Source organism: Corvus moneduloides, chromosome 2 (genome assembly GCF_009650955.1).
Source record: "Corvus moneduloides isolate bCorMon1 chromosome 2, bCorMon1.pri, whole genome shotgun sequence".
NCBI lineage: Eukaryota > Metazoa > Chordata > Aves > Passeriformes > Corvidae > Corvus > Corvus moneduloides.
The window spans coordinates 28148335-28428480 of NC_045477.1; the positions used below are offsets into that span (position 1 = coordinate 28148335).

The 280146-nt window shown below is 40.8% G+C and overlaps 4 protein-coding genes across 11 annotated transcripts; 3 read left to right on the forward strand and 1 right to left on the reverse strand.

Moving 5' to 3' along the window:
- The first annotated feature begins 8886 nt into the window (after positions 1-8886).
- On the forward strand, positions 8887-24513 carry HAO2 (hydroxyacid oxidase 2). 6 transcript variants are annotated; one of them, XM_032098681.1, is made up of 8 exons: positions 8887-9129; positions 10777-10929; positions 11686-11837; positions 12604-12887; positions 13247-13462; positions 15190-15348; positions 17000-17069; positions 17574-17768. In XM_032098681.1, exons 2-8 carry the CDS (start codon positions 10799-10801, stop codon positions 17756-17758), a joined length of 1197 nt encoding a protein of 398 aa, XP_031954572.1. In that variant the 5' UTR covers positions 8887-9129; positions 10777-10798; the 3' UTR covers positions 17759-17768. The 6 variants fall into 6 exon arrangements, with proteins under 6 accessions (XP_031954572.1, XP_031954576.1, XP_031954573.1 ...); XM_032098685.1 differs by having other exon boundaries at positions 10821-10929; XM_032098682.1 differs by lacking the exon at positions 17574-17768 and adding an exon at positions 17780-17853 and having other exon boundaries at positions 8894-9129.
- Positions 24039-34411, forward strand: LOC116439319 (3 beta-hydroxysteroid dehydrogenase/Delta 5-->4-isomerase-like). Its single transcript, XM_032098680.1, has 4 exons — positions 24039-24062; positions 24433-24658; positions 29435-29599; positions 33416-34411. Exons 1-4 carry the CDS (start codon positions 24054-24056, stop codon positions 34228-34230), a joined length of 1215 nt encoding a protein of 404 aa, XP_031954571.1. The 5' UTR covers positions 24039-24053; the 3' UTR covers positions 34231-34411.
- Positions 34412-45401: 10990 nt separating this feature from the next.
- Positions 45402-181406, reverse strand: MAN1A2 (mannosidase alpha class 1A member 2). Of its 2 annotated transcripts, XM_032098688.1 has the most exons (14): positions 180960-181406; positions 150733-150988; positions 136460-136556; positions 119797-119915; positions 117355-117435; positions 93538-93632; positions 91983-92106; positions 91474-91567; positions 73292-73407; positions 67220-67439; positions 60105-60277; positions 52603-52718; positions 51385-51512; positions 50040-50128 (listed from the first exon to the last, which is right to left on the reverse strand). In XM_032098688.1, exons 1-13 carry the CDS (start codon positions 181265-181267, stop codon positions 51470-51472), a joined length of 1842 nt encoding a protein of 613 aa, XP_031954579.1. In that variant the 5' UTR covers positions 181268-181406; the 3' UTR covers positions 50040-50128; positions 51385-51469. The 2 variants fall into 2 exon arrangements, with proteins under 2 accessions (XP_031954578.1, XP_031954579.1); XM_032098687.1 differs by lacking the exon at positions 51385-51512 and having other exon boundaries at positions 45402-50128; positions 180960-181404.
- Positions 181407-207553: 26147 nt separating this feature from the next.
- Positions 207554-223148, forward strand: CD86 (CD86 molecule). 2 transcript variants are annotated; one of them, XM_032098690.1, is made up of 6 exons: positions 207554-207672; positions 212421-212470; positions 213763-214107; positions 218137-218448; positions 220497-220637; positions 221430-223148. In XM_032098690.1, exons 2-6 carry the CDS (start codon positions 212425-212427, stop codon positions 221447-221449), a joined length of 864 nt encoding a protein of 287 aa, XP_031954581.1. In that variant the 5' UTR covers positions 207554-207672; positions 212421-212424; the 3' UTR covers positions 221450-223148. The 2 variants fall into 2 exon arrangements, with proteins under 2 accessions (XP_031954581.1, XP_031954580.1); XM_032098689.1 differs by lacking the exon at positions 207554-207672 and adding an exon at positions 212067-212303.
- Positions 223149-280146: the final 56998 nt, after the last annotated feature.

Genomic DNA, 280146 nt, shown 5'->3' on the forward strand with positions numbered 1-280146 from the left:
TGGACAGTCCTTGACACATTTCCCACAGGATTCTACTGGAGGAACTGTTACAGGTCTTTTCCAACCCAAACGGTTCTAGGATTCTATGTAGGAAAGAGGTATATGAAAACTCTTCTCCTGTTTTGATCAAGGATACTTGTAGCTCCAGCACAGATCCTTGTGCAGCTCCTCTGGAGACATCTGCTCTGAAGAATATTTATCACTACTCTCTATTTCCTTCATTTCAATTATTTTTTTCATTAATTTCCTTCTTATACATTGGCTATTTCGTGTACTTAGCAGGCTTTGGTGAGGGACAGATCACGCCAGATTCTGCCTACAGGGCTGTCTTCGACAATCTGCTGATGATCCTTTCAGAGATATCCAAGGAAGGCTCTGAGAAAAGACTTCTCTTTACACAAAGATTTTGACTCACTTGAATTATATTCTATTTCTTCACATATGAAAAATGAATTCTCTGCTGAATGCTAATGATTTGTCAACAGAAGAATTTGCCCTCTGATGCAAGCACACCCTGGTCTTCTGGAGCTGTGCTGTTCACATTTCTACATTTAAAAAGTATTATGAAGCATAAGAACTGTGTTTGCCTGTGTGTCCCCCAGGATGTGTTTTAAAGATTGGCTTTGTATGTGTCACCTTTCAGTCTCCAGGACCTCAGGAGGTTCCAAGTGGAAGGTTGCATGTGTGATTAGTAATTCAGGGTTTCCATCCTTGATTTCTGCTAGGTATCATCTGACTCCAGCAAAATCTCACTTTGTGTATGTGAAACAAAATCTCATCCACAATTACTTTGACTTCAGACATACCTTTTGCATTTCCCCCCATGTGAAAACTTTTTCCCTGTTCTTCCCAGTGAAAAGCCCTGCAGAATGGTTTAATTGTCTCTGGTTTTTGCCTAATCAGTAGCTGGCCATGCAGAGCCCCTAGCAAGATTTTTCTCCAGACATTTTTGATGAAGTACTAGTTTTGATTTCTTTAGCTAGTTCTCCTCAAACTCTTTTAGGATTTTTGCTTTTAATCTGCCTGACAACACTATTCTTTTCATTTTATTGGTTTGGATACAATAGACATCTTTTTGGAAATTGCCTTTTTACTGCTAATAAACTTGCTTACTTGGATGTTTATATGTGCTGGCCTCCTTTAATCCATTCTCCAGCCTTTCTCAATAGGTCATACGCAGCGGTGTTATGCTTCCAGTCTGGTGTTCTTCAGAAGTTTCCATGCTGTTTGCTAGGATTTCTCTTTGCTGACCTTTCTAGATTCTTTTTAACGAGCTCCCTCATTCCTGCATGGCTTTTCTTGAAGTGGAGGACAATGGCAGTGGCGTGTTTGGCCTTCAGTGCTCCTCTAGAGCTGGTGAAGCTGAGCTCTCTGTGGTCACTGTCACAGAGTGGAGCTTCCATTGGAAGGGCTAGAGCCACAAATCTGAGGACTGCCTTTGCTCCTGTGGGCTCTGACCAGATGCTCCATGGAATAGTTGCTGACAGAGCCCAAAAATGTCATCTCTGTTTCATCTGCTGGTATGACATTTGTCAATCTACAGGAGGGCAGTTGATGTCTCGCATTGCTACTGTTTTTCCTGCCTCTCTGATTTCTTCCAGTGTATTAAATCCAAGGCATTTTGCTGTCCTGGGTCAGTAACGTTATCTGTCATAACAATAATCTTCCTATTTAGGCCTGGAATTTCAACCAGTACGGACTTCCTGTTACTTGAGATGGTGAACTTGTAGACTTGATTTGATTATGTGCCTTCAATGAGGCAAAGCAATGCTCTTCCTCCTGCACAGTGTATCTCTGTATTTTATAGCCTGTGTTTAGTGTCCCTTTGATGGTCTTCTTTACTCCAGGTTTCCAATATGTATGGTAAATCAGTGTCTGAATTTTGGATCAAACATTCTTCTTCTCTGTCTCCTTTTTTAGATTTCAAAGGTTGTGTAGAAGTGAGTGTACCACTACATTGGTTCTTTCTTTGGCATCTTATATAAAATTCATTATGTTTGTTTTCCTTTCCCTGCTGTATTACTTGCATCTCTTGAATTCTGATTTCCTCGAGGATTCAGAACTTTCCCGTTTTTTTATCTCCTAAGGGTGCTCATGTTGGGCCTGGCCTTTTCCACCCTGTCAGCTTGCCCCAGCTACCTGGGTTTTCCAGCCTGTTGGGGAATATTTTAATTTCAAAATTACTGTCTAGGGCCTTCATTTTGCTAAGAATGTCTGAGGATGTTTTCAATTTGCCACAAGACCAAGCAATATCATGAAAGAGACTTAGATATGCTGGATATTTTCAAATCAGCTGGACTTGATGAAATTCCTGCTAGGATACTGGGAGGGTTGTCTGAAGCAATGCCAGCACTATTAGCTGCTATCTTTGAGGAACTGTGAGGTACAGAGATGAATGTGTTGCCTCTTACATTTTTTTTTCAATAGTGAGGGGGCAGGGGAAGCTATAGTTGAGCTTCCAGAAGTCAACTACAAGGTGAGTGGCAAACAGAGTGGATTTATTAAGAAAAGTCATACCAAACCAATCTAATATGTTCCTGTGATGGGACTTGTGTCTAGGGAAGAACAGCAGCAGAAACATTATTTTAACTTTAGTGAGGCTTTGAACATTGTCTCATATGAGCTTCTAAGATGCAAGATAAGGAAATATCTGTGTACAATTTTCAACAGTTGAGAGCAATACTGACCTAACAATATATTCAGAGAGTAGTCCTTGATAGTCAGACTTAACTTGGTGATTGAGATCTCTATTGCTATCTTTTTAACTAATCAAATGGATTACCTAACACAGAATATATTTGAAGGATTTGAAATTACTTTAAATTATCTTAACAACCTGGAGAAATAATCTGTAAAAGCTAGGATGTAGTTTTGTGAGGAAAACTCTGCCTTTAGCTTTTAATCACCTGCTGTTCATGAGCTGGAGAGCATCATTGCATTGAGGAATCTGGAGGCTGCAGTGTGTACCAAGCTGAAAGCTTCATGCAGAGCTGCTGCAAAAAGAGAAACCCCTCAGTGGAAAGTTGCCACAGATCAGTGGGCAAACAGGGTCACGCTGCCTCAACTCAGCCAGAAGAATGCCTCTGTAGTGGGGCAGCCATGGGCTGGTGGGGATTGGGGCAGCCTCTGATCCCATACTGTGGCCTCTTGAGAGCAAATTCTCTGCTTTCAAGAGAGAACTGAAGCTCTACTGGGAGTCTAGACATTAGCAATAGTAGACAAGCCAACTTCCAATGCACCAGGAGAGGTTTGCTTTCCTGAAGGCATCAATTCTGGTATTCCAGAGCCCTAGGCTCAGCTTAAGCACTAATTCAGTCTCAAGGGTAAAAGCAGCCTCTCATTTGTACTTTTGAGTCCACAGTCTCATTAACACTGAGATTCATGAAAATCTCCTTTATTTTCTGCACTTCCACCACCACGAAATCTCAAGGCTGAGGTGGATCTTTCACGATAGAAATTGTTCTTGACACTGTCACTCAAAGGCTTCCTTTATACCATACAATTTTCTCTGTCTCTGTTTCTCTGAAGTGACTTCCTGGATATATTATGGTGTCTCTGCCATGTATGTAGGGTGGAGTCTTTTTATGTCATCTGACACCTCTCAGCATTTTTAGCAAAAAATGAGAGTTCTTTGCTAGGTGGTGGATCTCTGAGATTTGAGACATCTATTACCCCTAGTCTGACTCTTATTTCAGTTGAAGAAGAGATGAGACTACTTCTTTGTTTGGAAGAGATGAACAAAAGTGTCTGTCTCCTTTCTTATCTCAGGATGGAATGGCACATCTGAAGAAATAAGTAAGGAACATACTGCTGAGTAATGAACACAAAAATAATGTCTATCATCACAGCTGAATAAACAGGAGTATTGGCATAATCTGTCTCCTTTGTTCCATATGAAGGCCAGGAGAGGACTCAGCTGGAAGATCATGGCCAGTTCCTGGTGCTTTAATTAAGGAAGGATGTTGAACAGCTGGAGAGTCAGAGGACAGAACTTGGGATGACCAGAAGTCTAGAAAACATGGCTCGTGATGAAAAGCCAAAGGAATTTGCATAAGTTGATTTAGAAAAGAGACAATAGAGGGGGTGGCCCGTCAGTGAACTTTAAATATTTTTTAAATAGATATAAAGAGAAAGGGAATGAATCTTTTTTGTGCCCATTATGGATGGAAAAAACTGAAATTACAGGAAGGGAGATCCAGATGAAACAGCTGTAAATTTTCCTTGTATAGTAAATCAATGAAACTGGTTTTCTTTGGAAGAAGTGGCATGCCCGTGGAGTGGAGTGGAGTGGAGTGGAGTGGAGTGGAGTGGAGTGGAGTGGAGGCAGGCATGGGTGTAGCTAATTCTGAATTCAGGAACAGGAGTGGACTAGATGGCTTCTCCTCTCCACCCTACTTTTCTATTCTTCTGTGAATGTTATCCAGTGGCTGACAAAAACTTAGACCTCAGTGGTTCCCAAATGGTGCTGCTGATAGCAGGATCACTCTCACTGCAAGTAGAAGCTACCAGGACGTTTTCCAGCTGATAAAATGGGACACCAAGCGCAGAGTGCTCTTTGACTCAGATCAGGGCAGGTCCCAGGTACCTCGTGTTTCTGGTTTTAGTGTCCTCTGAGGATTTGAGTGAGCTACTTCCTTCACTGCCAGCACCACAGTACTTTAGAAACAAAGCCAAGAAGGAAGGCCACACAGCTACACAAACCTAGCTGGCCCAGCAGGCCAGGTAAGGCTAGGGACAAAACAACCCATAACTAAACCTACATAAGGGTGTATCATGATTAATGTCATATCCAGCTGCCTCTGACTCCCTGGCTTTAAGAGGGACAGCTGTCCATGGGAATCAAGGGAAAAACTGCAACCTGAGTCGTGTCCGGACTCCTCTGCTGCTCCACCCTGTGCGAGCTCAGTGTCTTTGGAGACAGCATTGGCAGCAGCTGGTGAGAACCAAACAGCTTTTGTGGACCTTCCTCCCAACTCTGTTCTTGCTCACCTCACACTTTACCCATATTTTTCATAAATACTGTAAGTTGTACTTATTTGTGGAGTTCTTTGCCTGACAGTAGTCTTAGATATGTACCTGAGGGGTGCTGTATGTTTTCATACTGGGAATATACAGTCATTGTCCTCCCTTCTTCGGCATTTCCCAGCAGTAGTTCAGTGACTCTGCATCTGCTCTCTGAAGTCCATTTTTTAATATTTTGTTATGGTCTGCTCAGCCCATGACCCTGCTTGCACACACCCTCCCTGCTACCTGCAGGTCATCACTCCTCACATGACCTAACTGGGTGTCCTACACCAAACACTGATGTGATCTTTCCTCCCAGCCTATCAGACTTATTCAAGCATTGCTGGTGTCAGAGTTTACAGCTCCAGGCTTTTTATGAAGAGGGGTAACTGGGGAAAAAGACTGCATTATCTCTCTTCAGTGCCACAAAGCACTCCAGATCTTCCTCAGCTGAAGAGATAAAATGGAACAGACTTCCAGTAGGACACAGAAGAATGATCCCGAATTCTTCTGGGTTTTTTTGGGGGGAAGGAAAGGAGAAATGAAAAAAAAAAGTTGTAAGGATGAGATGAAAGAAGGGATATCACAAAAAATTCAGATGAATGCTGAGCATAAATCAAGTTCTCTTCTGGGTTTTGGAGGCAGAGGTGGTTGCAGAAAGAATGGCTAGATGCTTGGTAGTCTCCTAAAACACTAGAACAGTGTGTCATAGGTTGTTCCCTTCTGCCTCTTTCCCAAATTTATCCCTGTCTCTTGATCCTTCTATCCTCCTGAAACCCTGCCATCCCAGGATATCCCTGCCCTTTTGGCTCCCACCTGCTCTGTCTCTGACCTTGTTTCCTCTGCACATCCCTCCCTGCCTGTCCCTGGTTGCTGTCCTGCAGATCCTCTTTTGAGCCATTATTTTTCTTTTCCTTCTCCACTTCAGTGCTGTTTTAGGCTGCATCCAACTCTGGGTGGTACGGAGTGAGGGAGAGTAGGGCACAGCCAACTGTCTGCCCTTGGCTCGTATTTGGGGCTGAGATCCTATGGCAGAGGCATGCTCTGCACTGGGCAAGTCTTCAGCAAAGATAACATCTGGATTTCAGACAAGCTCTGCAGACCATGTGCAGGTGGAAAGCAATGATTTACAGCTAGGTCAGATCTGACAGGATTTTCATATGGCCACCAAGTACAGGCTGATGTCTCCAGGGATCAACCCCTGCTTATTTCAAGCCCCTGCATGAAGCACTGAACTGCAGTGAAACCACTGTAAGACATTTTCAGCATGGGCCAACCATATTTTTCACTAACCTCATTTTTGGAAGTTGCTGACCAACTTTCAGTGAAATGTTCCCAAAATAAAATTCATCCGTACACAGAGAACAAGGATGGAAAAATTCAGCCTAGAATGACTAAAATATGAAAAAATTAAAAGCAACTGAACAACAGATCTTGTAATCAAAACTGTTAGGCAACGTTAAATAAAAGATTTGTTGCCATCTCCACCTGTAACAGAGGGATGGCTATGTAAGTATTAAATTTGGGAAAAACTTTCTTGCATGACTGACACGCAAGGAGAAAGCATTTTCCTTCCGAACAGGAGGCATATGCCCAAGCAAGACATCTGATAAGGAGAAACAGTGGTGACTGTATGCAAACTGTTATGTGATCTGAATTATTTACATTGCTTGGAGTTCACCAGATTCTTCACCAAAGTGTTTTAGAGTCCCAGACTGAGCTGAGCAGTAGTGGATGCATCAGGGAGAGAGATGTCAGCTTGACCCACGGTGATTTGCCATCTGTGAAAAGCAAACAAATACCACCAACTGGAGGAAGGAGCATTGTGACTGTAATAGGGACTGGAGCACAGATTTACAGAGGATCTTTGTATTTGGACTCACGAGCCTTTGACTATGTTAGTATTGAAAAGTAAACAGCTGCAAAAGCCCGGCTACACAGATCTGTCCAAAAATCAAGCTTTGGCTGTTGACTGCTTGACACTCTACCTGCAAGGCTGGACCAGATGTGTAATTATTTCCTATGTTATTTTCTTCAGTTTTCAAAAGAAGACAGCTAGGTGTCCAGCAAAGTTTTTAGAGAGTCTTTTTAAGGTTTTTACTGTACTCCAATAAAAAGGCTCCAGGATTTTAAAACTTGTCCACTTTTTTCAAGTATATCCAGGGGTTGTAATAAAAGATATTATCTGTGTGGCAAATTTTGATTTCCTCAGATTACAGCTTCACAGCTAAATCAGAAGTATTACTGGTATCAGAGATTACTTTGGGGACCAGAAGTCACTGCTATTTTGAATTGAGTCCATTGCTGAAAGAAGAAAATATATCTAGATGCAAAGTACAGCCTCTTAAAAGCCACAGCATAAACACATAGATTTTCCCCCTCTCCTGATCCAAAATACAGTAGTCACAGACTGTTTTTAATTCACGTAAAATTATGATAATCATGAAAGCATAAACTTTATGGTTTGCTGAATTGGCTGCAATGTGCATCCCTAAAAAGCTCTGTTCCCTAAAGTAGGGAAGTACTGAGATCAGCATAATGAGAAATATGACAGAGGACCCTGCAGACAACTTGTAGGCTGAAACAAAGATCAGGCCAGATGTAGCTACATTTATTGCTGTGCTGCGCTCCAGAAAATGCTAAAAATAAGGCACAGGGAGTGAAGGTTTCCAAACATATTAGCAGCACTCTTGTGGTGTGATCGTAGCAATTTTTTAAGGCCATGGTGCCTTGAAGGCCGGCAAGTCGTGGGTTCTTTTTGTTGCTTTTACCAACGTGGATTGATATATATGACCCAAACCTGACATCTAGTGGAGGAAGAATGAGGGCAGGATTTTTCATGCCTTCCCAGGGATGCACTGGGCTGTGTGCACACTGAGAGAGCAGTTTGCTCTTCTCTTCAGAAGTGACCTGAAGGCTCATCTGCTGGGTGGGGAAGCAAACCAAGGAGCTCGTGGTCACTCCAGCTAAGTGTGCACACCTTGTCTAGTTCATGTCACCTGTATCCACAGCTATGCATGCCAGAAGCCAGTTCGACAGTGCTGTCAGCAGATAATGAGCTCTGAAGGCTGAATTTTAAAAAGTTTCAAAAGACAGTAGCAGACATGAGCATGTCTGGTTGAATTTGGGCAGGGTCTTGTGTAACAGAAGGAATAGGTGTCCACTACAGCTGCACAGATGGCATCAGTGACCTATAATTTCTGCTGTCAGATATGTCAGGTCAGCACTCTTGGGCCAGACCAGCCAGTTCAACACTAGGTCTTGAGGCTGCAGCTCTGTTTAGCTTCCAGCTTTTTCCCAGTGCTGTAGATCCCTCACTGCCCTGTCTGGGCTGCTTGAGCTCTGAGGCCAACAATACTTCAGGAATGTTTTAACAACTTTCTGCCTCGTCCTCTGCACCTGCTATTGTAATATCTCAATTCTCAGTTAGCAAAAACTAAAGCTTCAGGCTCTCATACTTGCATGGAAATGTTGAAAGCATGAACCCTAAAGGCTAAAAGAAGCCAAAAGCCAAATAAAACTGTCCAGTGTTTATTTTTCATATCTTGTAAATTTAAATCAATATCATAAAACTGTTGGTACCTCAGTCCTGACAAGAGCACTTATAGGCCATTAAAAATGGCAGAAGACAAAGGGTATTTTAGTTGTTTATGCACTGTAGGAAGCAAAAAACATTTCCCATGGGCTAGTAAAGAGTCCAGGCTTTGTAGCTGGGAGTTGTAACAGCTCATACTGTCTGTGAATCATCATTTTGGTAGGATGGAGCAACAAGTTACCAACAGTTCAGAGATTCATTAAAACCCCCAAATTGCTTGCCTAAATGAATGCACAGTCATCAGCCACTGACAAAGAGCTCAGCTACAGGCTCTGTCCCAAGCAATCACAATGCTGACAAGGTGATGCATGTTTTTAGAAGGGATTTTTAATCTCCTGATAGCAAAACAAAGTTAGTGTTATACAAACAGTACAAAGTTTACCACAGGATTGAGCTTTAATCTCTGGTGGTTGCTTATTGACTGCAGAAGAAACAGAAGCTACTCAGTGAAAAGACCTCCTCGACATCCTGTTTGCAGGAAAACTTGAAGGAGAGGCTCTCACCCCCTGCAGCTTTCCCTGAAACCCACAGTAAGTCTGAACTGAGGTCTGAATTGGAAGACAGGACTGGGCCTGGGTTGTTTAAGATTCATGTTTATTCTGCCATGAGAGGACTTGGTTTACCTTAATGGGTTAATGATGGTTCTGACCTTTCTAAAAGTCAGAAGAGAAGAAGTTGTGACAGATGTTTTAAAGAATGTCACAATCTATATATGAAGACTTGCACTATCAGCAATGTTTGATGTCTTGAAGTCAGAGAGAGCAGGCTTGGAATACTTACACCCCCTGCTACCTAATGCCTGTCAGAGGAGACAGAAAAATACTGAAGAAATCAGTTGCATTTCTTCTTCCTCTTCCAACGAGTTCCTCATCTTGGGCTCTTTACTAGCAGAGAACTGTGAGTCCTAATTTTCAGATGCAGACACGGGTACTTCAGTCAGTGAGACACAGGGTACCTGCAGTTTGACAGGTTGTTTCTGTGTACATAACCTGTGTGTTTATCTGTGCCAGAAGTGTACAGCATGGGACACACGGGACTGATTTTGGTGAAGCTTGCAACCCTGGCTAATCTGCAGTGGGAGGTTAATCCTGAAAACTAGGATACTTACTTCTTCCTGTACATTTTTTAGAAAAGTCAGACTGAGCCACAGCTGTTTTAAAACTTCATGTTTCCACATACCTTGCTAAATTCCTATTTTAATCAGTGCCATGGAAGTAATTGCAACAAACAATTTAGAAAATTGACTTTGTCTGTGTTTTGTACATATTTCTGCACATACGGGGTTGGTTTGCTAAAACATTAATTTGCATAGCTTTTATTTCTTGCTACTTCAAAAGTATGTAAGTGCAGGCACTTTCTCGGCAGCATTTATGTTGGTTTGATTAGACATCTGGGTCACACAACTTCACTTCCATTCCCTGAAAAGCTGAGGGTAGTTCTCAGAAACATGTTTCATGTTGTGGAATTTGTTTTTTGCCAGTGTTTTCTCATGGTTTGTCCAAATTCTGTATGTTCCTTTTATAGTATATATCAATGCTCCAGCATGTAATGCAAATGCCCCAAAGATATTTGTTAGAGAAGAGAAAGGAAGATCTGTAGAAAATGCTTTGTTTTTTCCACAGCACTGGCCTTGACAGTGATTGGCACTCAAAGTCTGGACATAGTTTTACAGTGTGTTCATGCTGGAGCAGGTTAGATGTAGATTCTGTTTCCAGATTTCATGATCTTGAATTCCATCACTGTGCTCCGTAACTAATTGTTCAGTCATGGAGCTGTCCTTAGGGGTAATTTAACAAATGATGTTCTGGGACAACCTTTGAGCAGAATTAGTGGAACAAATAATGCAGCTTGTTTTAAGATGGAACTTATGACAGAATTACACAACTGAAATAGCAGAGGACCTAAAATGTCCTCTTCAGGCTGCTGTTTAGAACAGAATGAAGAGAGGCACAGCGATGCAAGCTTTCTCCTGCCTCTCATGGCTGCATCTGCAAGTTTTCTTTGTAGTAGGGTAGAGGATTCATAGACTGATGTGCAAGATAGACCGAGATAACCTCTCAGCAGCTCTTCTAAGATAGATGGCTCTAGGTTTTGTATTCAGTGACATAAGAGCCCCTGAAAGAGGGAATGACAGTTTAGGGATCTAATTTCTGCTCCATGTTATTCATTTCTTCAAGGTCCCCTGCACCTCTCTCAGCAATGGCTATGGTGTGTCTTTCAGACTTCGAAGCTTATGCTAAGAAGTATTTACCCAAGATTGCTTGGGATTATTTTGCAGCTGGAGCAGACGACTGTACCACACGAGATGAAAACATCCTGGCATATAAAAGGTAATGTGAGGAGGAAATGAAGGGGGTTGTACGGGGACCTTTTAAACTGGTTTTGTGCAAGTGTTTGGACTTCACAAGCAAAGACACCTAACACCTTGTCCTTTCCAGGTGGGTCCTTTCCAGGGGGTCCCCAAGCTAAATGCAAAACCTGAGTGACATATATTGTATGCTCTGATGCCAGACTGAGTATGACACGGGTTGTATGAGGCTTTAGGGATGCTGAGGGTACAGGCAAGTGCTAGGGTAGGGTAGGGTACAGTGTGCTATGGTATGTGTGGCGTGACAGGAAGGGGCACGAGTAGCTATAATAAAATAAAACACAGCACTGAGCTCCTTGTGAACAGCAGGAAGCCTATGTGCAAGTAGGGTGGGATTTGGGGAACATGCTGCAGAGCCGGAGGGCAGACACACTGTACAGTGAGGCCTGGTGAAGTGGAAGGCTCAGCCCGGCCGCAAGTAGAAGGAACCTGGGGATGGACAGTGGGAGAACAAGACATAGTGAGCCGAGGCAGGAGATGCAGAAATTAAGTACTGTGGCCAGTAAAGCAGGATTAATGAAAAGTAGAAGTGACTGAACTGCTGGCTGAATTGACCTCTAAAAGCAAACAGAAAGGACAAAGAGTCTTTGTTGTGTGCTGTTCTCTTCATTGGCTCACATACCTGCTTTGCAATTGGTGAATGAAGACCTGCCTTCCATGAAACTTCAGAAAACTCACTGAACATCTACTATCCTGAAGGGGTTTTTTTGCCTTACAGGATTCGTTTCCAGCCATGTATGCTGCGGGACGTATCCGTGACGGACATTAGGACTAAAATCCTGGGAACAGAAATCAGCTTTCCTGTAGGAATCGCCCCTACAGGCTTCCACCAGCTAGCATGGCCTGATGGAGAGAAAAGCACAGCCAGAGGTACTCTTCTGCTCTGGTGCCATGTAGCAAAAAGGGAGTTGCAGAAAAGCCTCAAGAAGCTGTTAGGATGACTTGAAGTGTGACTGAGAAAAATTTTCAGGCTTGAAGGGGCAAACTCTGTTCCCACTTTCTGACACCCTGCATGGGAAGCGGTATAGATGTGCTTCTTCTCCAGCTACCACCATACAAATTCAGCCCCATGGAGTCTGCTGCAAACTTAAAACAAGGGCAGTGGACACATTTTTGGCTCACACCAAAAACCACATAAGGTTTTCAGTCCTGGGGGCTCTATATGTGTTGTGAAAGTGGTAAATGGGACTCAGACTGTTAATTCCTTGTTACTGGTTAAGAAATGTCTCCCTTGGAGAAAAAGATACCCCTTTTCACAAATTCTGTGGTGGGTTTGGGGAGCTGACCCCTAGAAATATTTTTTCATCTGTGTACACTGAGTAGATTTAGCAGTGCATTCCTGTGAGGACTCAGTCATAAAGATAAAATTCATGCTTTTTAAAAAAATGTAGTTGCAAAATGAAAGCACAGCTTGGTTAATTACCTCTCCCTTTTCTGCTTTCTTAACCATGGACCAAAAAGGGTGCATGGTAAACACAGTCTGTTAATTCCGGGGGCACAGCTGTCCTGTGCTTTGTAGGATCACATGAAACAGGAGTTCGGGTGGTCTCTGCAAACAGTGCATGGTTTTGTACCTGATGTCTGGCAAGAATGTTCAAATCCCTTTGTTTCTGATTCCTTCCCAACCCCTCTCAAGCGGCCAGAGCAATGAACACCTGCTACATTGCCAGCACCTACTCCACCTGCACGCTGGAGGAGATCTCCGCAGCCGCGCCCGGTGGCCTCCGCTGGTTCCAGCTCTACATCCACCGCAACAGGGCAGCGTCCCAGCAGCTGGTCCAGCGGGCGGAGGCCTCGGGCTTCCAGGGCCTCGTCCTCACCGCGGATCTGCCCTACACAGGCAAGAGACGCGACGATGTCCGCAATGGTTTCTGTCTTCCTCCCCACATGAAAGTGAAGAACTTGGAACGAGCCTTTGAGGTTTGTAAAATGAGCCTGTCCTTTCATCCACTGCGCTGGCACGTACCACATGAGACAAAAACCACTGGGTAACTGCTGCCTTGGCATTTGCTGTACCGGGGCGTATCTTCTCCCCTGCTGGTTCTGCAGCATCCTGGCTTGACCTCCTGCCAGACTGGATTCTGTCTTCAAAATCCCCATCCAGCTGCCTTAGAGACACTGATCTCCACCCCCATTGTAATTATTCTCCTCCAGAGACGTGACATTTCTGGAGCTGATGAACATGTCTGTTGGCAAGTTTGATTAGTCTGTTCTAGGGCAAGGAAAGACACCAAGGGACCTGTGTATTGTTTCAGCCTGTTGTTTCCTTTTGGGTGTAGGGAGATGACTGGTCTGAGTACGGACTGCCACCCAACAGCTTGGACCCTTCGGTCACCTGGAATGATATCTACTGGCTGCGGAGCCTGACCCGCCTGCCCATCATCATCAAAGGCATCTTGACAAGAGAAGATGCAGAGCTGGCAGTGAGACATGGAGTTCAGGGAATTATTGTGTCCAATCATGGAGGAAGGCAACTGGATGAAGGACCTGCCACTGTAAGTGAGAGAGCACATGTCCCACCTTTTCCCTGTTTACGGTCTGCACGTTTGCATTAACCTGGGTATCTCTGTGCCCGGGTTTGTGTGTACACTTCTGGTGGACTTGAGTTTGTCCAGTGGCCGTGGATGTGTGCAGATGTACTTTAGCTTTAAACTGGTGAGGTCCATGCCCTGACAAGGACTACCTATTGAAGTATTTCCTCAGCTTCTTGGGAGGGTTCTGTAAGTATCACAGGACCCATGTAAGTGCAGATAAACTACTGGCCTAAGTCAGGAAGAGTTTCTGCCTGTGTCTCCATTAGCTGGTGCAGTGCACACAAACTCCTTGCGCACTGCAGCAAAAAGAAAACAAAGCTCTGGAACCAAAAATGTACAAATGAGAGCATAATGTATTCTCATTGTTCACATCTGTCAAAACATGCAAAACAATGCAGCTAGATTTAGTGAGAGGTCTGCTTGCGTATTTACAGGCTCAAGTCTAAGTGGAAATTTATTGACTTGCATGAGCCAGAAAAAGGATAACTTATCTGGAGAAAAATTCCCCTGCTTTTTAATTTGTACAAAGAAATCATGCGTTGTTTGGACGTGTGTGTATTTCACTGGCGTAATTTGGCTTCTGACAGTTTTTCCAATTGCTCTTATTTTACAGTTCTGCATTGCACGGTATCTTATGAACTTTCTTTTCTCGGTTTTCTTTTGTAAAATAAAAATAGCTACCAGGGAATTCTCTTCTATTCTACGTCTAGGCTGACAATAATGAATAAAAAAAATTAATAAAACAAATGCTAAAGGCATAATAACAGAAATGGCATCCACATTTAGCTGCTCTTCTACCTTAAAAGTCGCTTTACATACACAGACAAGGAATAGACACCTAGTTGGGCTCTGCTATTCTTCTGGTGCCAAGCCTGGCTCTTGCTGAGCTAGTCCTAGAAAATTTCAGCCTGAAGGTTTTCATCTTGACATTCAGAAAAAAAAAAAAGAAGATTAAAAGAAGGCAAAAGGGTATAAAACACTGCAGAAAAGAGCCCTTTGGCTTTGCTCTGAAGGAGAGTTAATTATGTTTAGTGCAATGTCCTGCCCCTGGTTGTACTGCCTTTGGGGTCAGCATCTCTGTGTGGTGCTGCCCTGCAATAACATCCTAGGCTCTAATCCATGCTGGACTCTACAGAAAAGACCTTGGGGAATCAGGAGACCTAACCTGGAAGAAATGATTGACTGTACTACACAGCAAATGAAACTCTTCACAGATGCTTTATGGGGAGGCACTCAACAAGTGGTCACCAGGATTAAGTTGAAATGTAAGGTTAGGTAGTTTGAGCAGTAGAAGTTTGACATCAGTCTTTTTTGCAAACAGCTGTATCATTCATCATTGTCTCAAATGAAAGTAAAATATTGATTACAGTTATCCCATTGAAATTTATGTTCTAAATCTTTCATAAATCTAGTGAAAAAGTTACTTTTTCACTTATCAAAAGTGATAGCAAAGAATATCAGCATAAGCAGAGCACTGGAAAATGGCATTAAGTATCGGGGAAACAGAACAGCAAGCTGCACATTGTTCTGCAGCTCCTGGTGCTCACTATTTGTGATGCATCATCACGTTTCATTTGGAGACGGTATCCTACTAAAGCATTGCATCCCTGCCTGTCTCTTTGGAATATATCCTCCTTCTCTTGGAATCAAAAGCTGCCCTCAAGGTGAGACTGGCTGCTTCTTTGCAGATTGATGCTCTGGTTGAGGTTGTGGAGGCAGTACGAGGCAGAGTCGAAGTTTATGTGGATGGTGGAATACGAAAAGGAAGCGACGTATTAAAAGCACTGGCACTGGGAGCAAAATGTGTCTTTATTGGAAGACCAGCTTTATGGGGCCTGGCTTACAAGGTGAGTAAGGAGCTCTGAGTTCATATGCCTGCTTCTCACACTCTCCAGCACTCCTGCAACTGAAGTCACAGGGTTTTCACCAGTGCAGAATATATTTTTTAATTTTGTTTTGCTGAGTTTTAAGTGAATCATCCCAAATTGAATGAAACCCTGACATTTCCTGTGATTTAAAAATATCACTGAATTTCACAATTTCCTGGGGTTTTGAACAAGGAGATTTTGAAGGTGATAACATTGTTTTGTGGACCTGATTTCTTGGTGTTGCAGTTTGGCACTAAAATACTGTAGGACTCAGAAAATTGGAGCTGGGCTTATTTGCCAGAAAGATGAGTCTGACAATTTTATTTGCTTTCAGCAAATACTTGGGAACAGTAAATGGTTTTGATACACCAGTTTCATAGCAGTGCTATGAATTCTTCAGAAATACACATAGAACTCCATCCCACTGATGGCTGAAATATTTTGGACGAGGCTGAGCAAAACTGTGTCCTGGAGATGCCTGAGTTTTCCACTGCTATTTCAGTTCCAGCTTTGCTGCTTAGCTCCTGGCATATTTCTATGATCCAGAGTCATGAATTAGGTGTCTGATCCAGAAGGTAAACACAATATAATTAAAATTAAAATATTATTGTACTGGTTGGGTTTTTTGCTATTTTTTTTTTTCTTTTTACACTCTGGATGGAACCTTTCAGAATTTTCTCTAAAAGAAAAGATACTTATTTTTATGGTCTAGAAACATTTTCTTTCTTTTAAATGGCACTCTTGTCCAGTGGTGTGATTGCTGTGGATTCCAGTAGCTAGGCTTTGTGGAAGGAATTGCCTGTATCTTCTGAAAAAACCTGTAAGAGTTGGCAGTACTGTTTGTTTTGCCAGTAAACATCAAAAAAGGGCCTAAGATGAAAAAGATGTTCCTGTGAGTTGCCTGCACTTTTTCCACAATGCAAACAGAAGGGAGAAGCGATTTGGGGGATTCAGTTGTGCTTTGGTATTGTATTCCATGGAATCTTCCTAAAGATGTATCTCAGTGGCATTACCATAGCATACAACAGAGGAAGGGCACAAACACGTGCTAACATTGTCTGCACCCAAAGCATTCATTATTGCAAGACATAAAAAGAAAATTTAAGAGAAAAAACATTTTTAATTCCTCCAATATTTTATAGGGAGATCAAAGTCTTATATACATTTTGTTGGCTTTTGAGCTTCTTGGTGTCATACAGAGAAAAACATATAGTCTATTGTTTTTAAAGATTCAGTCCAGTATTTGAATAAACTACAGTTTCTGAAGTATATAAAACTCTCATTACTTCATAAAAAACTGTCAGCATTGTAAGGCTTGACATTTTAAATAGCAAGCCCACTGGTGGGGGAAAACAGAAAGCTTAAAAAAAGAGCCAGCTACAAAATGTCAGAAGTGAAAAACAGCTTTGTTTTCTTTCCCTGTTCAGATGTATCCCAAAAGGAAAAGCATCTAAATTAATCTGTGATGAACTGAGCACATCCATCATATCATTTTAATCATTCATCTGCATGAGAGACTGGAATTGGCATGGACTTAAGGGACTATCCCAGCTCTCAGGGTGCAGGCATCCTGCAGCACTGCTCCGTGCCAGTGCTCCTTTTACCCTGACTGCTTTCTCTGTTGGGGCAGGGTGAAGAAGGTCTTCAAGATGTCTTGAGAATTCTGCAGGATGAGTTTCGCTTGTCTATGGCCTTGGCTGGTAAGTATTTTTTTGTAATGGGTGTTACAGAGGTTTCTGCATGCAAGCCCTATAAAATCAGGAGTGCGATGGGTGGATCACAAAAACGGAATCCGCAGGAGCTGTGCGGGTTCTTGTTGCTATACTTGAGGAGATTCTCTGCTTCCTGTGAAACCACTTGGCATTCCAGGTGCCACAGCCATCAAGTTTGCGTGGAGGGAGTGGGTTAGAGCAGCTTTGTGACCCAAGTAAAGAGATGCAAAACTCCTAAGTATAGCCAAGCAAAACTTGGAATTTCTGTTCTCCTGGGAATGGCAGCATATGTTTTTCAGGACTTACTTAGCGTTTATCAAGGTAAAATGCAGCTGATTTCTTTTCTGCATGAAAAAGTCATTAAAAATGGATGCAGAGTTTTTCTCTGTGTGTTGGAGAATACAGTCTGTTGGTAATTACACATGCTTTGAAAGCCTTTGAGTCTCCTCCAAGCTTTTACTCTCACTCTGCATTTCTCACTCCTGCTCCCAGCTGTACCTGCCCTGTTTGACCCCTCACCAAACAGCAAATTTGCAGAGCCCGGTGCAAACTCCAGTTTTACTCATGAACAAGTGGGTGGTGGGCACTGGAACAGGCTCCCCAGGGAAGTGGTCACAGCACCAAGCCTGGCATGGTTCAAGAAGCATTTGGACAAGGCTCTCAGGCACACGGTGTGACTCTTGGTGTGTCCTGTGCAGGACCAGGAATTGGACTTGATGATCCTTGTGGGTTCCTTCTAATGCAGGATATTCTGTGACAGTAAGTATGACATGCAGATCCAGTGTAGAAGTATTCAGACATCAGCATGCTCTAGCAGCCATGAACTCAAGTGGATAGCAATGTTGACTGGGAGATTGGAGCCGAAATCCGAAATCTGGTTTTATGGGCTACTTTTTCAAGCAGTAAAGATTCCTGGTTTTTTCTCCAGCAGACTTTTACAGTTCTTTACATGCAAAGGGGCACAGGATTCAGCAAGAGTAGCAGGTTGAGATCCTTTTGCTGGAGCTGTGAAATTCATTGAATCATTTAATCTTTTGGGTTGGAAAAGACCTTTAAGATCATCAAGTCCAACTGTTAACCCAGCACTGCCAATTCCACCATGAAACCATGTCCCTAAGTGCCACATCTGCCTGCCTTTTAAATGCATCCAGACCTGGTGACTCCACCACTTCACTGGCAGCCTAGTCCAGTGCTTGATAACAATTTCCAATCTAAACCTCTCCTGAACACAGGATTTGAGGTGCAGCCTCACCAGGGCCCAGCACAGGGGGCCCAGCCCAGGTCCTGCTGGCCACACCATTGCTGATAGAGGCCAGGATGCCTGTATCACACCTGGGCACACGGCTGGCTCATGTTCAGCCAGCTGTCAACAGCACCCCTATCCCACCCCTATTTGACCAAATGAAATGGGAATGCCTATCTCCACCTCTGGCCACTTGGCACACAGCAAACCCTGTATCTTTCCTGTCTACATTTTTCTGCTGACTTGACTGGACCAGATTTCACCCTGCTCAGTTTATTATAAAAATAATTTTTTTCGTGTTTCTAACTCTTCTTGTGGGGGGAGTCCAGTGCCAAACCTCAAGGCTGAAGATGCCATTGAGGAGTAGAGATATCAAAGTACCAACCTATTCCAACCTGGCTCATACCAGACTGTGATTCAGAGCAGGGGGGCTTCCGAGCTTCATCCATACACCTTTTTCTCTCACCAATGTTTCATTTATTGCAGGCTGTGCCAGTGTCTCAGAGATTGGCCAACACCTGGTTCAGTTCTCAAAGCTGTGATCAGCCTCCTGCCGTGCCCACCAAATAGAGGCAGCTCAAGCTGAGGCCCCAGCCAGACTGAAGATGAAAAAGGAGGTGCAATAAGTACCTTATAAGGCCTTCCAGAAGCTTCTGAAGAGATTAGGAAAGGCTCTGTGTTCGCACAGGCTGCACTCTGCCTTTATTGAGACCAATGAATTCCTTAAGAGTTTGGGTAATTATAACTTGCTTAAATACATTACCTATGTTGGGTCTTCCTCCAAAGTTCTGCTACACTGGACAGCCAGACATGGAAAACTACATGCCCTGCTTTTTCCACTTGTCGTGCCAACGCTCACTGTAACTCAATCCACACATCTCTCCTGCTCTGGGACAGTAAATGTTCCGGCTGCTATCTTTATGGAAAGACCATAGTTTGGTGTTTCCTGGATCTATTCATAACAGATATAGAAACAAGATGCATAAGCTACCAGGGACCCCAGCTACCCTTTGAAGGTGGGGACAGTTCTTGCCCACTGCTTCTAAATGCAGAGCAATGAAAGAGTGGAGCAGAGTACAACTTCTGGGGCAAAGAGCCAGCTCTCAGTGGGCAGAGCCCCTGCCTCACCCTGCTTTGGAGCTGGAAGATACCCTGGTACCCATTTCCCTGGAATGTGCCGGGGGACCCATGCTACCAAAAAGTGACCTTTTGCATAAACCCTACTTCAAATTGGCCCAAAGGAGGCAAAAGGAAGAAGCTAACCCTGTTAGCTCATTCTGTTTAGACTTTAATTTCTCTCAGTGTCTGCAGTGATCTTCCAGAGGCCTTCACACAGAGGCCTTCCTCTCTGTTCCAGTAACAATAAACCTTGTCAGCAGACTGACAGCCTGGCAGATAAGACTTGGGAATTACAGCACATCACACACGTTGATGGATTCCAAGGATGTACAAGAAGAGAATGAGACAACTGGGAGTGCTCAGTCCCGAGAAGGCTAAAGGCAGGGGAAGGGGGGATCACATCGCTGTCTTTTACCACTCATTTGGATCCAGATCAGCTTCTTGGATGTGTACAGTAAAAGGGTGAAAGGCAATGGGGACAAGATGCAATGAGGAAAATTCCAAGTAGAAATCAGTGGGGGAAAAAAATCACCATGAGGGCAGTCAGATAACTGCAACACAGGGTTTGTGAAACTTCCATCATTAGTGATATTCAGAGCTTGACTGGTCAAGGTCCAGAGCAACCTCTCTGACACTGCTGTGAGAAGAGGTTGGCACAGAGATCTCCAGAGGCTCCCTTTAATCTGAATTGTTGGGGGATATCACAGAATCATAAAATAAGAGCTGCACATGAGATGTGTACTCTGCCATACCACTGTGCTGCCATGATCAACTACATGGAGCTGCAGAGGCAGCACATGTATCTCTGTGAAAGGCTGCAAGAAAGCATTTTCTGAGAGAAAAGCAAAGATATTTGGTGAGTGAACTTAAACTAAGACATTACAGGGTTCAATCAGGCTGAGTCTATTTAACAAGCCCAGTTTTTCCAAGACACTGAGAGTTTTCTATGATCTGTATTAGGCCTGTGCCAATGCTTACCAAAGTTTTATGCCCCCTTGTCTGCACCCTGTTCTGCTTTTTGTACTTGACTGTTGTGAATACCTCTGATACACATTCAAGCAAGGTTAAACCTTACAAAAAACTGTCCCTGAAGATTGTAAACATGTGGGTTAAGGAGCAATCAAACTCTGCTGCTTCCTTGCATCCCTGGAGGACAGGACAGAGAATCAGTCTACTTACAAGGGTAGTTTATCTACAAAATGGATCCAAATATAAACATTTTTCTTTGGCATATGATGCAAATTTCTCCAGCCTTTAAATATATGATTCACCCATCAAGTTCAGCTGAGGAAATAGTAAAGGGAAAAGGAGATAAAGTTTTGTTTCTACTTAATTGCCTGACTTATGTGCTCTCTAATATAGCAAAGACTACTACCAGAAGGTTTTTTTGATCTTGGAGATAATGTCTGAAATGTTTACAATCACCTTTCTATTTCTACCAAATAATTTTGGTAGTACTGAAATAGGAGATATTTTCTTTGTCAGATTTGAAGACACAGAAACACTGAAGCCCCTTAAGGTGGTTTTCTTCATACCTTGATTAAAGTGTCTTACAACTGTTCCCTACTATAAGAAGTTCAGAATCTGGTGCAGGACAGTCGTCCAAAGGTTAATTATTTAAATCTTGTTCCCTCTTGTCAATGTATAATTAGAAGAGAGGAAAATGTTTCCAGGAGGGAACAGTGCCCCCCACCCTGAAGGGCAGAAGTTTTCCTTGAGTAAATCTACAGCTTAAAATACAGCCTCTCTCCCAGAGCTGCCACCATGTAAGCATTTTGAGCTTACAGGCATGCAGTGGTAAGAAACACATTAATTTTCCACATCAGAAGAAACATGAATTTTTTTTTTTTTTGTGTGTGTGTGTGTGTCTTTTTGGTCACAATTACTCTATATTTTGAAATCAAAAGGTCCAGTTAAGTAATGAGCATGCTTTTTCTTTTCCCTGCTTCAGTTCTCATCACTCTGGGCAACAGGGCAGACTTTAGAAACCCCTTTCCTGAATTAAAATTCTTTCTGGACAAAAAGATGTCTTCTCCCATTCTCAATCCTGGATAGCCTGATTGATTGCAAAATTGTTTTACCTGATTCCATAATAAACAGCATTGCAAAAGTACATGTTATCCTATCTAAAACTTCCATTCCTTGCAATGTTATTGCATATAATCATTCCAGTACCATGATACAGTTTTTTCCTGATGCTGCTGGGAATTTTCCCTTCACTGTTTCTCTTTCTGTTTTCTCCACTACACTCCCTCCCAGTCCCTTTTTCTCCTTGTGACAAGGCTAAGAAAACACATTCTCTAACACCTGCCAGTCATTGCCCCAAAGTTTCTGTCACAGTAAGCACCAGTAAAGTCAGAGGAGCAACACTGTTCCTGGGCCAGCAAATCAGGGACACAGCTGGGATAGGACATGGCATTGCACATACACTAAGCTATCCACTTAATCCATGTTTAGCATTTCTCCAACACACCCCAAAATGTACAAGCTCTGATTTTCTAAAATTATGCTCTTAGTCATGCAGTCCATTCTACAGCAAAATATCAGATTGTGGCAGCTTTGTTTTATAATGAAGTCAAAGAGAAGGAAGACAAGACCATAGTTAAAAAATGTCTATGCCTCAACACCGAATGCAGCGTTGGTAAACTTTTTAGATACTGCTCAGTTATGTTTTAGTCTGCAAGTCCCCTGCCTGTGCAATAACTCTGAAGTTCATCAAGTTGTTCCTGGTGGTCTGGGGTCTGGTGGACTTTGGCCTTGTTGCTCACTGGCACCAGTCTGGGGTGTACAGCCCATTCCAGCATCTGCCTCCATGTCCTTTGGGGAGCACCAGAGCCAGTCTTGTCTGCACAGGAGGAGCTGTCATGCCACCCAGCAACCCCACCAGCAATGTCAACAAGAAACAAGGGGTGAAAATGTTGTCTGTAGGTGAGACTGCAGGAAGCACCAGTAGGTCTGAGCTGGAATTGAGCAAATTGCTGCTGTCTGACCACTGACATTCACAAACAGCAGTTCAGATGAAGGCTGCTATGTAGTGATGTATCAAATTCCCTCAAACTAAACCAAGCATTTGTCCGAGTAGTACCTAAGAGGACAAAAGAATAGCAGCAGTAAATCTCCCTACAGTCCCCTAAGCAGCACTCATATTCTCATAGAAGCACTACCCCTGCTAAACTTGGTTATTCTAACAGGCAAGCTTGGTGTAAGAGAGCATTTTCTATCCTAAGAGGCTGTGTGGTGTTGTCTGGTTTTATAATGCCTCTTTAAAGCATTTTATTTCCTTTCTAAAAGCAAAAGGAAGCCCTGTTTCAGAAAATGCTGCTTGCAGCATCAGGCTTTAGCCAGTTATTTTTCCTTTGAAAGTGCACAAAATTAATTTGCAGCAGCTTCTGATAAGAGCATACAATGTCAAGGTCTTGACTGTGAAAAGCCAAGGAAAGAAGCACTGATAACAATTTTTTTAAAGCTTTGTTGGGGTAAGGAACAGATTTTCAAGGATGCTGAGACTGAAACAGTTGCCAAAACTTCATCATCTGTGTCAGCTAGAAACCTTTCTCCCCCAAAAGAAATGGTTTTGCTTTCTTCCTGTCACATGCAAGCCCAGTTTTGCTCTAAAAAAGTGTGGCATGCTTCTTCTACAGCTTTTCTCCAGGGCTGTCTTTAATGAGTGAACAAAACCCATGATAGAATAAAAAAAGGAGCTTAGCAGTTAGTGGCACGAATGGAAACAAAGCATTTTTAGAGATCCATTCCAGCTATGCCCCAAATCAGGGATCCCTTTTCCAGTGATTTCAGCCTAGTTAATGGTGTTGCTAGATTTCTTCTTTGCAGCTCAAGGCCTTTTCACTTAAGGCAGCTCCCTATTTATCTTCCTTCTTCAGCAGGGATGTCAGCCTATCCCTGTGTGTGAGAGAGAGAAAATACAGCTGCAGTCAGCATGTGCTGACAGACCCAGGAAGGCAGAGCTGGCACTAGGAGCTTCAGGCTAATGCCTAAGCCCTGCTCTGGTCTCACACTAGAAAACAGTTTTGAAATGGAGTGAAATGCCAGGGAGAAACACCTGGGTATTTTCCCTGCAGAGACACAAACAGCCTGACTTTTACTAGGTACTCTTGCACAAGACATTTCCAGAGGTGAACCTTTCCCTCCTGCAGCTTGAATTTAACTCTGATGGTACATTAAACAATTTCATCACTTCAAATGCCTCTAGTATACTGAACAAATACAAAATCCCGGGGGTTAGTTTTTGATCTCACACAGAGAGAGTGAGAAACCCATGTTGTAATGGGGAAGCCCAGTACACCCAGTATGGAAGCCCAGAAAATATACAGCACTAGAGTCTACTCCTCAAACCACTCTAAATAGTTTGTCCTGCTATTTGTATTTAATTTTAATGCTCCCTACCTTCAATATTGGCACAATTTTGCACAAGGAAATGCAGCTAGAGAGAATTATCAAGATGAGGGTTTATTCTCTGAGGATTTAGGGATGCAGGACCACATCTAGGCTCAGACCTCACTGCATCCAGAGCCTTCCACTTCGGTGGGAGTGGTGTGGAAGCATCACATTCTTTTGCAGCAAAGGAGCCATTCAAGAGGGAGGAGAGCAAAATGACTGAGGTGGTGCTCTGCAGTATATAAATACAGGCAAATCTCCCGCACAGTCTTCTGAGTGCTAGAGAGGTGGAACTGAGACTCAAGGCAGACTTTTGTGGGAAACCTTTGTGGGGTTTGTTTGGCATTGAAGTTGTTTTTGAGCATTTTCAGATTTGTTAATTTAATTGGTTTGTAATGATTTGTAAAAATTTTTTCTTTGCATGGGAAAAAATGTAGACTACTTCTGAATAGGAATAACTAGCAAAAGTAAAATATGCTTAAAAAATTGTTTGATGTAGGGATTAAAGTTTGTTTTTCAGTAGTGTCTCCTTCTGGTAACACCCTTTGATTTGTAAAGTCTCCAGAAGTTGATGTCATATGTTCATTCTCTCAGGCAGGAGGAGAGCCAGCAGGAGAACCAAGCTCAAGACACAGTGAGTTCACCACCGAGGAGCAACCCAGAGCAATGTCCCTGGCTGGGGTAAGCTGCCTGGTGACAGGAGCAGGAGGATTTCTTGGCCAGAGGATTGTGTGCTTGCTGCTGGAAGAAAAGGAGGCGCTGACTGAGATCCGACTGCTGGACAAAGCCTTTAGCGATGAGGCACTCGGCAGATTCGACAGTAAGTGCCATTCCATGAGGACTGTGTGTGCAGCTATGTGTGTTGCTGTCCCGCATGGGGAGCCTGGAAGCCTTTACCTCTCATCCAAACCAGCTTTGCAGATAGAGGTTTTATCTCAAGGAAGCCTTGCTTTATCCCTCTCTCTCCCCCCAGCACAAAAATAGGGTGCAAAATACGAAAACAAGAGTGTTCTTGTCAGGCCCTGAGGCTTCTTTATGCTGTTCATGCAGTAAACAGGCTGTCTTAAATCTGACTTACATTACAACAAAACCCACAGAGCAAAATTAGTGCAAAAATCTCACACTTCTTCTTGGGGGAAAGGGAAATGCAAGCATTGCTATACTGTGCTGGGCTCTGGTATGCCAGACTAAAAGGCAGTGACAAAGTTGTGCGTACAAATTCTAATGGTTTTCTTCAACATGTGATTAATTAGATTAATAATGATCTTCTGGCTGAGAGCTGTGGTGAGGTATTTTTAAAACTGCTTTTGTTGGTAACATTATTGCAGTTTCCTGTTTAAGCAAATGCTAAACACAGAAGAGACAGGACCCATTTGCAAAGTGCACAGCACGACTCTGCCTTCTTGAATGGACTGGAGACAGCACAAGTGAGTGATGTGCCCAGTGTCAGAGACAGTCTGTGGCAGGGAAAGCATCTCAGAGTGTTTAATTTTAAATGTCCTGTTTATTGAGATACTGAGCACATCTATAAAAAGGCACATAGGGGGGCTAAATTCAGTCAGGTTCATAAGTCCTTACATTATATTTACTTGACAATAACTTCCTCCATCATATCTTCGTTGCAAGGCTTCTTCTCTACAGGCAACTATATGGGAACCCTTTAGGAATATCTCTGTATGATTTGCTAAAGTGCCTTGATCACTCTATAGAGAATTTGAGTGTCATCAAGGAATAGCAACAGTGCTCCAGAAACGTGGTACAAATTGCACAAGCCTTTATCATGGTTTTTTACAACTCAAACTTCTTCCTCATTAAATCTGACTCAGCATTTCACTGAGGATTTCTAGATGCCCTTGAGCCTTGCAGCAGCCCTTCCTGCTCTGGGTTCCAGAGAGTTTCCACAGAAACAAACCCAAAACCTGCAGCTACAGTAGAGGCTGAAGCAGCAGGACTGTGTGTGTGGTTTAGCACTGATGCAGCAGTGCAGAGGCATCTACACTGTTCTAAACCAGATGAGTTTTTTGGGGATAATGGAGCATCCTGGGGAGTGAAAACAATTGCTTGTGTGGGCACAAACTTGGCTGAACTGCAGCAAAGGTTTTGATGGTTTTGGGGTTTTTGTTAATAGGCAAGTTCTATGCCCTTTTTCCTTATCCTCCCTTCTTCCTCCACTGAGCACTGCCCACACACCCCCTCTCCTATTCTTTTAACATTCCTTCTGCCTATCTGAGGAGTGCAGGAGGTAGGGAAAAATCAGTTACCAAAGCCTTTTTTACCCTATTTACCCAAACAGGTAGTAGGGACCATAGATTGACATTCCAGATGTGTTTAAACAGATTTGAACTCCTGCACTTTGACTGGCAGCTCCTCTGTCTGTATCAGCCCTTGTGGTTACATCTCTTCTAGTGTCCTGCCAGTCCCTGTGCTCGGGACTACCTGGAATGTTTCCCTACCATTCCCTTTCAAGCCCTTCTCTATCACAGTGACTCCTATTCCAGGTGCGGGGCTGCCACAAAACCTGTTGGTGGGGCTGGAGTCTTCTGACCTGCATTATTTTTACTACAGGGACTTTTACTGGCTAGCAGACGTTGTCTGGATTTCTGGAATAGCCAGGAGCAGAGCTGAGTGGGTTTTTTCCTCACTAATCTCTTCAGCACCTTGCACTTGCAATATCTGCTCAGAGTCGGGGCTGTGGGTAGTATGACAGAAAAGTATGTGCAAGTCACAGGTCTTCATGCCAGAAGGTGCTCAGGGGCACTCCTCTATTGTCCAAAGAACTTTCCTGCTGAGAGCTTGACCATCACACTCAGTCTGAGTAGGAGAGTGGCAATTGTGGTCTCCCACAGCCCCAGGGAGTCGGGGATGATCCAGTCCATGTCGAGTGCTGTGAGTTGGAGCTTATCCAGTCACACTGTGTGGTTGAGAACGAACGTCACGTTGAACATGGTATTTGGTGCCTTGGGTTTCTTACCTCCCATCTCCACTTCTGATTTATCTTCCTGCCTTTCCTGTGCTTCCACTTAAATGATTCTTTTTTGTGTTGTTTACTGTTGCATTGGCACTTCCGGAGAAATCAAAATTCCTATGTTGTTCTTAAGTTTAGGGCAAATGTTCTGACTGTATTGCTGAGTCAAAAACTGCTCACAACAGGACACTGAATTTCATTGAGAAACTATTGCATTTTCAAGCAAAAACTACCCCATAGCAAGCAGGGAATTTACTTACCACACAGAGGACACAGAAACCACTGGTGAAGAAGAACAAGCTTTCCCAGTGAGTAGGTACTTTGTCATAATCACTTTGTGCAAAAATGGAGAGCTGACTTGAATTTATTCTGTTCCTCCCCCTCTGACCTACCCACACGTGTTCTTTTGATGCTTGGGCAATGGTTTGTGTAGACGGAAATCAAGTTTCTCTCTGCTGTCCACCTCACACTGAAACCACTCTCTGTGAGTCGCTGCTTATTTCCTCTCTTTGCTTCCAAGCTCACCTGTAGTTTTCTCTTCACCCAGAGCAAAACAAGATCAATCTGCTGATTCCTGGCATGCAGCTGATGCTGCTCAAGTCAGCAAGGCCCATATTGTACTTACCATGTAACTTCTGCTGGCTAAAATGGAAGAGAGGAGCAGATATCCTGACTCATATCACACACACAGAAAGCAAGCCCAAACAAGGCACAAAGCACCTAGACAGCAGATTTCTTGTGATCAGCTTTAAAAGGGACAGGCTTCTTCTGTACGTTTCCCAAAAGCTTTGATATGTATGTGGAAAAACTTCCATTTTCCTAACTCCTGCCTGGGCACTGTGATCACTTTGAAGGGGTCACATGTCAGAATTTATGTTGTGAAAACTTTTTCTGTTTGTTCTTGGCATTATTGCAATCCCACAAAGCCTTATTCATGGAGAACATCAACTTAAGGGCAGTAAAAAGACTAATATTTATTAGAGCAAATCTGACTACCAGGTGCTTAATAAAAAGCCCAGCCCTAGTCTGACACTTTTGCATCCATGCAAGTAGAGGTCAGTGTGAACCTTCTGGAGATGGAGTCCTAGGAAATGAATGCAGTCTGTAAAATAAAGGAGCAGAAGAGAGCATGTGGCAATGACTGTGCTGGGGAGGGCAGGAACTCTAGATTTAGTAACAGTTTTGCAAATGTTTCACAAATCTTAAATCTCAGACCAACTGTGTGGTGCGAAAAAAAAAAAAGCCTCTTAAGCCTGTTGCATCAGAATAATTGTTAAATTGATACAGGGTTACATTCTAGCATGCTACAGAGAAAATGAGATAAAACCATTCTAAAAGATATTCCCACTCAGTTCCAGATCCCAACAGCTGTCTCTCTCAGTGTTTCCTATTAAGGACATGGGATGAAATACTGCCTGCTTTGGAGCTGGTGACAAAGCACTTGGGTACATTTCAGTCATGGCTGAAGCTAAAGCTGTACAAATTAATCAGGTTTTTCTCTAATCTAAAAGGGGCATTTGATTGTGCTGGAAGAAGGACAGAGGCTCTGCCTGTGGTGCAGAGTCCCTGCCCAGTAGCTGTGCCTGGGGAGCCACCTAGTGCAGCCACAGCAGAGGCTCTCAGAGGACTTGCTGCAATGACACCACCTCCTTACAAGCCGTGGGTCATGCTGAGATAGTCCTCTCCTCTCCCATGGTATGGCTGCAGCCAGGCCAGATGACTGAGCAATGCAGAGCAGCATTGCCTTGGACTGTAAATTCTTCCAAGTGATCATCTGGTGCTGGCTCATGTTTGTGTAGCTCTGGGCTGCAAAAACAATGCTTCTGCCCAGCACAGCTTAGGGAAGGATGGCTCTGAGACCTAGAGCTCCACTGGCATCACACACAGCAGCTGCTGTGGAGGGAGAGGGCTTAAAAAGCAGGATTTAATCAAGCCAGGGCTGAGGTAGCTCAGGAGAACAGACTTGAGAGTTCAAATATGAACCAGAAAGATGTGCAGGCTAAAAATGACCCCACAGCACAGACACGGAAATGGAGCTGGAGCTGGAGTTGGAAGAGGCACTGTAAGTCCTGGCCAAGGTACAAGAAAAAGATGTGTAAGAGCTGTATGTAATTTCTTAGAAGAGCTGCAATACAGGCAAGGTAAAGGGGCAGAAAGTAGGTATGAACACATCCCTGTGCTCACATGCTCTGGGTGGAGAGAGATCATTCATCACCTTGAAGACAGGAACATGCAGTGCCTGTTCAGTACACTTGGGTTAGCACATCTATAGCCAGCCAGTCGCCAGAACATGCACAGCTAAAACTACTCCTCTGTGAACTTTAAAACAGTCAGACCTAAAGGAAGCTTGCTAGCAGCAGCAAAGATTTCTCTTTAAAAAAATAAAACAGAAAGGAACATGTTGCTCCAGACCTATGGTAGGTAATGCAAAATAAATTTCTATTTAGCCCTGTAAGTAGCATTTGACAACAGAGTAATTGGGAAATGCCTTCTGTTTCACAGCCTTAAAATATCCCTGCTGTTCCTGGACAGTCAGCACCTGCCAGGCAGGGTCAGCCCTTCACCACTCCTTCCAATGCTCTTCTCAGGATGCCTGTAAGGTCTTGTGCTCTGTTTTCTGCTGCCCTGCAGAGTTCAAGGGTAAGACTGAGGTGAAAATCCTGGAAGGGGACATCCGAGATGTGACATTCCTGCACCGTGCCTGCCAGGGGGTGTCCCTCGTCATCCACACGGCTTCCCTCATTGACACCCTGGGCCTCATCGAGAAGAAGCTGCTCTGGGAAGTCAATGTAACAGGTGAGCAGGTGAAGCACCTCTCTCAAACCCACGTCTATGTCCTGATCACCATCTGCTCAGGAAAGGGAGCACCTGTCCTGTGTTCGTTATGAGCCAGGTTAAGGGGGTTGTTCTGCATCTCGTGCAGAGATACCTAAGGGTGCAAAGCCTGTGTCTGTGCCGCCCCAAGCAGTTCTGGGCCTCTCCACACCCAGCCTTCCACTCCAAGGCAATGCAGGACCATTCACTCTTGTCAACACTTACATACGCCCATCCTGAGATCTGCACAGGCTCTGCCTTCAGTAGTGACAGTCATAAACCCACACTCAGTGGAACTTTCTGAAAGGAATTCACATCTGAAATCCCAATGCCCACCTCAGAAATTGGTTCTTGTTCTCCCTCCCCACATAGCATCCCTGCCTGTGTACATTTTTCAATTTTTACAAATACTGCAGACTCTGGCTGCAATTACAAAAACGTTGCACTGATCCACAGCCTGTGGTTCTCTCCTTGCTATTCCTTTTCTTCTTCCTCTTCTCCTTTTCCTCCCATTTGCCAGAAGGCAGTTGATAGGAACAAGAGCTCTCCCACCCTGAGCTTATAATTTGAAATTCCCCAACAGACTCAAAGCTATGGGAGGGAAGGGTTTCAATGACTCAATGATGGGATGTTCCCTTCTACTAAGGAACCCCCATTCTTCATGAAAGATCAGATGAAGGGAGAAGGTTTAGACTTAGGAATGGCCTGCGTAGCATCAGTTGCCAGGAAATTTAAATGTATTTCCTTAAAGAACGACTTTACCCCCCCGTCTGTGATGCCAAAACCCTCAGTGCCATTCAGAGAACTGGTACAACCTAACCTGCATGCACACTGACCTCCCTGGCTGTGTTGCTTCAACAGCTTGGGGGAGATTTGGGGAAGATGTTCTTATTTACATGAACGGCTTTCCCAGTTCTTTGTTCCTCTCTGCCACAGACATGGGGCTTCCTCACAGGAAAATAAGGAGCATACCTGTAGAGGCATCACTTTCACAAATACTGGCTGCTCACCAGTGTTCAGAGGAACAGAGAATTCTTGGTAGTTGAGTTGTTTCTTACATGTACCTTAAAAACAGTGGGATCGCATTTTAGCTGTTTTAGCATGGCTCACTGCCTGTACCACTAGCTCCCAGACCCTTTCATTTCTGCTCAATCAAAGCCACAAATTGTCAGTGATCAAAAAATAGAGCCCAGTGGGCAGCCTCTTAGGCCCCTGTCAGGAGGGAGGAGCAGAAAGGCAAGTTCCTGGAAACTCATGCATTGGGTAATACGAAAATATACATGGTTGGTAGCTCAGAAAGAGGATTTGTAAAGCTCTGTCTTTATGATGATACTCGTGCTACAATCTGGTTTTTCACAGCAGAATGTGTTGCCTAAACACATTTTTCCATGGGGAAAAATAATTTAAAAAGCAATTACAAAAAAAAGAAAAATCAAACAAATATTAAAATGTCCCAGACCCAGAAAGCTCTTTAGCTCTGACTCCCCACTACTCACTCCCCTGCCAACAGTGTCTGCCTATGGGTGAAGAAAGCCCACTGGGCCAGAGAGGGTTAGCTGATAACATTTGCTAGAATTAAATACCATCCACAGTCGTGCTGCCAGAGCCAACTGACCACAAGGTCAGTCAGTGGATACTGCTGCCCTCTCTTCCCTGTTTCCTTCCATTTCCATTCTGATGCTCTTCTGGCTTTCTGACCAGCCAGGGCACTGCTATGTACTTCACAGTCTTGCAGGATGAAAGCTTTGTTTCTCCTAGGAAACAGAACTTGTACAATATAAATGTTTGAAGAATCAGAAGTGGATGTTCACAAACCACAAAGGACAGAAGAGAACAAGTTAAACATGCCCTGATGCAGGGCTTTCCTCCACTGCCACACAATATCTCAGAGCAAAAATATCTCTTTAGGAAGGAAGGGAAGCAAATTTTGAAAAGGGAGGGAATTGAGAAAATAATTTATTATAACCTAAACAAAATACCTTCTGTGAACCAGATCCTCAGCCAGAAGGGCAAGCAAACCACGGAGACCCGCTCACTGAATAAAGCATGTAATAAAGTAATAATTTACTTTATTACATGCTGTTTGGAAGACACTCAGATTCCTATTACTCTAGGAATCTTTAAAGTTTTTACATACAACTCTGATTTGCAAATAAACCACATTTTATTTGGGTGAAATTCATCTTGAACAGATACCAACTGTCAAGATAACTTTATGTTTGCTTTTTTTAAAACTTGCTATCTCATTTGATTTTATCAAGCCCTTCTGCACTTTATTACTTTCCCTCATTTTCTAAACAGTATTGACAGCAGGAATTAAGCTATTATTTTTAAAATAATATAAAAAAATTGTTTTTTCCAGATTACCCTGGCTTGTATGTCATCTAAACATAGTGACTTGCATGAACTCATTTTTCACATTCATTTATTCCTGTCTGTGTAACTTTTTTTCAGTGCACTTCCTTAATGTTTTTGAAAGGCTTATCCAGATTTGTTTTCCATTTGTTTCAATTTCTTTCTTTTTCTTGTTCAAGCTTAGAAAGAGGAATTTTGGTGTCCTAACAATATTCAGTTTAATAATGCTTCCCATTTTTCACTCATTCACGAGTCCATGTTCTTGGCTGTTCTGAACCTCTTTAATTCATTATATTCGTTTCAGTCACACTAGTCTGATCTGCATTGTGCTGCCTTCACTTGTTGCTGTGACAGACTGAGCAGAATTGGAAGATAATTTATGTGCCTCATTGCTGGTGTTTGAATTCATCCCCTAGATTTTAGGCTACACTCTTCTGATACTATATCAGTCATTTTAGTTTAATGTTCCTTTGCCAAAGATGTTTCCAAATGTCTTTGAGCTGTGTCTTCTCTTCCAAAGTCCACTGGCCTTTTTACACTCAATTTCTCCCATTACACCATGCACAGCAAATAAGGCAATTTCTGCCTCAAAGCTGGGTGGAAAAAGAAGACTCTAAATGCAACACATTAAAGTATTTATTTCCCCCTTCAGTGTGCTTTCCTTGTTTAACCTTCTTGACTATTTGAAAGACTTTGAACAGTTGACCTCTGCTGCCCCCAGTGAAAGCATTATGATAGGATTTTAAAAGTAAGAAATCCTGTACTACTGCAAAGAAAAGACAGAAGATGCCAGAAAAGGAGGCATACACACATAAACATCACTTTTCTCACTGCACTTTATGATCTTTGACTTCATGTTATTGTGCCTTGCTTTACCATGTTTCTCTTCAAGCCCTTCTCTTTAGTCAATTGAATATTGGATAGATTTGCACTGGCTGTGATGGATTTTGGGGCAAACCTTCAGGTCTTGTATTAATTCTGTCCCTTCTTAGCAAACAACCCAAGAGCATCCTCACGCCTGAAAAACACAGGCTTCAGCATAGAGCATGGATGATGCCTGAGGGGCAGCTTCTGAAGGTCCTCTGCCTTAAGCCAAGTCAATCCAACCAAGAGGCACGAGTTCCTGAATCTGTGGTCAGTACCCATGCTAAGTTAAGGAAGGGCAAAAATTTTATTCTTGGCATAAAAAAACCCCACAGCATGCAATTAGGACCAAATGTTCACCCTTGTTTAGCTCTGGAAGGTGCACTGATGCTACTTAAATACAGATTCAGAGCAGGTTCAGTGTCATTGAATATACTGTCCAGTTCAGGACAGGATTCTTCCAGCTGCAGGGAGGGGAGATCTGGCCAAGCTCAGGCCAGAGGTGCTGTTTCTGACTTGAAAAGCCCACTTCTTCCTGGCTGGGGAGCTCTAGACTGCCTTGCATGTTTCTTTTTGAAGGTACTCAGCTGCTGCTGGAGGCATGTGTCCGCTGTAACGTCCAGCACTTCATATACACCAGCACCATAGAAGTGACAGGTCCAAACTGCAAAGGTGACCCCATTTTCAACGGGGACGAAGATACACCTTATGAGAGCACATCAAAATTTCCTTATGCCCAAAGCAAAAGACTGGCAGAGGATTCTGTGCTGAAAGCAGATGGCCAGGTGCTGAAGGATGGTGGCACGCTGATGACTTGTGCCCTGAGATCCATGTACATTTTTGGGGAAGGGTGCCCATTTCTCCAGGGCCATCTGGATAAGTGCCTGTTGAACAAGAACGTCTACCTGCGCTTCTCCAGGAAGGAGGCTCTGGTGAACCCTGTGTACGTGGGGAACATCGCCTGGGCACACGTGCAGGCAGCCAAAGCCCTGCGAGCCCCGCAGAAAGCCAAGCACATCAGGGGCAAGTTTTACTACATCTCAGATGACACTCCTCACATGAGCTACGCTGATCTGAACTACGAGCTGACCAAGGACCTGGGGTTTGGCATTGAGCCCCAGCTGCCCATGCCTCTGACAGTGCTCTACTACTTCTCGCTGCTGCTGGAGATCGTGAGCTTCTTGCTGCGGCCCTTCGTCCGCTACATCCCCTCCACCAACCGCCACCTGGTCACGCTGCTGAACACCCCGTTCACCTTTTCTTACAGAAAAGCACAGCAGGATTTTGGCTACGTGCCCCGCTACACGTGGGAGGAGGCCAAGCAGGGCACTGGTGAGTGGATCGCCTCTGTCATCCCCCAGAGAAGGCTGTACTTGCAAAGCAGCACTGCCTAAGCCTGAAGAGAAGCTGAAACCCAGCTAAGCAAGTAGGGCCTTGAGCCAGGGGCGAGCTCGGTGAGCAGCAGCAGCAGATCTCTACAAAGCATTTAAATGAATACTTTGTGTAAGAGCCCACTGACACCCCCTGCCCCCAACCTCGGAATAAATAAAAGTGAAATGTTCATTTGTTTGTTGAGTACAGGCTGATGAGGGTAACTGTACTGCATAGTCCACACCCACTTCTACATCTTTGTAGCACAAAGACTTATTTTAGTAAGACTCCACAAAGTCTGTGGTGTGAACACTTCAGCTCTTCTTTCACTCCACACCACCTCTAAGGCTCTTGTAAAACACAACTCCTCCTAGAAGTATGATTGCACTTTACAAATGTGCACCACTCAGCTACACCCTATTCACTCAGTGCTTGCCAACCTCACTGGACAGGCAGCAGGCAGAAGCCACCTGATTGGAAAAGCCGTAACAAATCTTGCTCACTTTTTCAGGGGTGTTGTGCATTTCATGTGCTGTTCACCCAACAGTCAAACTTTGAGCACTGTAAGCAAAGAGAGATCAAAAGTACAATGTAAGTGCAATACAGTTTTAGTTAGGACAGTGTGTGCAGGGAGAGAAGGGACAGATTTGGCCAGGTGAATACTTCTTTATACTGATTTTGAGATAATTTTTGCAATAAATCTGGTGGGTGCCCAGCAGAACATCTTCAAGAAAATGAAAGGGAGAAAAATATTGCAGGACAGCCTTGGTCACGGAGGGGTTCCCACTGCAGAGTCAACGTATTTGTGAACACTGAGGAAAAATAAACAGTGCTGAAAAAAATCATGCTCTTACCACATTTCAGCTGGGAACAAAGGCTAACTTTAGCTGATAGGTACACATGTGCTGCCCCTGTGCTTCTCTGATGGCCACAGGAGCTTCTGCAGAATGTGTAATTTGACTTTTGGGCAAAAACGCAGACCTTGTCTGAACAAACAGATGGTTGTTTCTTAAACATACATCTCACTTGCTGGAAACAACTCTAAAAGATGGGAATTTCTCTGTTCTGTTTTGGACAGTGTGAACAGAAACATTTTACCTGACTCAGTACTAATGTAAATAAATCACATTTCCAGGGATGCTGACAGCTCGAAGTCTGTGCTGAGTTTAATTATTCAGTGCCCTAGACATTTGATAGTCCCAATGCAAATATTACTGTGTGCTTTAGTAATCTTTGGTTAACTATGTAAGATCTGAAGTGGTAGAATACCAGACTCCCGAACTTCCAGTCAAATTCTGGGGACACAGACCCTCCACAAGGGTATGGGCTTTGGTTTCCATCTGCTTGTGAGGAGATTAATCCCCCCTCCCTTCAGACGTGTGATGATTCACCTTTTCTGCCATGGTGACATTGCCAAACATCCTGAAGGAACACAGGGTGACTTCCCACAGAGGTTTGAGGAGAGAAGGAAGGGGCACAACCACTTTGGGTGCTGCTGCTTTAGGCCCTACCGGAGCATCAGCTGGTCCTGTCAGGCCTCACCTCGCCCTGCAGCTGTGACACTGCACTGAAATCTCTGTGATTTCTTCCTCTCCATTCCCTTCCATGGACACTGCTCCTCTTCTCTCCCCTGCACGCACACTCTTATTTTATTTATTCTGCTCTCCGCACAACCCTAGAACAGCAAAAATGTCTTTCACACAGTAACATCCACAGTTTTTCTAGGCTAATGATATTTCATCCTAATGCTCAGTGAGTACCAAGCAATGGGTGCAGCCATGGCTGCTCTGTCACTGAAGTAGGAGTAGGAAGGGCAATCCGGGCACAGGGAAATAGAGCAGGAAAAGAAGAGGGAGAACAACAGTAGCAAAGCTGCTATTTAATAGGGGGAGACACTTAACACATCAGAGGGCTGGGATATTAAAACACATACCAAAAAACTGGGACATCTTTCCCCAGGTTTAACTGAGGTCCTAAAATATCCACAGATGCTGCCAGGGAGAATAAAGGACAATTTTTCTTCCACAGTTCAGTGACTTCTCAAGTGCAAGCTCCCATTGCTGGAGATTTCTTTGCAATTTTTGCCTTCTCAGGAAGAGAGTGGGATCTTTTCATCTCTCCAAGAGCATTGCTCCCAACAACCAGATTTCTAAGTGCCAAATTCCTCCTTTGTTGAACTTCCTCCCTGTGTCTTGCTACCACATCCCTTCCTTCAATCCCATGACAAGCCATCCCTGCTGACAGGAAGCTTATTGCCCATTTCTGTCCCTCCCTGAGCCCCCTTGGGTTGGCATCTGTGCTGTCTTTTGCTTCAGGTGGCTGCCCAAAACAGTGGAGTGCCTGCAATAAAACATCCCAGAAGCCCAAGGGAGTAGATACCTGCACACATTTATCCTGCTGCTCAGCAGGCACCAGCGCTGTGTGTGCTGTTACCCAGTAACAAACACAAGCCAATAAAGATATTCCAAGGATACCAAGAGGGAGAACAGCAAGACTTACTGCAGAGGGTTGATTTGCTGCAAGTTCTACTTTGCAGTAGCTTGTTTCTACACCCTTACTCTTAGCAGGTTACCAAAATGGCTACCAAATGTACTTGATCAGGACAAGCCTTATTGTTTTTATATCAGGACCATTCTTCTGATCTAATTAGTTTGTCTGGCAATCGGTAAAGCAAACTATTGGTTATCAATGAAGCTCCACCATCAACAGGACAACAGTCAGTAAGAAGAACTTTACTTCTGTATGAACAATGGAAAAGAAAAAATCCCAAAGCATTAAGGCTGCTTTGCCTTAAGGGAAGGTGTTTATTTACCCTTCAGGCATGCAAAAAAGGAAGAAATAGCAAATATATATCAGTGATACTTACATGCTACAGGTAAATTAATGACTTCTGGTTCCAGCAGGTACAAAAACCTACGTTTATAGAGATGACCATATGCTGTTAAATATTTTGTCACTGAAGAAGAGCAGACTTTTGCTTGCTAAAATGGACCAGGAACTGTAAGAATGCACATTTTGAATAGATATAGGAATAATGAAGAAGCTCCAGAGGAACAGAAGCAAAAGTGGCTATCATGTCAGTATCAGAAATCCATGTCTGAAATTGGTTCCATTACCACAGGATACAGTCGGTGGAGGACAGTTGGGTAGTTAACGCCAATGAGCATGTTTTTGTGAAAAACCCATTTTATCATTTTATCAGACAAATATGACACTGGTATTCTGAGTAGATTGCAGACTTCAAATAACAATAAAAGTTTTTTTACATTATGAAGTGAATTAGTACAGACTAAATTATAAGAATCATAAAATTAATGTTAACTTTCTCAATTATGATGTTTAATTTTTTTTAAAAAAAAAAGCTTTGGCTCAATTAATAGGCATTTTAAAAAAAGCTTTGGCTCAATGGGAAATATTATGTACAGCCCCTGTTACGTTGGAAACCAAAAGTAACAATTGTTTCTTGACCTGAAAAACCTGCCACTTATACATGTAGATATAATAGATTTTAGTGGCTGTGAAGCTAATTTAGGAAGTGGGAGTACAGTCAGGTACATTCCCAAAGACCAGTTGCACCACTCCTTGTTGTGACCCCTGCAGTCCCATGTAATACTCTTCTCCCTCCTGAAAACTCTCCATCTGCATCTCCATCTCAGTTCAAAAACCACTGGATAACTGGAATTCATGTATGGCTGCGCAATGGATTTCTTACTCAGACCAATGCTTGCTATTTCTAGACATTCCTCATTCACATAACTAAACTTGTCACATTTCTTAAATAAGATGTGTCTCTCCAGTGCCGGCAGCAAGCACTGAATATTAAGTAGTTAAGGACTAATCTGCAAAAGGGAAAAGAACATTAATCAAAAACAAAGAATTATTAAATCTCCAGCGTGGTTCTATACCAGGTGCCACTCAAAATGCCTGATATGCATTGTGGAAGACTACTGAAAGAAAGAAAGATTAGGGGGTTTTGCTGACTAAAATGTGGAAAGACAGCCTAGAAAGTTAAAAGAAAACAAGATACCTGAGGGCAAAAATTGCTTTGAAGGTACTTATATACTCTATAATCATCTCATCCTTTTGTATTTTTTGTAAAAAAAAAAAAAAAATGCAGGAATGAAGCATCTTCAATTTCTCCATTTTCTTTTTCAAATAGTCTTGCACCTCAAATTCTTCAATGTGGTGATTTCATCAGAAGGTAGACATATATTTTTCTGATAACCCCACATGCAATTTTAGTCATCCATTTAGGTTTGATTTATCCAGACCAAAAGCACAGTGGATTGTTTACATGCTTTATTTGGGCTTTCTACATGCTTCGTTTGCAAGTGCTGATGATGTAAGGAATGCTGCACACTCACCACTAAGTCCAAGAGAGTTCACCTTCAGGGCACGCTGCTTTTGGTCCATCTTGCAATTAATGTCTCTTCTCTACATGGCTCTTGAAATAAACTCTGGCCCACAGGTATTGCTGCAGCAATGGTGTCTCTGGTCAGCCACGAGGAAGAATCGAGAGATGAAAACTGTTTGACCCCGATCGTGGCTCAGTAGATTTTGCCTCTACAAAGTGGTTGAGGCGGCCATTCTGCAGTGCTCAGCTTTTCCTGCTTCTAGGGACTAGCCCCCTTCAATGTACTGGTTACAGAGGAAGTAGTTACTTTTACAATGGTCTCATTTAAATTGAACTCTCTGTTCCTGGCATTGCTGTAAATGAGGGAAAGGAACTAGGAAAACTTCACAGCAGGAGCTTGACCACCTCTTGTAACAAGCACTGTGATCAACTGCAAACTGACCGGGTCCTCCCGCAGGATCCAGATCGCGGCTGCAATCTCCTGCCCGTCAGTGCCTCTATGCCTGGTCTTAGGCTCTGGGAGCAGCCGGGAGCTCTGGAAGCCCTGCTGGGCGTCAGGGTGCTGGTGGCAGAGGGCAAAGCTCCCTGCTATACTGGAAAGGCTCGTGGGAAGTGGCCACGGACACATCTGGGAGAGGTCCCGGGCTAAGGACCGGATCCGCACTCTGATCTCGCCATCCTTTCCCAGGGAAGGTGTTTTGGGCAAGGGATGTCCTGGAGCGGCCGCTGGGTGGGGTAAGCGCAGTGTAAACCCGGCACTTACCCTGTGCGTCCCCTTCCCGCAGCTCCTGGGCGAGGACACAGCGGGCAGAGCGGGATCGGGGCATAGGAGCAGGACTTGCTCCTCGATGGCATCCTTCGCCTGGAGAGGAAGGAGTGTATGACCAGCTGTTCGGCAGGATGGATGCTTTGCTTCACACAGTTTAGATCTGCCGGCTCGTTGGTCTGTGCCTCTTACTGCCACAAGATGGTGTCTTCAGCGATGGTTTCCCCTCACTTGCTCTGCAAAGCCCAGCTTAATATTCTGACTGCGGAGTTTCTGTCTTCACAAAGTGTGCACTTTTATCACAAAAAACACAGTGCAAGGTTGCTGGTGTGGGCTGCCTGCTGCTGAGTACGGGGGATCCAGACAAACAGAGACAAATGATCCACCCTGATACATCACAGAAGTAGGTATTCATCCCACCTCCTCTCCTGAACACTCTTGGGTGCTTTGCAACCCAAGACAACTCCTCTTACAAGTCAAAATTTCACAATGTTGTTTTAAGGGAATGACTTGATAAATGTATTTCAAGAAAAGGTCTCAGGTTCATCCTCTGAACACTGCTCCAGTGGGAGTGATGCCATGCTTAGCTGTGACAACACAAGAACTACAGCATAGCTGAGATAGTGTCTGGAAGAAGCTTCCAAAACCAGAGTGTCACTGTCTAGCTTTTTGTTCCTGTCTGAGAACAAATTGGTTAATACACTGGAAGTCTGCTGGGTCTCTCTGTACAAGCAGATAAGTAGCACAGGATTAAAAAAATCCCCTGAGTTTCTCCCTTCTTTCCTCCCTCCAGCACTCCTGCATCAAGTGGTGGAAGAACCGCTGGTGATAAGAGTCAAGTGTATGAATCCCATTCATTTTTCATTATTCATTATTCATAATTCATTATTCACTTTGGTGTGCAAAAATTATTCTGTCCCTGTAAAACCAGTTCAAGGATCCAAAAGTAATTGAGAAGTTCACATTTATATCACAGGAACATTTGACTTGGATGTCCTGTTTTTGAGTGTTGTACTTGGTTACTGTGAGCCATCACACTGAAAACAGGATGTTGCCAACTGTTTGAACCAGAGCATTCAACAGGATAAATTGCCTGGTATGGCTACAAAATGAAGATCCATGTCTGCTTCACATTTAAGTTGTAAAAAATTTTATTTTCCAAAAAGCAAGTTGCCCTTACTAAAGCATTTGTAGCAATGCTCAGGGTGAACTTAATGCAGCAGTGTCCACTCTTGATCATCTCATGATGCTGGAACTTCTGCCAGATCAGGAGACAAGCCAAGTTTTCTTTTTCTTTATTTTTAAGAGTGGTTCTCACCATTCTGAAAGAAAAGGCCAGGGCTTGGAAATACTAAACTATGAGTGACCCGAAGGCTCGAGATTTAAAAAAACCCCACAGCTGCAGACACAGAAAAAGACCCTGAAACTTATTATTTAGAAGCAATCTCATAATTCTTACAGCCTGCCTCATCAGTTTCTAAAAATCAGGCTTGTCAAGCAGCTAAAGTGCAGTCTTTTCTCAACAGGAGCCAGTTAAAATCTCACGGTGCCCACAGAGGTTACAGACCCTCCACATCAGGCGATATTTTTCCCTCCAGGAAGAAGGCTCCTCACAGTCACTGTTCACATCCCACATCACAAATTCATTTTCATCCTTTGTATTGATTTTCTGATCTGTTCAGGGCAGACTGCTGTGCCCCCTGTGCTTGGCTGACTCTGCTCAGCCTCACTGACTCCTCAAACAGGGAACTTCGCACATCCTGGAGAGTTACACGCACAGGGATGGGCAAAGGTTGTTCAGAATTTGGGAGACACTGTGAGTGTCTGACATTTGAACCTTAATGTTCAAATGCCACCGTTCTGGGAGTCGGTCTGATACTACTATTGAAAACAAAAAATGACTTTCCAATTCTGAGCTGACCAGCACCAGAGCACATCCTTGCCCTTTCCCAACAGCTCGAGCTGGCAAGAAGGTTCTACTGCAGGGGTAAAAAAAGGATGTGGGCAGAGCATCTTCCTGATGCAGCTAACAAGGATCTGGCACTGAAAATAACCTGTTCAGAGGGAACATCTCCAGGGCTACACTGTTCTGTGAAGGGGTGGAGGTGCTTTACCCACAGACTTCTATTAAGAAATAGCATGAGCAGGATCTGGAGGAAATTTGAGGCACTATATTGAAAGGTTTTCCTAAGGGACACACTTGAAAAAGAAGCATTTGTGTATTATTTAAGCTAATAAAAAATCAATGTAATGATGTCACCTGGATGTGGCAGTGAATTTTTCACTGTTGTCACTGAACTCATCAAAGCCTGCTTCACAGCGAAGCAATTAATTCCACAAGTTGATGGCTGGTGTGTATTGAAAGGTTTGGAGGATTCTTTTCCTGTGGAAAATTTCCACTTCAGTTGCAAAATACCTAATGAGAACCTGAAAACCTAACCTTGCTATGATACAAATAAAAGTACAGTATGGGAGCTTGGCATAAGGTTTAGCAGACTGCAGTACTGGTTTGACATAAATGGTCGCCCAAGTTACACTGGTTCTAAGATTTGAGCACACTAACTGCAAGAATCTATAGATTCTTTGAAATTACTTGCCTGGCTAAAATGCATGACCACGTATCAATGCAGAGCAAAGAGAACACTTGCAAAAATGCCAGAGAACTGCCAGGGATATCCCTTGATGTGAACATTAATTAGTGTAGAAATAGCCCACAGGCATAAAGCACCTCAAGCAATAATGGGATGTGTACCCAAACAAAGGACAAGACGAGCCATTTACAACTGGGGGCAAAAAGAATTTAAATGCATGCACCATTGAGTATCTTAGGAGATTCTCTTGAGGGTACTGATGATCTTCACTTATTTTGCTGTGTAAGAATCACTGCACAAAGGACTTTATTCGTAGACTGTACAGCTCTTCTGTTTTAATATCATATTCTTAGTTACTTGGGGTTTGTTCAATTAACAATCTTTAGATCAAAAGAGACTGGTGCCCTTATGTTGTTAACACTGTGCTCCAACACACTGCAATCTGTTTCTGATTTCTCCACAGCAAATCCAGTGGTGAAGGGTCATTGGATATCTGTGTTAGAAAACTTAATAAGGAAGTATTTTGGTGAATTTCTATTCATTACTCAAGCAGCATAACAAATGTGAATGAATTACTCCCATCCATGAAGTTATGAAAGCTTTTTACTTCCTGATTCAATGGCATTTTACACTTGTCCTGCCCTAGAAGCAGATAACTGAGGAAAGGAAAGAGCTTTTATAAATTCAGCCCTAGGCTTAGAGATCCCACAGGAGCTCTGGAATGCATGACAGGAAAGGACCTCCTACATCCTTGATTCAGGTACATGAAACCGCAGGCAAGCACAAAACATCATCCTTTTATTTAGCAGATATAAACATGTCTTCTACTTCTAGGACCTCATTGTCAGAAATTATTCAGGCATTGCAGGTATCATTTTGTGGGGGGCTTTTGTGTCAGGTTTCTCCTCCAGGAAAACCAGCTTTTTTCTCTCCCAGCATGACCAACCACTTGATGTGTTGTGGACAGCAGTTATCCCCTCTGTCAGCTTTTCAGTTTGCCAGGCTGAACTCTTCTCACATCTAGCCAACCCTCCATTCCCTGGTAAGCCTCAATTCTCCTGTCTCCACTGAGACAAGCGCTCTGACCAGAACCCCACCCCACATCTCAGATGTGTTCACCCATCTCCACATAGCACTGACATGCTTTTTGTTTCATCAGAAACACCCTCTCAGTGTGTGAATGCTTTGCCAGCACCATGAGGCTCCTTGGCAGAGCTTGCTCTGCTCCCTGACAGCCGCTATTGATTCGATAAGTGACTGGACTCATTCCAAAGAACAGCCCCCTCTCCATGGATGTCAAGGCCTATTAAATACCAAGATAACCACCTATGGCTCAGGAAGCTGCAGATCACTTCGGGGTACATTTGTGAAGTATCAAAATTCACTTTCCTGCTCTTCTGTTGGAATTTGCTCTTGATCAGAGTTGAGTCAAGATACGAGGTCAGACAGACCTTAGTTTTGACTCAGCACAACCATTCTTTTATTTTCATTCACTTTTTTCAGCCTGCATTGGTGATCTGTGTATTGTGGCTGACTGTATGTTCCATTTTTTCTGTTACTGATTTCAGACTAACATCCCAGATTATAGTGGAAAGTTTTGTTCCTCGTCCCAGGAGGAACAACTTTGCACTTTGACTTTTTAAATTTGTCTTCTGCTGTTCCAGGCCTCAGCAATATCTGATCCTTCATTCTCTGTACTGACAATTCTTTCTGGTTTTTTCTACAAACAAATTCTTCTTACCATTGCAGACAGACATCATACCTGTTGCCTGTGACTACTTGTACAATGGAAACCATCTAAGAAAGCAAACAGCGCCACTGTTGGTACACATGGACATAGTGGTTTTTCCCTCCTCCCCAAATTATTCCCTGAATTCTTACCTGCAAGTAAGTTTGGCTACATGAGTGACTGCTCTTTCTCAAACCTTTTTGCATGGCAGTTGGCTCAGCCTGAAATATTGTCAAAAAGACTCCTGCTCTTCACATTTAAAAAAAAAAGCACACCATCACCAGCCTTCACACATCCCACACGTGAAGCAGCACAGATAGAGTAATGCTTCCTTTCCAAAGCCCACAGAAAGCCTATGACTTTGCACTGAGAGAAGCCAGCTCCCAGAGCTACAAGACAAAGGCTAAAAATAACCCATTAAAGGATTAATTTCAGGATTTTTAAATACAGCTAATTAATATGCCTAGGAAAGGCACATGGTCTCCAGGAAGGAGCACACACAATCACAGAGTCTGCAAGGGAAGGGAGGGGGGGCGGGTGACATGCAGGCAGAGTGCCAACGGAGAGATAAAAGAGGATATTCCCTATATATATATCCCTTGGGCAGAAAACATGCGAAAGTAAGTCTGTCTCAGACGAGATGGAAGCAGAGGGGTGAAGCACTTCACTGTTGAAGAGGCAGAGACAATGCAGTGCAACCACAAAGGACAGGACATGCTTTGATAACACCAAGTGAATTCCAGTGAGGTGGCTTAGGGGCTGAGGACACCACAGGGAGATCAACGGATGCAAAAGCTGCATGCAAAAAGCTAGGGAGCAACAACCGGATGGAAAAGTGGATCTCAAGGTGGATAGCGTGGCAGTACAGCAGGGGTCATGAGTTGCACTCAGTTACGGCACTTTGGAAGCAATTTCCTCTTAGGATCATTACATCCTGAGGCTCAAGCACCCTGGGAAGGCTGGGCATTGGATATAAAGCACTGAAACAGGACATGGCACACCACGAAAACAAGGTGCCACGTGTGAACAACGTGGGTGTCGTCAGACAGAAAGAATTATCTACAGTTAACATGAATCACAAAGCAAATCTGGTTATTTACAAGCTGTATTGTGAAAAGTAATAGCTATAGCAGCAGTTCCAGGGAATTTCAAGGTGTAGGGGGAAAACAAGCTCAGCTGAAGCCATTTCCTCATGCCAATTTCCCTGTGAATAATGCTTAAACAACTGCAAACTTTCTCCATTTCACAGACAGCAGAGCAATGGATGGACAGGCTCTATTGCCCAATTGTTTCTACTTAAGTCTCAAGAAAAGCTAGGAGTTTAACCTCGTGGCTTAAGAAATTTATTTAGTACCACTGCTTGCCTGCCTGTCCCTTTACACTCATCTAAAAGGATCTTTAAACCTTTTAGCCACTTTCACACAATTTGAAAAATGGGGAGAAATTTCAAACTTTTGTGAGGTTTGGTGGCTTTCACAATGGCACACAGGAACAGTCTGAAACTGTTGTGGATGAAGCTGCATTGTGAGAACAATCTGAGCACTACAGGGACCTGTTAGAAGCACGTACGGGGAACAGGGGGTTAATTTTGCATTAGGGGGTCTTTATACATGTTTAAGTTGACAAAGTCCTTAGTAGAATTGCAGTGCAAATAAAAGTTGCAGCACCACCAAGCCTTTGGAATACGGACAGCTTCGCAGTCCAGTGTTACTGCAGGATGCTGCCATTGGAGGCAAAGGACAAAAACCATACCCTTTTCACTTAAAGACATTCTTTATTCAATCTTTTTTATATACAATATTATTTTTTAATCTGTAAAAAGTACATATGCAGGATTCCAGGTCAGAGGCAGAAGGTTTCCACATCAGAAGATAGACTTTCGCCCTTTTTTTATTTTGGAGGAAAAAATAATCTGTCAGTTTTAGACAAAGCAAGAATAAAGGCAGAATGCAAATCCAACTTCCACCAAGCGATTAGGATTAAAGGCAACAATTCACTGTAACAGGTCAGGCTGTCTCCTCCAACTTTGGTGGCTCCCAACTTTCCTGGGCAATTACAGAGCAGTTTGTTAGAAGGTGCTGACAGCTGAAGCAGCTCGTGCTTATCACCTCTGCTACAGTTGGACGCACACAACTTGCAAAAGAGCCTGGGTTTCCTCTTTGTATGGCAACTCCAACTCTTGAGTCAGAAGACTGTTTCTCAAAATTCAAGGAATTCAAGAGGGATGTCTTACTCAGGGTGAACGGATCTCCCAACTACAGTATGGATCAAGAGCTTGCTTTCATTTTTCTCTGGTATCAAGAAGCCTGTTTCTTATTTGTCCCCTTATAAACATGGACTAGGCTTAATAGTGTAAATATCAGGCTCAGTTTTCTAAAAGCCTGCTCCTAGAGCCCTTAAAACGTAGACTGCCTCACCATCTTCTGTGGGTGCCATCACACTGTTGATTCTTTCAGTGTTCATGCTGTCAACCTCTTCTCCATTCACACTGAGGAGAGTCACGTTTTGAAGGTTTGGAATGGCATTTTCCCATGGACAGAAGAGGGGATCATAAACGACAGCCCAATGGGCTTTGCTTAGGGGGTGCACCTCTAACCTTAAAGGATGGTATTACAGGGAATGTGTAATTACTGTCACTTATCAGAACGCAGGCAACATTCAAATCTTGTAAAATACTGGGTGGGAATATGTCAGTGCTTGGGAGCTAGAACACAGTGATCCACAAATTTGGAGCAGGCAGATGAAGGAACAGCAAAGGTGTGACTGGCACATGGAACTACTTGCTTTTCCTTCTGCTCCAGGGCACTTGCTATTTTCTATACTTTTCTTGAACATTCCCTTTTAAGGGCTATATTGTGCAGCAAAATTAACACTCAGAATATCATTCAAGGGTTTTGTTTTTATTTAGAGGACAAAGCTAAGAAGTTGACTTCTTGACTGCAGGACACACACAGCTCCGGGGTTGTTAATGGAAGCTGCAGAAATCTGGCCTCTTTGAAAAGTCAAGCTCTAATTTACTGTTGGCAGATCCTGACCAACAGGCAAGTTTGAGGCTTGGAATAAGAAAAGAACCATACATCCTTGTTTTGACTGCATGCAAACAGGAAACAGACAATTCTGGGATTTCCAGGCTCTTGCCCAAATCCAGTGTGCCAAAAATGTACATGATTTTGTTTTTTATTTTATTCTGTAAGGAGAGAGGGTATTGTAGAAATTGTAAAATGGGACAGCTACCTAAACAAAATGAGGATTGTTTTGTTAGAGAGTACAGTGCAAGACTCAGAAACAGCTAGGACTAAAAAGTCTTTTTTGTGCTTAAATTTACACTCTTATCTTCAAGAAAGTAAGACAGCAGCAACAGAATGAAAATGGCAATATTCACTGTACCTTATGTACCCAGAGGGAAAACAGTCTGAACTTTGGGTTGCACATACTGCCATTTTGTAGATCAGAACCTACTTTTCTGTGAAGGACTCAGAACGAGGGCACATCACTTCAGTCAGAAGTTTCAGCATCTGTGGTGCTTGGTAATCAAGCACATACCTCACCCAGAACCCATTACCTCCAAACTCTGCTTGATCTAGGAAATCTCAGGATGAAATTTATGAAAGACACAGCAATTAGTCCTTAAAATGCATTATTTTTGATAGACTCTGCACATCATTAGCTTCTGGAGGAAAAGGATAGTTGGTATTTTAAAGAGTGATGGAGTATGAACTGACTGTTGTTGGGGAAACCGGAAAACGAGACACGAGTCTCCTTTATTTGGTACCTGCTGCTATCTACACAAAGAAATAGAAGTACTGTACATCTGCTTTGAGAAAAACACCATCCCATAACATGAAATGGCTTAGTCCTCAATTCAGGCATTCTTATGGCAGTAAGTTAACCCACTGGGATTCATGGAGAAGTTAAATTTGAAGGGTTCCTCTTTAATTCACAAGAAGGGGATGGAGGAGGAGCAGCAATGATAAGAAGTTTGCTGCTTCTGGGACTCCAGAATTCTGTCCTTGACCTTCCTCTGAACAGACTGGCAGCCATTCTACACCTGCATTTATCAGGAGGTGTACAGGGATGGGTGTATGGGGTGGAAATGCTTCTATTATTTTTAACTCTTTTTTTTTTTTTTTAACAGAAGAGTTAGCTTTTCCTCTTTCTCCTTTACACCCAGAGAGATTTAGGAGAACAAGGCAATCAAGTGCAGTTTTAAACTAGTAAGAGTTCTCACAGGATCAGAAAAACAATTTGAAAACACAACATAACTGAACTTGGGAAAATGAAAAATTACTAGATCTTCAGTAAGTCACTGAATAACAATTAGAAAAATAAATTTATGTGGGGCCAGTAATAAGAAGCCATTTATTAAGCTACTTCTAATTTTAAATAAACAATTACTGAAATCAGTACTATTTACTATATCAATTCCTTTGTAAATTCTCAAATTATTCTTAAGATACTGCTGCAAATTACAGTAACAAAGTAACTGGGATTAAGATACAAACATTGAGACTGGAACTTTTTCCAAGCTCCATGTTTTACTTCTCTTAAACTAAAGTAACTGTCTGGAAAAAAGCATCTGATAGCATTTTTACTTAGATCATATGATGATTTCTATGTCTAAGTTAGTGTCACAGACAAATGAAGAATAATTTTGGGGGGAAACTCTACGGTCAGATGTATTATGATATGGAAAAAAGTTTTTTTGTATAAAACTTCATATAAAAACATTTTTGAGGGGAAAAATAGCACTCACTCCCTTTGCTGTAGTCCACTGAAGAGTTCTTCCACTTGCTTCAGTACAAAACCATCATCAAGATTTTTTAAGGACTCAGCCTGTGCACTAATTAGGAGGGAAACCAGCACCTAAAGGCTGTTTTTCAGCAAAGGGGCCAATCACCATGGCAAAAAGATTTAAGAGCTATATAGGAGAATAAAAAGAATAATTTGAGCTGTAAGGATTCTGAACAACAGTAAAAAGAGATTGAGGAAGACAAAACAGAAAAGACGAAAAATCTGGAAAGATTCAACTTTTTTTAGCAAATAAATGACTGAAAAAGACCCCATTTAAGCAATACTGTCCAGCCAGCCATGAAGTACTTGAAAAAAAAACCCATGCAGGTAGCAGCATCATAAATTAATGAAAGAAGAGACTCTTCAGTTTCTTTTCCCAGTCACATGTAAGAGATGTTACGCTGTTTCCAAAGAGCGTGTTGGATTTGTACTGGGGCACCCAGAAGAAAAGCAAGTTTTGTAAAGTAAATCAAAGGCAGTTTTAGGTTTCTGTCAGACACATATATATATATATATATATATATATATATACACACACACACACACATATAAGTGTAAAGAAGGTTCTGTGAATAGTCCAAAGAATGAAACTTTTAGGAAAAATCCAGCTTGTGTAGAAAAATACAAAGCAGCAAACTCTTGCTGCTTAGCTTAAGGGGAGCTTCTTTTAGTTCCATATCCAGTATCCTCCTATATAAATCATGAGACTGTTATGCTCACGTTGTCATCTCTGTTTATTTAGATAAAAGAACCAGGACTAAGAAGAGAATGGTTTTTTTCATGTGACATAATTTGGGAGGAAGAGAAACTTAGGCTCCTTCCTACTGCTATGATATACTCCAGACTCTGGCTGAGCTTGCCAAATGAACTAAGCCCACCCTGCTGACAGTGAACTACAAACCAAATGCTTACTAATTGATTTTTCTTTTTGGATAGAAACATTATTTTGAAAAGGGAAAATGAGGAGGCAATACTTTTTGCACTCTAACAGCTTAGAGGCTCTGAGAATGGCTGCCAGTCTGGATAAAGAGACACTCCTTAGAAAATTTGGACAGGTACAGAAAGAAATTCAAACCCTGATGCTGCTGGTGCAGTGGTGTTGCTTTTTGTTGTTGCTTTGTTCATGCCATCATAAAAAAAAAAAAAAAAAGAAAAAGAAAACCTAGGTATTTGGAACCCACCCAATCTGAAGAGGTGACTGTGTGTTGCTCCTTGCAACAGCAAGCAGCAAGTTCCTCTCCCTGGATAGGAAAGCTTCTTCTTCCTTGTGCTGCTGCACTGATATTATCTGTAGATTCCATGTCTTGCCAGGGTTCAAAGCGCGTGAAGTCTCTGTCCTGCAAAAATCACACTCACGTGTTTTGGTCATGTATAAAACAGAACTTTTAACTTATTTATATGTTGAAGAGCTTCGTTTCCCATGCCAATACTTGCTTGACTCGGGGGTCTAGGTTTACCAAGTGTCTGTCTGTCTCCTCTCCTGCTTAAAGTCTCAAGTGGTCCATGTAAACAAAACAGAGCTGAAAACAGTCTCTTTTCCTCTTCATAGAGCTGTTTTTATCGATATGCAGGATTTCCTGACAGTGTGGTGTTGGCTAAATGTAAAACAGGCAGAGGATGAGCTTCTGTGTTAAAAACCCAGTTGTCTAATGGTAGAAGATCATCATTGGAGAAAAGCAGATACAAATACCTGGATACCAAGACAGAGATGAAAAACACGGGTATTAAAGCAGAGCACAGGCAGGCAGGGGCAACAGAGCAGCTTCAGGCCCCACAGTTCAGCAGCTACAGCTATATACAAATTACTTGCTTTCAATCTTTGTACAGCACACACACAACCTTCCCTATTACGATGATCTAAAGTCATTGTTATTATGATCAAGCCCTTCAATGAAAAGTTGTTATAAAGACAGCATTTTAATCTTTCCAGGAAACTTGTTTTTCAAGTCTCCTGTCAAAGACTTGCAGTGTAAAATAAACATCAAGACACCAACCACAAGTATTTGGGGGACAGGAGAACAGAGAAGAAGTTGTCAAAAAACTTTTCTTAATGGAGTAAACCTCTAATCCGAACCAAAGATTTCATAACAGCACAAGAGAAGCTAGTAAACTGTGGCAGATATCTGATTTGTCATCACTGTTCTGGAAGCTGGGTCAGCTTCTGGTGAGAGAAGATGAGACAATAGATTGTGGAGAGGGGTTTTACAGATGTACTTTATAATACAATGCAGAGGACATCAAGGATGTAACAAAATAAGGGTTACTGGACATATGCAGGAAAAAAAGTATTTGATGTTCCTTTTTTCTTAATGCACATTTTTGAATGTGGTTGTGCTGTACTCTGTAGGACATACTGGTAGTAGGGATCTGTCAAAGTTTCCTAACCCAACTGCTAAAACTCAAGACATTTCCCTTGTTACAGAAAACCTGACTGTGTGAGTGCAAGCGCAACAGCGTGGGCGTACAGGATCTCTCAGCTCCTGCTTGCTTTCCTGCCATCCAGAAAAAGACAGCTCTTGCTGCAACCGACAAAGAAAGGGTGTCATTCCCGTTAGTGGACTCTGACACGTCCAGAATGTGCACACTTGTTCTGCTGTTCCTTCGTTCTCTCTCCATCAGACACTGGCAGTGTCTGCTGCTTGCAGCCATGTGTCACTGCCTGATCAATTCTCCTGCTGCCTTTACTTGCCAGCTTTATCCACAATCCAGTCAGTGGGGCTCTACTTCTTCTTTCCTTCCTCATCAATTAACTGTTTACAGATAAAAATTTTTCCAGAGATGATTCAGTTTTGTCACACCTATCTCGTCACTTTCTCCACCCTCTTCATTTGTCTTTGAAGCACCAGGCCCTTCCTTTCCTCAATACTTCTGCCTTGCTCTCTCCTGCTGGAGCTCTCTGAGCTCTTTCTCACCACAGCAGCAATATTTCATCTTACTCAAACTCACCTTCCTCATTTGATTCATGCTTTCCCTTTGAATAACTTAAGCAACCTATTTCTCCATCTTGCTCTTTTCCACTCAACAGGTACCTTCATGCCAGGTACTGCCCAAAACTGTCATAATCTGCGGTGTATCTTCAATGAATTGAAGTATCCAAGCAGCAAAAAAGCGTATTTGGGACAGTTACGAAATTTGAATTTGAGAGGAACAAAGATGCAGAAGTAATCATCAATAGCAGAAAAGATTACAGCAAGTATTCCATAAGACACATTTCATGCCCCTCTTCTGAGGAACATCTGCATTTTCCTCATGACATCACACCCAACCCTTCTGCCTTTATTTTCATTTGGGCTATCTTGCTTGACCTTATGTTCTTTGCTTTATCCCAACGTGAAACCAGTTTCCGGTTTGGCTATGCCAATTGCATCAATGTCGAAACATCTAATATCCAGCTCTTCAGTATACCTTTGTTTTGTCCCACAAGCAGGAAATGCCCCAACCCAAACGTCAGTAAAAATTTCTGAGTTCTCTCCTAGAACTGCCACCTTCTGCAATCCTTGCACTATAGTATATCCAGTTACTGAATGATGCATCAGTGAATTTTCAGATCTCCTTGTGATTATTTAAGATGCAGACAGGATTCTGGTGATACATCAAAAGTCAGCCTTGTCACCACAGAAATCCCTTAGGAGCAGATTTCATTCTCCCATTTGGCTTTTATAGGCAGATCAATCAAATAACATCGGGTCCTGGAGAGGTACTGTTTCTCTGACCTGACCTGTTTGAAACTGCTGCCTCTCTCTTTGGGACCATTGCTTTTAGTCCCCAGAAAATGAACTTGAAGAAGTAAGTGAAATAAAATTAAAGAAGACAACAGAGGAGGTAGCAGTGGCTGACTTTCTTTTTATAATGGTAACGCGAGGCAACAAAGTATTGTGATTGCGTAGAGGAATTTGGTAAGGACCAGCAGAAGGATAGAATAGCCACACTATCCCCTTACACATGATGAACTCAGAGCCCCTTCTTCCCAGTGAAACACGCTGTGATGCCTGAATTAGGCACAAGAACTGCCATTTTCAGGACCTGCTTTCTCCCTGTTCCATTTTGTGCTCCTAATACTCAAAATCACTCTTTGCTTCCATCAGCTACCTGTGGAGCCACTATATTCTTCTAGAATTTAGATGAGAGCTTTCACAGAAAGATGCAGGAATGAAAAGGACTTACTTCAAAGTTTCAGCAAGGAAAAAGCTCTGCTGTACATCGTCATATGTAGGAGATGAGGAATAGACATCCTTGACACCAGAAAAGCCACCACTAACTCGGCAATACTTCTCAATTGCCTGCAAAAAGGAAGGGAAAAGACACACAGAATTTAATTGTAGAACAAAATTTGGAAACTGTAAAGCATCAGGCTTGATCAACAAAGAAGGTGGTTCTTTTCACGCTGCATTATTCTGCCGTGAATCTCTTTGTTGGAGGATGCTATGGACATTAACAGTTTATGCTGAAAAGAATAAAAACCAGACTGGACACATACAGAAGTAGCATTCTTCCAGGGTTATTAATAACACCACATATGGCAAACTGCTACATGCTAAGAAAGTATTGTGGGGAAGAACCCTTTCCTTCCTGGGTTTTACTGTTGGCTGATATTGATGACATGACAAGGACTCCATAGACTTTTTCTCTGAGCTCGTACAGCTCCTCGTAAGTAACACCGAGTGGAACATCCATCACTCAAATCAATGCAATATGGGCTATGACGTGCACAGGAAGTAACAAACATCCCTGGATTTTGGAGCTGGAAGAGTCTGAAGAGTTACAGGAATTCTTTGACTAGTATCTAGTCACGGAGACTTACTGGAAGTAGAAACAAAATACTGTACTCATCTTTGTGGACTGTTGATTTCATCCTATAAACTCTTCTAGCTGCTGCTTTCTCCCCTCATCTCCCTCTCCTACATATGCTATTCTCTGTTTCCCCTTTATACAGTTGAAACTCACGTCAGCTTGTGTGCTGGACTGCAGCAGAGCTCTTTATCTTCAAAGGATGGAGTTTAAATCCATACATCTTCCAAGAAGGAAGGGGCCAATGGATTCCCCCTGCCCCCCAGCTCCAACACAGTACTGTGAAAAGCACAATGGAAGAGGAGGAGACTGGAAAGGAAGCATTAGCAGCTCGGAGCACCTCTCGCCTACACTTTCATTATTCCACTCGCACACACGACCTTACAGCACACAAGGATATCAGCCATTAAAACTGGCTCCGAAGAAACGACTCTGAAATGATTCACAGGTTATTTGTGCTTCCCTGCTGCTTTGACTGTGCTTCCTCAGCAGACACCAACTCTTTTAATAGATTCATGCAGGGACAGAAAAGAAGCAGGGATGAAGGAAAATGTTTGTCTCAGGATGTCTGTCATTACCAATGACTGAACGTAGCTACCTGTAGTTCAGTAATCTATGGTTCAGCCTGATAGCCTGTGTGAAGCTCCTCTCCACATGGTGCTTTAGGCCCAGATTTTTGTTAATTTTGATTTTTGCTAGTTATACTCAACAGAAGCTGAGGGGAGTCAAGGCAGGGGAGCAAATAAGTTTTGAATGATGCCCTTTTTATGCACAGAAAACAGATTCAATCAAAACTAACTCTTCAAGGACCTCACTATCGCCTTTGCATATTAGAAATACTGGGAGACAAAGAAGAATTTTCCACTGGACAAATGCACAAATAATGTCAGCAGATGCTGTCACTGAAATTGGGAGGAAAAGCAGAAAGTTGAGCAAGATACTCAGGAAAGTAAGTCACAGAGCAGTAGTACTACAGCTGACCTCCTCCTAGAATACACTCTTGCCCTGTGGAAATGTGAGACTGTTCATGAACTGAAGAATAATCCAGACTGTACAAAGTTCTTTCAAATTTCTGAAAAGCAAGGTTTTTAGAAAAGCAACTGGAGAGACTGACAAAAGGATTTTATTGGAATGGCTGTGGCTCTAGAGCCTGAGCTTATGCCAAGAAAGGTACAGTCTTTCTTGGCAAAATCTAATTCTTGCTGTAATTCCTTATCTCAAGCACTGCTTCCTCCAAGTTTGGATGGCAACACTCCATTTTTTGTTGGGACTTGAGTCTAAAAGAAGAAAGTGTCTGGATGAATTCTTTTCAGATTTGGTTGCTTGTGCAAGCTAGGGCTACACTGAGACTATTCACATGCTGAGATCTGGGTTGACCAGATTTTCCCTACCGTGAAGAGAAAGGTGTATGTGACACATCTAACCCAACAGCACCAAATGCATGACAATCTCTTTGCATGCTCTTGCACATCAAAAGTAATGCACCTACTACATAGCAGCCAAATAACATCAACAAAACAAAAAACTACAACACCACCCTCCTCACGCAAAATCAAACCAGACCAACCAACCAACAACAACAAAAAGGAAAGAAAAAAATTAATTGCTTAGCCAGCTTCTGAAGAAGTAACACATTTGCATGTTCCTCCCCTACAGCCACTAGGCAGGTGTTACATAAATAAACAAGAGCCAAAGCACTTTTGCTTTATAGGCAGAAAATAAAGTGCCTCCTCTTGCCACTATCCCCTTTTATAATACAGCAGAACATGACCTTGTGTCTGCTCTAAAGCATGGCAAGATGGAGGAGGAAGCCCCAGTGGTTACAACTTCTGCCAGAATTTCCAGCATGCAGAGCCTGACCATGCAGGTGTTTCTCTGGTGAATTAGTCAGCAACTCTGATGCTGTGTGCCACAGCTTGGACAGGAGAAACCTGCTAGTGACTGTGGCAAAATGAAAACAAGGAATAAATGGTACCACTGTTAGGACACCATCTCCTTCCTCCAGAAGAATTAAATCCCCAAGTCAGTGTAAGAGACAAAACTTGCTTATTTTAGAAACTGTAGTTAATGGACAGCACTGAGATCCTGCTCTGTGCTGCAAAGGTCTCATGCTTGGGTAACTAAGTGCAACACTGGTGAAGCCAGCAGGCCTGCAAGCTTGGAGAAAGAAAATGTATGATCTATATTAACTTTTTTTTCCTTACAATTACCAAGTAACCTTGTATCTTCAGAAATTTTTCCTTGGGAAGGCAGACTGATGCTCAGAATAGGCAAAGGATTTACCCTAGCTGATCAGAGTTCTACACAGTACAGGTAGTAATGAACTGTACAGGAAAAAAAGCCTCTGAAAGATTGCTATAGAGCTATTCATCCAAACAGAAAATTTTAAAATACAAACAAATAATTGACCTTGATTCAGAGCTGTACAGAACTTCAGGACACTGGCTGAAAAGCCTGGTGCCATAGACAAGCTGCTTAAATGCTACTTGAAAATTTCAGTGTTCTGTCTTCACACAGACCTCAGAGTATTTGGTGTAGTGGCATTGGATTTGCCACCTGGATACACTTTCAATCCAAAGTTGAAGACCAGTCTCCCCGATAAAAACAACGCTGAATTTATTGCACCCCAGAATACAGGGAAGCTCCAAGATGACTGGAAGGGTATTAAGGTAATGCTACCATTATGAGGCACTGGCAAACTGAATAATTTTAGGATGGCATACCTGATGTTAGTTCCAATCAATTACAGAAACACATGGAAAAATATAGAAGAATTAGAGGATAATTTACACCAATCAGCATCTATCTTGATTTAATTCCTTGAGAGCTACAAATTTGACAAATAAAGATAACTGCAGAGCTGTAATATAAGCTTAAAAGCTTCTAAGGCAATTGACAGGGTACTTTAACATGTTATGGGAAGACAAGGCAGCACTATACTATATCAATATAATTCAATTTAAAACTGACTGACAGTGCTCTAAGAAGGAACTGGCAATGCAAAATCATCACAAAATAGAGCTGCTTCTCACAGAGATCCACAAGGAGCAGTCTGAAGTTTTATCAATCACTGCAACACTGCTGCTGGCTAAAATGACATACGTAAATAACAGCAGACAGTGTAATCTGCTGGTAACTGGGTGCCAGACAAAATGAGTTTCATAAAACCAGGCACATACTTCTAAATCTAGTCATCAAGACTGTGTAACTGCAGATCCAGGCTAGCCTGGAAGGTAGAGACAACCTCTGGAACACAGAGACACTTCAAAGACTTCCATGGCCATGTAAGAATTCAGTCTGAGTTCCTGACATTGTGGCAGATGCACGCACAGGGACAGTAAACAGGGACACGGTAGCAGGGACACAGTTTTATTTTTGCACAGGCTGAATTTTTTTTTTTGCTGAACTCAAAACTGGAGTATGCAATTCTAGAATTCATTTTTATGGAAGGATGATGAACTAATGTAGGTTCAGGTATTTGGACAAAATGTTTTACAGTGAGAGACAATACAATTTGTTTAGTATCTTCAGTAGAGTCAGTAGCAAGCTTATGACAATCTATGAAAATCCTTTGGAAAGAAAACATGGGAGAAAAGACATTTTAAAATGGCATAGGAAGTCATAGGAAAATCCAGTGATTGAGAGCTGAAACTAGGCAAATTCAAACGGGAAATAAAACATGTTTTTTTTAACAGCAAGAGTAAATAAATAATGGAACAAACTACAAGAAGCAGTGGATTTTCTAGTTTCCTTTATTCAAGTACCAAATAGAACAGGAAAATATTCAACAGTGCGCTCCTGTCAAATACACGTGTCGCTACTCAAAAGTGACACAAAGTGAAATTTCAGTGCCTGTAACATACAGGGAGGTCAACGTGAACCTAAGTTCCTTGGAAATAAAATTTGATGTGCCTCTAGATTGGACCCCAGCTCCCTCAGTTTCTTTGAGGGTGTTTTTTGTGGCATATGTGACTTTTCTTGACTGTGCCAACAACATACCCATAAAAACTGTGCCAGTTTCTTCACCAGCTGTCATACTCACAGCTTCTAACCCATGAAACTGTGAAACCATATTTCTTTTACCTCCAGCCTATGTCTGGCTCTTTTCTGTCTACTGTAATTCACTAAGTAGAATCACAGAATGGTTTGGGTTGGAAAGGACCTCAAAGATCATCTAGTTCCAACCTCACTGCCATGGGCAGGGATGCCACTCACTAGATTAGGTTGCTCAGGGCTCCATCCAACCTGGCCTTGAACACTTACATCCACAGCTTCTCCAGGCAACCTTTTCCAGTGCTTCACCAGCCTCTCAGTAAAGAACTTCTTCCTAACATCCAATATAAATCTGTTCTTTTCAGTTTAAAACCATTGCCTCTTGACCTGTCACTATATGCCCATATAAAAACACCATCTCACTTCTTTTAATAAGCCCCCTTTAGGTACTAGAAGGCTGCAGTGAGCTCTCCCTGTGGGCTTCCCTTCCCCAGGCTGAACAATCTCAGCTCTCTCAGCCTGTCTTTGTAGGAGAAGTGCTCCCATCCTTGGATCACATTTGTGTCCCTGCCTGGAACTGCTCTAACAGGTCCATGTCCTTCTTGTGCTGAGGACCCAAGATCTGGATGCAGGTGAGGTCTCATGAGGGCAGAGAGCTACAGGTCTGTCCACTCCATCTTACTATCAATCCTCAATTTGCCTGAAGTTAGCCCGAGCTTCAGGTCTTGTCTACTATTTTCACTGTTAGTAGAAGCTCTGACGAACTGAGCAGCCTCTGTGGTGCAATCCTGCTTAGTGAGATACACAAGTCCACAGCAAACAGTTGAACCCTTCATTCACACAGCTCAGATTAGTAATTGGCTTAACATGCCTATTGTGAAGTGGTGGCTCTTACTACTTTCAAATAATTAGCCTAAAAAGGATTTTAGTCATTTTCTGTATTTACCCTGAGTATCCTGCATGCATATTTCTGTAATACTTCAGCCAGCCCTCCAGCACACCATCATCCAATTTGACTGGCCCAATACAATTGAGATGAACGTTGTCTCTTGTGCTAAGTATAGTATTAGGGAGAATTAGCCTTTTTTTCGTTAGGAAAGAGATAGAGACCCTGTCACAGGGATTTATGATCACTGAGGGAATGTAAGATTGAACTTCCTGTTTTTTCCTCCACAGATACTGGATTTGGAGAGATGTAACAAAACATGCCTTGGAAAAAGCATAGCTTTTGCATTAAAGTGCCTAAGTTTTGCCAAAAAATATAGGTAATAAATCCAAGTATGTTTCAGAGGTTGGAAGGCAAAAGGAAGACAAATTCAGACAGTGTCGTACAATAGCAGTAAGCCAACTGCTCTGCGTGTCACACCAGATTCTTCTCTATTTATAAGTGACAGAATAAACACAGCCAGAGCTGTGTGTGACAGGAAAGAAGGAAAAGTAGTGAGTAGGTGTGAGGAATAAACACAAGAACTTATTATCTACATGCAATGAACAGAAAACCCTGAGGAACAAAAAGCTTCAAGCTTCTGTGTCAGTATGATGGTGGGGTAAGAAAATTCCTAATTGTGGGAAGGAGGGGTTTGCAAAACCTTTTATGAAGAAGTCAAAAATATTTTATGGCTATGTTCAATAAAGAAATCCTTTATCAAGGAAACAAGCAGAAGAAGTCTGTAAGGACAGAGGCAATTAAGCACATGGGCTGCTTGATTTACAGCTTCGACGGAGGTTGACAGAAGGATAAAATAAAATCCTACCCCACACACAGAGAAAATTGGAGGCAGGGGAGGAGGAAGGGAGGGTTTGTTATGAAAGCATTAATGAGGACCAAGATAATGAAAGCAAATGAAAAAACTGAACAAAATGCAATTAAAAGATATGCTTTGCAGTGTGCTTAAGAGACCGATCCTGGCCTGAAAATCTTTATATTTGTAAATTCTTTAACCTATTACAAAGGACCTGACCTCAGTTTGAATCATCCAGCCATAGCTTCTGAAAGGAGCTGGTGTTAGATCAGCAAGCATTTGTAGTATCTACACAGGCAAGGAGTAGGTTATGAACTTTGTCATATTAGAAACATGCCTAGTTTGGGGAGGGGGATGATGAGACTCAATGTTCAATGTTTCGGAGACAGCGGCAATGCATTCTGGAATACAAATGCTACAAATGTGGAACCTGTCTCCAGAACAATGTAATTCTGGTTGGAACAAAACAGACTAAAAGGCAAAACTGCACTGAGTTGCAGCCTTAAAATACTTGGTCTCTTCTATGTGGTTGCAGCTGTGCTGAGAGATGGATAGGAATGAGCTCGGCTAAATATTCTGAACCTGTCTTAACTATCTTCCACCCAATAAATACAGGCATCTCAGAAGATCTCTTCCTACTTTTTCCTGGTCTCTTGCTTCTGGGCCAAAACTGAGTTTCAGCCACAGAATAAACTTATCCAGACTCCTGGTTTGTCTCTTCCTTTGCTCCTCCCTCATCTCCTTTGGCTGTAGTCAAAATATTTCATTACTGTCTTGTTATCTTTAATGCTTATTCTCATCTCTGAAACTGGTTTTGAGCTGTTTCCAAAGACTGCTGGAGTGATAGCAGGGAAGTGGAGGAACTCTCAGGGGCTGTGGACTACTGATAACAGTAGGAGTCATGACTAGCGGGTTCTATTTCCATGTCTAAAACTCACGAGCTGTGCTGAATGTACCTCTCAGCTGAGCACCTGACTCAGCAGATGTCAAACAGCAACAACTATGTGCACCCTCATATGTACCCCAGTTTTCAGGAACCTGTTGAAAATCAATTACAATTGAAGTGTTTCAGAACCATGAGACTGAAGTGGCTTCAAAGGGAAAACGCACGGAATTAAGTTACTGACGACAATTAATAGTTACCTGTGTTGCCTCCCAGCCCCACTGCCTGTACTTGGGATCGTGGGTGAATCTCCACATATACCAGTAGGTCTCAATCACCTCTGGCCTTAGGATGTAATACTTCTCATTTTGCCGTACTGCCACCGCCTCCACGCCACCATCAAATTTGAACGCTTCCGGGCCCAGCTTTAGTGCTGCAGAGGAAACAAACAACAAAAAAGCAAGAAAAAATCTATTCCAAACCAATCTTTGCGTGAAGGATGGGTAGGAGACTGCTATATGCCAAACTTGTTAAAAAAACAGAAACTAGCTTGTCGTTAAGCAGTCTCATAAATATTTCCTACTGTTGAGACCTACAATTTTTCTTATTTATCCAATAATTTATCCAATTCCTGTGAGAAAACTACCTATTTTGACAGGACTACAGTAATCCTCTTGAAAACTAATGAAACACTAAGAATATAAACACACTAACACATTCAATTTTAGCATAAAATTGAAGTGACCGACATCAGTTCTTTACAAGCAAAACACAAAAAGAAAAGAACGGTCAACACAGGTTTTGATGTCCTTTGATCCCACCCAGCACAGCAGGAAAAGATCTTGGAACTAAACCAAGTAGCATCATCCCAAATAATCTGTATCTTTATCCAAACTGTTGGTTTAAGGACATGCTGTCAGGCCACTGTAAGTGATATACTGTGATCTTCAAGTAAAGGGCTTACAACTGGCAATGAAGTCTTAACTACACCTGAAAATAAATCTCTGAACTAAGAGATTCACTATTTAAGCCCCTAAAGGAACCTGTAAAGGCCCTGTGCTGGCACCTGGAAGACTACTCATATAAGAACAACACACCTGTAGAAAAACTGTCTATAATATGAAGTTGCAATTACACATATTTTGTATTAGACAGCTGCACATTAGTCCTCAAATTTAACATTAATAATGTACTCTTATCTACAGCTGCACCTCACCATTTGTTTTGGCAGAGAATTTTTAAGGCACTGAACTCTGAAGCTGCACTCGAGCTTTAAAAATTATCAAAGCAATTAATCATGTAATTCCTATAGGCTAGAGGTTCAAATTAACCATGGCCTCATGGGTCTGGAAGGGGAACCTTAGAATACTATAAAGAAAAATACGAGCAACTCTCAGTGCATGCCCCAACAGAAAATCTCCAAAAATGTTCCTTAATCTTTTTGTTTTCAAGGGACTATGGCTCTGGATGCCAAAAGAAAAAGCATCACTCTGCTTCAGCCACATGAATGGTAAGGGAAACTCCATCAAGAAATGTTTATTTTACTTCTTTCAAAATAGGCCAGTTTTATCAGTTTCAGTTAAAAAATTAAACATCTCACTATAAAATGGAGGAGATCAGATACAGCATTCTACCTATCCAAAATTCTGAATATAAGAATGGTCATAGTGAACCAGATGGAATTTTGTCTGCTCCAGAATAACATCTCCAACAATGGCCAAAATCAAACATGGATGGGCACGTGGAAGCGCCCATCAAGTATATGAGATACCTTTTCCCATCTTTTCTACCAGCCTCTAATGTTTTTGAGCTCAAGACTTCTCCCAAACTAGACATACTTTTTTAGGTGGTCAGTAATTCTTAATAGATTGATTTCCCACGTACGTATCTGGTGCTTCCTTAAATCTGTGTAAGCCTTGAGCATCCAAAACAACCTCTGCTAAGGAGTTCCACATCTCTAACACCTATTTGATGCAGAACCACTCTCCAGTCCCTGTGCAATTCTGCAAATCTGCTGAATCCTACCTAGAATGTTCCTTTTCCACCCTGAATAATACTATCCAATTTAGTTGTGCCTTGAATGGAAACTGTTCCATGCCCTTAGTTAATCTTCTTGCCTTTCTCTGCAACTCTTCCAATTCTACTATATCCTTTGTAAAATGAGAGGACCAGCCTGAATACAGCAAAAAAAAGTGCGGACAAGATTAATACAGTGACATAACGACATTTTCTATTTTGCTCTTTCTCATTTTGTTTTTCCTGAGTGTTACTGAGTTGACATTTTCATAATCTTAAGAGCAATTTCCTGAACTGCAATGGTCAGTTAACACTCATCATCTAATATGAGTTTAGGAATAATTTTTTCATAGGTGCCTCACTTTGCATTTAACTACACTGAATTTAATTTAGTAATTTATTATGCAATTACTCATAAGGTCCTTGTGTAGCGCTTTTTTTTGCTATTATCAGCACACTGACCTTACTGTTCCTGCCCTTTCCTGATCATTTATATATGTGTATGTTTTATTTATATATAACACATATTAAAATATGAAATGGAAATATACATAATGTGTATAAATACAGTATACATTTTATACACCTATACACATATGTGTAAATATATATCAAATATTTCAGAGTACCACTGGTTAACCAGCATTTATCCATTGCAAGAGTGGACTATTTACCTCTATCCTGTTTTCTATATTATGCCTATTTTATTCCTCCGTACAGGTACTTGCTGCTTAGATAGTAACTGCTTAATGTCCCTAATTGGCCTTGGTAAAATACTTGTGAAAAAGCTGTTTAGAAATCAGGGAAACACAATAGCTATGTTAGTCTTATCCACCAAAGAAGCTGGATTTCAGGCAGTTCTGGTGACCACCACCTACAGAAATTGTGATGTCTTCTCTTGCTTTGTAGCCTGCTCATGCATTAAATCTTTAGTTATTTACTCACACCCACTGTTAATACTATTGGGCACTACAAGAAATTAAACTACCCAAGGATGGGTGACCTCTGCACATTGTGATGATTTCACCGAACCCTTATCTGAAACCAAGGATGTAAAATTAATCACAGCACTTCTACTAATAGTCGACTAAAGAAAAGAAGCTATTATGGGCACAGTACCTTTCAGGGGCCATTCTTCTAAGCCAAGAACCATCTAAGGCCATTTTACAATGCTATAGTGCTCACAATATAATCCAGATATTTTCATATTAATAGCGCTGGTAGGTTATAGTCTAGGCAGGGAGAGCAGATGAGAAACAATTTCATACAAGTGCAAAACTGCAAAGCTAAACTAGCACCATTTTAAAAGATTTTAACTGACACAAAGTTGACTTCAATGAGAGCTGTATTTAGCACTGCCAAAAAAAAGGACAAATCCTTATACTTTTTGATAAATATATTTCTAATTTTAGAAATATTTTTGAAAACATTGTTTAATGTTTTGTATGTTCCTTTAATTTAATAAATTTCCTGAAAGTAAGAAAGGATTCATAATTGTAATAATACTTGCTAGGCTCTAACTGATACAAAATAGGAGGAAGAGAACCTCCAAGGTACTTCTGTTTGAGACTCCAAACCATTGCTATTTCATACTTCTCACAAAAACATGTAATTATTCTCATTTCTTCAGCTTTGCCTGTTTAGCTGCTTACTGAGAGTCTTGGGACAGAGATAGCATCTACTCACAGCCTTGCATATGTCTCAACTGAATTCTTAGTCATCTGGCTTATTCTGCACTAGAATTGTCACACATAAAACCAGCTAAAGCTGTACCACGATTCTGAGGACAGCTCTTGTCAAGAAACTTAAAGAAGTGCAAAAAATTTCAACCTAAAATAAGCTCTCTGTAGTCAGTCAATACTTTACACACTATCAGCTAATGGCTAGGAAAATTCTTATGCACAAGGGATGGTATAATGTACTAAAAATACTGTGCGCTATACATCATCACACAATGCCGTTATACAGATAATTTTGCTTATTTATCTAGCCTCCACAATACCTATGAAAGCTGATTATTCAGACTGATTTACTAGTGATCTTTCTATTCTTTCAATTTCATTGGACTTCTTTCTTGTTGCCATTTACAAATTTCGCATTGCCAATTATTTTATGCCTGTGCCATGTTTCTCAGTGGTGCACTTTAAGCATGAAAACAAAGAACTATTCCCCAGAAACTGGAACACCTCAAGATGTGCAGTACTCACATAAGCTTAAACATCAAGAAACCTTGCACCATGAGCACATGAAGCTGTATTTTTGTATCCTTACTTGGGCCCACTGACAGCATTATGATATCTTGTGCTGCTACATGGGCATACAGATCAGAACATGCTTTTTATCTTTGTTTTTCTCAATATTCTCTCCAAACTGAGAGCACACTGGACTACAGAAAAATCCTGAAACCTCCTGTCATAGGACTGGAGATTGAGGATGGCTGCAGCATTAATCTATTGATAGTTTATGGTACAAAAAAATAGTAGAGTAAGTAGGAAGCAGAGGCATGTCTAGATTACACATCATAAGACTATTCTGGTTACAGTTAAGTTTTCTAATTGACCATCAATAACCCTTTTCGAATCCTTGGTGTTTCTAAGGGGTGTCACATGCATTCCCAATTTCCTGAAGAGGGGAAGAGCCTTGGGGGAGCTTTCATGCTGTCTAGTTCAATCCTGGAAACACAAATCCCTTGCTCAGAGGCAGACCAGAACCACGACTACACCCCCTGCCTTCACCTTCCAAAGACCACCAGCTTCCTCCAGCTGTTGAATTAGAAAGGCATCCTTTGAGGAGCGCTACAGACTGACCTTCAGCTTAAGCAGAATCTACAGGGGTTTTCACAGAGCCATGGCAAGGGCCCAAGCTTCTCACAACATACCTAGTCACTTCTCCAGCCTCTGACTCTGGAGTCTAAGGTCTTCTCTCAGATATTCCTGGAGAACACTGATAGGTGACTCAGATTATCAGCAAGACTATGTCCCTGCATAAACTTCTCAATTACATGGCAGTGATGCCAGTTGCCACTGGGACATAACCCACAAGAAAATACATCAGGAATAATTTCAAGGACTTTCCAGCTTCTCTGTACTAGTCAGCACTGAAATAACCAGCTTTCTGAAACATCAGGGTTTTTTTTAACAGGCTTTCAAACCTGCAATATGTCAACAGGTTGATGACAGTTGGCAATATAATGCCCTCATTTTCCGGAAATGCTTTTATTCTGTAAAATTCTGTTTCAATTTTGCTGAGACTCATGCTCAGCTATGGAAATTTAGGTTGCTTCACAAAGCGGTATTTTCATAATAAAGCATTACATCACCAGCTACATACTGTAGTTTATTATGAGCAACTGTGGGATGACACAGGAAAGGGCATCTCTGCTGGTTTATAAAGAAAGAGCTGCCTATCCCTGGCACTCAGTCTCAGCACCCTTCTCTGTCCTCTGGGGATGCCAAACAGGGCAAGTTCTCTCAAATCCGTAGGAGAAAGAGATCAGGCAATCCTCTTCCCCTGCTGAACCATAAACCTGTTAGCTGAACCAGGATGATTGTCTGCCCTCTTAAAGATGTTTTTTCTGCCATCAGCCAGTTCTGTCATTAAAGTGTACAACTATGTCTCAAATACTGCTGTTAAAACAGAATGAAGAAATTGACATTTGGCACATATAAGTTCTTAATTTTCTTGGAAAAATCAGTCCAGAAAACTAAAACCAAAACATCCAAACACAAACAATCCACATTCCTGGGACTGCATGACTGAACAAAAGAAAATGAGGGCACTGTAAATATATAGCTGTCTGTACAGCTTTCAGTCTTTCTTGCTCATGTGTTCTTATGCAGTCATTAAATATGTAATCAAAAAATTTATCTCCCCCATCTTTTGACTTATTTAGGGTACAGAATAAACATCTGAAGGAATAAAATTAGGTCTGCTCAAACAACTGTAAATTTAACATTGCTTATTTTTAAATGTCAAATTAAATATTTAAATGCATTTTTTCAGAATGCAACAATAGCTACTATGTCCTACCTTTCTTCTTAAGCATACTCATATTTTTTTCTTTTCCTTTTTTAAATGCTGTTGCTACCCAAACGAAATTATCGCTTGTGTGACTGAATTATTTAAAAAGACAGGCAACTATACAACGATACAATGTAATCCTGTGAAAAAATACATGAATTCTCATCTTAATACTGCTTTCGTTTTAGTTACCATTATTTCTACTGGGGAGGTATCTCAGAAGCTCACTTCTCTGATGGCTATGCAAAACCATTTCCAATTTCCAACCTACATTTATTCACAGCAAGCTTAAAAATCTTGCTCTTGTTACAACTGCGTTCTTTTATGTCTTAAAATAACTATTTCTCTTCAGTGTTTACCCCTTGAGATGGCAATAAATTTTTTCCTTTCTTCAGTATTATTTTTCTAGCCTGAGCAGACCAATCTCTCATATTTTCCCCACTGTAACATAAAAGCTCTGTCGCTCTATTCATTCTGTTGGTCCTTTTCTGCATTTGTTCTGCTAGAAATTCAGATTTATACCGAGTATTCTGGGTGACAAATTACACGTCTGCTAAGGCAGTCTTAATATTATCTAATCTCTGCTGAAAATTCTTCATCTGATACAGACCAGGACATTTTTCAACTCACATTCAGACAAAGAGCTCCTGACTTTTTCTAGTGAACTTCTTATTTCTGATAGTCCAGTTCTCAAGATCTTCCTGCTTACTGTTCTGAGACTCTTCCATTTTAATTATGTCTTACAACTTTATGGCCACCCTAAGCATAATCAGTACATTTCAACTTCAAGCATCAAGGTCACTACTAAAGATCTAAAATAATCCTGGTCCAAAAGACTGACCTTGAGAAACTTCCAGCCCAACAATGAAGTCTGATGCTGCCTCCTCACTAGTCAAGCCTTTGACCTCACAGTCCACACAGTAGTCTTCATCCTCTCTTATTTAATTGTACTTACCCACAATGCACTATTACTAAAACCAGGAAAAAGCCTATTTTCAAATTTTTCCCTCAACTGTAAGAAGAGTATATATGAAATGAAAAACTTCCCTATATATCTGTGTGACAAGAGCTCACACAAATTCTTTCCTCCCCATACCCATATAACCTATCTTAGCTGACTGATCCAAAAATAAGGACAAACATGCGTGAAGGAACCATAAAGTCTGGGTTTACATTTACTCACCATGATGTAGAGCAGAAGTAAATACAAGAATATTAAAAATTCATACTGGTATAAAACCAGTGTATGTTAGACAAGGTCCATAACAAATCCTAAAAATAATTACAACAGTTGCTGTATTCCAACTATTGAAATGGTTAGATTAACAATAGGTCTTACTTGTCCTGTCATATGACTCATGACATGTATGTGCAATTTCAGCTCCAAGCTGCAAATAATGTCCAGCTTTATCATCTCTGGAACCATCTGCTCCAAGGGCAAACATTCCCCCTGCAAAACAGGTCAAATGGCCCATCTTTCTTTCAAGATGCCCGTTCTTCCACTCCCCAATGAAGGTCAGTCCTCCATTGGACTTTCTGATGAGATGTTTTTCTATGGCCTACAAAGAGATTAAGAGACCTTTCAAATGCTGTTTCACATCCAAGTTTTACACATTAACATTCCTTTATAGAACAAAGTACTGTTTTCAAAACAAGAGTAGTTTTCTTTCAAATTCACTTCTGAGCCCTACAGGAACAAACAGCTATAAGAATATAATTTCAAAGCACACAAAATAATACCCTAACTGCTAATAATGCTAATGACATCTAACATAGGAAAATCACAACATAGAAAACACTGTACTTTTAGTAGAGAATTTACACTTATTTTATGGCTCAAATAGTATTTGTCTAAATGTTAACTCTGGGAAGTACCTATTTGTTGCTCTGTGCGCTCTGTGAGTACTCAGAAAACACATTCATATTGGAAACTTTTGGTCAGCAATATATGCAAATCTGTACTCTCAGTCAGTCTTTAACAGGAGGTGACAGGAATGCTCCAGCCCCTTTCTAGCTTCTCCATAGCAGCTTTCTGATTGCACATTCTCAAACAATGGGTGTTAGAGCAGCTGTTAACAAAAAACTTTATTATTTTATATGTGAGGCAACTGCTGCTTTCTTTTTGCACTTTTGTACCAATATATGTTGTTGCTTGTGACTTATAAATGGCATCCTTCTCTTAGAAGGAGAATAGCTGACCTAACTTTCCAGAGTTTGCAAACTAGATGGAACAACATTTGCTTAAGCCTCTTTCAGAGAGGATCACAATTCCCACCAACCTACTGCAGTATTTACTATGTCTAGCATTAGACAATGAGAAAGCAATGAAAGAGAAGTGCTGGTCTGCATTCCTATTGGGTTAATTCCTTCACTAATACCACTGACAGATCTGAGATTTGTGCTCATGGCAGGATCCAGCAAGAAGAACGCAGAAATTACTGACAGAGCAGAAACCAGTAGGGCTCTGACAGCAGCCAGGGTGGTTGTCTAACCATCGTGCAAACTGGCATTGATGACTGCCTTCTGCTGCTAAAGGAGCCTGGTGTGGTTAAATGTACAAGCCTCATTGGTTCTGAAAGTACTGGTACAGGAAATATTTGATCTGCTGAAAACTGCCACTGAGAAGGATTCTAAGATCTGGAGCATTAACTCTGTTGATTCCATTACTCTAGACTGTGACAAAACTGATGTTTCTCGACCATACGGTACATAAAAGTTGAGTCCTCTCTGAAAGAAAGCCACTTTAACCATGAAGAGCAAGAAGGCACAAAAGCATATGGATTCTTTATTTCTTAGAGGAAAGCATTTTTCCCCAAATGTTAAGTGGTTAATGGTTAAAATGTTAAGTGGTATGGTTTCTTTTTCAATTGTATCTTCCCATAACTTCGTAACTGCTGAGGAGTAAATGGTTGCAGAAGCATTTCCAGTGGGACAAAATTGCTGTGGTTAGCACCAGGATAGCCAACAAAGGCTAAATTTATACCCTTCTCCATGAGCTACTCCTCTACTCCAGACTTGCTTTCATGGTTTGACTGAAGAGCATGTTTTAGGTGCAACATGCTCCTCTTCTGAGCAGAAAACACATCTTCTGAATTTGAAAATAACTGCCTGGTAGAAGGGGTAGTTTTTGAAATCTGAAAATCAAGTTCTATCAGCTACTTAATTACTAGGTTCGCTTCTGAGAGTCACAAAGGAAGCATCTCAAGAAGAAAATAAATGCAACTCTCTCAAAATATTTTAATATTCAACAACCCGCTGCCTACCAACTGCAGAAAAATGAAAATTAATATTTACAGTAATTAACAAGGGACAGCTGGGCATTGTTCAGAGCACTGCCTAACAGATAAGAAAAGTTTGTGCAGGTTGGGATAGATGTGACATTTGCATCCTGGGCTGGATGGCTGGGGCCACAGAGCACTGCAATAGGTACTGCAAAGCAATGACAGCCAGCTGGACTACAAGGAGTACACACGTACCAGAGTGGACATGTATACCCCAATTCCCAAAGAGAAGATTTAATTCACATCAACTAAGAGATTAACTAATGGAAGATGTTTCCTCAGTCTGTGAAATGCCTGAGCCATAGGGGTGGCTGAGGTCACTTGGTTTGTTCAGCCTAGAGAAGAGACTGAGGGGACACCTCATTGCAGTCTTCAACATCCTCACGAGGGGCAGCAGAGGGAAAGGCACTGACCTCTTCACTCTTGTGACCAGTGACAGGATGTGAGGGAATGGCCTGAAGCTGTGGCAGTGGAGGTTTAGGTTGGATAGCAGGAAAAGGTTCTTCACCCAGAGGGTGGTTGGGCACTGAAACAGGTTCCCCAGGGAAACGGTCACAGCGCCAACCCTGACAGAGTTCAGGAAGTGTTTTGACAACACTCAGGCATATGGTGTGACCCTTGGGGTGTCCTGTGCAGGGCCAGGAGCTGGACTCGATGATTCCTGAGGGTCCCTTGCTATTCAGGACATTCTGTGATTCTATGCAAAAACTCAATGCTCTCTATCTGAAGTTCATGTGCTTTTCATGACTACAAAAAATAGCATTTTCTGAGCTGTCTTGCAGCAGTACTTGCTATGTTGTGACAGCCAAGCACACTGCTGAATCCTTCTTTTAGCTACCTAATGCTGTGCAGTAAGAAAGACTGAGGATCAAATTTATGAGCCTAACAGATTAGACTACTCAAGGCAGCAGATCAAAGGGAAGCTTACCTATGCTCCAGCTGACGTGAGAAAAACACTTGAAACCAGACTAGCTGGAAGGCCCACATGATGATGTTGAAAGCAAAGTTAAGAGGCCCATCCTCAGTTTTTATTACCACAAAAATTTCCCAACTAGTTTCACAATTTCAGCTTTTATCACAGCTGTGAATTTACATACTGGGACATGGCAATGAAGTGTCCTTTACAGTGGAAGACTGCGCCCATGTTATACACAGAAGGGTTTTGGATATGCAACTTGTTTGTATTCCTGTTAGGAAGTATGTGGTGACCTGGATAAGACTTCATATGCCATGGATCGGAAACCATGACATCTGAAGAACAGATGCTGCATTTTTCTTCCCCATGATAGCTCCAAGGAATGAGATATCACTGTCTGCTGCAAGACTTTGGAGTGAGGTTATGTTGTCCATCTTCCACTCATCCTGCTGTAATAAGATAAGGGAGTGAAGTGTGGCTGGACAGGGACATTCTTTTAGACTGGTGGGTGATGAGAACATTTCCAACACTGTGCTGTGAGTGGGAGGAATGCATGCTACACCTTTCCCCTTGCTTGCATAAATGATGCAAAGAACTTCTGCTCCACATTTTGAAAAACAAAGAATAAGAAGCGTTAGCTATGGACTGTGGAGGAAGGCCTATATTATAGGCAAGAACAAAAGAATGTTAAGGGCATGGCCTCTTAAAATTATTTAAAATAAAAGCTCACATTGCAGTTATGCAAAGCAAATCCTACTTAATGACTCTTTGCCCATGTCTTTCAATGTCAAGTAGGACCTGGGAGAGACACAAACCCTGAAACAGAGTATGTTCCACAGCACATGAATCAGTACAGTTCATGCAGACTCAAATGTACAGGGTGGATTTAGCTGAGAAAAAGCTGAAGGAACCCTCTGATGCAGGTAATTTCACACATGAAGCAGGGGCAGCTTGGCTTTTTCTCCCTCCTGTCCACACTGTGTTTGCAACTTGATCCCAAATTTGCTTTGCTCTGTCTCCATTCAGATTTGCCCATGCAAAATGTCTGCAAGATGGTTTACAGGGAAGAAGATGAATAGGAGAGTTTATTTCCTCTAATTTTGAAGTGCTCACAGTTCAAGAATCAGAGTAAAATATTTCAACAGTAACCACAATGGATGTTAGATATCAACTGCTAAACATTTTTAAACACACAGGACCCAATAAGCTGTATTTTAGTCTATTAAAAATACACAACTAATGTTTTGAACTAGTAATGTAGAATTTAACAAACCCTGGAAAACTAAGGAAGTTCAAAAGGACTGGGAAGCAGACAATGCTTTATCAGTAGTTTAAAAAGTTAATACAACAATCAAATAAAATGAATGATGTGGTTTCAAAAATAAATGTTTGATTGGTATGTGCATGCTGATACTAGGAGTATCATGGATTTGGGGAATTTCTTGGCATTTTACAAAATATTAGTCCTAAACAAATTCAAGGCAGCAAATATGAAGTGGATTAAAAGCTGGTTTGCTAGAACGGTTCAAAGTAAAAAAAAAAAAAAAAAAAAATTGTGAAAAAATCCTTATCCCATGAAGATTCTGCATAGATACTTTATTCAACACTGGCCGGTATTTCTAACAATGATCTCCAAGAAAAATGCTAGAAAAAAATTGCAGATAACACAAAAATTGATGGAACTATAGATAATGACAAAGAAAAAGTCAGTTCTGTAAAATCACTCAAAACAGGTGACAAAACGGGTTTTGCCTGAACAATGTGTTGTAATAGAGATAAGTGTAAGGTCAAACACTGAGGAATCAGGAATGTAAATCACAGTGGTAGGGAAGAAGTAAATCAAAAAGATTATAACCAGCTTCAGAATAAAGCAACTGGAAAGTGGATGATTGTGTGAGGCAAAGGTTAAGAGTGCAAATAGCGCTCCTGGCTGGATGAAGAGGAGAAAACTGAGAAGGAATCAGTTAGAAGAATCACATTAGAAGAACGCTTACATTGCTGTCTCCATACTGAAGATGCTGGAAAGTACATAGAAAAAAGATTAAGAAATAATTCAAAATCTGTTTTATATTGTGAGACCAAAAATAAAAAAACCAGCATTTTTCCTTCAGGAGAGAATGCCTACTGTACATTTGATAGTAACCAGCTACATGGTGCAGATAACCCACTAAAACAATGCAGAGAAGGAAAAAGTCAAAGCACCTGGAAGTCAAATGTAATCAGATTCAGATCAGGAATAAGAAATATTACAGCTTCAAAGCAATTTTGTACTACAACTTTCACTATATATCTTTAAAAATGTGACTTTTGAGAACTCCAGGAACAGGTGTTTTCCTTTAGAAGTCTGACTGCACTACAACTAGGCTTTAAAAACTTATGTTGAAAGCAACAGGGCATGCACAGATCATGGAATACATTAGGCACCAACCACACGTCTGCAATTGGATGAGACTACACAGTCCCTGCTGCTGTTGGCACCACAGCACGTGACTCAAACCAGCTCAGTTACTCTCTATGTGTCTAAACTGCAGCAGAGGAATGGTGGCATAGTGGGCACCACTAAGAGATGCTGCTAAGAGAGGATGGGGAAACTGGGAAAGTAGGAGCTGGGCAGCAAAAAGCTCAGAGCCACCACAGAAAGGCCCCCACCCCAAACCCCATGGAACCATCTTGCAGTACTGCCCTGCTTGGGGAAGCACGTCTTGATCTGTGACAGGGAGTAAGACCGTATCACAAAAGAACCACAGAGCAAGAAAGCGCTATGGACTGTATTTTACAAGATAAATATGGAATATAACATGTAAATGCCTTAGAAAATAATGCAAAGAATAAAACAATTTGGGACTTCAGGTCCTAGAATGATGAATTCTCAACACTGGAAAAAAGTGACTTGATTGTTCTGCACACATCTCAAGGTTGCTGGATCTAATAAATGAGAGCTTGGGCTTTTACATTACATCATTTGGGACAAGCTGATTATTTTTAGCACAATAATCTGCATCACATGTATTCCACAATAATACTTTTTGAACTACTCAGAGTGAAAGCTAGTATTATTCATCACTTGATTTCTTAAACTTACATAATCAAAACAAGTCCTGTGGTTGGTGGTGGTTTTCCTGCCTAGTTTTTTGGGGTTTTTTTTAAATTTAATTTTCTTAAAATCATTAAAGATGGTTCCACTGTATTGGAAAACTCAATGAATTATAATCACCTCAATTGCATCGTCGTACATTTTCCTTGCCTCCGTGTCCGTCTTGTCTGACATAAGCCAGGCTTTCAATAAATATTCATAAAAACTGTCTCCCAGCCCGCCCACGGATGTGTGATCTGTAGAAGGGAAAGAGGGAAGAAAACAAAAAAAGGTTGAAGTTGTTATGTAATAGCACCTTAAATTTATTCAAAACATAAACTTATGTTTTTAAGGCCTACTGTTGTAGAATTATAAACATTTTTAGCCTGTTTAGCAGGACAAAGCTGCACTGCACTCTTTCCCCTCCAAACTTACATCATAGGCGTAGAACCTTCTGTACGTGTTCCCTATTTGTCATTGTGCACAGGCTACCCTTCATATCAAAAATGTACTTTAACCTCTGTTCTTAGTTCATTCCAAAGAACCTAACAGTTTTGCTGCTAGGGTTTGGGGGGTTTAGTTTTCAGGTTTTTTTAAGGTATATGTGAAAAAAGTATGTAGAAAACCTCCTAAGACCTCTGTATCCAGGATGCAACCAGGTCATGTGGCTGGCTACAAACTGCCATGAACAACACAGAATCCGATCTTTCCAGGAGATATTTATTTCTAACAGGGTAGTTACTTGACAGACTAATGAATTCCTCAAACTGAATGTTCTTACTGAAATTATTTTAGTCAAAAGGGAAATAAACTGCCTTTGCCATGTACAACACAAGCCCTGCTCTGTTCCACTGTGCCTAAGCAGCTATGCAGAGCTGTGCCATGTGCCACAGGGTAAGGCTGATTCACTATTAGAATCCACCAGCACATAAACCGAACTGCCTAACGCACAGGTTTCTTTTTTGTCCCCTTTTTTTCCTTTTTCTTTTTTTTTTCTTGCAGAGGTTGCCTTTCAGAAATAGTGTCACTGCTATTCTGTGCTGACAGACCACTTGAGAACTATTTGTTTCTCTTTGGCTGAACTATCATACATCCCCATAAAAAGCCTACTGATGGTCTGACAGCCTTGGAGCTCCTATTCCAACCAGGGTAAGCACTCAGTACACTCTTCATTCAAAAAGCAGCACTCTGTGAGATTTACTAAATGATTCCAACCAGAATACACATAACCTTTTCCTTCCTAATGTTACAGCCCTCAAAACAGTGGCACCAGAAGAGTCTTAGATTCCTGAAGCTAGGCGAGGGAAATGTTTAACACCAACGTTGTCACAATGCCAGAAAGTCACTGCCCTAAGCATGGCTGGTTGAGTCATGCAAGTACCCTTTTACCAGGTAAAGAAAAGATTTGGTACTTCCTTTTACAAAATACCTCAAAAAAGCGGTATTATTCACAGTTCTTCTGGGATAAAGGTGTAAAAGAGAGGTTGAACTCTCCTTCTGTTCTTTTTTCCTTCAAACACCACCCTACCACAGCATGTCTGCTCATCTCTGAAGATGTGAGTAGGAGGTTAGAGCTGGTAGATGTTGCTAACCTAACTCTTCTAGCTGCCTCTTGGCTCCTCTGCTACTTAAAAATGGATTTCTAAACAAAGGAAGGGTCAAGTGGAGAGCCTGTAGCTTTCCCATTTAGTTTCGAGTTGTAAATGTGAAGCAAATTACTTCATGCCCTTCTCTTAGACGACAGCATCTCCTTGACTGCCTTTTCACGCGCAGTTACTCAGTGATTATGAGTTTTCTTAAGCTTTCTCACTCTGAGCTGTAAGAGGACATCCAGGTCGTGAGTCTCTTACACAAACACAAGGGCTAGAAATTACTCCTTCAGTGTACAACTACATTCTTAAGTAGACACAAGAAGCAAGGGTCTGTGGTTTTCAGAAAAAGAAAATTTAAAACCACAGACTATCCCAAGACTTCAAAGCTACAACTCATGCCAGCACTGCTCAGGGACTGACTTCACAAGAGGCAGTTTAAAACTACTTCTGTTAAGCTGCTGCCTCCTCCCAAGCTGAGCTCTGTCACTTGAGTCAGGGATGATCCTCAGCCACATCTCCTTGACAGGTGCACTCAGGTCCCAACAAGGACAGGCTGTTGAACCCTCAGCAGGGTTCGTCTTGTAGTAGGCTCTAGCTGGGTTTGGGACAGGAAAAAGCAGGAAAATGAGTGGAAAAGGTTTACTTCCTAAACAGAGAAATTCACATTCCAGGTGTGTTTCAAAAGTCAATTATCAGCAACATGTCCCATGTCACGTCTACTTCTTCAGCCAGTCATTTGAGAACTGTCCTTCTCTTCTGTCAGCAGCTCTTCTCCTCCACATTGCTTCTCATCTCAGACAACAGTATAGGGAACATAGTAACCAGAAGCATCAGGGGACACAGGACTCAGAGCCATCCCCTAGATAGCCTTTTTTTGCACCTTCTTTGTGCAGAGAACAGGGCTGCTCAAGCCTCTCAGATTCAGATCCTCCTACCACTCAGCAAGTAGAGAAGCACATGGTAAGAAACTAAGGCCTTTCAAAGGCCTGGAAACTCCCAGCAGCAGTGTTTTCCTTACTCCTTTTTTGCATACCTCACTCCAGCTCTGACCTGTCAAGACTTTTCAAGGCTCCTCTCTCACTCAGCAGTGGGCTACTCCACACTCCAGCTGATGCCTTTCACAGCTGGACCAGAGAGAAGACCTGTCAGAAAAGGCAAACTGATCCTGTTCCTTCTCTTCAGCAGCAGGAAAGGGACATACGAAATACTTCTGGTGGGAACACATGATAGTATTTCAAGGGAGCTGGCTGCATCAAGATACAGCTGTCTTTATGTCCCTGACCCCTCCTCATCCACAAAAATAGACAAAAGAGGATGGAAATGAAAAGTGATAGAAGTGAAAAGGAGGCCAATGCAGCAGCTGAACTGAGGTTTAAATGCAGTGAGTTTTCCAACTTCTGCAGGTGCATTAACTGTGCCCTGGCAAGGTCTTCTTCAGGTTTTCTGCTAGTGTCTGAAGGTGTTGCTAAAGCAGAATTTGCTGCATTTTATAAGAACTATAAGTAGAAATGACTTAAAACACAGTTTGTGACAGATTGTGGGTCTTTGACAACTTGCTCTCACCTAGAGTGGAAATGCTAAAGAAGTATTTCCAAGATTCCTTAGCAAATATATAACTGGTTGAAACTGTAGATTTGGGTCATCGCATATCATTCTCTCCTAAAAAGAAAGCTCCCTACCCAAACTTATCAGAAGGTCCACGGTGGTTATCACCTTCTCCTGCTATTTAAGCTATAGATCAGATGGATTCAAAGAGTTAACTCAGCTCAACTCAAAATGTTTTGCTCAGAAAAATGTTTCACACATAAAATATACTGATATTTTCAAACTGGCCCTAACCTTACCTGTCAATCCAGAGTACTAAAAAAGAACAACCTGTGATTTCAAGGACTGAGCTTACAATAGCATCTTGGCACTGAGTACTCTCCTCAGTAAACAACTGAGAAGATAAGCATTAAGTTTATAAGCACTTTGAACATTTAAAAATGGATTTGTTTTTCACATATTTGATCTACAAGAATCATTTAATTAGCTCTTTGTCACATAAAGATTTTTATTATTTTTACAGTGAAATCCTGAAGTAGAATTCATTCCAGATTAAGACAAATATAGCAAAAACAAGTATGACAGCACAACAAATGTGGCTGAAGCCACATATTCTGTTCAATGTATACATTTTTAGACCATTTGTTCCTTCAAATCAAGATAAATTCAGATATTTTCTTCAGTCCTCATTTTTTCAAATGTAGGCCCAGATGACTGGGCAAACATAAAAGGATTCCAGTCAAGGATTGCTTTGGAATTCTTTTAAAACTGAAAGACACAGTAGCTGCAGTTGGAAAGAATACCTTCAACTTTGCAAGCAAAAGCAATTACGAGAAACCCTGTACTTTTTCTCATTTGTCACACTTGAAAGCATACTGTGTGCAAACCTGTGCAGTCGGTCTGTTTGTAAGGATTCTTCTTGCCAAAAAGAGACAAATAAAACCTTCATAAAAAGACAATGATATTTCAAGTTTATAGCAATAGTTTTGCTCAGCTACCACAAAAGATTTGCATCCTGTTAAATATTGGCACTTTTCTTCTTAATAAACACCACTCAGCTGTAAACAAAAAACCCTCAATGAACAACAATCAATTTCAGAGCAATACTTTGATGAGTTTTTAATGTATTGATAAAAGATCTATACTTAGTAACATGTTGTGTCTCAGCTAATATGCCAAAAACCAGATCTCTTTCCCACAGACTGAGAGGGGGACCTTCTTTTAAAATCTCACACCATCATTATCTAATATTCCTAAAGATAGTTTCACTCCAAATGATATTATTGGTATCAGCAATCCCTGAGCTCTCTGCTGACACAGTCTCTCCTGACAAGAAGCAGAACAGCACTAAACCACAGCAGCAGGAGGTCAGACAAGGGTGCACGCAGTCTCACTGAAATGCCACTGGATCTCAGCTCCAGAGAGGAGGGAGGATCTGCAATGCTCTGGTGATTTGTTCCCTGTAAGCGAAATTCTTTCTTTACAAATCTGGGGAGACTTTTTTTTCCACAAACAGCTCTTCAAAGCATAGGCAACAAGGTTCCCCCTCCTCAACGACAGGTGATGCACTGAGATGGATCTGGCTGTTCTTTCTCTACAGGACTAATTTTTGGGTTCAGTTGCAGATAACATGGATATTATGCATCACACAGCTCATTCTCATTTCTCATATCCAGACCTACCTAATATCTGTAAATAACTTCCTCCACAGCAAGCCAGTTTCCACATGAATGGCAGTGGTTCCCAAGAATATGGTTACAGCCACAAACTGCAAGTTACCAACACGCGCCACTTTCTTTTGTTTACAGGGAAAGTTTGGTTCAGTGAGCAACAGCATGTTTCCCACAACAACTGAAAGCCCCCTAAAGATAACATTAATAATGAAGCCTGCTCTAATGAAGGTCTACCTGCTCTCTAGAGCAAACTGAAGTTGTGCAAATTATTTTTAAGCAGATGGCTTCAAGTAGTTAACAGCAGCTTAATGAGGCAAATTAAAAACAGTTCATGATTTGCTAAACCCTCTCTGCTTTGTGCCTTAATTGTTCAATTGTCATTTCTTGGCAAGGAGCAAGAATAAAGAAAGAAGCCAGGCATTGTTTTAAAGACAGCACGTCATGTCAGGGCTGATGCTGTAGTCCCAACACCTGAGGGTGAGGCTTCCTGCTAGCCAGGAGCACACTGGGAGCGAGCCACTGCCCCTCCCTGACCGCAGGGCACATCCGCCCGAGGCAGAAAGCTTCTGCATTGCTTACTGCACATGGAATAAAAAAGATGAAATACAATACTGAGCAGAAGTATGTTTAGTATGCATAGGCTGCCCTACGGGAAAGCAAGACGGTGAGATAACACTGGAGCAGTGCATAAGCACAAGCAGGTGGAGATGAGGATCGACTATGCCCACCGTATATTGAATTCACAAACTGCAACTACAACACTGATTCAGTGTTTTGAACTAGAGACAGAGAGAGAACAACTAAGCAAAAAAATAGTAATTTGGCTATTTGTAAATTCCAATCTTGGAACTGTAATAGTCACTTGTGACTTTAAAATAAAGTAGAACTCACTAAAACTTGTGCTATACTCAGTAGACTGGAAATGCCAAGATAAACAAATCACTGATTCATTTCAACCAAGAGTAGTAGTACAGAACTACTCGGCAACAAAAGAAGGAAGCAATAAAAAGGGAGGCTGATATTACTCAAGGATCACAAACTGACAAAAAATACATCAGAGAAGAAGTTCAAGAGTGGAAAAGTTAAGTGACCAGGAGGGGGTAGCAAAGTGATTAAGCTAATATTAACTTTCATTAAGAAACCCACACAGCCCATCACCATTAGTTGTTCTGGCCTGCACCAACTGGCCTTACACTGCAGGAGACCTCTTTCTCCGTGCAGGAAACTTTCAAAGAATTGTTTGTCTCTTTGTCTTCAGACTGGCTCTGATTAAATTTCAGTTCAATCTTTACTTCATGTAGTTGGTCTTACTTCTCCTCAGCTGCTCTAAATAGGTGCAAGCTCTCCTTCTAATCCTTTAATCCAGAAAGCTGAGGCCCTGGAAATTGCAGCTGTTGCAATTCACAGCAGAAATTCAACCTAAGGATGTCATAAACCATAGTGGTTGGCTTAAAAGTGCAAACACTTGTAAACTAACTGCAGCAGAGGCAGCCCTGATAAAAGGAGGTGGAGGTGCAGTTTTAGTCAAATATAAACTATTTATCACTAAGGAACACATTACCAGCATGAGAATTTTTCTGAAAACAAGGTCTCACATAACAGAACTGCATTTGAAGAAAGTAAGTAAAGCATTTATCAGTTGGGAGGAAGCTGAACAGACACTGCTTCCCATTCTACAGCCTCGTGCCACAACAGAAGCAAGCAACACGAAACACCTCGCTCTGCTCCTCCCAGCCTGGGGGTGCAGATCACGACTGCTCAGCACACACAGCTCTGGAGAACAGAGCAACTGAACTCCAAATACTCCAGATGGAGAAACTAGATGTGAATATTTTAACAAGGCTTGGAAAAATATGGATGGTTCTTGAGTTCCTTAACTGTACTCTTTGAAAAAACAAACTTTAATCTGAATAGAATCACATTCCATTTCTAGCTTCACTTAGAGATGGCTAAAGCATTTTTGTCAAAGTTGTTTAAAGAAATCCAAACAAAACAGCTTGAGGCAGACAGAATACTCCAGTTGGAAGAACTGAAGTCTGACAGCTACAAGAAACTGAAAACACAATCACTTAATGAAAAGCATTAAGCAATCTTAATTATAAGTGCTACCAGTTTCTCATAGAATAAGCAAAATGACTTCCTAGAACTGTAAGGACTATCAAACTAAAGATTAAAAATGGCTAAGCTTTCACAATTCAAGTGTGTCCAAAGACAACAAAAGTACTTTGAAACAGACCAGCAAGTATAACTACCTAACTAATACACATATTTAGGTAACTAATGTTCTCAGAATCAAAACACTTCTTCAGACTGAATGTAATTTATGATTCTATGATGTCAAAGGAGTATCCTAATTTGGTATCTACAACAGACTGCACTTTCACTCCCAGGAATTCACAGCTGGAACAAACATTTTCTTTTTTTTTTTTTTTTTTGTATTCAAACCTTCCTGAAACATCAAAACATTCCAGCTGCTATTTATAATTCTGGAAAGATTTAGGTCATCTCTCAGAAGACATGTTCAGGAATTAAACAACAATCAACTAAATACACCAAGTCCACATGCTAAAATTAGAAACACATTAAATCCTTACCTCAGTGTGTTTACTGAGAAGTGGTCTTTTATCACCTGAAGTTGTCTTTTCAAGATTATTACACTCGCCCACAGAGCCACCCAAATGAAGCACACCTGCCTCTCAGCCAAGTGTAGAGTCACTGTAAATCCCAACTGTGTGGGAAGCCTTAATGAAGCCACTGGGATTTGCAGTGGGTTGATGGGAAGTCACATGCATGTTTGTCTCTGATGACTTTTTTTTACTTGACAAGGTGGCTGCAAAAAGCAGCTAAAAGGGATAACATCACCTGCTGCAAATGTGCCCACAACCCAAGGAGTCCCTTTTTAATAAGAGACCATACATAGGGGGATTGACAAGCTCTTAAGACCATTACACCCTTTAGTTTATTCACCTTAATATTCCTTGAAGAGCTCAATTCTCCTCTTGAAGATTAAAAAGAACATGAGAGAGGGAAACCTTTATTAGATTAAATCTAGTCCAACGCTCATCTGTACCAAATCAGCTGGCAAACCTACTGTCAACAACTTCACCCTCTCCCTTCAAGTTGTATAAAGACATGGCAGTTTATATATTTACATATGTATGTATGTATATATATCCCACATGGAAGCTGACAGTCAAAAGTGATTCCAAGAAGCAAGGAAAGACACTCCTCATTTTTGATGCACTTTTGGATTACACCACATGCAATATGAACCCAGGCTACTCTTCCTGTTTCTTTCTCCTAAACTTCAGTCTATGTATCTCTTATTTTTCTTCTCATGACAGATGCCTGAAATGGCACACGCAGCCACCTGAAGTTTTGATCACTCTGTACGTGCTGGGAAATTGTGCTAATTGTAAGACTTGTTCAGCCCATGCTCTGTGACTGAGACAGAGCTACCACACTGTATGTGGACTGCATTCATCACCACCCCTCTCTTACTTCTGACCAGATAGGTCATATGGGACCATATCTGCAAGATCACACAGATCTCCACGTTGAGATGGTATTTTAGCTTGCTGCTACAAGGATAGTCCAGCTTCCAATGGAACTTCAGGATTAAAAGAAGCCATTGGTAAGATACATTCAATGTTCACTGAACAGAGCTATAAACCCTCTCTTCTCAATGTCACCTAACTGGAAATGTTTCTCATGTGACCACCAACAGGAACATCTCCACGTAGAACGCAGAATATGAAGTCTCACGTACTGAAGACAGAATGAAAAGAAACATGTCAGATGTGACAATAGATGAGTCATCCAAATTTGCCAGTCGTCTAGAGAGCATTGATAGAAACACTCAGGTGCACAGCCTCCAACAAGTGATAGAGAAGGAATAAAATAAAAACAAGGAAGTTTAATAAGGCTGTAACAAGTTTGTAACTGGACTTTGATAGGCTTCCCTTTTGTAAGAAATAGTAAGTCAAGAATGGTTCAAAAATGCAGCTTTAGGCATATAATTATCAAAGAAATAATGAGATTCCACAGGAAATCAAACTCTAAAAACTCACAGAGCATGTGTCAAAGGATAATTTTTTACTCCCCAATCATTTTAAGTGAATGTCTTCAAAGCCATCAATGTAAACTTTCAAAAATATCAGGCAGTACCCTAAACATGTCCGATTTCTTTAATACAGGTGAATTTACTGAATTCACAGTGAGAAAAATAAATGGAAAAGCTGCTGTGGGACAAATTACAAATTCTGGATATTGATGCACTCCCCACCAAGATCATGCTCTAAGAGTACAGCTTGGTGGTACATCAAAATGAAATATTCATCTCTTTGCCCAGCTACGTATGCAAGCATTCTCAAAACCCAGTTATACCATATCCATATCCTTTCTTTAGGAACTATTTATAGACACTCCTTTTCAAATGCATAATTCATATACATGTTTAACCTTCCAATAACACTAGAATCTTTAACACACTAAACAAAGCTTTTATTTGTTCACCTTTTTCAGCATCTTGCTCAGCAGACCAACAAAATGTCTTAAGTTTAGTCTTATAAAAGCATGTTCCCTGTAATGCACAGTTCTGTTGCATTTCGTAAAATAAAGTTTTAACAGATTATCTTGCTCTTGGCTTCTAATGAATAAACAAATTTGAATGCAGCTTTTTCTTGGAACACAGCTAATTACATTTGTACAAGGGTGCAAAGCAAAAGGGCAAGGGGAATTCCCCAGCAGAGATTACAAAGATTATTTTCTATTCAAAACACATGCCATGTTTCTAAAGACAGAACACCACAAACTAAATTGGAGAGTAAAATTAAGGACACCTGCCAAGATAGGAAAAAAAATGCAAAGAACCACCCCCCCCCCCCCCCCCACCTCCTCATCTGCAACAGCAAGCCTACTGCTGGAAGCCAAGAAATAATGTTGTAATTTTATTTGTTCATAATGTGATAACCTGAAAGCAGATTTCAAATTGACGAATCTACATAAATAAATGCTTACACCAATGGCCGAACTAACTATCACACACTAACTATCACATATCTCAAGTTCTATAAATGATGTTCCAAACACAAATTAAAAAAAGCAATTTACTTGCTAAATCGAATAACTGTGCAAAAATGCAGTCAGGTTGGGAACTACTCTACAAGTATTTTTACAATATGCAATTATTTTAATTCTGGACCATTTCTACTTAAGTGAGAGAAAATCTTTTCCTTGCACTGAAGGGGAAAAATAATCATCTGAGAGTTAAAGTATTAGAAATTCTTATTCACAAGTCCAAATAGCAAGTAGTTATCTGATGAGTTTTGGAAAATACTTTGGAATATACAGGGTTACTTGACTCAATTCCCTTTGCTGCTTCTTAGGTTCTGGATGTTTTGCCAGAACTTGACATTACGCTTCACAGTTTTATTTTTCCTGACTCATGGCATCGCTAGTTTCTTTAAAGAAGGTACAGGTATTAATAGACATAATTTAAGATACCCCTTGTGCTAAGCAAGGCATGTAATAAATAAATAAGGGTAGGAGAGAGAATGCAAAGTATCTTCATAGTTAAAGGAGATTATGAGCAGCTTCAGCTGGCAAAGACAGGTTTTCCAATACTAGCATCTTTTCACTATCTCTAACTACATTATTAACCTGTTAATTTATGATACAATTACATTTTTATCTGAAATATTTATCTGCAGTATTTCTTTAATCTTTTGAAAGACTACTTCATTCTTCAGTATGATTCACTTCACCTTGCAATCTGCAAGGGTTTTCATCTCCCAGAGGCAGGTGTAAAGACTGAAAAGGTTTCTGGATTAATTTTAAAAATGAAAGGCCCAATAACTGATAAATAAATCAGTATCTGGAGTTCTATCTCTGTAGCACCCTTGAAAGCTTGCATTCAAGAGACCCACTCTCCCTATGGATCAGCTAGAGCTCACACTGTCAGGACAATACCCTTCAGCTAACATGCTGATTATTCTCAGTGTTCACATTCTCACACAGGGGATACGCAGAATGTGACAGCACCTTCCTCATCCAAAAGTGTCTGCAGATGATAGGGGCTGGTAGAGCTGGATGGCAGAGCTCAGGGGCTGATGGTGGGTCACAGGGCCCTAGGTTTATGCGCCAGTAACTGAAAACACCCGTGTGTGCTTGTTTTTCCCAGTGAATTTAATCCTGAGTGCATGTGTAGCTCATTAGCAAACTCCCAGCTGGACAGCAGGAGACCTGCATCAGAAACAACCCAAGCTCTGTGCTGATCGCTGCATAAGAGGTCCAGGGTGCAAGCACAGGTGTTGGACAGACTGAGAGCCTTTGCTAATGTTTGAAGGGTCCATGAGCATGAGGAGACTTGTGAAGGGTGCAATCCCCTGCATCTGTTTGACAGTGAACATAAGGAGGAAGATCAAAACCTGGCTATCTGTGGGTATGTTGCAGGTGAGTTGTGGCAGTACTACACAGGGGTGCTACAAAGGCAGGGCTGTTGGTGGCTGTCTGTGTGGGCAGCTGCAGCAGTGTCCTCTTAATGCATGTGTGCACCTCTCTGCAACACGTCCTGAGCCTCGCCACAGCCAAACTGCAAACAGGAACTTCAGCAGTCACATCCATCAGACAGGGATGGAGAGACCTGGACTTGGCTGGGCTTCAAGAGCTGGGAAGGAGGAATCCCCAAGTCTTGGAGCCTACTGAATGCAGCAGTTTTCTTACCATCTTTAACTGCGTTACATATATTTACAACAAATTAATTTTCACTTTTCCTTTAAATTCTGAAAAGTAAATATAGACAGATGGTGCTATGTATTTGATACAATACCACATCACAAATGAAAATAGATAGGATGTATTGCTCATGGTTTGTCTATTACCTGCAAGAGTTTAAATTAAGCAGTTTGGTTAATTACTTAGCTCAGCCCAAGGGCATTAGCCTAAAACCAGCTGTACGGGCAGGCATAAAAAACCTGGAATAATTGCCCAGCATTTCCACTGATTTAATGACAGTAATTTAAAATCATTTTGGTTTTTTTTTTTTCCATGTTTGAAAATTGCACCATTTTAAAAGAAGTGTAAATCTAACACAAATAAATTAAATGCAGAGAAGCCTTCTACAAGTAGTATTTTAAAATCAAAAGTGCTTGGTTTAACTTAAGCAATTATTGTTGAAAATCAAAGACCACCTGAAGAAAATGCAATATGCACATCCAACAAGGTATTTGCTTAGGTTTATTTAAAGGCCAGTCTCCAATACAAGCAACTGGGAAACAGAGGATGTAAGTTCCTCCCATTCAGCCACCTGGGTTGTGCCTCTACCTACTCTGTGCAGGACGCTGCAAGAAAGTGAGAACATCACCAGAAGGTGCTAAGGTAGTGCATGTAACAGGCTAAATACCTGTGTGAATCTTCTTACTGTCTTTAAAGGAAAGCTGTCACTTTGACCTGGAAGACACCATTTAAATTTAGTGCATTTAATACTCATATTACACGTGATCAGTATCACATTGTCAGTGAGTCCTTGTAAAGATGGTGACAGAGTGTCCCCCACCAGGCTTTTAACTTCGGCTACTTGCAAGTCTGATGGAGGGGCTTGTTTTCTGTAAAGAGACATGAATAAAGCACCAGAGAATAGACTACAGCCTGAATGTTCACCACATCAGCATTTAGTGGTGACAAATTCAGTGTCTGCTGCTACATTCCTAATAGCGGTGCTCCACCCATGCACTGTAAATTCACATGCTAGCTTACCTCACAGCAACTTGTTACTGTGTAATAAACTAAGGTGTAGTAAACACATAAGATTAACACAGAATGACATTTCTGCTTGTTTTCTTGCATATGGAAGCCATATTTGGCCTAAACCCCAACTTTAGTTAAACTGACAACTCTCTTAGTAACCAATCCAGGTAACTCCATACGTAGCCCAGGTGCAGGAAATGAGATTTGAAGTCAAGAGTAATTAGAGTTCCCCTTCAGTAACATTATTATTTGCAAGAGATGTTGGAACCAGATGAAATTCAGTAGTTTATTCTCAGTGTTGGAAAGCAAAAAGGAAGAATGCCCAATTTACAGAAATGTGCAAACATGAGTGGCGTGCCCTGACTTTGCAATACTATACAGATTTGGCATTTCTTTTGTTATTGCTCTTCTAGTTGGTATGCTGATCTAACGTGTTTCCAAATGCAAATTAAATTTTCTCAACATATTTTAATTTTTTAAGAAATCACTTTCCTTCAGTTCAAATCAATTTCCATAATTCTGAAATCCCTGCTTTTAATCAACTTTCTGTTGTATCTGCTTAGGAGGCTTCTCTAGAAAGTACAGTTACTGCTTTTGAAAATAATCTAATTCGAAGTTCTGATGCTCACACCAAACCAACCACTCACCATGTGTAAACAAAAAGCTAACAAAGTCAACTGAAGGTTAATGTGAGAGGTTAGAAAATGCTTTCTGCCAGCTATTTTCCTTTCAGTCTTAGAGAAACTGAAACCCCAAAGCAGAATTGTCATAAAGAACTTGTTCCTACTGGACCATCACCTTAGCCCATAAGTAAAAATGGAATCTGTCAACATTCCTGTGGGCATTATAGCTCTGCCTTCTAGGAAATGCCCCAGTGAGCTGACAAATCCTGAGCTGAACCCATTCAAAAGCTGTCATGACCCCTATGCTGTAATAATACCTGCACATTATAAGCTTAAACCCAAATATTTACCCATCATTTTCCTCCTCCTGGGTATAATGAACCCCTTTGCTGCTACACAGCATTAAGTGTCCAGTTGTATTACAAAGCACTTGGATTGGAAAGGATGGGGATTTAGCAATGACCAGTAAGCCATTCACCCAGCAGTTTTTAGGACTGGGGTTTACAGCATTCAAGAGGAAAGAAATGATGGGATGAAGTAGTAGTCCCTGCTCAGTCCTGCCTGCTGTGGCTTCAGACCCTGGCTGCTGCTGCCTCCTGAGGCAGGCAAAAAAAGAAAGGAAGTAATCTGTCACCAGAATCCTTCTGCAAGGGCTATGTCAAGTGCATTAAATGCAAATGAAAATTTTTATTAATTAAATTGTAATTACTTCAAAGACATGGCTATAGATTAATGTCACACCGACATAATGATTTGACTCATCTCTACAACTTGTTAAGAACCTGGAAGCAATGGTCACATCCTTCTTGATGAAATCATTATTACTAATTGACTGGTAAGTTTCTTCACTGATTATAACTTTTCAGGGATGTGTAACAGAAACATTGACTGGTTTAAATGAAAAAGCCTGTCTTTCTAAGCTCCAGCAAAAGAACAAGTGAAGAAGATGGTCTGCATGTCTGAGGGCAGTGTCCCCAGCACATCATTCCCAGCAGTGAAACTGCAGAACGTGCTATTTATACTGAGATCAAAAGGCCTGCACTCTGATAAATCAAACCCCAGCAGAAATGACTCACTGGACCCTGCATCCTCACATCAGAAGGATGTCGACAAGGTTGCAGCATATCACATACACCACTCCCCTTCTCCTAACCCAAGAAGAGCATTTTGAGCATACATTTAAACAAGGCAAACCAGACAAGAAAAAGCAACATGGCCAAACATTCATGGAGGCTAAGACAGAAATATTCTGAGGCACAGAAAAACCCCATAACAATTGCTGACCCCCAAAAGGCTTGAAAGACCTTTACAAAAGCTAGCTCATCACCATTTAAGAACCCTGGATATGCAAAGAGGGCTAGGGGGTACATTAACCAAATGTAAACGTAAAAGTACATTGAACCAAATGTACCTTTGGTTAAACCCCACAAAATTAGGGTGTGCCTAGGCTCCTTGTGCAAACAGCTCTGAGAAGGTATCAATATAGCCTATCAAATATCAAGGTAGAAGGTATCAAGAATTTTCCACAAGGTTCTTTTTGCAAGTAGAGATCGATCCAGTTTACAGCCCTATGGGGCCACACCAAAGCCACAGAAACCGATGCTTTTCTTTTCTTCCATGATCTTGCAACAGGAATTTCCTTTAAATATTCAAGTTTACCTATCATCTTGTTAGAACAAAATTAAACAAAACAGCAACACTTCTAGAAGGGTACAATTCTTCTTCTATTCAAATAATGTACATTTTTTCTTTAAAAAAGAAAAAATTAAAAAGCAAAGACAAAATATACCTGCAGAGAAAACTTGACCTAAATGAATTCTTCTACTATATATTTTGTCTAATACTAAGAATCAACTGGTACTAATAGCATTAATTGCTCTGACTGCTAAGTTCACATCACCACTGATGTTTTTATTACTTTGAATAAAGGTACTCACCACTAGAATGGAAGGTACAGAAACAGAAAAAAACCCCACCACTAGAAAGATGCTATATTGCAGCTATATCACATAGTTCTTCAGCAGTGCATTTAGGTATGTATTTATGCCAGTTTATTTTATCTATTTCACACCCCTCATGATTTAGTGGGAATACTGTACAGATTAACAGAAAACCTAACTAGAATTGAACCAAAAAAAGTTTGAGGAGGGAAAAAATTGTTGAAAGCAAGAAAGAAAGAAAAAAAAGAAAGAAAAGCAACACCAGAAAGGACAGAGTGAAGAGTTACTTGTATCTAGGCTAATAAAGTGTTCTGAAATAATGCTCAGAAACTATCTGCAGAAAGTACTTTGTCCAAGATAAGATGCATCGAACTAAAGGTCACAGCGAAGATGAGAAGGGCAGCCTTCCCAGAAGCTGAAAAAAGAAAAGTTATGCTTTGATACTCTTCCCATTGTCTCAGTCTTTCCAGTACAAAAGTATATAACAAGCCAAATACAATGCTCTTTGAAATTACCTTCTGAGAAGAACATAAAAGCCTTGCCTGCCCTTAATACCAACCATGGGACTCAAGCCAGTAACAGTGTAGGGGACTTCGACACGAGTCCTCTAGTGAATTGGGATGTTGTGTGTGAAGGCATCATCCTCACTCGACTCACTTACACGTAGCAGAACACAATCTCTGCAAGGCAGAAAGAAATTCCTGCCTAAGCCTCAGCTATTCCATCTCATCTGTCCAGTGTTTCAGACCACGTGCTCCTTTACTGTAACTTCTTAAATTTTTGCAAATAGATTGACTGAAGAGTGATCTACCAGGGATACAACAGAGACATTTTCTCATCATTCCACCCAGGTTTGTGAAAGGAAATAGTGAATTACGGATTCCTGCTATCTAGTCCCCACAAAATCAGTATTAGATTTACAAATGCTTGTTTGTCCTAGTTGTAGCCAAAACAGGGTTCATTTTTTACAGTAGCTGGGAGGGGACATGGCCAGACCCTAATGTTATTCAATACCACCTCAGGTCATTGCCAGGGACAGGGAAAATGACTCTTCTCTCAGGAGAAGGGCATCCTTTCTGGTCATGGAGAAGAAAGTGGTTGGGAAGAACAGGTCTTCTATGTAAATAGTTTCTTTGTCTTATATGTTTTGTTATTAATATTGTTGCTGTTATTGTTCAGTTTCTTATCTCATTGCTGTTTCCAGCAAATTGTTCTTATCTCAACCAGTGATCATTGTTTTTTGTGCTTCCAACAGGAGGCAGGAGGAGGTGGAGGGAGCGGCTGTGTGGTTTTAGGGGAACTAAATTGGAGACTACCATCCTAAGCCACAACATTGTTGCACTGGGAAAATCCTAGAAATACTACCAGAACATCTGAATCTGCATTTGGAACGTTATTTGCTCAAAAAAACCCCCCAAATCCCAACCACCAAATTCCAGGAAATAAATTTATGACTCATAAGCAGCACAGAAAAATTAAAAGCTCTATAAATTTGTATTTCTTTTTATCCTCAGAACTTAAGTCTCAGTTTATAATCCTAAACTTGAGTCCCAAATGTATTATCTTGCAAAATTCATTTAATAGTATGTTTGAGCTCCACCAAACTTCTGCAAAGTTAAACTTTTCACTGTATGTTTATTTTTAGTGATGAGAAGTATTTTATTCCCAAGAGATACTAATTCTGTGCATTGTTATTAGAAGAAAGCTGGAGAGGGACTTTTTACAAGGGCTTGTGGTGACAGGACAAGGGGAGATGGATTCAAACTGAAAGAGACTAGGTTAAAATTAGGTATTAGAAAGAAATTCTTTACTGTGGGGTGAGTGAGGAACAGGTTGCCCAGAGAAGTTGTGTATGCCCCATCCCTGGAAGTGTTCAAGGCTGGATTAGAGTCTTTGAGCAGCCTGATCCAGTGGAAGGTATCCCTGCCCACAGCAGGAGGGTCAGAACTAGATGATCTTTACTGCCCCTTCCAACCCAAGCCATTCCATGATTCTATGAAACAGTCCCTAAAGAATGCTGGTGATATGTCAAATTAGACTACTTTTGATAAAACCAGCACAAGCAGATGGTTAGGAATACAAAAAAAAAAATCAATAGAAAAAATTGTTCCAAAGCAACAATATAAAATTGCCTTTTGAATAAATAACACCTGAGTATTTGTATTTGCGTATTTTCTTATTTCTGAATGCATTGTTAAATTTACCAGAAGAATTTGTCCCATCAATCCATTTGCCCATCTCAGATGGGTCATGATTCACTCAAAGATATAAGATGCTTTGGAGAGAATTTTGGCTTTAAAGATGGGATTAGACAAGTATTTCACAATGACTGCAATGACAGCTGTATTCATCTCCCTCACATATCAGATTCAAAGTCAGAAGCAGATTCTCAGTTTGCAAGCCAGAACATGTTCTCCTGGATATTTAGAGCCAGCCACTGAAATCCCCAAAACCTATCAATGATGTCAAACAGGACAGAAATAGATCATCTTGCTTGTTTTTCCTAAATAGACCTGCATTTATAAAAGAAATAGAAATCTTGAAGAAAAAAATTCTCTTTTATCACCATCACTATCAAAGCACAAAACCACTCGACTTTTTTTGAAAGAACCACTTCAAGAAAGGAATCATGTTTGTGTCTCGCTCTTGATGTTTTATCTCTCCTCTTACATTGTCAGCAACAAAACCTGCTTTTTCTTTTCATTCCAAGGCTTTTTTTTTCACATCAATAAGGAGGTTCATCATGCCATTTCACGTGCCAATAAGTAGATGAATTATGTTTGTAGATGTCAGTGCCTAACACAATTTAACCACCACAAACATGCATTAACTTACAGCAATGCACGTCACCCTACAATAATCCACTTACCAGATGGTTTGCAGAACAAAACCAGGAACAGGATTAAAATGAGGAAATACTTTCAGCCTTATTCTTTATTACTTAAGATTTTATTGACCGATACACGTAATGACAGGCATCAGAAGCTGTTTTCAGGAAGTACCCTAAAATGTGAGCTCTGTGACTTCAGACAGCGACAGGCAAAGATTTGTTTCAGGAGATCTCAAGTTCAAGCAATCCTTCTGTGTTCTATGTTTTCAAGCAATGCTGTTTGTGCCCTACAGAATAAGCTTTCTGATCTGCAACTCAGCAACAAAGTAAGAAGTAGACTTCTAATTAGGAATTAATAAAATAAGAATACTTACGCTGACCCCACCGGCCTGTTCTTGGATTCAAATAATTTGGATAAAGTCCATTAGGACGATCCATTTTTTGAAGTAACTTCCGAATGTGCATGACCTAAATTAAATCAAGAATCAGGTTCACCGCTAACAACGTTCATCTGCCCTGTGCACATAGTTAAATCTAAAATCTTTTTTATTTTCCTTTCATTTTTAGTAGCAAATTTTATTAATCTGAACCACAAGCTCTCTTGAGGGCTTTCTTCAGATTTGCATAGTTTTGGTTTTAAAGGACTGCTTATATAAACATGCTTAAAAATCATGATTTTTAAATGTATTCTGAAACAAATAAGAAAACCTGGGTTGTCATATATTTCTACTTGAAAAAGGTATCTATTTGGTAACAGAAATACAAGCAAGAAAAAATTTACCTGCTACCAAGAAGGGAAGTAGAATTCAATACAGAAAGTACTTCCCCTTTAATGCAATTTATGATGAAAAACATGATAAAAATACTCATTTTTGAGACTCACCTTGTTGTAATATACGGGGTCCCCTGTCAAATAGCTGAGGTGGACAAATTCCATGTGCAGAGTACCAAACTCAGCGAGGATGCTACTGCCAGCAGAAGCCCAGCCCCAGTTTCGACCAACACCACTGAATTCCAAAAATATGCATAAAAAAGGGGAGAAAACAACAGAAAATTCAGAATTACTGCGCACAGCACAACTACCACAGCCAATCAGACAAGTAGCAACAACACTTTAACCCACACTTAAGATTACAGGAGTTGTGATTTGATCGATCAATTGGTTCACTGGTTGGTCTTTTTGGAAAAAAGGCGCCATAACCACATCAGCAAGAAGTCCTACGATTAAAAAATATAATACCTTGATGTCACACAAATCTGATGACTTAACACTGGGCTCAGTCTCAGCTGTTCTTTATTCACCATATGTTCCTAAGACAAGAATCAAGATAACACAAGTTCTGAAGGTCGCAGCATTTGCTTCCTTGTCCTGTCAATCTTTACCCTGCCAATCTTTAAGGGATCTGTCTTCCCTTCACCTGTGGGGGATGTGCATCCCTATCTTGTGTCTACATAGGAATACAGGATGTTTACTGTTGGCACAACACATGAGTTCCTCAGGCTCACTTAAAGAATCAGCAGAAAGTGCCACATACCTCCTACCTTTTGCACTCTAAGAGATACCATCTTGCTAAGTCCTAACTCCTAAATTACCTCTGGTTTGTTCTAATTTGGGAGTTTTCATCACCTTTCAGGATTGGGTCTTCTAATTTCTGGAGTTAACCACATATTTCTGAAGATTAATTTTACTTCCTCTCATAAAATATTTCAGTTATGAGTAAGTGTACACACAATCTAGATATACATCCAAAATCAGCTACTGTTTAAGGACATAGTGAAAAATGTAAAGAATGCCTTGCATTAAAAAAAGCTCTCTCAAAATCTGAGGGAAATCCCAGCACTGAGCAAGCAATAAATTAGACAAGGCAGTTGTCTTCCATGAGGTAATGCAGACCATCGAAGTTCAGTCTGATCTGAGCATTCATCTAAAGGAACCTCTCCATCTGCACAGACAATAGTTGGCTTCAGCACATCAGACTTGATACCTAAGCTAAAATGTAAAATGAAACAGTATCTTCAGAGTCCCATCATCATCTCAAATGCTGGGAATCTTCTAAAGGTAATATACAGCTCACATAGTACAGAAAACCCAGTAAGTTCAACCATGCCCTGCAAACAATTGTGGTTTTCAATAGATTTTGTAATGACTAAAGAAACAATTATTAAGCTCTAAAGCAACACACAGAATAATACACTCAGCGTGGTCCAATGGCAGGTTGAATGCTTATTGCATAATCAGAAGTAAAAACAACATGATCAAAATTTATTGCAGTTAATGAGTTAGAATGTGCTGAACTCTATCAAAATTAACATGCCAGGAATGACAATTTGTCTGCATTTTCTACAGTTCCACTACTAAGAAAAAGTGATGTATGCTATTACTAATTTTAAGTTGGAGGGAGGGGGAGGAACACACTTCACAAAAGAAAACTCATTACCTTTTCAGATTCACCATTGCCCATGGTATACCCGTAGGTGTGTTGAAGGCTGGAAGAAGTTTTCCTGCCAGTTGCACTGCTTTGATCTTGAAAACCTAAGATAGTAGGATCAATTGCAAATAGTTACAAAGTCTGATCTACCTCCAAGAATTACAAAGACTGAAATTTCCTTGCTCCACCTACCCCTTTGTATTAAAAAAGCTTTACATAGTAAAAAACATATTAACTTATAATTTTTTGCCACTTGTTCACTTTATAACTTTTGGTTAGATTTGAACATGAAAAGAAAACTTGTCATTTTAATTTCTTTCCTTCTAAGCTCTCCAGCAATAGTTCTTAGATTCCTATTACAGAAGAATATCAGGTCTCCTCCCACCTCCCTCCACCAGTATTAGGAATTTCAAGTGCTTTCTAAAACAGTCTTTAAATCATACCTTATATTTCTCATTAAAAACCAAGACACAACTCTCCTACCCAAGTATTTTAACTTTTACAAACTTCCAGTCTCTTTTTAATGAGATTACTGCAGACAGAGTTCCCATTCTTTTATGAACACTGTCTAGGCAAAACCAGATGCGCAGTTTCCTCTAGTTTTTCCTTCATCGATAATGCATGAAAAATAATATGAATAACATGAAAAATAATTACAGGGTTAATCTTCCCTCTCTAGTCTGATCCCTCACAGAAATTACTGAGAGGACAAAATCTCTGTCATTTCTAGTGTTATTTCTACTTACTTTTAGAACATAAATCTGGAATAGCCTTATTGAGAGCCCAAAGTCTATTAGACAGACAAGCAATTGGGATAAAGTTCCTTCTAAGCCTACCTGCAGCATGTTTTCCAAAGAAGGTGTATTTGGTATATCTCCATGGCATGAATTGGCTTGTACCAGTTAGTTGCTAGCATACTTTTTAATTAATGCACTCTCAGTATTCACTACATTTCTGGAGAAGTATCTCCTTAATCTGGAGATAAGATTATTCACCAGTTTAACACCATACAAACTAGTTACAAAAAGAGCTACCCCGTCCCAAAATAACTTATGCAACATGGACTTAGTATAGAAACATCCTCTCTTTGGTGACCAGCAATAGGACACGAGGAAATCAAATGAAGATGCATACGGGCAATTTCAGACAGGGAAAATGTTCTTCACTAAGGGCCTGGTCACAGCACCAAGCCTGTCACAGCTCAAGGAACGTGTGGATGATGCTCTTAGTCATATGGTTCAGTTTTAGGTAGTCCTGAGAGAAGCAGGGGGTTGGATTCCACAATCCTTAAAGGTCCTTCTAACTTGAGATATTCTACAATTCTATCGTCAGCTACCTGACCAATACTCTGTAATCAAGAAGAATAAGAACTTTAGGAAGGACTACAGGAGTTGGATTTGTAAAGTCTATGGGAGGAAACTGATGAGATGCTCACTAGAGAAGCAAGCTGAAAAAAAAAGCAATCAAGAACATCCTTATTTTTCATATGAAGGTGGGAAAAAAATCAATATCTTAATGTTTGCGGAGATGACTAGTGAGACATGAAATAAACCAGAAGAAAATATTAAAGATGACATCTAATTGTATTTGATGCAGTGGAGTATGGAGAGATGGAGGTGAATCTGAAAGCAATGAGCCAGGATAAAGAACTTTTACAGAAGTTCTCCATATGAATTGTAAGATGGGATATGTCTAAACTGAAAAAGAATATACCTGAGGATATGATTTGATAGAATTGTGAAGTAACAGAGGCAATACGGCTTGAATGATTTTTAGCAAAGAAACCGACAAGAGATGGTCTTTGAGAAAACGTGCAGAAATTTAGCAGTAAAATTCATACAACACTCTGACCTTGAATAAAGGACCAAGTCAGAACAGGGAGGCATAGTATAAGGAAGAGGTATAATACAGGTGAAATCTATGGTAATTGGGAAAAAAGAAAACCTTAAGAGAACTGAAAGCTCAGTCTTGGCCCAGTTGCATAAGAACTACTTCATTTGCATCTATAAATAAGCATCAAAAATTCATGTTGAACTTCTAGAATTTTAAGTAGTAGATGGGTCAAGAGCAGAACTATCTACTGGGAGTCATCTGAAGGGACTCCCTCTACATTGCAGGCAAGCTTTAACACTTAATCAAGAACAGAATGATGACTTCCAGTGAAATCGTAAACAGTTTGGAAAGACATTTGTAACATGAATTTGTTTATCTTCAGCTTTCGTATGTTGCACCCTCTGCTATGCACTATCATATTGTTCATTAATAAAAGATATTGAAACATTAGGGTGAGAATATTCAATGGAAGAACATCCTTAGAAACATCCTTGCTAAAAGAATATTCTTAATGGCTAACTATTTACATTGCTATCCAACTTTTAATCAGTTTGAAATGTATGGTACGTGGGGAAGGAGTTTTTAGCTAGAGTGTATGAAGTAAAGGTTGAGCTGATCTAAATGTGCACAAATCCAGGCAAGACAGTTAAAGCAAGGCAATCACTGAGCCATTTCAGCATCAGAGCACCAGCAGGAGCTGCTAATTCAGACAACCATGTTCTTAGCAGTACCTGCCCAAACTGGCTGTGATAAAGGCACTTTCCTGTCACCTCCAGTGGGCTGAGGACTCTTGAGTACCACTGATCTAGCATCAGAAGGTACAACATTCCCTCTCTATATCCCTCTCATCCAAAACTGAATGTAAGGAAACAAAACATTGGTTGAAGGCATGCCTTTACTTTCTATTACTGCCATCTCAGTCCTATCTTGCTGCTACTTCTGCATAAAAAAACGACTGAGTGCTTGGCACAGTGTATACCTATGCAAGCTGGAGTGAGAACTGGGAAACAGCTGCATAGGATTTTATCAGAGCCAAGTGACCACAAGAGTACTCTTGGAGAGAGGGAGGGAAAAGAAAGAAACGTAGCAAGCAGTGGTGAGTGAGGTGCCTTTTACGGGAAACTGCAGAGGTGTCCAGAGAGCTCTGCTGAGCTCGTTAAAGTGCCTTGTTTAGCAAGTTCCAACCTGCCATAAGAACAACAGCAAAAGCCTCAGGCTCTAGCTTATGAATAATGTGCCGGTATCAGACAACATCGTTACTTATCATGTAATATTTTTACTTTAATTTTTTTTTAAAATGGGTTGAACTCATAGATTCTACTTCAGCCCTGGCAGTTCCCTGTTGACAGGCAATGCAGTTCAAAAAATACATAGGCAAGAAGAACAGAAAAGAACAAAAAATGAATGGCTGCCTTAAAAATAGAGCTCGTTAGGAAACCGTAGAAGAATTGGGGTTATTTAGTCCAGACAAAAGATGTTCAAAAGAGGAGAAGATAATGACTTTTCAGTATATAAAAGGCTAACACAAGTAAAAAGAAATAATATTTTTCCATGGACATGGAGAACAGAAAATAACACCAAAATGGACCAAGGGAAAGTAAATTAGTTATTAGGAAAAACTTGGTGATAAGAATAACTACTAATGCAGCATAACTGTGATTACTGCAAAGTCATCACTACAGCATTTAAAAATGCTCTGTACAATACATACAAAGACTTAGATGATTTGACTTTACCAAGGAACAGAAGAATAACTGAGAATTACTCAGCTGCCTTACCACTCTTCCAGCCATGTTGCTGCATTTTATTTGCATGGCAAGGTTTTGGTAGTGAAGGGCCACAAGGGTGGCTTCTGTGAGAAGCTGCCAGAAGCTTCCCCATGCCTGGCTGAGCCAATGCCAGCTGGCTGCAAGACAGACCCACCACTGGTCAAGGCTGAGCCCATGAGTGGTGGTGGTAGAGCCTCTGCGAAAATATGGTTAAGAAAGGGGTAAAAAAAAACCAACCACAGAACAGCAACTGCAGCCAGAGGAGTGAGAATGTCACAGAATCAACCCTGCCAACACCAAGGTCAGTGCACAAGGGAACGGAGGTGCTCCAGCCACCAGAGCTGAGATTCCCCTACAGCCCATGGTGCAGCCCATGGTGAGGCAGGATGTCCCCCTGCAGCCCATGGACGTCCATGGGGGAGCAGAGATCCACCTGCAGCCCGTGGAAGAGCGCCATAGCAGAGCAGGTGAATGCTCAAAGGAAGCTGTGACCCTGTAGGAAGCCCACACCGGAGCAGGGTCCTGGCAGGACCTGTGGCTCTGTGGAGAGAAGCCCATACTGGAGCAGGCTTGCTGGTGGGACTGGTGACCCCATGGGGGACACCGACTGGAGCAGTTTGTGAAGAACTGTGGCTTGTGGGAAGGACTCATGGGAGAAGTTGGTGAAGGGCAGTCTCCTGTGGGAAGGACCCCACCCTAGAGCAGGGGAGGAGTGTGAGGAGTCCTCCCTCTGAGGAAGGTGGGGCAGAGATAACATGGGATGAACTGACTGCAACCCCCATTCCCTGTCCCCCTGCGCTGCTGTGGGGGAGGACGTAGAGAAAATTGGGAGTGAAACTCACCCTGTGAAGAAGGGAGAGGTAGGGGAAAGGTGTTTTAAGATTCAATTTTTATTTCTCATTTTCAGTTAATACCCCTAGTCGGGTCTGGTTTGCCCATGACAATACTCAGCAAGTGATCTTTCCCTGTCCTTACCTGGACCCATGAGTCTTTCACTGCATTTTTTTTGTCTCTCCCCTGTCCAGCTGAGGAGGGGAGTGACAGAGCAGCTTTGGGGAGCACCTTGCATCCAGCCAGGGTCAACCCACCACAGTTCCCAAGTAATGAGATGCCTTGTGCACATTCCATACATGTAAGAGGAAAATGTTTTGCCTCTCAGGTATGGTATTTACTCTGTAGACACACAAAGGACCTTCCATGAATCATGGAGACCATCTATCCCCAAGTTTCTTTGCTAGCACAAAGCTCCAAGTACAGAACTGATCAGAATCTTCTCAAAGACACTGTAACAGCAGTAGCAAACATCCTGCTTTGAAGATGCAAAAGCACTGTTCTAGGTAAACGGGTATTAATCCCAAGGTAGCTGTTTTGTGCACTCTCAAAATACAGACAGACATTCTTCAGAAAAGTTTTAGAAGCCACTGTAGACTTGGAAAAGTATTTCCATTTTACATGGCAAAATCTAACACATTAAATCCATCAGTTTACATGGCCTTTACTAGGCTAATACTTCTTTCTGTAAATAATATAAAGCAGTGGAAGAATTTCTTCCCCCTTTCAAAAACAAATCAAGCTGTTTACAGCTAGAAGGGAAGAGACTGAAAATTGGCAGAAAAAGCAAAATCTAAACCCCAAATCGGGTAAGTGGATCCCTCATTAAGATGAAAACAGCAATCAGTATTTACAAACTAGTATGTACAGCAGACCAGCTGTGAGGGCCTGAATAATTTTCATCCATTAAATTGATGCTTAACATATCAAACCTGCCACCCACTCCACAATATGAAAGCTTGCTCCTGAGCCTATTAATCCAAGCAAGGCCTTTAAAACATTCAGCAGAAAAGGCCTGAAAGATTTCAATGATTCTTCAAAAGTCTTATTGATGTATCCAGTGACTGCCTAGATGCATAGCTGCAGCTCTCAGAAGACTATATTATGCTAATACTGCTGTTAGGTGTTCCCTTCCAGCACTATAAATGGCAAACAGCACCAAATGCCCTCTGTTCCTAACTCTGAGGGCAATGATAGATGTTTTCTACAAATAAGGAACCTCTTTCATGTACGTGCATAGACCAGCCTTTGAATCATTCTTATTAAAAAGTAATAAATGCCAGACTTCTCTCTAATCTGATGGTTATTAACTAGCGAGTCTCTATGACCATGCAACGTGGCTGGTTCTGTAGGCTTTGATAGCCCCAGATCATTGAAAAAACATCAGACAAAACAGATATACTGCACAAGTTCACAAAAATACAGTACTTGGGGTTCACCATCAGTACTACTATTGGTATCAAATCCTGAACACATTTCCTTTGAACACTAAGGATGAAGATGATGAGGGAGACCTATCTCATTACTAAATATAAATTGAAAAACCAGAGCACTTGACAGCAATTCCAGACTCACACCCTTGAGGAAACGATGTGGTACTCCTTGGCCCAATCAAGAATAGTTACCTTTCTACCTTCAGAGTTCAATCTGCAGCAGTCAGCTCCTCGCTGCCTTTTGGTAGCTTAAACACTCATTTAAAGTTCAACTTCTTAGAGAGGACTCTCTGCATAAGTGGAGATAAAGGCTCGTGGTGAAAATCAAGCTGCATTATCACCAAAAAAAACAAACTAAGAAAACCAGAAGTAGCTTAATAACCACTGCTGGTTTGATGCCTGTTTATATGTAAGTCTTACTGCATAGGAAAAAGATGCCTGCATGCCAGATCAATAGCTCTAAGCTCCTAGATGAATAGCTCTTAACTTCCAACACACCTTGCCCCTGTAAAGTTTGGGGGCTCCTGGGTTTTACAGTGTTCCTAGGGCATTTCCCCCTGCAAGTGGAGGCCATCCTGCTACGAAGAAATGGAAAAACAGCTCCCTCTTTACACACTTGCTTCTAGTAATTTTCATGGATGTAATTACAAAGTCATCTTGTGAGATGAGGGAGATGCAATAAGATTCTGGTAACATTTCTGCTGTCATAGTATGAAATGAGAGTGGGAGAACACCTGAGGTATATTTTACAGATGTTTGTTAGTGATGATTGAAGAGGTAAGCCACATCTAGAATTGGTCCTGGAGAATGTAAATCATGTTCATGTGAAATTTAGCAAGGCAGTTACAAACTATACTACCTATAGTGGTGAAATGATGTAGAAATACATAAATTCAACAGCACCTCATCAGCACTGTAGGTTTCTTGAGCTGTAGCAGATGTTCAAGGAAGGAAATTTTGCAGATACTGTAAAGACAGTGCCGTAGCTAGGGTACTATTGCTGTCCTTGGTAAGCTGCAATGATTACCAAAGTACTTGATGAACAACACTAAGCATTTCTAAAACACTGAAACTTTAAACAAGAGAAGGCTTATTCTGCAAAGGGAATGCTCTATGAATTTATATTTATGGCAGAAAAAAATCGGTATGGAAATGAAAAATCTAAACCCATCTCAGCAGTCTAAGATCAGAGTTAAAAAACCAAGAATCAACTTAAATCTGGATTATGGCGACAACTTAAAATGGCTATGATGACAATTTGCTCTACTTTCTTTACTTCCTCCCTTCAGATATTTGTACACAATGATGGGGTCCCTCCTGAGTCTTTTCCTCTCCAGGCAGAACAGTCCTGGCTCTTCCAGCATTCCCTCAAATGAGAGATAATCTAGTCCCTGAACTATCTTTGTCAGTCCTTTGTTGGACTCTCTCAAGTATGTTCATGTCTCTTGCACTATGTAGCCTAGAACTGGATACAGCAAAGGGTAAGAACTACCTCCGCTGACCTGCTGGCAAATTTCCTAATGCACGCCAGGGTACCATTCACTTTCTTTACTGCAAGGGAATATTGCTGCACGTGGCCAACTTGGTGTCCACCACTTTTCTGCAGAGCTGGGTGGCCCCCACATACAGTGGTGCATGGGCTTGTTTCTTCCCAGGTGCGGGATTTTGCCCTTGCCCTCGTTGAACTGCATGAGGTTCCTGTCAAGCCCATTTCTCCATCCTACTGAGGTTCCTCTCACTGGCAGCACAAACCTCTGGCATACCAGTTGCTCTTCCTGGTTTGGTGTCATCAGCAAATTTGCTGAGGGCGCCATCTGCCCCATCATCCAGATCATTTGTGAAAACATTGAACAGAATTGGACCTGGGGTACACCACTAGTTACTGTGCTCAAACTGTATTTTGCACCACTGATCATCACCCTCTGACCTTGTCTGTTCAGTTTTCAATCCACCTCACTATCTGCTCATCTAGCCCATACTTCACTAGCTTCTTTATGAGAATCTTGTGGAATACAGTCATTTTATCATAGGTCATCAGGGTTGGTTGAACATGAGTTCCCCAATCACTTTGTTGCTCATGGGCTGGGGAATAGTTTACCAAATTAGTTGCTCCATCATCTTTCCAGGGATAAAGGTAAGACTGGCCAGGCTCTAGTTCCCTAGATCCTCCTGCTGGCCCTTTTTGAAGGCAGGAGAGATTTAGGGGTGATGCCATCATGCTCATCTTGTGCATTAGCTTTGGTGCCCAATGATACTCACTTAAACCTTTGCCAGTAAAGCTACTACACCTCTGCAAGGCATTCAGCTGTTACACACAGGCAGTTTATACAGGCAGAGGGAAAGAAACTGCTGAATTTTAACACTCTCCAAAATTTTAAAACACTGCCAAATTCACCCTCATGGAAGTCCAGGACTGGTTACCTCTGCTGCTGCAAAGCATTCCTGTGCTATAAGAATTCTGGTTTCTCAAGAGCAACAGGATAAAGCAGATAGCACTTAAGCCATAAATATTACATAACTTGATGAGTTGCTCATTTCACAAGGCAATAAATGTGTCATGGAATGTTCCTTCTTTGTGGAAAAAAGAAACTCCCTTAGTTTTCAAAACATGTAGACTAGGTTTACATTTTCTTTAACCAGTAAAATCACAAACAAGACTTCTACAAATACTTTTATTTAAGAAACTAACACTGGATTCCTCCCTGAAAGATACACTTTTGCTGACAATTTTAAAGAACAGTAGGAAGGCAAAGAAGGCTGTCCAGTTTCAGATGACACATGAAATTAGGTCACGTAACAGTTGCCTCTGATCTAAACTTCATGGCTACACAAGCTTGGCTATCCTTAGTCTCTCTTTTTGGAGATCCAGAGATTCTGCTTGTAAAAGTTTTCTAATGCAGTGTATCAGAATTATCACAACTTCCAAGGTAAAAGCTGCAACTGTGTTCTGCATTCTACTTCTGAAAGCAAAAGCTCAGTAAAGCCCACAGGACTGAACAGGTCCATTCATACATCCAAGCTGTTTCTTTCCTAGAGCCTCTAGACTGCTTTGAGATGAAAAGACAGGTCATGATTTTTTGGATTAATGAATACAGGGACAAAAACTAGCAAAAGAGATGGGAAGAAACTACCCCATCATAACAATCTAGGAGAACTATCATAGTGGTAGTTCCTAAGTTGAGTTGTACTGAAAAGCATTAAAACGCCTATCTGATCATATTGTTCAGCTACAGTCTACAAATGAGCTGAAAAATAAACACACAAAAATACTTCAACTGCTTCAGCTAGCTGCAGATAAGACAGATATTGTCTGCTGGACTACAACTTCCCCTATTTGCATTTTACAAATTAGCAATTACATATTCAAATGCTGCTTCTTAGATAAAAGATAAATACTCTGGTGATTCTCTACCATCAGCAGGGAAAGATCTGCAAATGGAATTCTTAAGTGATACTATCTTTATCTTCTTCAAAAGTTTTCCAAAGCTGCTTTCCTGGACAAGAGACATGAGGAATCCAGTTACTGTTGACTGAGGCATCTTAGGATATAATGAAATATTCATTGGTTTCACACTACTGATATTTTTGAAAAACCGATATGAGAAAGTCTGTGCATATATTAGCTTATTAGAAATATTCAACATTTTTACTTTAGAAGATCTGAACATAAAAATTTGGCATACACTGGACAACCAGCTAATCATATTTGAACTACCTGCCACTGGCTAATAATACTTCAATTAAACGGCATAATTTCCATTCACTTCAATAGCTGTATCAGCTTCCTTGGCACAGGTTTCATGCATATCTGAGTAGAAATGTTACATGTTCTCAATTTTTAAAGGGCCTTCAAATCCAAGGCACTTTACACCAGTCAGTCAACATCACAGATGACTTAAAATTCAGAATAAATGTGATGAAAATCTGGCATATAAATGCCTCCTCGATCTGATAATTCCAGAAGATGTAGCACACTGCTTCACATCCCATTTAACTGAGCCAAAAACCATGGCAGTCTTGAGTTAATTTTCTCTTCTGCTATTATTATTAGAATAGTAGGCAATTTTTGTGCTTCATCTTTCCTGCTTTTCATATCTCTGGCTTCTTCACTTTAAGTTTACCCACACAAGCAATATTAACCTGCTAGCTTAGTTACCTTTGTAAAAAAAATGGTCCCAGGCCTAGAAGCGACAATCTTGAATTTGCACAACACACCAACCACAATCACTCATGCCTAAGCATAATCTCTTCTTGCTGAAGGAGCTACTACAGTAGCAGAGGGAACCAGATGTGGGAGCACAGACAATGTATGGCTTCTAGCTTAAATGTTCCCCAACTAGTAGCTGGCACAGAGAAAGGTTGATTTAAACTGTGGAAAAAGGAAAAGGAGAAAGGAGAAAAATGAATGGCCGTCAGAAAATTGAAGAAAAGAGCCATCAAGGGACAGCTTTTCCTGTAAAGTGAACCAGGAGAAGTGGTTAAGGACAGGGCTTGCAGTTCCCCACCTCCTACAAGGTGAAGTGTCAGGGAGAAGTTGGTAAAAGAAGGGAGCCTAAATAGGCAGTGAAGGGAAGAAACAAAGGTGTCGAGAGGAAGGACAGGGAATGAATGGAGATCTAAAGAAGGTAAGACATAAAACGGATGGACTGCCAACAGTACAGCTGTGAGGAACAGGATTATAAGAAACATGTGGGGGAATCTGACAGGGGAAAAACACTTTCTCATCTCCAAAACACATTCCTAGGAACTAGAATTGACTCCAATATATCAGTCTTTCAATATGCCTTTGTAGCCAAACACATCCAGGCAAAGCAAATGGTATCAATGAATCTTGGGGGTGTTGTTTTCCATTTTTGGGTGGTTTTTTTCTATTAATCAATGATCTTCGGTATTTTGGTACTACCAGCTGTCCTACTGAGTTGAGTAACAGACTCCATTATGTGCCTGAAGTTCACAACCCAACTCATGATCCAGCCTCTCTGTGGTTTTTAAGAAGAAAAATTTGTGTTAGAAACCTTAAGAAATGATTCTGAAGTCAAATAATTAAGCTGTTTGTACTAAGCTAACAAGTTTTATCAGAATAATTTTTGTGCAATAGAAGTTATCTACTTCCTGTGATTATTAATCTCTCTTGACATAGGTTTTCTTTTTGGTAACATCTTTTCCTAACACCTTCTCCATTCATGACAAGTATTTCCTTTATTTCCCATATATTTTTCTATGCCATGTTATCTTTTTTGTCTTTTCACTCTGTGCTTAGATTGTCTCAATTTCTACTTTCTTTCTCAGTTATTCCTCTGTCTCCCATTTCTCTTGAATGTGCTGCCAAGCTTTCCATTTTAAATTTCATCTTGATTTCCCCTTTAGTTTTTGCCAGAAATGACTCAGTCCCTTTTAGACTGTATTTGCCTTTACAAAGAAAAGTTAAACAGAGATTAAATTACATATTGTTTTACACTATGTGCAGTCATTATACACACAGCCTCCCCTCTCCTGCTGGTATAATGTGACAGATTACAATGCAAAAATTGCAGTCTAGGGGAAAAAAAAAAAGTAAAAATCACACAGCTTTTACATCTTCAGAAACATATCCCTGATACAATGTCAGATGCAAAGCACATTACATTCCACCTGATAGAAGTTAAGTAGTGTTTGGTTGGTTTCTTGTTTGTTTGTTTTTAATGAACTGGCTTATTTTCACCAATCAACAGATATGTAGCTTATCTACAGGTTTTTTTATATATGAATTTTATATATATATATATTATATATATATATACATATATATGGACCGAGTTCTGGCAGAAAATTAGTTGGCAAACAAAACCTATGAGCAATGAATTAGTAAGCACTGAATCTTCATAGTTGCATAAATTCTGCAAGGCACTTGAAAAACTAGACATTTGTTTTGACAAAATGGTGAGATAAATATCCAGACTCCTGCAGTGTAATTTATAGTTCTCAGGACCAGAAATGCAAGATAAAAATGTTGTTCTTTTATGCCATGCAAATGAAAACAAAAAATGTTCAAGAGCAACAATCTGATCATCTGCATAAAAAAAGGAGTAAGTGTCAAGATACCTTTATAATTACATCAATAAGCAGTACTTAAGTGAAATATTCGTTCCAGAGAGATATCTGGACTGTGTCATGTACCACATACTGAGTACTCATGTCCAAGAGGCACAACTACCAGTCCTCTAACTTTTCATGACTTTCTACTGCTTCTGCTGCTTTTACAAGTCCTTCTAAGAATGTGATTACCAAGAAGCTTGAAGCATACCAACAGCAGTCCTTATTAATGACTTCAACAGAAATAATTTCCTCCTCATATTTGAAGTTCTTATTTATAAATCCAAATGCTCATCGGTCTTTTGTCACAGGATTTCATACCTGAAGTTCAAGCTGAGCAGCTTGCCTTGTTTGAGTTTCACATACTCTTCCAAAGCCACAACGACTCAAAACACAGTCCCTTACTCTCTCCCCATGTTAGTCTGTTCAACATAGGTTGTTCATTTCTTTTGTAACTTCCAGTCTGCACCTACACCTTTAGCAACACTAAAGTGGATTTAATTTACAGAGGCCTAATTGAACATTCAATTAAATTTCTCTGGAGTTTTCTACTTATTTGCCATCTCAATAAGAGCAAACCTACAGTCAGATATAAATTCTTAAGAGAAGCCTTTTATTGTCAAGTCACTATTGTACTGATGATCTCTTATTTTCCATTATGTAAATTTCTGGGATGGGGAGAAGAAATGAAATCAGACTATCTGGTTCACAATTACCTAGGTCACCTTAAAAGACCTTTTCCTAAAATGGACAGAGTTCCATTATTTTGATTTAGGCACTTATCTTCAATCTTGTGTTTTGAATTAAAAAAAAATTAAAAAAATCACAGAACATGCTGAGTTGGAAGGCTAGAGAACTTCTTGGTCATTCCTTTAAAAATTTGTCTCCTGATTATCCGATTCATAACTGGTAACAGAATGTCACTGCAGGCAGCATCCTCTTGATTCCTAACAGGCAAGAAGAGTTCACCATCTTTCTCATGTGGTAGCTACACACATCATTACAGGGAACAATTTTCTGGTAATATTTTTCCTAGTCTGTAGTGGGTTTGCTTAGCTGTTATTGGAGCATTCATGGCATTTATTTTCCTCTCACTATATCTGTTCTCAGCTAACATGCAAATTCCTTTTCAAGACAGAAACATAACAGTTAGTACTGAATGAGAACAAGTTCCAAAAGGCAAAGCCAGCCAAAGATGCTCGATTTTAAAGCAGTATCATGTCCAGAGTTGTATTTTAGCTCTGTTCCAAAGTGAAAAAAAGTCCTGCTGGAAAACTGTGTTTTCAGTTGACAAAAGACAATGCCAGACTTCCTTTCTGGATCAGATAAAGCGTGAAAACCCTCAGTGCAAATGCTAACCTAGGAGGAAAGAACAGGAAAACTCCACGGTAGAAACTAATATATTACTTTGTCAAGAGTAATGCCAGTAAATGAATGTCTGGAAAAACAACAGGTAGGATACTGTGCTTGCTGTCACTGGTGCCCATTGGCATCAATATGACTCTTAAACTACTGAAGAGGGACAGAAAAACAGACTTGGTCAAGAGGAGATCCATGACATGTGAGGAATAGTTACCAATGATCTACTCCTCCTTAGTTTTTATAGCCCTCTACGGGAACATGATCAAATAATGAGTTTTAAGAGTAGCAATCACTGCATAGCTATTGTATTTTCTAGTGCTAAAACGGATTGTCCTTTATTTCCACCAGTTTAAAGTATATTATACTAACAGGAAAAACCTATTTCCAATCAGACTCAGAGTGGAAGAAACAAATTCGCAGCGAAGTCAGTTTTCTCTGCTTCAGGTGTCGTGCAGTACCAAGATGCAGCAATGAACTGGGCTAAGTGTCCTCTGCCAGTCAAGAAAATGTTTACTACAAGCCTGGAAACAGAAACTGCACAAGCAATGCAATCTGCACTGCAGTGAGCAGTGGCAACGCCCAATATGAGACAATGCTTTAAAAGTCAAAGAAAAATAGAGGTTTTTTTCAGGCTGTGTCCTGTTAAGAGACCAGTGAGCTGTCACAACTACTTATGAATAAGCAGCTCATCTCCTGGCAACAAGCTCAAATCTCATCTTCATTGAACAGGACATACGCAATGCTGTTAACTCTTCTGAGATTTTCACCCTTTGAAAACTTAATTTAGATAAACCTGAAAGCTTTAATTTTAGTAGTTTCCTAAGTACATCTAAGAATTCTGTGAAACCAGTACACACAGTATTGTCTTACTTAATGAAGACCTATCTTTTATATATTTAAGTTGGTTGTTGGGGATATCCATTGACAATATAACATAATTTGACTAATGAGTTTTCCTGAACAGAGGAGATGCTGCCTGTCAGATTCCTGGAAAGGATTAGTTTGATTATCTTTTAATAGAATATCAGGTACTTAACATCCCTCGTGCTCTACTTTAAATGAGATTTGAGGCTGGATTTATCCACAGGAATGATACTATTATTTTGCCCAGAAAGATATGTCATTTTGATGATGTTTAAAAGGATGAAAAAGACAGTCATGAAATGAACTGCATTATATCTAAGGCTGGCAAAGGTAAACACAGTAAACCATTAATCTTTTTTTTTTATATTGCAAATATCGTAAATAACTTTGTTCAACAAAAATAAAACAATAACCTACCCTTTTTATTGTATTAATAAATCAGCAGCAGACAAGAACACTTTGTCATAATGGTGTAAGTGTCCTCCTGCTGCTATCACACAAGAGACATTAGAATAATATTCACTTTGTTTTCCTTACTTGTCGCTGTTCCTCAAAAGCACAGCCGTGTACACTGTGCAACAACCGACCCTCTATCCATCTCCAGGCTTTTGTCATTCCATGCAGTACTGCCAGCAGGAATATTTTATTTGCCACTGCCAGTCACACCACAAGTTTTAATGATTTGTGAAGCTTCACTTCATGAAAAAAAGCAAGCAGTCAATGGGTCATTTGTGCCCTCTCTCCTCAGAAATGCTGTTCGTACCAGAGAATCCTTAGTTACTCTAAAGGCAAGATGGGGTCACTCCTGCACACCCTACAAATCTCTTGTGGACTGCTAACAAAGGAGCTCTTGGCAGAGCATGTAAGTATCACTCACTTACCCCAATTCTCATTCACTTTCTTTACAAACCAGAACACATGTAAGAACTGGAAACAGCCTCCAAATTCTGCTGCAAAAAGCTGCAGATGAACTTTTGTGGAGAGCAATTCTGAAGCCATGGGCTCAGTGTTTGGTTTTGTGACAGACTATCCGTGAGATGCTAGTCAGAAGAATTAAATCCAAGTTTTAAGAGATCACTGCTAGCTGTGGCATTCCTTTTTCTGGTTCTTCTTGCTTCAGAAAATGTGCTGAATTGTCAGAAATTTTAAGGACTCTAATCTGTGAGGGCCACAGGCACTCAGAGTGCTAATTGCTGAGAAAAGGTAAAGTCATACTCCTGATCACTGAAGCACTCCAAATCCAGTAACTATCTCCAGTATTTTTATCCTCAAGTCTATACACTTTGCAATTACTAATGCCTGAAATAAGCATGAGAACACACACTCTCACAATACTGTAAACCTTCATGAACCTGAATGGGACATATGTCCAATACAATTCCACAGAAAACATCAAGAACAGGAAGTTTATCCTGGGTGCTCATAAAGACAGGTGTTAGACACACACACACCTCCCCCGCCAACTCTCCTGCACAGCCGGTATGGGTGATGACTGGCTAGCTCTTCCCCTGTGATCTCCCCTCTGGCTGAGGTTGCATTTCATGAAATTGCAGGACAGAGCACTGCTTCCCAAGCACCCTGGAATGTAGTGACCATCTCAGACCTGGAACAGAGAATTGCTGATAGTATGGTACTACAGTCAGCATGCAGACCTCTTTGGAGGAAGCCCTAGCTCAAAACAACCAGCTTGGCAGATGCATTCTACAGCCTGTGATACAATTTAAAAAAAAAAAAAAAAAAATCACAGAGTAAGCACATCAAAACAAGCAATGACTTCTTGAGAATCAGAAAATAAAATAGGCTTACTCACTGAAACGACCATTAAAGAGTTTTGTCTGTATAGATGTGGGATCTATTTACATGGTTTTGTACTATTTATTGCTTCTTTAATGTTCAGAAAGACTGGGGAAATCCACAGATTTAAAGGATCCATCTTAATTTGGATAAAAATCTAGGTACCTGAAAGAAAGTCTGCAGTGAAACAAAAGAAATGCATGTAACATCATATTCCTCTGACTCTCTTAGTTAAATACATCTCCTCAGCCTCCTGATGATGACATGCATTTTGCAACCTGCCTTCTCCTATTTGGAGACACAGCTCCAGCAAGTGCCTGCACATGTTTGCTCCAGGTACTTTCTTTCAGTGTTAGAGGATTTTATTTCCTGCTCTCCATATAAACAGTATCTCACTTAACACATATCCTAACACATATTATGAGAGAACAGAAAATAAAGCATGCTGGGAACACACAGGGGAAATACCAAAATCCCTAACCCAGGCTGAAACTGCTATTTGAGGGAGTTTACCAACTCCCACAGGTGACACCAAGCCCCAGAAGGGGTCCATGGCCATGAGGGCTTGCCACCACAGCTAGCCATCAGTTAGCCATGCAGCGTCACTGACCTGGGCTGTAGCCATGGGGAAGGCACAGACTTGATATATAGAAGGTAGAAGACTCCCTCCCCTGTCAGGGAGATGCTGATAACTCTGTAACTATCAGTGGATGGTGTCCTTTTCTGCTTGGCTAGGACTTGCTGTGTAAGAAGTAACTATGCCAAGCTGCTCTGGAAAGACAAACTTCCTTAAAGCAAGAAGTGGTCCCATAACATGGAGAAAAAATAGTACTCAAGGACTATTAACCTTTTGGGAAGATGTCACAGTATCCAGAGACAGCAGACATGCCTGTGACTAGGATCACTGTGAAGAGATTATTATTCTTGTAAATTTGCTCAAAAAATTGGACTTTATCTATCTATTTTTCAAGAAGTTGGACAGACATTTGGCATGCAATCCTGTTCACTCTAGCAATGAGCATCATCAATGCTGGAGGCTCTTGGGCAGGAGCCATAGAGGAGCAGTGACAGCAATTCATCAAATACAACTGTAAAAAATAGGATTTTGAACACAGACCAATAATCTCTGGTACAAGATTGTTCTTTATCTTACTTAGGCTTTATTGTTCCAATGATCATTCTCTGTGTTTAATTACAGGATGATTCTGCATGCATGCAACACTCGGACTGCAGCTGTCTCTCCCTCCCTCCTTGAACAAACTCACATTTGGAGAGGAGAAAGTTCATTTACAGTGTGTTCACAGACTTGGAAGGGAAAATAGCGCTCATAGAAGGGCTCAGCACCTTCACTGCTGTCTTTTGGATGGGTTTCAGAAATGAGGAACAATGGATCCTTCAAGGTGCTCTAAGAATCTCCATCTGCTTTAATGAGCTCAAAGAAATTCACACACCCAATATGAAGGACTGAAGCTGGTTTCTTCTGGCATCGTCATCTGTGACATCTTCCTCGTCCTGATTGCTCCTTCACTAGCCAGGTCTGGGGACAGCATAGCAGAAATTACAGCTCTTGGACCACTTGATGCAGCACACCACAAAAAAATCCAGCTTCTGTTAAAGATTCCATTGTGATATCCTACATCAGGTTGCAACAGACTTTTTACTGTTTAGTCCTTGAGGACACTGATCTCCTGGTAGCCTGCTCTCAACTAATTCTACATTCAGACACAATCATCACAGATCCATTTTGTGTATTCTCCTGCAGCTTATCACTGCGGTCTGTTGGCAAGCTCTATTCTTTCAGCATTAACACAGAGAGATCAGCCAACTCATTTCTACTTCGTGCCATTCATTCTTACCTCCTGCCTGCTTGCTGCTTTTTTGCACCAGGAGTTGAAAGCACTGTGGACAGGCAGTGATTTCACAAAGCAGTGCTCCTATCTTCCCTCAGAAATCAGTATCAGATACCCTGATGCCCAGAAAGACCCAGATCCACAGATGTGACTGAAAGAAGTGGATGGACATATAAACAATCATATACCAAATAGATTAACTAGATAATTCGTGTTGAAAAAAATAATTTACCAATCCCAACATCCATAGTGAAGAGAAAAACCTCATGTTACCTAGAGAAAAACCAAGCACCAAACATGACTGATCTTGAATAAAATCTTGAACCGCAGAACTAGACAGACACCAAAGGAGACCAAAGAATTCCAGAGGCACATCCTGAGAAACCAGCTATACACCATAGGCTCATTTCCAGGTAACCTCCCTGGAAAATGACTTTAGAAGACTGTGTGAACAGATAGATCCAATCTAGTAAGAGCATAACTTGCAATAGCATCCTTTTTTTGTGAAATCCAAGTGGCTTTATCTTGTTCTAATCTCCTTGTATACATGATACTCTTTCATTAAGCCTTTCTATCCTGATGCTGTTACATACAATATCAAGATATTTTATTAGTATTGGATACTACGTTACAGAAAATAAAAAAGAACACAAAACATTCTTATACAGTAAGTCTAGGGAATTAACTTGGAATAAACAAAGAAGCCTATTGTTCTGGGGAAAATGCTAAACAATGCCTTGTTAGGCATCACTGAAAACTATAAAAAAACCACATGGATTCATAACTAAAGACAAAAATTATATTTGTGCCAGTATGAATCACAAAAGAAAGAAAATCCCTTAATGCAGCAGCCACATGAAAAAAAGTTGCTTTTTTGTTTTGTTTTGGGATTTTATTGATGTTTTTTGTTTGCTTGTTTTTTAAATCATGTAAGGCTGATTTTCATCCTAAATTGCCATACTCAATGTTTGCTCCAAACTAGGCATATGGAACATTTAATTCCTACTTATTTCTGTTGTATTATCAGCTGTATCATAATGTTGTCTCCCACCCCACAAGCATAATGCAGACTGTATGTAGTTCTTCTAGAAATTAAAGGATTGTTGCAGGGATTACTGAGAAACAGTCTGGCTCAATTTTAATAAGAAGTCATTATATATTTTACCAGCAGTATGTTATTCTGGACTATTAACTCTACTTGACAGATGCAAAAGAGGAAGCACAGTGGTGCCTCTGAACTCAGAAGGTGGAAAACTTGCAGCTCACACTCTTTAACTACAATCCTGTTTGATCAAAATGTAAAATATAAACACGTTATCCATTGTATCACAACCTGGAGTAGAAAATAGGAGTGCCGAGTTTTCACAGTATGTCTCCCAGTCACTCACAATTCTACTAAGCAACTCTCCTAAACCCTATACCTCAAAAATATTTAATTAGTGGCTCCTTACTGAATATAGGCACAACGAATTTTGCATTTCTTATTTAGCTATTTAGGTACTTAGAAATTTACCTATTAGCATACAATTTAATAAAGAATAATGATGAGTGAAGTAAACACTGCATTGGTTGCTTACTGAAAACTGGGAAGAAATCTCTGGCATACAGCAAAATACAAGAGAGTTTGCCTGGACAGGCTGAACTCTATTGTCAAGGTCTTTTCCAACCTAGATGATTCTATTATTTTTTGACACACAGCACTCCCAGGAGAGATTATGCATTTTTCCTCCATTTTTTATTGAGCCTCTTTTTCTTTCACAGAATCGGGCAGGTTGGAAGGGACCACAGGGGATTATCTGGTCCAACCTCCTCTTTCTTTTGTTTGGCAGTATAATTTCAAAAGAAATACATTATACCCCCCACATACACTGAGGTCCCTATTACTGTTTGCAGCTCTGGGGTCCCAATACAAGGAAGAATGTGGACCTGTTGGAACAGGTCCAGAGGAGGGTCACAAAAATGATCAGAAGGAAGCACATCTCCTGTGAAGGCAGGCTGAGAGAGTTGAGGTTGTTTAGCCTGGAGAAGAGAAGGCTCCAGAGGGACCTTATAGCACCTTCCAGCACCTAAAGGGGGCCTGGCTTATAAGAAAGATGAAGAGGACTTTTTACTATGGCCTCTAATGACAGCAGAAGGGACAACTGTTTTAAAACTGAACGAGGGTATGTTTAGAGTGGATATAAACACAGAACTGTTTAGGTTGGAAGAGACCCATAAAGAATCATCTAATTCCAACTCCTGCCATGTGCAGGGACACCTTCCACCAGACCAGACTGCTCAAAGCCCTCTTAGGGCCCTATTAGGAAGACATTTGTTACAATGAGGATAATGAGGTTGTACTGCCCAGGGAAGCTATGGACACACCATCCCTGGCAGTGTTCAAGGCCAGTTCAGAGAGGGCTCTGAGCAACCTGGTCTGTTGAAAGGTGGCCCTGCCTATGGCAGGGGAGTTGTACTAGGTGATCTTTAAAGGTCCTTTTCAACCCAAACCATTTTATGATGCTATATTCCACTGTTTTAGCATATATTCATTATATATTTCAATAACATACCCCGGAGAAAAGTCACTGGCCCAAAGAATCTCAAAATCAATGACAGATTGAGACCTCATTTCTCTGTGGGAGCTGAGGCAAAGAAGGCACACTTAGATCTGATAACATACACCTAGCCAGACACCAGATGGCCTGTCCACAATCAGCCAGGAAAACATATTGTGCAGAGGATTTAAACAAGGGCCCCCCAGACTGCAGACCTACGACCCCTGCCACCAGAGAGGTATCAGTGTTGTTTCAACTTCAGACGACTGAAACAATGCATGGGCAAATTTTCCACTCTGTCAAGGTTCACAGGCATATTTTGATTGTCTTCTATTCAGTAGGCATGCTGACATGGAAAAATGGAAAAAGATGGTGATCTTTCATACATCAAGAGAACTGCCTGTTAGACAGAGAAACAATTTTGTCTCCCTACATCAGCAGAAAGGTACAGTGAGGCAAGACAACCAAGACATTTGCACCAAAATGCATCCTTCTCAAGCTCTAGCTTTACATGCTCCTCACTCATGGAAGTCCAGCAGAAATACCCACATGTGAAAGGCTGAGCTGTTAAAAAATTTACACGTGTCATGTTTCACAAAGAAAGGCCTGTGACTCAACACTGGACAGGACAAGCCCTACAGCATTTTCAGCCAAGCTGTCAGCTGCTAAAAACAGCAACTTTATTTTTAGTTGTAAGGGAGTTATATTTCATTATTCACCCATTCACTGCAGTAAGAGGGAACCCTTACTGATAAAAGGACAGCAATACTCACAATCTTAACATGAAAGGCTTAAAATTCTACCATTATCAGCATTATTAAAACCATGATCTCTGCTGATGCTCCTCTAAGTAATGCCAGTAACATGACAGTCTAAATACAGCATGGAGACCACAGAGCCATGCCACTAGACATGCTAAATAAACTTTAAAAATGAACGTATTTTCAATAAAAGCATTAAAAAGGACTATTTAATCTAAATTAATAGTCTGCTGTACTTGAAAACTATGGTCAATATCTACCACTATGACTCAATCAGATAAAATGCTATCGAGCACAAATACCCTGTCCCTACAAAAGGCATTACAGATAAACCATGATGACCATAAAATTCTCCAGATGTGGCCATTTACAAATGATTAAAGCTCCACAGCTGATGTCGAGTCTTAGACACTTTGTTTTATGGTTGTCCCTACAGCACCTTTATCCACACTAAGTGATAGAAGTCAAAATGAAATAAAAACAGTTTTTGTAACTATCACCAAACAGCAGTAATGCCTGTTGCAGACCTAAGCAGAATTTGTGTTCATTAAAAGGAGAAACCAGAACTAATTCAAAGAAGCCTGTTCATTGTACTGGACCTCACTTTAAATACATCAAACAAGACATGCAAAAGTATGGCAATCAGTATGAAAACCTTCTAAACCAATCTAGCAACCGACTTGCAGAAGTAGAGGCTTGGAGGTAGGAAGATGGGGACTGGAATATCAACAAGTGAATATGATCAAGTAAATAGTAGCTTGGTGAACAAAGAAAGGATACCTACCAGGAGACAGAGACTGCCTTAAAGGTGTAAGCCCATGTGCATGTTCACAACCTGATCAGCCCAAATGGCTGGGAACAGGCTTGTCTGTCTTAGCAATGCTAAAAAGTGTCTCCTCACATGCCTGAATGCAGTGAATAAAGAAATCATGCATGTCACAATCCTGAGATAAGGAATATGTTCCCTTTCTGGGAACAGAAGAGAGAAGACCAGATTGGAAATCACATCTCAAGCAACCTGTTTCCAACTCCAAGGAGTTCCCAGACACAGGTGTCTCTCCTGGGCTCAGTTGCTGAAGAGCCTCAAATTCCCTTGTTTGTCATACGCACAATGACAAATTGCAGAGAAACCCCATCCAACTTGGCAAATGAAGCAGTCTCTCAGATACTCAAAGCAATCCTAGCTGCCACACTATTTTGAAAGAAATGCAGTCTGAGGACTTTTTTTTAGCAGTTCTTTAGGAAAATAAAGATGATACATATGGACATTTGACGGGAATAATCTTGTATCACAAATCATGAAGCATTTGAAGTCTGTTGGAGAGAATGATGCCATAAAAATCTTAAAAACAAAACACTCAGCCCAACCAAAATTTAGCAAAGAGAGGGTAGATGCTTTCTACGAAGGAAAGAAATTAAAGCTATTTAAGCAAAGGAGCTTGTTCTGACTCTACCAAGAGGTTAGAAGCAAATTTAAGAAGGAATACTATACTTTACAAATGCAGGCAAAGCATGTATTTTGGCAGTGTTTGGCTGCACTCATCTGCATACTGGGGCAAAAAAATTCTCTTTAAGGGACTTGTGCACAGGTGCAGTATCAATCTGTACAAACAATCCAGGTATGGATGTGTGATCCTTGCTTTTTCGATGAGGTTTTTCATACTCACAGCAGATGCCTCCAAGAAGCATATTCCAGTTTAAAGAAGATGAAGCAGGAGCACTGGATGAAAAATAAACTACCCAATTCTTTCAAAATGTACACAGGATTTTTGCTTTGCCACTGAGCTCTTCTTCTGAAGAGAAGACACTCATGAAAGAGAAAATTCACATATCCAGGATGATGCCAAAGACTTCAAGAGCCAACAAATTATAGGTTTTCTCTTGGTTACTTTTAGGGCTCCAGGCTTAAAATCCCTGAGAACTTGTTGATAGGTACGTGGTGCTTCCCTAAACAAAGGAGGATGATACCTATGAACATTGAAAGCCTTAAGCCAGGAAATATGTCTGGTAGTGAGCTACAGAAGGGTCATGACAAAAAAAGGACAAAACCAAAGAAATCAAAGACACGGGTAGTAGGTTAAAGACAGGTAAGACATGAGAAGAACTGGGGGTCAAACTCTAGCCTTGCTAAATTATGGGAAGTAAGAGGTCACGGCACTGTGACTGCTGGACTAAGGAAGTCCATGGCTGCAAGACTTAGGGTATACGCATCCTTTCAATCGAAGCACGTCTCCACATCTTTTTTAACAGACGTTTCAAAAGTTGTATAAAACTGGCCTGCTATTTCTTGGTTTGTCACTAACAAAATGGTAAGAAGACTGAGTAGCACTTTGATGAGGCACACCTACAGCTTTGCAGGACAAGCAACAAAGCTATTATTTCCACCTTCGTGGAGTTACAGAATATCAAAACAAGTTATTGTTGGCATGAGAAGGCTGACATTTCACTTGACATTTCAAGCTGATGCTTGAGTGGATATCTTCTGAAAATATCTTGATAAAAGAAGCATTTCAAAATGGTAACAAAGTGTCCTAAATGGCAGGAGACCGACTCAGAAGCAAACTTTAAAGATTCCATACTCTAAGAATTTGGTTATTTTGGACAACTGACTGCTGTGAAATTAGTTTGCAAGCTATTGAAAAATCAAGATTCTAGAAAAGCCTCCATATGCAATGTTTGCTAGAATACACTGAATTTCAGACACCTTCCAGTCTCCTTACCTCTTCTCCTGAAAGGTAGTATGCTGCTAGAAGACCGCCAATGAAGCGAATATTGACCTCAAAAACAGACACTTCGGAATTCTAAAACAGAAATAAAGCATAAATAAATAATTAAGCAACTCCTTAATCAGGGAAGAAAAAAAAAATTGACAAGGCAGAGGAAAGTACATATCCTAAGGCAATCCACATGCAAGGGTCTGTACCATTTCAGTCTCCAGATCCATACCGAAATTCTCACACACATCTTCATGACACCAAATGACAATTCTAGTTACAGCTTCAACCGATTTTATTAAAATCAAATTAGTTTTTCTCCTGCTCTCTAACCATTTTATCACCACAAAGTGCAATTAGAGTAATTTGGGGCTCATGGGAAAGAAGTCAAGGACCATACATTTCCATAATTCAGCATCTTTTCTCTTATGTTTCAGCATAACACCAAACCTTCTAGGTTTAAAAGATAAAGCAAAATAATAATTAGAGCATTCTCATAATGCACTTTCTTAACCTGAATTACTAAGCTCAAATTCAGAGCTCCATTTTAACATACTCTTTGTCTAGGAATAGCCTTTATGTTATGACAACTACTGCAAGGCCACTGAGAAACCCAAGAGAACAAACCATTTTATTGCCTTCCTCCACATTTTTACCCTTAGGCTAAATTCAACCATATCTTTTGACTCATTTAACCCACAAAAAATTAAGAGGAACCAGATAGTTCTAACATCTTTCTGACTCCCTCTGTGCCCCATTCACTTAATTTTCCACATACACTCCATCTGTCTCCCCCATAAACTTCTCTTCAACCTATTAGACATAGAAATGTAGTTTTATTAAGAGATTTTGAGGTAGGCAAGACTTTTCCTTTTATCCAGAAAAGTCACTACAACGTACACGGAACAAGCTGACTCACCAATCTGCACACAGCTGGAATGAGATTTACAGGTGTTTCGTGCTATTTCTATGGCACCTGCAGTGCTTGGATCTGAACTAAATGCATTTTGCACATATTACATATTCCAGAAAGCTAATATGAATAAAGATTTCTTCAAACAGCACTGATTAAAAAGTTGAAAGTTTGAAATACTCCCAAATGTTTCTAGTAAAAGACTTCTTCTTTTCACATAGAGGTGATACTAGAAAAATAACACCAATGCAGCATGATTCCACTTAATACCTATTAAACTCATGAATCACACATGCAGTGGGACAGTGTAAAGCAAAACCAATCATTTCCATTTCCCAGTAAAAGAATCTAAGAGGAACAAATTCATGTATTTATTTATAAACTCCAAACCACATAAGGAAATTACCCAAGTTTGGTGTATACACAAGGCAACTCATTAACCTTCAGAAATGGTTTTTGATACATAGGAAGATGTAATTGAACCCCAGAGGGCCATGTAAATTTCTTCCATCAAAATCCTAGATTAATATTGCAAATTTATACTGAAATTGCCTTAGATCAGACAAAAGTTATGGAAGCAATTTAGTTCACCCTCACAATGGTATCATTATGTCTACACTTTCTCTGATATATTTAAGATCTTCAGTTTTCGACTGAATAATTATCTGGCACTAACTGTAAAAGCAGAATAAGATTTCTTTGATGTTTGCCAGACAGTCAAGGTATAAATCAAAAGGAAAAAGCCCAAACAAATAATTTTTGAAAAGTAGGATAAAATAGAGAAACAACAGTAACCATTTGGTGAATTCTGAGTGTATAAATACATGTCATTATGTGCATTTACTGAGTGAAAAATTATTTTTGGAACCATAGGGCAAATCCAAGGACTGAAATACAAATTCCATCACAGAGTCTGTGACAGTCCCAAAATTAGTACTAAGAACACTAATCAATAAGACTAGAACAGAGCCATTTCTTCCATTTAATGCTTCCAAACTCTCAACAATGTCAGATGCTGTATGACCACCTGGGAAATTCTTGTGATAGGTTAAGAGCCTGTAGGAAAACTCAAGAACTCAAATGGCCTATTTTACATTAAAACTCTTAAGAAATGGAAGAAGAGATTGTATTCTTAAGTAATTTATACGCTGTAGTTTGGGGGAAAATTGTCTTTCATAGCTCAGTTAATTGCAGCTACTATCAGCCAGTAAAACCTCATCTTTAGGTCTTCATTTCTGAAGCCTGGCTTTTTCTCACAAAACACTTCCCCTTTCTTCCATTATCCAATTATAATTTGCACTTTGAAAATACAATATAGAGATGTACCTTTACTCGCAATTGTAAGTGTGAAAGGGTTGGGGGATATTTTTTTTTTCTACAATAACGTTAGATACACAGAGAATGTCACTTAAGTTCACATCTGACACTTTGATCCATACGTTTTTTTAAGTTTCACCTGAAAGACCTCTTCTGTCTCCCCCCAAGACGAACACTGTGAAAAGGACTAGAGAAATATTAGGGCAGGCTCTACTCACCACACTGAAATCAAGATTTTTGTCAATCCATTCTTGTCCTTCTCTGAATTCATCATGAAGGCCCATGATATAAAGAGTATCCAATGCATCTACTATGGTAGCACCCATCTGTGAGTTTCCTACATGCAAAAAGAAGGATTTCTGTTACAAGTGACTATTTTGTTACTTTTCTTAAACATCACAAACATGAGAAAATAACCCAAGCAGTAGCAAAGCAAAGTTACTACAAAGGTGTACAAAGCACAAAGAAGAACCAAAATGAGCACGTACATAAGAGGATTCCCACTTCTCTTTCAAATCATCAATCTTCTGGCACAGTTTGGCTTCTGGGGAAAAAAAGCATACTAAAGATGGAAAAAAGAGCCCTTCTCATCTGCTTTCCTAACTTGAACTTGAACTCATCTGCTTTCCTAACTTGAGCAACCGTACTTTGACACAAAAAAAAACTGCCACAAAATACCAAAGGACAGAAAGACATTCAGCTTCAAAAAGCTACTAGGAGTTCTAGGACAGAAGCGTTAGGAAATAAAAAGAAAAAAAAGCATATGCAAGACAAAGCAATCAGTACTTGCAGTAATGCCTTGCATTTCCCAACATTTACTTCTGAAATACTCAAAGTTTTGCAATTATGGATGCTACCTAATCATTGAAAAGCACGGACTGATGAGCAGGGAAGCGCTGGCCTGGCGTGACTGCCAAAGCCGCAGTCCCAAGATGTTCCCCTCAGCGTCTGCAGGGACCCACACTATGAGCCGCTAATGGATTTCTCAACTGTCACCACTTCAAGTGGAGCATTGAAAGCCAAATAAAAATCAATGGCGCTTTAAGCTAAAATGCCATTCACTCGAAACAGCAGCAATTTAGAGCTGATTGATGAGTGACTCATCGGTCTGGTGCAAGGGAGGACGAGGTGGTGAGCCATGGCCCATGACAGCTCTGGTCTCCCAAGGCCATCCCAACCCAAGCTGCTGCCTTCAGTAGGCAAAGATCTTTGTTTCTAGAGGAAAGCAAAAATTATCATGGGTTATCTGTTTTCATGGAGTGTATAAAACTTCCTGTGCACCAAGAAAGTAGGCAAATTTCACTGTTCGTACCTGTAATCTATAAACCAGTGCAATAACTACGATTAGCAATTTAATGACGGTAGTGTCCTAACAAGTCAATTTTTGGGTTCTCTAAATGTGCTTTCCACCTATAATGGGAATCTCTACAGCAGAGTGTTCCTGCTTGGTAGGTTCTACTCATCCATTCCTGACTTTCACATGGTTAGAAGCTATTTTTTTCCTCTCAAGCATAATAGTAACTGAATGAAGCCATCACCCCCACTGTATTTCTTTCACACACTTAAATGACTGACATGTAAGCTTATTTCCATTTTCAGGGGCTTCTTTCCCCAAATAATAAAAATTAAACACGACAGTATCCATGACAAAGTAACCACCAACTAATTTTTAAAGAATAGCATCAGTTTTAATTAATATCAATTAGATATGGAAAGCCTAAGGTTGGTGGTGTTAAGAAAATTCAAGTGCAGACTGGGACATGCTACCTTTTGCAAGATTAATTAAAAGACAAATCCTTTGACAAATTGTCCATCAGCCATACCTATAACTCTCAGGAAATGAATTCACTGTGGTACTTAAGTACTGAAAGGTTTAACGCCTTCAGCCAAATGACAAATTCCACCGATTGTGCCGAAGTGGAGGTTGCTGTGAGAAGAGCCACAGTGCTGCACTTAACTTAGCACCTTCTCAAAAGCATAATGTGACAGTTATCTAATTTACCACTTCAAAAATATGTAAATAAGACCATGACAAAAGGACTACCTTCAGTATCAGCTGACAAAGTATTTTTCAACATGAAGTTGGAATGTGTTATACTGCTTCCACGACACGCTCAAAGTAATTTCTGTTCCTTTATTTAAACCATATTGATAAAATTTTCAAATACATGAAGTGTTTGAATAAATAAGGACATGTAAGTCTTGGGAAATCCTGAAAGTTCCTCTTGCAATAGTTTCAAAAAATAAAAATTTTCCAACTTAAACACAGTGGGAATCCCATCAGTAAGCTCTTGTATTCTTCAATTTGCATGGGATGAGGAGAACACATTGCATGTAAATTGACTGGTGTGTCATTGTCCGCCACCCTACCTCTCTACACCTACTCCAAAAAACTTCAGACACCATAGTACAATCTTCCAAAGTTTTCTAGCTCTCAGAACTACTTTCCAGTGTCCACAACATGGGAGAGCGGTATGTTGGGGGCAAGAATATGTACTTGCCAGCCCTCAAGGAAGTATCTTCAAAAATACAAATTTAAACAACTTTTTTCATGGCCTTCTCTGCACAGAACCATGGAAGAAGGGCCATGGAAATGAAAAAGCACATAATAACTTTTGCTGTCTCATAAACCCAATAGATGCATTCAGAGAGAACAGAACAGAGCTCTCTCCAGAACTGAAGTGTTCATAGTTTCCCCAGTGCATCCCATGATTACTGAACAATATGACTTCACCAAACACAGACAAGAAATTTGCTTTTGTTATCACTTAAAAGTGAGCCCTCAACCCCATATAGAGATCTCACCTAAACCAGTGGTCCCCAAAAGGGATTGCCTACAACCCATTTCACACCAGATCCTTCTGCACTGTTTGCAGGCACAGAAACAAATGCAGCCTGAAGAAGGGGCAGTCAATAACTAACTCATGTAAGCACAACTTAACTATTGGGAGACAGCAAATGTTAGTTCAGACAGAAGATGTTAATTACAGAGCCTGAGAAGCTGAATTCACCCTAATCTTGTCAAGCTAGAGGGGACAAGGATCATCAGACTGCTGAATCATTCCTCAAAGGACTACGCATGCCCAGGGAGAAAGGTGAAAAGTTCATGAGAGGATGACTACTGGTTTTCATCAGAAAGACCCCCGAGGAAGAGGAGAGGCCTTCCTCAGTGCGACCACCAGGACACACAGCACATGCGTGGCCCATATGCTAATGACTTCCGAGAAATAATTTGTATAACCACACTTGTCCCGAGGAATGTGATGAATATTCATAATTTAACCCTTAATACTGTGTTGTAGAGAGCACCAGGCGTGTGTGTTTGGAGGAGCGATCCCCACACACCCGGCGCGCCGAATAAAGCAAATACCCACTTCTCTGACTCTGTCTCAGAGGTGTCTCCTGGCCCAGTTGCGGCATGATTCAAGCCCAACACTCTAATAGTTTGTTCAAGTCCTCCCTCTGGCTGCCTTTACAGTCCTTTCTTTCACCTTTTATGTTTCTTTCCTAGAACCATGAACGTCCAACAAAACATTACTGAGAAAAGCCCCCTCTACTCTCTTGTGCCTCTTCTCTAAGCAGTGATGGGCACCTGGTTCTGAGGCACAGATCAGTATGGTTATAGTTTCTAGACTCCATGGGAGAGCCCAACTATTTTTTACCACAATCTCCTAAGGATAGCATTTATATCTCAACCTATAATAAATTACTAGTTTTTCTTTTTTCATATAAGCAGGCTATTTTGACCAAATCTGAGTTACTTTTCTTCTTTTCTACACATGAGTACTTCTTCCTTGAGGACGACTCAGAGGAACAATCTTTGCATTTTTAAACCCTTTTGGCTGGACACATTTCCAAAAGGTCAAGAGATAACAAGTCAGTATTTTGCAACAGATTGTCTACCCAATCTTCTTCTGTTAGTGTCAATCAGGCAGCAGAAAGCAAGCTAATACCCTCCTCATGAGCATTGAGGTGGAAAAGTCCAAAATGCAGAATTCACACTCAGAAGTCTTGTGCTTACAAGAATACAGGGCAGAACTGAACATAATGCAACACTGAGGACAATATACCTGTAACACCTTGGCTGCCCCATACTGCACGACGGGTACAACGTAAAATAATTTGTGGGCTACACTATGTTTGGTCAGAGAGTAAAATTAATTAACTGCTCTCAGCTTCTTTCTTCAAGGACTATGTGGAAAGAATGTCATTCTTAATTTGGTCTTAAGTAAGAGCTTCCACTGAATTCTTCTGTATCTACACCTTGACCAAAACAAGCAGTAACATTGCAATAGCTGTCTTCATCTTAAAAAGTACTGCACTACCAGCAAGGCATTGACTGAAAACTAAAGAAGGAAGAAACAGCAAGTGTTCCAATCACTAGCCTGCATTAGTCATGTGTGCTGCTATAGGTAAAGCAGAAATGGATAGGCAGCGGTACTTCCCCCTACTGATGCTGATAGAAACCATTCGTCTGAAGTCACAAAGTGAAATAATTTTCCATTCATAATAGAGAATGTTCTTTTTTTTCCTTTCATAGCCATGCCAAGATCCATAAATTTTTCCTTGAAGGACAAGGGGATAACCTCCCTGGAATTAAACTGCAGAAGGTATCATTTGAAGAGCCATAAAGTAACCCTAAATAATGAGAAAACAGGTTAGAGTATACACTTCTTGCTACCACCTCAAGCAGTCCATTATTGCTCCAGACACAGAGGGAGCAGATGTCTCATTGTGGTGAAAAAAGGCTATAAACCAATTAAACTATAATAGAAAATAACACTTCTGCTGGCTGAAGGCACTCCTCCCAGGGTCTGTCTCTGTTCAATACAAAGGCTCAGCTAGTCATGTTGCATAGGATAATAACCAATTCCAAAAAGGCCCAGTTTTACAAATGTCAGATTAGGAAGTTTCTTCTCCATATAATTATAGTTCTAGTTGATTGAGCTCCAAATTTAATGAAGTTTGCCTAATGAATGCAATGCTCATTCTTCTAAATAAAACAGAACATCCATCATGAGCTAATGGAAAGAATTTAGCAGTGAAATAGCTGAACTATTAAGAAAATCGTGCACACTCTCATTAAGGAAGAGTATTATTCCAAAGGACTGCGAAATGGTAATTCAGATTTGTAGTTAGGTAGACTTCAGTTTCCTGAGATAAGCCAAATAATTCCTTCACTTGATACCACATAAATCTACAGTTTGAAATTTCCAGCAAATCATATGACTAAGTGTAAATATTAGGGCCTCTAAAAGAAAAATGGTCTTCTTATCTAGAATTCTTTCAGTATGCCAAAGCGCTAGATGAAGAACTGGCTTATCAGTACCATTTGAAAGTTTCACAAGAGACTATCAAAGTACAAGGGAGACAGAGCATTGTCAAGTGTTCACGACAAAAGGAATATGAAGAAAATAAATAGCCCATTTTCATTATACCATAAGAAAAAGTGTAGAGATTTAGAAAGTCTGGTACCAGCTCAGGGTTGCTTAGAGTATTTATTATGTGGAAGCAGAAGAGATTGTAAGCAGTGAGGTACTAGAGAAAATATGTGAATAAGCATAGATCAATTATGAACAGAAAAGACTGAAGATATGAGACACAGACAAGTTAAATAAGGAACAAGATGACAAGTTAAAACTCTGCACCAGCAAACTGAAGTCATGCACTAAGCTGAAAGGTAATCATCAAATAGGTGCTTCACAGAAATTCTGATTATTTAACATGTCATCCATACCTCCTCCTTACTTCAAAATGTATACACCACGCACAAATCTCATTACTTCTGAAAAACACTTCCATAGGGGCTTTCCTTGGCCCAAGTGGAGGGCTGAGCAGGGGTACTCGGTCTGCACGGGAGAGAGTTAATTTTCTTCACAGCAGCTTGTGTGGTGCTGTGGGGTTTGGATGTGTGAGTAAACAAGTGTTGGAAACACACCAGAATTTTGACTATTGCTGAGCAGTGCTTGCACAGCATCAAGGCTCTTTCCCATCCCCCTGCAGTGAATAAACCAGGGGTAGGCAAAAGCTTGGAGAGAGAATTTCCTTGTTACCCCTTCTCCCTCTGCCTGTGCTCCAACACTTCTGTGCCACAAGTGTGTGTCTTACAACATGCTTGGCATCTACCCAGAGACTTGCTAGAGGAGGAACAAACCTGAAGGAATCCAACCTAGTCAAATGGATCTCTCATTACCAAAATGTACACTCTGCTGCTACTAAGTCAAGGAAATCAGCCTAAATGGAAAACTACTGAGGCCACTCTGCTTCCAAGGAAGTCATATAAATAGGCCTAATAGGTGCACGTGACCTTTCCTACTCTTTTACCTCACACAGTGACTAAGAAAGAAGCATTTTATTATTCCTCAGAAAAGACAGCAGATAACAAGTCCAAAAGCAGGATACTCATCAGTCCATTTACAATCAAGGTAGGCTTTTAGTATTTCCTAAACCAGTGACAAAATCACACAGGAATCTAATAAAGACTCTTATTCTCCTTTACAAGGACAGCCTGCAGACATCAGCAGCTACATTTTGAAGAAAGCTAAGGGAATTGGCAAGATTAAGGAAGAACAAGCAGCTGGATACAGTAAAAGCATTTGGACAATTACTGAAGACAGCTGCCTCTACACCACACAAAGAGCAAGCACCTCTGTGTTAAAACCTCCAATTGAAATAAGTTATTTTATACACTGGAAAGCAGACTTATCTTCCTAAGCAATAGAAAAGCTGGATTCCATAGTTAGTTACATGCAAAGACTAGGGATCCAGATGCAAGAAAATAGCTTTCACTCTCAAAACAGCTTCCCATGGCCAATGGGATGATCACACTGATCAACAGAACCATAAGATACAAACAGACCTCCCACACCAGAAATAGAATTGGTCTCAGCCAGCCTCATATCCAGCTCTTGTTTTTTCCAGGGCCCTGGACAGACATTATTTAGTGGAAGCTGAACCTACTCCTGCATGGTCCAGAACGTGCTTGACAACTGGTGTAGCTACCTGGGGGTGGAGGGAAGATAAGCTTGCAAAAGGAATGTAAGAGGACCAAAGCCTCAAGGGATAATTTACCATAATTTCTAAGATAAATTTCCACTAAAGCAGGTGACCTCAGCTTCAGACTAGTCCAGAACTACTGACAGCAACCCAACCACTGGTGTGTACACAAGCATAGAGCAGATCCTCCCTATTCCACCACAGTGATTCCAGAAACAAAGGAGGAGATGTAAAGCCTCCCCAAGGACGAATATATACTCTCTCACACGTGTAACCTAAAAGTTTAGTTATTTTTCACATAGAGAGTTGTTTTAATCCCTAGCAACTGAGTGAAAATGCTTCCTTGATAAACCCAGCCTGACATTAAATACAGAGTTATTACAATCTTAAAGAAAATAAACACTCTTCTTATTGATATTCCTGTCTGCCCAGATTCATAATGGCTGAAAAACACATACTGGGCAAGACTGCACTATATATTAGAAATTATACCAATTTCTACTCCCAAAGATTCAAATAATTCAAGTTTTCAGACTGTAGCAACAGGATTTCTTGATGTGACAGACAATTACAGACATGGTAGGAAAATATGTAATGTGAAAATTAAAAGCAAACAATTATCAACTGTTTTCTGTATCTCTAATGAGGCTCTGGCAATAAAGCTGCCACTACTGAAGCATACCACTTGTGAAATATCTTAATAACTCACAAGGAACAAGATAACGTTTAAGAAAATTAATTAAAATTTTGAACAAGAGAGTTTGATTTCACTGAGAAAACGAGTGCTTCAAAATTAGTCAATGAAACTATACATTTCATACAAAACTGCAGCGTAGGATTTCAGCTCAGTCATAAAACACAATGAATAAGCCTGTAAGTATCCATGAAGAAACCAATTGCCTTTAACATTTTAGACTAATTAAAAAGGCAGAACAAAAAACTAAGCATGTTGATTGCTTAGTCCTATTAAATTGCTGATAATAGACAAGATGAAAAGGATGTCTTAATGTTTTGTACCAGACAATAGAGTACTTTAGCATATAAATAACATTAAATAATCAAGTGTAATGCTTTCCTTAATTTCATAACTGAGGAAGTAATGGGAGTAGAACACCGAATTGTATGCTAGACTTTAAACCTATTAAAAACTGGATCTGCTGGTGTTTGTTAATAATCAAACTGCTGTTTAAATACCTATGTTCTTAAGACCCAAATTTTAAAACTTTGTCTAAGACTCCATACTGCAATAAACCTTCCTTGACTGCTCTTCACTTATTGCTTTATTTTGTTCCCTAACTATATCTTATATGGCCCTTTAAATTAATTCAAAATTCATGCAAGCAAGAGTTGAATGCAGTCCCCCTAGTACAAAGCCTGAATATCCTCAGACTATTTCAATTTTTTACATTTCTATCCAATTTTCTCCATATATTTTTGTTATTTTAAGCACAAAAACCAAACTGAATTACTGTACAAGGAACAGGACTGTGTGCAGACCATAATAAAGATTAATGCTGGAACTATGATCTGAGTTAGTGGAAGGTTAAGACTTGGTGATAACTGAAAGGCCACAATATCAGGAGAGAAAGGTTAGGATGAATTTCAGAGTAGGAAAGGAATGAGGGAGAGGAGATAGCATTGAGTACAAAGGAGGCCATGGAAGTGTACCAGAAAGAAAGCGAGAATAACCTGTGAGAAATGAATGGTGATGGCAAATTTGCTGCACACACAAAGCAGTCAATCAAAACTAACCAAAAATACAGACCTGAAGCAAGTCCATTTTAAGAAAATAGGAAGCAGAAGACTGAAAGGGAAAGTACCTGTGAACAATGGCCTGGAAGTACAAAGAACCTAAACACTGGCAGCAATCAGTTAAACACAGCAGCAAGCAAAGCAAGATTAATACTTCAGAGTAAGTAAGAGAACAAGGTGTTATCTGGACTCAGTATAATTGTATGACCTGATGTATGAAGCAAGCTAAGTATGGATCTTCCAAGACAAGATACAATCTCTCACAGATAATTGTAAGCTAAATTACTTTGTCAGCTAGGCAGTAGGAAAGGCATATTAAAAAAAACCCACCTAAGAGCCATCACGGCACACAAGCTTTTCTATCTTTATATTTGGGCCACTTCTGCACATTTTGGTCCAACCCACATTCTAAATTTTCTTTGGGACAGTGTAAGAGGAGCAGATTTTCAGTGGGATAGCCAAAAACTTCACAAGAAAGGTGCAAAACCTGAGTGAACAGTCTCACTCAGTGCATTAGGAACAAGCACAGTGCTCCGCTCATGTGGTTGAACTGTTTCTGAATTCCAGCTGCCTGGTACATCTGCTGGCTTCTGATGACAGCAAAGCGTACCCACATCTGACTCCCTTGCTGTACACATGCCCATGGAGCAGTCCTCAGTAGATTTAGTTTTACAGCTCAGTATGCTAATTCTTACTCAGCTGTCATGCCTGTTCATATTTTAACACAGTCCAAAACAAGACTGCATAGCTTTAACTTATTTCCTTATTACACCCTCTGCTCTCAATTCCAAATGATAGGAAAAAGGTTTAAATTCGTGAATAGCATCCCCACAATCTAAATCAAAGCAAATCATCTGGTTTATAAGACAAGAACAGGAGGGAATGCTATTGGAAAGAATCAAAATTCTGAGTCTAAGCCTCAGCCCTGAACTCTAGTATGATTTAATTTTTTCATTACCATTTCATGCAGATGTTTACCTCACTATTCTAACAAGGCAGATTACAAAAACGAGGTGTGTTTATCTAATTCCACTTTGCATTTGTGCATCTTTTGTTCGTTTGTTTTGTGGGATTTTCTGGTTAAAGCAGAATTTTCAATCTTCTGAATAGCATTTGACATAATTGCTTCAGAAACACTTAAAAAAGCCACTCAGTACAACTGCCCTAAATGTGTTGTACATGAACTAATACAAACTGTGTGAGAAGAATTCAGTCGAATACTGTATTCTTAAAAAGAACAGAAGACAACAGCTGTTCTTGGTGAATTTTCCTGATACGCATAGGCACACTTGGGACAGTTTGATGAAATATCAATGACATTCAAAAAACATTCTTAGCTAAGCAGTTGGTTTTATCTACAGCACCAGTACTGTAAAGCACTTAAGAGGGAACACACAGCCAGATTGTATCCTGTCTGCACAAATTTGCAAGTTTCAGAGAACAGCTATATTCTGAATAAGCATGATACACACTGCAATGAAACAAAACAGTGTTAACAAATCACTATTTGCCCAAATGGCAGTATCCATCAGAAGACAGCTTTAAATGAGATAAACTGAGGAAAAGTCAGAAATTTTGTAGAGGGAAGTCTTACCTTAGCATCAACGTTAAGGTCTTTTGAAGAAGTGAACTTGCATATGGACAGAGAACATACACAGAAGGAATGTGAGACCACCCCTTAACAAAAGCTCTTAAGAAAACTGACCTGCCACAGGGCAAAAGAAAACTGTTCTCACGCAGATGAATAATGGTTTAAAAGACAGGAAATGGGGTAAGTGTAAACAACCATCAGTGTGAGGTAAAACTACCAGTGGGATCCTACTGAGATGGCTGCTCAGGCAAAAGCTTAAATATGAAATAACTGAAAATATTTATAACATTAGATTTATAATATGTATCACTGGATACAGTGGATGACAATTTCCAAAAGGATTGCTACTGCAGAAAAGCTACGCTGTCATGTGTTTGTAGACTCAACAAGGAGCCTAGAAGACAGAAAACACAATTATTAGGAAAGGAAAAGGAAACAAAACAGAAAATGGAACAAAGTTTTAGTCTTCCTCACAAAGACCAAATAAAACCCCAAAGCTAACACCTTGAAAATATACAAAGAAAGAAGGTAACAACATATCAGGTATGAAAAAATATAAGTACAAGAAATGAGTTAACAGGCCAAGACTCTCCACACAAAACAGGGGCACTACTGAGGGCATATGCAGTCCTACAAACTTATGAATGGCAAGGAAGAAATGAATGAAGGGTTGATTTTTTTTCCAGCACCAAAACTAGTCACCTAGGAGAGCAGACTTCAAAACTAAAAAGTTTTCTACACCATATCAAATCAAAAAACTATGGAAACACTCTGGGTTATGTTAATCTTAAGGTTGCCCAAACTACAAAGCAGTTTGGACAAAAATCAAGGAAAAATAAACCAGAAGTTATTAAATAAAATTTGCTGCCTCTGACCACAGAAGCACTAACACTACACAAACTTCTGTAAGGCTGTGGAGTACTCTGAGACAAGCTCACTAGAAGCTTTTCCTGCTCTTATATGTCTTCCCTAGGTACCTGCTGTGAGCAATTTCTGAAGACTGAGTAACAACTATCATGTTTGATCTGTCATCTGACCTGAAGGAATTTTTCTCGTGATATTAAAACACTGTTCTAGTTTCAAATAAAGCCAGCAACTCAGGAGTTACGCTCTTTCTCAAAATTTTATCTTTCCAAAATTTGTGTCACTGGTCAAAAAAAATACATATTCAATGTACATATAATATTCAACATTATCTCGCTGTAGTCACTCATTCATGAGTTTGCAGAGGACACAGATGCATAGACCTCTCCTAAGGCCATTTCCATTTATTTTAAAATTGAGTTGAACCTGAAATACAGAGATTAGGCTGAAATTTGCATTGTGAAATTACCTCCCTTTACTAGTTAGCATGAATGGATTTTCTTTCCTCTTTCATTTGCAACAGAAAAAGGCAATAATGAGTAGATTACTTGTGCATGTACAGTTAAAAGGTAAGAACTACTGCTCAGTAAGGAGTTTTTCTTTTCATCAGGATAACATATAGTCCAGAACATTTCTGTTTACATATATACCTCAATATCCCCTTTTTGTGCTCATTTATCCTCTACATGGATTCAGAGGCTGAACACATGCACAGAAAAAGGATGCTGTGCAGAAACTGTGTTTCCCATCTGTCTTTTCATTAGGATTTTACAGTGAGAAGACGCCAGAAGTTTTCTGTCGTATTTTCAAGAAGTCATTCCTCAGTCTTTAAAGTGTGTCATCTATTTTCTTTCCAGTAAAAGTGTTTGTCTCCATAGTGTTTATAAATTTTTGCAGATGTTGTAAAAAACAAGCAAATAAACCAGAAAATACAGAAGGCTTACAAAACAGACACTCTTGACACTCACTTAATGTGAGCTTCAAAAGTAAATTACAACTAATCAGGTGACAGCAGATGATAGATAGTATTGGGCAGCCTGAGCTGCTCTGACAACTGCTACAAGGACAGATAACAAACATGCCTTATAAACTAATGATTATTTCCACGGGTAAGTAATAATAAAAAAATCTGTTACAGTGTTTTCTTGTGGTGCTTACAAGAAATATTCCACCTCTCATTTTCAGGAACCACAAAGGGGACAAAGAAATCGCACTGCTCTCCCAAGTTATACTGTACTTGTCAAAGGTATTGGAAAAGCAGGCTCCTGTGCCTGACTCAGCTCCTGCTTGCAACAGCCTCCCATCCTTGCAGTCTGACAGATGCATTTTCTTTGGGAGTCTCACTGCTCCTGCTCCCCGGCACAGAGAGAAATGCATTTCCAGATCTCCATTGCTTAGCAACACGAGGAGCTGCTGCAGGAGCTTCCTACACTGCTGCGGCACTGGGCAGTTGGCAGCCAGCTCAGCAACTTCCTCCCATGTCACAAGGGTTCACCAGTGGCACTGGCAGCAAAAGGCTGGCTGTGCACATGCCAGGCAACAGGACACAGTGATGCGGTACAAACCAAGCAATCCACTTGTGTATTAGAGGATATTCAGCACACTAACTGCCCCACCTGAATCCTTGAGTTATTCCCTTGGACATATCTTGCTCACCAATGATACTTAACATGCCAGACAAAAATTCCTCATAAAAGAGGGTATTTGGTCTAGCTTTAAGGAAGAGATAAGGCACTGCATTGCAGCCTTGGGGCTCTACCATGTACACAAATGTAACCACACTGTGACTTCATTGACAATTCTCTCTTCCCCCCCTAGAAGACAAGATCCCAAGAGAGAACTGGCAGGCACCTCAGATTAAATCGACTGTTTGTGTGGCATGTGAGATGAGAGAACAGGAGAGGCATGAAAGCTCTATCAATGCATGAGACAGTTCTAGTGTGACAAAATACAAAATAATGACTTTATTAAATTTTTGTGTATGAGAGTGGGCATGTGTGTATGCAGGCATCTACAACTTTAAAACTTTTTATCATTATTAAAATCTTTCCAGACCCTTCAAAACATACCTAAACACAAAACTGTTTATGGATATATACATTATCAGATCATCTTCATGTAAAGCAGCTCATCTCTAGACAGAATACATCCAAATGCAAGGTTTAGAAATGCACTGCTAGTAATATGGGAAGTCTTCAATTTTGCAAGAGTTGTATCAGTACTTTGCCGTGCACTTACTACCTGACAATCCGCACATCTTCACTTTATTTTTAGATAGTTAAAATTAGCAAAACAAACCAAAAAACAACCCCAAAACAACAAAATAAAACACACCACAAATTTCAGAACTCTTATTTCAGAAAGTATCAGATTACATGACAGCCCATGATTTCTAGTTTTGCTGAGGACAATGTTCCAAATTGCCCAGGGATTGCCTCTTTTCTTTATATTTTTCCTTAAAGTAATCCAGGTTCTCAAATAAACATTGTTTTAGAAAAACAGAGATTGAAGACTGATGCAACCCAACTAGTACTAACTACTCAATTTAACTCACAAGAAAGTATCCTTACAGCTTATACTACAGTAATTAGTTCATATGATACTGGAGCAAAAGATATCACAAACACATAATAGTTTCAAACTCTGAAGCATATCTGGACTGAATAATTTTAATTGTGTTTTCAGGATATGTTCACCTACAGGTCATCAAACAAGTGCAGGGACAAACCATCTTCAAACAGCATCTTTCAGATGGTTACTCTCATCCTCAAAAGCAAATCCAGGCAGATTTCATTACAGGAAGAGAATCTGACAATACCGTCAACTACTCTGGTTTGTGCTAAACTCACAAACCCTTCTGAAGCAAGCTCAGTGTTTGTTGTGCTTGCTCATTATCTTACGTGCATCATTTTCCATCAGCCTTTTCTCTTCTCCCTTTGTGATGAGAACTTGATCCAGATCCCACACAAACTCCCTCTGCAACAACACCCTGCGGCTGCCATAAATTTTTTTCACCAATTTAAGCAGTCCAACAAAAAAGGTCAACTTTCTTTTTTTTTTTAGCTTAGCTGCTACAACCTTCAGCAGAGCTGCAAATAAAAATTTAAACTGGAAAGAAAATTTACACCTCTCTGCTGCACTTTCTCCTTGACTTTTATATTTCATCTTACAGGGTAGGAATAAATGCCAGCCTTTTCAAAAGCAGTTATCACCCCATTTCACCAACAGAGAAGCTATAAAGGTTTGTTTCGTATATCATCTAAATGTAAATATCTTTAAAAGCTCACCCATTCCCAGTGATACTTTCCCAAAGCAGTGCCATACTACTGATGCTGTGACCCAGCCGTTTAAGACATACTATTCAAGATACTGCCTGACTACACAGTTTGAAAGACAGTATTTTTAGCAGACTCTCCTTTACAATTTACAGTCAGACATCTCAAAAAGACTGGCAAGAGTTTCTTGCTGCAGGCCAATTAAAGCAACCCTAGCATGTTTTGTCATAAAAGTCAAACTAGTAATTGAGGGGACCCATAAACATTCTTGCTGGCATGCTTCAGTGAGGCACAGAGCATCTTGCTTTAAAGTTTATAACGTTTATCCTTCTTTATTTTTTTAATTACTTAAAACTAAGATTTATAAGAGCAGAGCAGGCCACCTTCTCTCCCCTTCTCTAACCCCAGACTGAACCCTGCTAGATCTTGGAATGTTAGAAACCCTGGTGTTCTCCTTGGCATAGATATAGCTATCCACTGCTTTAGACAAAAGTGAAGTCCAACAGGGAAGACTAATGACTTATTTGTCTTCTAAATTGAGTCATGTTTAACCTCACTTGGGAGTTATCAGCAAACCTGATTTCCCAAAGATTCATGCAAAGGGTTGCCGTTCAACCAGCGACACCATCTCCTTGCAGGATCTCAGCGACGTGCTAGGAATTGAAATGGGAGCACAGTAGATTGCAGTAATGGCTGAAAATAGTTTGGATCAAATCATCTTTGAGATGAATAATGAAAACAGAATTTGCTGACCATCTTTTTATTAAAACTAGCATGAGGTTTCAAAAAAAATTAAGCAAACCTTCTATAAAGGCAAATACTGCTGGGAATTGTGTCACTAGGGGTAATAGACATTGGTAAAGAGCTAGGAATAACAATACAGCCTAGACAGTCCTTGGTACAAAGACCAATTTCCACACACACCCCCCCATCAAGCATCCACCAAATGAACAATAGCTGATTCTATTTTAGACTTGATATATGCTGAAGATTGTGTTTCAGAAAAGTTTTTCATATGAAACAGCCTTGAATAGAGCAATCATGACATGATTTGGCTAAAAACTAAATGGCACAAAATAGCATCTGGATTTTAAAAGGACAAACATGTAGGGCATTGGCTGCTAGAGTAAGCTGGAACAAGAGGAGCAGAAACTTTAGTGTGGACAAAGCCTGCAATTTCTTTCAGAAAGCAATGCCAAATTTTAAAAAAATAAGCCTTCCAAAGAATAATAATTCCAAGGAAAAAAAGCAGAAATCCTCCAGACTCTTTAGCAGACATGTTAGAAGCAAGCAGAGGAGGAATGGAAAGAAAAGACTACAGTGAAATTATAATTCATAACTGCTTCAAAATATCATGTCAGTCGCACTAAAAACAAACATTATAAAAATTTTTTCCTGCCAGATGAAGAAAAAAACTTCATAGAGTCTGGGTTACAAACCAAGGCTAATCTAAAATTATACATGACAAATTAAGCAACAGAATTGCAAGTAATTTCAACAGGAAAGACTTCATGATCATACAGGTGAATATTAAAGATTTTTCACTGTCAAATCCAATTTCATCAGCTGGAAAAAATATAAAGGGAAGCCATCAATTAGTCATAACACAAAACTAAATCACAGTAAGCTTCAGAAGAGATTTTCCTAGTGAAAATTAAGGCAGTACCAGTGTACACGACAACAAAGTATCTAAGAAAACTACTACACAATGCTGTCCTGGTATCTAAGGAATGTCCTGTCACAAAAGAAGCCTTTTGCTCCAGTCTTCCCTTCAGCTCACACTCTCTCCTTGCACTGTGCTAAGTACCATTGGTGAGGCACTGGCACAGGTTGCCCAGCGAAGCTGTGGATGCCCCATCCCTGGCAGTGTTCAACACAAGGCTGGATGAGGCTCTGAGCAGCCTGGTCTAGCTGAAGGTGTCCCAGCCCATGGCAGGGAGGCTGGACTAGTTCATCTTTAAAAGGTTCCCTCCAACTCAAACTGTTCCATGATTCTCATAGAATTAAACACAAAGATCTAGACAAGATGAGCTGGGTTTAAAAAAAAAAATAAATAAAACACAATAAACACATGTATATTCATTGCATCTCAAAATATACCCAAAAAATAACCATCATTGCATTAGGACTTTTATTTTTACATATACACACAAAGCATAAGTGGACATAGACACAGCCTAGCCTTTGCAAAAGTAAGAATGTATTGCCCCCAAAAAGATAGATTAACAAAGGAATTCAATGAAATATCACTGAAATAATAAATTTCTGTCACTCACACGTCAAAAGATTTTTATTAAAAGAGAGTTTGCCAGAAAGTTTGGGTAGACTTTCAGAGAAGACCCATGGACAGAAATATTAAAAAAAAAAAAGAAAATCACAAACAAATCAGAAAATATAGCCTACCAAATATGTTGGTGGAATGTCCTTTCCGGGCAATTGGTTTGAGCTCATTATGTCCCCATCCATATTGCCTATAATTGTCCCAGGCATGCTTCATCATCTAAGAAACAGGAAAAAAAAATAGGATTTGATTACATCATAAAACTACCCTCAAAACTACTCTCTATGAATACAATATTTTATTCCTTATTTGAGACTTCATCTTTCACAGGCATTCCAGCATACTGACTAATTACTTTGTCACTGCTTCAGTCTTTTACAGAAATCAGATTTTATAGCATGAATAAATGTGGAAAAAATTTCAAGTCTATTTGACTTGAGCTATGGAGCCTAATGCTCTGCATTAGGTCGTTTTCCTGTTCTTTCTTTTCCCTTAAGAGATGCACAGACATTTAAGAATGTAAGCATAAGGAATACATTTAAGTGTAAGGAATTGCTGTAAAACACTGGCTAATGTCTTAAGATGCTAACTGAAAGAAAAACATATCTACCGATACTTGAAGCATAAAAAGGATTTATTTACACTGGTACATCCAAGTAGGACTAAACAATTTTGCAAAAGGCATAATAAATTTCTCATTAGCAACACCTACTTGACAAAGAAGTACTGTCATATAGCCTCTACCAAAAGAAATGCCAAAAGCTTTTTTAGAAAGCATAGTGAACAAAGCAGTGTAATGTCATTAATATTTACTACACAGAATATTTAGCTTTTTAATAGATATTTCCACCACCTAGTAAGAAAATTACGTCTCAAAACCCAAAACGTCTTGCTGACTAGTTGTGCACCTCAGCCACTGAGAAAGCTTTTATGGACTTGCTAAAACTCTTCAAACTCCTTCCTTGCTGGAAATTCAGCAGCCGCCAAATTGCAAAGTGAATGCAGTTTTAAAGAAATAAATATTATTAGTACCTAAACAGATGTGCAAGTAATAGGAAGAAATTGGATATCAAAAGACACTGACTGCACCAGACACAAGAACAGTAGGGAAAAACCTTTAGAACAGCCATGTGTCTGTATCCACAACATTATACATATTTTATTTTTATATCTCATTTTAAAAATGGTATTAAAATAGTGTTAAGATAAACAAAATCCCCAAGAAAATGTATAGGATTTTAAAACCATGATTTCCACAAATTTAGAAATGCTTTCTAAAAGGAGAAACTATGTGAATGTATCTAACAGAAAAATACTAACCCTTTAAGGAACTGAGGCAAGGCAATCAGTTTTCTCTATGATTTATATGACTGTAATTTTCTTATTTTAATCAGAGAGTCACCATACTCACAGAAAATGTGAGGGAACAAGCAGATGCCGGCTAAAAAATGAGGTGCAGCCAGCTGCCTTACCAGCACTACCTCACATCTCTCCTCTTACCACCTCTCAGGTCCCTCCTCCTACCAAATTCAAGATTTAGTGGAAGTCAGCATCCAAGAATCCCAAATCTTTCAAACTGCAGCTAAACTGCCTGCTGAGACATGGAAAACAAAGTCTCTGTTCTCCCTACAACCATCAAGAGATCCCTGTCCAAACTACAAAGCTGTAATTCCTTTAAATGTAAACTCCCTCCAAATTTCCCACAGCTCAGTTAACTCATGCCTAGACAATAAACCTGAACCCCACACTGGCCCAAGAAGCTGGGGAGCACTTCTGTGTTAAACTGGCATCAACCTAAGCACAGCTGTCCCTCTCAAGATGCCACAGTCCCACTCCTACTGCTTGTCATTCAAAGTCAGCTCACATGTTGCTTTTAGTATTTGCACTAATTTTGACACCTGATTAGGTCATAATACTCTAGAATGTTTTTTAGTGTCATGAACAAGCAGTGTAAGAAAAAGTGGATGCGAATATATTAAGGAGAGAAAAGCCACTTCCCTAGCATTCACAAACTCCTTAGTGTTTACATGGCACTTATCAAAATGGCCAATTCATAGCTATTGGAACATCAAGATGACTCGGGTAAAGGGATCCTCTCTGGACAGGTAACAAAACTGCAGCATGACAAACCTAATAAAAACCTGCTCACAGGCAGTAAGCACAGAAGTTCCTCTGAGAGCTCTCACTAACGTTATCCAGAACAAACCTATAAATTTCTATACAAAATTGTTCATTATGTTAATATCATAAAATCGAGAATCACAGTATCATTCAGATGGGAAGGAACCTCAGGATGCCTCTCCTGTTCAACCTCCTGGTCAAACCATGATCCCTTACGGGATCAGACTGGGCTACTTAAGGCTTTATGCAGTCAGGGTAGACTTCAGGACAGGGGACAGTCAAGGCTTCTGTGAAGGGTGCTGCTCTAACCTGCAGCTTGCCAGCCCTAAAAACTCTACTTCTTGGGAAGACAGACTTAAAGGTTTAGAAAGTACTAGAGGATGAAACTAAAGACTGACCAGTCCACTTTCTCTGTTTGAAAACAGATAGATGACTAAACAGCAACATGACCATGACATGGCAGATCCAACCAACTGGCTTGCACGCAAGGGAGACAGGGCTTCTGAGATCTTTGGATGCCCCAAATAAATATTCATGAAGGAGAATCAAGTAACCATTGCCATTTTAGCTTTGTAAAAATCTGATGGTATAGGCAAATACCAGAACAGATCAAAACTAGCTAAGTCCAGGAGAAGAACAACTAGTTTCCTCACAGCAAAATGTTACTTGTGGAATATTTAACTATCCTAACTTGCTGTGCTTCCAGGGGGAAGGTACATATTTTATTACAGAATATTTAGTTCTGAAGAAACCCCAAAAAGTATGCAAATTACAAAGGGCTAAAACAGAATACATACAACACGTTTCTATAGATATAATTTATCCTAAGATAAAATTTTATTAAGATAGAAACTGCAAAGGAGTACGTTTCACTAGATGCAAGAACTAACACAGAATTAACATAAGAATACACTACTGAGACCTGAAAGTCTCTTGAACACGAGAGACTAAGACATAGCTGACCGCATCAACTGAGACTGAGATACGAAATCGTATTTTGAGGAGACTGAGATACTTTGGTAACCACAAACATCTGTCCTGCCCCTCTGCCTCCCCCAAACACTAAGAATATGGTGTTTTAAGTCCTCGAGAATCCTTTGACTTTATTACACTAAGTAGCCAACTGATTTTTTCCAGATGAATGCTGACCATTACTTGGCACACAATTCACTGCTTTCCTCCACCACAAAGCAAGGAGATTTCACAATATCATGTTAGCAGAGAACTGCACATTACATGCAAGTGAGAAGCCCCACAGCTCTTGTATACGGTATTAAGTTTTGTAAGGATGATATACCAAGAGATCTTGTAACAACATGGAGATTGCTGTTACTGCCAGAACAGGTAGCATGTTATACTATAGACAAAACATCTACATTATCAGGAGCAGCTGTGCACACAAAAGCTTTGGAGAGACACGAGAAGACAGACGTCTCTGACAGCTACAAGTTTTACCTTAGGTTGGCATTTTGGCTCAGGAAGTACAAGCAACATGAACTCCTCATTGGAAAACAAACTGATTTCTATAGGTACACTAGGTTTGAGTACTGAAAGTTGGAAATGCTGAAGAATAGCTGCAGGAATAGATAGGCTTTTCTTAAAACAAAACTTTGTCTTTAAGAGGAGAGGAAAGTCTCAGACACTGACTGGGACATCAGCACTAGGGATAGTAGAAAGAATGTAAAACTATTTGCAAAAAAATGTACCCAACCCCTAAAGAACTCAGAGGGGCACCTCAAGCTGAGTAGAATGAAAATAACATGGATCAATAACGGTGAAAAACACAAGACACACATTTCCATAGCTGAAATTTCCATACCTGATAGCAGTTTGTCACAGGAAATGCTTGGAGCTCGATAGCATATCATATATAGAATCTTGCAATCTGTCTCCCAGAGAACGAGCAGTTTTGGCAATGGACTCTTTACTGACACCATTAATGACAGATTTTGCTTTTGAAAGCAAAATCATTCATAGGGTATCAGTCTGCTGCATACTAATTTTGAAAATTATTATGGAATGCAATGCAAATAACCAGCAAGATGCTGCAGCACACACAACTTGATAATTCTACAAAAAGACTGATTTGGACTCTGCTGCAAGACAGACAGAAAGGCAAAAAGCAGGGCATGCCAAATGAAACTGTTTTTGTAGGTACACCATTATCCAGTTGGTTTTACTGACTTTAGAACGTGCTCATGGGATCTAATCCTCTACAGTCTCTGGGAAATCAGATCTTTATAAAGACAGAGTGGCAATGATGTCTTTTGACAAACAATAAAAGGAGGTTACAGTGATTGAAAAGAGACTTGTAAGGAAGTTCTACCACTACAGCAGCATGTCAGAAACAGTAATTCAAACCAAGGACTGGTTAAAAAAACCCTTTCCAGTCTTAAAAAAAAAGACAGGCAACTAGCAAACGGAAAGTAGGAGACCTGAGAAAATAAAAGAACCAATTTACTGGCAAATTGCAGTATTTACTGGTTCCTGCCATTCCATCAGGAACTTGCATAACAGACAGCAAACAGGTTTTGCTTTCAAAGCAATGTATTCTGCTTAAGGGTACAATTTTGAGAGATTTATATAAACCACCTTCAAACTCTGTTTTAAAATTAACCAAGGACTTGATAGACAAAATTACTGCTCAATTGGCAGATTAAAAACTAACGACCATTTTCCTACTGTCTGCAAAGAATACTTTTTGGACGTTAATTTTAGAAATTATCTTTTCCTTGTATAATCAGATTTTTGATGAAACTTAGAAAACTCCTACTTTTTTTGTTTTTCTGGAAGCTCTGTCTCAAGAGAAATTATTTCAGGCATCAGTTCATGCCTCTGTCATGCATTTTTGAACACTGTCACCAAAAGAGTCTGTTTGGAATATGTTCCTAACACACACAGACTATTGGGTTTTCTTTTAGTGTCAAGTCTGGTAACAAATCCATTACTAAAACAAAACCAAATGGATGCAAATCAAATGGATGCAAAGTGGAAAACACTTTTTGTTGGCACTAAATACTTGAAGTCTTAGATGCCTGATGAAATTACATAGGAAAATCCTTCAGATTGGTGAGAACTGAAACAGTTGATGTAAAGAGGCTAAATTTGGAGAGCTTGCAGCAGAGTTTTGACTGCTCAAAAATGTTCAAGAAAGCGAAATATTTTTAATCCAAGATGAAGAACAGGTATTTTTGACCTTGTGCATCCTCATGGTTTCAAGAGAATATGGTGTTAACAGGACTGAACGGTGCTCTCTGGTGGTGTGTTGTTTAGAAAAGTAGAGCCCCTCAGATGATCTTTGCAAACAATCACAACTGCACATCAGCCAGCAGAAAGAAGTTCCTACAGTTCCTTTCTTCCAGTCCTGTCCTTTCAGGCATCAGTCTAAGCATCTTCATCAGCTTATCCCTGCATCTCTGCCAGTTTTACCCTATCCTTTTTGAAACTGAAAGGCAATAACTACATGAAGCTTGCAAGATGCAGAGGCACCTGAACTTCATAGGCTATCTGTTCTCTTCTCTGAAATACTGAATATCTGCTCACTGTCTGCTGTTGAGCACTACACAGTGACATTTCCAAGAACTATAAAAAAGACAATTTCTCATTCTCAAGTGTACTAAGTCACCTCACAGCTTTCCATACTTAGCATGAATTTGGAATCTCTCCATCTCCAGCCCCAATATGCATCATTTTACATTTAGCTGAGAAATAAAAATGGAGATAATCACTCAGCCACATAAGGTTTTTCTGCAATTCTTCATGTTGGCAGTAAAGGTGTCATACCACTACTCATTCATTTTCAAACTCTAAATAATTCATTTGTGTAATTTAGAGCATGGATCCCCAGCACATGTCCTCTGTGGCCTCCAGCACTGTTTATCTGTATTCTCAATTTCTTGCCTTCTAACCAGTTTCTCCAGACAAACATAGAAACTATCCTCCATGCCATGGCTGCTTAGTTCAACACCTACTAGCAGTGAACATTGCCAAATATTTTTTGAAAAATTATGTACCCAACCATCTCTTGTTCACATGTTTTTGACTCTTTGGGGGATTGTCTAGAGCTTTGTGCACCACGGTATCAATAAAAATAGAGCAGGACATCTTACGTATCTGTATGCTCAGTGATTCTATTCCCTGTTGTGGCTTCTGTTAATGTGCAGTTCATTCAGCAGGCACAGGATTCTGCAGTGCTTTGGTTTCCCCTTGAAGCCCTTTCAAAAACTGATGCCTTGATAGCCACTAGTCCTCTGGCAACAAAGCAGAAAATAAGAATAGACGCCAGCGATGCAAACCAGGAATCCAGATCTCAGAGCAAACTGACTGAGTGAACTGTAGGGAGTTTCAGGTAGTTCAGTATTGTACGCAGGTGGTCTCTGTCTTAATGGAATGCACCATGAGAGGTTACTCATTCAACTACCAGTAGCTCACATGGTGTATCAATGACATCATTAATATCAATACTTGAGAGCTAACACCATCAGGAAAAGTGCATGTTAAGAACACACTGGCATATATTCTACGGAGTTGCTCCAGCAAACACAGAGGGGACTACACGAGAAATTATATAAAGATGACTAACAAGAACATAACAGGATGCTCTGGCTTTCCAGTCAAAGTCTCCATAGCTGGAAACACACCTATTGTCACTTGTATAATAGATCAGGTATAATTTAAAATAGAGATCTCTTCAATCTAGCCATAATTCATGATTTTTTGCTACCAGCATTTCTGTTTTACAGGAATAAATGGCATATAAAATACAAAATTTAGAAAAAAAGAAAAAGCGGTAAGGTCAATTAAATTTTATGGAGCCTTTTGATTTACCCAGTTTTGTAGACAAGAAATTTACCTGGAGTTTTGCCCATTTTTGTTTGGCTGATAATATCAGGAAAGTGAAATACATCCTTATTTCTTTGATTTTAATTTGCATTTATGAGTTCTAAATACTGCAAATGTGCTAATTCATTGTTGAAAGACAGGTTCTTCTCACAATGGTCTAGAAAAAAGACATCTTTAATAATGAACACCTTCCTGAATTTTTAACAGGCTTCCAACACTGCATGAGCGCTGGAGAATTCTATAATTTCTACAACTTGACTAAATTGATTCATTTTTAAAATACCCTCAAACAAAAACTTGCATTCTTCATGAGTAGCACATTTTAAGTTACAAATCAAATCCGCATATCCAGGATGTGCAGCTGAAATATTGCACATGAAGCTTTATTTCCATTCTGCAATTCCAGCAAAATAAATGCACCAAGCTGCAAAGCTTCTCACAAACATAAATGATTGATTTACAATTGGAAAATGAGTTCTTTATACAACCATTCCAACAAGCTGGGACACAACTTTTTCAGGGCCACTCCTAACATGCCTGCACTGGCCAAAGGGCTAACTGCACAATATCCATTTCAATATATAAATGGAAAATTAGTTTACCAACAGGCTCAATCAAAAAGATTTTATCCATAATTTACAGATTTCACTAATTCAGTAAAATTAAGATAAGTTTTAGAAGAGCGTAGCAAAACTAACTGAAAGCCAATTTACCTGTTCTCAACTTGTCAAACTACATCAGAGAACCCAGAACACAGAGAATCCAAACAGTGTGCAAACAAAACCAGCTAATAACCTGCGTGTATACACGTGTAGAGATACAAAGAGATTTTTATATGCACACACTTACATATAAAATGTGTAGAGATTTTATACAAACATTCACACTGCAGGGAGTGTTATCTTAAATACTGAAAAAGCCGGGTCATAACACATCCTTCAGTTTCAGGATGTAACTGAAGGAATGTAAGTCAGGAGCAGTGAGCTACAAAACACAATGCAAAACCTTTGATAAACATGGATTACTAAAAACTGATCTCACAACCAACTAGAAGTCCAAGCAAGTTTGACCAAGAAAACAAAGACTGTAAAGTGCCAGCAATAATGGGATTGTTCTAAATAGGTTTCAGATATTGAAAAAAGGCCTCCCAGTCACAGAAGGCAGCCTATTTGGCTAGATCAGAAACACTGCAATTAGAAAAATAAATGAGATTAGCATTGAAAGTTGTATGAATAGTAACTATGAAAAGAGGAGTTAGGCATCATGGAAAGATCTCTGGACAATTAAGTAATTCTTTCTTCTACACAGCTCTTTTCTCAATAAGCACACAAAATAGAACTCAGGTAAAAGGACACTTACTTACTATTTTTAGCCCAATTTCTTAAAAGAATGAGGCTTATGCAACCTTGCTGTCTGTACACCCATCATTTGACACATACATTTGCAGTAGCCTTTTAATCCATTCTCTAATTTCACACTTGATTTTAAAGAGCTGGAGGAACCGGATACTCTACTTCTTGTGTTGAGGAAAAGAAAAAGTATCTGTGGCCAAATAAGGCAGACAGACAGAAATTAGTATCCTGACTGAGACAAAGGCAGTTATAATTCAGCCCTTTTTTCATTCAGGAGGCAGCATTTAGCACACCGGTAGCTCTAAAGAAGGCACGGAACACACTGAAATTCATGCAGTCAAGCAGGAAAGGTAAGAGGATATTCACAGCAACAAGCGCATGATGAGCAGAGGGTGGTATAAGGGGATGTAGGTTAAAAATCCATAGGAAACCATTAGTTTTGCTGCTTATCTCACAGTCTGTTACTTTTCAACAGTGTTAACAGCCTCTTGAGTATCATCCAGAGATGACGATGAAAATACATTTTCTTAATAATCACTTTTCTTCTTGGCACGTATCTGTAAGTATTTCTGGCATTGCCCCCACTAATATTCAATAAATTAACTTCCTACCTTCCCTTCAAAGAGGCAATATATTACAAGTCTAATTTTAAAAGAGGATAAATGGAAAGTTCTGCTGAAGGAAGTTCACTGGCAAAAGAACTCAAGTCAGAACAACCCCAGCTTCCCAGACAGACTTGTTCCTCACTTGTGTAAAGCATCCAAACTTAACAGTAATTCTTTCTGCAGGTGTCATACGTCACAAATGAACTTCAAGTTGAACTAGATGACCTTTAAAGGTCCCTTCCAACCCAAACTATTCTATGACTCCATGACCTTTAACTCTGGAACCTATACTTCCTGGATGTCCATTTCACAACAACTTTTGCTTAAATGTCTTCCTCCACCCTTTTGTTTTTTTTACCAGAAAGCTGTGACACACAGGAACAGAACCAGAATTTTGCTGTGTTGAGAACAGCTTGTCAGAAAGATATCACCTTGCTATCCCATCCCATTAAACGTAAGAGCTTTTAAACTGCACAAGCAAGTATGGTACAGCCAGCAGCTTCAGTCACTTCATAACTCTACCCTTACCTGTGTGGACACCACACCTCCTTTGAGCTCTATTTTTAAAGTGTGTATTTACAATTAGCACTGTGTAATTACACAACTGCATATCACAACAAATACAGAACAAGTAATAGAACAAAAGCTCCAGAGAACTCAGATTTCCCAGTCTATCTGAAACCCACAGCATTATTACTTCGCTGTTAAGTTTACCGTGTGCACTCGTAACATTCTAGAGAAGCTGTCTTCCAGCTGACAGGCTTAGTCAACAAACATCATCCTACCACAAAATGGTTGAGGTTGGAAGGGACCTCTGGAGGTTATCTGGTCCCACTCAAGCAGGGTAATTTGGAACAAGCTCTCCAGGTCCATTACCAGTCATTTTATGAGTATTTCCAAGGAGGTAGAATCCACAATCTCTGTGGGCAGTGAGCTCCAGTGCTTGGTCACCCTCACAGTAAACAATGTTTTATGATGTTCAGATGGAGCTTCTTGTGTCTCAGTTTGTGTCTGCTGCCTTTGTGCCTGCCACTGGGAAACACTGAAAAGAGCCTGGCTCTGTCTTCCTTGCATCCTCCCTTCAGGTATTTTGTAAGATTCCCTCTCTCGTCCAGCCCAGCTGCCTCATCCTTTGCTCAGATGAGAGATGCTCCAGTCCCTTAAGCATCTTTGTGGTCCCTCCCTGGACCCTCTCCAATGTGCTCGTGTCTCTTTCATACTGGTGAGCCCAAAACTGAACAAAAAGGACTCCAGGTGTGGCCTCACCAGTGCTGAGTAGAGAGGAAGGATCACTGGCATAGGATTAGAACCATTGTTGGGTGAAATACGCTATTTTAACAAGTATCCTAAATGAATGCTGGCAGTAAAATAATACTGTGACAGGCTGATATTAAAAGAAAACCTGAACCCTGAATAGAGTGAAAAGAATTACAAAATTTTCCTTATTTGACTGGGTAAAATTTACCTTCTCAGGGAAATAAAACTCACTATAGACCACAGACCACTATGTAACGATTACATTTAAACTGAAAGGAAGAAAAAATATTCTGAACACCATCTAAAGAATACAATAATGGAAATTAAGTGCCAAAAATTCCAAGTGCTCAAGCAATTTATATCTAATTTAACTTGGAAAGGAAGCCAACAACTTCCAAAAGACAGAATTTGTTCTTGATTTCTTTGCATTAACCACAATGAAAAGATACATCTTAAAGCCTTTCTATAAAATTATACAGGTTGCACTTAAGATCTTAAAAAAAAAAAACAAAAACTTTCTATTTTCAATATTTTTCTTTTATATAGTACAAAAAGCCAAAATATGAATACAAAGCTAAAGCGTAGCAGCAAGAAGAATTTTCAGATGTGTTTGCTCTTAAAATACCAGTTAATTAAACACCACAGCATCTTTCAAAAGCCTGAACAGCAAGCTAATATGCCAGAGAAGTGCTATAAAGCATGTATGGTAAGCAAGTGGAAAACCTTTACTTTTCAGAGTTGTCACCGTGCATCTAAAATAATCAGCCAACTCATAAATGCTCCTTATTGAAATAACTGAATTAATAGCTTCTTAGAATATAGACAGATTATACAATTTTGTAAATTAAACATGAGAACACAATGTAACACTAAATATAATTATCAGAAGCAAAAGACACACAAAACCAAAACCAGTAAGATGCAGATTCTGCTCCCAGTTGTATTCCACGACCTTAAGAAGCCTCCCTCTCTGTGCTCAGCAAACATTCCTATTATATAAAGCTTTCAAATTTTTTACAAAGCTCTCTTAAGAGCATTACACAATTTTTTTTTAGTTTTATATGCACTTTTTTCTAAAATCAAATTACGCTTTTTTAAAATATTAAAGTACTGCCAAACCACTTCTTATACAGAGATGTTAAAAAAACAGACTTCATCAAATTGCTATTTGGAAAGAAAAACTAGTAATATATTTTCTGTAAAAATAAAAGAAACTGGATCCTCATTTGAAAATTTTCCAGCCTTTCTCCCAAATGTAAAGACTTGTGTGTGTTACAAATAGTCCCCATCATTCCACCCAATCCTATCCAGTTTTTCACCATTTGATAGGAGGTGAAATAGGCTGTATAACATTGTTCATTTTGTGAAATTGAACAGTCTAAAGCTGTTCTCGGAGAGTCAAGTTCCTCAAATATGTATCAGGACAATTCACAGTAAACCAAAGCAGGTCAAATCACCTGGAATTCTGTGGCCAGATATGCAGCCTCCAAAGAGGCAGGAGCTTCCCTGGGCTATTTTTCGGGTCTCAGTCCAGGCAATCATAGTATCTTGCATGTCAAAAATTATATTTTACATATAGATAGATATAGATAGCTATATATAAATATATATATATATATATTAGTTGTGGACCTACATTAGCGATATTGTCTCCTGGAACTTGTTCTTTTTTTCTGCTGAGTCTCCATCTACAAAGACTATTTGTATTAGTCTATACCAGTTACATAAAACAGTGAGGGAGGACCTCAGTGATGAACATATTTCAGAATGCACTTCACATCTCTGAAATCGCTGCAGACTTCTCTGAAATATCTGATGCTGTCAAAAACAGGTTTCAGGCAAAATATTATTCATTTGACACTGTTAATATACATTTTATCTCAGCCACATTGTTCCAACAATTGTTCCTCAGCATTACCATTTGTCCATTTTCCCTCCCGGGCAGACCTCCCACCCCGGTGTTCTATGCCTTCACACATCCAGCTGTAGAAGTGACAATCTGCTGCTCTGCTTGAAACAAAAACTAAAAATTCTGGAGATCACCTGGTAGCTACAGTACTAAAGTGACTGAGTCAATGAAGGCAATTCACATAACAAAGAATTTTTAGTCATGCTCCTTTGATCCTGGGCCACTCAAGCACAGTGGTCACACAACTGAAAACTGCTCAAGACAAAGGCATTATTATCCTAGCTGAAGGACTTACCCACTTAAAACATAGTCTCACAAAAACCTTTGGTCTGGTAATGAAAAGTTACACTTCAGAAACCATAAAAGTAGTCATCAACAAGTTATGCAATAGAAAAACAGCTTGTCAGTGTGACTCACACGTAGGCTGATCACCAAAAAAAGGAGTAAGACTTTCACAGCACAAGGTGTGTGGCAACTGCAGCTAAGGATCACCACCTGGTGATTCTTACTCACAAACTACCCTGAATTCCATACAATTTGTTAACACCTTCAGGTTTACATCAGCAAGAATGGTCCAAATTTTACTACTTTTTCATGACACCAAGAAAATTGCTATTCTATACTAACCTAGAGCTTATCATCTCCTCTTGGTCTGCATCCTGACCAAACAACCTCAGAAATGCAAATACTAATTTTCAACCCTCCCTCCAAATTCCGCACTTTGGTTGATTATTTCTTTCAGCTAGTTCTTCACTGTTAGCTGTGCTCAGTAATTTCGCACTACTTGGTAAACTCAATTTTATTCTACACATTAAATCCATCTCAAAGGTATTTAACTACAGTAATAGGTAGTAAAAATTAAGAAGTGTTGACAACCATGCCATTCACTGTTCATCTTCACCTTACAGAGACTTTTAGAAAAGTAAAATGCTCTGTATATTCTCATTCAGAATGTTTACAAATGAAGCAGTAGAGCCTTTTCAAATCCACGATTCAATGCTGTCCTTTGGGAAGCAGCCCTAACCAAGCAGGGTCAAGAAGGTCCAATATTCCAGACAACTTCCCAGGCAAAAGTCCTTCTGAAGTAATCACTAACAGGCACATCTTCCAGGGAATAATTTGCCACTTCAGATATTCAGGTTGTGACAGGGCTCTATATGGACTAACTACTACAAATAGCGATACAGCTCCACACCATATCATGCACGTATAATACAGTTGTTCATTACTTGATAAGAGTGGACTCCATCTAGCCACCATTAATATTCAAAATAAAATTCCAGTTTGGGTGATACCCACAGAATGGCACACACTTCAGCTACAACTCCTTCCTATAACAAGGACAGGTGTATGACTAATTTCTCTTTGGTTTTATGAAGTAACTAAACTCAGAACACAATTTAAAAGTAGATTTAGCTGATGTAAACACTAAGTGCTGTGTCCTGGATGTTCTTTAGTAACAGTCTGTGCTTGTTTATGTCTGGCCTGAACCATTCCTGCTTTGCTAAACCAATTTTTTGGCATAAAACAAATCAGACTGCAGGAAAGAAGAAGAACAGTAAGGCTGTACAAGGTTTCTGCCATACTAGTTAGAAGTACAAACTCAGAGAATGTCTGGCAGCAGTCATAGGAAATTAGCATGGCCAGGACAAAAAAGGGCAATGAATCTCACAGCCAACCAGTAGTGGAGAGGGTAAGACCACAAACAGCAATTCCCATAGCGTAAGTTGCCACAGAATCAAAATCATCTTAGTGTGCTTCATTTACCTGTAAAACATTCAATCTACTTAAATTTACTAATTTTTTAGACCCATTTAAAATGTATTTTGAAAAGCATGTGATAATTCAATCATTTTCAAATAATAGCAGCAGGTCTTCTTTTTCCTTATCTTTTCAATCCAATTTTTTAACATCTAAAAATATCCTATGACACAGTAACATATCCCATTCTTTGAAAGGAAACTGACAAAGTCATGCTCTACTTTAAAGAGGCTCTTGTTACTGTTCCATGTGTTAATGGCAAACTCACTTTGAATCCATACCACTAAGCTGAAGAAATCCTTAAAATAATTTTTATAAAATAATTTCTAAGTTGTTATCCAGTGAAATATTAATACTCCAATACCAGAAAAAAAACCCCATGCAATAATGCTGATGCTCATTAATACCTGTGCACTTTTAGTTTATTTTTTACTAATGATTTGGAGATCTGTTTTTCTTTTTTAATATAAATCATAACAACTAAATGCCATATAAATAACTGCTGTCAGACACAGGAACAGGTAGGACCATATCACTGTCATCTTTACCTCTTTGACTTTGTTCCTCTTCTCTCGGATATCTGGGTCTGCTGGTTCTCCACTGTTTATCCCTATCAGGTTTGGTAAAGGAACAGGAGGCAGTGGCTTGCTGTCTTTCTTTTTCAATTCTTGCACTACTTTGTTCTTTTCTGTCTGAATCTCAGCTTGAATCTCATCCCGTGATTTCTTCAATTTCTCCTTAGCCTCTTCCAGAGCCTTTTCATGATCTGCTCGGATCTTATTTCTCAGACGTTCCTCTTCCTCTCTAGAGACACAAATGCTAGTCAGCATCTCATTACTAAAAACACATTGCTTACAAACAAACTGCAGATTCAACAGAAGCCACATCCTAAGTTGGTTTTCTCTAAGTAATTCTAATGATTCAGACAAGTTTATTGATTTTATCTTAGTGCACAATCCTACACTATTTTTGCCATGAACCCCAAAAGAACAGCACACACATCCACAACACTATTGTAGAAAAATTCATAATAGGAATTTTTTAGATTGTCTTGGCACATTTACTTGTCCATTCAAGAATTTAGAGAGGAAAAGCCCTGCATCCTGTACTTCAACTACAAGATATGTGCAAAGGCACATCTAGCAATAATTCAGTAATTTTTTTGAAGAAATCAGAAGGGCTCTTCCTCACTTTCTGCACAATAAATTATAAACAACTTGACAAGATCTGAAGTAACCACTACCAAAAAAAAAAAAAAAAAAAAAAAAAAAAAAAAAAAAAAAAAATCACAGGCACTTTGTTTATTAACAACCCCCACTACAACATCTTTTCCCTTCAATTCACAACTCATTGTTCCAATCAGTACAGTCCTTAAAGCATCAGTCCTAAAAACAGAATTAATTATGAAGCCATTTAGGAGCATAGGAGTTTTTATTAAAACATGATTTTGAAATTCACTGTCAACAAGACCAACATCATATTGGTTTTAAGCAGTATCTTAGAGTGTGATCTTTAATGATCAGTTAAGGTTTTAAGATTTGCACACAAAACAAAAAGTACTGTTCTAAAGCTTCATGTAAACAAGAGGTTATTCTAAGAACAGACAAAAATGGCCCATTCCAGTCCTAAAATATTTCAAGGCATCAGAAAGACACATATCAGACTCTCAATATAGCACCACCTTTTTAAGCTTCTTTAAAATACAGAGCTGCTCAATGACTAATGTAAGACAAAAAAAGTTGTAGGGATTTAAAACAAGCACTAGGTAAAAAAAATGCATTGTTACACGAAGAGTACTTTATTAGCCCTTACATTTTTCTGAAGTGCTATTAGGTTTGCATTTAAAATAAATTATAGCAGCATTATTACCTTCAATATATCAGTACTAGAAATACAAAGCAACATTTTAATAGATGCACTGATGGAAATGCTTTCAAACTGAAGTTCTTCAGCCACTTTTCTCAACATGATTCACACCACATCCATATTTCTTCCAAACAATAAAAAAACAAAGGACTGAGATCCTCAAATTGACTGTCAAATCCAAGCTCATTAATACTGTCCAACGGTATCAGTGCCTCTCTCCCTTAACTGAGGAGCAAAGAAAAAACTTTCAAAGTGCCAAAACACTATTCTAAAAAGACAAAACAACTAATACCATTTAAGATAACTTTTACTCCTACTATGACCCACTTATATGAGAAAGTAACTTCCTTGTATTCCTGCAAAAGCTACTCACACTCTGTCTTGGCAGCAATATCATGCTCAAATATCAATATCAAAAGCAGACAAAAATTTCTACCACCTGGAAGATTTGAAGCTTTGGAAAGCTTTTCCAAGGCTAGCAGAGTGCTCTGTGTAAGATGCAACTAGAGAGAATGTGAATGAGGTCGCCAGAACAAGACATCATTCCCAGAGTCATGTTCTCCCCATGAGACAGCACACTGCTCAGGAGCCAAAGAGATGCTTGACAGAGAATGAGAAACCTGAAATGTTACTGAACAGTTAAGAATCAAAATACTTCAGTGTGGGAATAATGTATTTTGCAGGTACATTTCTCATATTCAAAACTCATTATCTGGAAGCAAGTGACAGGCTTTACTTTCTGACTAAATTGACTAACACTTTGTTACTAGATACTGAAATTCTTTTTGCAAAGGATCAACCATCCTTGAAATAACTGCATGGGGGGGGGGGGAAGGTAACAATGTATCCCAGACCTTAATAAAAAGGTGGTCACAGTGTATTTACATTAACCTAATTGTTTTGTTGTTAAATAGAAATGTTTTTGGTAAAACCCATGGTTAACTTACAGGACCCAAAATACAATCCCTCGGTGTGAAAAAAATTAATGAAGTTTGAGTAGTTACAGTGAGTCTGACTCACTGAAATGAGTCACTGGTGATGTGCTTTGTGCACCTTCACAACTTTACACCATCAAGACGAAGTGCCAGGAAGATTTTGCTTTAATCTTTCACCTTTAAAAAAAAGTTTTCCGTTCCAGGTGCTGCACGAAACAACCATAATAAAAGTTCCATCACTCCACAAACTTCATCTGTTTCTAGATTCAAACCGCATGAAACAGCCATAAATTGGAAAACAAGTTTTGAGCTCACATCTGTCTACACTGCAGGAACGAACCACTGTATAAACATACAAAAGCTGTCGATTTCTAGAGCACTATAATCCAATTAGAGTCATTAGGAAGTTTGAATGGCACAGTCAGCTTTCCTTCAGTCACTCAGAAGAAAATACACAGACTCAATAGAGATGAAAAATCCCAATGCTAACTGTATGCTCAGCTCAAAGCCTTTCTTCCGGGAAGTGACATTTTGAGATAAACATAAGAAAACAGTAAGATGAAGAGAAAGGTCAACAGGTATTTGAGGGCGTTTACAAGAGATAGTACAAGAGCTTATTCTGCAGACACACTCTCTGTGCAATTACCAGTGATGGACAGCACGAGTTACACGGTATGTCATATTCTACAAGCCAGCTAAAGACATTTTACCAAATATATTCAAGTATACGACCCTAATGGAAGAAAAATCGCACCCCTAAATACCAACACCGCGTTTCTTCTGAGTTCTTAAGCAACAAGAATTAAGTGAAAATACAGAATAAAGTTAAGAGAATGAGAAGACTGATTAGGTGTGAGCAGCTGACACCCCCTCAAGTCACCAACAAGCTACCTGGCCAGCAGAAGAAAGAGTAAGCAACACTTTTACACATGCAGAGAGCACTATATTAAAATACTCATAATTAAAGAAGAGACCTCAGAAGGATCAATCTAAAAAAGATTGGAGAAAATTCCAATAAAAGCACATATACCAAAACTTGTCAAACCATTTCCGTATCTCACCCCCGCTTCCAAGGAACATGAGCAAACTCGTAGAATTTAAAGTATTTTGAGTAAATCTTAAAAACCTTATCTAACAGAAAGTTACTTTCTTCTAGTCATCCCAAAAGCTTATGCAAAAGTATTGAGAGAGGCTCAAGTACCATGAAACTACAGCAGTAGCTACTTCAAAACAAGCAATGTTATTAAAATAACCTGTGATTAGACTGTTTTTGCCAAGAAGAACCATAAATAGATCTAATAATTAGAATCTGAAACTGGAAACAGGTGCAAGTTTTTTAAACAATCACTGCAATGAACTACTGCAGCTGTCTATGCAGGAACACTGTAAGTTCTCAAAGTGTCCACGAGCTGCCTAAATATCATTCAGAGAAGACCACAAATTATAACGCTTGACACCCGAATCACCAACCGGAATTTAATGTGCTTTAATTATGCACACAGTAGCGAGTTTTCTGAACAGCTACCAAGCCTCACTTGTCAAGACAATGACTTTTAACAAAAGTCTTTCCTATCTGCTGTGACACAATAGGCTCTTTAGAAAGAACTGCATAAAAAACCCTCTAAAAATGCTTTCAAATTTCTTTCTGAGATTCAAGATTTAAAAAAACCCCAGAAATATAAATGAGAATAGAATCAAGAAAAGCAAGCAGGCCATTAGCAACTGTTCTTGCCACTAAAAAGCAGGCCACTGGCTCACTATACCAAAACGACACACAGTTTATTATCATTTGGATTTTCAGCAGATGGATAGACCACTGTTAGAGAACATAAATATTTGTGTAAGCCTATCATACAGAAACAACCTCCTGTGTGGAAATTCTGAACTTTTACCCTTTGGTCAAGCTTGATCTTCAACCAGAGGCTACTTTCAGAGACAGTGAAACAGAAAAACAGGCACTAATTAAAAAAAAAGTTTGAGAGTCAGTGCCTAAAAAGAATTTCACACATTAACTGCAAGACTTTACTCCAGTCTTTTGGCATACACAATTTTATAATATCCCCACATATCACAATCCCATTATGTTCTCTCAGTATATGGAGAATATACGTTCACGGCATACAAGAGTCATGGAGATACATATATTGCCCCTCACATGACTGGAGTCTGAAGAAGGAAGAACTGGAAGAAAGGAGCAGTTGTGCTGGGTTTTGTTCTTGCTTGATCACCCTTCCTGTATGGATGGCTGCATTACTCTCTACTGTCAAGCACGTACAGAAAAAGAGGCTTATTTTTTCTAATGTATGGATGATCATCCTGCAAAAGTTACAACTTCTCTCCCAATTTGCTGGGCTGCTGTGAGGCAGCAGAAATACACTCATGAAGGAGTAGGAGTACCAGATCTGTGTGCGCCTATGACAGCTGAAGAGGGAAGCTCCACCATTAACAGGGAGGCCGGCTGTTACTTAGCAAGAGTTTTCCCTTTTGAGACAAGTTAAGGTCGTATTTATTTCACTGATTTTTTTTTTCTTCACATAATGAACTTAATCAGAGATCACTGGTTAGAAAGGAATATTCAGTGGAAAATAAGTGAAAATTAAGTGAATCCTACAGGGTAACTTGAAGCTAACTCAAGTGTATCAAAAACACTGTATCAAAGTATTGGTTATAAAGATTTTCCAAACAGACTTTTAAGAAGAATCTTATGCATGTTTTCAAGGGAATGTCTTGTCCCCAAATCATCTATCTGACAGTGTTTGTCCAAAGCACTGTTTCTAAATGTATCTTCACCTTTGTTTAAAATACCCTTGCAAATGGACTCGGCCTAAAACTCTAGCACAGGCAGAGTAGATAGATGATAACTTAGTAGTAAAATATTTTTGTTATTTAAAAAAAATGACAAAGTCAAGCTGTCCTTTGTCAATGTTCTAAGGTTTTTTAAGAACATTATGATTTTAGTTATCGGCAAGCATCCTACCTGCTCACTGTTTCAGTTAAAACAGCAATACCTACATGTGCTATATACATACACTATACAGTTACTTACACTATACAGTTACTTGTGCGTGTATGTGGTGGCCTGGGAATAATGCTGAAATGCAGAATATTTCCCATTTCAATCCTTCTTCCCCAAGGGGGTTAATAACAGTTCATTATGACATCAGAACATATCTAATTCACTTTGAAAATTATTGTTAAACAACTCTTCCACATGCAGAAAACCTGTGGAAAGGAATCTGGGAATCCCGGTCAACAGAAAGTTGAATCTGATTCAGCAGTGCCCTGGCAGCCAGGAGGGCCAACATTACCCTGGGAGGGCATCAGGCACAGCATCGCCAGCCGGGCAAGGGAGGGGATTGTCCTGCTCTGCACTGGGGCGGCCTCACCTCGAGTGCTGGGGGCAGCTTTGGGTGCCACAATATGAGAAAGACATTGAGCTGTTAGAGAGTGTCCAAAGGAGGGCCATCCTCCAGTGGGGAACAGTCTGGAGAGGAAGCCGTGTGAGGAGTGGCTGAGGTCATTTGGTCTGTTCAGCCTGGAGAAGACCAAGGGGAGACCTCACTGTAGTCTGCAGCTTCCTCATGAGGGGAAGAGAAGAGGCACGCACTGATCTCTTCTCTGTGGTGACCACTGACAGGACCCGAGGGAATGGTCTGAGCTGTGTCACAGGAGGTTTAGGGTGGATCTCAGGAAAAGGTTCTTCACCCAGAGGATGGTTGGGCACTGGTCACAGCACCCAGCGTCACAGAGCTCAAGAAGCATTAGGACAACACTCTCAGACCCCTGGTGTGACTCTTGGGGTTGTCCTCTCAGCACCAGGAGTGGGCTCAATGATCCCTGTCGGTCCTTTCCAACTCAAGATACTCTATGATTCTGTGATTCACTGCCCAGAAAATTACCCCAAAAAACAGATTCCTTAAATGGCTTCTTTTAGACAAAGATGACAGTAGAATTTTTTTCTAGCAAGTGGTTAGATTAGTATACAACTAATCTAATTTGAGGAGCATTGCTCCTCAAACAGAAGGAATGTGAGACAGAATCCTTATTCAACTCCTATCCCTCTCCATCTAGTTTTAGTTTTCTTTTTCCTCTTGCTCTGACACTTCCTCTTGACTTCCTTCATTTTCCTACTTTCTCCCTTCCTTTACTGTTATTTGAACCAACTTAGGCTTCACTAGCTTGCTTCCTTGGTCTGCAACAAGGGCAGGGCCACCACTCTGAATGCCAGTCCTCCTCACTGTAATCATCCAACTTATTTGTACAATGCTAGGGAGAAGAGAGAATTCACTGACACAGGCACTTTCCTTCAATCCTAAATACTCCCACAAAGTCCGCATAAACATTCTCCAAATAAAATTTACTTCTACTCCTGTGCAAGAAATGATGCCTCTAATTGATCTCCTTTGCAGCCAAATCTCAGACCCAGCATCTGGGCTTTCAGCCACCTTCATCACTGCCCTCAGGACTTCTCATCTCCATGATGCAAGCTCACAGATCCTGTTTAAGATCTGGTCTCTTGTCTAAATCGAAACCTCAGCCCTTGACATTTCTTTGTCGATAGCTGGGTGTCACCTTCAAGTCAAATAAACTGTAATTTAACTTTTAGTTTTCCTTCCATATCTTTTGTTTAGCAGTGGAAACTTCTCCATTGTCCAGATTGCCAGTGTCTGGGCATTCTTCCCATTTTCTAGAACTTGACTACACTTAAATTTATCTGCTTAGTTCCCATGTATTTTAAATTCAGTCTTTCTTAACCCATACTGTAAGAAGCCCTCAGAACTTGATTGTGCTCCTTTCATCCAGCAATTCCACTAGGAAGACAAGTCACTTAACTACTGACATCCTCAGACTGCCTTTCTGTTTTCCCTCTGCAACTGTAATTTATTATATGTATTCTTTTAGAAACACCCAAAGAACACGTCTACTTCCAGAAGTCCAGCATGTTAAATTCACAGATTTCCATGCTGGTCATTAGAGGCCACTTCTGCTTGTCACTCCTTGTCATGGCTTAGCAAGCATAGTCCCAGAAGTGATGTTCTTGCAAAGGGGTGCTTACAGCTTCCTCTGTGACCTGACAGAACCTATCAGCTGGCCAGGTTGAATATGGACAATTCTTTAAGCCACTTAAAGCTGTGACCGCCTCTGTGATCCACACTTAAGAATAGACTAACCCCCCCACAGCTCTGTCTTGTTTCCAGTGCTGGGACAGGTGGCTGCAGGCCCCATGCAGGCTCCAGCCATTCTGGAGCCGATGGGCCCTGTTCCATCCGTGGAACCCCCCCCCCACAGCCCTGCTGTGGGCAGCTGGAGCAGCTCGGCTCCCCCCCTCCAGTGCGGCCAAGATTCAGCTAAAGCTGCACCATTGTCTGGCAGAGATCATGTGACCAACAGCGATAAGCAAAATTCCAGCTGCAAGACCTGGGTGAGATTAACCCTTTTATTGCTGTGAAGAGCTGAAAACCTGAGGGAAGAGAGAGAGGAGATGCTTCAAGCTGAAATTCTGTTGTAAAGCTATGATATATCAGAGTATCCCGTTGTAATTTCATGAAGATATGGGGGGTGGAGTGTTCAACTCGTGAGCAAAAGCACCTGCGCTGAGATAGGCAGATGCTGACGCAGCTGTAATTTCATGAGAAGTTTGGACAGGGAGAGATGGAAGCGATGAGGACTTTTGCTCCAAATGGGAAAGGAGAAAACCTCAGTTCCTAGAGATGCTCCCAGAGATAGTCCTAACGATGAAGATGAGGAAGACCCTTTGCTCCCAGGGAAGGAGAAGGGCCTCTGTTCTTAGAGATTAAATGCTCCCAGAGATGGGTGAAGAGAACTTTGTTCCTGAACAGCTCAACCTTAAAATTGTACCCCAAAAAACTTCAAGAGTGGACCCTCGAAAGCAGTTGTGGGAAAAGCTGCAAGTCGGGGGAAGGGACTCACGAGAGAAGGCGAGCAGAGAGACTCCTCTTCCCAAATGGACTGAACAAAGTTATTTGGAAGTGGGCGGCTGTCTCATTGTGATAATGTTTTCATAGCATGAGCAAGAGAGACTCCTCTTCCTAAATGGACTGAACAAGGTTGTTATGGAAGTGGTAACAGACTGAACATCTTAAGGGTTGTCTTTTTACATTGTCACTTGGAGAAGGGAGAAAGGTGGGGGGAAGGAGAAGAGTTCCGAAGGTGTGGTATGCTTTTTTTTCCCCTTCTTTTACATCTGTTAATAAACTTCTTTATATTCTTTCAAGATTGGTGCCTGCTTTGCGTTTCTCCTAATTCTTATCTCACAGAAGGTAAACAGTAATGAGTATCTTGGACCAAACCACTACACTCCTTTACCGTTTCTATCTAATTGTTGTCCTTTGGCTTATAATTTAGATATGGCCCATGGAAACAGCTCTGGAATGAGGACAAGCAAAATCCTGAGGGAAATATATTTAGAGAGAATTTCAAAAACACAGATTGAATGGGCACTCAGAACTTGCAGAAGGGAATGCAGAGCTGAAGCACATCCCTTATGCATAGAAGCCCTCTGCAAAACGAAAAGAAACTAAGTATTCCTAGGTATCTTTTATAGTATTTTGGAACATAGCCAGGACTTTCATGAATCTTCATATGCTAATAATTTATTAATAAAGAATGTTAACATAAAAGACAACTCATAAGATTTTTTTACAACCATAATAAAAAGAACAAAACATACCTTCCAATTAAGAACAAAACAGTACAGATTACACTATCAAATGTGGAACATGTATAGCCTTTGAAGGAAGAAGAAAAAAGAAAAGACATGAAGGTAAGGGATCATCCTTTGGGAATTATTTGCTTCCTATGTTATGAATATTTACATGAACAGAATTTGTAAAACTTATTTTGAGAGTCTGTCAAGTGGTGTGACCATTAGCAAAGGCATTTGTTCCTCCCCTCTGCCTACAGCAGCCATGTAATCCCAAACACCAACTCAAAAAAGAAGGAAGGTGCCAAGCTCAGGAAGCACCACCACAGCTGGTACAGTCAGCTCAAGTTTTACTAGGGAAGAAAAGTAGTCATTTTCTACAAACACTCCTACACTTGTACTTACATGAGCAACCAGGCATTTGTCAACGCTAAGAAAGGTCACTAAATACTGTGTAAACATTTTAAGCTTACATGAAACATCTTTGTTTTGTAGTTACAGTATCAGCTGAAACAGATTTTCAGAAGAATCAGACCAACTACTTCAGGAAGAAAAATAGTATTTTTTAAAGACTACAACGGCAATGAATGCAACTTTCATTAGTGGTGAACAAACAAAATTACACGTTTTCAACTAGATATAAGCAAGCTCATTCAGTTTTTAGTATCTTTATGTCATTCTGGTACAAAACCATTTCATTAGAAAAGCAAGAGTTTCACAAAGTTCAACAATGTAGAGTTTTCAATCACTACAGCTCCATCAAACACATCTCATTTGTATCTCTTCTGCTTATACAGTGTAAAAGAGAATACAACTACATGTGCCTCAAGGCACTAACACAATCAAAAATAGGCATTATTTCAGATTTTTTGATGATTAAAGGAACTCAAGTTAACATCTGCAACTAATTACTTCTGTGCAGAATAATAAACCTCTGCAGAACAAGGTCTTAAATCTGACTGCCAAAGCACTTACAATGCTAATACAGAGGGGAAAAAAAAATCTTTTAGGAATCAGTATTATGCCTAAAAAAAGAACTCTAAAAGTCTACTAAAAGTACAGGAAATTTAGGATCTGTTCCTGTTTCCTCAAGAAAACTGAATTAGGAGAATGGTGCTACCTTGCCCTGTGTAAAACTGTATTAAATAGCTTCCTGTCTCCTAGCACCATACTGACTGGAGCATCAGATCTTCCTTTCCAACTAGTACCCAAATGAGACAGACTTTCTCTTTTAAAAGTAATAAAGATGAAAGAACTTTACAAGAAATGGGAGTGAAAAACACATACAGACTACAGGAATAAGAAACAGAAAAAGAAATCCAATACTGAACAAGAGAATTGGATAAAAAGTTAAAAATTTTCCATTTGGAAATGTAAGGTTTATTTTGATGTGGGATTCAATCCACCAAAAAACAGTAGGATTATTTTAGTTCAGGATTAATTTCAGAAGCCCATTACAATTAACAATGTCAAACCACAATATTTTCTACTATAAACCACTCTAAGTCACTGGAAACACTGCTGTTATACAAATTTAAACACGTATATAGCAATGTATTTACACTCTACTCACCACAGTCAAGTCTAAGACAGCATGGACCAACACCTTGGATATTCTAGTATTTATTGATACAAAGAACAGTTTGATAAAGCCAGAATAATACATAGCTGATCCTGTGACGCTGAGGAAGTAATGAACTGAGTTCTCCTGCAAGACCAATGCATCATCTCTGCTTCTTATTAAAGAAGGAATTTTTATAAATATGCACATTTACACATAGGACAAGGCAGTCCCGCTGATGTTGATGGCACAGATCAGATACTGAAGCATATGCTCAAGCAGAGCTAAAAGGAACCAGAGTACTCCCACATACAGCATTAAGCTCTCAAATATTATTTCTAGTCTACTACTACTGCTCAAAAGTAAATTTCCAATAGGAAAAAACCCCAAAGACTTAACCCCATCAACACAAGGCCATGAAGGAAAATAAGAGTGGTACATTCTATGAACTGGCACGTATCACAAAAGTTGCTGCAAAGTCCGAAGCATTACTGCATTTTCCATATAACTCAAAGTTCATCTTTCACAGAGGTCACCATGCTACAGTCTTTACAAGCATTACTTATTTTTCTCTATTCTATACAAAACTTTTTGAATTTGTAAACTCAAGCTTTTCACAATGATAAACAAAGCTGCTTTGATAGAAGTTTTTCTGGGAAGAAGTTGCTAACTTAGCTACCCAATATTAAACAGAATCCTAAAATTAGTTAGACTTAGTTACTTTCAGATTAAACAAAATAGATTCAAACATCTAAAACCCAAGAATATCACTGGTTTCTCCTATACCTTAATTTTCATCCTTTCAAGCATGTGCAGACCCACAACTGCATGTGCAACTACTATACTACACAACATTTTAATGTTCTTTGGAGTGAGGAGTTTTTGATTTTTCAAAAATATAATTCTTAAAATATTTTTTTACCTAAAGAAAATGAATCATCATTTTATACAACACCCGCAACTGTTTCAGTGTATGCTCTACAGAAGCTTGCATTACATCTTCAGCACTACAGTACTGACTTGCTACTCCACTCTCTGTACCACCCACATTGCCTGACAGTTGTACCAAGACAGGATGCTGGGTTCAAAACCTCAGATCTGTACAGGAATTTTGGGAGGATATGGGGACAAACACAAGGACAAAGTGACAACAAAAGAACTGCAATCATACACGTGCATTATACACAGTATCTTGCTCTCTCTTCATTTCTGATCTTCCTTGACCCCAGAATTACAAATCTCTTCTGCACATGGTACTACCAGAAGGGAAAAAAAGTTCCGGGAGGCACAGCAGAAAATCTTCAGGAGTAATGGAAACGACCCAAATAATAGCCTCCAGAAACTGAAGTTCTGAGTAGGAGCTTTGGCCAGTTGAAAAAATTTCTTTTCCTTCTGCATATGCACATGTTAAAGCAAAGGAATTTTTAGCACATTTATTGATGTGTATATGCCCTTGAGAACAACATTTGTTTGCCTAATAAGCTATGAAGAGTTTTCTAACATTTCGTCTGACATACAGAAACAGCAATATATGAGAATTTTTAAGCAAAAGAGAAACAGGATCTTGCCCGTTACCTTCATAAGTTTATAGCTTAAAAACTTTCCTTCAGCAGGTATCAAAAGCTTGCTGCAATCACTGTGTAAGAATACCACAGTGAAAGCTGCATTAATTCCTTGCAATGGGAAGTGCTTAATAGAAATGCTTTAAATGCTTAATAAAACAGGAGAGCCTCATTCTCCACATCTGGTAGGATAGATGCTTCTGTGACATTCTACACAGATATTATAAGCTTGTTCTAAAATGAAAGAACAAGAGGGGACATACTAGAAAAGAATTTGTCCCGAAAGCTCCACACTAAATATGTGATTCCAGGATGAACAAAAGTAGAAAGAAGAAAACTCCTAGTCTGCTCTTGTTTTGAATAAAAGACCAAGCAAACCATAACACAGACCAAGAAAACTTTTCAATCAACACAGTTAACAAGCAAACACCTCTATCGACCCAATTTTTGATTTTATTTTGTTAAGAACAGTTTATTTAGCTTCAAATAACAACCAGAAAAATTTAAACACTGTGAGCAGCAATATCTTACTGACCTTTAGAATATCAAGTCAGCCACCTTAAGAACAGAACTTGAGACAAGAGAAAATGGGCTGACAAAAGACATTTGTCATATAGAATTGTGTTTGGGGCTAAGGGTGTGGTTGTTAAGAAAATTAAGACGCAGCAATCACTAAAAATTATGACAATCATTTTAATATCCTCATGTTTCAAAACGGAAATGCTGGAGCTTTTCATCATTAAGAGAATCCACCATTTGAGCTAGTAGCAGGAGGCTGGCATCCTCTATCTAGGTAAACCACAGAGGAAGAGAAAATACCTTGACAGGGTTTCACACATATCAGCTTGCAGCAAAAAATATAAAAGAGACTCCAGTTACAGTTGCACATTATATTTAAGCTGATTAATACCTAGCTACTGACAAGTGAAAGGTCCCAACAGCAGTAGGGTAAGGATCTGCTGGAAACTGAGGACTACTGGATAAAAACCACAGTGAGATAAATGATAATTGGACAACCCAAACAACACCTAGAGCACCACGGCAATGCACAAGCCTTGGCAGATTAAGCTTTGGGAAGCTCTTCTCTAACAAACTCAGAGGGGACCCATCTGCAGACCAAACTTTCAGCTGGAAAAGTGATGACACCACCTTCACTGTATGCCTGGGGTCAAGACGTTCAGCTGTGTGGAATGGTAAGAAGATATCCCTGGGTAAGTAAGAGTTGCACACCATCAGCATGGATCCCCTCTGCTGATCACCAGCCAGATAAAGCACAGGAACACAGCTCCCCTGGCATTGTCACAGCCAGTCACCTATGGCTACAAAACCAGCACTTCTGTGGAAACAAGTCTACTGGCACGTAAGGATGCTTGTATGTTCATACATGCTGCTGATTTACTATGTTAAAGACTGACTGTATATGACTGCAGCATTACTGGAATGATCAACTGTAACAGCTGAAATACTGGTTTACGGATGAAGGATATTATAACCCTATATTCCTTATATTGGTCACCATCTCTGTGCAAATCATTCTTTTTTCAGGGCTTTAGAGGCCCTGTAAAAGCAAGCTCACTTACTCCTTATGCTGGTACTCAGGAGACTGGGCAACAAGCCATTCAGCCAGTGGTGAGCTGAGCCAGCTGAAAAATTATGGATCATTTCAGGCCAAATCAGGTCTCCTAACTGGCTGACTGCCCAAACACTGATGTTGGGGCTAGAATATAGTCAAGATTAAGCATCTGGGGACACAGTAGAACAGGAAAGGAGCTTCAAGTGCTTTAGACCTGCACGTTCAGGAGTGTTAAACTACAGCCCAAGGTACAAGTAGCAAGTTTTCTGCACACAAATTCACACGGCCATTAACCACTACTATCCATGGCCATTCCCCACTCTCAGTTCTATCATCTATTCCATCACTCAGCCCTATGGTTTCCTCTTCTCTAGTTTATCCCACTGATACCACTTCTTCCATCAGCAAGAGTCACTCCCTACAATCCTAAATTTTATTTATGCCTTCCTATCAACTGCCTCCAAATATCTCCTCTTGCCACAGCCACTCTGACTAGTCTCTGGTATCTCATTCAGCCAATAACTCTTCTTACACTGGAGACAACAGTGATCTTTTTCTATTTAGGAAAAAAACTAAGGAAACCAAAAAGCACTATTTCAGAGTTATCCTACCCTCTTCTATTTTGCTCCAAGTGCAGTTTCCATCTCCAGCTTTCAAAGAAATAAACTGCTGCTCCTCACCACCACCAAGGTCCTCTGCTAGCACTGGCTCAATCTCCCCCCTCCCCTTCAGTTTCCAATTCCTACTCAGGTACTTCCTTCCCTTTTCCCACCCCCTATACTCGGAAAATGAGAACTATATTAACTGAAGCAATGTCCTCTTCCTGATGTCTGTGTTCCAAAGGGGTATCCCAGTAAATAAGATAGCTCCCTCCTTTTACACTCTAAGTCTTCTTGGTAGCCTGATCTCCAGCAGTAAGCACCAAAACTCTAACCAACAGAAGAAAAACAGCTGGGGAAAGTTAGCAATTTAAAGCAATCACCATGATATTAGTATGGTCTTACTCTAGAAGTTCTTAATTGTTCAAATACCAAGTAAACTGACAGCAAAAAAAAAACCCCCACAAAGTGAGAAAGGCTGTTACAAAGTAAAAGTAGCAAGTGGTGTATAATGCAGACTCAGAGATGGCAAACTTTCAGGTAAGCAGATGGTACCAGGCTTCTCTGCAAGGGAAACCCTCTGGCAGGTCCTACAAAGCTCTAAGGAAGTGACTACCCTCACACAGATGTTCTGTCAATTCAAGCTACCACATTTCCATAATGCTATTTTAATCACCCAGCCAAAGCTGCCTTGCACACCCCAGAAGCAACACTGCTTTAAATATCTGATTGGAAGTTCACAAACATTGCTCAGATTTATCTTCCTCCTGCACCTATAATTGTTACCATACGTCTGTATGGTAAATTGACACCTGTCTATCAATGTGTTTAAAATCAGAATAGTACTCAACATGCACGGTGCCATAAGCCATGCACCGAAATGTTGTATGGCAGAGCTTGAAGAGAAAGAGGAGGGGGAATATCCTGGGATCTCCCATAGGAAAGGGAGACAAGCTCTTCATTATGGGGAATCAACGGTATTAGGGGTGTGCAGTTCTGTCCAAACCCAGGTCTAAAGCAATTTCTCCTGACTTGTTCCTCTTGCCACCAGGACACCACTGTGTACAACCCTCCTGGCTCACACAGCATCAGTGCTACTCGATTCGCCTCACTGTGGCACAGCAGCAGCACTGGATTTGTCTGAAGCACACAGATCCTTGCAGCACAGGATTGGCAGAATCACTCCCTTCCTTCTACGTGGCAGCAGTTTAAAATGTAGTCCTGCTTTACAGAAACTGGATGACTTACAGGGCAACAACAGCAACAAAAAAAAATTCAGTTCGAACTCAGTGTCAGATTATCAATAGTTTCCAGAAGGTATTACATGACACATCATCAGAAAAACTCTTACAGGACAGGAGCTGCAAGCAACAGTCTGTTGTGAAACACTTGTCCTTGTCTCGGGGGGAAATATATACATACATACACGTAACACAAATGCTGTGATTCAAAAGTTTTCATATAAAATGACACAGACTGCAGTGTGGATGTACTTAATAGTAATACTGCATTAATTAAAACAGAAATACAAGTTCTTCTCCCATTCAGCACTGCTGGGACTAGTTAGAAAGAAAGAAAAGCTTTATACCTCTCTACTTAGCAAATCAGCCAAAACAGTAACTAAAGATAGAGCAACAAAATACCTGGAAATCATGACGTAAGGTCTAATCTGCACTGTTCCACAGAGCAAAACTCTATCTCATTACTCCCAAAGTTCTTTAATCTTGTCAGTAAAGCAGAGGATAAGAGAAAACTGTGTGACAAATTATTTAGCCTTCCAGGTGCTTTTAATAAGTTTCTGCATGAAAATAATCCCCACTGCTAATAAAATATGCAATTTTGATTCAGGAGACGGATAACTGGATGTTGGTTTTTTCCTTTTCAAAAAGGCCGGAAAAGCAACACTAGATTAGGAACTCCCCATTCAAAAAAACCTAACTAACAATGCAAGGCTCACACTACTCAGCACATCTATGCATATGGAAAGCAGGTTTTTGCGTGTCAGATGAGAATACAGTCCTCAACACAAAATGACAGAAAAGTTGAGGGGAGAAAGGGATCTCTGGAGGTCATCTGATCCAACCCCACTGCTCAAACAGGGTCAACCTAGAGCTGGTTGCCCAGGATCATGTCCAGAGAGCTTCCGAATATCTTCCAAGAATATAGACATCATTGCCACAAATTATGCAGGAGGTTGCTCATTTGCTCCATTCCATGAGCAAGCTGCACAAAATACCAATTATAAGCTTCACTCTGCAAAAGACACCTTCCCAGCTGAAATGTCTTCCCAGCTGAGGAAACAACACCACTGACAGCCATCTCGGTTAGCAAAATCCAGGATGCAGTCTAAGGAATGACTGACCCATAAACAAGGTAAGGATGCCAGCATCGTGGCAGTAAACACAATGCAAAATGGAAAAGTACAAGAGAATTAACTGTGATGCGTAAACTATTCTTAACACATAATAATTCAGCCAAAGATGACTTGGCATTCTTCAGGAATTGCTGAGCAAATCTTTGTTCATGTATACCTGCAATCAAATTATTGTCAGGACACACAAAGTGAAACAAAATACAGCAAATGAGCAATGTTTCAGTAGTATGTACATTTAGAACTACCATGTGTGCTTTTCACAAGCCTATCATAATATTAACAGATTAAGCTAATGCAATGAAATGCTGATTTAAAGCTATCAGTGGTATTTCCAGTATCAGTAAAATACTGTAATACTAACATGTTTTACAAGCTACATATACAGGCCTTAGATGTATGCAGCAGCAGATGAGCTGGACACAAACTCATGTTTGACATGACCAAAACAGAAAACACACAGAAGTACTGTAGCCCAAAACACGAATCTAAAACAATGAGAGAGCTGGGGGTATAAAACGTCTCAGCAATTTGATCTTTGAATTGTCTTCATCAATAGAATCTCAGGTTTTTCAGAGAGCTTTAGAAACAGTACATAGTACACAGTATTATCTTCCTCTGTTCATTTGCTGAATAAAATAACATATGCATCCAGCATTTAGAGTCTAATTTCTTCGTTCTCCACCATATATGCACCATATACAACTCCCTGAATTCCCAACAACAAAATGCAGCTCGTGGCGAGTCATAGTCCCATGTTTGATTCCCTGAAGATTAAATTAAGATCTGTTTCATTACTTAAAATTATTATGGCAACATTCTTACCTCTTTCATGAAAAAGAGTTCATTTCACTAACAAATACATCCACACTATAACAGCATATAATTAAGAAAGAGATTACTCAAGCAGGATAACACTGTTGATTTGACTAATGAAAATTTTCGAACTGGAAAAAGACATACAACCCTTTACTTCACTGGCATCAAAGTCATGTTTACTTCGAGCTCAGGTCTGATAGTTTCAAATATACTGGTCCCGAGTAAACAAGCACACAGTCCCAAGATCACCAAACCAAGAATTCAACTCTTTTACAACCCAAAAACCCAGTGTGAGCTTGGGCTGAGCTCCTCCAAAAATAAACTGGTACCTTTTAAGAGGATTCTCTCATAGCTATAAGCCACAAAGGGTAAGAAAAAGAGTGTAATTGATGAGACATTAATTTAATTCAAGAGAAAAATACTACCTCAAAAAGGCATAAAAGCTGAGAAAAAAGTGGAACTGGAATTAGCTGACTCAGCAAGATCAAGAATCAACCCACTCTGAGATCAAAGGAGGCCGATACTTTCCTACCTTATACCTTCCAGGCCAGCAGGGAGTCCTTGAGCTTGGGTAAGCACATTAATCCAGAGTAAACTGCCTAACTGGCTAGGCTCTCTGCATGAGCCAGTAAATGATTGCTGTGAATCTCCTGCTTGAAGAACCTCTGTGCTTGGTAGAAGATGCCGAACACCCACCCACGGCAATTTTAAAGACAGACTCTATTTCTCAAAACTAATGGTGTGGCAAAAGGTCATATCCTTGCAGCCCAACCCACGTAATATTCTATGGAAGACAATATTAGCTGGAAGCTCTTTCCACCCCTAAAGTAAAGATGCTGCAAAATCAAGCACTCAGACTAGGAAATGGAAGTTTTATTCCCTCCTCTATAAATATTATGTCACCATCAGTCATTACCACTTTGTATTCCAGAAAAAAGGTATGGGGAAAAATAAATAACACAAAACATGGTATTTAAGATGGCTGTCAAAGCCTAATGTGGCTTCCTTTCTTGAGGATTTCTTTAGTTTTATGGAGGCTTTTACTCATTCTTTCTTCTCAGAATTAAAGTTCAGTCATTATTAACAGGTTAAAATAAGAGGCAGTATTGCCCATCCATCACCACAACACGTTTCACGGCCACACCTGCCTTTGTAGGAAAAAGGCTGGGCCAAAGGCTGTGCTGTGAAAAACAGCATGGTATAAAGGAATATAAGAAAAATTTCTGGGTTACACTTCAATCCAGCTCCTCCCATGCTTTCCTCCCTTCCCAGCTTTTCCATCTCTACAGAGCATAGAAGATGATGCTGCTGTTTTAGAAGTCCTGGACTAGAGAGCCATTGGATGGCCCTTGTCACTTTCACTGCCCTGTTGTATTTCAACTGTTGAGCACTGAACTGAAAACGGTAGGGTCAAATTGCTAAAAATAAGTGAACAATTCTATAAAAAGGAAAGGTAGAGTAGAAACTGAAAATACAAAACCAAAAACCATCTGCCACAAATGTGTTTGAACAGTTTGATGTAAATACAAGAGTTTCTAAATCTCAAAAGGCATTCTATTTTAAGCATTACTAAATACACTTTAAAGCTGGAAAGAGCAAGGTTATGGCTGATGGAATTCAAGGCAATTTTTCAAGACAGCTTGGAAGAACTCTACTTACAGTCTGTACAGGCTCCAGAATTTTTTCTTCTTAAAAGAATTCAGATATAGAAAAATGAATTTGCTAAGTATCATATTTAAGGAATACCTAAAATTTTTTATGCTTCCATGTATTTTCTATTTAGTAAAACACTAGACAGTATTACACAGCTTGCTTTTTTCCTAAAAATTCTACACTATGAATCCATGAAGGTTCAAAACAAATTTGCTAGAAGTAATTACAACTGACTCTAAAGTTACACACACTACTTCGGAGTTTGGGTTAGTTGCTAGTTGGTTACTTGCTACTGTATGAAAGGAAGCTCCATAGATGTTTCCTTGGATTTTTTTTTTTTTCTTTTAAACTCAAAAGGCACATTAAATTTCCCACGATCACCACCACCACCAAATTCTAGAGATTGAAAAATTTTTACCAAAATTAAGTATCTTAATGGACTAAACCACAATCTTGTGATGGGTATTGATCAGGTGGCTTGTGTCAGTATCTGAACCTCCCAGCCCAAGTAAGGGTGGCATTTTCTTTGCACTGCCTCAAGTTTCTCCTGCAAGTGTGTTCCTGCAGGTTACATTACCACTTGAAATGTCACATATTTCATTGAGCATAATGGTTCAGGCATCGTGCCAAATTGACACGAATATGTCAAGCCTCATTTTTCTTTCTAACAGCAGTAGATGAGATGATCTAGTCCCACTGTAGTGTGATGGCCAGATGCTATTCTGAGAAAATTACATCTGAAGAGGGGAGACGGGGTGTCAAGCAAACGACAATGCTTAACTGCAATAGCAAATCCATCTGAATAAAATTAGTGCTCAAGTGATTTATGGAAATCAAAACAAACATATCAAAAGACTACAGATGTATAAAACCCAGACCAAACCAAGGACCTGGGGCCCACATGCAGTGCTTATAACACAATCACAAAAATTCCATTGTTTCACCACACACACAAGAACTAAGTCACCATTAGGCATTTGGTTTTGTGAGTCAATAAACTGCTCCCATTGCCTACTCTGGCCAGCAAGCAGCTGCCAAGTACTGCAATGCCAACATGGGGCAAAGTAAAAGCCAGTCAGAAAGAACAACAAAAAAACACTGGTGGAAAAGAACCCGGCATCTTTTTCACATTAAGGAATACCAAGAATGATGGGGTGATGGCAGGGTTTCTTGTTTGGTTTTGAGTAGGGATTTGAATGGATTTTGGTCTTGATTTCACAAAAGAGCTTCCTTTGGTTAACAATACAACTTTGCATTCTTTCCGATCACCATGTTCACCAATATCACTTCAAGAAAATGCTGAACCAAGTTTATACAGAAGTTATTCATAAAAACTGCCAGTAGAATATCAGTCATCTCCTTAGCCATCGGCTTTGAAGTTCCACATTCAAGTACTTAAATGATGGCAGTGACAACTGATTATCAACCTCACTGGGCAGTTTATAGATATCACATACACAGATACCTTGGTATCCTTCCATAGGTATCAGACCCTCAGAAGGACAAAGCTCCCAGACACAATATAAAACTACAAAAATTCTTAGTTATCAGCGTGACAGCTACTGAAGAGCATTTAAGTTCCCTTCGAGCATCTACAATGTGAAAAAGTAACTCATTTCACATAAAAATGGGTGTAACAGTGAAACTCTTTGCACTTTTCACTGCATGGATCTGGACCAATTTAACAAGTATAACAACTAGCAGATCCAGCTTGACTGTTTTTAAGTATCTAAATCAGAACAGCTCAGAGTAACAACCAGTTTAAATAATTTTGTGCAAGACAGTGACAAAACTGAAGTTAAAATTTGTTTAATTGCTTGCATTATTGCACATTTGTTATGTTTTTTTCTATTTATTAGAAAATAGCTGTATCACAGACACATTAATATTTTGTCATGGATCCCACTGTCTGTAGAAGGTGGAATTATTCACAAATTAGAAAGATGAAATTCCAGAATACCCCTTGTAACTCGATGATGCAAAGAGCCTCTTACACCTCTGCAATATTTTCTTCCCCAGAACTCCGTGCATTGCAATTCAGAACTCACTACATGTGTCACTTAATAACTTGGAGAACACTTTCCACTCAAATAGAAGCCAGCGACAACAGAACAGATGCCTTTAGGAAACTAAGGATGTGTGATTACAGTACTGAAAAAACAGACACATGCTTGCATCATCTGCAATTATTAAGTTTAGAATTAAATAGTCATCAGTGTCTCCAAGATAAAACTGATTAAAAGAGATTTAAAAGGTCATTAGAAACATGGTTCTGATTCAAACTAGTTCACGCTATCCTTTTTTCAAGACAAAATACTTTCTTTCTGTGAGAAAGAAAAAAGGAGGGGGGAGAAATACTTTATCTTAACCAGGAAAATAACTTCCCTCTTCTCTCAGCATCTTTCCCACTACTGCCATCTCAAACAAGCCAAAAGAGTGGCAGGTCTTTTTTCAAGTTTTGTGTTTAAAGCATACAGCAAATTTTATTTCATAAAAGTGGTGAAAACAAACAGGAAGTTTGTGGTCCAGAAAGTCAGCTCTAGATTATGATTTTCTAAATATACTGCAGAAAGGATGCAAGTATTCTGGAGCAAAAGCAGATCCTCTAACTTGCACTGGGAAAACAGCAAACAGCACTCAAAATGCAATACATTTATAAAGATAGCAACATACCCAAAAAAATCTGCTGAGGAAACAGCCCATGGCTGTAAGCTATTCTTACCAGCCAACAAACCTAAACCAGGAATAGAATCCAGTATATTCACCACAAGTTTGTTTATCCAGCAGGATAGTCAAAGCAAGGAGATGTGATCTTTCCATTCCCACTGCAGGGTTTAAGAGATATACCACTCCCACAGATGATGGTTTTCTCACCCTTTGTAAGTACATTCAGGTTGATCCAATAAAAAGTAAATTGGATTAGTTTGATTTACCACTGATGGTCACCTGCTCGTAAGTGGCCTGATGATACACTTCAGCCTTAAAACATGTCAGCAGGTCACAGAGAGATATGATAACAAATTAATGAGAAACCACTTACGCAGCTTCTCTGTGCAAGCTTCAGATGCCTGGCTGGCCTGCAAACAGTGCTAAAACTCAGATGAGATGAATGTCATCTGGCAAAAGACTTCCAGCTGGCTACTAGCATACAGAAAAAGCTGGAGCACCTCTTTATGAAGACAGGCTGAGAAAGCTGGGGTTGACTCAGCCTGGAGAGAACTCCATGGAGACCTTCTAGCAGCCTTCCAGTACCAAAAAGTGTCCTACGAAAAAAGCTGGAGGGACTTTTTACAACGGCATGTAGTGATAGAATAAGGGAAAATGGCCTTAAACTGAAAAAGGTTTAGATTAGATGTTAGGAAGAAATTTTTTACCGTGAGGGTAATGAGGCACTGGAACAAGTTGTCCAGGGAAACTTTGGATGTCCCATCCCTGGAAGTGTTCAGGGCCAGGCTGTGTGGGGCTTTGAGCAACCTGGTTTAGTGGAAGGTGTCCCTGCTTTTGGCAGGTGGGTTAGCAATTGATGTTCTTTCAGGTACCTTCCAACCCAAACCATTCTAGGATTCTGTGAAAATTGACATTTCTGCATGCTGGTGTTAACAGACACAAAGTAATCTCATTGAGGAGCTCTTAAAGCTTTATATAGCAAGAAAATACTTTTGTCACATGCACTCCCTTAAAACTGTAATTTTGCTCATGCCATACTGATCAGATTACATAATGTTAAGCCAAGTGAAAACCTCAAACTTGCTCTCTCAAATAGAATCACAGAAAATAGCTAGCTGTCCACTGTAAGCTGCAACAGCAATGCTACTGCAAGGAGCTGGGGAAGCACAAAATCCTCTGGTGGGTTAAGAGGTAACTAACAAGTAACAGAGCATGTAAAACATTAACTAAACTGATGCTGAATACAACATACAAGGTAATCCAGTTCATAGGTGTGCATCATAAGAATATTTAAAAGAACAAAGGCAGCAAGACAGAATGACAAATATGATTCAATGTTTGGGCAAATAAATCCTCTGAGAAGCAGAATTAACACACCCCTGTATTTCAAACATCAATGGCCTTTAGCTTTCTGTCCCAATGTTGTCTACCACCTCAGTAAACACACCCCATTGCTACTGCTATCCCACAAAAGACAGGTCCTCCCTGCCACAGCATTCATTTCCAACCACCCTTCTCTATCAGTGGAGAACAGAGGACACGTGCTGTGGCTGGTTCAAAATTACACTTGCGCAGATTGACTAGCAGCAGAACAAGTATCACAAACTACTCTTGGGGTCTGTGATCCTTCCTTCAGCACTGTTTCCAATTAAGGTCTTTCCCTCAGCACCAGGATACACACAAGATACAGAAATGTACTTATTTTAACAGGTCACCCTTTGCTACTGATCGATCAGGGAAAAAGAGGGAGTAGAGAACAGCGAAGGATCAGTGAGAGCTACAATGTGTCCATAGCATGTTCAGATAAACTTTGCTTGCTTCGGTGACAAGGCCAAAAGACCTTTAAAAAGCAGTCTCTAGGTAACAAAAGAATATTACTGCTTACTTATTAACCTATCTTCTCAACTTTTTTGTTTGTTTGTTTTAGAAACTCCAGTGTATCTGGTTAGGTACTCAAAAAAACAAAAATGGCAGGAATGGAAGTTACCAGGGACAGCTATCTCCCTTACTATTTATCATTTAGTATCTGTAGATCTCAAAAATAATACAGAATTTCCACATCCTTGAGTGAATGGATGAAGTTACATAATTTGCTCTATACAGGGCACTACATCAGACAACATAAAGACACAAGGAATCAAAAGCCTACAAATTTTATGAGCAAACATATGACAAGAACTTAGTCACAAAAACCTTTCCCAATCTTCCCCTCCATGTATTCACTCTAAATAAACCAGTTACAGTCATACAGGACATTTGGAGCCTTCAGACTTTTTATTTCAAGGTTTGAGGCAGCAGGAAAAAGCATTTGTTTTTTCCCTTTCTTGCCCCTTACTGGCCTGTTGGCCACCCCTCTCACCACAGTTTACTTGCACGAGAACTCTAAATTTCAGTAAAAAAGTGATAATCTAGTTACTGAATTAAGACAGATCATAGCACTCACTCGAGCCTGCATCTGAAAATGAAGGGAAAAGAACAAATCCCACAAGCTATACCCAAACACACGTCTCCAAGTTCCTACTCTGTTAGCCTGAATAACTACTGTGAGAAACAGCTGCCTACCCACGAGACCAGACTTTTCTCAATATCGAGAACTGCAATAATTAAAAGTGAAGGATGGTGGAATAAAGTCACTGACCACGTTTTGAATTTTACGGGCTTCTTAGGGATGGACATAAGAAGAAAGGCATTACAAAATTCCTCCTCTTTGCCCATATTCAGTCTCAGTTCAATCGTTATGAAAACATGTACACATACCACACATGTATGTAAAACCAATTACAAGTTTGCTAATATTTGTTGTAAGGAAGAAAAAACCCATAACTCAGAACAAACTGAGTAGGATTGAGATGTTTGTATTTACTACATGAAACTGAAAGGATCAGAAGATGGGGGAACTCTTGTAGTGCAGTATGCCCACAACTAGCCATACTGCTTACTATTGCCTACACTGCTACCATCATCAAGCAACCCACATTTATGCTAAAGTTCTTTCGAGATTTTAATCTACAAAACTCCAAATGAACCAAATTGCTACTGCCTCCCACCCACTAGCTGGCCTAAATCCAGCCAGGCTTTCTGCAGTTTTCCCACGCCTGATTGTTTTCCAGCATGTAGACGAAGTGTAGATCATGCAGAAAACCAACAAGTTAAAGCTTTTTTTTTTTTTTTAACTGGAAAGGGTAAGAACTGGAGAACACCAGCACTCAACTCCTCTCTTTCATAATACAGGAAATACTTTGACGAACTGGAGTACAGCAAGAGAACATGAAGAAAGCAGCACTCTACATATGATGTAGGCTGTTCAGCAGATGGGGGGGGGGAGGAGGGAGGACATCTAAACAGATGGTCTAAAATTTGCATTTTGTATTTCAAAATTGAAAGCACTTCTCAGCCTACAACATAAAGCGCTAATTTCAGCAGAACCTTAGAAATAATCCAAGAGGGCACCTCTCCCACTGTCCAGAGCAACTTCAGGAAAAATCACAATTAAGTTTAAGGTTATAATGTGGGACATCAAACTCCCATAATTCTTCAAGTACTAGCATCATCTCTCAAGTCTCTTCTCAACAGGGGCTCCAGAGAAAAGAATAACATGTGGCTACTAAAAACTCCAGCTGAGAAAAGTCTTTATCTAAAGAGGGTCAGTGCTCTTGCAAAAGCTTCAGCAGCTGAAGACTGACACCAGGCATTTACCTCAACTTTGCACTGAACATACAAGATGTTTCTGAACCCTGACTTGGAATGCACTATCCTGCCCTCTTTGGCTCCAGAGGCATCACCATGAGGACCTGCATTTCCTGCATGTTGCACCCAGAAAATTCTTGCTTCTAGATTGAGCATCTCAGCTTAACATCAGCGCCCACATTCCAGAGAGACTGTGGGGAGTCTGCTCTGAAGACAGGCTCGATCTCATGCACTGAAAAACTGAATGGAGTAGGAGTTGGGGCGCAGACACTAGAGTGGCTCCTGATTTTTAAGGGGAAAAAACAGGTTGCCTGAATCACAATAGCAAATACTCTTAATTACATTAATGAAGTGTGTCTCAAGTAAAGTTGGAAAGGAAGAGCAAAGAGTTTTATGCACTTTTATACTTGATGGCATGGCAGAGGATGACAGAAGACATTGATCCCACTGAGTAATAGAAGCTAAATTATCGCCTCTGCCCACTTTTACTATGGCTAATTAAGTAATATAGATAAGAGAAGATAAAGGGATTCAAAAGAAGCATATTAAGCTTTTCTTTTTTTTTTTTTTTAAGTAGAAATTAGAAGAAGAAATTAAGGCCAAAAGCATCTCAGAATAATTTTTGTTACTTTCACTCCCTAAGAGTAGAGGCAGCAGCTGCTACAACCACATACTGAGCAACAGAAGAGCACTTTCAGACTATTGCCATACAGCTGCTGACCCACAGCTCGTCATATCAGACTGCAGAGCTTCCATCTTTGCATAATATAGCAGTCAATATTCCCCAGCTTTCCAGAAACAAAAGTCAAAAGCATGATTTAAACTGATCTATACCCACTGCCCCACAGAGGCCAAGGCCATTGAGGTGGTCACTTGTATTAGCAGCAGCTGCTGTCAACCTGATGACTTGAGGGTTGGTGGGTTTGCTTTTTTAAACCACAAACTTTGACTTGAAGGCACACATAGGAATTCAGCAGCTGAAGAGACATCTTCACAAGTTCTGAAGGACTGAACTGTTGGCCCAACAGCAGTTACAAAGTAGCTCTGAGCTCATAAAATTACATTATTAATTGCCTCTAGGATTAATGTACTTTCGCCACAGAAATGGCCTTAGCTTTTGTCAAGTAATACAAAGAGCAGCTGCTTTGACACATCATTAAAGAAACAAGTCTTCTCGATTTTCATATTGCAGCTAATCTTATTTTTAAAAAATCTGAGAAATCAAGGAGATTACAGGGCATTTGCATTCTCACTCATTTACATTAGATGCAAAGAAGCTGTAAGAATGTTTTGGTTTACTTCCAAAGATATCTTTTAGATCTGGTACTGAAGAATGAAATACCATACACTTGAAAAGTAACTGGTTAGTAAGAAACACCTTAAGTATCTTTGTGTGGCAAGAGATGCAGAAGTTTGGGAAAAATTACAGTTATCTAAAATCATGTAACAAATTTTGGATGCTACACAAGTTCGTTTGGCAAGATGTGTCTTCAAAACCATGCAGCTCTCATTCCAGAATCTCTGCAATATCCTATTTGAAATGGAAAGAAATTCATCTTCAGGAAATTAAATTGATTTTTTAAAAGTGTGTGTATGCACATATCTTCCTAAGTCCTGGACTAATCTTTTCCACTCTCCCTCCTCTCAAAGGCAAAAATTTGTGGTACACCTTCCCAACATTATTCACTCATTCCTCACGGACTACCCTGCAGGAAGAGCTTACAGATCAAATGAACAGCTGGAAGGAGTATTACCTTGTAATACAGCCCGTCCATTTCCCAAACATAAACTGCAGTTTTACCCCAGATTTTAACCATCTTCTTAGAAAAAATGTGTTTTTCTCTAGAGATAGGCAAGAACACTGTAACTCTTGAATATTTAAGAACATCAAGAAGGGAGTAGGGCTTCCCCCCCATCCTTTTTTTCTGCTTGGAAGGGGAAAACAAAAGAGGGACAGGAGCAGTAAAGACAACAATTTAATGGAAGATGTAAAGTTAATGTCAGCAAGGGGTAACCACTGTAACAATAAAAATAAAAGCACTCAAGAATGTCAAGGGTGCCCAGGGGAAGAGGTGGGAAAGCAATGCAAGGAATACAGAGAAGTCCAGTGGGAACCATTGTTTGCACACCCAACACTAAAGCATGATCATGAAATGATTTTCTACCTACATCACTGCTGCATTTTTCTAGAAGACAGAAATACAAATATTTTCCAGCAGCCTACAAAACTAAAAATTTGAGCGGGGCAAAATGAGCATTAAAATATTATATACTAAGGGAGCAGTATAATGTGATGTGTGTTTTATCATTTGATAGGCATCAATACCACCATCCACAGAAGAAACGCTTTCTTTTTTTAGTGACTAAATCAAAACACCCATCATTTCATAATCAAGTGTATACTTCATATGAATGACCTTTGAGCCAATTAATTCTGAAGCCCCTCAGTTTCTCGAAATACAGTTTGCCAATCCATCCTCACACTTCACATTTTAGACTGCATCCTCCTTCATATTAGGATTACGTTAATTTCTCTTGACCTTTGGTACCATAACTCCTCTGCCTCGCCCAAAAACCAACACTTATAAAGTAGCTGATGCTTGACTTTACCCCTTGATAGTAAGCAGAACAAATTTTTCCATCCCAAAGTGAGACAACAAGTAATCTAGAGCTCACCACTGAAGGTCCTACACTTACTCAAAATATCATCTGTCAACGTCCCTGCAATCCAGGAGCAAGAACTTGGCAACAAAAATGGCAGTTTTCCATTATGGTAAACAACCACATCAGCTCCAAGCTGATGGCAAATAGCCCGTTGATAAAACTATGTGGTAACCAGCCAAAGCAGTTGCTTCAAAATTAAAGCACAAAAGCACATAACCTTGCTTCACAATGCATATTCTGACATTCACACAAGGGTCTTACAAGCAGGTTAAGCAGACAGGCTTTTTAAGTAGTTAAGATACGCCTGGTTTGCAAAGCTAAAACAACAGGAATAATAACTATTCTTGCTCAAATAACAACTGAAAAAATGAACGTGACAGGGAAATTTTGGATGGAGGGGAGGTGAGAGGAACACACGTTCATAGCAGTACAGGAACCATAGGACAGTTAACTGACGTCAGGATAACCACTTTTTTTAAGAACAGATCCCAAACAACCAAAATGCATTTAGCTCTGACAGTTGTAAGCTACTGCTTATCTACACATGATAGACAAAAAAGTATGTACCTCATTCCTAAAGCTGTGGCCTCAGTAACTAAAAGAGGAAACCTGGAAAGGATTCATATGAACTATCACTATCAACAGACTCCTTTTTTCTACAGCCCATCTACTGGGCAACACAAGGTACAACAGCCACAGCTGGAGTTTTGAACATTTCTGAACTCTCCTTTTTGTTTCATCTGTCCTATATTTTAGAAACTGATTTTGACTGCATGTGCCACAGGGACTGGGGAAGCTAAGAAATAAGATCACACATACAAAAAATTAAACTCACACAGTGAAAGACAAGAACTTCAAAGGCATATTAGAGACTGTCTAAACCTATGTTTACTGCAGCGTTTAACCACACCAGCAATTAACATCATAGACAAAATAAATCCTTGTTAAATATTAAGTACCCGTGCCCTTTCAGATAGGGAGAAAGGGCTCATGTTAAGTGCCCCAAGACATCCAACAGCAAAGATGCCTTAAGGAAAAATACCATAGTATTCACGTATTCTTTATAACTCATAACAGATTAATAAAGAGAAGTAAATTAAACCCTCTCCTTTTAATCTCATACAAATAACCTTTAAATTATTCTTATGCCAGTGAGATATATTTTAAGCTGTTTTTAAAGGAACACTATCAGCATAAGTAACCTTCCTTTAAAATTCCCTGTATTACTAATTTGAGTATGGAAAAGCAGGCATTTTATCACCCATCATCATATTTTAACATATATTTGACAGTGACAAGAGATCTGTCAGCCTCACTAAGATCCAGGCAGCAGGGTAGGATTTAGGCAACTGAAGTATGTTAGAAGCAAATATATTGTATAGTCATCATTTAAGGTTTTTTACCTCCGTTTTGAATGCTTAACTTCACATGATCCAGTCCCGAACATTTAGAGGCTTGCACCACACAAAGCTTTAGGTGGCCCCAAAAAGCTGTTGATACAGCATATCCACCCCTGATACTCTTATTTTATCTGTAATTTCTTTACGCTGGCAAATACAATTAAGGAAACTCAGCCACCGGCACCTTCAATCGTCTGGATTAACACTAGAGCAAGTGATTCTAAGGGCCAGAAAAAGGCAATTGTGCCACCTGCACTAGTTCTGTGTCCTGCACATCACAGGCTGACAGCCTCTGGATCACAGCATTAAGTCTCTTGCAGATCAAAGTTCTTGTGCACTATTCAGCAACAAGCAGCTGTTTTGAGTAAGTACATAATAGCTATGAAAGAGATGCAGCAGTTTTTCAGTCACTTATACTGTCTCCACAAATGCCATAACTTAACCCCCTTCTTTCCATGGCTGATGCATGGAATTGGCCAGGGTGAGAAAATAAATCAGTCACCGGAGGACACCTCATATTTGCCCTCCAAGCTCTCGCTCGCCAGAAGGCTAAATTCGCACTGGGAAAGGACACATGGAGCCACAGCTACATATGGCAGCTGGAGGACGCAAGGCTAGCGCTCAGAAGTTGATACACGTTGGGAAGACACGAGGATGTCGCTGAGAGGAGGGACAGCAGTACGGGAAAGGACCTATTTTAAGGGATCTCCCTGTCACCCAGTCCCGCTCCCTTCCCGGCGAGCGAGGCACCCACCTGTGCCGGTGCTCGTCGTGCCCTTGCCCGTGGATAAGGAAGCCGCCGAGGTTCTTGCCCCCTTTGCTGGTGTCCACGTGGGGAATGAGCACATCCTCCAAGCCCAGGTCAAAGCGCTTGTGCTTCGAGGAGTCGGGGAGAAAGAAGAACGCCCCGAAGCACAGGGTGATGAAGGCACTAAGAATAAGGAGCAGGATAAATTTTTCGGAGAGTCTCAAGGTAGCCCTGTGGTGCGGGAAGGCGGAGGCCCCCAGGTTCAGCGGGGGCAGCCTCCGCCCGGAGAGCGGCAGCAGGGCGGGAGTGGTCATCCTTCCGCTAGCGACCCCCCGGCGGGGCACGGCTCATCCCCTCAGCCCCAGCGGAGGGCGGCCCCGGCCCGGCTCGGGGGCTGCGGGCGGCTGCACCATCACCATCCTACCCGCGGGCGCCGGGGGAAGGGAGGGCGGGGGGGGGAGGCCGGGCCGCCCCGACGGCCCCCGCCCCCACGGGGGCTGGGGCTGGGGCCGGGTCGCGGTCGCCCCGCTACCTGCGCGCCCCCTCCCTCCCTCCCTCCCTCGCCGCGGGGCCAGCCGGGCCCGAGCGGGCGACTCCGGTCAGCGGCGCTCCCCGAGCTCCGCGGCCGCGGGGCTGCGGGACGAGCGGCGGCGAGCAGCCCGGAGCCCGGCCTGGCGCGCGGCGTCGCTCCGCCCGCGTCCCTTGTCCGGGCCGGGCGGAGGCGCATCCCCCTGGCCGCGCCGGGGCCCCGCTGCGAACGACGCCGGGAGCGGCCGCCGCGCCGGTCCCGCTCCGGACCCTCTGCCCGCCCCCACGGCGCCTGCGCGGCGGCGGCGGGCGGCGCACGCGCGCGGGGCGCGGCCGGGGCCCGGGGGGCGGGGCGGGGGCGGGGCCGGCGCGGCCCCCGCGGGGAGCGGGACCGGGAGCGGCGGCGGCGGGAGCGCGAGGGCGGCCGGGCTGCGGACCCCGCGCGAGTGAGTGGGGAAGCACTGCTGGGACAAGCAGCTGCTGGAGGGGGCCCAGCGGAGGCCACAGAGATGCTGAGGGGTTGGAGCATCTCTCGTACGAGGAGAGACTGCGGGAGCTGGGCCTGTTTAGTCTAGAGAAGAGAAGACTGAGGCGGGATCTCATTAACGCTCATAAATATCTCAAGAGTGGGCGCCAAGAGGACGGTGCCAGACTCCTTCCTGTGGTGCCCGGCGATAGGGCGAGGAGCAGTGGCCATAAACTAAAACACACGAAGTTTCACCGAAACGGGAGGAAGAACTATTCACTGAGGGTGGCAGAGCATTGGAACAGGCTGTCCATGGAGATCCATAGACTCTCCCTATCTGGAGACATAGAAAACCCACCTGGACACATTCCTGCCCTATTATTTGCACCTAGTAACCTGCTCCAGGTGACTGTGCCTCGGCAGGGGGCTTGGACTAGAGATCTCCATGAAATCATCCTGGGCACCCCATAAGATAGGGTCCCATGTACATGAGCTTAACGTAAAAGCAAAAAGAATGGTAAAGGAAAGGCCTGGTCGAGGAAGCTGCAGGAACCAGTTTCAGTGGAGGTCACAGAACAAAAGCAGGTCCATAAGTTTGGGACACAAATTGCACCTACAGCTTTTTTCAAAGTGAAGTGTTTTCCACGTTTTAAAGGTTTAACAACACTGGAGGCTGAGGTACTCCCAGATGGCAGAAAGCAGAGTCTACTTAGTGACCCTGGCAGCCAAATCTGAATTGCAGACAAGGAAGCATAAAGGCAAGGGAGAGAACAGGTCAGCTCAGCCTGCTGAAGTAAGGCTGACTGGGCTGGAGAGGACTTCCCAGGTGCAAGGCAGCATCCCTAGGTTGGGGTAGGAGTGGTAGGATGAGAACTGAACTGAAGCACAGGCAGCGCCTCCCCGCAGAAAACCTTCCTGCTGAGACAAGCTCCAGAAGGATGATGAATCCTATCTAGAGGTGAAAATACACAAAAAAGTGAGGGAGAAAGCATCAAGGCACATGTCCTGCAGGTAGAGCAGACACACAGCTAAGAGCAGCTTCCACTACCACAAATGCTGCCAATGGCCCTGCGTGGGGTGCCCTTGATCCCTGTCACAGCAGCTGGAATCTGAGTAATGCAGGATTGATAACAGCAATACCAGGCATTTAGGTTTGTTCTCAGGCTTATACTTTGCTTTACATGTTTTGAATTTGTGGCCTGTGGAAAAAGAAGTCCAAGTCCAACTGGACATGTTGAATTAATAAAGGTTATTCCTCAGCTTCTGGTCTGAGTGTGGTTTACTATGAAAATTAACCCCTCAAGAAAGGTTACTTTGGGAGGTTTCCAGGGAAGGAAAGCAGCTGAGCTAACAAAAAATACTCTGACAGTCAACAGAGTGGTACAGGTGTGGGTGTGTTAAAAAAAAATCCAGATTAATGAACACTTAAGGCCAATCAAGTTAGTTGAAGTTAACTGCTCATGGTAAAGGAGACCTTGGCAAGATTAACTTTTCTGCTTTGATCACTCCTTATGTCCTCACAACCAAGCTATGAATCCCACCTTGCTAGATCTTATTGCATAACATATCAGAGATGTTGGCCTTTCCCAACTCTCCACCCAGCTAAACTCTTCCATCAACTTATTTTGCTTCCTCCTCTCGGTTTTCTACAAAGAGGACCCATGACAATGCTGTGCAGCAGACAGCTGGGCCCTGCTCAGTAATCTTGCACTAGTGAAAAGCAGAATAAAGTGAGAAACTGCCGTGAGGTGATAAAACCCAAAAAGCCAGTGTGGGACAGAAATACCAAAGAGAGGACATGTACAAAAAGAGCTGTATTATCAATGACACTACAATGCATTCCAATCAGTGCAGCAACTAAACCCAACATTTAATGTTAGAACAAGATCAACATGCTTCAACTGGTCTGCTGGCCATTCCAACTGTCTTCTGGTTTTGGTCTGGTAAAGCAAACTGTCTTCAAATCTGTTCATGTCTTCACTTGTTAAATTGCTTTTACACACAGTCTGGAAAACAAAGATCAGTCCATGAAGGCTTTTGTTCTTCAGTCTTTTTGTCCTTTGCTTCACTCTTCTCTGCCAACTGCTGTTTTTTTCCTTTCCTTTAAAAGACTGAGTAGAAGCTTCCAATTTCTTTATAAAATGTTTCTTTGTGTTTAGCTTATTGGAAGAAAGTGACATTTCTGTAGGTTTTTTAGTTTACGATGACCTTTCCAAATTCTAAAGCATCTGTGTCTAAACCATGATGAAGTTTTGTATTTCTACAATTTTGCACTTGTTTCAACTTCCTTACTTTTTACCAAAGTCTAATAGTAATTTTTCAATCTTTGGTTCTGTCATACTGGGTAATATGCATATCCCTGTAAGTTTGCCAGTGATTTTCCATGCTGCAGTGTTGTTACCCTGTAGATGAACAACATTAAATATAGAACTGTATTGAATTAGTTGGGGTTTATGAACCTGTGCTACACTATATAGATTTTGCATCTATTAGTGTTTTATCACAGATGCCCAGAACCTTCTCTGAAGTGTCCCAAGCTGAAACCTAAAAGTTTTCACAAGAGCCAGGAATTTCCTGTACTCACTGCCTTGACTTTGATCAATTGCTAATGTAACTGGGAACTTGAGGTCCAAAAGTGCTTGATCATCAGTACTAAAGTCACTGCATTTCCACAAGCCAACATTTCTGGAAAGCTATTAGGGCAGTTCACATTTTTCAAAGGTACACAAAGTAAGTCTTATAGAAGTACAGATCCACATCAATGTACTATTTCTTTCTTCTTGAAACTGCAGTGATCCTTTCTAGCATCACAATTTGAGCATACAGTCTGGATTCATTATTTGCAAAGCTTCTTCTTCAGTTTTCTCCCCAAAACTGTCCAGTCTTTCCAGGTTCCATGGAAAGTCCGATGTAGTTTGAAATAACATTCATATTCTCTTGGACTCAATGGTGACTGGGGTCCCAAGAGCACATTCTTTATGAAATCTAGTCTCTGCTGTGACTAGACTCACTAGTGCCTCCTGTGACTGTCTTTATGTGTCTCCCCCTATCCCTCCAATCATAGCTTCTCTAGAAAAGACTTTACTCTCAGCCAAGCTTTGCTACAAACTTTTGGTCTTTGCCCCATTGCCCTGCTCTCTATATTCTCCTCCCTGCGTTGCTGGATGTATGTAAACATACATTTTACTATTATTTCTATCAAAATAATAATCACAATTATTTGCAATTCAGATCCCATTTTGTTCCAAGCAACCCTGACCCTATAACTTTATGAGGAAGACTAGCCTTGTTCATCCTTGATGTCACTATAGCAGGATGATTAATACTGTCCTAATCTCATTCTCCTCCTTCCATTTTCAATCAAGGTGAGAACACAATCTTCTCTTAATTCAGGCCTATATCCCACGCAAGGTCTTCTGCTCTGAATTCTCCTTACGTCCTCACATCCAAGTTCTGAGTCACTCCTTGCCGAGTTTTTTCTGTGTAACATATCAAAGATATGAACTTTCTGATCCATCATCTCAGTCAAACTATTCCACCTAGCCATTGTCATGCTTCCTTGTCTCTGGTTCTCAAAAAGGCAGTATTGCACTTTTCATGGCTGTTCAGAGTGCTTCTGGAAAGACATTTTCTTTGTGAGTGATTGCCTTTGCTGTGTCACTTCAAGCTTTGCATCTTCCCAATCTTTCCTGACATGCCTTCCCCCTCTCCTAGCATTTCTGATTCACTAAGACACCAGCTCCTCCTACACCCAGTTGGCCCATAATATCAGCCTCCAGCACCTATTTATTAATGTTTCAAGTACTTCCATGCTTTCTTCTGTGCTTCCCTAAGGCATGAAAGGACTTGCCCATAAAAAAGAAATTTGGGAGCCATGAAAGTGTATTAGACTACACCAGAAAATTTGCAGCTATGAAAACTGAGCTTATTCATGGCAACTTCTCTACAGAGACACAAAATGGGCATAAATATCAGATTGTAAAGGAAAATGTGGTATCTATGAGTGTGTATTGGGATCAGCAGCAGCAAAGCCATTCTTTGTCTTAAAAGTGAAATTAAGTTTTGCAGGGATGGTCAGAAAAAAGAACCAAGAGCTGCACAACTTCAAGACCTTGAAACCAAATAGTTGCCTGTAGTGCGCACTGGGAAGACCATTCCTGAATTATTGCAGCTTGTTAAATGCATGGAAGAGATTGTCTAACAAGTTAAATATATCATCTGCTTAGTGGTCTGAGTTTGATATGGTGGGACTTGATAGCTGAGGTTGTCCCTGGAAATAAAAACCAAGCTGATCATTCAGATGAACACAAATCTCACACATTTGATGTTCAACATCTGTCGCGGGTTCAGTTTGTAACCGGGCAGAAACACCAATTTAGTGTAGTGGTTTGGTCTAAAATACTCCTTACTGTTTATCTTCTGTGAGATAAGAATTAGGAGAAATGCAAAGCAGGCACCAAACTTGAAAGAATATAAAGAAGTTTATTAACAGACCTAAAAGAGGGGAAAAAAAAAATTATACCACCTTCAGAACTCTCCTCCTCCCCCCACCTTCCTCCCTTCTCCCACTGACAATATAAAAAGACAACCCTTAAGATGTTCAGCCTGTTACCACTTCCATAATAACGTTGTTCAGTCCATTTAGAAAGAGAAGTCTCTTCTTGGTCATGCTATGAAAACATTATCACAATGAGACAGCCGCCCGCTTCCAAATATTGTTCAGTCCATTCAGGAAGAGGAGTCTCTCTGCCTGCGTGTGAGTCCTTTCCCCCGACTTGCAGCTTTTCCCGCAACTGCTTTCGAGGGTCCCCTCTTGAAGTTTTTTGGGGTACAATTTTAAGGTTGAGCCGTTCAGGAACAAGAACAGAGGCCCTTCTCCTTCCCTGGGAGCAAAGGGTCTTCCTCATCTTCATCTCTAGGACTATCTCTGGGAGCATCTCTAGGAACTGAGGTTTTCTCCTTTCCCATTTGGAGCAAAAGTCCTCATCTGGTTCATCTCTAGGGACTGAGTTTTTCTCCTTTCCCATTTGGAGCAAAAGTCCTCATCACTTCCATCTCTCCCTGTCCAAACTTCTCATGAAATTACAGCTGCGTCAGCATCTGCCTATCTCAGCGCAGGTGCTTTTGCTTACGAGCTGAACACTCCACCCCCCATATCTTCATGAAATTACAACGGGATACTCTGATATATCATAGCTTTACAACAGAATTTCAGCTTGAAGCATCTCCTCTCTCTCTTCCCTCAGGTTTTCAGCTCTTCACAGCAATAAAAGGGTTAATCTCACCTCGGCCTTGCAGCTGTGTGGCTTATCGCTGTTGGTCACCTGGCCTCTGCCGGACAGCGGTGCCGCTTTGCTGAAATCTTGGCCACAGTGGAGAGGGGGGGGGGTGGTTCCGAGCCGCTCCGGCTGCCCACAGCCCTGCTGGGGGGGTCGTCCTGGAGCCGTGGCCCGGCCCGGCCTGGCCCAAGCAGGGGCCCCGCAGCCACCTGTCCCAGCGCTGGAAACGAGAGAGAGCTTGGGGGGGAGGTTTGTCTATTCTTAAATGTGGATCACAGAGGCGCTCACAACTTTAAGTGGCTTAGAGAATTGTCCATATTCAAACTGGCCGCTGATAGGTTCTATCAGGTCCCAGAGGAAACTGTCAGCCCCCCTTAGCAAGGACGTCCCTTCCGGGACTATGCTTGCTAACCTATGACAACATCCTAGCACAATCTGCTTTAAAAGAAAAATAGGACTTATGCCCCATTTGTGCAATCCTAAAAATAGAATTGCTAAGACATCTTTACAATAATAGAGATGAGAAATTTCTAAGTAAATAAATCATAGCTTCCTGTTGCCAGAAGTTTATTACAGAAATGAGTCAAGATAAACACTTTCAACATTATAAAAAACAAGTGAGAGTCCTCTTTGAAACATAATTAGAAAAACCTGTTGCCCACTGCCACAGGCATACTGAGATGGACAACATTTAACAGTGGCAGATCAATCAATGTTTGAAAGGGTCATGTTTTTCTTAAAATTCCATCCCTAGTCTGGTGAGAACTACAGGGGAGCGTGAAAATCAAGTTCATATTTCATAGTGAAGCTTTCTTCCATTCTGGAGAGGGCAGATTAAAATTTGGCTGGAAAAGAGAGAGATTCACTCCCTTGCAGCTGTGTTTTGGAATATCTGCATGTCCCCTCTTCCTCTCTGCAGATCTTCATGCCTGTCTCAATGAGCCTCCCTGCAGGCATATGGGCCCAACTGCACTGATTACTTTGCAGAACTGGGGGTTAGAAATTACAAAGCCACATGCTTTATAATTGCAAACTCACGAACTTATCCCAGTCTCATTCAACGATCTTCTCCTTCCCAGCAGGGCCCATCTGTCACCATTTCACTAACTCCATGTTTTAATGAGATCCAATTTCTTGCTTTGCTTTCAAGTGTTTTTATTCTATATCTGTACATTGAAAGAAAAAAAAATGTTTTCTATTAAAGGAAAGTCAGTCATAAATATGTAGAAAACTGAAGGGCCCCTGCATATATTGCCATTTAATGTTTTATCATTGTATTATTGATAGCTTTGCATTATCTTCATTCAATGCTAAAAGAGCAATTAAAAGACATTTAGCTTTAGAAAAAGAAAAAGACATAAAGGAAAGATGGACATTCGAGTGTAAACTGCCTTAGACCTACAACAAGTTGATAAGCAAGCCCTTTGGAAGCCTAAACTTTGGGTAAAATGTTCTCATTCAGCTTATGTTACTGTATGAGACTTGGACCATGAACAGCCAGTGAAGAATTCTGCTGCTACAGGAGGATGTACCACTTGCTGTAAAAATAACAGCGTCAGTTCTCACATTGTTACCCCCCTACATTAGCCCAGCCGCAGATCTGGAGGGAAGAAAGGCTCTACACAAATGGCAGCTCTTCCAGGCTTTACCTATATTACCTTTATACCTGGGATCTCCTAGGCTGACTCAAGCCTGAGGGTGGAGCTGAAGGCATCAAGACAAATTGACCAGATGCAGTAGCTGTCAGTTCACAGGATACACCATGAAGTTCATGTACCAATGTTCCTTTATTCCAAATGAATCAAAAAAAGCCATATCAGGAGCACCATCATCAGCTACAGTGGGCAAATGCATGACTTCGTTGCATGGATGCAATGCTCAGCCAACAAATGTCTGTCAGACTGTTGTCTGTCCTGCATTTATCTAGCTGGCTGCGGATCGATGTGCAGCTGGGAAAGATGCAGTGCTGTGTCCCAAGCATTGTGCTCATCCTTGCTACCCTGTGAAGCTATCAGGGTGCCTATCAGGACTGGTAACAGTAAGACAGGGATTTTTCCATCCACCTCTGTGCAGGTTGAAAGTCAAGCCAGTGGAAATGCTTTCCATGGAAGATTTACTCACCCAAGCACAAGGCTTCCTCTTGATTTGTTAGTCTTTGTTAGTCCCATTACACTTTTCAGTAATCCTCCCCCTCATTTACCTAGCATTTTCTCCCTCTCCCCCATCATTCCCTCCAAGTCATCTAAAGCCACCCAGCCCTCAGGTGGCCACTGTTCTTCCTACCCTCCATCTCTGAGCTGAGTTTGTGCTTAGGTCTGTAATTACACATATCCAAACATCAGACTAGCACTTCAGGGCTTCCCTGCAGAAGCTGCAATGGAAATGTATCCAGCAAAGGCCCTACTTTGTGTCTCCAAAGTGCCTCTAGTTAGGATATGCCTTGTGCACCTTCTAATACCCTCCCCGCTTCCACTGCGTGAGGCTTTCTAGCCACAAATCCCACAGGATCTCTGCCTGTATTCCAGCTGTGCCATGTGAGGCTGAGTGGCCTCCCACTGCTGGTCTGGGATTTCCCAGATGTACGTGGGTGTGGGTGAGTAGTAAGCCTCAGCTTTTTGATCATGCTGCATTTATTAAGGTATGAATCAAAGTCATATATACACAATGAACCCAGAATTTGTTTAAAATGCTGTTCAGGCTCCACTGGCTGAGCAGCAGACGGAAAGTAATTGAGTCCAGTGCATTCTCACGGCACGAGCTCTACTTGACAGGCATGCAGCAACTGTATGAGGTGTGTGTTGGAAATCACCCAGACTTCCAGATACACAGCCCCCCCAGCTGGAACAACTATGCAGGAGACTTGCAGCTACTTGGATCTACTAGATACACTTAGAAATCCTCCTGTTCCAGCAAGTTTGAAATTTTGGATACCAAAACTGAGCTTCTCTGGTGAAATCTAGGCATGGGATGTTGATGCAGAAAAAAGATGTTTCTGTTGCTGCTTCTACTCGTTGTGATGACCAGAGTTGCTGCTGTTAATGAGAATGCCCAGAGACAGGAGACTGGGTACTTCTGCTCTACTGCATCTGTGATTATATACCTTCACCATCATTATAGATTCTCTTCCTTTCCCTTCCAGAAACACCCACACGTGAGCACACACTCTGAAAACTAAGAACACAGAGCTGTGTCCCCTCAGGAGGAATGAAGCCAACTTCGTCCCGTCTCTCAAGTATAAATAAAAATCTGCTGATCTTACCTGAATATCTTCAGAGCTTTACATTTAGTCCTTTCATGCCTCGGAGAGCCTATCCAGCCTCCCTATAAATGCAGCGATGGAAGTTTATGTTCCATCCAATAGTTAAATAACTGCTGACAGGTTATTGTGTTGTATCATTGCTAGATTTTCGCATACTCCTTCACGGACAGAGGCTGAGTCAAAAGCCAGAATAAAAGTTAGCAGCATGAATGCTGTGCTTACTGTTTGTGGTTTTGTTGTCTAAAATTTGTATAGAAATATATTTGTATATCTATATATTTGCATATAAAATTTGTATTGGAGTCCTTAGAATGGAAACCACAGCTCCCAGTAAATATAGGAAAAAGATCAAGCCAGTGGAAGATGTTGCCAGGACATGCAATTGAGTCACAGTAACCCCTACAACACTACGGTCTTGGGCAAGAGTGGCTGGAAAGCTGCCTGGCAGAGAAGGATCTGGATGTTCTGGTCGACTGAACATGAGCCAGTGTGTGTGCTCAGATGGCCAAGAAGGCCAATGACACCTGGCCCGTATCAGAGGTAGAGGGGCCAGCAGGACCAGGGCAGGGATTGCCCCTCAGTACTTGGCACTGGTGAGGCCACACCTCGAGTGCTGTGTTCAGTTCTGGGCCCCTCACTGCAAGAAAGGCACCGAGGTGGTGGAGTGGGTCCAGAGAAGGGCAACAAAGCCTGTGAAGGGTCTGGAGCACAGGCCTGATGAGAAATGGTTGAGGGAGCTGGGGGTGTTAAGCCTGGAGAAGAGAAGGGTCAGGGGCGACCTTATCACTCTCAACAACTCCCTGAGAGGAGACTGTAGCCAGCTGGAAGTCAGTCTCATCTCCCAGGTAGCAAGCAACAGGACAAGAGAAAATAGCCTCAAGTTGTCAGGGAGGTTTAGATTGGGTATTGGGAAAGATTTCTTCATGGAAAAGGTGATCAGGCATTGGAAGAGACTGCCCAGGAAAGGGGCTGAGTCACTATCCCTGGAAATATTTAAAACACATGTAGACATGGCACTTGGGGACATGGTTTAATGCTGGATTTGACGGTGTCAGGTTTACAGTTGGACTTAATGATCTCAAGGGTCTTTCCCAACCTAAATGATCCTATAACTCTAAGATGTTAGATGAAAATCACTAACCTTGGTACAGAAAATCACAATAAAAGCAGAGTTTTCAACGTCTCTGGGTGGCACTGTGTAAATAACATGGCAACTTTAAAATTATGAGGCGCTGATGAAATCTTGAAAAAGATCAGATTCAACCAACACTTTCTGTTGTACATGAAAATTATTTAGACTAGTAAAGAGATGACCATTAAAGGAATGGTGCTGGTATGGGGAATATTGGTAGCCTTTTGTGTAGGGAGCTAAAGGAGAGCATTGTTTGGAAATCCCAATGCAAAGGTAGGAAGAACATTCTTCCATAGGAAGAAATGTCCATTTTCTCAGAGACAGTTCTGAATAAAAAGAGGAAGTAGGATTTTCTCCCCACCCTGAAGAATTTTGTATGGGTTTTTTGTTTTTTTGGGTTGGTGTTTTTGTTTTGGTTTGTGTTGGGTTTGGGGGGTTTTTTGTTTGGGGTTTTTTTTGGTTTGGTTGGTTTGGGTTTTTTGGTTTTTTTGGGTTTTTTTGTTTGGTTTAATCCGAACTATTCATTAATGACAAGAAACTTGTGATTCATTAAAAAAAGGAATATCTGAATGACAACTGAATCAAAGTCCCAAAGGTCTCTTTAAAAGGCACAATTACATGATACTAAACAACTCATTTTAAACTATTTCAGTAAAGACTAGAAAAACAAAAAAGCAAAATAAATAAACATGCCAGATAATGTCAGCAAAACAGCAGCTGGCAGATATAATAGAAAATGTTAAAATAGCAGTGGTTGTAGTAATAAGCCCAACTAGTTCACAAAGATGTACATACAAGGCAGGAAAATATTTGGGTTAAAGACGGAATGACTGGGAATAAGGCCCTTGTAGGCAGGATCAAGGGGAAATGTACAATTTCTGAGAATACCTGATGAAACCAGGCACGGAAGTTTTATATTCTAGCATATAGAACAGACAGAACTCCATCAAGGAAAGTGAAAGCAGAAATAGAAATAACTGAAACAAAATTATTATATACATGGAACAAGCTTGAAATGTCATAGAGTAAAATGCCACACTGGTGGAGAAATTCCGGAACCGAGGATCTGGGCAGCATCGATTCAGAGAAAAGGCAGACCACCGAGATAAGGGCACAGGGGTATACCCAGGCAACCAGAGAGTTTCCATCAGTCTCAGGGGGAGCACATGTGTTTGGCCTTAACAAGGTGTATGCAACTACAGAAAATCAGCTTCCTTAACAAACCTGACCCAGATCTGAGTGAGCCGGTTGCATCACACCGAGCTGTATTAGCAGGAAAGAGATGTCTCCCAGAGACAAAAGAATATTTATAGAAGGCCTTGGAGATCACTGTAATTTGCAGATTTTTTACAAAACTAAAAACTTGTTCTTCTCATGTGTTTGGTAGACATTGTCTCACAAAACTCTTTCGTAGCATGCTCTGCAGCTGTGACGTTTCTGTGCAGACACAAGGACCTGACTGGATATTGCCAGGCCTGGTTTCTACATCCTGCTTGCTCCTGCTCTGCCTGCTTTTGCATAGAGGAGCAATTCTGGCAGAAATCCTGTGGCTAAACTGACACACTTCCCAGCCCATCGTTCTCCCATCATCAGGTCTATCAGCTTCTCAATTTATCAGCTACATTTTTATGAGTTTATGACATACCATACCCACATTTTCTGCCTCCTTTGTGCTGTATTTGACTCAGCCTGGGTTGCAACTACATCTCAGTGTGCAAAGATGTTCCAGAAATTCATTCTTCAGTGATTAAAATCTTCTAGCATCTGTTTTAAATTTGCTTGGGCTAATTTATAGCCATTCATTTTTTCTCAAATGCTACTGTTAAAGTACCAACATTCAGGTTTTATGATTTCTTTATATGAAGAGCTTGAAATTTAGTTTTGGCTGAATTTTCCTCATGGCAGAGATTCAGAGATTGTTCATGGATATCCCATAATAAATAATGCAAATGTCTGTAACACTTAGTGTAGATCTGTGCCTGGAATGTTTCTGTTTATGATATTTCACTTTTTTTTCATGTCTATTTACCTGATTACCAACAGGTAAAAGAAATGTACTGTTTGCATTAGACAGAAGGCTTTTCAAGTATGGCTTGTAGCACTAAACTTCGTGTACAGCTAATGACAGCACATAAATCTTGGATGTTCTCTGTCATCAGCTACACTTCATATCCCTCACAGACATTATTTAACAATTGAAATGTATTAGGAAACTAATTTGATGCACTTTAAAAATAATTTTAAGGTACACAAGTACAAAATAATCTTGGCACGGACTCTGGGAAGAAAAGGAGTGAAAAGTTTGGGCAAAAAAACCTGCTTCCACCTTCCACACCTCTCCCAAAGGCATATGCATTGTGAAAGTTACCTTCTGAATCAGCAGCTCAGCTTCCCATCTGCATTTGCCTGGGGAACCCCGCTACCTGTGACACCAGCCCACCCCATCTGCATGACACAGCACCAGACAGCCACACAGGCAGGCACAGACAATTCTTTAGTCCCACTCCCCTTTTTGTCAGCTCTCCTTAGAAGTGTGCTGGCACTGCTGCACTCTTCCCTCCCTGACATGAGGTATGATTAATGTCAGTTCTTAAAAACTACAAATTCCTTTTTTGTCAGCATGGCCAACAACTGGAGTTCCACGTGCTAGCAGCTTCATCAGTCTTCAAGCAGAAAACAAATCATGACACATTCCCCACAGGTCAGAATAAATGTTCCACTGTGGTACTTCTTTATCATTACTGAAGAGAAATGCACCTAAGAAGAAAGCACCCAAGATTCATTCTGAAAAATCTTTCAAAAACTCCCTTTAGTCTGCCTCTGCTCAGTGCTCATGGACACACATTGTGGGAAGCAGAGAAATATGTACCTACACTGAGCCCCTTTTTTGGAAAAAAAATAGAAACTAGTTGAAAAATTGAGGCTAAACAGAAGATACATCATCTAAACTGTAGTTTTATTGAATCAGTAATGCTCATTTTGGTTAGGATGCATAAGGGTTTAAATTCAAATCTCTTGTTTACAATTGCCCATAATTACCTTCTGACAAAAATTTCCCATGCTTGGTTTATCCAGTTGCTGAATTTTCTTGTTAAATTTAGGCAAAACAAATTTCAGCCATTCTCATTAGGAAAGCAGGGGGAACTCCTGTTGTGTTACAATCTTATCTTCAAAGTGTTTCCAGCTTGAACGATGAATTGAAAAAGAAAAGTTCTGACTAAATTAGGTAAGGAGACTTTGAAAATATCTTTCTGGGGCATTCCTGCCACAGTCAGGGAAAAATCAAGCTGGCTTTCCTGCCCAAGAAGAGCCAGTCCATGGCTATCAGACCCTCTGACCTGATTTGCACCAAGTTCCTCTGAGCTATTTGTCCACATGCATGGACTATCAACCAGAGTCCTCCACTCATTCGCTGAGAAAGTGGACATTTTCTTTCAAAACCATCTGGAGAAGAAGCTGTGGTCCATTTACCTATGGTTTTGTGCTGGAGTTATCCCAGTGAGAGTCCTCAGGCTCCTCACAGTTGCATCTGCCCCCCAACACGACCCTGTAGAGCACAGACCCAGCCACCAGCCTGTGCCCAGCCACAGCGTGGCTGCCCAGAAGCAGTTTCAAAGGAACCCACAGCACACAGCACTGACGAGCCCACTGCCAGCTGATGCTCACCTCCACAGCTTCTGCTTTGCAGACGGCTACTGGGACCCTCGTTTAGCCAGTTATTAACCCTGTTTATGTGGGCTCCCTCCTCACTGCACTGTGCAAAGTTTTGATCAGCAGAATGAGGTACTAAATCCACTGCCTTACAAATATCTGTATATTGTGTATCAACAGGGTTGCCTTCATTGGTGTGTTTTGCCCTCTTCCCAGCGCAAGTGTTTGATCTGACTCATTTCCCTGAAAATGTGCTAACTGGCATTAATTATAATCTTGCCCCTCAGGTCTTTCTCAGCTAATCCCTTAACTGCTTTTCCCTTATTTTACCATGACTGAATCAGGCAAGCTAAGTTATAATTAGCAGTATCATCCTCATTTTCTGAATATTGACACAATATTATCAGTAAGACATGATTTTCTGGGTTTTTTCCATCATTCCCATATTTGTTAAAATTATCAAAGGTGCAGAAGTCAAGTTGGCCAATACTTTTATAACTCATAGGAGCAAATAATCTGGGCCTGCAGATTTATCAATCTTAGCATCCATTACTTAACATGCCAATAGTTAGTGAGTCAGAAAGCAGTTTATTTTATGTATGTGTATCACACTGCTTTCTTCCAAATATAGTAAGGAAATTATTATTTTGTCTATTCTGCACCATTAGAAGCAGTTTTACCAGATTCATCTAGCTACGGCCAAACATTTCTGGGGCTTGAGAGGGGGGTTTGTTGGGGTTTTTTTAATATTTATGCTCTTAACTTTATATTGCCTTTTGACCTTCCAGTCAGAGACCTTCTTCTTTGGCAGCTATATCTTCCTGTATCAATTTCCCAAGGTTTGTGGCTCCTCATTCAACATTCTTCCAGTCTGTATCCAATGTTTTCATTTGTTATAAATTGCTTCTTTATTTCTAATCATGGCTTTCCCTTAACAAATGAAAACTGTACCAATGTTCTTTTCTTTGATGGTGACTTTTGGACAGCTAATAAATGCTCCTCAAGAGCCAAAATCTTCCATATACATTGTTCTGCCCACATATATTACCCAAACAGATTCTCCTTATAACTTTCCGGAGATTTCATAAATTAAAGCTTTTGAAGCTGTCTGTTTGAGACTCTCATGTGATTGGCCACACTAAATATAATCAGGCCTTGAGCACTGGTCTCTTGGTAACCACCAGCTTCCAATTCATCAACTTTCATCTTTATTCCTTGTAGTGAAGTCCAAAATATTTATCTTATGATGGTAAGGCTTTTAAGTTATATAAGTGACATTTTACCAACTTTTTGGAAAAAGTGGTTAGGTCACCATCCCTTTGAATGCAGAAGACAAGATCAGATCTCTTTTTAAAAGACATTCTTTGATCTAGTGCTGAAAAAACATTATCTAGCCTCTGCATGTGGAGAGTCAGCCTAGGTGAACAGGGAGGTCCCTTCTGTCCAGAGAGTCTGAAAGTCTTTGAACAAAAATGAAACTCTATTGATGTTTAATTGGTAACTGCAAACCTTTCAGTTTTTAATTTCCCCATAACAGTGCAGATTTGAATTCTACCCTTTACAGAAACTTGGTTAGGTGTAACTCATCAATGTAATTGCAGCTTTTCTAACCCTTCTAAGGGGTTGGCCCTTTTCATATTTCTCTTATTCTCTCCTTCCACCCTGCTGCCTCATTGTATTTTCCAGTGTCAGTTGGAACACTGGTCCACAGGCATTCAGGAATCTTCACTTCTAATTCATCTCTTGCTGCAGGTGCACAGCAATAACGTGAGAGGCGAAAGACACAAGTTAGAACATGAAAAATTTCAATTATAGATCACTTTTTTTTGGTTTGATTTGGGTTTCTCTGTTTACCTTGAGAGTGGTCAGATACTGGAAGAGGTTGCCCAGAGAGGTTACAGGATCCCCTTCCCAAGAGGTGTTCAAGACTCCACTAGAAATGGTCCTGAGCAACCTGATCTAATTAGACTTACTTTGAGCAGGGAGGTTCCCCAGATGCCCCCCAGAGGTCCCTTCCAACCTAAATAATTCATGGCTCTATGAGCTACAAACCTAAAATAAGGTAATTGTATCTTCCCTGTACAGTTCTACCTCTGAAACTCTTTTTTTCCTCTCTATCTGTCTTAATCACATCATAATCAGAGGTGTTAACATTCACATCATTAACATCTCAGTAGGTCAATGTAATTGATAATGTCAGTGAAATTAAAATGTCTTTTTATTAAGGCTGTTCCATTTCTTCAGGTCTTTTCCTCACCAGACTGGAACCCAGCCTTTATGCTTCATAAATACAAAATCCTTGATAACATGTCTTATTTCAAGTGTTAGTATGCCAGCGTAGTGAGGCTCTCCAATGCTGCTCCTGACTTTCTGTAGGATATAAATAGTACGTAACAGAAATAACGCATTGAAGGAGGTTTTTGAACAGTACTACACATAAGCAGATACATCTGCCTCAATTAATGAGGTTTTGACTACGCCATTCTTGCACAATACTGGTTTTGGTACATTGCTTCCTTCAGGCCTACATGAATGAATGCACTGGGCAAGGCTGGTGGAGTGTTACAATATATGCAGGAATTTCTGAATTTTGAAGAGCCTGCCTTTGCAATAAAAATGTAAATCTAGAATGTATAAAAAACATCTTTGTCAATTATATATAATTATTTTTTGGCATATTCTGATGGACTAAATATTTACAGCATGGCTAATAAACCCCACAGCTTTTCACTTGTGTTTGGCAGATCCGTGATGAGGTAGCAGAAGCACATTACATCACCTTGAAGAATATTTCAAGATCCATTGGCTGTTATACATAATGCAAATTCAAGGTGAAGTACTTCAAGTTCTAGAAGTTACAGTAGTTCAAAAAGTAGAGCCTAATGATGAAGGATGACAAAGTACAGTGGGAACTGCAGTGTAGACCAAACAGATTTTTAGGAGACCATAATTTCACAAACAGTTCATTAAACCTTCTGAAGTCATATATAATTAGAAACAGCTAGTTTTTGTATTCATAGCCTGTTAATACAGTGCTCACTGACACACAGGTATATGTAGGCATCTAAAGTAAGAGTCTTAAAACCTAAGGTAAGCAAGTGTCTTACACAGGACTGTATAATATACTGTGAAGAACACAGGTACACATCAAGAAATAAGGATAAATATTTACCAGCAGAATTACTATAGCTTTTATAACCTGACTGCATTTCTGAAAGGGAAAAACCCTATGCCTGAGAGCCTTTTACAAGGATGATTACCTATTAATAAACTAAGAAGCCTATAACCAGTGTTACCCACTAAGCTAACTAAAATAAAGCAAGATGGAGCTCAAATTAAATTACAACAATACGTATACAATAAATATACTTTTAAGATATAATATGAAGTCAACAACTGCACTTTATATAAGCACAATTGGGATTCAGATTGTGAAATTACCTGTCTGAGACTTAAGAACACATGATAATGGTAACATATGACAAACATAACCTTCTTCCAGTCTCTTTGAGGCAGCCATTAGGCTTATCAGAATTGCTGTTTATTGAGCAACTTACACAATTTTCCATTATTCAACCTAATTGCCCTTGTTTCAACTCAAAATGGTTTAAAACCCTCTCCTTCCCATTTTGGCAAGCTTATACACTACAAACACAGTTTCCAACCCTTGCAATGCAATATGATTTAAGACAGCAATTTCTACATATTTGGATGTGTACAAGTTGTTGTGCAGACACAATCACAGTTTCTGAAGGTTACAAATATTACTCACCAGTAGGAAAACTATCTACAGGCAAGTTTGCAGAGTCTTGAGCTGTCTTCTGCTTTAGACTAGCCTCAGGACAGCAGTAATCTGCATCTTGTTGGTCCAAGAGGAAACTTCCTGTGCTGCTTATCCTCATGGATGGGATCCTTCCTTCTCTTCAACTACTCAAATGTATTGAGGGATGTCACATAGTACATCTCTGAAATATGCTGTTTCCTCTCCTTTTTCTGTCCCCTATAACTTCAGGGGATTATCTTCAGTTAATTGACCCTGTAAATTGAACTCTTCTGCTAGCAGTTTGCATGTTGTCAACCTCCCTTAAAGCCATGATGGAAGGGCCTCAAAATAGGAAGGTTTCAGGATAAGGAGGAGTGCACAGCTCTTTTATCAAATCCCACATAGGATAAGAGGTAAATTGATGATGCTGTCAGGTTCTTTCACTTCCTCTGGCTGTTTAGTTTCATTGATGATCTGATTCACCAATATTTTCTCTGACTTCATTGATAGTCCCATTGCGCCTGTCAATATTTTGTACTCTCTCAATGATTTTTCAATCATTTTTGGTCCCATTAGCAGCAAAGAGTCAAGGGAATGAAGTCATTTTATTCATCCTAGCTGAAGGAAGGTCACCCTTGGCCAAAGATTTTTTCAGGTACATTAATAAAAAATTTAGTCAAGCAAATAAAACAAGCATTAGCAGAGCATTAGATAGGAGAGGATGGAAAGACAGCTTTAAATGCATAACCTTTGTCCAGAGGAGTTTATTATCTTACTGCTGCTTCCAAGTGGTAGCTTCAAAGAAACTAGTCATTCTTAACATTTATTGGAAAAAAAGCACAAAAGTGATTGAGTGATTATAAGTTGTCAACTTACGTGATTATTTCTATTTTTCAGCGATGAGTTTAATTTCTTTTAAGGTATATATAAAAAACCCTTGAAAAGATTTAATAGTAAAATCTTACATATCTCCTTTGATAATATTTCCACACAGTGGACTTGCACTGCATAAGAGGCTGCAGTAATTTTCCTCCATTTTCAGCCAGTTTTTGTTTTGATTTTTTATTAGGAGGATGGCCAGATTGTCTTATGCTTGGGGAGGACTTGAATTGAACAGCATATTCTCTCTGCTGTGGTCTCAAAGGGCATAATTCTTCCAGCTGGCATAATATATCAAAAGAGTGAATAAGTATATAGGATGCATGGAACAAGAGAGCTTCAGTACATCAGCCTATATACAGGGTTAAGTACTTGTAAACTCATTCCCTGTATTTAAATTTCATGTATTTTATTCCCTTGCATGTTAGCATCACTTCCACATCAAAGAACCACATTTTGTTTAAACAAGTTGCAAAACCAGGCTCCATGAGAATGAAATCCTCTTTAAATGCACTGGATGCTTTAATCTCCATCTCTCAAACTGCAGGCATTATATATTAAATAAACTTTGCTCCCAGTTTAACTGGAACATCCGGTAAGATCCAGTCGATTAAATAAACTTAAGAACGAAGTTTACATGTAGAGTTCCCCTGCCCCATAAGAGCAACTCCTTTGTCTGAATCAAAACTAAGTAGGGTGTGCCTGAGAGTTCTCATTCCTGGACAACTGTTGTCAAAATGGGTCCTGGGACCAGCAGAATTTTAAATCTCAGTCTTTTCTGAAGGGTAGAGGGTTTTTCCAGGCACTGCTGGCCATGGCTCCTAGGAACTGCAGCAGGTACCTTCTATGAGATTTCTTTTAATCTCCAGAAGTTTTTTTCCATGCTATGCATTGAGAAGATGTGGGACGTGATTTTCAGCAGACATTGGTACTCACCAGTGACCGAAGACATAACAAAAAGCAGTGCAGGAGCTGCCCTGGCCATGAAAGGAGTGAAAAAGTCTGTCCAGTTAGGACAAATCCACTGAAATCTCTCAGCACTTAGTATGGTTCCTGGGCTGGATTTAAGGCATCCAAGCACAGACTGACAAAGATAAAAGCCCCTTTTCAGTTGTTATTTAGCCTAAATTCAATAGGCCTCCAGGATTTCAGGTTTCCAGATAACGAAACCCGAGATGCTTAGAGACAGTTTACTAATTCAGCCCTACTAAGAGTCAAGTCCCAGCCTTTCTCCTCTTGTTGTCTTGTTTGATGGACTTGATATAGTTGGTTGTCTCAGAACATATTTATTGAATGAGTCTCTGCACAAAATTGGATTGCAGGTGCTTATTCCTTTGGAAATATGGTTAGAGGAATAATGTCTCTCTCTGCCTATTGGATTGGGACTATTTCTACAGTTGCTTAGTGGTTAGAGCTCTCATTCAGAGGTGGGGAGGGTACAGGCCATTTCCCAGTCCTGCCTGTCAGATGCTGATATGCTTCCAACTCTCACATTATGAAATAGCACTGTAGACAGCTATTCCCTGGTAGATGACAACTCTCAACCTCTCGTGAACCTGTGAATTAGAAAGGGGGAATAGTGCTTTAGTTGCCTGATGCAAGCAGTCTCAAAGAAGAGGTCATTCCCGGTCTTCTTTTTTCAGCCCCAACCACTGCCTGTGCTTTTGGCATAATAATACTTCACACAAAAGTCTTAATACAGTCCTGGGAGCAGCAATATGAATCCAGAGCTCCCATATCCCACTTGAAGCACCAGTAAATGGAGGTCATTATGCTCCTTCTTTTCTGACCAAGAGGCTTTGTAACTTTTCTGTGCAAAGTGGAGCGGCTTCAGAAGTGATTTGGTCCTACTGCAGGACTGCCTTTAGCCTGGTACACAAAGTAGTCCTGCAGTGTGAAAAAGTAAGTCAGAATCTTCTGATAAACCTGAGCCTCCTAAAGAAGAGAAAGGGGATTGGTTTGTGTCTGGTAGAGTTTCTGATAGAGTGATGCATCCTTCTTTTTAGAGGAGGTGATGAAGCCGCCTATTAGCAGAAAAAAGTTTTAGATTGGGAATCCTGAGGGAAATCAGGAACCTATTATCATAGAATAAGAAAGCCATACCCTAGAAAGTGGTCAGATTGAAGACATGTTTCTGCAGGCTTCTCCCATAGACTCATGTAGGTGACTCCCTCCTCAGTGTGCTAATTGCCAAAATTTCCATTTGAAAGCATTGCATTCTCCCCATGAACTCTGTTTAGCAACTCTTGTTTTCTGGATGGGGACATTCAAAGCCTTAATTATAATAGCAGTCTTGCTGTAGCCAGGATAGTTTAAATGAAGCAAGATTTGTAGAGAGATCATGTTTCCTAGAGCAACTCATACAACACGAAAAGGAAAGCAGGCTATCAGGCATTTTTAAAGCCTTTTCAAGCTCTTCCTGTTTTTTCCCCCCAATATTTGGATTAATAAAAGATATTTCTCTGTCTATAAAACTTGCCTCATCCATTCATGGCAAAAAATGCATCCACACCTTCCCTAGATTATAAGATTTGTCCAGTACAACCCATTGTGAGAATATTCCATGCCAGAGTTCCTTTCATTTCTCGGAGTGAGCTGTGACTGTGGGAGCAGAAACAAGACAGTTTGGTTTCTCAATCTTTTTGTGCTTTATGCCCTCAAGCCACTTAGCAGAGGTTATGGCCTTGGTGGTACCCAGAGACTCTAGGGGGACTTTTTTTGGAAATTGCCAAAACAGTTTCCTAATCCTATCTCCAGAGTCAAGATACCTCCTAACAATGCCTTGAGCACTTCTCTGTTGTTTACTGTAACGCATCTTTGTCTGGAACTCGTCTTGCTTTTTAATCAGTCAGGCATCATTTCTGCATCAGCATTTAATAGTCTGGGGATAATTAAGAATATTTTGACATCCCTTCTGCCTTTAACAGAAACTCAGATCCTATATACGGCTAAAGGGGTTCTGTCACTGTAAAATTGGTGATTCTCTTTGCCGCCAATGCTTTCATCCCAGTTTTGGGCTCCTCATGATTTCTCACCTGCCTTCCTGGTGGCCACTTCAGCCTTAGGCACTGGATCACACAGTTCCTCTGGAAGCTTTCTGGGTTTCCCAAGGAAGGCAGCACTTACTTTCAGGCCACACCATTTCCTAGGGCACTAAGATCCCTTCCTTCAGGATGTCCTTTACCTCCTTTCCAGTACAACCCACTACCAATTTTCTTAAAAAACCTCTCCACATCCTCACATAATTCAGTACACCAGATCTGCTTGCCTTTGGCCATTTTATCTCATGCTTTTCCCACTCTGATAAGTACCTACAAAACATCTGCCTACCATAAGTAAAGTCTTTCTAACATTAACTGGTAAGTAGTACCTGTGCGTACAAAAATTAAGACTTCAGCCGTCCTCACTTTGGCCCTCTGTCAGCTGGGGGCGTCTGTTCAGCATGTCTGGGCTGCTCACAGCATTTGCACCTGTGCTGTGGGTGGCAGACTTATGTCCCCATGTGTCCCCATATGCTTCAATCAATCTTTTGCATCTACAATCCTATCATAATGTAAGTGCATTGCAATATCACAAGCAGCTCCAGATTGCCAAACCTTTTCAACCTGCAGCCCTGATGCAAAATTGGAAATTTCAGTGAGGCTCTGTGCACACCACAGCATCTTGTCCTTGCTGCTATGTATCTCCAAGGGAAACCTTTTCAGAGCTGGAATCTAAACTACAAGGAAACATCTTTCCCAATACCTATCAGCTTTTAGGGTTGTGCTGTATTAGTCATACATGCAATGTTTTGTGTGACCAAGTTTCAACAAAGAACATGTTTCCTCTTTCTGTATATGCCAACTTGGAGATCTATATTCAATCCTTACTTTGTATCTTTGTTTTTTCTTCAATTTCAACTTCAAGGTTTTTCTTTTAGCAACAGACAAAGGAGTGGATGAAATTCTGATGAAAATTCACTCTTAAGCATGGGCTTTCAAGTTCAGTCTGTCTTTCTGAATAATTGCTTACCTTTTATTTATGATCTACCATGAAGTATGTTTTTCCCAAGACTATTAGAGTGTTCTCGGTAACCTCTTCTTAAAAACCTTCTTATCAGCTGCTAACTCCTAGTTCTATTCTACAAAATCCCTGCCTCTCTATGGTCTTTTCATGTAGTTTTTATGTGTTTCAATTAAAACCTGATCTAGTTTCTCTTTCCTTGCCTACGCACTGTCTCTGTCTTGCTTCAAACTTTTTAGATTCTCTTCTGATTTAGACACATTGGTTTCCTATTTCAGAGGTCACCCAACAAGTTTTTAAGAGAGAATCACAAGCAATACATTGCCAACACAGCTATATGCATTAAATACCAATTATTTTCAATAAAATATAGGTAAAGCTAACATATAAATGCATAGCAAAACTTTCACCATGAACTACGAACCATATCCCTTCTCATCAAAAGTTACCCAGGCTCATACAAAGAGCACTACCCTCTAACCCAACTGGAACCAGCCTGGCTGGTTGGTGATTTGACTCAGGTGAGAACTGAACTCAAGAAATTTGTATGACATTCAGTATAAATGGTGGGGCTCTGTAAGCAGAAAGACAAAGAATATTTAACATTTCCAATTTGATTTCTTCCAGTGCAATGTTTAGGTCTCATCCATCATCACTTTTGGTGACATCTCAGAGTGGGAGGAGGATACTCCATCATCTCCGAAAATCCTACGCACCTCTCTTGTTCTTCTTGTTAACTGCAACACTAAGTTGCATGCCAGGAGAAAATCTGAAGCCTGTAAATGCGCCTAGGTTTTAGATTTTTGCTGAACATGTTTGGGAAACACTTAAATTAGGTCCAATTAGTCTTCAATCAATCTAGTTGAAGAAATTATTCTTTTGGCTGCATTCACAGGAAACTGTTAAAAGTAAATTATAGTTCTCTGATTGCTACAGACTGGAGAAAAAACTTCCCCTTCTTCACTCCTAACAGCCTACTTCTCTATTTTTAATCAGAGCTGTTGAGTAGTTTGTCCTGGGCAAAAAAAAACGTGCGTACAGAAACTGATTTGGAATTCATTTCTAAAAATAGGCAATAGATACAGATGCTTAATAGGCAAAGGATACAGGACAGATTTCTTTTTCCCCCAGGCAGCCCCTTTTGGAATGCCATGTATAAACTGTGATTCAGACTAAAGAGACTCAGGTGTGAATATTGTTTGATCTACAGCTGGCAAGAACAACTGCATTCATTAAGCTGGGCTTTTATAAGGATCACTGCATGCTCATAAGCCAACTTGAAACAAATCTGAATGGATGATAAAATTACAAGTTTTACTAAGCTGGCGGAATCAAAATGAGATTACAGGAGAAATCAAATTCCATGTAAATAAATTGGCAGTACAAGAAAATGAAGCTACCAATTTATCAAAGAATTATACATATAAATAGTCAAACACATAATCACAACTTATTTACTCAGTCATGTAGAAAAGTCAATGAGAACATGGCAAGAAAGGCAGCTGCGGCATAGATATGGCCTTAAATTTCTTCAATTTCCCATAAATATCATTGAATCAGTCCTGATATCACTGTTCTTACATAACAATCCATTCAGATGTATTTTTACTGTGTCATCAGTTCTTAAATTAACTTGGTGACTTTCAGCAGTGGAGTACTGGGAAAGGACAGGCTGTTTTGTTTAATCTCATTGTAGTAGCTTCAGTCTTTGCCAAAAAACTGTATTTCATGTTCTGAGACCTATTTAAGCAAAGAAAAGAGAATGGAATTTGTCAGCCATAAAAACTTAGTCTTCTTCAAAAAGGGTTATTTCCTTCAGGCAAAATCCAAGCAAAAGTTTTTGTGAAGGCTGGGGCTACACGGTGGCTCAGGGAGACTATGAATAACACCGACACTTGTGAGAGAATTAAATGTGCTTTGAAAGGGGAATTTCAACTTAAAAAGAGGAAGTTTCTTTTGCACAGAGAGCACTTTCTATAAGTAGCACAAACATATTCGTGATAGGAAAGGCTGGATTTTCTGTGATCTGGGCTTTCTGCACATGGTGGAGGACAGGCACTGAGGACAGAGATAGGATGAATATTTCTGTTATCAAGCAAGATCCATACTGAAGTATTTTGCTGCCTCTGAGTCAGGAACACTGGAGAAAGAAATAAGGCATTCACCAGTATTGTAGTAATCCTTTTGATTGAGTGTTTTAGCCTTTTTTCTTTATTTGCTAATGATTAGGACAGTTACAGACACAAGCCTTTGTAATGCTCCTATAAACTAGTAGGAGCACACCTTCGTAAAAATCTAATTGCTATTAGTGAAGTGACTCCACAGCTGCTCTCTGTTTCATTTGAGGCACAGCTGCTATCATAGCAGCTTCACACACTTCCTGGAGCAAGCTGACCAGCAGAATGAGCCAGAGCCCATCCTATGATGGCACCAGCACAATTATTTCCTGAATTCCTGGAGCAGGGTGTTTATAAGCAAGACCTGGGTGAAAGGACCAAAGTGGATCTCCAGGGTGTTGTTCAATTATGTGTGTTATAAGGAGGCTGGTCTTTATTTACACCAGTGAATAGGAGAATCAGGTCCTTTCTTCAAAGCTCAGTTCAGCAAAGTGGTTGAAGGGAGAAACCAAAACCAATCTTTTCCTTTACCTTTGTAAAGTTAATGTGCCATAAGAAGCACTGTGAGAAAATCAGTACGTGTCCCCAGAGTGATTTCTGCACTAGGACAGAGGCTTGGCTCATTTAACTGATCTACTGAATATCATATCTTCATTTAATAATTTAGATTAATTTATTGCAAGAAAAGTAGCACCTGATCAGCGATCCTTCTGTTTGAAAGGCAGTATGAGGTTGGTGTCACATGCTCAGCTGATTTTGAAAGACTCTTACTGAAAATAAAGAATGTAATACCTGAGCACTAAGCATAGAATATATTGTATGGCAGCTAATCCTTGTTAGCTGTGTTTGAGTATAGCTGGGAATCAAATACGGATTAATCTTTCTGTATACAGCACACACCTTGACACCAGAGGTGCCCTGCAAACTGCTATTTGAAGTTATGCTTGTACTGCATTGTGTAGCCATGATGCCATTTCCAGGCGAAGTGTCCTGCACTGAGATAGGAGGCTTGGAAGAGGGACAACCTGGGAATGGGCATTTAAATTCCCTCTTCTGTACAATGACTCTTGAAGAGTCCCCAGCAATTGACTGGTCTGTTAGTCAGCGGTCACCTCTAAATTGTGACCTGTGCGGGAACAGGGGTGTGCTCCTTCTCTGTGTCACTGCAAAGTCAAAGAGGATGCTGTGATTTGGTGAGAAGTGAACCCAGCAACTGCTACTTCCCAGCTGACAAGTTTGCTTTACTAGCTTTGATGCAAGTCCAAGGGCTGGGAAAGGAGGACAGACGTCACCTATGGTGCCTGTGATGCAGAAGTGGTTCAACCAACTTGCCAATTCTGTGGCCAGGCCTGGCTTAAAGTGTGGAAAAATATGTCAGCCTGACCTGTCCTTTAGGTGGAACTCAAACACCACAGCTAATCCAAACGAGTATCTAATTCTGGTTTGATGACGTTCTTCCCCTCTGAATTTCCCCCGCAGTTTCACTTGCAGGGAGAACACGTTTGTATCCTATGATTTGTGCGGTGGGACTCTGTATCTTTAGGCAGCTGCTGTGCTCTCTTTCAGAGATACCTGCCCCTAGTTGTGGATGAAGGATTCTGCTTGCAGAGGCAGTGGAATGCTCCATGATCTCTGGACCAAAGGTATTATTTAAATAATTGGTGTTTTTTACTTATTATTAAAAGAGGAGTTTCTATATGTTAGAGCAAAATGATCCCAGAATCATAGCGAAAGTCATGGTTCTCCTGAAGATTTAGATATAATAAAATGATGTGCAGAGTGGGAAGGATATAAAATGCATTGAGAAATAAAAAATTAGGAAGGCAGATGCTTGGGTTTTCTTCATGTAATAACAAAATAATTAAACAGAAGCCCAGAATTTTAAATGTAACTTGCAGTAAAATATTGTTATAAAAAGAATGAACAATAGAAAAGTTTTGCAATTGATTAAAACAGTGACACTTTTCTGACTGGGGAAGCACATAGGAAACACAAGTTGCCTGAGTAATGTGTGTTTTTAAAATATGTTCCTTGTTGGATAGTTATACGGTTGTATGGCTTACTATTAGGGTGGAGGGCATCATAGAATCCTCTGAACTTGCCACGTTAAGGAAATTTTCTTAATGTGTGATTTCCTTCCATTAAACTTGTGCAAATCAACCTGTATTTACAACATGGGAGAAGGCTGGTAAATGCATTTTTAGGATCATTTAATTTACAAGCCCGAGAGATAGCTTCCAAGTCAGCAGTGGAAAGTCTTTGTCACAGATGTCCTGCCTCCAGGAGGCTCACAGCACTGCTCATGGAGCTGCTTGGTGTTGCATAGGGTGGAAATTTCAGAAAAATTCCCCATGCTAGAAAAATAAAAAGAGTAATTTACTAGTTCAGTGTTTAGTTTTGTTTTGAGTTCAACATGGGGCAGGAGAGTCTTCCCATAGAATATGTGTACCTGTTGTAAGAAAACAAGCTAATTACCTGTGAGAATATGCAAGAAAAGAATATTTTGGAAAGAACTTAAGGGTAATGAAGGAACTTAGGAGTCAAAGAGCACAGATGTGACAGTGTCTTTCAAATGATAGTGACTATATCCAAAACTGAAAACAGCAAAAAAGAGAGTAAATGAAAACGCAGGCAAGCGTACCTGATACAAAGCTCTTGTTTCCTCCAAGACCTTCATGCTTCGCTGTGCCTATTGGGGTTTTACATGCTGTTTTCACATGCTGGATTGGGAGGAACATGAGACAGAAAGCCAATCCCAAAATAAGTCACACCGGGCTTTCTGGCAATTGCCCTCAAAAGTAAAGGGAATGAAGTTGCCTCTTTTTCCCAAACATTGATGTCAGAGTTTTTGCCATCCAGAGGGATCTTGACATGCTTGAGAGGTGGGTCAGTGCAAACATCATGAAGTTCAACAAAGCAAAGGGCAAGGTCCTACACCTGGGTTGTGGCAATCCCAGGGACACCAATAGGTTGGGCAGAGAAGTGATTAAGAGCAGCCCTGTGGAGAAGGACTTGGGCATGATGGTTGATGAAAAACTCAACATGAGCAGGAAGTGTGCACTCACAGTCCAGAAAGCCAACCCTACCCTGGGCTGTATCTAAAGCAGCATGGCCAGCAGACTGAAGGAGGTGATTCTCCCCCTCTACTCTCCTCTTCTCTTGTGAAACCCCACCTGGAGTACTGCATACAGTTCTGGTGCCCCCAACATAAGAAGGACAAGGAACTCTAGGAGCAAGTCCAGAGGAAGGCCACTAAGTTGGTAAGAGGACTGGAGCCCCTCCCATAGCAACCTTCTGGTATCTGAAGGGGGCTGCAGGAAAGAGAGAGGGATCCTTCATCAGGAACTGTTGTGATAGGAAAAGAAGGAATGCGTACAAATTGCAAGGGGAGAAATTTAGGCTGGATATTAGGATGAAATTCTTTACTGTGAGGGTGGTGAGGCACTGGAATATGTTGCCCAGAGAAGTTGTGTCTGTCTCAACCATGGCAGTGTTCAAAGCCAGATTGGATGGGCTTGGAACAACCCGGCCCAGTGGGAGATGTTCCTGCCCATGTCAGGGGGCACTGGGACTAGGTGATCTCTGAGGTTCCTTCCAACTCCTAACATTCTATGATTTTATGAGTCAGGGCAGGAATCCCCCTGTACTGAGCCAAGTGGGAACTGCCTCATGAGTTTTCTCAGACTGGTTTGGGCCAAACCGAAGCCGTCATGAATCAGGCCTGTAAAGTGCATGTCCTCATATGGTTTCTTCTCCTTTCAGTGATTGCACTGCAGAGATAGTAAATAAAGGATTGAGTGGGACTCCTGACTGCGTACTGACATAATTTCAATTAATATACTGCTCCATTTTCATCTCTGACATCCACACCTGATTTGTAATTGTGAGTCATGGAGACACCTTCAGGAATGGCTGAAAAAGCTCCAAAAGAGGAAAAAGGATACACCATATATGCTAGCTTTATTTAGCAAGGGAAAATGTTTACCTCTCCATGGACCGACCTCACATTATTCTGGATGTCAGAGATAATTTTAAAGCCCTGGGTCTTCAAACCACTCCCATCTCATCAGTTATCACTGGCACTGTGAAAAAGTGCCACTTCCACAGATGGATACACTCAGCCTGTGAACAGCAAAACTGCACATCCACACAGAGACCCACAATGTCTATCTTTCCTCCCTTACCCAGCCCACTTTGACTGCTGGTCAGTTCTGGGACCCAAGAATTTCAATGGCCTGCAGATATAAGAGAGAATTGAACAAAAAAATCTGTATTGAATATGCCAAAGGAATGGTGTAAGTAGCGCACAGTGATACTGTGTAATTCCCCTTCCTCTCTTCAGTCTTCTGGACACTGGCTCCAAGGATTTGCATTTGCTGGTTAAAGGCATTTTATAAAAAAGGGGAAGAAAAGCTGCTCGCAGCACTGAAGTTGTAGCGGCCCAATTAATGATTCAGCAATTCTCTATAAAGCAGCTTGCATGAAAGAAGCAGCTTGTCACACTCACACTCAGTGACAAGCAATTCCCCTCCACAGGGAAGGTGGGGGTATACCCCTCTGCAGACTCACGGGATCCTTCCTCATGCCAGCATCCCCAGCAAAACGCCTTGTCCTGGAAGACGGCAGCCGGGAAAACGTGTCAGAATTTGAACACTTCTGTCCTCACAGCTCCAAATCCAAACCATAAAGAAAGGCAAGCAGTTTTATTTGGTATTCTTGCTTGGGTTTTTTCTCTCTCACTCTCATTTTAAGTTCTGGTTTTGGTTTTTGCTTCTGTGAGACAGTCATTGCAAAACATGCCTAGCTATAGCAGTACACTCTCTCCATTTATGTCAGTAGTTGCTAAATTGCTTTAGTTTCTCCTCTTACACACCTGCATGGAATCCAAAAAAATAGACCTATCCTTTATTTTTCACTTGACTGAAAGCCAAAATTCTTATTTATAGGATGGAAATGTGACTGCTGAAAAGTAGTTTCTGTAGTTTTCAGTGGCTTGGCACAGGCACTTAGGCAGTCAGTTGTCTGGTTTAGTTCAGTGAGGCCCAGCCTGGGAGGAAAACCCCTTGATAAAAGTTTACCATGCAGTTGGGTGGCTGCAGCACAAAAAGAATGACCTCCATCTATGACAACAGATTCTGCATGAGCCCTGCCTCCCCTTCCTGCTCTTCTGCTGTGACAGGTGGATCAAAAGAAAATTATCTATATCCTCCAAGCCACGTGGACTTCTTTCTCCCCTTTCCTAAGAGAAGGCAGGATGAAGTTGGAAAAAATATTATTGTACATTACAGTTCACTCACAAAACATGTCAGTGGACTGAGTGGAATTCTGTATTAAACAGGAGACCAGAGACCTGGGGTAAAGGTAAAGACCCAAGTGTACTAGCCTAAAATAAAACATAACAAAAAGTGGGAAACCATCCATCAGGAAAGTGTACTACCAGTGAGTACAGCAGACAGCATCTCACTGGTTTTAAGTATGAGAGCTGGAGAGCCTAACATCTGCTCCTGCAAAAGAGGTTTCTTTGGAGCTGTTTAAAGGAGGAGAGCAAAGGACCTTGGCAAGGGTGGTACAGAGGCTTCTCCTAAATATATGGAAAAGGCACACAAAAACCACAAAGGTGCTGCTAAATGCAAAGCAGTAAATGCAGAGCAGTCAGACGCAGGTGCCGCTCTCAGGGTGCACAGGAATGACGTTTGGCTGCTTACCAGGACTATGGACCCTTATACCACATGAACCCAAGCAGCCAGAGAGGCGTTTTGCTTATGAGAAGACATAGGGGTTTTTTTTGTTGTTTTCTGAAGAGAAACTATATTTTTCTTGACCACTAACTATGTGTTGTTTAGCCTCTGCTCTTTAAATCATAAAGGACTTTCTACCTTATCCTTTGCTGTTGTTAAGGATAGGTTCCTGTCACAAAACTGAAGGTCACACACTTCATTGCTTCTGGTAGCTGACATCACTGAGCCGTCTCCCCCACCTCCTCCTTCTGCGTCACACTCTCCTCCCCCTCTACTTTCAATTCTTCATCTTCTTCCCCACACTGCCAGGCCAAGCATGCTCCCCATTCCTCTTTCCTCTGCTCTAGGCGTTTTGGGTACTTGTCTTGCCCTTTGGACCCCAGAGACTCTGTGTTCCTCCCATGGCATACACAGTTCGCAGTAATTTTGCACCACATCAACTTCTCTGTAAACCAGAGATCTGCCATGGCATGCTAGTTGTGGTTGCTAAAGGCTGGGAAACACGTAGAAGTCCTTGCACCAGTCTATGGAAAAAGGTGAGATTAACTTTCGCAATACTCTTTCTCGCTAAAACTTCTTGTTTTACCACTTCTTTGGGAGTACTGGAGTGTTTTCAACCTCTAACATATTTCTTTCTTTCCTCCTTCTTACAGTGTCATGGAGGTCTGCATGTTCTTCCTTTGTGCTATGATACTCCTCCCAGGTAAAAGGCACATTTTTAATTGTTAAAACTGTTTTGATTGTTTGTGTCCAGCTATGTGATACTTTCTCATGAGCTTCTACTAAGAAGCTCATTCATTAGTAGTAATTAATCACTTCCATTGCACAATCAAGGTCATACAGCCTATGTGACATGTATTTAAATTGTGTGCAGGGACTCTATAAAATATATATAGTAAGTACTTTCTCTCTTCAACTTTATATCTTTATATTGCACTTATTTTATGATGCTCTTAAATTCTCAATTTAAATCTGTCTTTAAAATGTGTGTGTATCACCTGTGTGTATTATAGAGAAGAGCAGTACTAAACTGAAAACTGGCAGTTTGTTATGGGACAACTGGAGTTTGAGGCACCCGCAGAGATCATTTTGCAGTCTGGTGCTCTGGAAGAACAGTCAAAACTTTGCACCAGGAGAGAGACTGTAAATCTTCTCCTTTTGAACACAGCAAAGATGTTTGTATCTTCTGGGACAGAGGGCTGCACTTCTTATTCCAAGAAAAGACAGACCTCCCAGATCACCACTCATAATAATGGACACATGCATGGGTGAAAGCAGGAGAAAAATCATCCCTTGTGTAGTGCAGTTCATCCTTTCTTTGCATGAAGGCATAATTGTGTTTATTGACCATTTCTGCTAACAAGATCAGCAAGAGAACAGTTAAATCTGACATTTACTCTGTCATTAAATTCTAGATTAATTACAAAACAGTTAAATCTGACATTTAATTTGTCATTAAACTTTAGATTAATTCTTCATTGACACTGAAAGTGTTCACCTGCTTCTGACCTTCTGGTCCTGCATTCCCTAGACACTCACATTTACCACACAATGTGTACAGTTTCTTCAAAACTTTAATACTGTGTTATTTTCTTAGGAGGATTAACTCAACTTTTTAAACAGAAATTGTACAACTATCTCTTTTGTGGCAGAATCTCATTACACTCAGGATGCTGCAAACAAGAATTGTTTGTATCTTTGGCCTGCAGATAAGTCTTCTAAAATATAGATGCTCATGATCTCTGTGTGGTAGGCCTTCTAAGTAGGAAAGTAAAATATAGGAAGAAAAACAAGAAACAGTTTTATGACCTGAACTCCACAAGACTAAGTCAGTTTGAACAACTATGTGTCCTGTCATACCTAGTGGGAGAACTTGTGTCAAAATACTGGTGGTTTTATTTCCACTGTTGTTAAGTGTTGGATCTCTGAGTGCAACTTGGTGTTCTTTTGTAGCTGGTGGAAATCTTAATTTCTCTTTCTCTCTCTCTGTCTAAGGTATTGCTGCCAGTGTGCATCCGGTGAAGGCATTTCTCCATCACACCGTACACCTATCCTGCTATTTTCCAAACCCTCAGAAAATTGACATAAAGAATTTAATAATTTTTTGGCAAAAAGACACTAATAAAGTGGTACACGAAGTATATTATGGCCAAGAAAAGCATGAGAACCTTAGTCCTGAATATATAAACCGCACCAAGCTGGACATGGGCAAATGGACCTTGCAGTTGTTCAATGCAGGAGTTGAGGACGAGGGACGCTATCAGTGTATTATTATGCAAAAAGTAACTGAACAATCAACAGAGGTCATACACCAATCTGAGTGCTCACTGCACATCATTGGTAAGTAATCTCTTCCAATCGCCATTTGGTCTGTGGGATTCGCTGTGATTTTGTTCAGTCCAGAAAGATGGCTCCTGTCTCCAAGCCCCTGAAAATGTACTTGCTCTGGAGCAGAATTTCTAAAGATGGATAAGAGACTTGCCTCCTGCAAGTTTTATGGCTTTTAGGACTCTGGAAAATAAGCTTGTCTGTTTGCATCTGACAAGCTACCTTCTATCAAAAGTAGCAGTAGTTATCAACATTGGTGGCAAATTAGAATTGAAACATAGCAAGATCTCTGCAAACACCCAGCTGTTTTATGATCATATAAATCACAGGGAAAATAAAGAAAATACCAGCTCACATGGAGGAGCAGAAATTTGTATGTTCAGTTAAAGGAAGGCAGAAAATATCTCTGAAGAAAAAATGCATACATACATTGATGAGATTCAACCTGATGTTTTGCATCAAAGAATTTTCTGTAATCAGAGCAAAAGGCAGTAAATCTTTTAACAGGGAAATGGAAGTGAAGCACCAATCTTTTCTTCACATTTTCTAATCTTTTTAGTGATACCTAATATATAATCCTAATGTTTCTCTATTTTAAACTATTCTGTTAGTAACCTTTATCCATATGCCTGTGTTCTGTCTTCCACTGTCCTAGTGCTAGTCATTAATAATAACAGCTTCTAACTTGCACTGGTGTTTTCAGGCTTCAGCATACTGCTTTAAAAGAGAACAGGCCAAGCATGACAGCAGCCAAAAACAGAGTACCAGGACAATTGACCGTATTTAGCTTTGTACTACTAGCCAGTGTTTCCTTGATCCACAGATAAAAAACCTAGATTGTTAATTTTGATTCTCCCAAGATCTACTGGAAAAGCATTTTCAGTGAAGTTTTGGAACTCAGAAACTCATAATGTGCACTCAATCTGAAGGCCCCCATTTTAAGAAGATATGTTGCATCAACTCTCAGTTAATTCAAACAGTTGAATCAGTTATCAGCTTAGCCAACATCTCAGCAACATGTTACAGATGTCTCACACTTAGGACTAAAAGTGTCCTACACCTTTTAAGGTTTAGCTTAGGAAGACTATTTTAACCATGTGCTGGTGTCTTCCTTCCAAATTACTCTGTGTTCAATAAACTCCCAAAGGAAGGAACAGTATAAAACTATATTCAAAAAAAAACCAAAAAACCCAACCCTTCAAAATAGTTAGATGAAAAACACAAATATTGAAATGTACCTGTGCTTACATGCTGCTTCTTAATTAGAATCTCATATCATACATGGAGGGATTTTTGTAGTTTGGCATGTCACACTTAAAATGGGCATAAGAAAGACTGAGTGCTGTACAGGAATGACAGGGCTGTCACACAAAGCTATCTACATCACTTGGTAGCTGAGCCCATTCAGAAATACTGCAGTACCATTGAATACAATTTAAACATATTATTTTTATGTATTGCATTAGTACAATATATAGATAGCATGAAGCTGTGTCAGGGGAGGTTTAGGTTGGATATCAGGAAAAGGTTCTTCACCCAGGGGGTGGGTGGTCAGGTGCTGACAGGTTCCCCAGGGAAGTGGTCACAGCACCAAGCCTGACAGAGTTCAAGAAGGGTTTAGACAACACTCTGCGGCACATGGTGTGACTCTTGGGGTGTCCTGTGCGGGGCCAGGGGTTGGACTTGATGATTTTTGTCAGTGCCTTCCAACTCAAGAGATTCTAGGATTGTATATGTAGCTTAGATGTATTTCATACAGCCACGATGACTTATATAATAACAACGGACTCAGATCCTTCTCCGGAAAAAAAGGAAAGGTTTCACAGTGGAAAACTTTGGCTCTTAAAAATGCAAGGTAGGGACCATGGGGACAAGCAGCTTAACTGGAAAATCTGCTGTTGTGGCTTGTCTACAGTGCTTCCTCTAGATAGATCAATAAGGGAAGAAGTTGAGACTAGGGAAACTGTTTCAAAATATGCACTACTCAAAGTGTTGAGACTGAAATGATGTCACAAGAGAGACTTACAGTTGCTCATTTTAAAGGGGATGTTGAAAAACTGGAAAGTGTGGAAAAAGCTCTAGTAGAGTTATCCGAAGGCTGGAAAAAACACAGTCCAACTAGAAACATTAAAACAACAATCTGATTACCTCACAACACAGAATAATGAGAAGAGTTTTGTTTCCAGAATGTGGGAATCTGAAATACATGTAAAATACTAGATATTAAAAAAAAAAAAATTTGAAGGCTAATTAATTCATTCAGTGACAGTCAGTGTCTGGAAGGAAGTAAGGCAAATGGTCACTAAAGAAAATAGAACAGAAGCAAAGTGATTAAGCCATTGAGAAAAATATTAAAGTCTTGATGGATCTGCTGTCTCTTGAGGTATTTAATCTAATACCAAAGCTTTTTTGGAAGATGTTTTATATACAAAAGACTTCCCGAAATGTGTTTTTCTGTTAACAAACACAAAACTCATATATGTAGCCCACACCCTGCATGCAGCCAACATCACTTTCCAGTAAATTGAGGTTCCAGAAGCTATAAAAGAGAAGTGCAGGGTATATGCCACTATTTCCACTTGCTCACTGTCAGTAAAATTGAAGCCCTTAAATCACTTGGATGTTGTGGCAAATTTCATAGTCATGGATTACATTCCTGCCATTCCTATAAAATACCAAGGAGAGAATAAATACTCCAGATCAGAAGTCTGACAGCAGTCAGCTAAGCAAGTCAGACCTTGAGGAGAAAGGAAGCTTGAGCTTTCCAGAGGGACAACTTGACTAAATTTTGGGGTATAAAAAAGGGGGGCTTTTTCCATTTTGAATTCATATCCATGGACTCTCTTGGGGGGATTTAAGTGACTAAGCTAAATCCTATTCATTGTGTGCTAGGATAGAGAAAATAAAAGCAACATCATGTTTCTTCATTCATCCATATTAAGAATTCTCTAGGGCAAGGATTAGATCCTGGATCCAGCGCACTGAGTGTGTGTGCAGAAGAGTGAGACCCTCTTAAGACTCATATTTTTCTAAGAACCCTTTTTCCCTTCTCCAATATTTCTCCATATTTGCTTTAGTCGTATTGGCCCTAAAATAATGAAGCATTTTCAATTAAATCTTCAATCTATTTCTTGGGATTTGTTTCTGATTTTTTTGGGAAGTTGTTGGGGTTTTTGTTTTAGCTTGCTGTATGCCAACTTGTAGTCACTATTATTTCTACATTCTCTCTTTCTCCTTTTCCATTATAGTCAGCTATTTTTACTATGAACCTCTAACCAAACAAATCCTGGTCAAGAATATCTAGACTATTTAAGAGAGAGTATTGGTTAAAAGCGGCCATTTGTCATTCATATTTTATGTTTAAATAGTTCTTCCCAATCCTGTTTTACTATTTCTTGCCTGGAAAACTTGGCTTTTTAAAGCAACAGGTGTGTTTTTCATTGATTGTGGTAAGTACCCAAGTGACACAAAATAAAAAAACCTTATGCTATAGTCATTTCCATTAAAAAAGCTAAGCTAAGGGAACCCTACTACAAAGTGATGATGAATTATATGCTGCAAAATGTTTACTTACAATACTTAGGGATATTTCTACTTAAGACAGCACTTCACTTTGAATTTATCCCATCTGAATTCTCTCAGATGATTTCTTTCTTTACATTTCACAGTTAGAAATTTGTGGTTTTCCCCTTACCCATTCAGGAGGCCAAAGGTAGGGAGCACCGTGGTCCCTTCCCATCTTCTGCTTAAGCCCTTATCTGTAACCAGGCCAGGTTTCATTATTAATGAGTCCTAGAGAGGTGGGAGAGACAGAGGCCCGTTGTCTGGCTGGTCAGACTTGCATCCTTGAAACACCCTGAAGACAAGAATCAGCAAGTCTACATATACACCAAAAAAATGCCATAAAAATCCCTTCTTGGAATGCCCATTGTCTTCCTGAAGAAAACTATTTAGATTTGTTTCTGCCTGTAAATCTTTGGCGGGGATTGTCACAAATGTGATGTGGCTGGCTAATGATGCTTTGTCTTTGGTCTATTTCAGCCAACTATAGTCAACCTGAGATAGAAGAACTGCACTCCAGGGAACTAAAGCCCAACGGATACTTGAATCTTTCCTGTTCTTCCAGTGGAGGTTATCCAGAGCCCAAGGAGATGACTTGGCTGATTGCACACGAGAACATAACACACAGCACTATGGCTCACATGGATGTCTCACAGGATGCTGTGACAAAGCTGTACAACGTTACCAGCAAGCTGAATATCCCAGTTCCTACAAAGAGCCGCACTAATATCAGCTGCTTGCTTCACCTTAGGGAGAAGCTGGGAAGCCTTGTCTCTGTCCCACTAGGCATAGGTGAGTCTCCATTCTCCCATTCCCATTTCTGCATGGGTAGAAGCAGGATGTACTGCCGCACAGCTGATCACAGAGAGCAGCACGGTCAAGGCAGAGAATAAACTCAAGGTAGTAGTAGAAGTTGGTTACGAGGGTTGTATGTTCTCCATCATGTTCACCACTGAACTTCCTCTCTTTTCCACATGGGGAATCTCCTTACAACAAGGAGAGGGCACAGAGAAGGAATTGCTACACAATCCAGAACACGGCCCTACTGATGCCCTCCCCAGAAGATGCTGCAGTAGCAACAAAGCAACCTAGGAGTCTGGATCAGGCAGCAACCAGTCTCTGGAGGAGACAGCTGTTAGGAGAGGTTGTCCCTTCACAGAATCAGAGAACTGTTGAGGTTGGAAGATGTATCTGGAGATGATCTAGTTCAATCACTCTGCTCAAAGTAGGGTCAATAGGTAGCGCAGTTGAATTTTAAACGCCTCCCAGGATAAAGACTCCACAACCTCTCTCAGCAAACTGTTCCAGAGTTTGACTACCCTGATAGTAAAAAAGAGGTCTTTTGCAGGTTTAAAGTGCTTGAGCTGCTATTCTTAATCATTCCATAGAAAGAGGCAAAATGCTAAACAGAAGAGTCCCTTGGACCATATTTAATTCACGAACTTCCAAATAGACTGTGCTGAGTTTAAGCATAAAGACCATGAAACTTGGACTAGTATTAGAAGCCTTCCTGGTGGTTTTTGTAATGTTTGGCAGAATGAAGTGAACATTCCAAAATGACTATGTGGGGATTTTTATTCTCTGAGACTGTGTCTTTTTTCAGACACCTCTTGCAAGAAGAAGCTGGGGACATGAGTTCCATTATGACTTTACTGCCGGATTATCTCAAGGTTCCACATGGCTGATCCTTTCTTTAAACTAAAGCAGTATTTTATTTATCTTCTGGACCAGGAAAACTTCTTTTGACATGTTTTTGTTTGTAAGCTATGGCATAAGAACATCAAAATAAAGACAATTCCCACTTTGGTCATAAGTTAATTTGCCTTGCGCATGTCTCTTTTAGACAATGCTGAAGATGGAGAGCTGTGCTTCAATTAACAGGAAAAAGAAGCCAAGAGGGAATGGTAGCATTGCAGGAAAGCCTACCAGGGTAGTATAAGCATGCACCTTACTACTGCAGATGTAGAAGAAATTTGCCACTTGTTCTGAAAAAGTTCCACAGTGCAGTTTCCTTAATACAAATTTAGCTAAAGGGTTAAGTTATCAATGTCAGATATGGCAAACTGCCTCTAATGTCTTTGCACTCTATGACTTTTAAATACAATTAAAATACAATCCAGAAATCTTCTTATATTTGTTCAGCTCTGCACATTGCTCATGAGTGTTGAAATGGCTGTATTAGCCATAATGCTGTATCCTCCTCTTCCCTCTTCAATTCTTCTCTGCTCCCTGGCTTTATGAAAATAGATACCTGACAAGCAGTGATAATGAGTAAGAAAACAGAAACTCCACATAAACATAAGCTTTGTTTGGCAATAACTGAAGCTGTATCAGCTGCTAATCCTGCCAACCAAAACCTCAAAAACACAAAAAACAGAAATAGAGGGGAAGTCCTTTGAATTCCCTGCGACTTTCACATCCCTTACAGCATTTCATTGGGCTTTGACCATCATTTCCAACACATACCAAGTAGTTACATGTTCCAGGTTTTTCAAACTTGCATGGTAGTACAGAGCAGCATTAGCACAGTAGCTGCCTTGTAGGCTCTTGTATGAATTAAATTGCTGATCCTTCACGTTACCCAAACCTCAGAAAGAGTGCTTGGCTTTAACTGCTGTTGAAGTGACCATTAAGACCAGGTAGTTTCACTAGTTATTGGAAGTGAAAATAAAACAATGTGGATAGTGATTTACTGACACTATTAAAGCACTGTAAAAGCAAAGGACGCTGAGGGCCTTAACCTAAACTTCTAATTCATGTAACTTTGGGATAGAGTGTTCAAAGTAATTGTCACCAAATTAAATCTTTCCTGTGTGTATCTTCTCTGTTTTCTTATTCAGAGATACATGAGAAAGAAATGGAGCAAGCAAAGATAAATTTCTTTGGCCCACTTATAGCTGTGGTTGTACTGATCATTTCTGCACTTCTTCTGGGTTTTGTGATATTAAAGAAGAACAGAAATATCTTGTCTACCAACCAGAGTAAGTTACTACTTGTCATTCAGCTCTACCATACCTCAGCTCACAGGCTTTACCCTTTGTAATCATCTCTTTACCTACTCTCCAGCTGCTGACAGAAAGTTAGGTTTCAGGTTGGACTTAAGCTAAACTTCCCAGGGCAATTTAGTTCCTGTAACAACTTAGTCCATCCTGCAGGAAGTCAAAGCATCTTTCTTTCTCATCCTGGAATCCACTTCTCCCTCTTTTTTGTGCTCTGTGAGACTGCCATGGCACCAGCTTACCATCTTTTCCTGTGGTTTCATCCTTTTTTTCCAGGTTTGGGGTAGATTTGGCTCCTAAAATCATTGAACTACATTAATCCTTCTTGCCCATCACTACTTAAAAGGAAGGTGGAGCTGGGGGAGGGATGAAATGAACTTACATGAAGTGCCTGGAAGGATCTCTGTCACCACAGAGTTGAACAGTCAAGACAGTGCTCCACCACAAGCTACCCACACACTGGGGTGAAAGAATCATTTTGTACTGGGAACAGATTTTGATCCTGGAATTTCATTTCTCTATTTTATTCCAAGACTAGTTCTCAGCAGTTCAGGGTTTATTCGGCACTGAATCATGCTGACATCAGAATCTATTCTTCCTTGTAGCAAGAAGGAAATCCATTTCTCAGTCAGTCCTGTTTCCCTACATAACCAAGGGTCCTGAGCCCTACCTTGTTCTTTTTTTCAAATTCTAAAATAACTGGATATTTACTATCAAGTCTTTTTCAGCTCCTATTTATCGCATTTCTGTAAATCACATATTCATCTATTTTAGGTGTCAGTCTAGCAGTCTAGAAGCTATCCAGCTTGAAACTGAGGCCATCAGCCAGACTGCTGACTGGGAGCCACCTCTGCACACAGCAAGGCATGAGGTCCTATGTTTTTAGAGGTTCTGCCAGAACAAGAATCCTCCCCAGATGCCCTACAGAACAACATGCAACCCTTTTGTGTGATGCCTGAAACCTACTGCCCAGTGTTCTCTGCTTTCATTTTTGGTCCAGAATGGTAGTAAATATGATGCTCTGCCTGTCTGCATGACTACCTTTTTGTTGTATCTTTTATTATGCACTGTGACCATGTAAAATCCCGAGAGTCAATGGAGAAAGCAGAGCTGCATGGGTTACAGATTGTCTCAGAAACAGAAAGAATTAAGCCACAATCTGTGAATCATAACCATCACTGCAAACACGACCTGAGGTAGGCTATTACCCAGAGAATAATAGAATCATAGAACCATGGAATCATAGAATGACTTGGGTTGGTAGGGACCTTAAAGATCATCGAGTTTCAAAACTCCTGCCTAACCATGAGCTATAAATGCTTTTGGCAGAGCCACTGTGGCTTTGTACCAGTAACTTTTTTGTAAAGCTTCACATTAGAAAGAGGAACTTCAGGGCACTTCCCCACCTTCTGGGAAAAGTCGTGCAATTCCTGTTTGGAATTTGAAACCAGAAATAATCTAAAGAAAATACTTGCTTTAAACATAATTTGTATTCATCTTAATTTTTTAAAATACCATCTAAGCTTAATATGCCCTGACAGTTAGTACCTCCACACTTTGTTCCTTTGTATTCTGACTGAGAGCTGTAATAGTTGTTCAGGTGGATGCAGGGATGGAAAATGATAGTGTGAGGTATCATTCATATGTGTTTATATCTAACCATACAAAATTAGACCAAGCAGATAATGAAAAAATATTACATAAGTCATGTTCCTTTTTAGTTGACTATGTTCTCCCTTTCTTAATTTTACTTCAAATCTTGATGGTAGAGCAGTTCATACACTCTGGTATGTTCAGCCATAGGAAGTAGCTTCATCTTTCAGAAAAGATCCTTTGTTTCTCTCAAAATGTGTCAGTTCTCCAATCTTGAATGATCTCTGCACTTTATATTCTTCAACAGCACTGACATCTTTCAGGAGGAAGAATGCAGCAGAACTGAGACAAAATTCATCTGAGGTCTTGATTTTGTTTGTAGATCTGACACTTTCAGAAAGAGCAGGGACATTATCATCATATTCTCAAGACAAATTTCAGCTCAGAGTTGCAGTCTAGGGACATAAATTCTCTACAGTTTCTTCTGGGTACAAATATTCTTTTCAGTTAAATGATGTTGTGAGTTGCTAGGTTTCACCTCAATTTTTACTCCGTTTTCAAGTGTGAGAGAGAAATGCATGTCCCTTTGAGTTAGCTAAACTATTTGGGAGTCATTTTATTAAGCTAGTACACTAACATTCAAAATATTTTCATTCAGGTTAATATCATTCAAATGTTATTAGAAGTTAAATGTTTTAAATTTTTGTAAGAGTTTATACTTGCTAGCAAACTTATTTAATGATGGATTAAAACATACGTCTTTTTCTGTGTTGCTGTTTTTATTCTCCTTCCATTAAAGCATTGTGTTAGCGAATACCAACATTTGGTGTTCTCAGGGAGGAAACATTTCCAGAATTATTTCTTGGAAGCAAATTAAAAAAAAAGGTATTGCTGCAATGACACAATGGCACAACTGGAGGTTTCATATGTTCATTCGTATATATATACGTATGATATGTACATCAGCAGCTGTAACTAGTGGAAAAGGCAACATGGTGCATTAGGTTTATCCTTTGACAAGTCCCTTCCATCCTTAATTTGTTCCTAATTGGTGAAGTTGTTTGTTTTCTCCCTTGCCATCCCTCTACTTTAGGCTGCCAACCTCCTTCTATTAGCTGCTCAATTTCTCTACCTCCTATATTCTTTCCCTTAAATCAAGTCAAATTCCTTCCTGCAGGGAAAGATTTAAGGGGAAAAAAGCAGATGGGCTTCAGGGAAAATCTTAATTTGTCTCTATGTGTTGAAACACATTAATCGTCTGTACTAGCAGGTGTAATGAGCACAGTAGCAAGGCACAGGAAAAGCCATGGCTGATGTTCTGGCATTTTTGTCCTCCATACAAATGCATTCAGATTTCCAGGCTATCTCCTCACACACTTAATTTCTGTCTTTGGCAGCTTTCAGTCAGTTAATGACTCCATCAACGTGGCAAGCAAATGAAAGAGTGTACACCCACTACGTGCCACAGCATGTAACAGCTTCACTCAAAAACACCATTCCTTTATTTTTAGGTGTAACATTATGAATTTCAGCAAATGTTAACAAGGAAATGGCAAAGATGTGTCAAAGTAGTATCCAATGACCTATCATAAAATTCTGTTATCAGGCTTAGAGTTGTGATAGATTCCTCACTGATTAAGCAGCACTGAATCACCAAAGAGTTGAGATTGGAATGGATCTAGGGAGATTGTCCAGCTCAACCCTCCTGCTCGAGCAGGGTCACCTGGAGCAAGTTGCCCAGGTCCATGTCCAGACAGCTTGTGAATATATCCAAGGAAGGAAACTCCATGGCATATCTGGGCAACATGGTGCAGGGCTCACACACCCTTCACATTAAAAAGGATTTCCTGGTGTTCAGAGAGAACCTCCTGGGTTTCAGTTTGTGCCTGTTGCCTTTGGGCCTGTCACTGGGCACCACGGAAAAGAGCCTGGCTCAGTCTCTTTTGCACCCTCCCTTCAGGCATTTATACACACTCATGAGATCTCTCTGAGGCTTCTCTTCTCCAGGCTGAGCAGCCCCAGTGTACTCTGCCTGTGCTCAGATGAGAGGTGCTCCAGTCCTTTAATCACCTTTGTAGTCCTTCAGTGGACTCTCTCCAGTATGTCCACATCTTTCGCATACTGGGAAGCCCAGACCTGGACACAGGCCTCCAGGTGGTGCCTCACCAGTGCTGATTAGAGGGGAGGACCAAGTGCCTCGTCCTGCCGGCAACGCTTTCCCTGATGCAGCCCAGACACTGTTGGCCGCCTTTGCCACGAGGGCGCACTGCTGCCTCATCTTCAGCTTGTCCACTAGGCCATCCCTGTCCTTTTCCGCACAGCTGCTTTCCCGATGGATTGCCCCAATCTATACCTGTGCATGGGGCTATTCCTCCCAAGGTGCAGGACTTTGGATTTCCTTAGATTTTTTTTTTTTTTTTAAGGTTCCTCCTGTTCATTTCTTCAGCCTCTTGAGACCCCTCTGGATGGCCATGCAATTGTCTGCAGTCCAGCCCTCCAAGTTTTTTATCATCTTTAAACTTGCTGAGTGTACACTTGCTCCCAGCATACACATCATTAGTGAGGAGGAAAGTCAGTCAGTTTTACTGAAAATTCCTTAGTGCCAGTCAGTGCTACTGCAACAAAGAATATTTCCCTATGGTTAACAAGTGATGGAACAGTGGAGTGTTGCATTTCCAGAATATTCTAGGTATTTTTGAGGGGATTGTTATTAATAAAGCATCCCATGGCAAATATCCTTAGGGGACTTTTTCCTCTTTCAAGTGAATTATTTGCTACTGGCAGCTACATTCAACCACAGAAATACGGTAATTCTATTAAAGAAATCCATCTATGTGTTGGTTTCAAATCCTCTTTCGTCCTCCTTTCCAAACTCAGAAGGCAAAAAGCAAAATTAAACAAGTATATATATTAAATACTTCTCTACACTGGAATACCAAGCTGTCATAATTCATAACTGATCTCTCCCTGGTTTTCCATCTTCTGCACTAGAAGGACCATAATGCTGGGACAGGGAAGGATTTAAGCAAGACATGTTTTCTGATTTCAGGATGGACTACCAGAAGGTTTTCAAGAGAAAAACTACAATTAGACAGGAAAGCTGGTGAAAGTTGAGAAAGATGGGGAAATGGATGAGTGCTGAGAAAGTGTAAGGAGATAAGTGATACACCAGGCTGGCTTGCAACAGGAAGTGCACATGCATCAAGTGCAGAGCTGCTTCACAGACTCCAGGAAAGCTGGGGAAGGCTTGCCACTAGCAAGGAGAGATTCTGCACAGATGTCCAGAAATCCAGAGTATTCCTACAGACATTGACTTGTCAAACCTCCTCACATAATCGTGAAATTTACGACAGATATGCAAGATTAAATTTTCCTGCACTTGGTATGTTCTTGATACTGAGACCTGCATATCTTTTGTCCATTGCTTTTGTTAATCTCTTTAAACAAAAAAAAACCTCACAAAAATCATAAAAATTATGGCCAGCCGCCCATTTCTCATAAGCAATGCTTGTTATTTCAGAAGGACATAGACCTAGGAAAAAAAGGGAAAGATGAGTCGAGAATAGCTCAGATTGCAGTTCCATACCTACGTGCACAGCTCGTGCACCATGTATAATGCCTGCCCTCTTCTGAAACATGCTTTTGATTTAACTTTTACAGGTGTGAAAATGGGACAATGGCACAAAAGCAGAGGTCTTACCTTGCACTGTTAAATGCTCTACTGTATCCAGAAACATAAGTCTTATTTTTTTAAAGTTAAAATATTAGAATTGGAAAATAAGTGGAAAAAGGTGATTAAGTCTCTAGAAAGCATGTTTACAATGTGGAGTTTATGGAGTTCAACCTATGCAGGTGATGATGAAAATGGAGAAAGGACCTGACGAATCTGTCCAGTATTCCAACACTTGGAATGACTGATTAAATAAGGAAGGTGTTAGAGATCGTTCCTACTAAGTGACTTGTACTGGGGAGCCCAGAACTGGACACACTACTTCATTTCTTTCTTTGGCAGCTTTCAGTCAGTTACTGACTCCATCAACATGGCAAGCAAATGAAAGAGTGGACACCCACTACGTGCCACAGCATGGCCTCACCAGTGCTGAGTGGGGGGAAGAACACTCCTCCTAATCCAGCCCAGGATACCATTAGCTTTCTTTGTCACTTATATTCAGCTTGGTGTCCACCAGGACCACCAGGTCTATTTCTGCAAATCTGCTTTTCAGCTTGTCATCTCCCAGGATGTGCTGCTGCATGGAAAGGAGACAAAGAAGTTGAGTTGAAAGAGTCAGAACAATCAGGTTTCTTGAATGTATATGAAAGATCCAGCATATAATACATCTGTACTGTGGAATAGAAAGGGACTTATTTAACAAAATATGAGGTGGAAAACAAATTATGACACCTAGCAAGAGATTCTGAGTGGAAAGAAAAGCCAAGACAAAGCCAAGGAAAGAAAAGAAGATGCTCTGCAGCCTATTCCTTTATCACTAGATAGTTTCTTGAAAGAATTATCAGTAGCCATAGCTTCTATTTCTCAAGTTGCCTATGGCAACAGAGCATATTGTGAGGTAGAAGCTTTTCCTAGTAGATCAGACATCCAGAAACAGAGGATCTTAAAACTCTGAGATCTTTCTTCAGAGATTTTTCTTTTTATGCCTGGGATACTGTGCAAGATCCACTGTCCAATTACTGTTTGGAGAGGGTCTCAGCTGAGGTTTGATTGGATTGGTCGAAACTGGCAGAATTATGCTGAGAGATAACAACAGGTCACATGGCCAGTCATCTTTGTCCGGCCGCATTGGAAAAGATAATTTAAAATCATGAACCCTCAGTAAGATCTAATTCCTTATTCTGCTTTAGTTCAACCAGAGTTAGAGCTTATACTTAAAAGGCAAAGCTATTGCTTAAGATCTTTGAAATCACAGGAAAGCAGGCTAGAAGTGCTCACAAGTGAAAACTATTTTGCAGACCTAAGCCTTTATAGAAATTCAATTAGACTTTTAGGAAGGCATTTTGGTTTTTTTAATTGGGTCAGTGGTAAAGTCCCTCAATATTATGTATGCACCCAGAGCAGAAAGTGTGTAAAAACTACTCAGTACAGGAACACAGAAGGTTTTATCAGTGAAAACACAAAAATGCTTGATCAGCGTAACACACTGAAACATCAAACCCCAGCTCCCCCTAAAGTGATGCAAAGCAGCCGTTTGATCCTAGAACACAGAGTCGGGAACCATGGCACATACTTATCTTCTCATATCAGTTTTACCACTCCTAAGCTTCCTCTCACTTCCAAAAAGTGAGTGGAAGTCTGGATTCAAGGGTGTCACATCCCAGACACTCATCCATGGAGGAATTTCGGGGTGCTGATTGTATCTGCCCACTCTAAAGCCCAGCACAAACACCTGCAGTGGCCATACACTGCAGAGGGAAAACGTAGGATGTCTTATGAAGACGGTCCCCAGTGAGGCCACTGCGCTCGGGTCTTCAGTTCTTCTTTCTCCTCCTTTTGCCCTCCTGGAATGCTTGACCAGCAGCGTTCAGAGACCCCGAGCAGGCCTGGCAGCCCCCCGCCGTTCCCCAGACTCCCTGAGGCAGGGAGCACGGCTTGAACTGACACGCCGGGACCCTTTGGGTTCCACATCAATTTCATTTGAATTCCACGTCAATTTTATTCCTTAAAAGCCGAGGCTGCAGCGGCGGCACCGCGGGCTGAGGCGCGGGGTCCCCCTGCCGGCTCCGGAGGCCGCTCCCCCGGGCCGGCGGCCCCGGGGCTGCGCCGGGCTGTGCGGGGACTGTCAGGGGGCTGTGAGGGGCTGTGAGGGACTGTGAGGGGGCTGTGAGGGGGCTGTGAGGGGGCTGTGACGGGCTGTGAGGGGGCTGTGAGGGACTGTGAGGGGGCTGTGAGGGGCTGTGAGGGACTGTGAGGGGCTGTGAGGGGCTGTGAGGGGGCTGTGAGGGGGCTGTGAGGAACTGTGAGGAACTGTGAGGGGCTGTGAGGGGGCTGTGACGGGCTGTGAGGGGCTGTGCGGGGACTGTGAGGGGGCGGTGAGGGGCTGTGAGGGGCTGTGAGGGGCTGTGCGGGGACTGTGAGGGGGCTGTGAGGGGGCTGTGAGGGACTGTGAGGGGGCTGTGCAGGACTGTGAGGGGCTGTGAGGGGGCTGTGAGGGAGCTGTGCAGGACTGTGAGGGGCTGTGAGGGGGCTGTGAGGGGCTGTGAGGGGACTGTGAGGGGCTGTGAGGGGCTGTGAGGGGCTGTGAGGGGGCTGTGCGGGGACTGTGAGGGGCTGTGAGGGGCTGTGAGGGACTGTGAGGGGGCTGTGAGGGGGCTGTGAGGGGGCTGTGACGGGCTGTGAGGGGGCTGTGAGGGACTGTGAGGGGGCTGTGAGGGGCTGTGAGGGGCTGTGAGGGGCTGTGAGGGGGCTGTGAGGAACTGTGAGGAACTGTGAGGGGCTGTGAGGGGGCTGTGACGGGCTGTGAGGGGCTGTGCGGGGACTGTGAGGGGGCGGTGAGGGGCTGTGAGGGGCTGTGAGGGGCTGTGCGGGGACTGTGAGGGGGCTGTGAGGGGGCTGTGAGGGGGCTGTGAGGGACTGTGAGGGGGCTGTGCAGGACTGTGAGGGGCTGTGAGGGGGCTGTGAGGGAGCTGTGCAGGACTGTGAGGGGCTGTGAGGGGCTGTGAGGGGCTGTGAGGGGACTGTGAGGGGCTGTGAGGGGCTGTGAGGGGCTGTGAGGGGACTGTGAGGGGCTGTGAGGGGGCTGTGAGGGACTGTGAGGGGCTGTGAGGGGCTGTGAGGGGGCTGTGAGGGGGCGGTGAGGGGCTGTGAGGGGCTGTGAGGGGGCGGTGAGGGGCTGTGAGGGGGCTGTGAGGGGGCTGTGAGGGACTGTGAGGGGGCTGTGAGGGGCTGTGAGGGGCTGTGAGGGGCTGTGAGGGGGCTGTGAGGGGGCGGTGAGGGGCTGTGAGGGGCTGTGAGGGGGCTGTGAGGGGCTGTGAGGGGGCTGTGAGGGGCTGTGAGGGGGCGGTGAGGGGCTGTGAGGGGGCTGTGAGGGGGCTGTGAGGAACTGTGAGGAACTGTGAGGGGCTGTGAGGGGGCTGTGACGGGCTGTGAGGGGCTGTGCGGGGACTGTGAGGGGGCTGTGAGGGGGCTGTGAGGGGGCTGTGAGGGACTGTGAGGGGGCTGTGCAGGACTGTGAGGGGCTGTGAGGGGGCTGTGAGGGAGCTGTGCAGGACTGTGAGGGGCTGTGAGGGGGCTGTGAGGGGCTGTGAGGGGGCTGTGAGGGGCTGTGAGGGGACTGTGAGGGGCTGTGAGGGGCTGTGAGGGGCTGTGAGGGGACTGTGAGGGGCTGTGAGGGGGCTGTGAGGGGCTGTGAGGGGCTGTGAGGGGGCGGTGAGGGGCTGTGAGGGGCTGTGAGGGGGCTGTGAGGGGGCGGTGAGGGGCTGTGAGGGGGCTGTGAGGGGCTGTGAGGGACTGTGAGGGGCTGTGAGGGGGCTGTGCGGGGCTGTGCAGGGCTGTGCGGGGCTGTGAGGGGGCTGTGAGGGACTGTGCCGGGCTGTGCAGGGCTGTGAGGGAGTTGCGCGGGGCTGTGCAGGGACTGTGCCGGGCTGTGCGGGGACTGAGGGGGCTGCTGTCAGGGCGTGCTGAGGGAGAACCCTGGGGTCACAACGCCAAGGGCTGGAAGCAGCGCCAGGAGGGCTCCAGTCCCCCCTCAGACTCCCAGCGGGGTCAGCGCTGAGGCCAGACTGGGCTGCCAAGGGCTGCGTCCTGCCAGGTCCTGTAAACATAATAAAGGAATCACGGAATTAATTAGGTTGGAAAAGACCTCTGGGATCACCGAGTCCAACCTTTGACCAAACAGCACCATATCAACCAGACCAGAGCACTGTGTGCCACATCCAGTCTTTCTTTAAACACCTCCAGGGAGGGTGACTCCACTACCTCCCTGGGCAGCCCATGCCAACGTTTAAATCACCTTTCTGTGAAGAAATTCCTCCTGATGTCCAACCTAATCCACCCCTGGTAGAGTTTTGAAACTACATCCTCTCCTCCTGTCACTAGTTGCCTGGGAGAAGAGGCCAACACCGCAACTGGCTACAGCCTCCTTTCAGGGAGTTGTAGAGACCCGTTTTTTGCAGGCTAAACACCCTCAGCTCCCTTAGCTACTCCTCATAGGACTTACTTGCCTGATCCTTCCACAGTTTTTTTGCCCCTCTCTGGACTCAAGGATGAAAATGGCACACCCTTCCAGGGGTACCTGTTAGCTCTGCTGCTTGAGTGTCCTCCCAGAGAAAAATTTTTACCTTGCACCCGGCCTGAGCTGCTCCTCTTTCAGTTTCTGGCTGCCTTCTCTGATCCTCTAACCATGCACCACTGGGAACAGCCTGGCTGCATCTTCCCAACAACCTCCTTGTGGTTGTTGGAAAGATGCAATTTGGTATCTCTTCACCAGGCCAAACAAAGGGAGCTCCTTTGGCCTCTCCTCACGGTGCAAGTGCTCCAGTCCCATCACTGCCAAACTTGCACTAATTTATCCATGTCTTCCTTGCATTGGAGAACCCAGGACCAGACACACCTTTCTAGAGGTGGTCTAAGAAGCACTGAGCAAAAAGCAGTAGCGTCGCTCCCCTCACACAATCTACTGGCAATGCTGCTGTCAGTACAGCCCTACCCACCATCAGCCTTGTTTGCTGCCACTTTGTTGTCATGAAGTCATCTCACCAGCACCTTCCCCTTTACACCTTTTCCCCAGAGCAGCTACAGCACTTTGGGACATGAGGTATTGAGAGTCTACGCATTCACTCTGCTGGTCTTCAATGTTGCATTGTGGTTTTCTTGTGACATCTCCCCCTCCACTCTGGCCTGGCTCATGATCAATCCTACAAGTCTAGCCCACTCTCAACAAATTCTTTGCAATTTGCTCCATTCTCATTCTGGGATATTTTCATGTAAAACTAGAAGAAAATACAGGGAAAAGGAGAATTATTCATGTGAACAGAACTCTGACGCAGTCGAGGCAAAGAAGATGACGTGGGACAAGAAGACTGAGGTTTAGAAAAGAGGGGAAATTAATTATAAGGTGTGTTTGAAAGTCTAAAGCTATTCAGACAACTGAATGAAACAGGAAGAATTGAATTCATCCAGACAAATGAGAATATGGATGATAGCACATCAGAGACAGGGACTGAGACTCTCTAAGGGGAGAAGTTCCTATTTAATGAAACTTGTAAACCATGCAGATGAAAACTGCAGCTGATAGAAAGCAGTTTTCCTCTCAGATAAATCACTAGAATTTAAAGTATACTCTTATAAGGGAAATTATGAAAAAAATATTTGTAAAACCTTGGAAAAATCTAGCCAAAGCATTTAATTTCAATAGTGACAGTACAATCCAAATAAACTTGGGAACAGGATGAGAGCATATAAAATATCAAAACAATCCTTTTTCATTTTTAATTATTTGCCCCTCCACCAACTTCTAAAGACAATCTTTGCAAATTGTTTTCAGCTTTTCCAAGAAAAATTTTAAAAATCTATTGAAACATGCTTTTCTAATACCAGAGTCTTCCCTGCACTGAATTTTCTTTATGGGCTGGTTTCAACTGACCTAAAGAGAAGCACTGGGAGACTGATCTACCAGTAAATAAAGAGACCTGATAATTTTGTCTATCAAATATGCATCATTAGATAGGTATCAATGTAAGTATGGTGCATTTTAAGCTCCATAGTACTGTGCAACTCCATTGTGTATATTCTTCTCCATCAGCTGTTTCCTAAATGCTTTATTGCTGTGAATAAGTACAAGTTCAGAAACAAATAACAATATGAAAATAAAGTAATACTGCTAAAAGACGGAATGTCAGACAGTAAAAGACAATGTCAGACAAAAAAATCTCCATCTGGCAGAACTGTGAAAAACCAAGAGATGTACTACTAATCCTTTCAGTTTACATTAACACTCTATACTTCTGAGACATGGAAATCCATTCTTTTACATGCCTCTGACAATTCCCAAGCATTTAAGTGAGTTGAATATGAGCCCTAAGGGGAAGGCTCCAGCATCACAATTATTACACACCCACAATGACTCCCCCTGTGCAATGTGGAGTGGTGCTGACAAAAGTGTTAAGCTGGGTAGGGGTGTCACAATGACATTTTGCAAGGCATTCTTTTGCCACATTCCCTCGTGAGTTTAACACCTTAAGGTGTAAAATAGTGTTATCATGTCCTCACATGATAACAGTGTTACAGTGCACAAGCAAAGGAGATGAAGGAAGAAGTCCTGTGATCATGGATTCTTAGCAGGCATTTTTTGCTTGCCCTGGGCATTTTAGGAGGTAAGCTGTGGAGCACATGGGACTTAAAGACTTGGAAACATTGCCACACTCATTTATTAGCTTTATATAAAAATGTTACTTATCTGTTACTCATCTTCTTTGAGACTCTTTGTGTACATTTCTACTCTGGCTATACAAGCAATATTGACAGAAGTTTTGGCCTTGATAAGATTTGAAAAATATTTAAAACCCCCACTCCTTTTTCTTCTCTTTCTCCCTCTCACACGTGCAAGAAAGAGGGAGAAATCAAAGAAAAAAAAGGAATGTCCCACCCATCTAGTCATGGCAGCAGCTCTGCATGTTCCAAGAATACACAACATTCTGGAAGAAAGCCATCATTATCACTTGGGCTGTTGCAGTTCATACCTTGATTGTAGTAGGAGCATCTTTTTTCTACTTTTCACTATAAATGAATAATTTGAAGTAAAATAACAATCTCTATGCTGATCTTGCCAGCTCTTAGGTCTCTTTAGCTCAGAAAAAAGTCGTTGAGCCCTTCATGGACAGAGAAAACATTACCTGAAAGGCAAATCGCACGAGAAGCTTCAAAAGTACATGCGGAAAAAACATGCAGAGAAGTACTACTCCTGATTCAAGTGAACTCCTTAAAAAGCCTCTAATAAGTCTGTCAACAAATACACTATATTGAACAGCAGGTAACTGCAATGGGTCTTTGCCTGTCTTTCTCTTCCAGGTGATGTAAATACAACCAAAATGCTGTTTGTGTGAAAAGATGAAGAAGACAGAAAATCACCACAGGCTTCTGAACATTAGTTAGGTAAACCTAGATTTTGGTCCATTAGGACCTTCAAAGTAGTTCAGTGAGACAAAATCAGAAAAAAAAATTCTTTTGTGTATGATGGCAATACTGTTATTCAGCATTCAGTGGGAAGATGCACTGCTTTTTTTTTAAGCAAGTAATCCAATGTAGCTGGTAGAAATGCAGTTTCAGGAAGAAGTGAGCTAGATTTTATGTATAACAGAGAATGCAGGTTGTTCTGACGTGTGCCCAGTGGTCTTCTCCCAGTGGTTAAAAATGCCTGTTTATGAAGAGGAACAAGCTTGCTCCATTCCTCCTTCTCAGAGCAGGGAGCAGCTGATGTGATTAAGCAGCTGAGTGATAAAGCCACTAAACTAATCTGAAGAAGATCTGTGAGAAGAGGCAAAATTCTGGAACTTCAAACCAGAAAATATAACAGGCCCTGGAAACAATCCTGCATGAAGCATGCTGGCTGGGAATTGGAAGAAACATAACAGCCTCATCTTTCTGTTAAGTACACACAGACCAGTAAAAGGAGGAGAACTTACCTGTGTCTATTTGCATATTTGGAAATGTGGGTGTTTTGTACTTCTTTACATGTGAAAGAGTAAAGATGATTGAAGTGTCATTCTGTTCAGCAATTCCTACAGTAGAGTGCTACGTACAATTGATTTCAGCAAAAGAGAGGTGGTTGCCCTGTTAGTCATCCAGCCTGATGTAAAATTAAACAAGGGGGAAGTTTTTAAAACTAAGTAAAATTTCTTGATTCGTAGACTAAAGGAGGAATCTGCCACTTCAAGTGATAGGAAAAAGAATTGCAGGATCCTTGCAACATCCCTGACGAGAGTGGAAACCAAGTCACTGGTGCTGTGGACCTTTGCTACAGTAACACATTCAAAGAATGAGCTGCAATGCAGTCTGAGACACAAGAAAATGCACCTGGGTGATTGTTACCTCCAATGAGGGAGCCGTGTGAAGGCTCAAAGTCTCTTTGCGCCACATTTACTCTGCATAGGACCAACTCACTACTGAAATATCTGAGACAGACCATAACAATTGTTTAACATTGCCCACAGAGAAATGGTTCAAATGAAATTAGAAGGATGGCTGACTAGCTGAAAATTCCAAGAAGCTTATTTCCTGCATTTGAAAGTAGATAAAAAATAAAACACCTGTTTCTATTAGCTACAATCTGATTTATAATCTGGCGTAAATGAAACATTTCAGCAATAAGGAAAGCCTGGAATTGAAACAGTGGAGCTAAATGGTTCCAAAGAAAAGCTGAGAAAGCACTAACTTTGAAACACTGAAACTGAGAAAAAGCTAACTGAGAGAAGGCATCTGTGAAGGTCCTGGTGTCTTTGTAGCACTGAGGTTTATGTCAGGGCAGATACAGAAATTGGCATTGGAGTTACCCAGACATTTAGGGGCTTTATTTGTCAGCATCACTGTAATATACAAGCATTTCCCAAGAGAAGTAGACAAGTACTGTCACACTGCAAGAGAACTAAAGCACAGAGTTAAGCAATTTGATTGAAGTCATACAGGAAAGCTGTGAAAAAGCAAGGCACAGAATCTGATCTCCTGAGAGTCACTCCACTCTCTTATTCACAAGGCCATTCTTCCTTGTTGAGCCAACTGCTCTACAGCTGATCCCAGTCACTGCAGATCACTTTTCCAACCAGAAATCCACATTCCGGGTTTTGCTTGAACTGGGTTAAAAAAGAATGTGCTTGTTTCTGAATAGCAATTGGATAACAAGCACGTTTAGAACCTGGGCAGACTTTGATCTGCAACGGAAGAAAAGCACAGAGGAGGAAACAAGTCAAGTCAGAGGTTTGCAAGTAGCAGTGTGACAAATGTGGCCTAAAGGAAGCATTGGTTTATTGGTTTAATTACCCCATATTCTTGTCAGAATATGCTTTTGCACTATCTAAAGCAAATATCCCTGCTTGTCATTCATCCAAGTGAATACTCTTAATCTTTTATTAATAACTTTGTTTCTTAAACCAGCCATTGGCATTTCCATGGCTCCCAAATCCTAAAATATTGTACATGTGCAATCAGTACACAGCAGTGTTAATAGATTTTCCATAGTAATCTTTTAATAGTTGCTCACTTCCCAGACACCAAAGGAAAGACATCGCATCAGCAGTACAGTGCAGGGACAGCTAGTGGGAAGTGCCAGGAAACTGCAGTAGATAGTAGGGACCAACTTCCTAACCTGATCAGGAACTTCTGGGAAGCATGTAGCGACACATTTCCTTGCAAATTATTTCATATCTCATTTGCAAGCCACAGAGAACAAACTTTCTTGTGTGCACATCCATGTGACTAATTGATGCCTCCAGTAATTCCAGCCTCTGTTAAAAAAACACCTTCATGTTATCATCTCCTCATCTTACATGGTCAGGCCTCCTACTCAGAATACCTGCATCAGCACCTTTTTTTCTGTGCTGGTCTTGCTGACCTGTATCTTTTGACAGCTGTTGATAAAAAGCTGGTTACCACCAGTGATATGTTTATAACTAACATGCAGCATGTGCTCCCAGGCCCCCATGTGAGGAGTTTTGCATTGTTTTTAAACACAGTGCCTCTTAAAACTGGTTATGGCTTTTCTGAGCTAACACTGTTTATCAGGAAAAGCCAATTCTTTGAAATCAGCCCTGCTGGTGAGAAAGTGCAGCTTTTTATGAATTGACTCAGTAAAATCTGGGGAAGAAATTATGTGGTTATGATATCTGAATTTAATATTTTCAAAATTAAGCATTCTTTTTCAACTGGAATACCTTTTGGTTTCCAACATTTATGTTTTGAAGGGTTTGAAGGATTCAGAAGTTCAAATGGAAAAAGTGGTTTTTAAAATCAGTGCAACAATATTTCAAATCTCCCCTATCATTTTTCCCCCACAGAATTTCTATTCACTATTTTAGGTAAGCTTAGGGTCTTTGTGACACTTTAGGTAGAAGAGATACTTCAGAATCAGACCTTCACAGAATCAAAAACTGCTTCAGACTTCTCTGTAAACTGCCTACCCAGATACTGCAAATCAGGCACTCTCTAAAGCGGTTCTTTCTAGGGCCTTTGCCAATAACTTTGCCTATTTTCCGAACATCTGCTTGTATTTAGTGTGGTTCATTTAAAATCACACACATTTGGCAACATGAGTACATTCCATCATGCCCTCTCCTGTAGATCACTTTGGTACTCTAGGTGTTATTCAGACTTTCTAGATCAAAGAAAAAAACACTTCATATTTCAATTCCAGGGTCTACAATACTGCAAGAACAATCTAGTCTATCTGTTCAGTACTGTGCTATTTCTAGTTTCATTCCCGGTTGATGAGGGCAAGTGAAGAGATATGTAAGCACTTAAAAGCAAAAATCAAATTTGAACTTGGAACACTGATGTTTCGTAGAAACATGGATAAAAACATGGACAAAACATGCCTAGCCTTGCTGTTGTCGAGCTCTGTATCCAGAAAATAATTTCTCTGCTATTGATGGCAGCAGTACCCCAAGGTACAGTGTCCCAGGTGGACACTTGATACTTAGGGCTCAGGGACAAAATCAGAGCCTGCAGGAAGGCTGAGATTTCAGCAACAGTGCTGCTGTTTTGTCTAAAGGTGTGTGTTTCGGTACATGTGCTGTTACAAAGGTGAGCAGAGTAGAAGTATCATTTCATCCATTAGAACAAAGGACTGAATGTTGAGTATCTTATCTCTAAAACAGGAATAATAATACTACTAATAATATTTCATTACCTGCGTAGGCATCGGTCTCCCCTTTGGTAAGTCACAGTACAAAGTAATCTTTTGATAGTGTTTTGGCTATAGGAAGGGTTAGCCTGTTAATAAACACACTACTAAAAAGTTATTTGGCCCTTTTAAAAATTAAATCCTTGATGTTGTAAACGCAAGGTCCACAAAGAAAGGCACAGTCTCTGCTTTTGCCAGCCCTTACTTTCTGATTGCATGACTTGACTTTGCACCTCAACTCTCTGTACATTAGTGTCCCTGATTGTTAGATAAGGTAATGGTCCCCAGAGTTACAAAAATGCTTTAGTGTCCCTAGACAAAAGGAGAGGTACTGTGGAAGCACAAAGAACTGTTTACATGAGTTAAAAAGTAACTTTTAACCTTTGATCTTGAAGATCTATTTCATGTGTGCGCCATATGCTCAAAGGCCTGACAGCTTCAGCATCACCTTTTTTCTGTGGATGCACTCTTTGACTTCACAGCCCTTATGCTTTTAGCTTGATGGCATCCAAGATGTTTCTTAGCAATCATATTCTGCCAGCTACACACATTCTTTGCTCCTCAGGATCTGGGAAATTTGCTGCATTCCTCTTTTTTCCACACTGCTCTTTGGAGACGTTAACCTCTGAAGAAAACCAAGCAAACAAACAGAAATCCCACAAGCATAAGGGATTTGCAGCATGTTGAAAATGCATAGGGGTGGAAAAACAACTCCATAGTTGTCAGCTGAACCTGATCCAAACAATCTGATCAAAGATGATAACATGACTTTGTTTTGTGCAAAAAGACCTTTGTTTATACATTGGGTGCACAACAAGGGGAAACCACTAGCAACATTGAAGTAGCTGGCCTGGAATGAGAAATGTGATGGCTTGAAGAGAGGAAGAGCAGCCTGCAGAAGAAATTCAATTTTTGCAGGGCTTCTGGTGACAAAGGAAATGTTATGGAATGTGTAAGCTTTATTCCAGGGCAGATTTTTTTAACTGATACATTGTCTCTAATATTTGATTTAGGAAATGTGTATCTGTGAAAGGGACAGGAATAGAAACAGACATGGCCATGAACACCATACTTACATCATGACCATGCTGAAAGAGATTTTTAAAAAAGAAACTGCTTGCTCAAGCAAAGGGTCACAAAGAGAATGTGAACATGGGGAAGATAGGAAAAAAGACAGCAGCCTCGCAGTGAAAAGTGTGAGCTGAGCCACTTGAAAGTGCAGGAGCAGGAGAGGAAAAGGCAGATTATTTCCCGTTCTAATATCTGCCTTTCCTGTCCAGCAGTCAACTAGCAATCACATCACTCAGCACTGTCTCACTGATGACTTTATCTCACAGCCTAGTGCATTCAGGCCTCCTCTCCACCTCTCGTTCCCTGGTTCCAGGCTGCCTAAGCAGGTAGGAGCAGCCATCCTCAGTTGCACTAAGGGTCCACTTAAGAAGGCAGCATACTGCCCCTGTAGACCAGTGACAAATGCTGATGGAGGGAGTAAATGAACAGCCCAAATGTAGTTCAACTGTCTTCCAGGTTCTAGAATCCACCAGTTCTAGTCCTCCCTGAAGGACAAAACAGTCCCAGGGGAGGCACTGAAATGGCAAATTAGTCTTTTGCTTTTTCTTGCTTTTTCCAACCCATTCATGGTTTTTCAGACCTCTATCATAACATACCTCAGCTGCCTCATTTCCAAGCTGAACAGCATATTTAATCTCTGCCTGTACATAAGCTATTCCAGTTCACTGACAATCCTTACTCTTTTGTACCTCTTCTAGTTCCAGTATATCCTGTTTTCGGTGGGAAAGACAGAGCTGAGGACAGCATTCAGGATGTGGACATGACAGGCTTTTAATCTTCACATGGCATCTCCTAGCCTACCACATTCAACAAGAAGCTGTAAGGTAAACAGCTGGTAGCTGAGATGCAAGCAGTTGTAATCACTCTGAGTACTCTTGTAGTACATAAGTACTTCTAAAAACAAAGAGAAAAATAAATAAAACCAACTACCATTAAAATAAAAAGAAGAAAAAAGCCAATGCAAATTACAAATTTTTTGCCATCACGCAAAACAAACCAGCAGTAGAAAAATAAGTTTGAAAAATGTTACTAACACCACGCTGCAGTGCCAAGTGTTGTCTCCTGTCTTACAAGATGATGGATGATGGGTTTATTTCAAACTCCAAGCAAAATAAATTGGATTCTGGGAAAAGTTAAAAAATTAATAACTACAATATTTTCTGAGGGCTGAAAGTGCTACTAGAAAAGCAAACAACTCAAAGCAAGCGTAAAGACTAGAAGAGAAGGAAAACAGTGAAAGCAGAAAGTGTGGCAACTACTGATGGAGGACTATGCAATAATCAACATAAAGAAGAACGTAGAATACTGATATTTTGACTCTGCAATACTTAGAATAGTTTCAGGAAACCTCAAGGAATAGAGGGATGCTTTCAGGCTACGTTTTATAGCTATTTCTCCTGATTCTGGCAGATTCCCTTCCTGTTCCTATCTAACCTCTTTAGTCATGGTGATACCAATGTTTGCGGGTCTGTATAGGGGACAGGACCAGATTAAACACATACATATTTTTAATTTTGATTCTTTAATCAGATCTATTCCCCAATTTCCTGTCCACCTCCACACTCAACCACACACAACAAAGAGGGGTAAATGAGTGTTTGGGTCTGAGGGAGGCAAATAGGAATCCCTTAACCTTGTGGCGCTGCTAGGAGGATTTTCTTGGAGCCATAGCTTCAGATACAATCAGATGATAAATTATATTCATCTAAGTATCTTGTTAGGCTCTTTCTTTTTGATAAAAATCCAGAACACTGGGGTCAGGTCCTTTTGTTTTATTTCAACAGGGACTTAGTTATTGAATCAGCCACCAGGCAGAGGAGTGGATGTGGCTGTGGAATCAGTTAAACTGGCCAGTCACTGACAGATAATGAGGTAAACAAGATGGTTCCAAGATTTATTACAGACAATTAGACCAAGTCAGAGCTGGTAAGGTGGAAAGGTTTACAAATACCCAGCGCTAAAAGCCTATGGAAAAAATCAATGCCCAGCAGGACAGAGACTGTTTGTGGAGTTACCTATTCTTGTAACTATGTGCAACTTATCTCTCCAAAACTGAATGTGGATATTAATTCAAGTGAGTTGATTTCTATTTACAAAGGAGAGGCAATATGTAAACAAGCGTGGGTGTGGAGCAAAGAGCTTTCCAAGAAGCAAAATACTTCCTTAGTTGAGGCATCTTGTCATGGAAACTATTAAGATGGATGTAGAAAAAGAATGTAGTAGGACATATAGCTAAACATGATTACCACTTTTTCTCTTGCTCTTCAAACACAATATCAATATTGACCAACATATAAATATTTAAAAGCCAGCCAGAAATTTCTCATTGTGTATCAAAGCTTGAAGACTCACTCTACCCAAGAAACACATTTTAATGCATGATAAGGGTGGGAAAGGTTATGACAAAAAGTAGGTGCAATACAATAGCAACATTTTAAATTACCTTTTATGCTTTTAAAAAGAAAGACAATGTACTTTCTGATCTACATTTTAGATATCATATCATCCCATTAGCAACTGTGACACAGAAGACAAGAGGAGATTAATTATTTCCTTTCTTTAATGAGTAGATTTAGTCAGTAATGGCTGAATAGTGTGTGTGACCATTTCACAGGAAAGCAGAGGTGGTTAATGAGAGCTTCATTAAGACTGATGATCAAACAATACTCTAATGAAAGCATAAATTCAGAGGCTGGGATATTATAAAGACAGAAGAAAGCATTGTGAACATATAGTTTGACTTCCTCTGTAGTAGAGACTGGCATTAATGGATTTGGCATTAATGTCCTGACAACTAAAAAAAACTCAGTTTTTAATAGAAAATATTTTCCATGAGTAATTGTTGGTAATTGTTCTGACAACTACTTGTCAGCAATATTACCAAATTTACTTGATTTCAAGTCTGAATTTGCATCAATTCAGATTCCAGTAAGTGTCTCTTGCTGGGTTAGGTGTCTGGGTGTAAACGCAGGCAAATGGGTGTCTCTCCATATCAGAGGAGTTGAGAGCTTACTCGTCTCTTTCTGCCTAGCTTGGAACACCAAACAGGTAAGGTTATTTACTTTTTTCCTTTTACTGCCAGAAAACTGACTTTGACTTTGGAACTGAACTCTATTTACCACTTTGCCCACCACCATGTTGGTACTGAATGGCTGTGACAAACTCACACCTCCATCTTCCTTTTCATAAACTAAACAAATCTGTCTCTTTCAAATTTTCACGGAGGCAATTTTTTTCCAAATCTTTCATCATTCTTATGTCCTTTTTCTTGCTCATCTCCAGTTTTAAGGCCATCTGTCTTAAAGAAAGAACACTTGCACTTGATACAACATTCCATCTGTTGCCACAGTAGTGCGAATCAGAGGCAGAAGATCCCCAGTTTGCAAATTAACACTTTTCTGTGAAGCATTGTTTGGGTGAACCTGATGTTCATCTACATGTCCATTGAGCTGTCCAAGTGCTTTCATTGCAGTTGAGGCCCAAGCCTTAGTGAATACATGCACAAATGTCAGTGTGTGTGAGTTTCTCATGATCTCATTTCTCACACAACATCAGCTGAAGTTAACTGATCGTTGTGAATGAGTAGAAGTGCAGAGGGAAGAATGATAGCATTTTGTGTGAATCTAAAAAGATGTAGAGAATTATATTCATCCTGGTTTTAAGATTTCTTTTTCATTCAGATTTTAAGATCCTGGCTGAAGTATCTTGTTTAGGAGCAAAATTTGCGACATGCTGGTTCTTTACTCCATAGAGAACCTTCAGAGGGCTGTTCAGATCTTTTGATGGTGCCTTATACTTTCAGTCACCTCCTGTTATGTGTTATACAATAAGTATCCTAAAGGATCTGCATTACAGCACTGCTCACTCCGCCAGTTCTTCATGTCTATTGTTATTAGATAACAACAGGAGACAGTAACTAATTTGTAGAAAGGCAGATCCCTGTGATTTGTGTGGAACAGTGCATTAGTGTTCAGTCTTTACTAGAGTAAAAACTTTCACTTGCAAAAATTGTAGGGAAAAATAGCTATTAACCTTCATCATCAGGAATAATTAACCACAACAGCAGCTGAACTTAAGATTCATCGCGGTTAATGTTTGTCAAGGCAGATAATACCTGAACTGACCAAAATCAAACACAAAACCCCCACCCAGCCAATCTGTCAAAATCTGCTCACATCTGCAATCACATGAAACAGAATTGACTCTTTGAATAAATCACATTTTAAGATTATAGTTAGTGTGTGAGCTAATTAAGATTCTTCTGTTCTTAGGAGGCTGTTTATTATTCAAAGTGTAAATTCTCTAGGAATGCTACAATATTGGGACATGTGCAACTCGAAAATGGAATTGGAATTACAAGAGAAAGGAACTGGGAGAGGAACCCAAAAAAGCAAGCAGATGTACATATGGCTAGAAATCTGGCTGAAATGCAGCACTTCTGTGACACATTCTCATAACAGAAGAGCAGCAGAATTGGGAGGATGGGACCTAAGGAGGTGTGGGAAACATGAGAGAAGATCAAGAGGATTCTCAAGAGTAAATGAGGACTTATGGTTCAGTTTTCACCTAGAAAATTTTCAGAACACATAGGTGCTCCAAAAGCCCTTCTAAATATACAAGGGAAAACACTCCTGAAACTTCAAAAAGTCTTCTGATTTCAACATATTTCTGATTTCTGTGTTTGTTTTTAATCCTATAGTATAACTTTTGCCTGGGTTTTCTGTGCTGAAGAGATGTTTGGAAGCCTCCTCTGAGGTCAGATTTGGTGGTTTTCCATCCCAACATTTCACTAACTGCAGACTAACACAAAGGGGGTAACATTTACAGGCCTGCAGACTTAATCACTATTGCTTCCGGCAGATGTGCTGCTTTTGTGCTTCAGCCTCAGGTAAAAAAGAAAGGTGATGTGTGCAAGTTTTTTCTGTAGCCCACCTGAACCAAACAATGGAAATATAAATAAGAAATATAGATGTGAAAATAAAGGAAGACAGTGAGAGAACTAATATCAGAAGGAAAAAAACCAAAACAAGCAAAACAAAATTGACTGAGAAAATATCAGAAAATACAGGAGGAGCCTGATTGAGAAAAGCAGACATCCAGACACTAGTAAATTTTGCCCTCAGTTATTGTGCTAATGCTGGAAAGCTTCATCCTCAGTGGCCTGTTTTTTCACACTAGTTGTCTCTTTTAATTTATGATCAGAGACATTGTTAACCACACTGATTCTTAAATAATTGATAACAGGCTCTGAAGCTGAAGTGAGGAAAGAAGTTTTACGTCTTGGATTATTTTTTGAAGCTGGCAGCTTTCTGGTGCAGATATCACCACATCCATTTTGACTAGCTCACATCTGGAAAGTTTTCTTTGCAATCATAAAACGTGGACATGAAACTGTTATTTTATCCATGGCTAGCTCCTGAAGCACGAGATGACTGTCATGAGGGAAAACAGCCAGCTTACTAAGCTGCCCCAAGTAGGCCAAGTGTGACCTATAGATCAAACCAATGCAAAGACTGGGTAATAAATAAAGGAACTGCAGTGGTTATAAATAACATCTTTAGCAGAAAATTCCTTGCTGAAGAATTATAACAGAATAGGATTTTTAAAAGAGTGTGCTTGGCTGTGTTTAATAGAGGGACAATGTTCTCTGTGTGCTTCTGCTTTGATATTCAGCAAATAGCTTGGAGATTTTGTTTTGGTTTTTCGTACTCCCCAGGACAGGATATTCCAGGGTAGGGTTGCTCAACAAATAACTGCTCAAATGATATTGCTTGGGCTGCTTGCATCTGCCAGAGTAACCCTGCCCAACTGCGCAGATCCTTTTAAAAAATCTAAGGAGGGAGAAGAAACATTTAAGGATAATCAAAAAAGAAGTGCCTATGCCCGAAAAAGGAATACAAGAACAAAGAAGATGAAGAGGGAAAGGAGTAAAGAAAATGGGAGAATTAAAGAAGATGAAGGAGGAAAGGAATAAAGGAAATGTGAGAATGGCCATTGCCAGCTACTTCCAGATCTGTACACAAGGAGCACAGACCCTCACCAAGAAAGTAGAACATTTCAAAATGAGTTGGAGGTGGTCCTGGAAAATGTACATGCAGAACAATTCTGCAGTGGCAGCAGGGGGGATGGACTGGATGTGAACTTATTGGGTCTCTTCCATCTCCAGTTTCTATGAAAACAGTCACCATTCTTTAGCAATATGATAAATATTTTAAAAAATCATAGATACAAACTAAATAAAACATATTAAATAACAAGTGCAGCCAATTTAATCATGACTTTTCAACTTTTTAAACCAAGACAGCAGGGAAGAAGAAGGAACAGGCTCGAGATTTTTAGTCCTCTTTGTTTAAGGCTAATTCACAGAGGACACACCTTCATGAGACTTGTTCAATAACATTTGTGGAGCTGGGCTGGAGTTGTTGTTGGATTGTTCTCAGTCCACAGGGCTGCTGGTTTTATCCAATGCATACTGGGTTCTGTCTCTCTGTAGCAGCTTTTAATTCAGATTTTGCCCTGTTTATGTTTCACTCCTAGTTGGACCAGTAGACTTCATTTTGGGTAGTGCAATACCAGTCTAATCCTTAAGCATTTCATAACCAAAAGCTGATTCCTTTCTTCATTCCTGCACTGACCAAACAACATAAACTGCCCTTCAAGAGCAAATCTCCTCCTCTGCAAGGGATCCATTTGTAACAGATACACAAACTTCATGTTCCTCAGCAGGGGGAGAAAAATTTTTGGCTTAAAAAACATAGAACTCATTATTTGAACACGTGGTGTATCCACAAAGTCTAGCAGCAAGGGGACTTGCGTTCCATGGGACAGCCACTAGACAGTGATATAGCCACATCTACACAGCCAAAGCACACCCCTCTAACAGCCCCAGTCTCTCTCTAGCATTTCCTTCACAACCTAGCAGCTCAAACTTTCTCTGAATCCCTATAAAACTCATCTTGCATGTTTCTTCTGAGTACTCACCATTCAGTCTCAGCAGAGAGGAAGGCTTTAATAAAACCTTTTCTCCAGTACAAGCTGAAGCTGAGGAACATTCAAGGGTAGAGGGAGACAGGGATATGCCTTGCCTGTGGTGCTCAGCTTGTACAACAGAAAGAAGACCTCAGCCTTCTAGGTTGTCAGTCTTCAAACTATCAGTCTAGCTTCTTTTATTAGCAATAAAAGTAGTTTAAGAAGTTGAGGCAGACACAGACATACTTCCCTGAACTTATGTTCCAGAACAAAACGATGGAGAGCCTGGTTTAATTCAGAGCCTCATTGGTATAACTCTCTTCAGCATGCCAGGCCTTGGGAAAAAGACTCAGCCATGAGTAACTTGGCTCAGATTTGGGCTTCAGCTTCCCAGAAACTGGCTCAAGGCACTTATATCCACATCCATTGTATTAAGTATACCTTTGACAAACACCAGCTGCATCCTCAGGAAGCTTTGTTAGAATGAACATTAGAGTTTCCAGTTATCCCATTTGACTTTGCACCTTGGCATCTGGCCTTTATGTCTCCTTCCTGACTCTTTCTTCTTCCCCAGCTACATTCACACCCTGGATAAGGGACACAGGTAAACTGGAAGAGGCTAACTTACGACAACAGAAAGCCTGTCCTAGCACCAGTTCACACTCCTGACAAGGATTAGATGAATCAAGCATCTTTCCAAGCCCTTTTGGAGAGCTGCCTGACTTGAGAGACTTGACCTGAGAGCTTCAAGAGCTCTATTTGGGAGGTGGCCTGCATCTTGTCCAAATGATGGGAAGAGTTGCCCATCCAAAGAGTTTCTGCAGGAAAATGCCCCTGTGGGATTAATTTGTCCTTCACAGTTAGAGGCAAGCAGTGAACAAAATGCCTGTATGCAATGAGGAGCCTTCAGTACTTTGTCTTGCAAGCTGTCCCCTGCCCTGCTCACAATCAACACAGGACCTCACCACTCCCTACACCATTGTGAGACTCCATCCCCTTATAGCATCTGCACATTTCCTACTCTGGCTACTCACTACGAAACTAACTTGGAATAGAGAAAACCATTCACAGAGCCACTCTAAAATGGCTGTGCAATGCCATCCAACAGAGCTGTTATTCCTGACAAAGAATCATCAGAGACATCATCAAAAGAATCATCAGCCAGCAAAACTTGCACAACTGTGCCCTACAAGACTGTCCATGAGATCCTATTTGCCTTAGTTCTGCTCAATATGTGCATAAATCCTTGGTAGGTCCAACTGATTACAGATGCTGCTACAATCAATAATCTCTTCCAAGACTCCTTTCCAGCAGCTGCTGTCCTCTCTCCCAACCTGCTTTGGACTGAGTTACTACTGCATCTGGGCATCTGATGGTACACAGCTGAAAACTGTAACAGCCCTTCAATCAAACAACCCTCTTACAAGAGGAAAGTAACTGTTTCTGAGCATCTGTGAGACTCCCTCGTAGCTTCCCAAAAGATCACCCACTGATACCGCAGGTGTTTTTCTGTCACAAGGGACCTGCTGCAACTTGACAGACTGGCCTGACAACACAGCCTTTGATCCTTTGAGATCAAACCCTGAAGGCCACAGTGCAGTAGAGGTGAGCACGCTATCGTGGAAGCCAGAAAGTCTCTTGCCATCTCAGCTTTACTCTCCTTTATCCTTAGGTCTGATAGTCCATCTCAGCCCTTCCCAGCATTTCCTTCTTTAACCGCTTGTGGTATTTCCAGGATATATTCAAAGGTAGGCTTGACTTGTAGTTTCAAAGGAACTAAGGTTCAGTAGTTCTGTGTATTCCTTTTCCTTTTGCTCTCACATGTACCTTTGAAGTAGAAGTGATTCTCAGTATTTGTTGGTTTCCTCCTTTCACAGGCATTGTATCACTGAGCTACTGATGCTGTTTAGTATTGCAATAGAGAAGGAATTAAATAAAAAAATAAGATATTTTGATTTTACTTGTTATTTTTATGCTGTATTTTAAGTGTTTGTTGTATAGGGCAAAGGCAGAGCAAAACTGAGATGTAAAGACTTCCAAATCAGGTCACTACTGAAACTGGCTTGGGTCCAGAGTCTCTACTAAAAATGTCAGCTTCATCTGCAAAGGGCAATAGAGTCAAACCCACAATTACTGTCATTAGCACAGGACTCAGAATGTTAGTATTTCCCTGGTGTAAGTAGCTTACTCTTTCTTTTTCCTCCCACCTAACTCAAAGTAAAAAAAAAGCCATGTGAATCAAAATGAAGGATAGCATGGGTTTGAAAAGGGCAGCATAGGTAATTCTTCCTCTGGAATGCTCCATGGCCAGCTGTTTAGGCTATTTCCTTGCTAAGTGAGAGATGTGGGTTCAAATGTGCTTAGACACAGAAGGAGCTGAGCCTTCTACATCCTGGCTGGGCCCCCCAGAACACTGGGATCTGAGGGTACCCTGACAAAGTGCATTCTGGTATGGTCTGCTTGAACTCTGTAGGTGAGAAAGAGGAAGAATGCCTGCCGTGCTGCTTAGGCTTAAATACAAGGGTCCTGAATGGATGTCATCCTACTACCTTGGCTTCTGTTGCTGAGTTCTAGAAGGCAAGGAGTTCTCCAGCAAGATCAAAGACTGTCCCAGTGAGCTTGTCCTGCTGCCTCTTCCTTGTCCGAGTTTTATTGGTGGAAACAGTTTTTGTTCTGTTGCTATTATCATGGTGGAAGAAGCCATTGCAATGTGATAAAATTAAAACTAATGGGGACATACAATTAATATTGAGAGAAATTAAAAAACAAAAATTTCTGTTACCTTGTTTTCTATTTGATACAACCATGCATGAAGTACTGGGCCACAAAACCCCTGTGGCATAAATTGCAAAGTTGGCTTTGTGGGGGTAGTGCAGCAATGAATATAGCTGATTTACAGATTTACAGTGGAAGAAGTTTGAAGTTTGCCATTTTAAAGGTTTTCTTTCATCTTTTCTGTCTCTGGCCCACAACTACATGATTACTTAAAATAACCAGCTTCCTGTTCTCCTCAAGTTTCTTCACAACAAGAGAACAGCCATAAAAAAAAAAAGTTTAGTTTCGTTGCCATGCTACAGCATAGCCCTGAAGAACCTGAGTCCAAATACTTGGTATATAAAGAAATCTGTACTGTTTCTTCCAACAAGATTTTATTTTGATTTAGGATTTGAAACATTAACACTTTTGACTGCTGCAGGGGAGTGTTAGGTTTTCTTGAGGCTGTAAATCAAAGTTTAATATAACATTAGTAGGGAATTCTCTGAATTTGTAGACCTTGTATCTGGAACCATCTCCAGTTAAGCATAATTAAGAATTAAGAAAGCTATTTTTTCACCTTTGGAATCAGTAATTTTTTTTTTTTTAATCTGAAAAGTATTTGCTGTCATTTTATTATGATTCTGCAACTATACTGTATTAACTATCATAAGGATGAAGATCTATTTCTTGAAAAGTTAGTGTACTGTAGTAGAAGTAGGAAAGGAACAAAATTAGCTCCAACATAATACATGAAATGCTATTTGAGTACCTAAGTGACTTCAAGTCTGTGGGTAATTATACAATAATACATAGATTATACACAGACTAAAGTTAGGTCTCATGGATCTCCTTCAGAAATAAAGCTCTTCAAGGTGAAAATACAACACACTTTTAATACATTCTAAATGTCACTCTCACCAGTATACTGCAACTCTAACAACAGTTTTGTTGCTATTATTTGGCAAAGGAAAACTGTATTTCTCAGGACAGATCCAATCCTCTAAGGCTGGGTTGCAGAATGGCACCAGAATCTGAGTATAGGGCTACATGCTACATTTCCTTAAAAAAAGCATTTTATGGGGTTAAGAGTTTTTAGATACAAACTCTATAATGATCCCAAAATACAGTGTTGCTCTCAAACAACGTCGACAGATTTTTGGGCTTGGAAAGCAGTGTAATAGTGTGCTACCATATAATAATGAAAACATTTTGTTCTCTGCATTTCAGTTCTTAAGATCCGAATCAACTGGTGGGTATAGCAGATCTGTAGCTGTAAAAATCTGCATAACCACATCACAGTTTAACTGTACAGAGCAAGATGAGGATTTTCATCTTCAAGAAATACAAGTCTCTGATGCCTTTACTGTGCGAGCTTCAGGTACCAGGAAACAATATAACAGGAGATCAAACTTTTTCATTGTGAGCTGGAAGAAGACCCCAGTCTTGAAAACTAAGCGAGCAAAGCTTTCTTCAATTTTTTTTCCTTCCCTCATAGTAGCGTCCTGCTGCAGCGTTAAGTACCCGTGTGCCAACCTGTCGAGTGCCGCTGCACGGGGAACCGCGGGGTCAGCCGAACCCCGAAGCCTGGCTGCGGGGATGCTCATGGAGAGGTATCCGACTTCCCTGAGCCTCCTGGGCGGTACGCGCGGCGCCCTGCCCGGGGACGCCGCTACCTGCGGGGCAGCGCGGGGCGGCGCGGAGCGAGGAGCGCCCGGGCGGATCCCCGCGGTCGCCGCCACCGCCCGCCCCGCCTTGCGTGGCCCGTGGGAGCGGGCCCGGGTGCCGGAGGCGGCGGGGAGGGCTGGGACGGGGCCCCGGCCAGGGGTTTCTCTCTCCCCCACCCCCTCCTCCCCTCGCCGCCGGTTCCCGTGAGGCTGCAAGTGCCGCCGCGGCAGCTGGGGGGCCGGCGGGGGATGCTGATGCCGCTGCCCTGCCCAGCGCCGGAGTGAGGGCAGGAGCTGGTGGCGGCAGGAGCAGCCCCGGCGGCGGGACGAGGTGAGCGGGGCGCGGGCCCGCGGGGCAGGTGGGTGCGCGCCTGGGATGGGAGCGGGGCCGGGGCGGGCAGCTCTCCCGCCGGGACCAGCCCGCCAGCGCTGGGGGCACACGGGGGAGCGACGGTCGGGGAGAGCTGCGCAGCTCTGGGCTCTGGCTTTGGGGTGCAGAAGCCTGGAGCAGCAGAGCCCCTGGCCAGGCGGGCTGCGGAGCGAGCCGAAGGCGGCAGGGAGCCGGGGGCACTTCGGGCTGAGCACGGCCGGCCATGCCAGAGGCAGACGTAATTCCACGGAGGGACCCCTCCGCCTCCCCTCCCCAAATCTTGGGCAGGGTGGTTTCTGATACATGTAGGATCAGGGGAAAGGAGAAATTTCCGTAGAGCTCTGAGGTGTTTTCTCTGGCTGAAGTTATCTAGAAATAACATTGAAGGGGAAGAACAGTAATTCGTAACAAAACTTTAAAGAGCAACAAGTTGTTTTACTGAAATCACACGCTCCGGGAAAAACAAATCACCTCACTGATCCTGATAGAAAGTAGCTAATGCCAGGATCTTGAAAACCGATTTATAACACAATTACGAGTTTCTGGAGCCCCTATCACTGCTCAAAACAAATTTCACCACGTGTCTGAAGAGAGTTTTTGAGAAGTCCTAAATCTGCCCTTGAAATCTTCATTTTTACCTATGTAAATATAGGATATGATACTTAAAATTATTTTCGTGTTTGTTTGAAATGTTTCCCTCTTTGCTGATTTTTTTTTTTTCCTACTTGAAACAGGTGGTCCATTTTGCACCGCCCTCCTGCTCCCTCTCAGGCTCTGTCCCCCAAAACCACCTCTGTGTGCCTTTCTGTGCGGTCATGGTGCAAACTAGATTAATCTTGTTGGACACTCTGGGCTGGATTCAGAGGAGCAGAGGAGGAGGCTAGTAGGGCAAGCAGCCCTACGTCTCCCAGCCCTGGCCAGTGCAGTTCTCCTGTTTGGTCATGTGTCATGGAGGAGAGTGACTTTGCAGGCTTTTCCCGATTTCCCCTTTTGAGTAGCGTCTCTATCACAGTCGAGACTTTTTTGCCTCCTACTCGAGTTTCACCACCTGGTGTAAATGCAGAGAGGATGTGCTGGGAGGGGCAAGGTCAGGGGAGTATCAGTGAGGCGTTGCTAAGGCTATTTCCCAGGCACTGTAGTGCCCCTGAAGGTGTTTATGCTAATTGTGGAAATTAGAGCCCTTAACTCCTGTTCTTGATTTAGTCTGAGGCTGGGCACTCTTTTCATTTACTGTCCTATGTTTCTCCCCTCACCATGCTGTAGGACTAAGCTCTCTTTTCAATGAGAAATAGAAGTTCCAGCCCCAAGAACCAAATCTGTTTCTGTGGTCTGTGTATTCACTGGGGTCTGGCTATTGATCCCTGTGTTGTGAAGACTGAATTCTTACATCTCTTCTAGCTGTGAGAGTGGAAAAATTAGTTAGATGATTATTAGGAATATGTTTAACTGAGCAGTGGTGGTGGCTGTTCAGATAAAATGATAAAATACTATGCCAAAATCTAGTTCGCATTTAATTGATGTAATTGAAGTTGTTAAAAAGTAATTATTTTTAAAGGAGATTGACTATGGCAGCTTAGCGACTAGAAACCATACAAAGCATCCCAAAGTAATTTCTTTTATTCTACGACATGACAAGGCTGATGTTTGGAGACATCTATAAAATTATTAGATCCTAATGCTGAGCCCAAGTGTGTGTCAAATCTCTTCCCAGTATTTGACACCAGACTGTTCTACCCTTAACCTCTCAGAAAGGTCAGTGATGGAATGGGTGATATGCAGGCAAAATTCCGACATCATTCTCAAAGTATCAATAGAGCGATATTGACAGAAAAGGTTGAACAGCTACCTCCTGTGTTAAACTTTATGGCTCAATGGAAGAATTCAGATCCCAGGTCTGTCAGCCTGACACCCTATCCACTATTCTCAAACCCCAGTATTTTCTTAGTATTTGATAATATTAGTAGGATTATCTTCTGAATTATGAGCAAAAATGTCAAGTGAAAGAGGGGGACCTTTTCAGTTCGCTCTCATTCCATTTGCATGTTCATTGGAAGCTGTTGCATCTATTGTTGGTTTCAAACAACCTCTTCTGCATAAATTGACAGCTTTTCTCAGTCACTTATTAACTGCAAGAGTGCAGAATTCTTTACCTGTGCTAATTTGTGCCAACGATTTTAAGAACATTATTGACACCAAGTAGACTGAGGGAGGACATTGACAGAGAGGAGGTAGCTTTAGAACCAAAATCTTCTCTGCTGATGTTTCAGGGCTAATTCCATGTAAGCACATTTTTTTGTTCAGCTGAGAAAGTTAGGTGAGATGAACTGCCCAGCTCACAAAACAAGAGAGATTATAATCTCTTCATGCCTACATGAAATGATGGTGAAGGCAACATGATCTAGTGACTCAGTGGTAAAGGCCTTTCCAGAACCTGTTCTGGGCTTGGACACTGACCTCGGACAAACCATTTTCTTTCTGTTTTCCTGTTTCAAAAGTGAGGATAAGAACTGTACCTCACAGGGCCTTGTTAGAAATACCTGGGTTAGAAACAAGGGTTTCTAAAGCACACTGGAATTTCAATGCAAAACACTTTGCATTATTTTATGGTATGGTTGACATATGAGAACAGGCAAAGCAGAGGGGCTCAAAAGTATCTGATCCTTTTTCCCTCCATTTTCAGGACGATTCAACTGACTGTTGTGGTGCAAAAGGGTTGGTTGACCACTTCTCTGATGTGCAGCCTTCGGGTGATCCTTATAACTAGAACCCCTGGGTCTGAAACCGACTTTACTGATCTAAATCCATTTTGGAGTTAGAGGGAAAACTTTATGGTACTGAACTTTTAATTTTTATTAAAAATTATTTAGTTATTTTATTAATAGTTAGTTTGGGGCACTTGGGGTTGGGATATTAACCTGCCTCTTCCTCCACGCCTGGAATAGAGACTACTTAGTGTTGAATACTTTGGTGGACAAGATACAGAGCACCTGGGTGAGTGTCTGATATGGGTAAAGCAGTTAGTAAGTGCCTGGGTCGTGATTTTTGATTCTTGAACAATACCGGGGGGGGGGGTGGGGAAGGAAGGGAAGGGTGTATAAAACCCAGCTGTGACATTGCAGATACAGATATGCAATATTCTCTTGAGCAGAAAGTGAGGGCCATTGTGTGCTCAGTTTGGAGACAGACTTGAACCAGTGCTCCTCTGGAGCTGTCAGATTGCAGTACTTGTGGTTAATGGTGGCACTGTGCATGCTACAGTGACCATTCCGACACAGTGCACAGGGAGTGGGAATCTGTGATGACACATGCAAAGAGAAGAAAAGGAAGAGAAAAGAAAGAAGGATGGGGAAGGGAAAAGAGACAGAAGGCAAGGGTGGCAATGATCCTAGCAAAGGGAACATTTTCCAGTAAGCAGTTCTGAATGTGATGTAAAAAATAACAACTGAAAGTTTTATTTTACTACACAGAGCCCAAATTCTTCCTTTGATCTCTGTACAAGCTTCCTTTTGGCATCTGTGGGAGATCAGTGGAGAGTAAGGAGTCTTGAATTTATGATGCAGCCTGTAGACAGTCATGAAATGAAATTCAGTCCTCTCAAAAAATGATTACATAGCTGTGAGTCAACCAGAAGGTACATGCATGATTCTGAAATAAATAATAAAAGTCAGTCACCACAAAGACATCTCGCAACCAAAATAGGAGGTAAGTTTGAGAATAGTCTGTTCATTGCAGCCAGACTGTTGGCGTCTGTTTGAAAAAGTTAACTCGGTGACCATGATCATGTCTACAGGGATTCCTTGATGGACTTTTTTTTCTGTAATAGTTTGCACAAATACACTATTTTTGAGACATTAAACAGTATTCAGCATCTAAAACCAGTTATTTCAGCTTAATATGTTTAGGAACACATTAAGTGACCTCTAATGAGTAAAAATAAATTCTCTACAACACTTTCTTAAATTATGGGATCTGTGTAGTAAATTTTAATAATTAAACTTGCTACTGGAAAATAGCAATATAGGAGCTTTAAAAGATAGATAACAGATGCACCAACCTGTCAGCACACCAAATACACAGGAAATCATTAAGAGAGTTGATTTCAGGATTTTTTTCAAATGTTTAACATGAATAATCAAAATATATATAGGTCTATTAATCTACAGAAAGATCACTTTTACTTTAAAGAATTTGACCTTTGATGTTTCTCTTTGCCTATTGGGCTGTTGCTATACTTGAACACTTGATGTCTTGAATTAAAACATTGAGAAACTAGGAGTCTTTACATACATCCTATAAGAAGCAGAACACTTAGTGGTAATTCAAAGTAAAATCTAATATTGAAGTGTTGCTATAAATCATTCCTGCTGTAAGCAGCTCTGCTGACTTTCTGCCTTCAGTCAGCAAGTCCTTCCAGCACCACTACGCTGCTCGGAGTCTGCTGGGTTTTGTAAGCAATGGGGCTGCTCACCTGATACTTGTCTTCACTTAGGAGAACATATTGTAAACTAGAATAGTGGTCTACAGTATGCTCCGCAAACAGAAAAGAGAGCTGGTTCCTGCCATAGAGTGCTGAAGTTGTCTTAGGCAGATTAGATTAAGGAGATTAAAGACTCTCCATCTTTCAATTTCATGTCATCTCCACAAGGCAAAGCTGAACAGTTGTTGTCCTTTCCTCCAAGAAGTACTACCTAACCTGTATTTTCTGCTTTCTGTTCTCTGTGCTTTCTTTTTACCTTGTAGCCCTAATCTTCTAGAAAAGGAGGACATTTATTCCCCATTCCTGTTTTTCTACCTTCTGGCTCACCCATGGCCTGGCAGCATTAATTAAGCATTTACTTGTGAGGTTTGTTTGAGAACTGCCTGTGTAAAGGAACATTACTAAAGACAAGTTGTTGAATGAATGTAATACTGTGGGGGGATTTCCTCTAGCCCCATTATTCTGGACTCCTCTTCTACCAACTAGACATGGAAGCATAAGGGGTGGGAGCAGACTGGTTGTTCCAGTGAATGCAAGAGATATTTGTCTCTCATACCCACTGTTAGTGTCAAATTGTTCACCAAACTCAGGAGCTCCATGGAACCATCTTCTCATGGCTGTGTGCACATGAGCCATTGCACAAAACTCCACAGTGACAAGGGAAAAGGGAAGTTGAGGTCTGGTGGTGATGGAGTTCATCAGTGAATTTACAGATTAAGGACCTGGGTATCACACAGGTTTTTTGCACCCTTTCATCTTCACAGAAAGATTCAGGTACCTTTAGAATTTTCAGTGAGTACCATTTCAGGTGCACAGAGTAGGTCTTTTGCAGGTCCTGTGTCGCATCTGCCAGATGCTGCAGTTATCTCTGACGTTCTAGCAAGGCACAGTGTAGGCAAGTTTAAATGTCTGGACTAGTGCCTCAGTAGCAGGTGCTTGCAGCAGGGATTACTTTGTTATTCCCATTTTCTTCCACTTTTCACCTCACTGCTGCCTTTGCCACACACAAAGCACATTTCTGCTCAGTTCTGTGACACTGCCTGTAATCCTATTGTGGGAAGTCTTGACTGAATGGGTCCACGTGTACCACACTCGGTCTGCTAGGGTAGTTGCTTCCAAGATGACCCATTTAGCTCTATATGTTTTTTAACATTTTGAACTTATACCTAATCATAATTGGTACTCACTGGGACCTTTTGACTAACCCTGGGCAAGCCAGCTGTCCAAGCCCTGCAACAAAGATCCAGTTTTCAGATCCCTCTGTTACATTTTAGAACATGTTCTACATTTAGCCTTTGAGGGGAATTTTACCTAAGCCAAGTACCAAGGAGTATGCTCTACACCAGATACCATTCTTTCTATTTGAGTGTTCTGTAAGTACTTTGAATTGTGGAGGTAGTTCCTTACAGGACCTTTGTGTTGGAAAGACAACAATCTGCTCAAAGGACAACTAATCTATGCCACATATAAGTCCCACACATATTTTATGCTTTCTTCATAGCCATATATTTTTTAAGACTGTCATATTCTTGCACAAATTATTAAATGTCATACCCTGCTAATGAATTTCCTCCATTTAGTGGCCTTCAGTATAGGAAAAACACATAGATGTATAAACCAAGCTGTAATACTGAATCTTCTGCTGCCTGTGTTTATTATTTCAGGGAACCTGCCTACAGTCCTTATCTCACCTTAGGGCGGCAACTGTAATTCTCCTGGTTTATGTATTATTGAGATTGAAAGGGCTGGATCCAGTTAGTGAATGACAAACTGAGTATAAAAGTCTGGTTTCTAAACAACAGGAATAGGTTCCACTTTTTGTGCCACAATGTCTTTTAAGTACATTACTCCATATGATATCCTTGTCTAAAGCATTGTAATGAGGTTACAAACACAAACATCATCAGTGAAGTGTGAATATACATATGAGTGTATAAATACAAATTCTTCATATCATTTAGACTTCTGTCTTTAATAAATGCACTGATGGCATATTTTGCTGCTTTTACTTCCCAGGATAGTCCTGGTTTGAGTAATTTCAGCAGCTAGCTAGGGTACAATTACTGCTGCTTTCATTTCTTAGGAAGCAGTGTTTACATAGTTAATGGCCTCTGGTGTGTCATGTCCATTTTCATACTGAAGCCTTTGAAGGCATCAGTCGATCAGAAAGCTGTACTTAATCTTAACCAGGCCTTTATCCTCCCTTCTCCACAGTTAGACCACATACTTTGAATACTCTGCCTGGGAGCTTTCAGCTGAGAGATTTGAGCAGTGTCTCTCCACGAAGTGGTGCAGGATGCACAGTATCAGTGTACTGGCTTGCAGAGATGAGATCCCAATCCTCCAGGCTTAATGACAGCAGCTGAATGACACTTCTGGGGCTGGAAAATTCTTTGTGCCTAAAGAGGGTGATAAGTATCTCAAGAACTTTCGAGGACCTGAGCTTCAGTTCTTCAGTGTTAATAACTGCAACCCCTTCCTCTTCTGGAGCTTCTGCAACACTTGCTGTATTTGTTTTACTCTACTTTTGGTTCCCAGCCATGAAAGGCAGAGGTTTCTATTTTTAAATAGAAAACTGAGGTTCAAATGAAACACATGTTGTCTGATCACCCAAGTCACAGGTACATTCTTGCTGAGTTTGGGCTCTGACCATGGGTGCATCAGGAACTCTGTGGCTGGAATCGGACGCAGGTGTGACCAGTCACCGTATACTGGGAATAGCCAGAATGAAGTAGATTAAGTATTTAGTCGTTGTTTTGCTTTAGTTATTTTCATTGCTTCCATAGGGTCTATTTCAGTTTTCAGTTGGTAAACAAGCATTTTATGAAGGACAAAAAAACCTGGACACTCTTAATGGGAAGGAACTCAGTACAATCAGAAATGTCCCTACCTTCTGGTTGTTGTCAGAGGCGAACAACATGGAGAGAAATGCAGTGGTTCTCTTGGACTTCCTGTGTGCAGTGACAGAGCTGAAAGTATGAAGGTAGATGCCTGGATCAGGCCATTTTCCCCTACTTGTCATACTGGAATTGCTCTAGCTGAAGTAGGACATGTCTGATGTTATATCATCAGCACACAGCTGGCAGCACAGTGCAATGAGAGATGCTGCAGAGCTAGCACTGAACTCAGCAGCAGTGAGAGGATCTGGAGCACATGTGGAGACCTGACAAGAGGCAGCAGTGGGGTGGGAATTGAGGCAGACAGAGAGCTGGCACTGTCTGCTGTCTCACAGACCTGCCTAAGGGAAATGTGGGAAGAACACCGTCCCTGTTGGAGTCAATAGGGTCAACAAGGTGAAACAAGGGACTGTGAGGTTGAGTGCTCCCCGTTTGTTGTTTGTATGAGGATGAGATGTTTTCCCTATGCCCATTTCCTTTCTCCCCTAATAACTTCTTTCTTGCATTATACATCAAAATATATTTGTAGAAATAGACTTATTGCCTGCTAGTGACGCTGAGGCATAGCACTTAATTTTCCTTGGTTCTAGATAGGGACTATTGCTAGTTATAGCTGCAGATGATCATAATTCTAAGAACCTTTAGGTTGGTGACGGTGCCCGGCAGATGACACTGACGATCCCCGTGACATTCTGCGAGAAGAGACCATTGACAAAGATTGTTATTGAGGAACAGATTATTTTAATGCCACAATATCAAAATAGTGTAAATGACTTATCCTAAAATTATTTCTTTTTCCTTGAAGTGTTACAGTTTTGCCAAAATGCCTTTCCTATACACAATGCCATGACATTGTTAATATTTGCAGTTTTTAAAGTGAAAATCTTATTCTGGAGGGGATTTGTAGCAGTCTCATTTTCTTACTCAATACGTTCATTGCGATGTTTATCAGGGCTATAGCTGCAGTTACTAAAGTCTAAAACAAATCTTGGTACTGTAATTTCTATTAACATTGCAAAACAGGCAGAGCTGACACAACAATTTATATCCTCTCTCTTCCTGTACCTTGCCCAAAGAATTACTGACTTGTAACTGAGAACTGTTGACAGTTGTGCCAACAACCCGGGGGATGCAGAAGACTGTAGGTGACACCGAGGGTGCAGTTTGTCCTTACAATTTCCTGTTGCTGTTAGCAATTTACAAACTGGCAGGTAGGTTTGGAGGGATGTCCATTAAAAACAATAACATCTTGTAAGTTATAAGAAATACACTTGCACGCAACACATGTGGACTATTAAGATTTTGTTTTTATAGGCAGTGTTTGAAACAACCCTACATTATATGGCCTTGTTTGAAAGGTCTCTCATAGTAAATCAAAACACATTGAAATAGCTGTCTCAGAAATAAGAAAGCTTGACTTGATAGAGCTAGAATTTAAACATACAATTCCAGACAGTAAAAAAGTTGACAATAGCTTGGCACCCAGATACTGTGTTTCATCCAGAGATCTGAAAGAGCTTTTAAAAATGTCTAATTACAGTGTAACAAGTTCCCATTTTGTACGAAGGATTATCAAAGTAGAAAAAATGCACAACTATAATTTTCAGGTTCAGATTTCTATTGTTGGGTGCTTAGGTTCGCATTCATGTGATTGATCAAAATATAGGTTTAAATGGCAACTTACATTCAATTTTGAAAAATGATCTGATTTCTAGGCCCAGAGATTGAAAGGAGGAATTTTTGATAAGCATTTGAAACATGCAAAAGCCTAAATATTTTGTTTCTCACTGGGATTCCTCCTTTTTTCTTCTTTTCTTTTGATGATTTTTCTCTGGCTTTAGACAGTAATTGCCAGTTAATGTATCTCTGTGATGCTCACACTAATATTACACCACCTTCTTCAGAAGCAAAGCAACTATAAAAATCATTCAAGTATCTAATAACCTTACAGCTAGAAAGGAGAGTTCATAAGTCTCAGTTAAGCATGGAATGCAGCAGTGCTGCTGTGTACCTAACAATGCACATTTCCTTGCTAAATTAACAATTTTAGGTGAGCAAGAGCTCACATCCTATTGGGGAAAGGGATTATGAGACCTGCATCTCTTAATTAAGAGAACATGATTTCACTAAAAGAGCTGGCAGTAGGGTTAGATAATTCATGGCTCTCATCTTTTCCTTTTGATCCTGAGGGCTGATAGAAATTGAACACAGTGACCTGTGGAATCATGGAATGGTTTGGGTTGGAAACAGCCTTAATGATCATTCCATTCCAACCTCCCTGCCATGGACAAGGGCACCTCCCATCAGACCAGGGTGCTCAAAATCCCATCCAACCTGGCCTTGAACACTTCCAGTGATGGGGCATCCACAGCTTTTCTGGACAACCTGTTCCAGTGTCTCACCACCCTCACAGGGAAGAATTTTTCCCTAATATTTAATCTAAATATTTTTCGGTTTAAGACCATCTCCTCTCCTACAGTCACTACATCCCCTTGTAAAAAGTCCCTCTCCAGCTGTCTTGTAGCCCTTTTTTCACTGGAAGGCTGCCATATGGTGGTCCTCAGACTTCCCTGTTCCAGGCTTCTTATGTCAGAGGCCCCAGAGCTGGATGCTGCACTCCAGGTGGGGTCTCATGAAAGTGGAGTAGAGAGGGAGAACGATCTCCCTTGACCTGGTGGCCAGCCAGGATGTGGTTGGTTGTCAGGGCTGGAAGTGCACATTGCTGGGTCACGTCAGTCTTCCCATCCACCAACACCCCCAAGGCCTCCTTGAGCTGCTTTCAGTTGCCTTGCCTGTGCGCTCTGCCTGTCTTGCCCGTATACTAAGCCTAGTTTAAATTAAAGTGCTCTAAGTTAATATTATGGCATTGTTTCATTCAAAAAGTTCATGGAGGAGAGTTTTTCAGTTGAGATGTTTCTAAAATCCAGAGACCTATTTCCTTGGTACTAGCTGGTTCACTTAGTGTTTCCTGTACTTGGGGAAAACACCTGAGGGAATTAAAGTTCACCTTCTTCCTGTGGTCCTCAGTTACCAAATACCCTGCTGGAACCACAGGCAAGTGGGTGATTGATAGAGCAGTCCTGTCGCTACACTGTGGCATGCAGGGCTGGGGCTGGCCTCTCTGTGTGTTGTTACTTTTGGGCAACTACAAGGATGACATAAAGCTATTTTTGTTTCACCTTTGCTGGTCTTATGCCAAGAACAGCTTGGAGAACCTGGGCATGACTTGTACAGCAACATTTACTTCTGTGTAATTGTTTGCTGCAGCACATAGTCTCTTCTCAGTCAACTGTTTAAACTATGGGTGGTAACATGCTTAGAGTCATTGCTTTCTGCTATCTTTAATTTTTATTAACAAAGCAATAAAATCCTTATCTGTATGGATTGTGTAAATCATAAAGAGGCAAAAAATAAACCCCTCTTCCACAGTTTATTTAGTTTGAAAAGCCCTCTGCAGTCCTGACATCTGTTTAACACGGTGCATGTTTACAGTGCAACTTAAACAGTTAAGACTAATAATTACATTCAAAAATATACAGATGTCCTTACTCTGAACAAAATTCATAACTATATCAAATTGCAAACCTTATCCTAATTCTCACTCACTATATCTCTGGTTTTCCTAAATGCCTAAAGAAAGAGGATCAATTTGATAACTGAGCTGTCCTTCTTACATTATCTTCTTGGACCATTTCCATAGAAATATTCTGCATGTTCCAAGACTCTACATTGATACATATAAAACTACAGTAACAGCTGCTTGACATGATATTATTCTAGGAATATTTATGACTGTGTAAACACAGATTGTGTGATAAAGTGGCTCTCAGTTGAAAAATCAAAAGGTCATTCTCGTTCATTCTATACTGAGATGAAAAAAATTGATGAATAGAGCAGTACAGACTTCAGCTCATGTTGTGAAAATGAGCTAGTTATTTCTTCAGCCCAGTCCTAGGTCATGTGCTTCCATGACAGAAGTTATTTCAACTCATTTATATAAAATAGCAAAGTAATCCTTCAGGTTCAATTGTGATTTGAGGAAAAACTCCTGCTCCCTGGCTACAGGGTGATTTAATCACGCATAAGTAATTGGGTAATTACAAAAGAAATATAGGTAAAATTGAAGGCAGGTTCTGAAATTTTAATTAGCTTTACACAGATTTTAGTATTTGTTTAGAAATTTGTATTGGGAATCAATTTAGTATACAGTTCTTCAGGTAATATTAGCTTTTCCATGGTCTTAAATTGTTGTTAGTTTGGAAATCAGAAAGCATGTGCATGACTAGTGGATCCTTTTAAATCACACAGTATCAAGAGAAAGGAAGCTTGTCAAGTGTTGTTTGTCTGACATCTCTTTTGCACTCACAATTAGAGCAGAGTTTGAACCTTTGTTCAAAGCTATGTCCTCTTTTAATCCAGCTCCTGGCTTCTGGGACTCTGCATTTTTCAAACGCTGCCCCTGCATTTCCTGTTGTCACACCTTCCCCACACTGCAAGTTTGATTCAATCCTCTTGATGTGTGGTCTGACCATTGGCAAAGCATGTGTGGAAGTTCATGCTCTGCAGGTAAGATATGCGTTCTTCAGCCCAGGTTAAAACACCAGTTTTTGAGACCTGAGCCAGGCACCTGAGCAGACTGCCAGCATATTCACAAATCAAAACAGCACATTCTTGTGGTTCTCTCTGAATAGGAAAGAGGGAGACTGAGGATGTTGTGGATTACACTGCTCCAAAGAAGAAGTGAGCGTAGGATTTGACAGAGAAAGCGAAATTATGTAAATCAAATCGTGGAAGTATATAAAAGTTATATAGGGAATTTCTTACTTTCAGGTAATTTCTTCATTTCCTATTATCAGTCACTGTAGCTGTCTTTATTCAGCAATGTGTTTTGCTGTTGCTCTATTGGAAATAGATCTATATTTATAGATCTACACATTTATAGGTCCATATAAGACACTTTGGCTTAGGGAAAGCTGATCTAACAGCAGTGATTGATGCGTTTCAACAGGTGTCAAATGCATTAACAGTAAATGGTGCTTAAACAGAAACCTGTCTCAAGGCCTGAACCTCTTAATGTGATGGACCTGTGTAACCATACTGATTTGGAATCTCTGCCCTTGCAAATGAGACATTGGGGTTTTTTCCATAAAAACTGTGTTGTTTTAAAGCTGCAGGTTTTCCTAGGCTGATATGATGCAAACTTTATTCAACATGGCTACATCCTAGAAGATGCAGCAGAGCTGATAGGAACAGGAGGCTGACAAGCACTCAAAGACACATTGATAGGTTTATGCATTTCTAAATACATAAATACATGAAATACCTGAATATAAACCTATGTTTATAAATTCAGAAATATTAATCAGCCAAATACAAAAATATGAGCAACGGTGGAGTCTGATTCATAGCTCTCAGTTGAAGGTATGATGACAAACAGCCATGGTAAGCACAATTGACTGAAAATTTGTTCACCTTTGAAAAAGAAAAAGGAGGAGTTGAACTTTGGTTCCTGGGTTTTAGCAGAGCAGTCCTCATTTTTTGTCTCCTGAGTACAGTTTGAACATTGAGTCTTCCTGATGGTCTTAACATGTGCACAGTAATATGGCTGGGAAACATACCCAGCTACGTCCTTCAGTCAGGTTAGACAGAAAATCAGTGTGGGTTTTTGAAAACACCCTTGATATATATGTCAGTAAGTATGTCAGAAAATTTAACCACTGAAAATTTACTGGCCCAAGAATACGGCAGGCTTGCCAAAATGGGTTTTTTAAAAGTAATGATGTTTAGTCATAGCAGTAAGAATATTCATTGCTAATGATGACACTTACTGATAGAAACATGAAGTCCTTTTGCCTCAGTGCTTAGAGAACTTAAAACTGTTGGAGATGATGATGGGACCTGAGGTGGGAGGTTAACTATCCCAGTTCATTGTGTCTTGTTCTGAAATGAGCAGTGATGATTTCTGCCGGAGAGAGAACATGGGTAAGTTATAGATAGGTGAGAATACATTCTTTTTTTTTCTGTTTGTATATAAATTTTGGTGTACACTGTGATACTGGGAAGCTACTAATAAAAGTAATATGCTCTTGTAGTTGTCACCTCTTAATAATCTCTCTCTAAAATAAATCATGGATTTTTTCTTTCTGGCTCTCCAGAGAACTCTTTGCTGTTTTCCTCTAAACTCTGAAGACAAGATCCCTTGATACTGATGTTCCAGACAGAGCTATTAGATCTGAGCCTTCAGACACAGAAATTGAATTTACAGGCTTGATATTGTAAGGCTTCAAAGAGCCGAAGGGGTGGAGAGAGAAATAGTACACTTTTTCTCAGTTTCACTTCTGGGAAATTAAATAAACATTTAGAAATAAAATCATGAAAGCATTTTTTTAAATTAGATGTGCAAGCATTAGCTGTTCATTACATTCTCCCACTTGCAAACAAATTGTAGCAAAGTATCATTTGTCTTCCAAGAGCATGGTGGCAAGGATTAATTTCATGTTTGTTAGGAAGTCTTAAATCCATGGAGAGAAGCTATGAGAGGTGTACACAGATCATTATCATAATTTTATATATAATAACACTGTATCCTTCTATTTTGCTGAGGAACAATTACTCAGCCTCAACATCCTCCATCCTCCACAAAAGAGGTCACAGCTAATTGTAGGCTATTTATTGGCTAGGGAAGCAGAGATTTCTTTTGCTGCATTCAACATTGCACAAGAAGTGACTGAGCAAGAAATTAAGCTGCCAAGAAATTAGGCATATACAGTGAACACTCAAAATCTGCTGATGTAGTTGTTTACTGAAGTACCTCCTATTACTGTTTTTTAGCAATGTTTCTGTAGCTAATGGGTTTAGTTCAGAAAGAGGTTACAAATGCTAATGGTAGTTTTGAGCTCTCCTTGATTCCTTGCAGAAGGACCCATAGGGGGTGCTTTGTTTTGTTTGAAATTGTTGCCTTCAGCTTTGCAGATAGCGAAAGAGGCAAATACGCTGTCTTCTGAAATTTTAGGAGCAGTCTGCCTTGACATTTTGTAATTTAGAAAGATGATATCATTTAGTCTCTAGCAAGACTCTTTAACAATATTGTCTGACATAATCAAGGTTAGCAACAACAAAAGGGTTGAATGATTTGATTAAAATTTGCTGTTCCCAGTCACTTTGTAAGCGTTTGTTGCCTTGACTGTTGTGGTGGTGCTTTTTTACTGCCAGTCTGTTGTTTTAATAGAGTTTTCTAGTTTACAGAAATCCAGATTTGCTCAAGTGCATTCCTGTGGTACACCTTAGCCCTGTCTTTTCAATAGTGGGAAGGGAGATCCATTATTAGGTTAATTTTAGAAGTATTCCCTTCCACCTTGTAACATATTGCTCTTTTAGATGGCTACAGATCTGGTAGGTTTGGTCTTAGCAAGGGTGCATTTTGTGTATTGAATCTGTACAGTCAAAAGCAAGAGAAAGTCAGACATCCCTTCAGTGAGTGTTTGAGAATACATTTCCAGGTTCAGTGTTTGCTTATCCCCTTGTAAGTGTGGGCAGCTCTCTGAAAAGTGAGTTATCAATGAAATAACCTCTTATTCATCTGTATTCATTCTCCTTTGGAGGCCTTGTCTTTGCTCTTCAGGTGTAAGTCAAAACAAGGCATCACACCATTGCTAACACTGCAGGTTTAGCCTGCTATCTGAACATCAAGCCAGGCTTGTTCTGCTTCACTACAGTAGCACCCACAGGAAAAGGCCTCTAGATCTGGAACTTATCAGGGCTTTTTGTTTATGCTTGAGACAAGTATACATGTGACCTAAACTTCAACTTTTACTGTGCTGACACTATAGGAAACAGTTTCCTTGTCGGTAAGCTGATCTGCCAACACCAGAAGTAGCTCTAAATAGTGGCTACTACTTTTTAGCTGGTTTTCTGGTCATTTTGGTTAGATAGACTCTAGGAGGATTGCCTTAAACAGCTGAAATATCTAAGTGAAGAAATTCCTCAATAACCAATGTTTAGATGGTCTGCAGCAGAATTCAGTATCACATTGTTCTCATTTTATGACAGTGGCACATCTACAGCACCATCTCTACACACTGCCTTTCCTTGGGTCCTGAGGCTTGTGTTGTGTCCTGAGGAGCTCTCAATACAACTGTTTTAAGATGTACAACATCACACATACCTTTGCCTTACCAAAACACTATGCATGCCTTCTGCCCCACACTGACTCAGGAGAATCAAGCCTCTGAGTCATGCAGTGATTGCATCCCCTGAAGAAATATGTCCCTTTTTATTTTAAGATCTTGTAAGTCTATTAAATCTCTGGGTTTAAGTTTGTTATTTGCATCTCCCTGTACAAGTCTAGGGAGATAAGGAGAGAAAACAGTGAGTTAGCTGCACTTGGGATTCTCGCCAGTCTTTGTGGGATGGAAAATTCCTTCCTAATTCCATATCTGACTTTAAATTTGACCCTCAGCGTGTGAGCAAGTTAGACCAACACACGCACTTAAGAAAAAATAGATCCTTTGTGTCCTAGCAGGACACTGGTGCAACTTTTTCAGGGTCTCAGTCTAGCTACTGCCAATCAGTGAAGCTTTGTCTTCTTTCAAGCATCCTAGAGCGTGTGGGTAAATTGGGCATCAGAAAAAAGAGCTGTCCTCTCCCTCCTGCAGGCTGTCCACAGAAGCCTTGAAACATGAGATTGAGTTATAGAGTTATTTCAATGCAGAGCCACCAGGAAGATGAATATGTTGAGCACAGTGCCGAAAATCACTGGTGCCCAGGGGAAAGCTGAGTTTTGTATATGCCAACATTAGTGATCAATCATACATTAAAACTGTCTTCTTCACTGCTAGCTTTTGTGTTTGTATCAGCTTTAACAAACATGGCTTCATTTTATGGTCTAGAGGACTGATTAAAAAATATGGAACAGGTTCAGAATGAGATTGATCTCTGAGTGGTGTCTTTAGAAAATACTCCTCTCATTGATACCATCCCTTAAACAAAACCTTTAAGATCTATCCATAAACTAGTTTTGAATCTATTAATTGCAACTTTTAATCTGGTCAGTCATACGCCTTGGACATGTCCATGATATACTCTATATAGTTGTCTGTATCTAGTTCATCATTTCATAAAAAGAACAGTGGGATATTTTAAAAATGTGGTTAGAATTAGTAATATTTTATCCTCATGGATTTTTAGAAAGAATGCTGTCTTAATTCATTTCATTATTGTACCCAGATTGATACTGGGATATGGTGCCTATAATTTTCTGGGCCTTCCTTCTTTATTAGTTATTTAATAACTGCATACACTTGCAGTTCTCTGACCCTTTGAAATTTTCCCATTTTTCCATGAGTTGTTCAGTATCAACACTAGTGATTCGGAGAACTCCTCATTTAGTTTATGTAAGACTCCAGGCCTGTTGATTTGAAAACATTTAATTTTAGCAGATCTCGTCTCACATCTCCTTTTATTACCTACGGTGAATTTTGTTGGGCTGACGTAATATGGGATGATACATTCTACAGCTTCATTCCAAGGACAAAACAATGTGCGAAGGACAAAATGTTTATTCGATATTTCCGCCTTTTTTGGATTGTCATTTACAGTTCTACCACCCGCATCAAGCAATGGGCTCATGGCCACTCTCAGGCACATTTTATATTTATAAAAATATAATTTTTGTCTCTTTACCTCTGTTAACTATTTAGTATTTCCTTGATCTTATAAACCTCCCTCATCAATTCCCTGCATACTTAGAATCTTAGAATTTGTTAAGGGTTTTTACTTTTCCCTTTCTTCCATGCTACAAATAAGTGGGTTTTAGTATTTTTATTACCAAGTTTTATTCCAGACAGCTTCTGGTTTAGTGTAAATACTTTGGTACCTAGAAATGCATTTTTGGTCCATGATTGGATAGGCTTAACACTTTAATTTACATTTCCCATTTGATTTTGCACTACTAGTCAGTGGGTGTGATGATTGTCCTATTTAAAGCTTCAAGCCTGGCTGGAACCAGCCCCCTCTTATAGGCTGATGCCACATTCTTCTTGCATACTGTAATTGTAACCACATCACCAGTATTGGTACCCAGGCAATTACTAGATGAAGGCAAGCACTTAAAATTTCTAGTCCATCAGAAACAATTCTGTGGCTGAGCTGTTTGAGCTCCCACAGGGAAATTTTTATGTTACCGCTAGACCCCTGGGAAACTTAAAAATCATCTTGTTGCTGGCCACTTGACACATACATCAATTCCCCCTCAACACAGTTTTTTTCAAGTTAGCAAGGAAATTGTAATAAGAAGCACGCAGGAAACGTGAGTAAAAAATTATTAGGAAAAATTCCAGTGAGTTTCCCGAAGGAAGCATGAGAGGTTGCCTGAAAATCCTTGAATTTTTTTTCCTCCCACTGGCTGCTCCTGCTTGCTCCATGCTGTTTGCTGCCCCTGCTGTTGTGTTAGTGGAAATGTTTATAGGGCTGTGCTGTAAATAAGAGCACCAAGGCCCAATCAGACGTTTGAAATGTTACCAGTGAGGATGTGTTCTGATTTACAGCAGAATCCTCTGGAAGTTTTTATCAGCCAGATATCTATTCTTGGAAGTTTTAATACTAGACATGAATAAAGCACAGGATATTTTCTACCAGTCCCCAAGGCAGAGAGCTAAAATAGATATAGGTTGTCCTTTACACAGTGGCAAGTATAGAGCACTTCTGTAACTTCAATACTGCATGAGCAATTTTGGCTCCAGCTTAGGGAGACTACTCTGACATAATATAGGACTCCCACTCAGAGAGGAAAGGGAGGAAACAAAGTCACGTAAATAGCTGGGATCTCGTTGGGGATGGTGAAAGCTCATAAAAAAAAACCATCCAGAAGGAAGGCTGCCCTTTCCACCGTGAAGTAAATTTTTTGGTTTATCTTTATTACTTTAGGTGAAGGGGAATCTGGTTCATCCCCTGGTCTTACACTCTTGTTGCTGATGAAGAACAGATCCCTAAAGGAAGAGGTTCCTCACCTTTTGAAACTTGTATTTCTTTCTTTCTGTCTGAGATTTTCTGAGGCAGGGAGTACCATGGTATTCTTTGAGTGGTTTATGGGATGCCAGTAAAAAATATTGGAATAATTCAAAAGAGGATAGGATGGTTTTCTTTGGGTAGGTAGCAAGATTCCTCTCTGGAGAGGGGGAAGTATGGCTGAGAAATGGTGAATGGACATTTGGCTAATTGTATGAGCTGCTTCCTTTGCTGTTCCTGAAATGGTCACTCTTGTCACCTGCCTTTCCTCTCACCTTTTCTCCCACTCACCTTTCCTCTCCCAACTAGATAAGGAAAGCACCCATTATCTCAGCCCTCACTAAGAACTAAGTGGGGATGGAGTGAAGCCCTTTGGGTAGAGGGCTGACTGCTGTAGAAAATTACTGAAAATTATCCAAATCTGGCCTTCTCCTGGTACTCCTTCATTTGACACGTTAATCCTGCCACCTACACAACTAGTCAGCATAATGCCCCATTATAAACAAAACTACACACATAAATATCTAGTCAAGGTAGAAAATGTGGGGTTTCCTTTCCTTTTCCTTTCCCTGCCCTGCCTTCTCCTCTTCTCTCTTCTCTTCTCTTCTCTTCTCTTCTCTTCTCTTCTCTTCTCTTCTCTTCTCTTCTCTTCTCTTCTCTTCTCTTCTCTTCCTCCACCTGCTGAAATAAGCACAGCGGAGCTGTTTCTTTATCATGCTCCTGCATTTTTGCAACCCAATTAGGCCATTACCAGGGCTAAATGAGGCATAGAGCCTCCAAAAGTCACACCATCGTCCCAGAGATGAAGCGCGTAGAGCTGCAGAGCTGGCAGGCAGGCGAGGTGGCTGGGGCTCACTGGAGTGTGACCCCAGGTGTTTTTCTGCTTCAGAAAGATCACCTTCAAAAAGGAATGAGGGGGAAGTCAAGAAACAAATACTATTTTTAGAAGTGCTCTGTTAACAAGAGGTGTTTACATTGTGGTCAATTAACACCGTTGTGTTTCTCAGGGATGCACAGAGGAAGTGGGTGGCCACGGTGTCTTCTGATTTCTGGACAGTGTGGCAGAAAGGGCCATGAAGACCATGAAAGCTTTCATGTATCTTCCAGTGGTTCTGATATCAGTTTTTTGCTTGCTGGTCAAGAACTCCGTCCTTGCCCTTAGGTCTGTGGTGGGCAATTCTGCTCTCCTGACAGACAGCTGGTACTCTAGCATCCAGGCTCCCTATCCAGCTGAGAGCCTTCAATCATTCATATCATGCCAGTTTGTGCAATAAAGCAGGGTGCTCTTCAATTCTTTCTGTGGCAAAAACCCTGTATTTGCTTCTATTCCCAAGCTGCTTGGAATTCTGTGTTGGATATGGAAATGATGCAGAGGAAGTAATCTCTCTTGCCCTGAAGCTCTGCTATCCCTCACTAATTATGTTTAAATTATGAACTGGAAAAAATTATATTGTAATGTCTAACACAATGGGAACACGCTTTATTTAGAAAGGCGTAGGACACACAGCCTAGCAATGCAATTCATTAAAGCCTGGGATCTCCTGCTTTATTTCAGAGAGGAGCTTTGCCAGAAAGGATGATAATTTTCCATCATATGCCCTTTCAAGAACATAAGATGGTGTGTGCTGAAAGAAAAATAACATGTGCACTTCTATGGATTTTATTTTCAGACAATGAAGAGAATGGATTAAGTCCTTTGTGGTGAATACAGATTATTTTAGAAGCTAAATAGCTTTGCTTGTCCCTACCTTCACTTGAGTTCTGTCTTTACTCTCACTGAGCATCTCATCTTTACTCTCACTTAGTTACCAGCTAAATCATATGAAAATTCCTGAAGAATGTGATAGTAGTAATAATAAATTCCCAACTAAATAAATCTAGAAGTGAGAAAGGTACAATTCCTAGCCATTTTCTGGTTTAGGAGCATGATAGTAGACTTGTTGAGATAAATGCAGTCATAAGAAGCCCACACTTGAGCATTATTAGACATGTTCCTTTGGATTTAGTTATTTGAGGTGCTATTCTAAAAAGACCATGCTCTTAACCTGGGCAGTCTTCCCAGCAAGTGCCACGCTCCTGGTCTTCCTCAGTACCAAATCCAGCTGATCTGGTTAATTGCATGATCACAGCAGTTTGACCTAAACTGCCAGAATTTGCAGGAGAAACCTAAGGTTCAAGATCTATTTTGATGACTTTTTGGAGCTCCTTATGACTTCCAATGATGATGCAATAAAAAATCACGTGACATTGTGATATCTGTGGTGATTGTATCAGCTGAGGAGAGTGACAGGGAATTTCCAACAGGGGAACATCACTCAGGGATATATATTTTGTTCATGGGAGCGTTTGATTTTTTTTTTTCTTTTATAAAATTAAGGCTGGTTTTCACAAAACTTTGTCCTATTTGCATAGGACATTAATCAACTGCTAGCTAGTGGAGCTAGACATCCCCTTTATAAGAAACTTGCCCTGTAATTGTCTAACACAACATTTTTGAAGCAGGTATCACTGAATACTGCTGGAGGCTGGTTCTTATACCAAATGGACTGTGATTTGAATCTGGATGGCCATTTCCAGCATCCTCTTATATTATAGGGCAGAAAACCTGAATCTGTAGGGTTCAAGATGAATTCTGTGAAAAATTGAGTAAAGTGTTTACATTTGTTTACTCCATCTTTTACAAATCATCATGGAAAGTTTGCTTCCTATGAACTTATAAATAATATGATGTATCCCAGAAGAGGGCAGGTGGAGCAATAGGGGAGAGCAATGCTGGCTGCTTGCAGTGGTATTGCTACTTGCCAGTACTGGCTGCAAGTCACAGGTCTGTGGTGTCATCTTACTGTCATCTGCAGCTGCAAAGTGCAGCCACACAGGCCCAGCCAGCATTTCTTAGGTGAATAAAGTAAATAATCGTAACTCATAAACAAGTTCTTGCATATCACATTGATTTTCCAGCATGTTGCATAGGCAGATGAGGGTCACTGCTCCTATTCCAGGCGTCAGGGTATGGCATACAGTATTGTATTCCTCCCTGTGCCCCATTCCATGGCACATGCTAGCACGAGCCAGCTCTGCAAAGAAAACTCAGCAAAACTTGCCTTCTCTCACTGTAGGACTAGAGTGGGACATGTGCCTGTCTGTGCCCATAACTCACCTCCCCTCACTCCTGCAGTGCTACTCTTGAATTCCTTCTGTGTCTTTCACTGATCTATTTTAATGATTTTATGGGTTTAGCAGAACTTCTGTCCTTGCTAGAGTTTGATATTTCTGATGACCTTTCCAAGACTCCCTTTACATTGAATCTGTTTTCTTCTCCTGGGGACCCTATTCACTCCTGCCTTCTTGAACAGGAAGAGTTACACATAGTGTACAGGCAAAAAAAATGTAAAAATAGAAAAGAATGTTTTGGTATTAGAATGAAAGGAGGAGAGAGAAGAAAACTGGTGAAGGAACAATAATTATTTCGTTCAGAAAATCATAACAAAGAGAAAATAAGCAATGAGAAAACATTAAAAAAAAAAAAAGAAAAGGCAGCCGGTGACAGTGGAGAACTAGAAATATAAGAGAGAGGATTAGGAAAAAAGGCCACCAAAAATCCATAAGAATTTATTAATAAATCATGCTGGACTCAGTATAAAAAGAAATTATCCAACACAAAGAAAGTGTTTATTTGTTTTTAATAGTAGTATAAATGAGAAAGGAGCAACCAGCCAGAGGCTGCTTTGGTCTCTGATTCAGCAAACCACTAAAGTACATGCTAAGCTTTTAATATCTACTAAATTTCATGAAAGACGAGTCTCACTAAAGTTGAGCACATACTCTGAGTGTTTTTTCTGAATTGGATTTATGTTGAAACTGGCTCAGAATTACAGTTGTCCTTATTGTTTGGTTCACTGAGGTTTCTGCAGGGAAAAAAATGTGATCAAATAAAGCATTTTACTTCAAGCACAGATGTTTTTTAAAAATAAAATCAAGTAAAATTAAAAGAAATTACTAAGCAAAATACATTTCCCCCTTGTAAGCAATTTGACAAAGCTGGATTTGAAAAAGTGTTCAGCTCTCAGATCTGTTTTTTATTTTTTTGCTAGAGAAAATCCTGAATCAGCCTTGATTCAGCTGATACTCAGTTTGACATCTGTTGACATGGACAAAGCATAGTTGCAATATCTTTCTAAAATTATTTCTGGACACTATTACAAGTTGGGAAGCAAAGTCTCAGATAAAGAAAGTAATTGGCATATGGCTGCCCAGCCAGGCAGGAGAAAGAAGCAGGTATCGTGTCAAGGGTCCTTCCGCACACCAGCTGTGGGAGAACACCACTTCCAACAAAACCATATCAAATTGTAATCAGAAATATTCCAGTTTATTTAAAAGCTGCACTTAACAGGTTGATTTTTCCAATTGCACTTAATCTTGATTTATCACAGGTTTTGGAGATAAGAATTTTGCTGATACAAATCCGATTCTTCTCATGTTTATTTACGTGATCTGAGCTTATTTGCTCTTGCTGTTTTGTAGAGGAATGACCAAAAATTGGTTGATTAACTGAGAGAAATGCAGAAAGATAACTATACATTGCCTTGAGTATTCTTTTTCTGTTATTTCATGTTCCCTGACCTTTCAGCTGGCTAACCAGCAGATCTAATGCTGGCCAATCAAAAAGTGTGATATCTCTTTTGAATAACACTCCACTAAATTGCGTAATTTTAACTATTTACAAATGACTGACTACTTTGGCACCTCCCTCACCCCTCCTCTGTTCTTTTCTGCCTCATAATGTAGCACAGAACAAAAGGCAATTCAAAATGTCCTATCCTGGTGACCAGTCCTTCTAACCTATTATTTTCTAAAGCAAAGATAGAGAGGCAAATATTAGAGAGAAATGTAAGTATAGAGCATCCAGGAGTGGATAGCAATGATAGTTCCTCCTTATTTTTTTCCAGACAGACTACAGAAACACAGTTTCATAAACTCTATTCTTTTTGTTATATTATATCATATTAAAGAATTAAGCTGAAGACTCTTTTCATTTTCTTGTAGAAAAGCTCATCTTAAAAAAAGTGGCCTTATGCAAAGAGTGTAACACAATCATGTTGTTTTATGGGCATGCTGAGCAAGGAAAAAGGACTTTGCTGGGGGGATTCAGTCCTTTTGTCAGCCCCAGAGATGTTTCTTGTAAGAGAGGAGGAAGAGCTGGGAAAGATGAAGAAACTTCCCAGTTACCTTTTCAGGTCATTCCGCAGTGGTGGACTTCACTTCTGTGGGCTGTGAACACAGCACCTGTTAACACTTCTGTGTGTCCTAAGGCCAGACACACAGAAAAGATGAATTCTGCAAATTAGGAACTAAGAGCAATTCAGCTGGGTGACACTTGCTGGCACAGCTCTGCATTGGATGTCGAGGAAAGGCTTGCTTTCAGTGCAGGAATGTACATATGATATGCAGGAATGTAAGGTGCCCTGAAAGGCACATAGGGTAAGTGCATGGCTGTTTCACCTGCAGGCAAAAGTCTGAACAACTCAAATTTCACAAACCACATCCCAGTGCCATATGCACCATGCCACAAGGATGTAGATGGTCTTCATTCTCTAGAGTATCCCCCAGGCATTCTTTCTCCATCTGTTCGGGAGGGTCTAGTCACATCCCAAAAATAGGGGATGGGGCAAAGTATCTCTCACTGAAATGCACACTCCTTAGCAGGGTAGCTGAGACTTTCTTTAGGAACAAGGAAAGGTAATAGAAATGAATTTAATAAAAAATCTTACCGTAGCAAAGTATTTCACTTCCTATTTAATTGCAACTCCTAAGGGTCTCCCTTAATCTCCTCCATACATAAAGACAAAAATCATTGAAACTACCAAGAAGCCTTTAGATTGGCATTATATCAAAGGCATCTTTTCATCTGCTTTGAACAACTGATAAAATGATGGGCTTTTTAACAGGAGGGGTAGGAAACAATCAAGTTAGCAAACCATGGCACAGCAACAGAAGGTCGGAATCTGGAACACAGAGAGGGAAAACAGGACACCTTTAATATGTAGGCAAGATGGATTAGTAGTATCTAAATCTGAGTAGTATCTAAATCTGAGATTGCTCAAGGGTCCAATGCAGCTCCCAGCATAAATTAGAGTAATCAGTAACTGGTGGGTTTATGGCAACTTCCCAAAAGGCTGACGATGAGCTGCTGTGGCTCTGGAACTCCCTATGACTTAGAAATCCCTCCAAGCCCACCTGTTCTTCATGGATCCTGTTTTGTGCTGTAGCTCCTTGTCATGTCTTAGCAGTTCTAATGAATTTGTCACAGGTTGTTTCTTGTCTGAGATGCCTTCATAAACTCATGCATTTCAGTGCTCCCTTGGATGTGTACACACGTGGGCTTTTCACACTTGTACTGAAGAAGGCACAGGAGTGGAAAGATGAGAAGTTGTAGAATTGTCTTACTCTTTTCCAGTATTTGTTTCAGAGGTTTGTGATACGTCTTGTAGAAACAAGCCTTAGCTCTTACTGCAGAAACACTTACCCTTCAGAGGAGCAAAACCACTCACACCTGTAGGGTCCCTGGAGCTGCTTCTCAGGCTGACTTACAGCCATACCTGTGAAGAAATGACTCCAAAGACATAAGTCACCCTCCACATGGATTTCCACCAAGCACTCACCACTCAAAAACCACTTACAGCTCTGTGTTTGCTTATGGTGTTCGCTCAGTGCATCCAATGAGTCTCTAAGGTATTTCCTATTGCCACTTCTGGTTTTTGCTTCCTGCCATCAGCAAACACAGAATTATTTCCACAAAGGGATATCACGTCCCAAATCACACTGATCAGGGATATTGAACATGATACTGATGCAAGTTACTTGAGAAATATTATGTGAACCCCAAAGCCAGGTACAGTCCTGATGGAAAGGTGGTTGCTACAAAGCTGTGCAATCGCAGCTACATGGCTTGGCGTGGATTTGTGTGCACTTTGTGAGCCAGTGCTGAAGTGAGAGGGAGATCAGAGGCCTTGTAGTCCCATGTTAAATCTGCACACAGTAAATGGTGCCTCTGGGCAGATTTGGATTTTTACTTGATTATGCAACAGTCAGGAGCCGATGCTCTTTTGACTGCTGTTGCTACAACCAGATTTGTTTGAGACTCCTTGTAACAAAGCGTTCTGCTTATTCCTGGTTCCATTTTCCACATCTGCAGTTCTCAAGGGTCTTGGACATCAGCCTCTAACAGTTTAGGCTTCCTTGATCTCAAGTTTCTGGGTTGAGCAAAGTGTCAGCAATGATATCCTAGGCATACTTCTGTCACTCTGGTATTTTGTAGTGCTAAACAGATCAGGGTGTGGCTCCACACTTTCATAGTAGGTTCTGTGTTATTTGGACACCAGTATATGACTGTAGGAGTAAAGGAAAGCTAAAGATATGGCTGCTACATAAAAAAAATCTTATAGATATGAAAATTCTGGGAACCTAAATGGTAACTCTCAAACAAACTTGACAATGTTGGGTTTATCAGATGTAGCAGAATTAAATCTGTTACAATTGCCAGGTTTATTACATTGTTTTTAATATTTAGTTTATCCTGGAGAATTGAGAATGTTACTCTAGAACAAGTGGTCAGATTTTTCCTGGCCAAACTAAGTTCTTAGGCCTACCTCTCCTCCTGCAGTCTCTTCCTCCCTGTGCTAAGTACATGGCTTTCTTCATTTGAACAGGTCAACTCTTGTTATTTATGAGCTTCAGAAGCTTCTTCAGTACTGTGGTTCATTTATGTGCTGTGGTTTTGGCCTCGTCTTAGATTTTGCAATGCCAGGTGAGACTGTAATGTATCATTTTTTTAACACACATTTTCTGTAGTGTAAAAGTATATTAATATCTTGATTTCTGCCAGAAAAATTTCATCTGTAGCAGATAACATGCCCTTAAGCTAATAGGAGGGCATGGAAATACTGTCCTGGTGACCCTGATGGTCTTGATGATTTTGTAAAACCCTTTTTTTTGTTAAAACTCTTCAATTCATGTTTAGTATTAGTTCAAGACCACGTGTGTGGGTAGTGTTTTTAGAATAGAATCGTTATTCTAGACTTGAATTTTTCTCTGCACTCATATGAACTCTCCAAATTTTTCCAAGGCTGAGATTCCATCTCTCAATCATGCTATTTGCCCGGGTAAAAATCTCCTTATTTTAGGAAGTGTGTTGTGTAAGAATTGTCTTTTTCTGCATTGGCAAAAAGTTCTTTGTAGTAAATTTTCAGTTAGCACTTGCCTTGTTTAAAGACAGAGCAGTTTACAAGCACAGCTCCTCCTTTGGAGCATACCAGCACTTTGGTTTTGATTGCATCTTTGATGCCCTTGTCCCTCATTTTCACCAAAGAGGGGCAGGAAGGTTGAACTAATGCCTGCTCTGGTGACAAATGTGAACAATTTATTTTTCTCATCTTGTCGTGGTACCTCAGTACTAGAAGTCTGATCTGGTCTTAGAAGTGTGAAGACTTACATCCTGTGTCCATTGTCCACTTGACAGAAGTGTCATTCTTCAGCTTCCTTGGGGCATCCAGGCCTCCCAGAAGAAGAACAAACCTGCTGTGTGGGAAGCCAAGGTCTCCTTGGGTCTGGGACAGCCCTTTTTTCATGACCATAACCAGGAATCTTGTCTGGCTCTCTGATGTAAATAGGTCCTGAAAAGCCCAGGAGACTTAGCTGAGCTTCTCCATGCTGGTTCCTTGTTGGTGTCCAGGATGATCATGTAAAATTTAGCAGAATCTACCTTTGAACTGAATGTGAGGGAAAAGCTTTTGGAAAATGATAATTTCTTGTGAGGTTCCACGGCCTTGTGAATATAAACATGCTGAACTTTGCTTTCTGTTCAGCTGATGATCTACCATAAGTTAACAATATCTTGCTGTTCCAAAAAAGACAAATGCCATGCTGAGATGTACAAACAGGGCTGTAGCCTGCAAGACACACACAGTAATTCTACTACTTTACTCAGTGCTTGTAAGGGCCAAACAAGGACACTGTCCATTTCTGGGCACTGGTCTGCACTAAATGTGGAGACATGCTGGAGAGAGGCCAGAGAAATGAATCAGTTACAATCTGAGCTCAGAAAAGCATCTTTATGAAAAAAAAAATTAAATTAAATTTGCTTTGTCTAAAAAAAAGAGTAAAAGGGGAAGTGAATCAAATCCCAAATAAGGTGATTATGAGCAGGGAGGCACTGGCCTGCACGTGGTAGATGGGAGAAGAAGACATGCTTAAGTTGTAACAAAAAGCACTAAAGGTAGATGTGAGAGAACGTTTTCTTTGTAAGAGCAGAGAAGCCTTGCAGCAGGCTGCCCTGAGTGTCTGATGGGTCTTCTTCCCGACAAGGTTTCAGAGAAAATATGCCTGGAACTGCACTACTATTGCCGAGCCCTTCTTGGGCTAAGGGGCTGCTTCATGGTCCCTTGAGATCCTTCCCATGCCAGCTATTAGATGAACCTGAGCACTGCTGTTGAGAGTTGTGGTTAGTTACTGTTTGATTAGTAAGTACTTCATAAGTAATGCATGCCATGAGTGTGCCAGTCAGCTTTTTCCACCCAAAATCCCAAAGATGTATTGAACATTTCTGGCTTTTCTGCATGATTTAGTCTGACAACTAAAACTTTCATTCAACTGGCAAAATGGTACCGGTTGCTGCAAGCTTTTCAAACCCACAACTCTACCCTGGGTACCATCCCTCCCCACCTCAGCTACTGCTCCTGCCATGACAGTAGTTGCCTGATAGCGCATCCTGTTCCTGGAACCAGTTCAAGTTCCTCCACTGAAGCTTAGAAACTCTCTTCCAAGACAGTTCAGAACAAAAATGTCAGATAGTTGACAAAACAGAGTGGGAAAACTGTTGAGGATTATTTTTAAAAGGGAAGGGGGATTAAAAATCAGGCCATGTTAAAAAAAAAAAGAGAAAATTGCTATTCATTTTTTATATTTTTCTTGCAAAAGTAATCTTATGGAATTGTATTTGCTGAATATATGTACAGCAAAAATGTGTTCTGCATTGAAGAGTTCATAATCAAAGAATTTATGTGCTAATACTAAATAATGTTTTACATGCAAAAACATTCGCAAAGGAAAAAATAACAATGGATTACAAACTTCCATCTTAATTCAGTTGCTTGTTAATTTAATCTTTTTTTTTTAATTTATTATCTGAAAACTGCAGGACCACAGTAATTTGTTCTATTAGTAGTATAATTTCCACCTGTAGTATACTAAGTTTTATGTCTGGAAGCATACATCAGCAGGTAATTCAATCATTGACTGTGTAATGCTCTCCTTTAATAAGGAAGAGGCTCATAATCTTAATCTAATTGAAGAAAAGAGAACTGAAGAAAAATTTGCCACAACAGAAGTTGATACTGGAGGATATTATCTGGGCCACTGGCAGCAAGCCCACAACTATTCATCAGGAAACCAGTATCTTCAAATATTTTCATCTTTAGATGTGGAGGGTACTTGAAAGCAGCTGGCAGTCCCATGTCTCCCATTAAATGAGAGGTTTTTTTCCAGCTATAGCTGGATTTCGGTATGGAGAGTTGTACATTTGGACACTGAGATTTATGAGGAGCTGAGCATACACTTAGTTTTGCTTTTTTGTGCCAGTGCATCTTTGGACATTTATCCTTCAGTTTGCTGCCTCAGGGATGTGCTTTATATATACACAGCCCATCTTATTCCCAGACATCACCTCTGATGTTATTTCAACTCCATGTCCTCCCTGAGAACTAGGAGTTCCAAATTATACAGGGGGATACCAACTATTGCCCTGTACCATGAATGAATAATTTTATTTTCATTGTCTCTTCCACTGTCATGCTCTTGAATGACATTTTGGACTAATAAGTGCTGCAAATGCTGTTTTAAAATTGAGTGTATTTTACCAGTTTGGATCTTTTGACTTTGTCTGCTGTGAGAAAAGAGAAATAAGAATGTGAATTTAATTTTTCTACACTTCATACTTCAGCCATGTACTGTCTGGTGGTGAGAGCTCCTAAATATTCAGTAGCATCAGCCCAAACCCCTCCACAGCATCCCAGCAAACTAAATTATATTGTCTGGCTGCTGCTGATGGAAATAGTTTCCTTTTTCATAAGCGAATAACCCCAAAGGCAAAAGAAAGCCTTATTAAAGTAAAAGCAGAAAAATAGAGTAGTAAATCAGCAGGCTGTGGTCTTCCCACAATACGTGGGGGAGCCACTGATCCCATCCCACCTTGGATAAGTCCCACACATGGTTCCTTGCCCACTCTCCAGAGACCCCATCCCTGCACCTGTCGGGGCATGCAGTTCCCCAGGTCCCTGCCATCCCAGAGGGAGCTGGGGGAGGGCATGAGCTGGGCTAAATAGCATTAGTCAGACCACCCCATGCCTTTGCAGTGTCTCTTCAGAAATTACTCTCCCTCTTTTAAACGTCTCACCTCTAAGTGCTGGCCTTGCCTGTGCTGGTCCTCACCTCAGGACACTGTATCAGCACTTCACTAGTGTTTGTGTCTTTCCTGAAACCACAGGTGATGGGAGGAAGATGACATTTCTCTGACTGAAATATAGAAAAGTGTTTTGTTCTTTATTCTGTTGTGCACTGAAGGAGCCAAAACCACTGTCCATCTGCCAGGAAAGATCAAAACCCAAACCTTCGGGACACTCACTCGTTGCACAGCTCTGTCCCTTCCTAATCCTGTTTCTGGTTAAAATTCTATCATCCAGCTGTTAAAGGGCCCCATGCCAATACCTAGACATATTTGGATATCTAGCCAAAGATTTGATTGCCCTTGCCAATAAAAATGCACTTGTTCAAGCCAGGGCCAAAGAATAGTTTAG

Coding starts and splice junctions, on each gene's coding strand:
- CD86 (XM_032098690.1), top strand. CDS start 212,425: ATGGAGGTCTGCATGTTCTTCCTTTGTGCTATGATACTCCTCCCAG. Junction 218,449..220,496: donor CTCTGTCCCACTAGGCATAG/GTGAGTCTCCAT, acceptor TTTCTTATTCAG/AGATACATGAGAAAGAAATG. Junction 220,638..221,429: donor TATCTTGTCTACCAACCAGA/GTAAGTTACTAC, acceptor CATCTATTTTAG/GTGTCAGTCTAGCAGTCTAG.
- HAO2 (XM_032098681.1), top strand. CDS start 10,799: ATGGCTATGGTGTGTCTTTCAGACTTCGAAGCTTATGCTAAGAAGTAT. Junction 15,349..16,999: donor TATGGGGCCTGGCTTACAAG/GTGAGTAAGGAG, acceptor CTGTTGGGGCAG/GGTGAAGAAGGTCTTCAAGA. Junction 17,070..17,573: donor CTTGTCTATGGCCTTGGCTG/GTAAGTATTTTT, acceptor TCCTGCTCCCAG/CTGTACCTGCCCTGTTTGAC.
- LOC116439319 (XM_032098680.1), top strand. Junction 24,659..29,434: donor GGCACTCGGCAGATTCGACA/GTAAGTGCCATT, acceptor GCTGCCCTGCAG/AGTTCAAGGGTAAGACTGAG. Junction 29,600..33,415: donor CTGGGAAGTCAATGTAACAG/GTGAGCAGGTGA, acceptor TTCTTTTTGAAG/GTACTCAGCTGCTGCTGGAG.
- MAN1A2 (XM_032098687.1), bottom strand. CDS start 181,267: ATGACCACTCCCGCCCTGCTGCCGCTCTCCGGGCGGAGGCTGCCCCCG. Junction 52,719..60,104: donor GGGGCTGGGAGGCAACACAG/GTAACTATTAAT, acceptor TCCTTTTTGCAG/GCAATTGAGAAGTATTGCCG. Junction 50,129..52,602: donor TTCCTTGCTGAAACTTTGAA/GTAAGTCCTTTT, acceptor CTTGGTATCCAG/GTATTTGTATCTGCTTTTCT.